Source organism: Cherax quadricarinatus, chromosome 78 (assembly GCF_038502225.1).
Source record: "Cherax quadricarinatus isolate ZL_2023a chromosome 78, ASM3850222v1, whole genome shotgun sequence".
Lineage (NCBI taxonomy): Eukaryota > Metazoa > Arthropoda > Malacostraca > Decapoda > Parastacidae > Cherax > Cherax quadricarinatus.
Genome location: NC_091369.1, coordinates 1,098,081 through 1,340,580, shown reverse-complemented (window position 1 = coordinate 1,340,580; position 242,500 = coordinate 1,098,081). Strand labels below are relative to the sequence as shown.

Below are 242,500 nucleotides of genomic sequence, written 5' to 3'. Positions count from 1 at the left end.
TAACAATAATAATAATATAAGGTATACAGGTCTATCTAACATCAAAAATAGTACTGTATAGAAATCCCTTGTTATGCAGGACATTTCTGGCAAAGTAGGTCAGTTTTGTCCCAGGATGCGACCCACACCCGTCCATTAACATTTAACTAGATATATATATCTTTACAACAAACTCTCGACTAAACAAATTTCATATCAGCCAACACTTTGTGTGGACTTTCAGATTTAAATTTAAATTCTTAATTTCCAGTTACTGCATTTCAAAATAGTATACAATAACGAGAAAGTTAATTGGACAAACATTTCGGGCAAAACTTAATCTAGATTTTTAAGATTGTATATAGTTGGTTTTATTATATTATTAAGAGTATCTTGCCTCATTAAAAATAATAAATCACACTATTTTCTTCTTTAAAACTAGACTAAGTTGTCCCCGTAATACTGGCTACCTATTACCATTTTGATTATTGTATATTTCGTAATGTAGTGATTGGAAACAAACTCTAAATATAATTCTAAATCTAGAAATCCTCACAAAAAGCATTTACTGAAACCAAACTTCCCGCTAAAACACCCAAAAGCTTGAACTACATTGAACAAGCTTTAAAAATAACAAGAAACACTAATGAATACTATAACATGCCTGGAAACATAAAATATAAAAGTTATCTTAATGTATGCTAGGTCAGGCTTTTTTTTAATGCTATTTAGTAAAAGTGGTCAAAGGAGAATTTATTACATATAAACAACAATAATGAGAATAAAATGGCCTCCAGCCCTCTGTCTCTAGTAATAATCTTGTTTATTTGCAGTTTAGCCATTGGTAAGTTGATATATGACTAAATATTTCTTAGATAATTGTATGTAGACTCTATATTAAAAGTTATAGTTAAATAGGTTGTCTATATAAGCTTAGAGAGTAAGGTTAAGTGGAGGGGCTGAAAGGGCATAACCTTGTACCCTTTAAGAGGGAGCCCTGATGCTGGTGAAGGTCCTTGATCCAGGGAGATGGAGCTCTCTCCCCTTCATTGGATCAAACTGATGACTTTCCACTCTGCAAGTGCTGTATGACCCTTATAGGTTTAGTATATACCCATGAATATACAAATAACTGGTGTAGATTATGTGAGTTAAGGCTGTTCTATACACATATCCCCTCAAGGAAGGTTCCTTGATGTTGGTGAGGGGCTCTTGATTTAGGGAATTGGATCTGTGCTCCAGTTCCCCGAATTAAGCCTGAATGCCTTCCACATCCCCCCCCCCAGGCACTGTATAATCCTCCGGGTTTAGCGCTTCCCCCTTGATTATAATAATAATCTATACACATGTTGTTATGTATGATAATCTTGGTATTTGTGTATATCTAAATAAACTTACTATCCTCAATATTCTATATCCACAGGTGAAAGATCTCCAAAATGAATTACTACAAGTCATTAATTGTTGATTTTGAAATATTTTTTGCTATATCTTTTAAGATCTTTATTAATTCATTGTCCAGTGATTTTGTTTTTAAGTTTAAGAACTTTTGGCTCACTGATTGATTGTTTTATTTCCAGATTCTTCACTCAGTGTAAAAGTCAAGGTCGAGCCCTCAGGATTGCCACTACAGAAGTATGTTGGAGACACACTCACTCTGACGTGCTCAGTTAATTATGAGAAGGAAGAAGAATCCAAATTCAAGATGAATTGGGTTATTCCAACAAATGCGTAAGCTATTCTCTGTATCTTTGTGAATGTTGCAGTTTTGTATTTATGACTACTTTTTGGTACTTATAGTAGAGCTATGCTCATATCCTGTCCTCTATAATTAGATGACTCACGAAATCGTAATGACACAATTTGAACCGCGGGTTCAAATCCCGCCCGTTGTATGGTTTATAATTAGATGATAATTTTTAGTCTTCAGTAACAAATGCTACCTCCTCTTAAATTCTATTAAAGTATTCTACCATTCTATATTTGAAGATAGCCCTTGTGGTTTAGTGCTTCTTTTTGATTATAATAATAATAATAATATATTTCAAGATACATTTTGACATACTTTTGGTAGTGTTTTGTTCTCATTTTATAATTACAGTACAGTAAAACCTTTTCTTTGTGTTGATGGTATTAAAAATTCTTGGCTGTCTAATTTCTGTATTTTTTTTCTTTTTTAGTGTTATTTGTAGTAATCATATTTCCTTTTGTTCTATCAGTTGACATAGGCCTTTTTTTCCTGTCTTTCTTCATGATTTACATTTCTTGCTTTGGGAGCCATCTGCTTCCAAGATAGGGTGAGTCCTCACCCCCTCCCCAAAAGGAAACACGTTCAACATCATTCGCTTAACAGCAGTCTTGCCAGAGGCACATACATACTGCAGTTAAAACTATTCTCCAAACAGCAACATCCACACACTTCCTGCAGAGTGTAGGCACTAAAAGTCCCATTTCCAGGATTCAAGTCCAGCTAGCCAATTTCCTTAAATCCCTTTATAAATGTTATGCTGCTCACATTTCAACAGCACATCAAGCTAATTCGATCTAACACACACACACTCCAACCATTCAAAACCTTTAAAACCTCCCTCACCCCTTTCCTGGGACAACCCCTACCCTATATGTGCCCCAGACATATCCTCTTAGTCATCCTAATCTGCTCCAGCCCATCTAAATATCCAAAACACCTCAGTAACCCCTTCTCCTCCCTTTAAATTTTACCTTCTGTAACCTCCACATCATTTAATTTCTATGCTCAGAATTCACTTTGTAAGGTTCAGACTACAAATTGTTCTCAAAAATGACAGCTGTACTACCTCTAGCCTGCTCCTCACTGCAACATTTAAAACCCATGCCTCACACCCATATGAGTCTTGGTACTACAATACATTGCCTTTTTGTATTAATAGACAAACCTCTTACTTTCCACAGACACCTCAAAACTCTGTCTACTTTTTGCCCCTTGTCTTCTATGGTTCACCTCATCTTTCATAGAGCAATCTGTTAACATGTTTAATCTCAAATATCTAATTATGTTCACTTTCAATTTTTCATTGTCTAGATTTTTTGCAGGCAGTACACCAGTGTATAATCCTATTTTTCCTAACGTATGTTGTGAACAGATTTTTTTTTTAGCTCTTCATAATACGTATACTGTATGTAATGTTGTTACAGAATATTCAGCTGTAGAAATGTAAATAAAAAAATATCCCAGATTTAAAAAATACTAGTAATTACAGAAATAAGACTTAAAAACTTATTAGTAGATACAGGCAAAGATGACAGAATAACCACATACCCTGTATACCTGGAGAGGGTTTCAGGGGCCAGTGCCCCCGCGGCTCGGTCTGTGACCAGAAGTGGAAGTGGAAAACTTCCTCCGTAAGCCATGCGTGTCATAAGAGGCGACTAAAACCCCATCTCCAGTATAAATTACTAAATTTAGGTCACCTTGCCTTGGTGGGATATGGCCAGTTCTAAGATTTTATAGCATCATCAACAGGGACATCAAGAAGCTACCAGCATACTGGTGAAATATGATTTATGAGGAGGTAGTACATACAACAACCAGTGGAAATTACAAAAACTGTCAAACTAAACACTGAATATAGAACACCATGAACATAGATCTGCTTCTGAACATACAAATAAATACAGGAACCACAAAAATGGGTAATCACATTTATTTAATTATATTTTTTTCATATTGTACATTGTTAACCCTTGATGCTTGTGAAGGGCTCTTGATTCAAGGAATAAAAGCTATGTTTTTCCTTGGCCCTTCAGGGGAGTAGTGCCTTGATGCTTATGAATTATGAAATTCCAAGGAATTCAAGCTACCCTCCAATTCCTTGGATCAGATATGATTACCTTCCATTCCCCACGGGTTATATGACCCCCAATGGGTTTAGCATTTATTAATTGTATAATAATTTCAGCACTGTATTGATGTACATACCTTACTCTATGCCATTAATTTTTACTACATTTATTTTCAAACCAGTTTTCTACATTCTACATTTTTTTTCATCAAAATACAGAGTGTAACTTATGGGGGGAAACTAAAGAAGTGTAGATGTTGAAGAATTAGACACATGCAACATCTTAGTATCTATTTGCAGATGTTTTGCCATTAAGTGATTTTGTCAGTACAATACAAAGACATAATATGATGACTGCAGAACTATATACAAAAGATTAGGTAATCAGCCCCTCAGCCTTGGAGTTGATGACCACCACCGTGGTGCTCTTCACATTATGTCCTTATGCGTCTAATTGTTCATCTTGTCAGTACTGTATACCATTCATGTACAGTGTTGGTGTTGTTCATATTGCATCTTATGTAGTTGAGAAAAAATTGCACCCTAATAAGAATTTCAATGTTTGTTTTATAGACAAGAACGAGTGTACCTGGACGAAGATGCTGGGCGAGCCAGAGTAACTGTTATAGACTTGGAGGAGACTGATGGAGGGAACTACACCTGTGGGGTTGAGGCTGAGCCTGATGCGCCAGTGAAAACAATAGTGTATGTTGTTATTTTGCCGCGTGAGTATCTGGCTCTTATTGTGAGGCCTCTTTTATCTTGTTCCTTCATTATTACTGATGATGTCAATATTTTAATTAAACTCACCTAATTATATTCTGTCACTGAATTTTGGGCTTTCTTTCTATGCTTGTTAATTAATATTATATTATTTGAGTAAACTCCCTTCAAGGGGTATACCTCAATGCTACAGGACTCTTGGTCCTAGAAATTGGAGCTACCCTTTCCTTCCCTGGATCAAACCTGATTATCTCCCATTCCCCAAGTGCATTATGTCCTGGACAGGTTTAGTGCTTACTCCTGAAAATAATAATAATTAATAATAATGTAAGTAAAGAATGTAGGGAATAGTGGTCTCATCTGCATCAGCATTCCATGTTACATCACTGGGAAACCTAGCTAGTAGAAGCCCCACCTTAGGGTCATTCTTGGTTTCTAACAAGGCAAATTTGCTGAATCATACAGAGAATAAAGGGGGTCTAGTAAATCAATATTTCTGTATGTTAATCCATAGTTGTACACTGACATATTCAATACTGTTATTATGGTGCTGTTTTTTGATGAGCACTCCATTGCTTTTATACTTTCTTGTGCAACATTTTCTTTCTCTATAGTTTGGTGTGAAAGTGCTCATGAATTTCTTGAAAGAAGAGGTACTCAGGAATTATAACAGACCTAAGAAATTTTATTATTACTACACTTTTAATGTAGCAGCTGTCTCTCACTGAGGCAAGGTGCCCTAAAAAGAAAAACAGAGGTTTTTATTTTTACATTTAGTGATTTATACAGAGAAGGGGATACTAGCCCCTTGCTCCTGGCATTTTAGTTGCCTCCTACATGCACGGTTTACAAATTAAGGATTTTTTTCCACTTCCCTATGGAGACCATTATTATTATTATTCTATTTATTTATTTTTTATTAGTACATTTTTCCTGTAATTATGCATTAAAAACTGAAGAGAGCTATGTGGAGTTTACCTGGAGAGGGTTTCAGGGTCGATGCCCCGGCTCGGTCTGAGACCAGGCCTCGTGGTGGATCAGGGTCTGATCAACCAGGCTGTTACTGCTGGCTGCATGCAAACTGATGTATATGCTATTTTTGTATGTATTTTGTATTCTATTATAAAAATTGTTTTGACGATAAGTCTAAGACTTAATTTATTTCAGGTGGACAGGTGTCTCATTGCTCCGCTGATGCATTCAGTTGTGCCACCGGACACTGTATTTCTCCTCGCTACAAATGTGACAGTCGCCCTGACTGTCCTGATGGCTCTGATGAAGTTCAGGAGCACTGTGGTTAGTAGTTGTGAAATGTAGCATTTGAGCTATTTTATTATCTGTACCTACTTTCTCAAAAAAAAAAAAAGGGGTACATATGCCCTCATATGCATGTGCTTGACCTATTTAATTATATATATTGCACTTGAACTTTATATAATAAATGATATTAATGGACATCTTGTTAAGTTATCATGTACTTTCTTTCCACCTTAACATTCTTGAATTTCTATTTTGAAGGAGTTGATCCTTGCATAGATAAGCTTGCCTGTGAAGATGGACGTTGTCTAGCTCACAAAATGTGTTGCCGAGAACGAGACCTCTCTCCACCAAATTGCACCATAATGGCTACAATACAGTGTTGTAGACAACTTGTGCATCCTGGTAGGTATTCAGTAGATTATTAATTATGTGCCTTGTTTTGAGAATTAGGAAGCCAGAATCATCTTTTCCATGTGTAGCTTGGTTGATAGCATCCTCAGCTCACACACTGATGGTTCAGGATTGATCCCCAGCACAGGTTAAATGTGGACATGTTTCCTTACACCTGCTGCCCCTGTTCATCTAGCAGTAAGTAGGTACTTGGGTGTAAGTCGATTTTTGGGGGTCACATCCTGGGGGACAAGATTAACTTAAATTTCCGGAAATGCTCTCCATAATTAGGGCTTTTTATGTAGTATGCCACTGATGTCAGCTAAGTCTGTATTAGTTATACCTGGAGTATACCTGGAGGATGTGCCAGGGGTCAATGCCCCCCACAACCCAGTCCATGACTAGGCCTTGTAAAAATAAAGATCATTATTACTGTTATTATTATAATTGTTGCCTTCTGACAAAACTGTCCCTCTAGCTTTATTTACTTATTAAACCTTCAGTAAGCCCTGCACACGTTTGTGTGACTACATTTCTCCAGAATTCAGGAAACTTTGAAATGTGCATGTTAAATTAAGGGTCTTGGGGAAAAAAATTGTTTGGTTCATAAAAACCCGTGGATAAACTATTTTGTATATAAATTCCATACTGCTAGGGTGTTTTTCAGAACAGCTTGTTTGCTATGCCAGGTCAGGGGACCCTGACTACCTGCTGCTCATTTATTAAAGTAAGGGAAGAGGCAACTTGTCTTGCATTAGTATTTTTCTTAGCCATTACTGCTTTACCAGTGCTGTGCTGCTCTCTCACCCACTGTTTCTGCTGACTCGAGTTTGTCTACATGTGAGGTGCATATACTTAGATATTTTTTGTATTTTTGCAATGATTTCTGACATAATACATTGGTATGCCTTTTTAAGTTTATACAGAAATACCACACCTTCAGAGGTCTTCACCTCTCAAAGCATTTAAAATGGCTGAGGAAAACTTTACATGAGGCCAACACTCAGACCACTGATTCTATCCAGTAAGCCAGTGGTCACTCTGAATGACTACGACTACCACGTGTTAGGAAACACCAACGTCTTTGACACAGCATGCCAGAGGCTACTGCTGCTGTCTGTGCCTCCTTCAAAGAGCTAATTGCAAAACAGAACAAGATGCCATGTGAAGATCTGTTTCTGGGGATTTTTTCCCACTAACATATTGGCAGTTTGGAGGGGTATGTCATATTTGCTTCTAAACTGTTGTATCTGGTCACCTCTGTGAAGACAGTGATTATGTGTGAGTGAGGTGAAAGTGTTGAATGATGATGAGAGTATTTTCTTTTTGGAGATTTTCTTACTTTTTGGGTCACCCTGCCTCGGTGGGAGATGGCCGACTTGTTAAAAAAAAAAAAATTGAGACTTGTTAAAAAAAAAAAAAAGCACACATTCGATAAAAATTGTGATGCTGATTGCAAAATAAAGCATAAAAACTTAATACTATCTCATATCAAACAGGTTGTCATTTGATCTGAGACTTTATCATAAAAAATGATCTGCTGTGGCCATAATATACATGTATTTATTTTATTATTACAGCCCTTCTGGATCAGGATCTGTATTATTGGGAAGCAAAGCCAAGTCTTCACCAACAGTGGAACAACCAACCAGATTCTACACTTGTTATGGGTAAAATTAGCTATTCTTGTTGTTGTTTCAATCTTCTGATTCCAAATGTAAGTTTATCAAAAATTAGGGGGACACAACAATGTAGTAAATAACTGAAAATAGTTACAGGCTTCTAAATATTTCATTTATAATAGGTCTAAATTTGTCTTCAAGATGAACCATATTTTTACTCTTTCCAAATTTCTTTTTTTTAATTTATGTACATTAAACAGCGACAGCAGGGTCAGCAAAAGAATTTCTATACTAGGAATGGGGGCTTAGGAATGACTGTCAAGTTAGAAGAGAACTAGGAGAATAATTTTGAAGCAGTTTTTTTTTTTTTTTTTTGGTTTATTAACATATCATCCATACAACCAGGTGAGCCTGGCCCATGGCTGGGCTCCAGGAGTAGAAAGACTAGAAACTCATCAAAGGTATATCACAGGTAAGGTAGGCCATTTTCCACCAAGGTAGAAGAAGAAACACTTTCATCATCATTCACTCCATCACTGTCTTGCCAGTGACATGTCTACACTACAGTTAAAAAACTGCAGCATATCAACACCCCTCCTTCAGAGTCCAGGCACTGTATTTTCCACCTCCAAGATTCACATCCGGCTAATTGGATGTGAGGGGGGGAGGGGGCTGAAGGAATTTTAGGGGACTGATTTTACCCCCCAAGGCACCTCTCCTGAGCTACAGTGATGTTAAAAAAGATTCATGTTTTCTTGCGCTTTATTAAATACCAACCACTCTTACACTTATTTTATATTCTGTACTTTTACCACATGTAACTTGGGTAAATTTAATCTGGAGGTATCAAGAAGTAAGTCCTAATTTCTCCCATGTGTTCTTCACTTCACATAACCCAGTACAGTGGACCCCCGCTTAACGATCACCTCCAAATGCGACCAATTATGTAAGTGTATTTATGTAAGTGCGTTTGTACGTGTATGTTTGGGGGTCTGAAATGGACTAATCTACTTCACAATATTCCTTATGGGAAAAAATTCGGTCAGTACTGGCACCTGAACATACTACTGGAATGAAAAAAGTTCGTTAACCGGGGGTCCACTGTATTTCATAAGGTGCAGATTTTCAGGAGCATGCCCCACACATAATGAGAGTTTACTGTATTACAGTGATATAGTCTCTAACACAAAATAAACTCAAATCAGAAAAAGTTACACAATTCATGTCTTATTTTGTATTGTTTGCAGTTTTTAGTTATATGTGACCTCTAGGGATGTGTTGAAACAATTGCACAGCACAATTTGCTGTCACCTTCAATTCTGTAATAATACTTAATTTTTTTTTATTTTTGTGGGGCTGTTTGCTTTGTAAGATGCATTAATAAAATATCAGTGAAAAAACTAGCTTAGCCTGTTTACTATACATTGCTTAGGAATGACATTACTGTATATTACATTTAATATTTTATTTTTATTCCAGGATGTATTGTCGCAGTTGCAAACTTGGTAACAGTTGCAATTATTGTGGGAGTGCGATACCATCTGTGGCGCTCAAATGGGACCTCCTCTCGTGCCCACTATCATTTGAATCGACTAAGGTCTGCAACTCTCCGTCCATTTGGTCTGGGCTCCTCTGTCTCCCCACCATCAACCACAGATCAGTATCAGCTGAGGTCAGCAGATAGCATTTACTCAAGAAGAATTCCAGGTTTGCGTTCTGATTTACTAGCTCCAGAAATCGTGCGTGAGCAGCGCCAGCAATACACACGTCAGCAGCGGCCATTTAGTGGAGGAGTTGTCTTGTGCCCTCCTTCAAATTCTCAACCTCCACATTACTCTCAGCTTCCAGTTACTCCTTCAGGTCCACCTCCCTCTTATCATCAGGCAAGTTATGCTTCTTGATGAAACGGCTGTCAGTTATAAACATCTTTCTTGAGGAACTGTTCTGGGTAATGAGTTGTTTATTACATCACCTAATTAAAACTTTCAGAGAGAATGAGATAGTGTAAACCAATTATAAGTTGAAAGTATCATAAATCAAATATGAATAGGATTTTTTATATTATTATTAACACATTGGTCATTTCCCACCAAAGCAGGGTGACCCAGAAAAGAAGAAACACTTTTGTCATCATTCACTCCATCACTGTCTTGCCAGAGGTGTCCTTACACTACAGTTATAAAACTGCAACATCAACATCCCTCCTTCAGAGTGCAGACACACTACTTCCCACCTCCAGGACTCTTGTCTGACCTGCTGGTTTCCCTGAATCCCTTCATAAATGTTACCTTGCTCATACTCCAACAGAACGTCAAGTCATAAAAGCCATATGTCTCCCTCACACACAAACCCTTTTCTACCCCCTCCCTCCAACCTTTCCTAGGATGTCCCCTACCCCACCTTCCTTCCACTACAGTTTTATATGCTCTCCAAGTTATTCTATTTCATTCCATCCTCTCTAAATATCCGAACCACTGCAACAAACTAAATACCGGCATTGAAAAGTACATAAAAGTAAATAGAGGGGTTTGGGATATTGGCTGTTTGGAGTGACATCTAAAGTGTCATATCTGGGAGCCTCTGATTATGTGTGAATGATGGTGAAAGTGTTGAACCATGATGAAAGTTTTTTTCCTTCTTTTTGGGTCACCCTGCCTTGGTGGAAAACAGCTGATTTGTTAAAAAAAAAAAAAGTATATTCCATCAATAAATGTACAGTACTAAATGTACATCACTATCACACCATCATAAAGGCGAAATATTGTAAGCCACACCATTGTAAAGCAAGGCTCATCTGTACTCTTTCTTCTGTAGTTCAGTTTTTTTTTTTTTTTCAGTAAGATTAATTAAGAGCGGTAATAGGTACTATAATTTTGTATTTTACAGGTTGTCGGAGCACCGCCCCCTCCATACTCTTCTCGTGATGATCTTACCGTACCAAACTCTAGCGAAGGTTCGTCTCTCTCCTTGCTGTCGCCACTCCTCAACAATGCCAATACCAATATTAACAACAATGGAGACATCAATGGTAACAATACACCACACCTAACAGTGGTACATAACCATAACATAAGTCATGCTACAGCCTCCACATCACATTCCTCGCGTCACACAGGCCCACAGACTCGAGGTAATAAGTAAAATCCTATTGTAAAGGATTCTCATGCTCTTGTTTGCTTTAAAATGTATATGTTGTTGTGAAAGCAAACTGTAGCAGCTGTGTGTACAAGAAAATTTTAATTAGTCACTTTTGATAATGCAAAAAATTAGACTTGGAACTTGAGGTCATCAATACTTTGTTAGCATAGGTATATGTCATGATACCTTAACTGAAGGTTAAATTTATCAATACAGACAAAATAAATTGTAAATATATCACCCAGTCAGTTTAAATAGGCTTTGGTAAGCTAATATAGGTCCATTACAGTGTCCCTTTCCCCATACAAAATGCAACGAGCAAAATAGAATGCTATGACTGGTAGTAATAAATAATAGATTAAGACGTAATTTAGATCTGTGTCTGTGTAACGAAAAAAATATTTTCTGTATGTAATGTGCAGTATAAATATAATTTGGGACGTTGCCATAAAATGAGTAAGCAAAAAAATCTTTTAAATCTGCTATGGACACTGGTACTGTATTACAGTACTTTGATAATACTATTTACATTCAGTTCTTCCATCAATTTTTATTACTACTTATTATATACTGAGTGCCAAATGATAATATTTGTAAGAAATTTTGTATATTACGTACATAAAATTGAAAGAGAGAATGGTTGTTATATCTGAATGTAGAATCTCCCAAAGTATCTTATTGTACACATGGGAAGCTATCTCAGTCAAGTGCATATATAATATATGCTTTACTACTCTTTTATAATGATGGATTATATTTTAAGCAAAATATTAATGAATAATAGCTGAAATTAGGATGTTTAAAACTCTGGTGATGGTGTTTTTCTCAATATTCTTCACTCCTTGTTGTAACTAATCTTTACTAGATCTTTAAGTTTCCAAACATTTCTTATGTGAAAATAGAATTTATATGGCAGTAATTACCAGTAGATGCTGTTAAAAAGTGAAGAATTGGGCAAGATATTTTTCTGGAAAACTGTTTATCGTTTTATAAGTTAAGAGTCATTGCATTGTGTATGAGAGAGATTACCTGTTTGTGATAACTTGTTCATAATTACAGGAGCAGCTTTATGCGTGGTGTCCCACCTTCATTGTTTAGTCATATAATTCCTAACTTTCCAGCAGATGTAACACACTCACCTTAACTGGGTCCCATTCCTGGATTCTGCTAGTGTTTGCAAAAGAAAAAGCTTTCTAGTATTTTTTTTAGGCACTACATTTTTCTTGATTTGTAAGTGAGACACTGAGAAGAAAACTGATAAACGTGTCAGCGAGTGATTTTTTTTTTTTTTTTTTTGTCACACCGGCCATATCTCACTGAGGCAGGGTGACCTAAAAAGAAAACAGAACATTTTTCTCTTTAAATTTAATCATTTATACAGGAGAGCGGGGTTACTAGCCCTTTGCTCCCTGCATTTTAGTTGCCTCTTGCGATATGCATGGCTTATGGAGGAAAAATTCTTTTCCACTTACCCATGGAGAATATTGCATTTTCTATACTAAAATGTTAATCATTCTTATAAGTATCATAATACATCACTCAGATTGGCAGGTTCATCACTTTCTACCTTACCTTTCCTATACACAATAAAGGGATGTTTGACCATACGATCATGCACAAAAATAGTGAGTTGGCTCCCTGGAAAACTGATGAACTTACATACCACCTTAAAGATTGTTAAATTTGTTTTACAGTGAGACTAGTTTGATCGAAGTTGTATGGTTGGTCATGGAGATATTGTTGCAAACATGCTGCACATGTTCGTAGGCGATCTTCTTGAAAGTGTCATTTGGCAAGTTCGTTGGTTTTCTTCTAAGCTCCTCAATTGTGGCCTCTTGTTCTAGTTTATGATGCTAAGAAATCATCTTTGTCTATTTTTGGCCCTGAAAGCCATTTTGTAGTGTGTTTGCACCTTCATTTTATATACATGTTTATTTTAAGGTTCAAGCACCACACTTACTATCTGCATATTCCAATTTAGAACATTTGAACATTTTTTTTTAGTGCTGTATTTTATCATTCATGTATCTGAGGACTATTTTAATGTGTGCAAGTGTAGCATGAGTTTATCACTACTTTATATATAGTCTTTTCTCTGCGGGTGACAGTATTTTGGCTAGAATTGCTCTTAGATCTCTGTATTTGATACTTTCGGTATTTTATCACAATCTTAGATACAGGTACAGTACTTCGTCTGGACTGTACATTGGTTTTTTCCTATTGCCATCATTTCTATCTTTCAATAAATTATGTTATACCTTGTTAACTCCATTTATTTGATATATTATTCTTATAGGGCTTATTATTATTTATTATCACACCGGCCGATTCCCACCAAGGCAGGGTGGCCCGAAAAAGAAAAACTTTCACCATCATTCACTCCATCACTGTCTTGCCAGAAGGGTGCTTTACACTACAGTTTTTAAACTGCAACATTAACACCCCTCCTTCAGAGTGCAGGCACTGTACTTCCCATCTCCAGGACTCAAGTCCGGCCTGCCGGTTTCCCTGAATCCCTTCATAAATGTTACTTTGCTCACACTCCAACAGCACGTCAAGTATTAAAAACCATTTGTCTCCATTCACTCCTATCAAACACGCTCACGCATGCCTGCTGGAAGTCCAAGCCCCTCGCACACAAAACCTCCTTTACCCCCTCCCTCCAACCCTTCCTAGGCCGACCCCTACCCCGCCTTCCTTCCACTACAGACTGATACACTCTTGAAGTCATTCTGTTTCGCTCCATTCTCTCTACATGTCCGAACCACCTCAACAACCCTTCCTCAGCCCTCTGGACAACAGTTTTGGTAATCCCGCACCTCCTCCTAACTTCCAAACTACGAATTCTCTGCATTATATTCACACCACACATTGCCCTCAGACATGACATCTCCACTGCCTCCAGCCTTCTCCTCGCTGCAACATTCATCACCCACGCTTCACACCCATATAAGAGCGTTGGTAAAACTATACTCTCATACATTCCCCTCTTTGCCTCCAAGGACAAAGTTCTTTGTCTCCACAGACTCCTAAGTGCACCACTCACTCTTTTTCCCTCATCAATTCTATGATTCACCTCATCTTTCATAGACCCATCCGCTGACACGTCCACTCCCAAATATCTGAATACGTTCACCTCCTCCATACTCTCTCCCTCCAATCTGATATTCAATCTTTCATCACCTAATCTTTTTGTTATCCTCATAACCTTACTCTTTCCTGTATTCACCTTTAATTTTCTTCTTTTGCACACCCTACCAAATTCATCCACCAATCTCTGCAACTTCTCTTCAGAATCTCCCAAGAGCACAGTGTCATCAGCAAAGAGCAGCTGTGACAACTCCCACTTTGTGTGTGATTCTTTATCTTTTAACTCCACGCCTCTTGCCAAGACCCTCGCATTTACTTCTCTTACAACCCCATCTATAAATATATTAAACAACCACGGTGACATCACACATCCTTGTCTAAGGCCTACTTTTACTGGGAAAAAATTTCCCTCTTTCCTACATACTCTAACTTGAGCCTCACTATCCTCGTAAAAACTCTTCACTGCTTTCAGTAACCTACCTCCTACACCATACACTTGCAACATCTGCCACATTGCCCCCCTATCCACCCTGTCATACGCCTTTTCCAAATCCATAAATGCCACAAAGACCTCTTTAGCCTTATCTAAATACTGTTCACTTATATGTTTCACTGTAAACACCTGGTCCACACACCCCCTACCTTTCCTAAAGCCTCCTTGTTCATCTGCTATCCTATTCTCCGTCTTACTCTTAATTCTTTCAATTATAACTCTACCATACACTTTACCAGGTACACTCAACAGACTTATCCCCCTATAATTTTTGCACTCTCTTTTTTCCCCTTTGCCTTTATACAAAGGAACTATGCATGCTCTCTGCCAATCCCTAGGTACCTTACCCTCTTCCATACATTTATTAAACAATTGCACCAACCACTCCAAAACTATATCCCCACCTGCTTTTAACATTTCTATCTTTATCCCATCAATCCCGGCTGCCTTACCCCCTTTCATTTTACCTACTGCCTCACGAACTTCCCCCACACTCACAACTGGCTCTTCCTCACTCCTACAAGATGTTATTCCTCCTTGCCCTATACACGAAATCACAGCTTCCCTATCTTCATCAACATTTAACAATTCCTCAAAATATTCCTTCCATCTTCCCAATACCTCTAACTCTCCATTTAATAACTCTCCTCTCCTATTTTTAACTGACAAATCCATTTGTTCTCTAGGCTTTCTTAACTTGTTAATCTCACTCCAAAACTTTTTCTTATTTTCAACAAAATTTGTTGATAACATCTCACCCACTCTCTCATTTGCTCTCTTTTTACATTGCTTCACCACTCTCTTAACCTCTCTCTTTTTCTCCATATACTCTTCCCTCCTTGCATCACTTCTACTTTGTAAAAACTTCTCATATGCTAACTTTTTCTCCCTTACTACTCTCTTTACATCATCATTCCACCAATCGCTCCTCTTCCCTCCTGCACCCACTTTCCTGTAACCACAAACTTCTGCTGAACACTCTAACACTACATTTTTAAACCTACCCCATACCTCTTCGACCCCATTGCCTATGCTCTCATTAGCCCATCTATCCTCCAATAGCTGTTTATATCTTACCCTAACTGCCTCCTCTTTTAGTTTATAAACCTTCACCTCTCTCTTCCCTGATGCTTCTATTCTCCTTGTATCCCATCTACCTTTTACTCTCAGTGTAGCTACAACTAGAAAGTGATCTGATATATCTGTGGCCCCTCTATAAACATGTACATCCTGAAGTCTACTCAACAGTCTTTTATCTACCAATACATAATCCAACAAACTACTGTCATTTCGCCCTACATCATATCGTGTATACTTATTTATCCTCTTTTTCTTAAAATATGTATTACCTATAACTAAACCCCTTTCTATACAAAGTTCAATCAAAGGGCTCCCATTATCATTTACACCTGGCACCCCAAACTTACCTACCACACCCTCTCTAAAAGTTTCTCCTACTTTAGCATTCAAGTCCCCTACCACAATTACTCTCTCACTTGGTTCAAAGGCTCCTATACATTCACTTAACATCTCCCAAAATCTCTCTCTCTCCTCTGCATTCCTCTCTTCTCCAGGTGCATACACGCTTATTATGACCCACTTCTCGCATCCAACCTTTACTTTAATCCACATAATTCTTGAATTTACACATTCATATTCTCTTTTCTCCTTCCATAACTGATCATTTAACATTACTGCTACCCCTTCCTTTGCTCTAACTCTCTCAGATACTCCAGATTTAATCCCATTTATTTCCCCCCACTGAAACTCTCCTACCCCCTTCAGCTTTGTTTCGCTTAGGGCCAGGACATCCAACTTCTTTTCATTCATAACATCAGCAATCATCTGTTTCTTGTCATCCGCACTACATCCACGCACATTTAAGCAACCCAGTTTTATAAAGTTTTTCTTCTTCTCTTTTTTAGTAATTGTATACAGGAGAAGGGGTTACTAGCCCATTGCTCCCGGCATTTTAGTCGCCTCATACGACACGCATGGCTTACGGAGGAAAGATTCTTTTCCACTTCCCCATGAACAATAGAAGAAATAAAAAAGAACAAGAGCTATTTAGAAAAAGGAGAAAAACCTAGATGTATGTATATATATATATGCATGTGCGTGTCTGTGAAGTGTGACCAAAGTGTAAGTAGGAGTAGCAAGATATCCCTGTTATCTAGCGTGTTTATGAGACAGAAAAGGGCTTGTAGTAATTTTATTAGTTATTTTGCATGTATATAATCATGCCTATGTATGAAAGGTATACACCAGTTTTGATGCACTAACATGTATACATGTGTTAATGTATGTATACTTGCCTCTTTGGGTAATAATTTATTTGTATTTACAGGAGTAGAGCAATGCATATAGTGTCACAATTGAACTAATTTTTAATGTATATATTTTTTTATCATCTTGAGTGTTTGTGGCCTGCATACATTCGAGTTCATTCCAGCTATCCTGCCAGTTTTATTAAGGAAAATCTTTCATAGTCATTGTACCACAGCCGTATCTATTTTAGTTTTTTGTCTAAACTATATTGTAGAAAAATTATTCAGCATTTTCCTGTCCATAAATTAGATGGTTATCTTCATATTTACCAGCAATATTTATGATTCTTTTCACTGGTAATTATATTTTGTGGTTCTCTAATGATTTGTTGTCAATTACCCCAGGAACTTTTCTTTGCATGTGTTTTCTAAACTTATAATCTATACCCTATCAGTTCTTCTGAGTATTTTGTATGTTATGTCTCCCCTGGTTCTTCTGTCCTCCAATATTTTCAGGTTTAACTTCTTTAGTCTCTCCTCATAACTCATGCCCCTTAGCTCTGGAACAAACCTTGTTATATATTGAAAAATACACATGATATCAGTCATAAAAAACGTCTCAACCACAAATGGCGTGTGCATTTCCATTCAGTTATTCACTTTATTATGTGTTCATCTTTAAGTTTTATTTTCACGTGCCCACTGCAGCTCATCCTCCTAATAAACATCAGTATATCACTTTGGCTAAGAATGTCAAAATGTGACTGTGACACTTGAATGAAACTGTGATTATTTGATATTAGATTGTAACATGTGCTCATTGGGTCCTCGATTTTCTGTTCACACTAAAAAACTTTTTTATCGATCTTATGTATTATTATATTTATTACCATTATGATATGTTATAGTTAAATTATAACATTATAGAGGACACTAACCTAACTTAACATAGCCTAACCTAACTTAAATGACATGTATTGTGAAATTTGCTCATAATTGTATGTAAGCAGCAGTCGACGTTTGCTTTAGGAGAATGGCTTATCCGCTAACATGCTTGTTTTGTTCTTAACCTGCTGGAAGCAAGCTTCCCAGTTGATCAGAGACCATGATTAGATCATGGAGAATTTATCTTATACCACTCCTTGTGCTAAATGACTCGTGTGGATATAGCACTTCATAAAATATGATGTACTGTACAGTAGATCCCCACTCATAACATCAGTGTTTTTTTTTTTTTTTTCAGAAAAAAAATTGTAAGTCAATTGTTTGGGACTAGGAGCCTGTTTTCTCATACTAACCCTTGTTATAATCAGAGATGCATTCCTGAGCCATTATGTTTCATATCTTAATTTCATTTATTTTTTAATTAAGAATATTTACCCAATATTTTACATTCAATATTAGACATTTTGTTCCAATTGTGTCATTATGATATTGCCTGTAATAATTCACACGATTATCTCTTGAATGTCCATCATTAATTTTAGAAAAAATTGCACCAACTAATGGTATAAGCAGCCTCAAGTCTTAAACCATTTGACATACAATTATGTTTAAATTTTTCATTGGTTCCTATTCTCATGTTTATACTTCTTTGCTCAAATAATGGCTAACTTGAAGACATTTTCTATATCATATGCTTATGATATGTCATCCCCCCAAAAATTTCCCTCTGAGGATTCAGAGCACATTATTGACATTAAGAATTCATTTTGCATCGCTATGTGACGCATCTGCAATAGGTGAAGAAGTAAGACATTTGTGCCACATTTGAAATCTAAATAAAGATTCCCAAATGGCTCATTTTTTCAACTTGTCAGTTTTCTAAACCATTTATATCACATCTACAAAAGTGATTGGTGAATCTCCACAAAGCACAACAGTGTCCCCTTGGTGTATAAACCATCAATGTTGCAAGTTACATTTTACAGCTAGTTTAAGTTATGAGTGCAGCGTGATGCCCAAGGCCAAGCAATGTCTGACAAGGCATTGATGCCTGATCATAAGTATTTTCTCATCAACTTACATTTTACTGGGAATCTAGTAGTATTTTTTATTGCCATTTTGTTTGAATAGTTTGTGTAACTTTTGTTGTTGTTATTGTTGCTTGATGTCTTTATTATGCCCCTCATACCCATCCTATGGGTGGGCACAAAATGGGTCGAGGGACTGGGTTCTTAACATTTGTGTTTACCAAGCAAGTTAAAATAGTAATGAACAATTTACAAAAGTTATTGAATTCAAAACAAAGTAATGAATATTTTCATGAATTTAGTCACAAAACATAACATTGTAATGTAATAATGATGTAATATGGTTTTGCTTTATTAACAGTTGCTCTCTCCTTGACCTTACAATGTGTATGGTCAGGGAGAGAGCAAGAAAAGCAAATTAGTTCTATCAGTTGTACAAAAGTTGAAAAATAGTGACATTGTGTGTCTGCCATGATAGTACATGCAGTGATATGATACACTTTTTTTTTAACACACTGGCCGTCTCCCACCAAACCAGGGTGACCCGAAAAAGAAACACTTTCACCATCATTCACACTATCACTGTCTTGCCAGAGGTGTGCAGATATGACAATTAAGATGTCACTCCAAACTGCAAATATCCCAAGCCCTCCCCCCTTCCGAGTGCAGCTAATACGTAATATGGTTTCTGCGATGCTTATTGAAGCTCATATTCACTAAGCTTTACTTGTACGTTCATCCAAACTAAGTATACTGTATCTTTTATGATGGGTACAGTGCCAGACCCAGCAGCTTATTGCTCAGTGCCTAAATGCAATATCATTATGTAAATTACATGAAATTATGCATTCCTTTTTTTTCTTACCATATCACTTACAAACATACAGTAAATAAAAATAATTATTGAAAATTTTGTATAGATTACAAGGCATAGCAAGTCACAGATAACCTACACTTAGAGCTATGATAATGTTTAAGTCCATCCTGGACCTTTGTGAAGTTACAACTTGGGTCCATCCTGGACTATTGTGAAGTTACAACTCAGGTCCATCCTGGACCATTGTAAAGTCACAACTCAGATCCATCCTGGAGCATTGTAAAGTCACAACTCAGATTCATCCTGGACCATTGCAAAGTCACAACTCAGGTCCATCCTGGACCATTGTAAAGTCACAACTCAGATCCATCCTGGACCATTGTAAAGTCACAACTCTGATCCATCCTGGACCATTGCAAAGTCATAACTCAGGTCCATTCTGGACTATTGTCAAGTCACAACTCAGGTCCCTCCTGGGCCATTGTGAAGTTACAACTCAGGTCCATCCTGGACAATTATGAAGTTACAACTCAGGTCCATCCTTGACCATTGTAAAGTCACAACTCAGGTCCATCCTGTACCACTGTAAAGTCACAACTCTGCTTTTTTCTTGTATAGTTGTGGCTTGACAATGAAGTAGGATGGACTGAAATGTCATTAGAAGTTTCCACTTGTAAGTGCAGATTGTTCATGAATTGTTCCAGCCAAGGTATTATATGACTTACTGTTCAAGACAGTGTGACTTCTCTTATCACCTGAATATTACCCTTCATTATCATTATTAAAATATGAAATTACAGTGTATTACACATTTTTTTGTTTGTACCACATCATAAGGCAGTCATTAGCAAGCAAATGAATATAATTTTTATTATACAATATAGAATATCTTATACAGTACACTGTACATATATAAAAAAAAATGTACTACAGTATGCAGGTAAGCAAAATAAAAATATTGTATGTAAACACACAGCTAATTGTTAGTCACACATGCATGTTTATTATGATGGGGAAAAAAATTGTCTGGGAGTGGCCAATTTGGATTCATGCACTTGTAAAGTCAGCTTACACTTTTTTTCATCTTATTAAATTCTTAACAAAATATGCTGAAATGGCTACAACAAGTCTTAAAAAGGAAATAAATTATGATCTGTATTAAAGCAAAACACTTACAGTACTGCAGATATATCCAGTTGTCTTCATAATTGCCAATTAAGAGCAGTTGAATAGGGATATCTAATTTATGGTGATACATACTTTATATTCAGGTATCCCTGACTTTTGTAGGATCACTACATGAACATTGGCTATCATGTGATATCCTGTATTTATCAGTAATTCCATATTTTTTTTTTTTTTTTTTTTTTTTCAACAAGTCGGCCGTCTCCCACATAAGCAGTCAATAAGATTTCCAAAATGCATTGAAGATTCTCATAATGAGGAATTAAGCATTGATGACCAGATTGACCTTATTACAGTTGCTGTGGGAATTAAATGCATCTAACAATTCACTCTTCTTCCTTTATTGACAAACCATCTTAGCTGTTTGTAGTCTCTTATCACTTGTCAGGCTACAGTGATGATGATGATTATTATTATTATTAGATCAGATTATCTCATTCGAGGTCTGACTCTCCTTTTCATGTCCTTCTGTTGTGTAACTATTTAATGGTCCAAATAGGACTGAACATCATTGTAAGGATCAGTCTCCTATGCACAGGTATCTGTGTATACTTCTACTGTACTATCATCACTGTTTTGTTTAAGATCTTATTTGTTCCATGACTAATTAAAATTTACATACTAACTTTTTTTTGAAGAAACCCATACAGAAATTTTTAATGTTTTAAATTAATGGACTTTTTAATAAATATAGTGACTAAAATTACTTATTGTAGATAAGAGCTTTGAAGTGTCTAATACACTTTAAACAAACTCAAACAATAGGATCAGCAATAAACAGAAATATGGCAATATAATATATTGAAGATTTGCTGCCCCTTTTATCACCATTTCTAATTTCTATCTTTAGATATCAATAGCATAGTTGTATTAAGGTCAACCATTTAAAAAAATTAATTTATGTATGGAAATATTTTTTGCTATACTATATGTACATGTATATACAGTTAGTGATTAATTTTTAACACATCAGTCATTTCTTATCAAGGTAAAGTGACCGAAAGAAGATGAAAACACATTCACCTTCACTCATTTAACATATTTTTTTTCGACGAACCAGCCGTATTCCACCGAGGCAGGGTGACCTAAAAAGAGAAATGAAAGTTTTTTTTAAATTTAGTAATTTATACAGAAGCAGGGGTTTCTAGCCCCTTGCTTCTGTCAATCATTTAACATAAGTGATCATGAATGTGCTTCCTTCTTTTGTGTGCCTATTTTTGCAGAAGGAAATGGCCAAGGTAGTAAAATATTAAGTACGCTCAGTACTTTTGATCCGTTTATATTTATGCTCTGATCCATCAAATATTTTTTTTGACTGGTTATGAAAAGTATAACTGTATAATTGGAGACATTAAAGGTCACTATAATTGACTGTTTTCAGTGTAGCACATAATACAGTAATGTATGTGTAATAATTTAGATTTTGAAGTAAATGTGAAAACCAAATACTGTATTTTAGAAAATAATTGTTAATAATGATAATCTTGACTCATATTTTTAATATTGTAATACTCAGACAGCTTGCATGTGTATATATATTTTAAATGCAATTATAAATGTGAAAGACTTTTAGAGAAAAATTTTGTATTAGAGTTATTTCTCTTGCTGCAAATCAGTTGAACTACTGAAAGGAGCACTGCTTAGAATGAAGCGTGAATACACTATTTCTAAAAGTTAGTTTTTTATGGGGTGTGGAAATGCCAAAAAGTTGAAGTTAATTGAAATTTCTGAACACAAACTCAAGAATGTAGTTATAGTCTCCATATACAGAGCACACTAAGTATGTTACATACTCAAGCAGCCTTTACATGTTAGCTGTATATTTTTTTAAAGGATTGTAAAGATTTCTATATCTAATATTCATTCTGTGCTGCAGAAAGTATACAGTAAACAGCATTTTCACACATTGAAATGGAAGTAAATGGATTGGTACATGTTCATACATGTTTATATGCATACATGCATCTTGTAGATTCTTGATTCTTTTAATTAATATTTGGAGTACATATTTGCAATATGTATGATTGCAGTTCCCTTTGCAGTTTATTAAACATAGGCTGAGTTTAGCCAACTTCAAAAATGTATGTCATTTAATGTCATTTGTATCATTATGTGCCAAAATGCCCAAGGCCAATCATGCAAAAAATTAATTTATATTGTAGCGAGTTGTTGTATCCTCAGATGTCAATTTTTTATTTTAATTAGAAATGTTAGATTTTTGAAGTTGTTAAATATATACAGATGACTTAAATTTTTATATTTTTGTAACCTTGAAACGGATGTTTTACTAAAATATATCATAAAATGCTGTATTGAATGAACAGAGCTGATAAGGGTCTATAAGAACCATAATTGACTCAGTATGTAGTTGACTGGATAAAGTTGAATGGTAGAAATTAAAAATGCATAATAATATATTGTTTCCACAATGGTTGGAATAAGTGTAGAAAATGAACTTAACACCTCAAAGTCTCTAATGCTACAAGTCCTGATGAGCTATTGACCCTCACCTGGAAATAACAATATTGTTAACATTTGCTAAATTTGAGTAATTGTCACAGTTAGAGGAAAGAGAGACAACTTTAGTTTTTCTTGAAGTGTGGGAGGAGAGGATATATCATGATCTCCTTAGGTGCCTTATTCTGTTGACTAGGACTTTTCCTTAAGGTGGCTGAAGTGGCTAACCAAGAGCTGCTCCTGTATGTTTACTCTATGTGGAGACTCTTATATTCCATGTTTCTTCTTCCCTGAAAATTTATTCTACTCTTGGCAATATAGTCCAGCAGCAAGTGGATTAAAGTTAACCAGAAAGTTTGGCCCTGCTGAATCAGTCTTCTGATTATTCACTGCTCCTTTCCAATTTGGTGATTGGGTGTTGGTTCACTCTTGTAAATGCTGCCCAAGTGCACAGTTTGTGTGTTGTTGGTTTGCTGTCTGTTTTGTGGAGAGTGAGGTTGGTTGGCATCTAGTGGCTCAAATGATGCTTGCCTTGCCAGCAATTTCTGATGGGGCATTGTATTTAGCTGGGGGTCAAGCAGATACTGGTAGGTACACACACTTTTTGATCTTGTACCTGTCCCCAACCTCTTGAAGGTTACTTGCATACATGGTAATATATATAAATATGGGTAATAAGTCATAATTTTTTAATAAGTTTATATTTAGTTACTCTTGTCGCATCCTACAGTTTAGCTGTAACATACAGTATACTTTTATAAAATGTAAAAGTTCATGTCATTCAGAATACAGTACATAGTTATTGTTATCTTAATTTATGGGTTAAAAAGAATTTTTAATTTACCTCTTCTGTAAAAATAACTTTTTATTTTTTCAGCATTACAAATTAGACTGCCATAATAAAAAAAATTATTTACTACTAACATCAGTACAAACACTTGAATCTCATTCTAATGTCAGAAATAAGTTTTGCATTACTATTATTATTTCTCACCTCTGCAAAGCAGAGGTGAGAGAGATGGTAAAGTGGGAGAAGTGGAGGTGTTGAGGAAAGGACACCAAGATAAGGATCATGCATCAAAGTTGATGTAGCAAATCCATGTCAGTAAAACAATTATAATGAGAGTCTGCATTAGAGGTGAGATCCATCAGAGAAGGCAGACACAGTAAGCATGTCAGGGCATTAAGGAAAGCATCCGAAATGAAGCTGGTGCACACACTGATGGTCAAAATGATCTAGAGATGTTGGACTGTCAAGATGCTCTGAAAATCCCCAGTCTGCATTCACTTAGAATACTGAGGTCACATGGAAACAGTGGTGTTGAAGGGTGAAACCAATTTCCAAAGTGCCTTGTAACATGACTCAGTATGATTAGTTTTGAGGGGAAATGTTATAGCATTAATTTTACTTATTGAATGCACAGAATTTTGTAAATAAAAATGTCACAAAAAACACTGACCCTATGAGGGTCATTCAGTGCTGGTTTTGAAAATGACTTATTTGTGTATTGCTGTAAATGTTTGCTGGAAAATACACCTTACTGATATTGCTATTATTCTAAAATACTACACAAATAACCCATCATAAGTTTCTTTCTGCTATGTGCAGATTATTTGTGTACTGTTCCAGTCATGGTATTATGCCTTTTTGTTCTTTATTCTCCAATACTGTACCCATACATTAGTTGACAAGTATTATTGTTGTGTTCATGTTCTTCTGAACCCATGTTCATAAATCAGCTGACTACTGCTTCTGCTGTGATCACTGTCTTCAGGGGCCAAGACGAGTAAATGCCTTAAAAAAAATACTCTGATGCCAAGAAGTCCAGCTTTGACATTTCTTTAAGCGCTTCATTTCATTTATAATTGAAATTATTTGTAAGATCTATATTTGAATTGTATTGCTGTATGTAGATTGTACTTAGATCTCATTAGATATAGCTGTGGTGCCAGGGAAGAACTTCTTGCTGGTGTTGCTGAATAGTCTGTAGCTGCTGGTGATATACTCGTCCCATTTTTTCACCCACTTTGACATTAGTTCTGATTTTCTTTCATCATCCAGGCTGCTGTAACTGAAAACACCAAGGTATAAATAAGATGTTCAACCTTTTTCTGAAAAGTGTTAATGCCTGACCTATTCTTTATTATTATTATTATTATAATCAAAAAGAAGCGCTAAGCACCTATTCTTTATTGCCTTTTAAAATAAATAGGAACGTTATGGCTTTTACCATACAAAGCAATGACAACATTTTCAAAAATATTAATTTACCAGTAGATATCATATTATTTGCTGCTATATTTGCTGCATATTGTACTGCTACTTTACTGAATTCTGAAGGTTAATAAAAATATATACTGTACTCTAATAATAAAATATGTGGTATGTAATGATGAAGATTTCAAAGAACATTACAATTACTTTCAATTACAACAGTGAGAGGAATTTAAATAAAATTATATTGCTTAAATATATTAAGAGGTTTAGTATAGTATGTAACAAAGAACTTTAACACTAACACTGCAGTAAAAATAATTTAGTAGTGTACCAAAAACAATGACATCAGTTGTACCAAGATGCAAGAAATGACTATACTGTCCCTTAATTGAAGTGCCTTGATTGTGGTGAAGGAATTGTAGGCACCTTTCCCTTCCTTGTATCCAACCTGATTACCTCTCATTTCTCAGTCACTGTATGCCCTCTTTGGGTTTAGCATTTTCTCATGATTATAAGAAATACTCTACTGCACAAATACAATCATCACATGATGAAAACACGTGAACCCTGAAATTGATGCAAAGTAAGGTACAGAATATTTGAATAATTACGTGATGGAGTTAATGGCCAGTTGCTTGAGGAACCTGAGGTCAGCCTTGGCTCCTCCTAGTGCCATGAATGCCTCATAGAAGTCATAGGAAAGACCAGTGGCACCCCAGGAGCCAGGGTCATCAGCAGACACTACCACTGGGAAACCCTCAGCCACCAACCCAGCCATAGGGTGGTTCCTGAGGTCTGACACTAACATCAACACCTAAAAAGCACTGACATTACAACTATTGCATCACACAGTATTACTATATTTTCAGCACATGTTTAGTTAATTGTACAATATAATACATAATAATAAGTGGTAATAAACAAAGGACAGTAAACAGTACAGGCAGGCCCTGCTTTACAGCTCTTCGCTTTACAGCATTTCGCTAATGCAGTGGTTTTCGATTATGCCCATTCTTCATTTATTCAGATTTCCTACAATAAATATATTCACCACTCACTACAAGCTAAGGATGAAAATATTTGAAGTAATGTGTGTATTGTACGTATATGCATTTTTTTTAGGCATAGCTATGTTGCTCACTTAATATATGATAGTGTAAACATGGTATCAGGTTTTCCTATGCATTTGATAGTGAAAAAAGACTGACTCACTTTTACACTGATTTCTGCTACACAGCAGTAGCCCAGGACCTAACCTGCTGCATAATATGTATGAAAGGCACGTTAATTTAGACATTTTAAAATGATGGGAAAACATGGAGCAGGATGTTATCCAAAAGTAATTTGATGTACTCCTGCTGAATGATTTTTGCAGTTGCTGATCCTCCATGCACAAATACCATATACACTACACAAATAACCCACACATAGGCTGGTTATTTGTGTATTGTTCCAGTCACGGTATTTTTCCTTTTTGTACCATATACGCCATAAATATGACCCATAAGAGTTTAGCTCATTTTTGTGAATATAGTAACCCACTGTAGGTACAAATGTAGGTGTTTACAGAACTCACCTGATTGGAAATAGGGCAGATTTCAAGAGGAATATCCTTATCAACGGCAAGCTCCCTGGCCTCAGGGTGCTTGGTGATGGCGTACCCATGGCCGATCCTAGTGGCATTAAGCAACAGGGCATCAATGAGGTTCTCATCAGTGCTCATCCCCATCCACGCTGCCAGCACAATAAAGTAAATATAGTTCTCTTTTTCTAACCTTGTTAAATGTCACTTGATCAGGAAAGTTGCACGACACAATTTTATTTATTCTTAAAATAAAAATATGTCCACACATTCGCATCAGCGGTTGTTGCTATGTTTAATCACAAAGCAGCTTCATAAATTTGAATATTTTAAACTGATTATGCATCTTCTCTAGCATATGGTAAAGACAGCACTGCATGACCCTTATAGGTTTAGTATTTCATTTAATTATAATAATAAACTAGCATAATTATAAGCCTTTGGATCTCATTTTTTTTAAATTTTAATGGCTTGTTTTGTAATGGTCCATTAATAACTTCATTACCTGTAGTGTTATAATTATAAGTCCTCGGTTAATAATCCTAAAAAAAAAAATTAAATAAATTATCCACTTTATATAAACCCTTAATGTCTTTATACATAAAGCAAGTAATTCGTTATTGCCATTGTAATTTTAAGTTAGTCTTAAGTTTGCCCAAAATGCTCCACATAACTCACGAAATCGTAATGACACGATTGCAAACAAACCATACCCCGGCCGGGATCGAACCTGCGGTCAGAGAGTCTCAAAACTCCAGCCCATCACGTTAGCCACTAGTGGCTAACGCGACGGACTGGAGTTTTGAGACTCTGACCGCGGGTTCAATCCCGGCCGGGGTATGGTTTGCTCCACATAATGGGTTTTCTGCATACACAACTGAATGTCACCCATTTCTGTACAAACACTATCATACTGAAATAAAATATTATTAATATTATTATTATTACCATTCTTTCTTTTTCAACAAGTCAGCCATCTCTCACCGAGGCAGGGTGACCCAAAAAGAAAATACTTTCATCATCATTAAGCACTTTCACCTCACTCACAATCACTGTCTTTGCAGAGGCACCCAGATACAACAGTTTAGAAGCATATATAACATACCCCCTCCAAACTGCCAATATCCCAAACCCCTCCTTTAAAGTGCAGGCATTGTACTTTCCATTTCCAGTACTCAAGTCCGGCTATACTATAAAAATAACCGGTTTCCCTGAATCCCTTCACTAAATATTACCCTGCTCACACTCCAAATAGCTTGTCAGGTCCCAAAAACCATTCGTCTCCATTCACTCCTATCTAACACGCTCACACATGCTTGCTGGAAGTCCAAGCCCCTCACCCACAAACCTCCTTTACCCCCTCCCTCCAACCTTTTCGAGGACGACCCCTACCTCGCCTTCCTTCCCCTACAGATTTATACGCTCTCCAAGTCATTCTACTTTGATCCATTCTCTCTAAATGACCAAACCACCTCAACAACCCCTCTTCAGCCCTCTGACTAATACTTTTATTAACTCCACACCTCCTCCTAATTTCCACACTCCAGATTCTCTGCATAATATTTACACCACACATTGCCCTTAGACAGGACATCTCCACTGCCTCCAGCCACCTCCTTGCTGCAGCATTTGCAACTCAAGCTTCACACCCATATAAGAGTGTTGGTACCACTATACTTTTGTACATTCCCTTCTTTGCCTCCATGGATAATGTATTTTGTCTCCACAGATACCTCAACGCACCACTCGCCGTTTTTCCTTCGTCAGTTCTATGGTTAACCTCATCCTTCATAAACCCATCTGCTGACAAGTCAACTCCCAAATATGTGAAAACATTTATTCTTCCATACTCCATCTCTCCAATGTGATATCCAATTTTTATTTATCTAAATCATTTGATACCCTCATCACCTTACTCTTATCTATGTTCACTTTCAACTTTTTACCTTTACACACCCTCCCAGACTTGTCCACTAACCTTTGCAACTTTTCTTTAGAATCTCCCACAAGCACGGTATCATCGGTAAAAAGTAACTGTCAACTCCCATTTTGTATTTGATTCCCCATAATTTAATCCCACCCCTCTCCTCAACACCCTAGCTTTTACTTCTTTTACAACCCCATCTATAAATATATTAAACCTACTTTTACCAGGAAGTAATCTCCCTCTCTCTTATACTATTATGTCACTAGAAACATTGGCCTGAGCCCCACCCACCTGTCTCTCCTGAGTGATAAAAGACAGGCACCTGAGCATCGCTGAGTGTGAGAAGCAAGTCCAAGAATGCTCTGAGAGGAAGACCCTTGTCCTCCTGACCCACCAGGTCAAACCCAGCTACAAAGTCTGGGAATTCTGCTCTGAGTTGCTTGACCAGAGTGATGTAACCCTCCATAGTGGAGTTGTCCACACTTTGTGGGGAAGATAAGAATACAAGCTTCATTCAGATTAAACTTACAAGTGCTTTTAAGAATGTTAGGTAAATGGACACATGCAATTAATGTGACATTTTACTGTGGCAATGTTTTGCTCTTCAGAAGCTTGGTCAAGCTGGTAACAGCTTGACAAAGTTCATGGAGAGCTTTAACTAATGTGATAATAAAATGTCACATTAGTTGCATCAGTGTCCATTTACCTATCATTTTGTCAGAAATTCTACCATTATTACTGCTCTTAAGAATGCTGTTTCAGACTTTTTTCAATATTGGCAATAAGCATGTGATTATTACTGGCAAGCAGTACAATGATACTCAAGTCAAACTCCCCAAATGTACATCAGTTAGGTATCTAGAGGCTCATGCAAATTCAGAATTCATAGCTGGATGTGTATAGTATAATGAGACTGCTCAAGATTTGGGCCAACTTTGCATTACAGGGGCCATCTTTCTTTAAATTTTGTACTAATCTGGTAAATACTAACATTCTTTATTATAATAATAATGGTAAATACTGACATTCATAAGGAAAATTTATTAGAAGGTAAGAGATCTGGGCATGGAAAATCCATTAAACCAAAATCCTATGGTTAGTTTTCAATTTAGGGGTCATACTCAAAAATAAAAAAAGATAGGGGGCACCTATAAAAATTATGAATAATCAATTTGCAGCAGGCCATTAATTAAAACATTGAATAATTAATAGATATGAATAATTTGTTTGCAACAGGCCCTTTAGATAAAGCATTGAATAATTAATAGATGTGAATTAGGAACTTCATGAATTTGGGAGCTGGACTGAATATTGAGTCTTAATCTAAGATAAACCAACAAATTAAGTTTTACTTTAGGATAACAAACTACTCGGTTTTAATCAAAGAAAACCCAATAAATTATAGTACAGTATAGTTTCAACTTAGGATAACCTCAAGCTTTAGCCTAGGATAACTTAACTAATTAAGTTCACCTAGGCACCTAGGATAACCTCAAAAATTATTAAGTTTTAATCAAGGCTAACCCAGTAAATAATTAAATTTAATTCAATGTAACTCAGCAAATCCAAATATACATTTCTGTAGATGTAAACATGAGAACATTATATCATGTTTTGTATGTCTCATTTATTTTTCTGATAAATGTAACTTTTCTTATCTCTGTACTGTGTGTGTGTGTAGTTACTAGCTGTTAAAGCACTTGTCAATAGGCACTTGGCCCATTGTGGTGTGTGCGTGTGAATCTGTGTATGGGCATGTGGTTACTAGTTTTCAAAGACACTTGTTGATAGACACTATGTGTGTGTACTCACCTATATGTCATTGCAGGGTCGAGTCACAGCTCCTGGCCCTGCCTCTTCACTGATCATTACTAGGTCCACTCCCTCCCTGCTGTAAAAGCCTTATCACACCTCTCCTTAAAGCTATGTATGGATCTTGCCTCCACTACATCACTCCCCAGATTGCTCCACTTCCTGACAACTCTAGTGCTGAAGAATTACTTCCTAATATCCCTGTGACACATCTGAGTTTTCAGCTTCCAGTTGTGGCCTCTTTTTCCTGTGTTCCATCTCTGTAATATTCTGTCCCTGTCCACCTTGTCAATCTCTCAAATATTTTATAATTTGTTATGTCTTCCCTATCCCGCCTTTCCTCCATTATTATTATAATCATGGGGAGCACTAAACCCATAGGGATTATACAGCACCTGTGGGGGAGGGGGATGGAAGGTATTTAGGCTCAATTCAGGGAACTGGAACGCAGATTCAATTCCCTAGATCAAGAGCCCCTTACCAGCATCGAGGAAGATCCCCTGAGGGGTCCTTTCCTCCAGTGTTCTCACCTATTTCTGGTTGCAGGGGTCGAGACATAGCTCCTGGCCCCGTGTGTGTACGTGTGTGTGTTCGCTCATAGCACAGTATGTATTCGTCTTTGAAGAAAACAAAAGAGAGTAGAGTAACATCTTACTGTCGAGGTGGGGCATAGATGTATCGTGTGCCAAAATATTCATCAGGATGATCATTAAGGAAGCGCTGGGCGGTGTCTTGGTACACAGCCACCGTCTCCGTTGGGGTCAGCATTGTACCGTTGAGCTCGTACAGCTGCCAACACAGGGGTCTCATGTAAAAAACAAAGAAGATTTCTCTTATTTACGATTTTATGTTAGGTCCAGTCCTTGGACCCATTATGTGCCTCTGTAATCTTTTGAATACCACCCACAGAGTGGGCTCAGGGTGCATAATAAGATATTAAACTAAACTTACGTGTATATGTATAATTGAGGTAATCACGAACAAGCAAGATGCAAAACAACCACGGGGAGTTGAATGATAGCTCTAGGCATTTCGTGTTGCCATTAACACATCTTCAGGAGCTTGCAATGTTGTAGAAATGAGTAGAAAGTCCTGATAGATTCAAATCTACCATGATTTCCTACTCATTTCTTCAACACTGCAACTCAAAAGGCCTAGAGCTATCATTCAACTTCCCCTGTGGTTTTGCATGTATAATTATGTTGATATTAATACCATCACATCAAGAGTGAGGAGGCTGATGATGCTCCTGGATACTGACCAGAGGCAGTGTGCCCCGGAACTCCACATAGAGGATGTTATCCTCGGAGAACTCCTGCAGTGCTTTGTATAGGTAGGCCTCCCAGGCTGGCTTATACATCACCAAATCAGTTATGGCAATAAACACGCTCTCGAAGGCTGACCATACACTATTCAGGTCTGGATATTTTTCTGCAACAAGACCCAGGTAGGGATAAGCTGGAAATTGAAGAGTTATAGATGGATAATGTGGCATCTTCACACACAAGTGGATGAACTAACTACATAAAATATGCTCTATCAAAGAACTGTTCTTTAATTTAGCTATAAAACTGGCAAAATGTGAAAACTGGATATGCTCTCTAGAAATCTGGATAAAGTTTGCTGTAGGCTACCTGTAAGTTAATTTGTTTCTCTCTATGTGTATGTGTGTATAATGTATATTTTAGCTCACCTTCGGGATCATCAGTCAGCAATGAGAGTCTGGAGAGGAGCTCTTGGTCAAATTCCTGTGGCGTTGGATACGACTCCCTCACATCACTCACTCGCTCCCATTCACATGATGTGTCTGGTGTCAAGAAAAACCTGAAGAACGGAAAATAATTTAACCCGTAAACGGTCCAAACGCATATATACGTTTTTTCAACATTTGAAAGTGTGCAAAAAAAGTAGATCTTCTTTTTGTTTTTTTACATTTGAAAATGTGTAAAAAAACTTTGATCTACTTTTTTTTTTGTTATATTTGAAAATATGTAAAAAAAATGTAGATCTACTTTTGTAGCACTACACATGTGAACGTAGATCTGCTTGGACCGTTTACGGGTTAATATTGTAATACGCTATTGTGATAATAATAATATCAAAGACAGTATAGAATTATGATAATGGGAGTAGAGTAAATACAATATTACCAATGATAACACTAAATCAGTTGTGCTCTCTTGCCTAGGGTACTGTTCTGTGTTGAAAGTTCCATTAAGCAGTAGCAATACAACATACTGAAGTGAAAGATATGGGGAGAAATGTTAAATATACCCAGTGAGAAGCATGGGCACTGTGGGCACAATAAGAAAACAATATACCAACATCCATGGTCCTAGATTATTCAACATTTTACCAGATGTAGAAACAGTGCTGGAGGAAACTCAGTACCTGCGCCAAGTACCAGATCAAGCAATACCTGGAGTATGCCTTGAGGAAGTTTCGAGGGTCAATTCCCCGGCAACCTGATCTGTGACCAGGCCTCGTGGTGGATCTGGGCCTGATCAACCAGGCTGTTAATGCTGGCCGCAACCAAGCTTTGATATGTAGGTCAGCGGGTCGCCAATAGCAATAGCCAGAATGACTAGATAGGCAAGTTAGGTGGAAGGGCCAGGAGCTGACATTCAACCCTTGCAACTACTAATAGGCGAGTGCATGCACACACACACACACACACACAGAAAGGAATGATCTCATCAATAGCAGCCAACATGGTTTTAGGGATGGGAAATCCTGTGTCACAAACCTACTGGAGTTCTATGACATGGTGACAGCAATAAGACAAGAGAGAGAGGGGTAGGTGGATTGCATATTCTTGGACTGCAAGAAGGCGTTTGACACAGTTCCACACAAGAGATTAGTGCAAAAACTGGAGGACCAAGCAGGGATAGCAGGGAAGGCACTACAATGGATCAGGGAATACTTATCAGGAAGACAGCAGCGAGTCATGGTACGTGGCGAGGTGTCAAAGTGGGCACCTGTGATCAGCGGGGTCCCACAGGGGTCAGTCCTAGGACCAGTGCTGTTTCTGGTATTTGTAAACGACGTGACGGAAGGAATAGACTCCGAGGTGTCCCTGTTTGCAGATGACGTGAAGTTGATGAGAAGAATTCACTCGATCGAAGACCAGGCAGAACTACAAAGGGATCTGGACAGGCTGCAGTCCTGGTCCAGCAATTGGCTCCTGGAGTTCAATCCCACCAAGTGCAAAGTCATGAAGATTGGGGAAGGGCAAAGAAGACCGCAGATGGAATAGTCTATGGGGCCAGAGACTACAAACTTCACTCAAGGAAAAAGATCTTGGGGTGAGTATAACACCAGGCACATCTCCTGAAGCGCACATCAACCAAATAACTGCTGCAGCATATGGGTGCCTAGCAAACCTCAGAACAGCATTCCGACATCTTAATAAGGAATCGTTCAGGACCCTGTACACCGTGTACGTTAGGCCCATATTGGAGTATGCGGCACCAGTTTGGAACCCACACCTAGCCAAGCACGTAAAGAAACTAGAGAAAGTGCAAAGGCTTGCAACAAGACTAGTCCCAGAGCTAAGAGGTATGTCCTACGAGGAGAGGTTAAGGGAAATCAACCTGACGACACTGGAGGACAGGAGAGATAGGGGGAGACATGATAACGACATATAAAATACTGAGAGGAATTGACAAGGTGGACAAAGACAGGATGTTCCAGAGATTGGACACAGTAACAAGGGGACACAGTTGGAAGTTGAAGACACAGATGAATCACAGGGATGTTAGGAAGTATTTCTTCAGCCACAGTGTAGTCAGTAAGTGGAATAGTTTGGGAAGCGATGTAGTGGAGGCAGGATCCATACATAGCTTTAAGCAGAGGTATGATAAAGCTCACGGTTCAGGGAGAGTGACCTAGTAGCGACCAGTGAAGAGGCGGGGCCAGGAGCTTGGACTCGACCCCTGCAACCTCAACTAGGTGAGTACACACACAAGGCTACGAGGAAGTGAATCTGGAAAGTAGCAAGTTAAGAGGCAGTGCCAGGAGCTGAGAATCGACTTTTGCAACCACAATAGATAATTACAAATAGATGTGCACACACACAAAGTGTTTCGACATCTCAGTAAGGAGTCATTCAAGACACTTCACCGTGTACGTCAGTCAAGCACATCAAGAAATTGAAGAAAGTGCATAGGTTTGCAACATGACTAGTCCCGGAGTTAAGGGGTACACGGTAAACGGACAAAATGTTTCAGAGATGGAAATAGGAACAAGAGGGGCTCAAGTGGAAGCTGAAAACTCGGATGAGTCATACGGATGTTAGGATCTATTTCTTCAGCCTAAAAATTGTCAGGAAGTGGAACAATCTGGAGAGTGAAGTAGTACAGGCGGGATCCATACATAGCTTTAAGTAGAGGTACGACAATGATTTTGAAGTCGGGAGAATGGACCTAGTAGCGTCCAGCAAAGAGGCGGGGCCAGGAGCTTCAACTCGACTCCTGTAACCACATATAGGTAAGTACACAGCATGGCATTGTGTGCGCACTGGGCAAACTTAAAGGCATTCAGCTTTCAAGTACCTCAACAGAGTCTATCAGGGCTCTGTACATGATTCAGGTCTGACCTGTCACTGAGTACACAGCGCCAGCATGGAACCCCCACCCGAGAAAACATGTCTAAAAATAAAAAAATAAATGTTCACTGAAATTCACTATGCGACTAGACCCGTAGCTAAGACGAATGAGAGACTGAACCAAACCGTACAACGATGAAAGAAAGAAGAACCAGAGAAAACATGATTACAACATACAAGATACTTAGAGGTATCCTCAGAGAAAAAAAAAGACTGCTGAAAAGATCCGAGGGGGGGCATAAATGGAAGTGATGGAAGCAGTCATATTATATGCAGATTAACCCCTCGAGGAAGGTTCCTTGATGCAAGGAATTAGACTTGTTCTTCCCTTCCTTGTATCGAACCTGATTTCCTCCCTTTCCTCAGGAGTTGTACGACTCGTGTGTTTAGCACTTCCCCGTAAATATACCAATAAAAGCTAACTCTCCCAAGCACAGATAATAATGTACATGTAATGAAGCTAGAATTCATTTCGACAAAAGCACCCAGAGGTGAGTACAGTACTTACAGATGAGTACAGGAAAACACTCACTTAAAGAGCAGTTGGTTCTCTGGAGTATAGCAGAGATAAAGGTCGGGCCAGTAGGTGATCTCCTCGACTACCCAGCCGGCGGAGGCCAGGGCGGTGTCGTGAAGGTGGAGTGCTGCACCTGAACAACACTTTATCTGAATTAATACCCTGGGGGAGGAAGGTGTTCGTTTGGCTCTTCCCTCAAGATGCAACACAAAAATCGACTAACTCCTAGATATCGCTATTCACTCCAAGGTAAATGGAGGTTCAGGTGTTAGAACCCTCACCCAGCCTTCGACCCGGGTACTTTCTGTTGAGCCAAACATGTTACTATTATGCTACAAGGCCCCTTCAAACCACGACAGTGTTTCCCAAGAGCTTAAGCTCAGCCACCAGGAGAAGCAGGCAAAAACCAAGTAATTATATCGCGCTTCTTCTCTTCCCTCCTTAATTCGGAGAACTGGAGCACAGATCCAATTCCCTAAATCAAGAGCCCCTCACCAACATCAAGGAACCTTCCTTGAGGGGCACGACTCCGGGGATCAGGGGGTAAGGTACGGCTGTCACATTATTATTATAATCATGGGGAGCGCTAAATCCGTAGGATTATACAGCGCATGTAGGGGGGATGGAAGGTATTCAGGCTCAATTCAGGGAACTGGAGCACAGATCCAATTCACTTGATCAAGAGCCCATCGCCAGCGTCAAGGAACCTCCCTTGAGGGGGCGGCTGTCACAACCCGCGTCAGGAAACAGGACAAGCATTTCCTAACGCGGGTCTTAGTTATATGATGACCTACAGCTGGAGTTCCTGGTCATCTGACCGAAGCCTTCAACTGGCTCACCGGTCCACCCTTTTAAAAATTAAGGTTATAATTATAACCATTTTTACAGCTCTATATAAATTGCTTAAATTTATATACAGCGCTGCATGACCCTTGCAGATTTAGCGCTTAGTTTTGATTAATAATAACGATAAATTTATGTGACGGTCACCTCACTATTAAGGTAACCATCGCCTTCCCGCGCTGTATAATCCTCCGGGTTTAACGCTTCCCCTTGATTATAATAATAATCCGGAGTCGTGCTCAAACAATTCACTCCTTATCACATTATAGATCACCTATTCCCTTTTACAAGATAAAATGGTACCTTTTGGAATCTCCCGGATGATTTTGAATACTTCCGAGGCTTCGATCTCCTTCTTGGCTAACAAAAAATTTTTGGATGGGAGAAAGTCGAGCGTTTCGAAGCCTTCGTTCATCTCCTTCATTTTAGCCGTCATTATTCTCTCGTTGACCACTTGTTCCTCCAGTGTTAACACTTGATCCTGACCTGCAATATAACCACCATATATTTAACATAATATACCTGCCAATGTTTAGCGATCACAGCATAATATAATCAATGACTGAGTCAACACATCAACTATTACTAATCTGTTCCGAATAAAACTTATGTTTTTTTTAATTAAGATAGCAAAGATTGTTTTAATGACGTCTATTAACTACGTATTTAATTTATATATTTTCTAGATAGATTATTCAAGATTTTATTATTTATAAAAAAATACTGTTAATTTTACGTAGACTCAAATTGTTACACTGGTAATATTTGATAACTATTTTATACATAGTTGTTAAGAAATTATGTAATTTTTTAACAAGGGTTAATACTATTATATATAAATCAGTATTAGAGCGTTTGGCTTACAATGGAAAGGACCCATGTTCGATTCTCAAGCGGAGAGAGAAGTTCCGGTCCCCTTACATTTCCTGCCCAAGATTAGCTACTAGTCAGTAAGTACTGCAACCTAGAAGTTACTCGACTCCTGTGGGTAGTATCCTAGGAAATTATTTCAGTAGAAATAAGTCATGCGACATGATACTGCTGGGTCAGTCTGGGCTGCTGACCCTACTAGGTTAAATATTTCCAAGAATGTTTTCTTGTACCCACCCAATATAGCGGTCTGCTCCTGGGCCAACAACATTTCCCTTTGCTTCACGAATTCCTCCACGTTCATGGTATGGGTGGTAGGCGCCCACACCATCACCACCATGACAACTACCATGACCCTCACTAGCAAGCACAGTCTCTCCATCGTGTTCAACCTCTTGTCCTCACTGCCTGCACCACTGACCTGTTGAAGAGTCACACAGGGTTAGTTGTGCCGCCTGAGCGGCTACCTGGAGAGGGTTTTGGGGGGTCAACGCCCCCGCGGCTCGTTCTGAGACCAAGCCCGGCTGGTCAGGTACAGGTAGTACAAAAATAAGAATGATGCAGGTCACAATGGGTCTTTGTCAGTAGATTTACATTGGAAGTTACTGTCTGGTCGGAATTAAAAACATTTTATATGTACACTAAACCAGTTTTAGTCAGGTTACAATAGGTTAATATACACATGAATCTAACCTAGCACAACATGGCCGAGCCTAATGAAGTATAACATAACCTAATCTAACCTAGAACATAGCCTAACCTAATCTACAGTAACAAATAGGTTAGGTTAGGTTCGTGAGAAAACAGGACAAGTGTTTCCTGACGCAGGTCTTAAGTCATATGATGACCCACAGCTGGAGCTTTTGGTCATCCGACTGAGGCCTTCCAGTGGCTTACCGGTCTACCCTTTTAAAAATATTGCTAATATTAATTAACAAATATTTACGGTTTGATGTTATATAGATTATGCAATAATACACGAAAAGCACTGAGTGCAAAAAAGCACCAATTCTTTGACCGGGCTAGGGTTTGAAATGGGCTTGATTGCTAGCGCACTCAGGTCTGGGGATCGATCCCTAGTACGGCTGCCAAACGTTAGATCGTGTTTCCTTAAGTCACCTGTTGTCCTTGTTCACCCATCAGTAAAATGGGTACCTGTGTGTTAGTCGACTGGTATGCACTGCATCCTGGGACAAAATTGACTTAATTTGCCCGAAATACTCAGCATAACAAGCGGCTTTCTATACAGTAGTATGTCACTGATGTCAGCTATGGCCTATATACCTTGTACATGTACTTGTAGAAATATTATTATTATTATCCTGTAAATTCAGCTGCAGTATCCCTTCTTTTTTATCAGTCTCCGTACAGGAGACTGATAAAAGAGAAGTGGCTACACGTGGTGGTATACGAGAAATTCTCTCATGGATGTAGGTATGACTGACCGATAGGCGAGAGATAATTACCATATGGCTGGGCTCTGAAAATGGAATATACACATGCTGTTTTATTCCAGACATGTTACTTATGTCTGGAGAAACAGCAAATAGGTTCTGATTCGTTAGTTCGTAAATATTGAAATTCTTATTTATACGAGTAAAAATAACCTAGAATCTGTGGACGGGTTGGCATAAATTGGGTAAAAATAATATAATAATAATCTTCATTTTTACAAATACATCTACAAAGTATACAGACCTAGTTGGTATCAATGACATATTTGTTATATAAAAAGCCTCTTGTTATGCAGAGCATTTTGGCAAATTAGGTTTTGTCCCCAGGATGCTACCCACGCTAGTCGGCTAACATCCACGTACGTATTCATTTCTGGGTGAACAAGGACAGCATGTGTCTTAAGGAAATGCCCTGTTTCCACCCGTACCGAGTGTCGAACCACGGACCACAATGTGTGAGCTGAGTGCGCTAGCAACCGTTCACGGGGGTAATTTTTGGGACCGTTGCTGTTCACATGATACATAGACGAGAAAATATATAGCGACATAAGCAAGTTTGTACTTAAAAAAGAATAATCCACAAATGAGATCGATGTTCTCTAATATATAGACTGTTAGCGTCGGTCTACAATTGCCCCTCATACAGCTAAAAGGTTGTATGGCCTTTTAACAGATAGTTTAAGTAACAGAATCAAACAGCAAGACTACAGCTGTAGTTATCACTAATAGGATTGTTTACATTATAGACCCCGGGTCTGGTCATCATATTATAGCATGGAAATACATTTGTTTAAAGGATAAAAAGTCACAATACAGTGGCTGAAACATATCACCAAAATCCCTCCCTTATAACAACGTTTGTCTGACCTGAACCATTTTTTCAGTTGTAACTTGACAATGGTCCAGGACGGAACGAAACTTCGTCATAAGAGTCCTCACCTAAATGTAAATTTTCAGTGAATATTTTTTGGAAAAATCTTAAAAAGAAGAATGACAAATTAAAGTCACTGAAGTTACATTATCAAGAAAGGCAGACAATGAGGGGTTAGTTGATTAATATGTTCAAATGCAAGAAATATAAAGGTATGCTTAAAAATTATAAAATATAAAATGTACATTTAACTCAAAAACAGTGAATCTTACAATGTAGGGAAGCATTGATATAGCAATAGGGATTAAAATAAACTGTGTGTGTGTGTGTGTGTATACTGAAGATATATAACTCGGTGTATATACCTTATTGTTTGACTAAAAACTGCAGCCCAATCACTATTTTTTACAGGAAATGATCAAGGGTAATTCTATGATATTATTTTTTCCCATATCACCAGATACTTAGTTTTTGAAGTAAACTTTATTTGGAGTATTCACCCCAGAAGGTTAAACCCAGGATACCCCCTCCCCCCCTAAAAAAAAAACTAATTCTGTTACCATTGAATCCTAAAGTCCTCCTCCAGGATGCAACCCACGATAGACTAACACCCAGGTATCTATTTACGGCTGGGTGAATAGGCGACTTGTCTATACGTTCTACCACTCGCAAGAATGAACTTTGGTCCTTCGTTTGTGACCGAACGAGGCATTATAAACATACATTATCCTAACAAAAATATTAACAATGGTTGAACCTGGCCAAGAGTGAGTCTGATTACATGGGGAGAAAATGAGGTGAACACAGCTTGCCCTGAATTCTTAAAGACGCCAGCTACTGCTGTACCCTCAATAAATGTTAACAAGGTTTAGATAAGAGATAAAGTATCTCAGATAATCTCTCTAGTGCGCAGTACTGACAACAAGCAAGGTGTTGGTTTTCAAACCCATATGTTTACAGTAATGTCAAATTGGGTTGATTTTTTTTTAATTCGAAATAGACAAAGAAATGGTAGCCTGTTGCCAAAATAAATTATTAACCCCGATGGGTGGTAACTATCCTGAACTACTGGAAAAGATATTTAGCTGAACAGAAGAGATTTAGGTTAAGTGTTCAGACGTCAGTATCAGTTAGTGGTTATGTGCTCAGAAATCACTTACAATTACGTGCCCGGAGGTCAGTAGTAGTTACGTGGTCAAAGGCAAGCAACAGTTCATGTTTAGACAAAGGTATCAGTTACGTGTTCAAGGATTAAGTGCAGTTATAAATACAAATTAATTTCAATATGATACACTGTTTATACAGTGTTGTAGTATGTTGAAAGTCCATTGTTATGCAAAGCATCTCGGCAACTACTCACCTGACCTGTGATCAAGTTATAATTTATTTCGAAATCACATTTGACCTATGCTGCTGTTAGCTAAATGAAGTATATTTAATAACTTCTTAAATTCATCTGTCCATTTTAACAGTTGTGAATTAGTAGGCCTAACTCAAGAAATCGTAATCACACGTACCGTGGTTAGTAGGCCTAAGTAGAAACTATCAACATGATGGTTCCTGCAACTTCCGGGGTTGTCACCACCCGCGACCTAGTTACCCAGGACTCCTGGCGTGATCAGTCAGGCTATTAGTGCCATCAATTTGCCCAACGTCTACATTATAGCCTGGCTGATCAGACGCTGCCTGGAGGAGCCCATCAAGTTCCCTCTCGAAGACAGATAGGGGTCTGATAGTATTATTATATTCACGATAAAGCGCTAAACCCATGTAGTCAATACGTGTCATACAGCGCCTAGGCAATAGAAGGTAATCAGATTCGAGCCAAGGAAATGTAGAGTAGTTCAATTCCTTACAAAGACAAGTGAGCAAACACTAAAGACACATTAGAAATCGCTTCGGTTTCTTGATCAAGGTGCTAGAACAGATACGTTTTCCATTAATTATGCCTGTGAGTCTTAGTACTCACTTGCCATGGGTTCCAGCACCTCACCCGTTCCTTGGTTGATTCGCCTTAGTGTTTACTAAAGTATCTTTTAAAACCACCACAAACAGAACTCTTTTGAAGGGGACTCTGTGACGAAAAAAGGTGAAAGAAATCGGTGCTAAATTGTGTATGGATGCAGTAGTGCTGCGTGAGCAACGTGTTAGGTCTTCATTTTCCTTTTGATAAGATTCGAGGTCAGTTGCTGTCACTCGTTATCTGTGTTGTCCGTATTGTATACAAAGGAAAATACTGGTCAGTGATCAGCTTGAAACAGAGAGAATTTTCCTTGATACCAGTACTAGGTTTGGGGCTGGCTAAGACGTCTGCATCAGTGACAGACGATGCCAAGGTTAGGTTATGTAATGTTTATCAGAAAACTGGACAAGTGTTTCCCGACGCGAGTCTTAGTCATATGATGACCAGCAGCTGGAGCTTTTGGTCATCTGACCGAGGCCTCCCACTGGCTTACTTGTCCACCTCTTTAAAAATTATGATTATGATTATAACCATTAAGTGCCGAGGACTGATAGAAAGATCACACTTAGTAAAAGCAAGGCCATTTATTAAATACGATGTTTCACCTACAAGAGGCTTTATCAAGTACTTGATGAAGCCTTTTATAAGTAAAACATCGTATTTAATAAAAAGTCTGAGTTTGTTATACTTGATCTTTAAGTACTTTCCAGTGAGCTTCACCTCACTGCAAGTACCTAGGTCTGGAGTTTACCTGGAGAGTTCCGGGGGTCAACGCCCCCGCGGCCCGGTCTGTGACCAGGCCTCCTGGTGGATCAGAGCCTGATTAACCAGGCTGTTACTGCTGGCTGCACGCAAACCAACGTACGAGCCACAGCCCGGCTGGTCAGGAGCCGACTTTAGGTGCTTGTCCAGTGCCAGCTTGAAGACTGCCAGGGGGCTGTTGGTAATCCCCCTTATGTATGCTGGGAGGCAGTTGAACAGTCTCGGGCCCCTGACACTTATTGTATGGTCTCTTAACGTGCTTTTCATTGGGGGGATGTTGCATCGTCTGCTAAGTCTTTTGCTTTCGTAGTGAGTGATTTTATGAAAAAAAAAAACATCCAGCTGTTTCAAAGATATGGGTTGCTTAACAAAGATATTAACCTGAACTGTCAACTGGTGTGATTTTTGACTCCCCATGTATCACCCACCTTAAGCTACGCTTAAACCAACTGATTTGAAGGATACACACTCCATGTATCACCTACCTTCATCTACACTTACAAGAACAAGAATGAACACTGCAGTAGGCTTATTGATCCATGCTAAACAAATCTAACTGTCGTAAAAAGATCAGTAAGACAATAGATTAATCACTTCGTCAATCTAACCCACACTAAACACCAGCCATGTTATGTTTAGTCGTTATATGGAAATTACCGCTTCTGATGGGGCTGTCACCAGTGTGCTTTGGTTGAAAATTCTGGGCGAGCGTCTGGAACGGCTCCAACTCTGCTGCTTAGATACACAATGTAAGCCGACAAAATTACCAGCGAAATGCAGATTTGCGCAAATCCTAATACCTTGGGGTACAATGACGGCTTACCTGTTGTGACTCGGAAGTCTTCCAGATGTCTGTTGCACCCGAATGCTGTATAGCCATTGTGGCTTAGCGCTTCTTTTTGATTATAATAATAATGTTGCACCCGAATACCATTAGTCACTAATACTCTCACCGGTAGCTTAAGAGTCGTGCATTGATCCCGGATTTCTTGCATGTAATCTTTTCGTACGATAATACAGATAACCAATAGGGGATACCATTTAGAAACTGAAGTCTACGGCATCTAATGGCGCTTGGCACATATGATGCTAAGTAGCCTATAAAGAACGACATCGTCGGTACTAGGCTCTTGACACATTCTTAGCTTAACTGTTTGGTAACTGTTAGTTAAATATCTTGCAATTACCGTGACTTATTGTTGCAACAAACGAAACGTTGCCACAACAAAACGTCATATTAGTTAAGAGAGAGATAAGATTTCGTTCAGATTTTTAACCCCGGAGGGTTAGCCACCCATGATAACCCAAGAAAGTCAGCACGTCATCGAGAACTGTCTTATTTCCGTTGGGGGTCCTTCAGTCTTCTCCCCCAGGATGCGACCCACACCAGTCGACTAACACCCAAGTACCTACTTACTGCAAGGTGAACGAGGAGAGCAGGTGTAAGGAAACACGCCTAATGTTTCCACCCGGCCAGGTAATTCTTCCATCATTACTAACCTGACTGTGTAAACTAAATTCTTAGACTTGGTTCCAGCTTACGACTTATTAGCCTTATAATCAAGGTTTAGGGCGGAGGCATGGCAATGTCGCAATACGTCACAAGCCAACTCACAAAGGTGCCGTTACAATCACACTGAAAACTCGGGATTTTCAACACCAACTACACCCACTCATATACAAAGTTCTTGCCTCTGAAGTTACTTGTAAATTTTCCACTGATTTAAATTATTATTATAATAAAAACTAAGCACTAAACTCACAAGGGTCATACAACCCACTGATCTAAAAACTACTCCCAAAACAGTATTTCCCTATGACCTTTCTAAGTCTAAATTCGTCCAACATGAATCCATTGCTGCGAGTCCTATCTCGGTTAAATACTTTTAGCACGCTTTATTTATTTATTTATTCCTGCTGTCCATCAAGTGCCATACTGAACGTGTGATAGAGGACCCCAATGGAAATAAGTCTGACGTTTTTGGGGCTATCCTAGGTTCTCTGCACATATGCTGCTATGTATGATAATCTATGTAACTCTATTTGTGTAAGCCTGAATAAACTTACATAATATCCTGCTAAGTTTAGGTCTTTCCAGAGAGTGCAGATTTACTGCTTTTAGCCTATCTTCGTAGGAAAGGTTTCTGATACATAGGAACAATGTCATCCTCATCGTCAACCACTAGTGACAGTGATGACACAAAAATAGTACCAACTTTACCAATAAAACCACCTCCTGAAAATAATTTGTTGAATATAAATAATAAATGCTCACTGCACAGATCGCAGTATTCTATTATATATATATATATATATATATATATATATATATATATATATATATATATATATATATATATATATTATTAACACACTGGCCGATTCCCACCAAGGCAGGGTGGCCCGAAAAAGAAAAACTTTCACCATCATTCACTCCATCACTGTCTTGCCAGAAGGGTGCTTTACACTACAGTTTTTAAACTGCAACATTAACACCCCTCCTTCAGAGTGCAGGCACTGTACTTCCCATCTCCAGGACTCAAGTCCGGCCTGCCGGTTTCCCTGAACCCCTTCATAAATGTTACTTTGCTCACACTCCAACAGCACGTCAAGTATTAAAAACCATTTGTCTCCATTCACTCCTATCAAACACGCTCTCGCATACCTGCTGGAAGTCCAAGCCCCTCGCACACAAAACCTCCTTTACCCCCTCCCTCCAACCTTTCCTAGGCCGACCCCTACCCCGCCTTCCTTCCACTACAGACTGATACACTCTTGAAGTCATTCTGTTCCGCTCCATTCTCTCTACATGTCCGATCCACCTCAACAACCCTTCCTCAGCCCTCTGGACAACAGTTTTGATAATCCCGCACCTCCTCCTAACTTCCAAACTACGAATTCTCTGCATTATATTCACACCACACATTGCCCTCAGACATGACATCTCCACTGCTTCCAGCCTTCTCCTCGCTGCAACATTCATCACCCATGCTTCACATCCATATAAGAGCGTTGGTAAAACTATACTCTCATACATTCTCCTCTTTGCCTCCAAGGACAAAGTTCTTTGTCTCCACAGACTCCTAAGTGCACCGCTCACCCTTTTCCCCTCATCAATTCTATGATTCACCTCATCTTTCATAGACCCATCCGCTGGCACGTCCACTCCCAAATATCTAAATACATTCACCTCCTCCATACTCCCTCCAATCTGATATCCAATCTTTCATCACCTAATCTTTTTGTTATCCTCATAACCTTACTCTTTCTTGCATTCACTTTTAATTTTCTTCTTTTGCATACCCTACCAAAGTCATCCACCAACCTCTGCAACTTCTCTTCAGAATCTCCCAAGAGCACAGTGTCATCAGCAAAGAGCAACTGTAACAACTCCCACTTGACCCCCCGTTGACCCCCGGAACTCTCTCCAGGTAAACTCCAGGTTATGTGTGAATCTTTATCTTTTAACTCCACGCTCTTGCCAAGACCCTCGCATTTACTTATCTTACAACCCCATCTATAAATATATTAAACAACCACGGTGACATCACACATCCTTGTCTAAGGCCTACTTTTACTGGGAAATAATCTCCCTCTTTCCTACATACTCTAACTTGAGGCTCACTATCCTCGTAAAAACTCTTCACTGCTTTCAGTAACCTACCTCCTACACCATACACCTGCAACATCTGCCACATTGCCCCCCTATCCACCCTGTCATACGCCTTTTCCAAATCCATAAATGCCACAAAAACCTCTTTAGCCTTATCTAAATACTGTTCACTTATATGTTTCACTGTAAACACCTGCTCCACACACCCCCTACCTTTCCTAAAGTCTCCTTGTTCATCTGCTATCCTATTCTCCGTCTTACTCTTAATTCTTTCAATAATAACTCTACCATACACTTTACCAGGTATACTCAACAGACTTATCCCCCTATAATTTTTGCACTCTCTTTTGTCCCCTTTGCCTTTATACAAAGGAACTATGCATGCTCTCTGCCAATCCCTAGGTACCTTACCCTCTTCCATACATTTATTAAATAATTGCACCAACCACTCCAAAACTATATCCCCACCTGCTTTTAACATTTCTATCTTTATCCCATCAATCCCGCCTGCTTTACCCCCTTTCATTTTACCTACTGCCTCACGAACTTCCCCCACACTCACAACTGGCTCTTCCTCACTCCTACAAGATGTTATTATATTATATTATATATATATATATATATATATATATATATATATATATATATATATATATATATATATATATATATATATATATATATATATATATATGGGGAAGCGCCCGAAAAATGGAAAATAATAAAGTATGATACGAGGAAAAGAAAGGATCATTGCAATTCCCTTCACCAGCATCAGGGCACCCCTCTTCCCCTCCCCCTAGAAGGGGAACACAGTGCCCGAGGTCGCTACTTCAGCACCACAGCAACCTCACATAAGATAAGATAAGATAAGATTTCGTTCGGATTTTTAACCCCGGAGGGTTAGCCACCCAGGATAACCCAAGAAAGTCAGTGCGTCAGCGAGAACTGTCTAACTTATTTCCATTGGGGTCCTTAATCTTGTCCCCCAGGATGCGACCCACACCAGTCGACTAACACCCAGGTACCTATTTTCTGCTAGGTGAACAGGACAACAGGTGTCGACTACACGAGGACTATCAAGGCTGCGTATCACCTTAATACCACCAATCAAGGGCACCGTCATCCCCATAATAATGATAATAGCATACAGAATATATACACTGGGAAATATACGTGTATGTTGCGTACAGGTATATACGTATCCTGAATGAACATAAAAATGGTATACAATACCGACAGGTTGTTAGGTAAGACACATATGCAACAGTTAGACAACTTTATTCCGAAACGTTTCGCCTACACAGTAGGCTTCTTCAGTCGAATACAGAAAGTAGGCAGGAACATCTCTACTGTTCCTGCCTACTTTCTGTATTCGACTGAAGAAGCCTACTGTGTAGGCGAAACGTTTCGGAATAAAGTTGTCTAACTGTTGCATATGTGTCTTACCTAACATATACGTATCCTAGAATGAAATGAAGAAAAGACAAATGGGAAGAGCAAACTTTTCTTGTGACTGACAACGTTTCGCTATATTTACAGAAACATCATAATGAAAATTTGTTCTACAGTGTCTTTTCTGCATTACTGTAGGCAATACACCTTTGTTAAGTAAGTTCCCACAATTGTCAAAACTATGGAAGAAAGTAACTAATTACCAACAAGTGATTGTCGCAGTTGATATAAAGTAGAGATGACCAAGTGCCAGCCTCACCTGAGGTTGAAGCCTTGGGGAATGGGATTAGTTGTTGTTGCTTCAGGTGTCTGTGCTCCAGTGAGCTGGCCAACGCTATCCTAAAGACTCACCTCTCTTAGATAAGATCTATACGCTGCCAAGGACGACCGGGTAACTAACCTTATGGTCGCTTTTTAGTGATTGCCTATTTGTGGAGACCTCTTTGTAGTTACAAGAGTAGTATTATAATTGTGGTGTCCTTGTAGTTGTATGAGTAGGAATATGTTCATGATATTCGTCTTAGTAGGTACAGCAGTAACTCTGTAGTGTCTATAACTACGGGGGTAGAGCTATGTTCGGACTGAATTTTCGTCTTCAATTTGTCAGTTAGTTGTAAATTGTTCCAGCCATGGTATTCTGGAATGGTTTTTAATGGTTCCAGCCACGGTATTCTGGGTTAGTTGTGAATTGTTCAAGCATGGTACTGTAAACTGCGAATTGTTCCTGCTACCATAATGTGGCTTATTCTTCATATGGAGTTTTTCTTCATTTAGTTTAGTAATTTTATTATGCACCCCATTACCCATCCTCTGGGCCTTAGTTAAAAGATTGAAGAGGCACATAATGGGTCCAGGGACTAGTCCTCAAAGTCTTAACAGATAAGCAATTTAGAATGGTAATGAGCTAACATGTTCACTGTATTCTGTAAATATCATCCTCCCACAACAATGTGGATTTGCCATTAGTTGAGAAGCATCGAGCTTAAACTTAGCGAAAGGAATAAGAACATAAGAAAGAAAGGAGCACTGCAACAGGCCTACTGGCCCATGCTAAGCAGGTTCAGGTCACACCCACTTAAGAAGGAAGGAGCACTGATGCAGGCCTATTGACCCAAGCTGAGCAGGTCCAACTCACACCCACTCATGTACTTATCTAACCTTTTAAAGCTACTCAGTGTTTAAGCTTCAGTAACTACTCGGGAGTTTGCTCCATTCATCCACACCATTACCAAACCAATGCTTTCTTATATCCTTTCTAAGTCTAAATGTTTCAAACTTGAACCCATTACTGCGAGTTCTGTCTTGGTTAAATATTTTTAACACATTACTGTATTTACATCCCTTTTTGTCCTGTTTTCCATTTATACACCTCAATCATATCCTCACTTAATTCTACGCCTTTCTAGAGAGTACAGATTCAGTACCCTCAATCTACCCTTGTAGAAAACATTTCTGATATATGGGATCAACGTTGTCGTCCTTCTTTGTACGTGCAGCATAATCTTAGTGAGGCCCAACCAACGATATATAGAGTTGAAGAATAACCTGAGGACTCCTGTTATTTATACGTCTTGATATGAAGCCAAGAATCTATTCGTTTTATTGTGAACACTTACTGTTATTTTTAGATTACTGCTAACCAGAATTAAATCTTTTTCGCAGAGTAAGATCTACGTTATTAAGTTTATAAGCGTCATGGTTTTCTTCTCCATGGCTTACAACTTTGCATTAATCTTTTAATCGTCTTCCTTGCTGAGAATAGAACAAGCCAATCTCTTTCTGGCATCTTGTTTGACCTTTAATATCGCCAGTGTAGTAACGGGAGATTGTCATAGCTAGTGGTAGCAGCACAAGCATTGATTAACTCATTTTCTTAGTTTTCTCTGTATTAGTTCTGAAGAAGTCACTCGTGGCGAAACGTTTCCTTTAATAAATATCCTGAACTGTACATAAGTATCTTTTACCACGCTAACTCATTTGATTTATGTAGAGGATAAGGGTGCAAGACCTGACCAGTCAATTTTACGCTTAAATCTATTTATATCCCTCCATGCTCCGCTAATAGGGTGTGATCATCGAGACCATTAACAACCGGGTAACACCTGAGCGTGTTCCGGGGGTCAACGCCCCTGCGGCCCTGTCCATACTGGCAACAAGGGAAGATTTATAGCATTTTAGGGCTACAGTTTTCATGGATTGTTGCACGAAAATTAATATTTAAATTTTACAGCTTCCTCAATAAAACTCTCAAATTGGCACCTACACAGCCCATGATCGATTGAACAAAATCAAAGATATACATTTAGGTCCTGAATCTGATCAGAAGAAAGCTAAACAAGTAAAATTTTTTAGGCACAAGTACAAATAAGTACAGTTATCATACACAGTGTAAATTATCTAGGATAACCAAAAACAGTCAAAGTGACTTATTTCCATTAGCGTCCAGATATCAAATGGTAGCTAAAGATGCCAATATAAACACAAATGCAGTATAATGTGATCCTTTATTGACTACGTTTCGCCCACACAGTGTAGTCAATAAAGGATCACATTATACTGCATTTGTGTTTATATTGCCATTGTGTCGGTATTTTATACCATTTATTTCCAGCTAAAGATGCAGATGAGACAGATGTTAGCAAGCACTTTTTCACTCTTACTGGATGGTGGAGGTAAACACAGCTTCATGACTGGATGTGATCAGGCCTTGGTGAACAGGAATCAGTAAAACTAATCGATGAGAGTCACGAATCGTGGTCAGGAGCCATGGTTCAACCCCTGCAAATAAATCTAGGTAAATACAACTATGTTGTTATAATTATTAGGAGTACATGTAGGTGAGTACAAGACATGTGCCTACCCTTCAACCAGCAAGAGTACATTTACGTGAGTACAAGACATATACCCACCCACTGGAGTTCCGCAGGGAAGTGTCCTTGGACCCCTGCTCTTCCTCATATACATCAATGATCTTCCAAACGTATCCCAACACCTAAAACCCATTCTCTTTGCTTATGACACGACTTATGTCATCTCTCACCCTAATCTTGCCACCCTCAACACCATTGTTAACGAGGAGCTGATCAAAATATCGACCTGGATGACAGCCAATAAACTTACGCTTAACACTGACAAAACTTACTATATTATGTTTGGTAGCAGAGCAGGAGATGCACAAATTAACATTAATATCGACAACACTCTAATTACCAGACATAATGAGGGCAAATTCCTAGGCCTATACCTTGACAACAACCTGAATTTCAGCACCCATATCCAACACATAACCAAAAAAGTATCCAAAACGGTTGGGATCCTCTCCAAGATACAACACTACGTGCCGCAAAATGCCCTTCTCACACTATACCACTCACTTATTTATCCATACCTCACCTATGCTATTTGTGCTTGGGGATCAACTGCAGCAACACACCTAAAGCCAATAATAACCCAACAAAAAGCCGCAGTAAGAATAATCAATTCGTCTCTCAACCTCTGGGACGAGCGGACGTGAGCTGAGCCTGCCCTCTGCTGTCAGCCGGTGAAAACTTGGTTTTCTCAAAATGGCGCAGCAGGCAAGAAGGGTAAACACTGTTGGCATAGAAGTGGTGCGTGGGGCTGTGCATGCCCACTCAGCTCAAGTTTTATTACCTGCCATCATCAGGGACACATACGGCATTGCCAACGAAGAGCTGTATGGTGTAGCCTTGAACGGGGCATATAGAATTTTTGTGAAATTTCTCAATGCAAGTGTATACGAGGACATAGTCGCCAGGTTCCAAGATCTTTGTGTACCAGTGAATCCTGCAGTGACGGTAAGGCTACATGATGTGTCCCGCTATTATACGTGGGTGAAGATCAGAAATGTACCCTTTGAGGCTGATGAGGCAGACCTACGTGCCGTCTTCGAGAAGTTTGGGACTGTTCATATGGTGACATTGGGGAAGTGGAAGGAAGGATCGTATGCTGGGATGCCTGAAGGAAGTTTTTCCTTAAAAATGACATTGAGGCATCCTATTCCTTCCTATATTTTCTTAGAAGACTTTAGGACTCAAGTAATGGTGACTTACGCAGGGCAACGACGTACCTGTCGATTATGCGGTGCCTATGATCACATTGCTGCACAGTGTGTTAAACAACAGGGTACACAGGCGAAGGAGCAGCATAAGGAGGCATCAGAGGACCTTGAGACGTTGAATTTGGCACGGCCTGAGTCGGTTTCCTTGAACAAGGCTTGGAGTGTGGAGGTCGAGGAGGCCTTGAGGGAGGAAGAGTGTGTAACTCTTTCAAGAGAGTCATGCACTGCCGGGCAGGCACCGGAGACCAAAGATGTGGTGTCACTTGGTGAGGACAGGGCCGTGGAGGCTACCATTGATTCAGTCCTCCACGACCTGTTAGGGACCCCAGGAGAGGTCACAGTTGAGGGGCTTGTGGGTGCCCTGGATGCTGCTGGGGTTCCAGGTGGTGAGAGGGGGGGAGGCATGTCAGAGACCCAGGTTGAGGCTGGGTTGCAAATTGGCACGGTGGTGGCGGAAGTGCACGGGAATGGCTTCCGGGTGGAGGCGGGGAGAAAGGCTCGAGTGTCACGGAAGAGAGCGGCAGTGCCCTCGGACATGAACGATGTGCTCACTCCGGCACAGCGTTCGGGCAAAAAGGTTTGGGCTGAAGTGGTTGAGCATGGACCTGGGGGGTCCAGGGGCAAGGGGCATGTGAAAGCAGATCACAGAATGGTGATTGAAGATCAAGGGCATATAAAGGGGAAGGGGAATAAAGGTGGTGCAATACGTAAAGGAAAACCTCCATTGACAAATTCAAGAGTCTCTCTATAAATGTTAATGGTCTGAAAAATTCTAGGAAGTGTGTATGGTTTCATGAGTTGCTCATTAGGTATGGTGTAGATGTAGTGTTTGTGCAAGAGCACAACCACAAGCTGGGTTGTATGTTGATGATTGAGGGGTATACTGTATATGCGGCAAACTCAACGAGATTGAAAGGTGGAGTGGCTATTTTGGTGAGGGAGGCTAGCCCGTTTACTGTACATCATTGTGAGGAGAGGGGTGAGGGGAGGGTTATAAGAGTGGATGGGACATGGGGAAGAGATAAGATGTCTTTTGTGTGTGTTTATGGTCCGCCGGAGGGGGACAGTCGAGTGAAGAATGAGTTTGTACGTGAAGTGTTGGTGTATCACTTAAGGTCGCTTCCAGCATTAGCTGTGGTGGGAGGGGACTGGAATTGCGTTATACGCCGCAAGGATGTGGAACTTAGGGGAGCAGGATATTGTTCTGGCGTTCTGAGGGACCTGTTAACCGGGGTGGGGTTGGTGGATGTGGAGGGGGGGCAGCGTGGGAGGTGCAGCACACATTTGTGAGGCAGGGGTATGCTGCACGGCTGGACAGGATATACGTGACAAGGAAAGCAGTGGTGCGGAGTGTAAGGGTTTTGGATGTCTTTTTTTCTGATCATAGAGGTGTTTTGGTGGATTTGGGATGGGAGGGTCGGCCGAACAGGTATAAGAGCTATTGGAAATTGAATTTTCGGTTGCTTCAAGATGTTGAGGGGAGGGTCCTATTTGCACAATGGTGGAAAGGCTTATGGGAGGGGATGGAAGTCAATGGGGATGTGTTGAGATGGTGGGATGTGACGGCGAAGATGAGGATTCGAGAGTTCTATGTCCGACAGGGAAGGCACGAGAATCAGTTGGCTTATGGGCTTATTAGGTATCTTGAGGGGCAGTTAAGGGAGTATTATGAGAGAGGAAGGGGGGGATGGGAGCCCCAGTGGCTGACATAGAGGGAGTGAAGGAACGCCTAATGGAAGTGCAAAACGAGAGGTTTGATGTGGCAAGGGTTTTAGGGGGGTTGGAGGAGGTCATGTGGGGTGATAGACCATCGGTGTGTGTCCTGCGAGGGCAGGGGTGCCGGCGCGTTGCAATGGAAATGGTGGGTTTGAGAGTTCTTGAGGACATCGAGGGGTATAGGGAGGGACAAGATTTGGTGACGACGGAGGGGATGGGAGGGTATGTTGATGCTTGTCTTAGTGCACATGTGAGGAGTGTGGGTGTGAGAGAGGGGGCTTTAAGAGAGACAGGGGGATGGGTGCGGCGTGTGCTGGACAGGGACGACAGGGAACAGTTACAGGGGCCTATTGTGGAGGAAGAGGTGTGGACGGCTTTAATGAGTATGAGCAGGGGTAAGGCGCCGGGGATAGATGGGCTGCCTGCGGAGTTTTACATACAGCATTGGGGAGTATTAAAAGATTTTTTGGTGCAGTTATTTAATATCATGAAAGAGAGGGGTGCGTTGGGACCTTTGCAGGCGACAGCGCTAGTATTTTTTGTGCCAAAGGGAGAAAGTCAGTGCACAGTGAGAGATTACTGGATGATATCACTCATGTGTGCAGACTACAAACTTTTTGCAAAAATTTTGGGAAATCGTATAAAGAAGGTCATTGGAAAGGTAATAGTGAGGGGTCAATATGGGATTCTGGGGAGATCAATGTATGAGGGGCATGGGGTTATTAGAAGGTTTATTGAGGGTCTGCAAGAGGGGGAATGAGGGGTATTGGTGTTGGATTGGAGAACGGCATATGACAGTGTCGAGAGGGAGGCTCTGTGGAGAATCATGGAGCGGCAGGGGTTCAGGGAGGACATTGTGAATTGGGCACGTACTTTATATCGGGGAGCTGGGATGTGTGTACAGATTAATGGGAGGGTGGGGTTGCATGTGAAAATGGGCAGGGGATTGAGGCAGGGTTGCCCATTGTCACAAATATTATTTGCATGTTTACAGAATCCGTTTTATAGGGAAGTGGAAAGGTGCATACAGGAGGGGGTAAGGGAGGACATACGAGGTGGGAGTCCCGGTATTATAGGTTATGTTGATGACACAACTGTCCTAGTGAGTGGGAGGGAGGGATTGGAGGGTCTGGAGAGAGTTATAGATGTTTTTGGGATGGCAACAGGTATGGCAGTGAATGTGCATAAATCAAAGCTCACGAGATTGGGTGAATGGGATGGGCGGGAGGGCGGGGGTGGGGGGGTGAGATGGTGTGTCATGGACCGGGTGAAAATTTGTGGAGTTGTGTATATGGGTAATGCTCAGATGGCGAGGGAGAATAATTCAAAGGGTGTGGTAGATAGGGTATTGGGAAGATTGTCAGGATTGAGGCCGACACATCTTACGCTGCACCAGAGGGTCATTGTGGTCAATGTGCTTTTGTACAGCAAAATATGGCATGTGGCAGCTTTGTACCCTTTGGTGTATGGGGATGTCCGGAGATTGTTGAGCAGAGTTTTCCGTTTTATCTGGGGTTTGGGATGCGATTGGTTGAAAAGGGAGGTGGTAACACTTCCGGTGGCCTTGGGAGGGCTGGGGTTAATTCATTTGGAAAGAAGGTTGAAGTGTGTATATGTGAAACATGGGTTGCTAAGGGCTCGGGGGGAAGGGAGTGGAGGGTTGGGGATGCTGCAGGGAGATCTTCGGAGATGGTGGAAGGGACAAGATTTGAGAGATGGTGAGGAGTTGTTGCGTCTATTGATGATGGTCAGAGAGCCGAGAAACATGCGGGTAGGGTTCATGGAGAGGAAGATATGGCCTAGGGTGGTAGTGGCAACGGAAGGAGTGTACCCGATGTACGCATGGGAAGACATTTGGGGTCGATTAAAAGGGTTACGCATCCGGCCACACGTGAGGGAGGTAATGTATAGGTTTCTTCACGGAATATTGCCGTCAGGGGTTGTTTTACGAAATAGGCGAATAAGGGAGGGTGAGGAGTGTCAGGTTTGTGGGGTAGATGAATCAGCTTTTCATGCAGTTTATTTTTGTGAAAGCCTAGGGATTGTGCGGGAATGGTTAGGGAAAGTAATCCGGTATGTGGGGGGGAAAGGGTTGTCGGTTTTGAGAGCGCTCAGTTTAGATGTAGGTGGGGTTGGGGAAAAGGTTCAAAGGGCAGTGGCTTACTTAATGGTTGATTTTGTGTATATATCATGGGCAATGAGAGACAAAGGGGCGGAGGAACGTAGGATGGCCATAGCAGCATCCTTTTATAGAACAAAGTGTCGCAACAGGGAAATATATGGTAGGAGGTGGGAGAGGGATTTCTCGGAGGGCTACAGGGACTTTCTTTTGAGGGATTTATGGTCTTTATAAGCGGTCAGGGGCATGAACGGGCTGGCCTTCCCAGGGGGGGGGGAGTTGTGTGTGTTGCAGAGGTCGATTGTGTGAGTGTGTGTGGAATTGTGTGAGGAAAGGATGTTGAGGTGATATTCAATGTGATATTCAATGTAATGTCTTGGTGTTATTGTGAACACCGATGATTATAATTTATCTAAGGATTCCTTCATGTTTTGTAAGGATGTACATAAGCATGTTAGTATATAAGCATAATTTAACCTGTAATTATACATGTCTACCTATATATGAGCAATGTAACTTGTCATAATAATGAGGCATTCATACCTGTTTTTTAACTAGTGGAACGTTTTGGTATTGTATATAATGTAAGATCTTGCCTGGGGTGTTTTTGCTTATATATTGTAACAGATGTTTTTTCACATTTTCATTATATATGTTCAAGTAAATGAGTTTTTGATCTTGTGTATAGCCAGGTGAAACTGGACAGGTTTCACTTGGGGGGGGGTAGGAGTTTAAGTAATCTCTGCAATAGCAGGTCATGTGAAACACATGTCATATTATTTTAGATGTCTAATGTTGTCCATTCTCTGTAGGATGTGATGTATAGATTATCTCCGACAATGTAAATAATCTGTCTGCAGGAGGGAATAATGTGTAAATTTATTTATTATTGTGGTAGGTTTATGTATATAGCGTGTTTTTAGGGTGATATATATTATAAGACGCTAATTACCATCAATGACTGTTGGTGGTTATGAGTGGTGACGGCAGACACAGTTAATAGGCATGTGGGAGGATGGGTTGAAGTGTCAGCGGTAGTGTCTTAAACCCACCACCGTGCACGATATTAATTATTACCATAGGGTATATGAGGGTAGGGTGGATTGTGTTCTATGGTAGATGTGAGCCATCAGGTTCAGACATTCCTTGTATTATAGTGTCAGCCGTTTAGCTGGCTTGATTGTGTTTATATATTTTGTCATTGAAGTTTTTAATGCTTTTACAAATGTATAAGTATAAGAGATTTGTCACTGTGTATCTAAGGTGAAAGTGGCACGTTTTCATGGGGGGGGGGGGGGGAAGTGTAAGCATTACTGGGTAGGTTCTATCGTTTTTTATATGACCACATTTTCATGTGAAGCACAGTACGTACAAGCGGTGTTTGATTTGAGTGCAGCAGCCAGTTCTGTCATTATATATGTGCTTCTTCAGTATTTGTGTAGTCACAGTTGATTATTGTTCACTGCCTGTATCTTGTTACATATTGATTATGTACCCATATATTTTTGTACCTGAGTTTTAAATAAAATACAAAAAAAAAAATTACCAGACATAATGAGGGCAAATTCCTAGGCCCATACCTTGACAACAACCTGAATTTCAGCACCCATATCCAACACATAACCAAAAAAGTATCCAAAACGGTTGGGATCCTCTCCAAGATACAACACTACGTGCCGCAAAATGCCCTTCTCACACTATACCACTCATTTATCCATACCTCACCTATGCTATTTGTGCTTGGGGATCAACTGCAGCAACACACCTAAAGCCAATAATAACCCAACAAAAAGCTGCAGTAAGAATAATCACTAAATCCCATCCCTGGCAACACCCCCCCTCCCACTTTTCATAGATCTAAACTTACTCCCTGTTCAGTACATCCACACTTACTACTGTGCGATCTACATCTACAGGACCTTAAACTCCAGTATCAACCTTGACCTAAAACGCTTTCTTGATAGTTGTGACAGAACCCACAGGCATAACACCAAACACAAACATCTCTACGACATTCCCCGTGTCCGACTAAACCTTTACAAAAATTCAATGTATGTCAAAGGCCCTAAAATCTGGAACACCCTACCTGAAAACTCTAGAACTGCAGACACATTCATCACCTTCAAAACTACCATTAGAAAACATCTTATCTCCCTGATACACCCCGTCAACTAACTACACGAATACCACCTGGTGGTTCACACTTACACTCACTCACCCATTTGACCATAAACAGAAATATTAATCTCAATCTTAAAATAATAAATCCTGTGATACTCCAATACTGAAACTATATACTGTGCCAAAACAAAAGCATTCACATTGCTAAACTCACAATCTAGTATTTAGTCACTTAGCCATATACCAACCTACCTCATAATTTGTAATATTTTAAAATTAAGAATTAAACTAAGTCTGCCCGAAATGCCTAGCCATGCTAGGTGTTCTAGTGGTACACTCTGTAATCATTATTTTACTACATGTAAACCACACAATAACCAAATTCTGTAAACTCAGCATTGTAATCCTTATAGAGAATAAACTTTTAATTTGAATTTGAATTCACCAACAGTAGTAATGCATGCAGGTGAGTACAAGACATGTGCCTACTCTTCACGAGCAGTAGTAGTACATGTAGGTCAAGTACAAGACATGGACCTACCCCGGCCTTTACCAACAGTAGTGGTACATGTAGGGGAGTACAAGACATGTGCCTACCCCTCATCCAACAGTAGTACATTCAGGTGAGTTAGTTTAGTTTAATGTTTATTGTGGGCAGTAGTCTAAAGATTACAGAGGCACACAATGGGTCCAGGGACTTCCCCAAAGCTTCGATAGCTGAGCAAGTCACAAAGGTAAACAAACCATCCATACCCCCGGCCGGGATTGAACCCGCGGTCATAGTCTCAAAACTCCAGACCGTCGCGTTAGCCACTAGACCAGCTAGCCACAATAAGATTCATCCAACTAGGTATATTTCTACACCATAGGAAGGTTAGCACAGGCACCACAGGCAATCGTGTCATTACGATTTCTTGAGTCAAGTCGCAAAGGTAATGTACTTACATGATTCATTACCTTTGCAACTTGTGACTTCATTACCTTTGTACCTTGTTCAACTATCAAAACTTTGGGGTCCAGTTCCTGGACCCATTACGTACCTCTGTAATCTGTAAATATTCAAGTGAGTATACGACGTGTATCTATATGTCAAAATGAGATTCGTGCGCCATCTATTGACTATATAAGTGACCAGAGGTGGTAATAGAAGTTGCTACTACTACTATCATTACTCTGTTGTCAACACAACCTACCATGTGCTTACACCGGGACTCTCACCTGCTCTCCTAAATTTGACAAGATTTAAGGCAATTTTTGAATTTAATTTGGCTAAATTGACGTCGGAGAGGCTGTAGTGGACAAGTAGGTGGCTTCAAGGTTTTCCGTATTTGTTTAGTTAAGGTTGCAGCTGGTGAGGGGTTCCTTGATGCTGGTGATGGGTGCCTCATGCTGGTGATGGGTGCCTTGATGCTAGTGATAGGTGCCTCATGCTGGTGATGGGTGCCTTGATGCTGGTGATGGGTGCCTTGATGCTGGTGATAGGTGCCTCATGCTGGTGATGGGTGCCTTGATGCTGGTGATAGGTGCCTCATGCTGGTGATGGGTGCCTTGATGCTGGTGATGGGTGCCTTGATGCTAGTGATAGGTGCCTCATGCTGGTGATGGGTGCCTTGATGCTGGTGATGGGTGCCTTGATGCTGGTGATGGGTGCCTTGATGCTAGTGATGGGTGCCTTGATGCTAGTGATGGGTGCCTTGATGCTAGTGATGGGTGCCTTGATGCTAGTGATAGGTGCCTCATGCTGGTGATGGGTGCCTTGATGCTGGTGATGGGTGCCTTGATGCTGGTGATGGGTGCCTTGATGCTAGTAATGGGTGCCTTGATGCTAGTGATGGGTGCCTCATGCTGGTGATGGGTGCCTTGATGCTGGTGATGGGTGCCTTGATGCTGGTGATGGGTGCCTTGATGCTGGTGATGGGTGCCTTGATGCTAGTGATGGGTGCCTTGATGCTAGTGATGGGTGCCTCATGCTGGTGATGGGTGCCTTGATGCTGGTGATGGGTGCCTTGATGCTGGTGATGGGTGCCTTGATGCTAGTGATGGGTGCCTTGATGCTGGTGATGGGTGCCTCATGCTGGTGATGGGTGCCTTGATGCTAGTGATGGGTGCCTTGATGCTGGTGATGGGTGCCTCATGCTGGTGATGGGTGCCTTGATGCTGGTGATGGGTGCCTTGATGCTGGTGATGGGTGCCTTGATGCTGGTGATGGGTGCCTTGATGCTGGTGATGGTGCCTCATGCTGGTGATGGGGGCCTTGATGCTGGTGATGGGTGCCTCATGCTGGTGATGGGTGCCTCATGCTGGTGATGGGTGCCTTGATGCTGGTGATGGGTGCCTTGATGCTGGTGATGGGTGCCTCATGCTGGTGATGGGTGCCTTGATGCTGGTGATGGGTGCCTTGATGCTGGTGATGGGTGCCTTGATGCTGGTGATGGGGGCCTTGATGCTGGTGATGGGTGCCTTGATGCTGGTGATGGGTGCCTCATGCTGGTGATGGGTGCCTTGATGCTGGTGATGGATGCCTTGATGCTGGTGATGGTGCCTCATGCTGGTGATGGGTGCCTTAATGCTAGTGATGGGTGCCTTGATGCTGATGATGGGTGCCTCATGCTGGTGATGGGTGCCTTGATGCTAGTGATGGGTGCCTTGATGCTAGTGATGGGTGCCTTGATGCTAGTGATGGGTGCCTTGATGCTGGTGATGGTGCCTCATGCTGGTGATGGGTGCCTTGATGCTGATGATGGGTGCCTCATGCTAGTGATGGGTGCCTTGATGCTAGTGATGGGTGCCTTGATGCTGGTGATGGGTACCTCATGCTGGTGATGGGTGCCTTGATGCTGGTGATGGGTGCCTCATGCTGGTTATGGGTGCCTTGATGCTGGTGATGGGTGCCTTGATGCTGGTGATGGGTTCCCTGATGCTGGTGATGGATTCCCTGATGGTGATTGGTTCCCTGATGTTGGTGATGGTTTCCCTGATGTTGGTGATGGTTTCCCTGATGTTGGTGATGGGTTCCTTGATGCTGGTGATGGGTTTTTGATCCCTTCAAGAAGGGTGCCTTGGTGATGGGCTCTTACCTTCAAGAAGGGTTCCTTGATGCTGGTGATGGACTCTTGATCCCTTCAAGAAGGGTGCTTTGATGCTGGTGATGGACTCTTGATCCCTTCAAGAAGGGTGCCTTGATGCTGGTAATGGACTTTTGATCCCTTCAAGAAGGGTGCCTTGATGCTGGTGATGGACTCTTGATCTCTTCAAGGAGGGTGCCTTCATGCTGGGGATGGATCCTTGATCTCTTCATGGAGACTGCCCTGCTGATGGTGATGGGATCTTGATCCCTTTAAGGGAGGTTCCTTCATGCCAGTGATAGGCTTTTGATCCAAGGAATAGACTGGCCTCTTTTTCCTCCCCCCCCCCCCAAAAAAAAAAAAGGAAATGCATTCATCATCATTGAATCAAAGGCAACATGATAATAGTGTATGATTACAGTACATGGTAAGTGTTCCAGTAGGTTTGAATTTATTGCATACTTCAAACGTCTAATGATTTTTTGTTAAAATTTAAATTTATCAAGGCTGATTTATTTCTAAATAGTACAGGGGGGCCCCACTTATACAGCAGCCTACTGCTGTAAAGCTAAAATCCCTATAATGTGAATTATAGCCTTTTTATTTTCTCAATTTCAAATGCATATGAAAAACTGGTAACATGTTTGCACTATCATATATTAAGTGAGCAGTAGAACGAGGCCTAAAAAAATGCATATACAGTACACACGTTACTTACATACATCCTTAGCCTGTAGTGAGTGGTCCCCTCAAGGGAGGTTCCGTGATGCTGGTGAGGGGCTCTTGAGCTAGGGAATTGGATCTGTGCTCCAGTTCCCTGAATTAAGCCTGAATGCCTTCCATCCCCCCCTCCACATGCACTATAATCCTATGAATTTAGCGCTTCCCCCATGATTATAATAATATAGTGAGTGGTGAATACATTTATTGTAGGAAGTGTGAATAAATGAAGAGTGGGTGTAAAGGGAAACCACTTCATTAGCGAAACACTGTAGAGTGAAGCACTGTAACGTGAGGATTTCCTGTACTATACATGGGCCTTTTCTGAATTGTAAGAATTGGTTGTAGTGGGTGGCGAGGATCCAATGAAAATAAGTCACTTTACACAAATAACCCGCACATAGAAGAGAGGAGCTTACGGCGACGTTTCGGTCTGACTTGGACCATTTACAAAGTCACTTTGTAAATGGTCCAAGTAGGACCAAAACGCGTCGTAAGCTCCTCTCTTCTATGTGCGGGTTATTTGTGTATAGTTCCAGTTACGGTATTGTGCATTTTTTTGTTATTTATAAGTCACTTTGTCTGACTTTTGTTTTTGGTTATTCTTGGTAATTTACACTATGTATGATAATTATACTTATGTGTACCTATGCCTAAATAAACTTACATAAGTAACCAACAAACTAGGAATGTGAAACACTCGCATCAGAGCAAGCCTATTTATTAGATGCTCTGCGCTAAATAATGATAATAATTTATTTTCACAAAATACATGGTTTTTGCAAAATTGATGACATTGGTACACTTCATGTGGAAAGCTCTTGGTGATGGTTATAATTATATCCATAATTTTTAAAGGGGTGGACTGGTAAGCCAGCAGAAGGCCTCAGTCACATGACCAAAAGCTGCAGCTGCAGAGCATTTTGGGCTTTATCAACTATAATTTAATATTTGGGAGGTAGTAGAACATTTGGTAGACCAGAGATTTTAATCTTCACATTCTGGTTAATTTGTGAAATTTTATGAACATTTACAATACAGACAGAGTTAGAGAATGCTTAAGTATAATTACAAGAAACTTTCTCATGCCCCTTCTATTGATAATAAGGAAGAGAATATTGTAGAGTAATTAGTTTGTGTAGACGTCATTTTGTGTGTGTATTGCACACAGAAAAGGATCTGTACTATGTGAAGTTGCTAGTATCTGTCTTCTGCTAATTTAGTAAAATTTTTAGAAAATAAATAAATAACTTTTTCACTCTTTTTTTTTTTTTTTTTAAATTCTGTTCTGCATTAATGCTGCAGGATACTATTAAACATTTTTGAAGTTGCAGTTGTTAGCAAGTTATGTATGGATCTTATTTTTACCCTATAGGCCATGTTCCACAAGACAGGGTGACCCAAAAAAGGAAAAACCTGGACTTATTCATTCATTCATTCACAGATCTTTATATTATGTAATTGTTATTCTATGCTTTTCATTTGATATGTAATACGTATGTATTAAAATGGAAGTAGCAAATGTAGCATAGCCTGTTTCTAATAATTTATATTTTGTGCTCATGACAGAGGATGCCAATCACTAGGGAGGAGGAGGAGGCATTGAATGATCACTTTTTGATCAACAGCTACGTAGAAGGGTTTGCAACAAGCCAGGCTGATACAATATTATTTGACCAATTTAGATCCACCCCCAACCAAGACCTCCATAATCTCCACCGCTGGTATAAACATATAGACAGCTTTGGCAGTGACAGGTCAAAATTTCCAGGCCCTAAAAGAAACAGCTTAATACTGTCAGTGAATAAGATAAAGGTTAGTCTGTGTGAGCTACTGCTTGGAAAGTTGCTTTCGCCTTGAGTGTGAATTTATTCCATATACTGTACTATAGTACTCCTTAATTTAATGTATCTTATATAATTTTCACAATACCAGAGACTGGTACTTGTATTACTTATCACAAGCATTAAGGGGGTTCCTTAATGCTTGTGAAATAGTTCTTGATCCTAGGAATTGAGGCTACCCTTCACTTCCCTAGATCAACCCTGACACCTGTTCCCCAGATATTGTATAATCATTGTGGGCTTATTGTTTGTTCATGAATATAATAATGTGGTACCCTGCATGGTTTGCTGTAATTAATTGTTTTCACCTCTTTTAGTCATACGGACCATAAACAATTTAATTTTCTCTATTGGTTGGTTTCCAGGTGACAGTAATGATGAATAACAAAATTGAGAAAGATGGACCCAAACAGGTGGAACAGCAGCAGCTAGAGCAGCAGTTAACCGAGGATATTGTTGATCCATGGAATGTACAAGCTTCTAGCAATAAGGGCATTGATTATGATAAGTTGATAGGTAAGAGTGTTTATTCATTTTACTGGGGAATTAATTGCGTATACTTATACACAAACATTTGAAAGAAGTTTTATGCATTTTAAACTTGTTTTAATTCAACACATTTTAATGAATTGAGTATAAATATTTTAAAGTAAGTGATGGATAATCTTAAAATTGCATCTCTTAGTAAGAGTCTGTCTTTAGATAGATTTGGGTCATCTCGTATTGATGATGCCCTTCTGGAGAGATTTGAGAAACTGACTGGGCAAAACCCTCATCATTTCTTGAGACGAGGAATATTCTTCTCACACCGGGACATGCATAGGTGAGGTATTGTATTTTCTTGTTATTTAATACCGAATGACTTATGGATTTAGGGTTTAGCACTTAGTTATGATTATAATAATGATAATCTTATGGGTTTAGCACTTTCTATGAGTACAGCCTCTCCTCACTAAATGACGCAGTTCCGTTCCTAAGACCACATCGGTAAACGAATTCATCACTCATTGAGGAGCATACTATAATGGTAGTGGGTTTGTGTCTACCATCTTTGATATTGTTTTAATGTCACCTTTGCACCATTTATAACATTTCTGGTATATTTTTAAGTGTTTATACAGTAATGTACTGTATATTGTATTAAACAAAATAGAGAAAATCAGCTATAATATATATTACGTATTGAGGTATACATACTGGTCAGAGAGCCTGTCGTAAATCTGAGTCATCGGTAAGCAAGTACGTCGCTAGGTGAGGAGAGGCTATATAACATTTCCTTTGTAATATTAAAGGCAAACAACATGTTGGTCAGACTTAATACAAATTCCAGTTTGTGTTTTAGTTTGGTCATAGGCATTGTTATGCTCATGATGTCTTCTCTTCAGTATTTAATATGTCATAAAAAAAATTCAAGTGGCTGTAGCACCTACTACCTCCTGTATTTTGTTCCATACTTTTTACCATTCCTGTTGAAGCCACTAAAAATCATTTATATCTTTTTTTGATCTCATTTTTGTTATGATGTCTACTCTTTGGCTTCTATCAGACACTGCGAGCATATATAATACTACTAATATTTTTTTTATAAATAATTTTAATATGTGGGAGCCTTTTGTAACTTGTCATTCTGCAAAAGAATTTTTATTTTTTCTTCTTCTTTCAATAAACCAGCCGTATCCCACTGAGGCAGGGTGGCCCAAAAGGAAAAACGAAAGTCTCTTTTTAAATTTAGTAATATATATATAGGAAAGGGGTTACTAGTGCCATGTTCTCGGCGTTTTAGTCGCTTCTTACAACACGCATAGCTTTTGGAGGAAGAATTCTGTTCCACTTCCCCATGGAGATAAGTGGAAATAAATGAGAACAAGAACTAGTAAGAAGATAGAAGAAAACCCAGAGGAGTGTGTGTATATATGTGATTGTACATGCATGTGTAGTGTGACCTAAGTGTAAGTAGAAGTAGCAAGATGTACCTGAAATCTTGCATGTTTATGAGACAGAAAAAAGACACCAGTAATCCTAGCATTGTGTAAAACAATTGCAGGCTTCCATTTTACTCACTGGCAGGACGGTTGCTGTCTACTAACCTGCTGCCTAGGAGAATTCTTATTTATCTACATGATTTTGTGGGTGTGGACTCCATACCACTGCTGTATATTCCAATTTAGTCGTGGTATATATTATTAATAGTGTTTTTTTTTTCTTTTTTTAGCATATTTCCATGTATTTATCTAAAATTTGCTAGTGTGGCAAACAAATTAATAGCCGTTTTAATTAATACGATCTTCCTGTGACAATCTTTTGTCATTGATGATCCCCACGTCTCTAGCTCTGAAGCTGTTAAAGTTATATTCATTACATGCCTTTGGGAAACTAGAGCTGTAATACTAGATCAGTATTGTATTGTAATACTGTACTAGTTCAGTATTGTATTGTAATACTAGTTCAGTATTGTATTGTAATACTAGTTCAGTATTGTATTGTAATATTAGTTCAGTATTGTATTGTAATACTAGTTCAGTATTGTAATGTAATACTAGTTCAGTATTGTATTGTAATACTAGTGCATATGCTGGTCTATCTAAGCACTAGATATAGTCTTGATTAATGTAGGCAAAGTAGTTAATCATGAGATATATAGTAATGCAAAGTGAAAATTACAAATAGTATGCGTTAATCATGATGTTTTGTATAGACCCTCCTGGCCTTAGATTTTTTTCAAATTTATGAAGAGATTGTAGAAGACTCAGAGTTGTGCTGAGGTGGCAAATTTGAATGTGTGATAAATTGTGCATACCACAGGTCGACCATCACTAATCCAGTATCATCTTCATCTACATTCATCCATTCCTCAACATTATCTTCATCCATGATGCAAGATTCTTCGCTAGCCGAAATTAGTGTCAGATTAGTGGTTGCCGGGTCAGCGGTGGCCGATCTGTAGTACGTTGGACACTTGGACATCGCCTTTGTATTAGTATGCTGGACACAGTTAAAAGGTTAAATAAATAAAATTGTATCCTCAGCTATACAGGGATGAGTGATTGGAGTTACATCCCTCAATTACCTTAATGCTGGTAATGTCCAGTTACAATATACATATTCTTTTTTCCACTTTCAGAATCCTGAACCTGGTTGAAGCAGGCAAAAAATTCTTTCTGTATACTGGTCGAGGTCCGTCATCTGATTCTATGCATGTTGGTCACCTCATCCCATTTATTATGACAAAGTAAGTGGTAAACGAATAATAAACTTAATTACAGTGAAACCAGATGCTGTATACGTATGTACTTTTGGAATGGCAAATATTTAATAAAGGTATCATCATATTCATTACAGGAAGAAAGCATTTTGTTGCACATACTGAAAATTCATATTAAGCATTACAGATTTTATCCTGATGCATTTTTAGTTGAAGAGCCAAAAGTAGTGCTAGTAATTTATAGTATACTACAACATCATTATTACATTCACATCTACTGTATTCTGGAAGTTTTCACGTTCCAGTTTAGTTTCCAGAAACAATCCTCAGGCTTTCGTTTTCCAATTTTAATTTCTGCAGTATTATTTTTATTCTGGATGATTCGATGCAAAGTCGGGTCATCAATCTTACTAGAGCGATTGAATTCCCAGCCATTAGCTCTTAATAAAGTTATTAAAAGTGCGACAATCAACCCTACAGGAGTTCAGTTGACTCCAAGACTTTGCTTGAGCTGCTGGTGTGGTTCTTATGGCTTTTTTTTTTTTTTTTAAGCCCTGAGTGCTAAATACTTATATTTTCCATATGTCTCAGAGGAGCGCTTGATCCAAGGAACTGGACCTATCCTCTCTTTCTTTGGATCAGTCCTGATTGCCTCCTTCCCTCAGTAGTGTATGACCCGAGACTAGTGAAACACTCGAAACTCTTCAAAGGTATATACCCCTACAGGTTTAGCACACCTCCCATGAATCTAATGCATAGTAATAACAATGATACTGCATTTTTTCTTGGAAGTGTAATACTGTATTACACCTGCTCGTTGGAAACATTTTTTGACACGTAATTCAATTTTTAGATAAAAAATGTAGATTATTAAACTTTTAATCGAAAATGATGATAATTTACAATTTTTTTCGACTATTTATTGCTTGCCACTAAAATTGAATTATTTTGATTAAAAAAATTTCATATGCTGGTGTTTGCTAAAGCATGAAACATTAAGGGTGATTCAGAAAAGTAAAAGTGTTTTACTGTATCAGATAATCTTTATTGATCTAAACCCAAGGGTTTCATGGCAAAATTTCACATACATCTCAGATTTAAAACTAATAATAGTGTCATTTTTACTCTTAGTATAATGTTAAATATAATTTATATGCTGGAAGATTGAGAAAAATTTGGTATTAAACTCTACCATACTTTTCAACAGCTGCAGTTTTCAAGAATCTCAAAATTAGATGAAAGGCATACAATACAGACAAGTTGATAAATAAGACATATTTGCAAGACCTGGGTATCTATTGAAGAAGAAAGATACCCAGGTGATGAGTAAGATGCATGTGCAACAGTTGGGTAATCTTTATTGTTGAAATATTCCACCTCCATGATAGGCTTTTTCAGCTGAATACAGTAGAACCCCCATAGCCACGGATTTGGTTTCCGCAGTTTACCGTGGCCTGAAAATACTGTAATCCTTAATTCTGCTTATAATGACACCAAAGCACAAAAGTAGTGATGCTGGCATTTCTTCAAAGCCTAAGAGAAGCCTTGAAATGCTTCCCATCAATGAAAAGTGGTAATTCTAGACTACTTATGTGTAATTTATCAATTAAACCTTTTCATGGGTATGTACATGAACAAAAAACGACTTATAGTATTAACTACTATCTGTGGTAGGTCTTGGAACGTATCTCCCACAGATATGGGAGGACTAGCGTATAGAGGAGAATAAATATGAAGACAGCAGTTGTGACAAGGTAAAGATGTGATCAGTCTATCAGCCTTGATGTAGGAGTTTTTGAGGTGGTCACTCCCTAAGCCTGGAGAAAACCTCATGCACGTGTCTTATTCATCTGCTTGTCGGCATTGTATTCCATTTTAAAAATTATATCCAGGTGTTGCATGTGTCTGATTAATCAATATTCAAATTTACAGTGTTACATTGTATTTTAAAAATTGTAGCTTTATCCATCAAAATAAACTTCCTTGCAAGTATTGGATTATAGCACCTAAATTTGGTTTGGCACAACATATGTTATATTTCTTCTTCTTTCAACACACCGGCCGTATCCCACCGAGGTGGGGTGGCCCAAAAGGAAAAACAAAAGTTTCTCCTTTTACATTTAGTAATATATACAGGAGAAGAGGTTACTAGCCCCTTGCTCCTGGCATTTTAGTCGCCTCTTACAACACGCACGGCTTACGGAGGAAGAATTCTGTTCCACTTCCCCATGGAGATAAGAGGAAATAAACAAGAAGAAGAACTAGAAAGAAAATAGAAGAAAACCCAGAGGGGTGTGTATATATGTGCTTGTACATGTATGTGTAGTGTGACCTAAGTGTAAGTAGAAGTAGCAAGACGTACCTGAAATCTTGCATGTTCATGAGACAGAAAAAAGGACACCAGCAATCCTGCCATCATGTAAAACAATTACAGGCTTTCGTTTTACACTCACTTGGCAGGACGGTAGTACATCCCTGGGTGGTTGCTGTCTACCAACCTACTACCTATAATATGTTATATTTATTCAACGAAATATTGTACCATGCTTTGTTTTTAATACTGGGGAATATTAACTTTTTGACCTAGGATATGCAGTAGTACCATCATCATTTTTGCAGGATTAAAAATTGCAGTTTTACAATAAAACGTAAATATTTTTTCTCCTTATTACTGGTATTTAGGATTCTGGAGAGTATCTTCAGCTGTTTGACTTCAGGAAAAGTTTAAAAATACAGCAGTAAAGAATAATGTATTCTTAATAATTTTTATAGTTTGTAGTCTATTTTTTTTATTTGATGTTCATTGTTAATATAGCATTATTATATATTTTCATTCTCATAATTGCAGGTGGCTCCAGGATGTATTTGATGTTCCTTTAATAATTCAGATGACTGATGATGAAAAATATCTGTGGAAGGATCTCAAGCTAGAACACTGCAATAATCTTGCTTATGAGAATGCCAAGGACATCATTGCTGTTGGATTTGACATGAGCAAAACTTTTATATTTTCTGATGTCGACTTTATAGGTGGAGAGTTTTATAAGTAAGTCAGTTTTAAAGCCAAAAGATGCACAGTACTTTTGTTTTATTTTGTTATACAAAATAATGTAGAGCATAAATTATCCAGCTATGTTAAAGAGATGTACTGGAGCTTCAAAACAGGGTAATGCATCAGTTTTTATGGTTCCTATTGACCCATGTCTTTTATGCATTATCTCTTCAGGTGCTCTGTACTGTAATGACCACTGGATAATGGTGAACATTAAAAAACAAGCAGTTGCCAGATAATCAATTATTTGCATATTATTTATGCTCATTGTTGTATCTCCAGGAATAATTGAAGCAGTTACTTCTGATGAAAGTGTGTGTATGCCATACAATAGGTGACTCATACAGGGTATGCAGTAGTTAACTTGTGGAGATATTTAATAATGTCTTATGCACCATGTAACACTGATCTGCCATTATTTTTTTTTTTAATATATATTACAGCCAGTAATTTGATAATTGTACCATGGTAGGCTTGTTTCCCAGTATGCTTTTTTTTTAACTACATAATGTTCATTTGTTTGGCTCTGTTCTCTTCACAAATTATGAATCAAATTTAGGTGTGTTGCAGACTAATGGTATTTAAAGAGTGTATAGATAATTTCAAAAAGAAAGTTGTGGACTTGGCAGACAACTTGATTTTAAGGTGTTAGAGACTGATGATAAGGAGGGCCCTGCATATACAGTACCTCTTTACAATGTTCCATGTTTTCATTGGCTTTTAATTGAGCCATTGTTCTACCTGCTGGCAAAGATTGCCAGCGGGTGGAACCTAATGAAAAATGGTTCAATTTGAAGCCAACTTGTATCTTAGGGAGTGGAGTTCTCTGATGCCATTGTACTGCTAGAAGTTGGAAGAGCTGTTGAAGAAGTAGTTGGCACTAGTGAAATGCCTTGAGGATAATTCTTAACATAATAAATTCAGCTGGCCATGCTGAAGAAGCTTGAGACTAGTACAGGCTCACCTTTGAGGTAATGAAGCAGTCAAAAGTGAATACAGTTTATAAATAGTTCTACAGTGAAAAAATAAGGTAAATTTCCATAAGTCCATAGCTAGGGTCATCAAAGGAAAGTTTGAGAGAATAAGTCAGTCACCTAATAGTATTTCAGTTACTTCACACACCTTACAATAAGAACATTAACTCAAGTAAGTGGTGGATGTTCTTTGTTTTAGGTCAGATTTAGTTAAGTTAGGATTTTTTTTTATACCTCAACAGCCATGACCTACCAAGGCAGAGTGACTCAAAGAAGAAAACACATCCACCATTTATTCAATCACTGTCTTGGCCAGAAGTGTAATGACACCACAATTCAGATGACCCTCCAACTGTAATATCCTTACTCCTCCAGAGTTCAAGCACTGCTCTTCCCACCTTCAGGATTCAAGTCCAGCTAACCAGTGTACCCTGAATCCCTTCATGACTGCTATTTACTTTACATAGCAATAGCACATCAAGCATTAAAAACCACTTGTCTCCACTCTTATCTAATATATTCGTATAAACCTGTGGGATGCTGAAGCCTAGCATACAAAACCACCTCTACCCTCACCTTCCACCCTTCCTGGGATGGCCTCTACCTCAGATTTATTCACCCTCTATTTCATCATATTCCTCTCCATTCTTAGTGTGTTTTATTAATGTTTGTAGCTTTATTGTTGGCTAGTTTTCTGTGCGGATTGTATGTGCATAAATTTTGTGAAGAGTGCTGAACGATCTGCCACTGTCAAAGTGCTCCTCAAATATCAAAATTGCCTACCTACCCCTTCTACCTTCTCTAAATGTCAAAACCACCTTAGCCCTCTGAATCATAATCTTGGTAACCAACAGACCACCTAATTTCTTAGATCTAAATTCTCTATTACATTCACACAACACATTGCTTAAATTTATCTCCACTACCTCTAGCCTAATTCTTACTGCAGTATTCAAAGCCCATGTCTCACACCATTATAAAAGTGTTGGTTCCATTATACTCTTGTGCATTCTCTTATTTGCCTCTAGATAAACTTACTTTCTACAGATGCTTCAACACACCACCCACCATTTTTTTTTTTTTTTTCCAACAAGTTGGCCGTCCCCCACCGAGGCAGGGTGACCCAAAAAAGAAAGAAAATCCCCAAAAAGAAAATACTTTCATCATCATTCAACACTTTCACCACACTCACACATTATCACTGTTTTTGCAGAGGTGCTCAGAATACAACAGTTTAGAAGCATATACGTATAAAGATACACAACATATCCCTCCAAACTGCCAATATCCCAAACCCCTCCTTTAAAGTGAAAATAACTGGTTTCCCTGAATCCCTTCACTAAATATTACCCTTCTCACACTCCAACAGATCATCAGGTCCCAAGTACCATTCGTCTCCATTCACTCCTATCTAACACGCTCACGCACGCTTGCTGGAAGTCCAAGCCCCTCGCCCACAAAACCTCCTTTACCCCCTCTCTCCAACCCTTTCGAGGACGACCCCTACCCCTCCTTCCTTCCCCTATAGATTTATATGCTTTCCATGTCATTCTACTTTGATCCATTCTTTCTAAATGACCAAACCACCTCAACACCCCCTCTTCTGCCCTCTGACTAATGCTTTTATTAACTCCACACCTTTTCCTAATTTCCACACTCCGAATTTTCTGCATAATATTTACACCACACATTGCCCTTAGACAGGACATCTCCACTGTCTCCTCGCTGCTGCATTTACCACCCAAGCTTCACATCCATATAAGTGTGTTGGTACTACTATACTTTCATACATTCCCTTCTTTGCCTCCATAGATAACGTTTTTTGACTCCACATATACCTCAACGCACCACTCACCTTTCTTCCCTCATCAATTCTATGATTAACCTCATCCTTCATAAATCCATCCGCTGACACGTCAACCCCCAAGTATCTGAAAACATTCACTTCTTCCATACTCCTCCTCCCCAATTTGATATCCAATTTTTCTTCATCTAAATCATTTGATACCCTCATCACCTTACCTATGTTCACTTTCAACTTTCTACCTTTACACACATTCCCAAACTCATCCACTAACCTTTGCAATTTTTCTTTAGAATCTCCCATAAGCACAGTATCATCAGCAAAAAGTAACTGTGTCAATTCCCATTTTGAATTTGATTCCCCATAATTTAATCCCACCCCTCTCCTGAACACCCTAGCATTTACTTCTTTTACAACCCCATCTATAAATATATTAAACAACCATGATGACATTATACATCCCTGTCTAAGACCTACTTTTACCGGGAAGTATTCTCCCTCTCTTCTACACACCCTAACCTGAGCCTCACTATCCTCATAAAAACTCTTAACAGCATTTAGTAACTTACCACCTATTCCATATACTTGCAACATCTGCCACATTGCTCCTCTATCCACTCTATCATATGCCTTTTCTAAATCCATAAATGCAATAAAAACTTCCCTACCTTTATCTAAATACTGTTCACATATATGCTTCAATGTAAAACACTTGATCTTCACATCCCCTACCCACTCTGAAGCCTCCCTGTTCATCCGCAATCCTACATTCTGTCTTACCTCTAATTCTTTCAATTATAACCCTACCGTATACTTTTCCTGGTATACTCGGTAAACTTATTCCTCTATAATTTTTACAATCTTTTGTCCCCTTTCCCTTTATATAAAGGGACTATACATGCTCTCTGCCAATCCCTAGGTACCTTCCCCTCTTTCATATATTTATTAAACAAAAGTACCAACCACTCCAACACTATATCCCCCCTTGCTTTTAACATTTCTGTCATGATCCCATCAGTTCCAGCTGCTTTACCCCCTTTCATTCTACGTAATGCCTCACGTACCTCCACCACACTTACATTCTGCTCTTCTTCACTCCTAAAAGATGGTATACCTCCCTGTCCAGTGCATGAAATTACCGCCTCCCTTTCTTCCTCAACATTTAAAAGTTCCTCAAAATATTCTCGCCATCTACCTAATACCTCCCTCTCCTCATCTACTAACTCCCCTACTCTGTTTTTAACTGACAAATCCATACTTTCCCTAGGCTTTCTTAACTTAACTCCAAAATTTTTTCTTATTTTCGTTAAAATTTCTTGACAGTGCCACTCCCACTCCATCATCTGCTCTCCTTTTGCACTCTCTTCACCTTTCTTTTACTCTCCATATACTCTGCTCTTCTTATAACACTTCTGCTTTGTAAAAACCTCTCATAAGCTACCTTTTTCTCTTTTATCACACCCTTTACTTCATCATTCCACCAGTCACTCCTCTTTCCTCCTGCCCCCACCCTCCTATAACCACAAGCTTCTGCCCCACATTCTAATACTGTATTTTTAAAACTATTCCAACCCTCTTCAACCCCCCACTACTCATCTTTGCAGTAGCCCACCTTTCTGCCAATAGTCGCTTATATCTCACCCGAACTTCCTCCTCCCTTAGTTTATACACTTTCACCTCCCTCTTACTTGTTGTTGCCACCTTCCTCTTTTCCCATCTACCTCTTACTCTAACTGTAGCTACAACTAAATAATGATCCGATATATCAGTTGCTCCTCTATAAACATGTACATCCTGGAGCCTACCCATCAACCTTTTATCCACCAATACATAATCTAACAAACTACTTTCATTACATGCTACATCATACCTTGTATATTTATTTATCCTCTTTTTCATAAAATATGTACATGTATTACTTATTACCAAATTTCTTTCTACACATAGCTCGATTAAAGGCTCCCCATTTACATTTACCCCTGGCACCCCAAATTTACCTACTACTCCCTCCATAACATTTTTACCCACTTTAGCATTGAAATCCCCAACCACCATTACTCTCACACTTGATTCAAAACTCCCCACGCATTCACTCAACACTTCCCAAAATCTCTCTCTCTCCTCTTCACTTCTTTCTTCTCCAGGTGCATACACGCTTACTATAACCCACTTTTCACATCCAATCTTTATTTTACTCCACATAATCCTTGAATTAATATATTTGTAGTCCCTCTTTTCCTGTCATAGCTTATCCTTCAACATTATTGCTACTCCTTCTTTAGCTCTAACTCTATTTGAAACCCCTGACCTAATCCCATTTATTCCTCTCCATTGAAACTCTCCCACCCCCTTCAGCTTTGTTTCACTTAAAGCCAGGACATCCAGCTCCTCCTCATTCATAACATCCACAATCATCTCTTTCTTATCATTTGCACAACATCCACGCACATTCAGACTTCCCACTTTGACAATTTTCTTCTTCTTATTCTTTTTAGTAATCTTTACAGGAAAAGGGGTTACTAGCCCATTGTTCCCGGCATTTTAGTTGACTTTTACAACACGCGTGGCTTACGGAGGAAAGATTCTTATTCCACTTCCCCATGGATGTAAAAGGAAAAGTAATAAGACCAAGAACTGTTAAGATAAAATCAAAGAAAGCTCAGATGAGTGTGTATAAATAAACGTGTACATGTATGTGCAGTGTGACCTAAGTGTAAGTAGAAGTAGCAAGACATGCCTGTAATCTTGCATATTTATGAGACAGACAAAAGACACCAGCAATCCTACCATCATGTAAAACAATTACAGGCTTTCGTTTTACACTCACTTGGCAGGACAGTACTACCTCCCTGGGTGGTTGCTGTCTACCAACCTACTACCACCCACCATATAAAAGTTATATACATTTATTATTAAATACACCATTTTATGATAGAATATTATCTATTGTGTGATCTCTCTCGTACCACCAGAAATGTGTTAAAGGTCCAGAAGCACGTAACATTCAACCAAGTTAAAGGAATTTTTGGGTTTGACGAGTCCTCCAATATTGGGAAGATAATGTTTCCCGCTATTCAAGCAGTTCCCAGTTTCTCCTCCAGCTTTCCATTCATATTTGGTGGAAAAAAGGACATCCCATGTCTTATTCCATGTGCTATTGATCAGGTAAGTATAAAAGTTTGCTATATTAACAAAGAAATTAAATGTTAAAGGCATAACTTTATTAAGGATGAGATGAAGGGGAAATGTCAAACTATACCAGGCTGAAAACTAGCATGCCTTGGTATTGACCAGCATAAATATGTAATCTTCTGGAATACTTAGTGTAAATGTAGATAAAGATAAAAACATTAGTCAAATCACATACAAACACCATGTATGTATTTTACTAAATATATTACAGGACCCGTACTTCCGGATGACCCGGGACGTCGCACCCAGGTTAGGATTCCAAAAGCCTGCACTCATTCACTCCACCTTCTTCCCAGCACTGCAGGGTGCCAGTAGCAAGATGAGTGCCTCAGATGAGAATTCATCTATATTTTTGACTGACACTGCAAATCAAATTAAGAAAAAGGTTGTAATCCTAGTTCATAAATTAATTGTTAAACTATAATTTTTTTAACATGCCAGCCATCAAATAACATAAGAGCATTACTGATGATGAAGATTTAATTTGCCATAGATTATTATTATTATAAAAAATAAAAAAGAAAGGCTAAACCCAGTTCACCCATAGAAAATGCCAGATATTTTATACTAAAATTAATATAGTACAGGTACATATAAATAAATGAAAAATAAACAGTGTACAGGGGCCTGTATATTATATATAAATGACAATTCTGGAAATTGCATTTTTTTTTTTTTACAATAGATACAGATTTAGATTAATCTTTTTCTCTTAATTATATAATTTAATTTTCCCTACAGGTAAACAAATATGCTTTCTCAGGTGGCAAAGATACAGTAGAGGAACACAGAGAAAAGGGTGGAGACTGTGAGGTGGATGTGTCTTTTATGTACCTTAGATTCTTCATGGAAGATGATGGTAGATTAGAAGAGATTCGGCAGCAGTATTCCTCTGGTCAAATGCTCACTGGAGAACTCAAGGCAGAGTTGATTCAGGTACTGGTTATAATTATTGGCATCTGTATTTTTAAAGTTAATCCATATACAGTTTTCACTTGCCAACACTAATTCTTAAAATAGTGATATATAATATTATTGAAAATCTTGAAGTGTCAGGATGAAATGATTGAAGGATAGAGAGTTTTGGGTAAGCACACAATTTTAATTACTTTTGTAGGTGGCCATAAAGACAAAGATAGTTTGTCCCATCTTTCTCTGAGGAAGGTGAGTTAATGAGATTGGGTTTGGGAAATTTACTACAAAAGTCCCATGCTGTACTTTTTTTTTATTTGACATGTTTACTACCACTTTCCTTTTCTCTCAGTTTATTAAACTGTTTGAAAATATACAGTACTGTAAGATAATGCAAAGAAGAATGAAAAATCACTGAACTGTAGTTGGAACAGTGCACAAATACTGCAGTTCTCTATTTTGAAAGAAAAATTACAATAGCATTTCAGTCTGTTCTGAACCATTATCAGGTCACGACTGTAAAAAAAAAAGGGGGGGGGGAAATCTGAAACTGTCAGGTGATTATTATAACCTTTAAAGTGATTAGCCCATAGGAGACATACAGGGCATAGGGAATGGGAGGCAATCAGGTTCAATCCAGAGAAGAGGGGCAGGTACACTTCATTGGATCAAAAGCCTATTCCTTGAGGAGACAGGTCAGGTCAAATCACATGCTCTTAAGATTCAAAATACTCTTGATGCAAGCCATTTAACCCTTTGACTGTCGCAACCCCCAATCCTGAGGTGTCTCCTGGTGTCGCAAAATTTAAAAAAAAAAAAATTATTTTTCTTATGAAATGATAGAGAATCTTTTCCCGATTGTAATGACACCAAAAAAACGAAATTTGATGGAAAACTGACGGAATTATGCTCTCGCGAAGTTAGTGACCTCGGCGCTGTTTACAAATCGGCGATTTCGCCCACTTTGAGCCCTATTTTCGGCTAATTCCATTGTTCCAGTCGCCCAAACTCATAGCTATTTCTTTAGAACTTCATTTTTTCTATCGATTGAGTACAAGAAACTGCCCATTTACTGATTTCAACTACCTAATGATGTGGTCAGAAATTTGCAATTTGGCCAATTTCACGAAAACTAAAAAATATGACAATTTCAAAATAAGGTCCAGAATGAACAATGCAGACATTCCAGGCTCTAAAATAACGTTTTCTTTGTTCATCAGTCACGTCTCCAGGCCCCTCTGATATTACTCTTGCTTTCTATTTTGAATTTTTATTCAAACAAAAAATATTAAACTTACTATTATGCAGACTACTGCAATGCTGTAATAACTGTATAAATAACATCAACCCATTCATGACTGCATATTAGAATGGCTAGTTGGACATTTATTAGACAATGGCATCATTTGTTTACTTTTGAACATTGGCAAAAATCAAACATTTCCCCTACTTTGAGCTCTATTTCTAGGTTCTTTTTATAGTAAAATCAATCAAAAACACCTCTATTTCTGTAATATGTTTTCCATTCTATCAAATGAGACCAAGAAAACGAGAATACAACCATAAATACTATACGAAAATAGACCACAAAGTCGGCATTTTAATTAAAAAAAACGGTCGGAGTTTTTTTTTTTCTCATTATGCACTGCGTGCTCCAGGATTTTTTTTATATGGTGCACACTGACCACACAGACCCATTCTCTCACATGTGGGCCTACCAGCTTTCTCCTGCTTGATTTGAAGCCGCTAGAATTTATGAGTATATATACGGCACCTCGTAAAACGTATATATACGGCCGCGACAGTCAAAGGGTTAAGGAGCCTTTTGATTTTTCAATGTTGGTATTGCAAGTGATGGTTTAGTGGCTCACACTTCTACCTTTAATGCCTTATTAATGAGGTTATTGCTAATGTGGCTGTTAAAAACAGTGGTAAAACCACTCATTGGCCATTGTTGGGCAGGCACTAGTTAGTGAACCCCATTATCATTTATGCCTGGCACCCCAAACTTACCTACTATGTCATCTACAATAGTTTCTCCCACTTTCGCATTTAAGTCCCATACCACAATTACTCACTTGGTTCAAACTTCCTGAACACTCGACTTTTCCTAAAATCTCTCTGCACTCCTCTCTTCCCCAGGTGCATCAACACCTAGTATAACCCTCTTTTCACATCTGACCCTTATTATACTCCACAATCCTTAAACTTATGCATTTATACTCCCTCTCTTGTCATAACTGATCCTTCAACATTATTCCTACTCCTTCCTGACCTAAGCCCATTTATTTCTCCCCACTGAAATTCTCCTACCCCTTTGTTTTGTTTCTTAAGAGCCAGGACATCCAGCTACTTTTCATTCAAAACATTCACAATCGTTTCTATCATCTGCACTACATCCACGCACTCTCATATCTTGCAGAACAGCATAATTTCACTGCTACTTTTTTTTTAATGAAATTTTTTAAAGTCAAGGTGGCTGAGTTTGTAAACAAGCACTGAAAATTATTTACAAGCCAATATTTTCTTTGTAAGGAAAAAAAAGAACAGCATAGTTAAGTGAATGGGTCAATGGGGATGAACCATTTGTGAAGTTTAAAGGAAAGTTAATTTAATTAATTAGCTTTTGTTGTACTGTATCTGCCAGCAGTCATGCTTGATTATTGTTTACATACTCGTTAGTATATTTATCTCGATTGCAGCCTGGGGATAGTAATGTGCCTTTAATATAAGGATTGTTACTTCTGTGGTGTTTGTGAAGGGTTGAAGCAGCCAACAAGTCCAAAGTGGTTTGGGAAAATGCTGCATTAGTTCTCGTATAGCCAAATGTCATTTCTTTATTTATAGGTATCCTGCTTTGTTCTTACTGAGGAACTACTTTCATAATGTGCTTATCTTTATTGGTAGTAAAATGGCCAGTTTTAGAAAATTACAAGCAAATTATAACATTAAGGTATTATAATCAAGAACACTAAACCCCAACATTAAGGTGAGGATTTTCAGATACCTTTGAAGGAAGATAATCTGTATGTAACACTCCAAGGATTATGACAAGGGTTTTATACTAAATCTTTCCTTTTCAGATTCTTCAGAAGATGATAGCAGAGCATCAGGAGCGGAGAAAATCTGTTACTGACGAGATTGTAAAGCAGTACATGATGCCACGGGCCCTTAACTTTACTATCAAGAAATGAGGTTACTGTATATTTTGAGTTTCTTTTTTTTTAATTGAAAATTCTTACTCTGCTCTATTGCCATGGGTTAGGAATGGGTGATGATGATTGAATCAGTAGTGCAGTTATTGATATTATGTAATAAAATAATTAGACAATTTATTGACTTGCATAGATGAAGGACATGATTTGTCAGGAGAAAAGTTCATTAAAAGAATCGGAGATAAAAATTAAATAGAGGCTTAGTTCTTTGTTTTGCACATGTGAGAATAGTTTTTTTTTTTTTCACAATGCAAAATTTGTCAAGCTTATTGCCAGACCTCCATATTCACTATATTTGCTATGTTTATTCTGGGTAGGGGCCATCAGTGAAAAATTCAAGTCATTTATGGATAATTGAATAAAAATATTTAGATGGGATATGGGGATGGAGGCAGATATGAAAGGGAAGATGATTGATGGATGGAAGAGAAGAGATGTGCAAGTTTGACTAGGAGAGAATCAGGATAGTTATGTTTACCCAAGGTCCAGGGAATGGCTAGCATAACTGCAGAGAGCAGAGGTGAATAGTAGTAACTTATCCTTCCCTAATTATTTACAAGTACTGGGGGCGGGGGGGAAGGCATACCATGCATAGAGCAACCAATCCAATCTGCACATTTAAATTGCCAAGGTGGTAAGGTACAAGAGGTGGAAGTAATGAGATTAAGGTAAAAAATGCCATTGTGAAGCTTTTTATCGTCTGGTCTAACTATTTCTTTAGTAGACAAGGAACTATACAGGAGAGATGTGGGATTTTTTAAATATGGCAATGATGATAAAGTTAGTGAAACTATCTTTTCTCAGAAGGGTGCGAGAAACCCTATATAGATTTGAGGAATGAAAAATGCGAGGCTGAAATGGGTGAATCACATTACTACAACAGAATAAGAGGCAAGGTTACCTGAAAACCTTTTAAAGGTTCACTACCCCTGCAGCCTAGTTTATGGCCCAAGCAACAAGGCTGTTTGTGCTAGCTGCACAATGCCACATGTCTGTAGCAAATGCTATTCAGCTAGGCTATGTATAGATCTGGTATGGATAAGTATTGTGAGGAAAGGCAGAGGGGGGGAGGGAGGATGTTTTGGAAGAGATAATGTTCCTAACAGTAATATACATGCATCTTGATTGGGAGTAGAGGCAGAATGTAATTAAGCAGGGGGTAAACCCTTAGCTATCATTAGTGCCCAAGGAATGGGAGGCACTCCGGTTTAATTTAAAAGGGGAAGGTCTGGTTTCAAAACTAAGGATTTTTTTTTTTTTTTTTTTTGGAGGGAGGGGGTAGGAAGATTGCTAAACCCAGAAAGGTCATACAGCCATTCTTTGGGTAATTGTCTATTTAAAATTAAAAAGGTGTTAGTACTTCCTTTAATCAAACCAGATTGACTATTCTACATGGCATGACTACGTTTAGTGCTTTCCCCATTCATGTAGTCAATCCATCTATTTAAAAACGTGTACTGTAATACCAAGGGAACAGTCAGATTGCATATCTTAGGATGTTTGGATATAGGAAAGCTGGGGGGATAACATTTCAACCACTGTCTGCTCTGGAAAGTAGGAATGTGTTGAACTTAAGCAAAGCAATACCTGTGGAGAGAAATTGCTTACTTTCCTGTGTGCAAGGTTTATTATTCATGTCCCTTGCAAGGGAGGCTTCTTGATGCTAGCAAGATGACGTATTCATGGAATTTGACCTGTCCTTCCCTTATTTGGATCATGCATGATTATTTCTCCATGCACCATCACAGCCTAGCACTTCTTCCCCATGAGGAGTGCTAAACTCTTATTATTATAATCAAGGGGGAAGCGCTAAACCCGGAGGATTATACAGCTCCTGGGGGGGGGGGGATGTGGAAGGCATTCAGGCTTAATTCGGGGAACTGGAGCACAGATCCAATTCCCTAAATCAAGAGCCCCTCACCAACATCAAGGAACCTTCCTTGAGGGGCTAAACTCTTAGGGATCATATTATACCGGGTGCAGGGTTTAATTCAAGGAGAGGTTAGCTTCTTAATGACAAAGGAACCTCTTTAGAGGTAGCAAGGTTCAGCATTTAATTTAAACCATTTTAATATTTTTTTACAGGTGATTAGTGTTGTTGTACAGCTTTAAATTTAGAAAAAAAAATTCTTTGAAAGTGGTTCTGTATGTACAGTGAAACCTCTCATTAAAGGACTAATGAGGAAAGGGGTGTATGATATGGCAAACTGGACACAATGTGGGTATAACCTGGAGTACTACAGTATAGTACTCTAATTTATAGTAATTTTACTTACCTTTTCATGGGGAGGTATTATGAACTGCCAAGATTATAGGCTTTTCATGTGCTTTCTTGACCAACCATTGAACTTAGAGCATAGCTGCAAGTTTGCCCTTGCTGCTACAGATATTATACACCGTATTCCTTACATACCTCAACCACAAATGCCAAATTCAAGCCTCTTTAATTCAACTTTCTTCAGAAATTTGTTAGTGGCAATTGCTAATATGTTCCAAATCCAGATAAAATTATACTGAACGAAGAGTATAGATAGAGCACAAACTGACAGCAATAGCCTACAGTTCAGGAAACAATTAAAACAGACTGGTCCTGGATTTGGTTGGTTGGCTTGACAACCAGACATTTTTGTATGGAATTGTTTGATAAAGCATTTGTCTGGCCAGCTTTATCTGAAATTCATTAATGAGAGGGGTTTACTATATTTGATAATTTATTCAGTCATATCCACCTTATATTATTCTAAATTTAAGCCAGTGAAAGATGTACAGTACCTCTATTTAGAGTGTAATGATTGTAGTACATAAATTATTATTTATGCATTTTTAGAAAATATATCACATTACAAAAATCACTGAATGACATTATTAAGCCCTTGGTGTTTTTTTTTTTTTTTTTTAATGTCCAGGTCAGGATTTCTCAATTTATGCTTAGAAATATTTTCACCTTGCTTCAGGAGACCCAGTTAAAAAAAAAAAAAAAAAAAAGTAGCCGAGCACAGTTCCTTGCACTCTTATAAGTAACAGACTTTTCAGTTAATAGCCAAGCTCAAATTTTGTGTATTACATGTATTTCACGGATTATCTGAGCTATTTTAATGTCCTTATTTTTTCCATGAAATTCAAATTACAAGTACTTGCACAACAAGGCAATTCACAAATATGCCAGAACCTAATGTCAGACGCACAAGCCCATCCGCAATATACTTTGGGCAAGTTAAAATTGAAAATGTTTAAATAACCAGTTTAAATTCAATTCTTACCTTGTCAGGGACCCAATACAACTCTCACATGCAGGAACTAATGGAACACCAGTTAGGAGTGAAAATAAGAGCAGCTGCACAGTTCAGTACAGACTGGTCTTGAGCAAGTAGGCAAACCCCCAACTGCAAAAAGCTATTAAAAGTAAAAAATCATGGAAAAATGACATACTGTGCTTTTCAAGATACTGTAACTGTAGATACAGAATGCATTCATTAGGTACAATCCTTAGATCAAGATACTGGTGAGGGGCACAAGATTAAGGGGGACTAATACCACAGGCTGTAAATTGAAACAAGCATCAAAATAAAAAAAAGGCACAATACTGTGACTGGAACGATACACAAATAACTCGCACATAGAAGAGAGGAGCTTACGACGACGTTTTGGTCCGACTTTGACCACTTACAGTCACACTAACAGCAGGACGGGTATATATAGGCAGGAAGAGGTGGTAGTAGTAGTGGTAGTAGTAGTAGTAGCAGCAGTGGTAGTAGTAGTAGCAGTGGTAGTAGTAGCAGTGGTAATAGTAGTTGTAGCAGTGGTAGTAGTAGTGGTAGTAGCAGTGGTGGTAGTAGTAGCAGCAGTGGTGGTGGTAGCAGCAGCAGTGGTGGTGGTGGTGGTAGTAGTAGCAGCAGTGGTAGTAGTAGCAGTGGTGGTAGTAGTAGCAGTGGTGGTGGTAGTAGTAGTAGCAGTGGTGGTGGTAGTAGTAGTAGCAGTGGTGGTGGTAGTAGTAGCAGTGGTGGTGGTAGTAGTAGTAGCAGTGGTGGTAGTAGTAGCAGCAGCAGCAGTGTTAGTAGTAGCAGCAGCAGCAGCAGTGGTAGTAGTAGTTGTAGCAGCAGTAGTGGTAGTAGCAGTGGTAGTAGTAGTAGCAGTGGTAGTAATAGTAGTAGCAGTGGTAGTAATAGCAGCAGTGGTGGTGGTGGTAGTAGCAGCAGCAGCAGCAGTGGTGGTAGTAGTAGTGGTGGTAGTAGTAGTGGTGGTGGTAGTAGTAGTGGTGGTGGTGGTAGTAGTAGTGGTGGTGGTAGTAGTAGTGGTGGTGGTAGTAGTAGTGGTGGTGGTAGTAGTAGTAGTGGTGGTAGTAGTAGTAGTGGTGGTAGTAGTAGTAGTAGTAGTAGTAGTAGTAGTAGTAGTGGTGGTGGTGGTAGTAGTAGTAGTAGTAGTAGTAGTGGTGGTGGTGGTAGTAGTAGTAGTGGTGGTGGTGGTGGTAGTAGTAGTAGTGGTGGTGGTGGTAGTAGTAGTAGTGGTGGTGGTAGTAGTAGTGGTGGTGGTAGTAGTAGTGGTGGTAGTAGTAGTGGTGGTGGTAGTAGTAGTGGTGGTAGTAGTAGTAGTGGTGGTGGTGGTAGTAGTAGTGGTGGTAGTAGTAGTGGTGGTGGTAGTAGTAGTGGTGGTGGTGGTAGTAGTGGTGGTGGTAGTAGTGGTAGTGGTGGTAGTGGTGGTGGTGGTAGTGGTGGTGGTGGTAGTAGTGGTGGTGGTAGTAGTGGTGGTGGTGGTAGTAGTGGTGGTAGTAGTAGTGGTGGTGGTAGTAGTGGTGGTGGTGGTGGTAGTAGTGGTGGTAGTAGTGGTGGTGGTAGTAGTAGTAGTGGTGGTAGTAGTGGTGGTGGTGGTGGTAGTAGTGGTGGTGGTGGTGGTAGTAGTGGTGGTGGTGGTGGTAGTAGTGGTGGTGGTGGTAGTAGTAGTGGTGGTGGTAGTAGTGGTGGTGGTAGTAGTAGTAGTGGTGGTGGTGGTGGTGGTAGTAGTAGTAGTGGTGGTGGTAGTAGTGGTGGTGGTAGTAGTGGTGGTGGTGGTAGTAGTGGTGGTGGTAGTAGTGGTGGTGGTGGTGTAGTAGTGGTAGCTGTGGTGTAGTAGTAGTAGTAGTAGTAGTAGTGGTGGTAGTAGTAGTAGTGGTGGTAGTAGTAGTAGTGGTGGTGGTAGTAGTAGTAGTGGTGGTAGTAGTAGTAGTGGTGGTAGTAGTAGTAGTAGTGGTGGTAGTAGTAGTAGTGGGGAATAAGGACGAGGAGCCAGTCAAATACAAAGAAAGGGGAGCACTGCAAGGGAGCTAGGTGCCCACAGAGGGAGAGCAAGTACACAGAGGTACACCTGTGTACTTGCAAGTACACAGAGGTACACCTGTGTACTTGCAAGTACACAGTGTACACATTATTATGAAGGGGAGCACTAAACCCATAGGATTATGTAGCACACACTGTACACAAGTGTACCTAGCTCCCTTGCAGTGCTCCCCTTTCTTTGTATTTGACTGGCTCGTCCTCCTTATTCCCCACTACTACTACTACCACCACCTCTTCCTGCCTATACATACCCGTCCTGCTCGTTAGTGTGACTGTAAATGGCCCAAGTCGGACCGAAACGTCGTCGTGAGCTCCTCTTCTATGCGCGGGTTATTTGTGTAGCATCAAAATCTGTCGGCCTCATTCAGTTTCAATTTCCTATGTCCTCAAAGTGCAAATATCCAGCAAGTGAGAACCAAAACAGTTTACATCTTCCACATTTAGAACCCAGATGCAGACTTGTCATAAAAATGGTCATCAACCCCATGGACACCTAACAGTTAACAATACCAGTCCAAAAGCAATGCCCTGAGTAATGTCAGAGCAAAGACAGCCAACTCAGATACAGACTACTTGAAATGACTAAACCGGAAAGATAAGTCATAACCAAAAAGATCACTATCAATAATTTGTTATTAATAGTATCAAGTGCAGTAGAGGTGTCCAGTACAATTAGCAGAAACAATTCCTCAAGTGTACAGTACCAAATCAAACTTTACACAAAGCTGTCTCAAATTGAATGGTCTATAGGCAGACTGAAAACATGGTAAAACATTCTGCTCCAGAAAATTAAACTATCAAAAACAGCATGTTCAATCAACTTTAAAATGAACAAGATTAGAAAAAGGACGAGTTTGATGAACTTACTGAATCGAGCCCTATTTGATGAATGGAAAACGGCTCTGAAAATGATACAACACACAAGGAACAGCACTTTCATGTGCAAAAGATCTTTGAAGCCAGGATAGTTATGTACATAAATGAGAAAGTTATGGTGACAAAAATGGCTGTGTATAGTGGCTGGAGAAATGCTGTACACAAATTACTGAAAGTCCCTGGAGGATGAAACTTAGTGGGTAGCTGCCAACATCACCCGAGGGTTTAAGAATGTCTTCATGGTAGTACTACACTCAAGGATTGTACATCACATGGGAAATAGCAGGCAGTCAGATTTGAATTGAGAGCTTTTTCACTGACATCAAGGCATCACCCCCCCCCCCTTTATCCTAAAAAGCCCTGGACACTAGCACTTACTAAGTCTCATCAAGGACACATTTGTATGGGTTGTATATCATTAAGGGTCTTGCATTATTATAATCAAAACAAAGTACTAAACCCACTAGGGTCTAAGGGCTTTACAGTACCTGGTTAAATTAGTGCATAGCTAAGTTCCCATAACCTAAAAATAACATTATGGGAAGAAACTAATAGGGGATCAACCTCTAAAATATTAAATGGAAGATAGTCAATCAACAGCATTATGCCAGAAGAAAAGTCATGGAAGCACTTTAGGCCAACAAATTCCTCAGTTTTTCTAGTTTTTTCCCCCTAATCACTAAGCTTAGGAAATGCTAAAGGATAAATAAGTACAGTGGACCCCCGCATAACGATGGCATCACATAGCGATTTTTCCGCATAACGATTACTTTTATCGCAAAATTTTTGCCGCGCATACCGATTAAAAACCCGCTTACCGATTTTCGTCCGAGACGCGTCCAATGTGCCCTCAGCCAGCCTCACATGTGCCGCCCCGTCCCATTGTTTACCAGCCAGCCTCCGCGGTAACATCCAAGCATACACTCGGAATATTTCGTATTATTACAGTATTTTCGGTGCTGTTTCTGGAAAATAAGTGACCATGGGCCCCAAGAAAGCTTCTAGTGCCAACCCTACACCTCAAAGGGTAAGAATTACTATAGAGATGAAGAAAGAGATAATTGATAAGTATGAAAGTGGAGTGCGTATAGCCGACCTAGTCAAGCTGTACAAGAAACCCCAATCAACCATCGCTACTATTGTGGGCACCAGAAAGACAATCAAGGAAGCTGTTCTTGCCAAAGGTTCAACTGTGTTTTCGAAACAAAGATCGCAAGTGATGGAAGATGTTGAGAGACTCTTATTGGTGTGGATAAATGAAAAACAGCTAGCAGGAGATAGCGTCTCTCAAGCGATCATATGTGAAAAGGCTAGGAAGTTGCATGACGATTTAATTAAAAAAATGCCTGCAACTAGTGATGATGTGAGTGAATTTAAGGCCAGCAAAGGTTGGTTTGAGAGATTTAAGAAGCGTAGTGGCATCCATAGTGTGATAAGGCATGGTGAGGCTGCCAGTTCGGACCACAAAGCGGCTGAAAAATATGTGCAGGAATTCAAGGAGTACATAGAAACTGAAGGACTGAAACCTGAACAAGTGTTTAATTGTGATGAAACAGGCCTGTTCTGGAAGAAAATGCCAAGCAGGACCTACATTACTCAGGAGGAAAAGGCACTCCCAGGACATAAGCCTATGAAAGACAGGCTTACTTTGTTGATGTGTGCCAATGCTACTGGTGATTGCAAAGTGAAGCCTTTATTAGTGTATCACTCTGAAACTCCCAGAGCGTTCAGGCAAAAGAATGTCCTCAAGGATAATTTGTGTGTGCTGTGGAGGGCAAACAGTAAGGCATGGGTCACTAGGGAATTTTTCTATAACTGGTTACACCATGCATTTGCCCCCAATGTGAAAAATTACCTAACTGAAAAGAAATTAGAACTTAAGTGCCTCCTGGTGTTAGACAATGCCCCTGGTCATCCTACAGACATGGCAGAGCGACTTTATGGGGACATGAGCTTCATTAAGGTGAAGTTTTTGCCTCCTAATACCACTCCTCTCCTGCAGCCCATGGACCAGCAGGTTATTTCCAACTTCAAGAAACTGTACACAAAAGCTCTGTTTGAAAGGTGCTTTGTAATGACCTCAGAAACTCAACTGACTCTAAGAGAGTTTTGGAGAGATCACTTTAATATCCTCAATTGTGTAAACCTTATAGGTAAGGCTTGGGAGGAAGTGACTAAGAGGACCTTGAACTCTGCTTGGAAGAAACTGTGGCCAGAATGTGTAGACAAAAGGGATTTTGAAGGGTTTGAGGCTAACCCTGAGAATCCTGTGCCAGTTGAGGAATCCATTGTGGCATTGGGAAAGTCCTTGGGGTTGGAGGTTAGTGGGGAGGATGTGGAAGAGTTGGTGGAGGAGGACAATGAAGAACTAACCACTGATGAGCTGATAGATCAACTTCAAGAGCAAGAGGCCAGACCTGAGGAAACTGGTTCAGAGGAGGGGAGAGAGAAATTGAAGAAGTTGCCTACTACAAAGATAAAGGAAATCTGTGCTAAGTGGCTTGAAGTGCAAACCTTCATGGATGAAAATCACCCTCACACAGCTATTGCAAGCCGTGCTGGTGATTATTACACTGACAATGTTGTGAAACACTTTAGGCAAGTCATAAAGGAACGAGAGGTACAGGCCACTATGGACAGATATCTTGTGCGAAAGAAGTCCAGTGACTCTGAAGCTGGCCCTAGTGGCATTAAAAGAAGAAGGGAAGTAACCCCAGAAAAGGACTTACTACCTCAAGTCCTAATGGAAGGGGATTCCCCTTCTAAACACTAACACACACTCTCCCCTCCTCCCATCCCATCAATCATCACCAGATCTTCAATAAAAGTAAGTGTCATTTAATTGTGCATGCCTTTTTCAGTGTGTGTATTAAAATTAACATTTCATGTGGTAAAAAAAAATTTTTTTCATACTTTTGGGCGTCTTGCACGGATTAATTTTATTTCCATTATTTCTTATGGGGAAAATTCATTCGCATAACGATTATTTCGCATAACGATGAGCCCTCTTGCACGGATTAAAATCGTTAACCGGGGGTCCACTGTATTAAGTTTAGCAATCTACTAAATCATTCTGAATGAAAATTTTCACCACCACTGAAGGCTACACAGATTGTATAAAAATGTGGTGTAATCTGAAAAATTCTGAACGCCCATTCATGCAGCATCTGGACAAGATTAGTGAAATTACCAATTCAGTGAAAAATGCTATTAGCATGAGTATTTAGTATCCTTTGGAGAAAACTTGGATCTACTGTAGGTAAAATTACAGAGGCTCTAAAAAGTAAAGACAGCTCTTTGCATAAAAAAGGCAGTCAAGCACTGACATTACACTTTAGTCTAAAGGTAAGATGCCAAATTACAAATTCTATGGAATAGAACAGCTTACACAACTCAAATTAGCTTGGAATTACAGTAGTCACAAATACTGAACCATTATAACAGTATTAGCATTGAAGAAAAACCATAGTATACACCGATTTAGCAAGAGCATTGGACAAATGCACAACAATGAGGGGTATGTATAATGGTGAAAGAAAGTGGGTATTTAGCTTTCTGATAAAAAAAAAAATCTCAGTACCCCAAGGGACATTCCTGGAGCCTTTACTGTATCCTATCAGACATGGGGGGAAAGTTTTATCACTTACACATACCAAAATAACCATGAAAGTCACTGCAAGACATGGAATAATTGTAAGATAAGCAAACAAGTCTTCCAGCAAGCAATGAATAGCATTAGTGACAAGGTCCAACTGCTTAGATATGGGAAAATAAAAATTAGCTGAAAAAGGAACATTAAGTCCTGGGTGTAATGTTAATTGACCTATCTTTTAAACAAGGCAAATGTCAGTAGCCAGGAAAATGATGGGTGGATACTGAAGTTTCCAAACAGGGAAAATAATGATGCCCTCAAGTACTATTTAATGTTGACTGTTCTTTTTCAGGGCAGATCATTTACAGCCCTGAATCAGAAAAGCATTCAAATTACTGAAAATTCCTGAACATGTACTCTGGAGATGCATAATCTATGTGGGGAGGGTATTTTGGGGCATAGTCCCAATCAGCACACTGCCTATTAACATACTGGAGTGAGAAAGCAGAAAATGTAAACATCCAGGCAACTGCAAGGATACAAAAAGATAACATTGTATCAATGTCTGTAGGCCCAGACTAACATCTTGTCAGAGATCAAACTTTTTTTTTTTTTTTTTTTTTTTTTAACCCTTTGAGGGTCCATCTCAGTTCTACGGCTTTGAAGCCAGGGTCCAAGCGTAGTACATCACGAGCTCAGCTCACTCATAAGCTGTGAGTGGTAAATTTGGGCCTTGATATGAGAGTGCATCTATGTGGTAAGTGTACACCACATGTAAATCCTGCAGCACAGTGCATAACGAGGAAAAAAAATGCTACTTTTTGGATTAAGAGTGAGTTCATGGTGCATTTTCCTATGGTTTTTACAGTTGCATTCGCAGTTTCTTGGTCTCGTTTGATAGAATGGAAGATATATTACAGAAATAGAGATGATTTTGATTGGTTTTAGCGAAAATAGCTTGAAACCGAGCTCAAAGTAGAAGAAATATTTATTTTTCCCGATGTTCAAGAGTAAACAAATCACATCACACATCCAATACACATCAGCTGGTGGGTCTGTGTGCATGAATATTTATACATTACAATATGGCTTAACAGTAAAATGTTATTTTAGTGCCAGGAATGCCTGCATTGTTTATTCAGGACCCTATTTAGAAATTTGAATATTCTGAACTGTGAAATCAGCCAAATTACAAATTTCCAATCACTTTATTGGGTAGTTGAAATAGTCAGAGAGAGTGTCAATGTCCAGCAACTAAACCAACATTTCCTCATTACCTCTCCTATATTACACTTGCCCTCCAGTCTGAATAAAAAAATAAAAAAAAAAAATCGAAGATTTACCCCATTTCTGATAAAATATAAGCAGGAATTATTGGTCATGGCATCCCAATAAATTGAATTAGACTAGTAAAATCCCATAAAACTGACCTAGAGTAGGAAAAGGGGGGCCTTACCAGTCTTCAGGAAAGTCACTATTTTAAACTTTTCTCATCTTGCACTGCATGGGGCAGTTGCACATTCACTATGCAGACATTCTATCCTGCCTAGGCCAAAATTTACTGCTCACAGCTCAATCTTGAGGGAGTCGAGCTCAAAGTGGCGTCAATAACTGCAATCTACATGACGGTGAAAGTTAAAATGCAAATTGTCACAAGACAAAGATGCGAGGATATTAACTTTTCTTTTAGAACTAAAGTTTTATTTTCACATATGAATAACAGGATAATTATTACCCTGCAATAATTTAAAAATCTAATAAATTGGGCACAATTGGTCCCTAAATGAACCTTTACCTCAAAGATATATAAGTAACCTTTATGAGCATTCTGATCTATTCAAAGAATGAATGCATTAAGTGATATAGGGACATTTCATCAGATCTCATTTCCCACAGGATCGCAATGCCAAAACTTTAAAATACTCTCAAACTTAAAATATTTTTAATGACCCATTTTGTACTCTGAAGAGAAAATGGTATTAAAATTCAAACAAACTACTGTACTTTAACACCACACAGACACTTATAAAAAGAATCAATTACAAGACCTTATCCACCATACCCCTGCTGTTCCTTAACTAATTCCTACTCAAGAAGCCTTTACTGATGTAAATATAGAAAAATAGGTACTTTTAAGCTATTTGGAAGTACAAAGACATTTAGGCATTACTGAAGCACATGAAATACTACTAGGGAATACATGAGCTGCTCTAACACTTATATATGACCACTGGAAAAATTATTCCAGTTACCATGCACTGCAGGCAGATTGTACAGTATATCAAATGTATCCTATGATGGATAAGGTTTAAATCCGTATTTTAAAGGCAGCCAATGTAGGGGTGTGATGGTGGCCTTTAATTTCACTAAAATATTTACTCTGCTTCTTCAGCAGATTCTTCAGAGGCATCTTCCTTGGCAGCATTCTTTGCAGGACGCCCACGCTTTCCCTGTAAAATATTTCAATGACTACTCTGTCCACCCAGGCACTATTTACTCATCACATTTACCACTTTCTTTGGATTAGCAGTAGCTATTCTGAAATATTGTATGAAGAAAGTTCCAATGATGTCCCCTTCCCCTCCATATCCCTATATTATTCATAGTTTATTCTCTATAAGGATTACAATGCTGAGTTTACAGAATTTGGTTATTGTGTGGTTTACATGTAGTAAAATAATGATTACAGAGTGTACCACTAGAACACCTAGCATGGCTAGGCATTTCGGGCAGACTTTAGTTTAATTCTTAATTTTAAAATATTACAAAATATGAGGCAAGTTGGTATTATGGCTAAGTGACTAAATACTAGTTTGAGTTTAGCAATGTGAATGCTTTTGTTTTGGCACAGTACAGTTTCAGTATTGGAGTATCACAGGATTCATTATTTTAAGATTGAGATTAATATTTCTGTTTATGGTCAAATGGGTGTGAACCACCAGGTGGTATCCGTGTAGTTAGTTGACGGGGTGTATCAGGGAGATGAGATGTTTTCTAATGGTAGTTTTGAAGGTGATGAATGTGTGTGCAGTTCTAGAGTTCTCAGGTAGGGTGTTCCAGATCTTAGGGCCTTTGACATACATTGAATTTTTGTAAAGGTTTAGTCGGACATGGGGAATGTCGTAGAGATGTTTGTGTCTGGTGTTATGCCTGTGGGTTGTCAACTATCAAGAAAGCATTTTAGGTCAAGGTTGATATTGGAGTTTAAGGTCCTGTAGATGTAGACTGCACAGTAGTAAGTGTGGATGTACTGAACAGGGAGTAAGTTTAGATCTATGAAGAGTGGGGGGGGGGGGGGGGGGTGTGTTGCCAGGGATGGGATTTAGTGATTCTTACTGTGGCTTTTTGTTGGGTTATTATTGGCTTTAGGTGTGTTGCTGCAGTTGATCCCCAAGCACAAATAGCATAGGTGAGGTATGGATAAATAAGCGAGTGGTATAGTGTGAGAAGGGCATTTTGTGGCACGTAGTATCGTATCTTGGAGAGGATCCCAACCGTTTTGGATACTTTTTTGGTTGTGTGTTGGATATGGGTGCTGAAATTCAGGTTGTTGTCAAGGTATAGGCCTAGGAATTTGCCCTCATTATGTCTGGTAATTAGTGTGTTGTCGATTTTAATGTTAATTTGTGCATCTCCTGCTCTGCTACCAAACATAATATAGTAGGTTTTGTCAGTGTTAAGCGTAAGTTTATTGGCTGTCATCCAAGTCGATATTTTGATCAGCTCCTCGTTAACAATGGTGTTGAGGGTGGCAAGATTAGGGTGAGAGATGACATAAGTCGTGTCGTCAGCAAAGAGAATGGGTTTCAGGTGTTGGGATACGTTTGGAAGATCATTGATGTATATAAGGAAGAGCAGGGGACCAAGGACACTTCCCTGCGGAACTCCAGTATCAAGTGGCCGTGTTGTTGATGCTGTGTCTTTAATGGCGACATACTGATACCTATTAGTAAGGTGAGATTTGAAATAAGCAAGCGCATGGCCTCTTATACAGTAATGGTCAAGTTTGTGGAGTAGGATGCCGTGGTCTAATGTGTCAATAGCTTTTCTTAGATCAATAAAAATTCCTAGTGGATATTCCTTATTTTCCAATGCTGTGTAAAGCAGATCTAGCATTTTTATGATTGCATCATTAGTGCTTTTATTTTTCCCGAATCCAAATTGGCAGGGGTTGAGGATGTTTTGTGCCGTTATAAATGAATATAGTCTCCTGTGCACGAGTTTCTCAAAGATTTTGAATAGCAATGGTAAGTTTGATATTGGCCTATAGTTGTTTAAGTCTGTAGGGTCACCACCTTTATGTATTGGTGTAACCCTTGCCATCTTGGGTAGTTTCGGGAAGGTGCTAGTTTCTAGTGACTTGTTAAAAAGTAACGAAATAGCATGCGAAAGGACATGGGCCGCTCGCTTGTACAGTCATGGTGGGACACGCGACAGATTCCCCCCCCCCCCCCCCCCCCCCCGAGTTATTTTTAAGTGACTTTATAATCTCGGTGACTTCCGTGGGCTCAGTTGGTGCAAGATAGAAGGAATTTGGGAAATGCCCATCTAGGTAGTCCCTGGCATGGGCATTGGTATGTGGGATTTTATTGGCGAGATTAGATCCTATGGTTGAGAAGAAGTCATTTATCTTGGTAGCTGTGTCAGTGGGATGTAGTGGTGTTTCATTATGTTTAGTTAGGACAATATTCTTGGTTTTTTTTTCAGTTTGTGGGTCCCTAGAATCTGAGTGTGTGTTTTCCAGGTCTTTTTTATATCTCCTCTAGTGTCTGTGAATCTACTGGAGTAGTATAGTTGCTTGGCTTTCTTTATTACTTTGGTGAGAACTGATGAAGTGTTTAAGAATATCTTTGTGTATTAAGCCCTGTCTATATTGCTTTTCATATTGGTGTTTCTTGTCAATGGATTTCAGAATGGTGCTGGTTAGCCATGGGCAACCAAGCCGTTTGTTTGTGATCTGTTTCGCTTTTATAGGACAATGTTTGTTGTATAGTCTAAGTAATTTGTTAAGAAAAATGTCTGTCCAGTCATCAATACCATTGGCCTTGGAGAATTCTGTAGGCCAGTCAACAGTCTCTAGGTCAGCTGTGAACTTCCTTATTGAGGCCTCGTCATGGAGTCTAAATGAGACTTTGTTGTATTCAAGTGGTTTACTAATGTTTGTCAGGAGGAAGGTAGGGTAGTGGTCTGTAGTGCTATCTGTGATTATCCCTGATTTAAGGGGGGCTAGTATATTGGTCCATATGTGGTCTATTATGGTTGCACTTGTCTCAGTAAGCCTAGTTGGTTTAGTTATAGTTGGTACGAGAAGTTTGTTCATATTGTTGATGAAATCAGTTACAGGCGGATCATCTAGTATGCCAAGGTTGATGTTGAAGTCTCCAGCTAAGAGAAGGTGGTGCTTATTTGTCTGTTTGTTATTAGTGACTAATTTCTCACTGAAATTTGGGATGTTTGTGTGAGGTATCCCGTAAATGGCACCGATTGTTATAGGTGTCTTAAGTTTTTTTACAGTAAAATTAGCAAAAATGTATTCCCCATATTCATCACTAAAGCAAGTGGTGCTAATACAAGATAATTGGTTAGAGTAATAGATTGCAATACCACCCCCAACTTGGTTTGGTCTGCAGTTGTGAATTGCTGTGTATCCTGGTAGAGGGTAGATATCTATTGTGTCCTGCTTAAGCCAGGTCTCGGTAAGAATAATGCAGGAGAAGGGTGTCTTTAGTGATTCAAGGAGTGCCAGGAGGTCATCATAGTGTTTGCTTAAGGACCTGATGTTGTAGTTAAGTACTGATAGACTTTTAGCATTGTTTAGAATAGTGCTGGCTTGTGATGCTGTGTAATAAAGGCAGTTACTTTCCAATAGGTTTTGATTGGGTGTCAGATTATGGAGGTTTAGATCAGGGTCAACGTGATCAATCATCTTCTAGGTTTAAATTATGGTTATTTATATCCTGAGTTGTGTGTTGTTCTAGTACTGATATCTGTAGTGGTGGGAAGTTTGGACAAGTATATAGCTAGAGTATTTTGGTCATATAGAGTATAGTCACTAGTACACATAATGAAGTTGATGTTGTCTGTGTTGTGCTGGAATGAGCTAAAGTACAACTAGGTATAAACTAGTAATATAAAAATACAAATTAAAAATAGAACAAGACTCTCCCTTGTAATTGCACTAAGGTCTAATATAATGACTTTTATGGAGTCTGTTTTGAGCTAGAATGAGCTATAGTACAACTAGGTTTAATCTAATATAAAAATACAAATTAAAAATAGCACCAGTCTCTCACTAGTAATTGCACTATGGTCTAATAGTGAATTTGGTATTGACTATGTATTGAGCTAGAATGAGCTATAGTACAACCGAGTTTAATCTTGTTGACAAGAATTAAGAGTATAACTAGATTTAAATTGACAGGATAAAATACACAAGTTAAGGTAGCAAAAGAATAATAAAAAATAAAAATAAAAATGCTAGTAAGATGGTAGACATGATAATATAAAAGTTGTAGTTGAAAATACTAGTTTAAAAAAGTATAGAATAAAAATGGTCAATAAAAGAAGTTTACAATAAGTTTGGTCAATATAGTTTAAAGCAAAATTGGGCAATAATAGGGATTTTAGAATAAAATTGGGCAATTGAGTATTTCTTAAAGTGAGGTAGAATTATTGAGGACAAGTTATGGTTAGTTTATAAAAAAATAAGATAGAACAGTGATGTGGTAAGTTGTAAAAAAGGAGATGGGGATTAATGCCAATGTCTAATTTTACTCTTAAAATTTACACAATCTTTAATGTCCCACCAGACTAAGCAATTATTTGTTACTTTTCACAGTGCCAAATGCTCATTATCTCCATTTGTCTAGTAGTTAGATTTTATTATCAATCTTATTAAATGCCTTCAAGATGCAGTGATGTAAATGTTTTGTACCATTTGCACATTGCTGAATAAACAATACCACAGGTGGGGGCTTGAACCTGCAGTTGAAGCCACTTACCCATAGCATTTAGCCACTGGAGTTTACCTGGAGAGTTCCGGGGGTCAACGCCCCTGCAGCCCGGTCTGTGACCAGGCCTCCTGGTGGATCAGAGCCTGATCAACCAGGCTGTTACTGCTGGCTGCACGCAAGCCAACGTACGAGCCACAGCCCGGCTGGTCAGGAACCGACTTGAGGTGCTTGTCCAGTGCCAGCTTGAAGACTGCCAGGGGTCTGTTGGTAATCCCCCTTATGTATGCTGGGAGGAAGGTGAAGAGTCTCGGGGCCCCTGACTTATTGTATGGTCTCTTAACGTGCTAGTGACACCCCCGCTTTTCGTTGGGGGGATGTTGCATCGTCTGCCAAGTCTTTTGCTTTCGTAGTGAATGATTTTTCGTGTGCAAGTTCAGTACTAGTCCCTCTAGGATTTTCCAGGTGTATATAATCATGTATCTCTCCCGCCTGCATTCCAGGGAATACAGGTTTAGGAACCTCAAGCGCTCCCAGTAATTGAGGTGTTTTATCTCCGTTATGCGCGCCGTGAAGGTTCTCTGTACATTTCCTAGGTCAGCAATTTCACCTGCCTTGAAAGGTGCTGTTAGTGTGCAGCAATATTCCAGCCTAGATAGAACAAGTGACCTGAAGAGTCATCATGGGCTTGGCCTCCCTAGTTTTGAAGGTTCCCATTATCCATCCTGTCATTTTTCTAGCAGATGCGATTGATACAATGTTATGGTCCTTGAAAGTGAGATCCTCCGACATGATCACTCCCAGGTCTTTGACGTTGGTGTTTCGCTCTATTTTGTGGCCAGAATTTGTTTTGTACTCTGAAGAAGATTTAATTTCTCGTGTTTACCATATCTGAGTAGTTGAAATTTCTCATCATTGAACTTCATATTGTTTTCTGCAGCCCACTGAAAGATTTGGGTGATGTCCACCTGGAGCCTTGCAGTGTCTGCAATGGAAGACACTGTCATGCAGATTCAGGTGTCATCTGCAAAGGAAGACACAGTGCTGTGGCTGACATCCTTGTCTATGTCGGATATGAGGAGGAACAAGATGGGAGCGAGTACTGTGCCTTGTGGAACAGAGCTTTTCACCGTAGCTGCCTTGGACTTTACTCTGTTGACAACTACTGTGTTCTGTTAGTGAGGAAATTATAGATCCATCGACCGACTTTTCCTGTTATTCCTTTAGCACGCATTTTGTGCGCTATTACGCCATGGTCACACTTGTCGAAGGCTTTTGCAAAGTCTGTATATATTACATCTGCATTCTTTTCGTCTTCTAGTGCATCTAGGACCTTGTCGTAGTGATCCAATAGTTGAGACAGACAGGAGCGACCTGTTCTAAACCCATGTTGCCCTGGGTTGTGTAACTGATGGGTTTCTAGATGGGTGGTGATCTTGCTTCTTAGGACCCTTTCAAAGATTTTTATGATATGGGATGTTAGTGCTATCGGTCTGTAGTTCTTTGCTGTTGCTTTACTGCCCCCTTTGTGGAGTGGGGCTATGTCTGTATGCAGTACATTCATATTTTTTTTATTCAGCCTCCCTCATTCATTGCAAACTTATCTAGAACAAGTCAAAACCACAAGTGAAAATTCACAGGTAACCCACAATTTGGGGAGTGAGAGGAAAGAAAAGCAAGCCAAGACAGGTCAGGTGTAGAGATGAGGTAGCTGGTAACATCAAATCAAATGTGACGTAAAAACATTTGGCTATACACAGAGTAGCATAAACCAGGCACAAGATTGTATAAAGAATGGTGTACAACTTATGCCTCTGAAGGCACAAGTATGATAGATCTGGAAGAGAACCAGCTTATAAAATCAGTGATCTAACAACCACAAAGCATTTGTATCACTTGTCCATTTAAGTGGCCAAAAGGAAGTAACCAATTTCCCCCAACACAATGGAAGGGAAGAGCAGCAGGAAAGAAAAAAAAATGTTGAAAATATGAACCAGGAGTGTATTACTTTGGTAAAATATATTTAGTATCTAGGATGATGGGTGTGGATTAAATAAATAATAGCAAGGAAAATTAAGGGTTTCACAGGTACAATCAGATGAAGACAGAGGAACCCCTCATGCACATTAAAATAAAGGCATTAGGAAAGAAACTGCAGCAAGACTTTGCATCTTACGGATGGGCTGATCACTCAACAGTCTCTAATGACAAGTGTGCAGTTTTAGAAAATCATATAAAAGGCTTGGAAAATATTAAAAGTGCAAACTGGAGCAAGGACTATAATACAGAGGTAATAGTTATCAATGCCAACCTACCTGCTTTGTCAAATATAATTAAGAACTAGCAGAATTAAGGATGAAAATGTAGAAAAAGAAGCTATCACAGCAGGGAGCTGAATGTCAGATATGGTTCTTTTTGGCATACCACTTAACTGGGGGGGGGGGAGAAAGACGAGATTTCCAATTAAAAAAAAAACTTGCTAGCACCAACTCATTCAAAACACTTAATACCATAATGGAGGAAGCAGTGCCAGAATACCATTACAAATTGGGGGATGCATAACATTATAAAGGGGTGGGGGGGTCAATACCAGAAAATATTTTCTCCAAACTGGTAGAAGGGAACACAAGGGGTTAAAAAGAAGAGCTAACAGTTCTTAAAGTGACAGTAAGCACCGAAAAATGGATGCCATGAGCGTAACTACTCCTGTAGCCAAAAAATGAGTCATCACCCTGACAAGCAAGCAGTTAAGAATGTAGCTAAAGTAATCAAATTTTAATTAACATTTTAAGAATATCAGCTATTTTAATTTGAGCAAACAAAATTCTAGAAATCTTAAAGAACATCTTTATCCTTAGCCAGGATATTTATTTACATGAAAAAAAAAGTTTGTATGTACATCTTTGGTCCCTAAGGCACAAGACAATTTTCAATAAAAATTACCTATAAAAAAATGAGTTCAATTTTTGTTGTGTTGTGCAACCATAAACTATGTATATTGAACATCCTACTTAGATTTTGTATAGCCTCAAATGTACTTTTGTATAATTAAGATACTAGTTCAGAAAGTCAAAATCATACCGAGCCTTTTCCTGTGGCACCCTTCTTCCCTTTGTTTTTGCTACCCTTTGGGCGACCTCTGCCTCTCTTTGGAGTGCTAGCACCATCAGCTTCAGTGGATTTGCGTTTAGTAGCAACAACCTTCTCACTTTCTGGCTTTGGGGGACGTCCACGCTTGCGCTTGGGACTGTCTACTGGAGTGTCTTCTGCCATTGTTTATATTCTGAAATTTTAATTATGTAAAAATTATTGTACACACTATATGGTATGCATGCACTTGCAAACAATTTAAATATCTTCAAAAGACCAAACATTTTATCTCGAGATATTATAATGGTAGTGTAACTGTACCCAAACAAACTTTAGTCTACAGAAGACATGTATATTACTAGTTTCAGATCAGCAGAAACTGGATATCAATATTGCTATATAATAAAATGAATTATTTTTTTTATGCTGTATGTAGCTCAGTATATAAAACAGTTACAGGTCTCACAGTGACAATTCTAGGTACATACATTCTAGGTTATATCAAAACATTACCTTTCAAAATCAATAATGAATATGAAAATTTTTAAACTTACTTAAGTGCACTACACAGCAATATGATACATTTGAAAACAAGCACCACACCCATTAAGGTATAAAAAAAAAATGCTGAACAGCATCAGTGCCTCCCAGACTACATAAGCCTATCACAAATGATATACAATGTTGACAAGTTAGAGGTAGACAACACTGGCCAAGATATGAAAGTGTTGCACATGGGTCTTACTCGTCTACATTAACCTACAGACACTGATACATTCGGCCCTATTTTTTTATATTTTATATGTAAACAAAGGGCCTATATAATCCTCCGGGTTTAGCGCTTCCCCCTTGATTATAATAATGTCCTGTAATGGGAATCTTCAAGAACAAGTAGCGTCTAAAGCAAATGCTTTTAATCAAAAGCGGCAAGAGTGGGACCATAGGCCTACTGAAGTGCTTAGTTCTGGCTCTCAATCCCTAGTAATTTGAGTTATGAAGTTGCAACCCTTTAAGGGGTAACTGAAGACCAGCGAAGGGCCTTCATGCAAGGAATTTATATACTCTTTATTAATGGCACCCTTCTCCCATTCCCTGGCACTATCACCAGTTTCAGACCCGCAAAAACAATTTAACGAAAGAATATTCAGTTAAATCTGAGCCATTTTACGAACGAGTGTTAAATCCCTACTTGTAAGATTATTATAATCAAGGGGGAGCACTAAACCCGTAGGATTATGTAGACCTACCTGTAAGAAAAGTGCTCAATGACCCATACAGGTTTAGTGCTTCTAAGTTTCCTGTACTAGTAAGACAATGCATAAATATCTCGGAACTAGACTGACTTTTAGAAGCGTAACGAAAACTGGAATACATCAGATTAAAGACAATACATTTTTTCCATAACAAAGTTTACAATTTACATGATCGAAGTAACCCAAGGACTCATAAAAATAGCGATAAGCACTTCCACCCATGACGATCACTTCTCGGCGCCATTTTCTAAACGTACGCCAAGAAATTGAAAATTCAAAACGCAAAAAATCCACGCCCGCGCTCACTTTAATGATTTAGAAGAGAATGTTTAAAGTAACTTCTTGTACTGCGCGCTAAAACGTCGGATACTTTGGCGGGAGATTCGATGTTGGCGCGCGAGGGAAGAAGCGTCGTGATACAGCCGCCATCACCGGCTGTGTTACCTCCACCCCGGCTGACACTACTCTTCAATCTTCCCTTAAATTCCCCCTCAAACACCAACGCCCGACCACCGTAACCACCTCGCACACATGCATTAACATCGGGACTACATGGGGAAATAATTACAAGGCGAAATTAGCAGTGTTATAGGGGGAAAAATGGAGATTTACTCACGCAGTGAGTGGAGTTAACTTGGTGGTAAGGCGTCTAGTGGGGCTGTGGAGGCAAGCTTGCCGCGCGCGGGTCCTGGCGGGCGGCATCACCCAGCGAGCCCAGCTTCAAAATATTTTCTCTTATTATTTACACCATAACTCCCTTTCTCAAATGACCTCGTGTTATTTTTAAAAAGTAGCTTAATGCTCCTAATATATTATTAAAATGGTTTTTGGCCGGTTGGGGAGGTCTCTAGCTGTAAAATAAATAATTGGTGAAGGCTGAAGTTATTTGATGGATATTTTCGGCGTCAGGGTAGGAGGTCGGGAAAAAATTTATTATGGATATATTTCGTATTTCCAAGACTCTAAATTATATCTAAAAAATAGAATATACACTAGGGTATTTTTGTATATTTTTGTTACATTTTAGTACGTGTTATATGACGAGAAATAAATTATTCCGTTTAATCCAGGGAAAAACCGAAGTCTTCTCTACGACACTCCACAGATATATTTCCACGATTTTCGTGGTATTTATCACTTTTTTTTCCATGCAAAATATACGATATTTTTTTTTAAATATTTTAATTTATTTACTTCATCTATTATCCCTTAACATAAGAGCAAAATGGCTTACTTTAGCAAGGTCAATATTATTCTCTGGTTAATATTAATCAATGGTGTGCTAGATCGGCTGGCTTGACGACACCCCGCAGATATTTCAAGCCAACGGTTACCCACTTTTAAACTAACCTAAAAATTGCAATAGATGCATTCCTTGCACTAAACACGGGATATAGTAAGGCTATGAACAGAGGTGTGTTCTGCCATCTTGCAATAGGGCTCCATGGTGCAGCAATGGCGTCAATGATGTATTTTCAAATTATGGTGAAAATTCATATATTCTGTTAGTTTGTTTACATATGTTCATTATTATGATCACTTATTGAGCAGTTTTTAATCGTTAAGGTAAAATCAATACTGGAAAAGTTTAAAAAACTATATTTTTTTTTGTTAGAAACTTTTTGGTTGCTGCGTAATCCCGAAAAATATGCCCGTATCCCAAAAGTCCAGCTCCCAATACCTCACTGAAGGCAAAAAAAATAATACAGAGTGCAACATAAGTTTCTAATGATGTTAAAAACCAGCGCTGAAGATTTCTACGTGATTACCTGTAGGCAATTTCCGGGGTCAGCGCCCCCGCGGCCCAGTCACAGACCTGGCCTCCTGCCTCCTGCCCTGAAACCAACACTCAGAAGAGCTAGTAACAAGTTATCGCGTGAAAATTAATATCCTAATTTCATCAATAAGGATATGAAAGTATCACAACCCATAACCTGGAGTTTACCTGGAGAGAGTTTCGGGGGTCAACGCCCCCGCGGCCCGGTCGGTGACCAGGCCTCATGGTGGATCAAAGCCTGATCAACAAGGCTGTTACTGCTGACTGCATGCAATCCAACGTACGAGCCACAGCCAGACTGGTCAGTGCCTGCTTGAAGACAGACAAACCTTTCACTCAGATTCACCAAGATACACTAGCGATTTCTAGTTAGGTCACAGATGTCAGTATCTCAATTGTTATTCTTCTTCTTCTTCTTCTTCTTCTTCTTATTATTATTATTATTATTATTATTATATGCTGTATAGCCCTTGTGGCTTAGCGCTTCTTTTTGATTATAATAATAATAATTATTATTATTATTATTATTATTATTATAATCAAGGGGAAGCGCTAAACCCATAAGATTATACAGCGCCTGTGGCGGGATATGGAAGGTATTCAGGCTTAATTCAGGGAACTGGAGCACAGATCCAATTCCCTAGATCTTGAGCCCCTCACCAGCGTCAAGGAACCTTCCTTGAGGGGTCAATATCTCAAAATACACCAGCACTTTAAGTCGGAGGCCGCTCAGAAGTTACATTTTTAAGTAGTCGGAGTTTAAAGTTTGAAGCCGATTGGATGAGGCATTGACAAATTATCGAATGAAAGTCAACATTTCAATTCTCCAATTTTCAATCAAATAACAATTTGGGACCCACAGCCTGGAACGCAGGCAAGAAAGATGCATCATAAAATACACTTGGAAAATCCTAAAGGGATTAATCCCAAATCTGCACACGGAAATCACTCCCTACGAAAGCAAAAGACTCGGCAGGCGGTGCAACATCCCCCCAATGAAAATCAGGGGCCAGAGGCACCACGAGTACACTAAGAGACAACACAATAAGTGTCAGGGGCCCATGACTGTTCAATTGCCTTCCTGCATACATAAGTGGGATTACCAATAGACTCCTGGTTGTCTTCAAGAGACACCTAAAGTCAGTCAGTACCTGACCAGCCGGGCTGTGGTTCATACGTCGGTTTTGTGTGCGGCCAGCAGTAACAGCCTGGTTGATCAAGCCCTGATCCACCGGGAAGCCTGGTCATGGACCAAGCCGCTGGGGCGCTGGCCATAAGAGGCATTTTTTTTTAATAAACTGGCAAGATCAAAACCCAGAATCTATACAAAGCTCCCTTTAAGGAAAAAAAAAAACACCAGCATTAAAAGTTGGAAGCCTACCAGACCTCCAAAAATCCAGGTTCATTAACCATGTTAATAAATTAGCAAATTTGTACCCACAAAGACTCAGTCCACTAGGTATCTCTCTTTTTTATAGGCTGAATCAGTTTAGAAGAGGCATATTCCATTTATTTTACGCAAAAAAAAAAACAAAAAAATACTGCGTTTTTTTTTAAATACAATCTGACAAATCGGCACCAACACACTCCAACAGCAATCCTAATTTTCTTCTAATTATGATGGATCAATGTAGAAAGTTTGAGGTGGTTCGAGGAGGCTCCCTCATGTTAACATCAGGAATGGTTTAAATAAAACTGACTTTAAGATCGTGGTTACACTGGCTTGAAGGTTTGACGTCGTAGACGACGGATGCCATGCTTATTTTGAGTTATGCTAATTCAAGTATCGTCTCTGAAGGATAATACGAGAAAACATCAGACAGAGCACTATGGAGGTCTTTTTTCTTTCTTTGTTGACTACTATTAGAAAGTTGAAGATTAATCTGTCCGCATTCTGAAGAATCTCAAAATATAACTATAAATACATGATTATAAAATAAAAAAGATATGAATTCAGATTTTTTACTATTTTGAATTCTATTGTGTACTATAAGCCCATAAAAAATTGTTAGTTCTAGGTTCAATTGGTTTTACTAAGGCAGTCCACAATGGGAGCATTTTTCTTTAGCAGTAGCGGATTAAACAAGGTGACGATCCGACAGAACCTCCAAAGTTTTCATAATAATAATAATAATAATAATAATAATAATAATAATACAAGACAGTTTCTCTCATCACATCCACATAAACCTGGTGTACCACAAGAATCAATTCTAAACCCGACCTTCTTCATGATATTTCTTTGCGACACTCCAAACACACATCCATTACTCATCTCGAATTATGATTATGATATTACTTTGACAACACTTTATTGTCCACTACAACAACTATACAGCGCACTAAAACATCTAATAACTGAATGCATGAATGAAACCTGCAACTTTCTTCAAGTCTTCAAAAAAAACGAATTCAGCAACTACCTACAATTATTACTGAGATCTGTATGAATTATGAAAGGGTACACAAATACCTGGGAATATATCTTGATTCGCCTCATCTGAAAAGATCACATCACACACCTCCAACAAGGTCAAAGTTTACAATACTCAAAGCCCAAACTGGTACATTATGGAAAATGCATCACAAAATCATTCTCCAACTCTACGCTACATACATCATAGCCAAAATGGCTACTGCTGCCAAGCGTATGTATCAGCAGCAGCATCAGACCCCCAAAATTGAAGACAATACAAAACAATGTCATGTGAATTATTTGCGGGGCTTACGTCCCTCACCTCTAATGGGTTTTCAAAGAGACACAACGCTCGTAAGCTTAGCCACAATAAGAGACATGTATGTGAACTACCTCTCATTCCGCGTTTCAACACATCAGACTCATCTATACCGTTCCAAGGCAAATCCTGTCATTATCTTTATGAACCCTTATGTTTCCCCCTACCTACAACCCTTTATAAAAAGGGTCCTACATAATATCTCTTCCCACCTACACATCTTTCAAAACTGTGAAAATTAACCAGCAGTTCAGCCTATTTCCCGTGGAACTACATTACTCCGAATTCAATAGCTCACCTTGATAATGACAATCCAAAAACAGCACCAAGTGAAACTCGAGTTTCCAATTTTACATCTACAATGCACAGCCTTCGCCTCGATACAAGACATATACATACAGATTACAAATCCTCAACAATACACCATCTGTGACGGTTTCGTTGTGAAATTCTCGCTTCCGTCTCAAAATAATGGGCTGAAAACTACCTAATAACATTTTTGTATTTATTTCTGAAGTATATGAGATTCATCAGATCCCTGTATTAAGCGACACACTGACAGAGGGCAATAATACAATTTGTAGAGATTCGAAAAAATAGAGCATGGATACTAAGCGATATTTACCTTAGAGTCTAAGGTAAATATCGCTCGAAAACCTGCAGGGAACGTGTATTTCCTTGCCTCACCCTCCTACATGAACACCACTCTCAAGGTTATAACATACCCGTTCAGTGGGTACCCGCACACTGCGGAGTCACACACAACGAAATAGTGATGAGCTTGGTAAAGCAATGCACAATACAACATTCGCTACCAACTCCACATAACAGCACGCAAAGGTACTCTTAAAACTATGATTACAAACAATTTCGTTGAAAACTGGAAAATGTCATGCTTATCAACACACTATGAACTATTAAAAATGCTGGGAAGTATGGAAACAAAGTTAGCAGCCCACATCTACAGGTACAGAACATATAAATGAAAACTGCACTCACTGCTGTTCCACCAGAAAAGATACATTTTCTCTTCCACTGTTTTCGATACGACTGTGCAAGAATTATCTGCAAATATGGCCTGGCCACGATGAACATCCCCTTCACAACTGAAAACATTCCAAGAGGTATAAAATTCACATTACACTTAAAGGACATTATAACTAAAGCTATAATCCAATTCCTCCGCACTTCCAACAAACTGGACAATATCTAGATACCACCAATAACATAGCATTTTCACTTGTTAGAGACAAGAAGAGCAGAAGGACGTTTACTGCCGCAAGCAACTGCAGTGACAACAAACATCCCTGAACCAACTCATCACTCCACATTACTACTTGTGTTGTCATCTGGAGAAAAAACATCTAAGCAAACTGCACATATCCTGAAGAAGAAGAAGAACAAGACTGGTGTTTCCTGTGGCCAATCTTTGGTAACTTGTAAATTATATTTGCACACGGGGATTCAGATTGGGGAACGGGGGGCCTTGAGCAGGCAAGTCACAGAGACATTTGACTTAATGAGTTTAGCTGATTTTCCTAACCCAATTACCATTTGAGCTATTTTGCTAACGATACTAGATCGATTGTTAAAGCATCGACCAAGTACATTTGTTAACATTTCACAACTAACTCACAGTTTGACGTGGAAACATTAGATGACATTCCATTCTCTAATCACGCCGTGGATGAGAGAAAAAAAAAAAAGGGAAGAAAGCCAGACGGCAGGTCAGGTGGAGGCAAGAGACAGCCAAGGTCAGGAGAGATGAGACAGCCGAGGTCAGTAGAGGTGAGGAGACAACCAAGGTCAAGAGGTAAGGAGACAGCCAGGGTCAGGAGAGGTGAGGAGAAAGCCGAGATCAGGAGGGGTAAGGAGACAACCAGGATCAGGAGAGGTGAGGAAATAGCCAGGATCAGATGTGAGGCGACAGGGGAGACAGCCAGGACAATTGAGGTGAGGAGACAGCTAGGATCAAGTCAACCTATCTCGAACATCGTTTATGATTCAGTATATTTCACTCTAATCCTGAAAAATATGTTATTACTTCAAGCTCTCGGATTTAAAATTGTTTCTTTATCCATGTGCTTTACACAACCTTAAAACAATGCAACAAAGAACTCAACATCAATGAAGAGAGAAAGAATTAATGCCTAAAACTGTGAGAGTATAACGTTTCTACTTATAATCGGATATGTCATAAAGGAAATCCTGGCACACACCCTGAGATAACAAGATACACTGGATGTTCTATTAAACTATGGTGGCATTATAAATGTAATGACCGAGTAAATTAGTCTAAAATGGAAAATTTTGAAATATTTGAAAATGGAATACAGTGGAGTGTAAAACGTACATAGATCGAAGGATGACAAAATTAATCTCCTGCTTCGGGAATTTTTTTATGAGGATATATTGAAAGTCTTACACTCTTTTTGAAAGGAGTAGAATGAATGATATTCAGTTGTTGAAGCAGAAGACAGTTATTATAATCAAGGGGAGCGCTAAACCCGTAGGATTATGCAGCGCCTGTGGGGGAAATGTGGAAGGTATTCAGGCTTAATTCAGGGAACTGAAGCACAGATCCAATTCCCTAGATCAAGAGCCCCTCACCAACGTCAGGAAACCTTCTTTGAGGAAGTAGAAGACAGGCATAAACAATGAAAATATATATTTGGTGGCGAGGATATCTAATCAAGAAAGACATCGAAACATTGGGTGCTAGTTGGATATATTTAGTTAGAGGATGTAGGAAAGTACGAGTTAGGCAATAGAGTTGTAGATGAGTATAACTACCAAGTATCGTTACTCTGCCTCTAATATTTTAACTACCGACCATAGAAAAGTTAAGTGGTTTATAAGAAAACTATTAAGTTTTTAAGTTAATACCTCAAGTAGCTTTACTAATAGGCAAAATAAATATACGAGTGAGAATGGTTGGCGTTGAGTTAGACCTGCCTAATATGTAGTCCGGGAAAATCAGGGAAAAAGTATTGAGCTAATTCACAATAAAAGAATATTTGGTAGGATCATTGGAATTGCGTTCTTAAACAATATACTACTAAACATTGTGATAAATATAAGGTAAACGTTTGACGCCACTTCTTTTTTCTTCTATATTACTCGTTAACCGTTAACTTTAGATGACATCTGGTGCTCTATACAGCGCAAGAAGTTAAACTTCTCTTGTCTTAGCTATTTCAGCCATAGGCATACTTGTTACTCAATACATTGACTAAAGAAACTAAAGTAATTTTACATAATTCAGGTCTGGGTGTGATGGGTCCTCTTCAGCGTCATGCACCAGTGAGCTCATATCTTCTCTTATAATGGCGCCTGCTTTCTCACCTATTCTTAGACGGCTTCATGTTTGTCACTTTTCTTTAAAGCATATCAGAAGTCAGCCAGAAGTGCATCTCAGGCGTCCCAAAAACAGACTAGAATAGATGGACGGGAGTCGAGCATTGCCTGGTGGATGAATTAGACAAGTGCAGCAGAAATAAAATCACAGGAAAAAAAATCAGAAAAAAAAGTTTTGTCTACGAAAAAGTCATAGGGAAAAAAATCGCATTTTATTTAAATAATGTGAACAATTATTTTAAATCCGTTATTACGTGACAATACATGACTTGGAGACACTGACAACACAGTTTACATATGACGACATTCAGTGTTTTTAATGTTAATGGTTAAGAATATTCCAGCCGACGCCACGAAGAAACTCCGCTAGAGTTTTGTGATCTGCTAATACACAGTATTATTATTATAATCAAAAAAGAAGCGCTAAGCCACAAGGGCTATACAGCTAATACACAGTAGCTTCTTCGTTTTGAAACCATTCGATGACACGCCACTGAGGGATGGTTACCTGGAGGTTATTCCGGGGATCAACGCCCCCGCGGCCCGGTCCATGACCAGGCCTCCCGATGGATCAGGGCCTGATCAACTAGGCTGTTACTGCTGGCCGCACGCAGTCCGACGTACGAGCCACAGCCCGGCTGATCCGGCACTGACTTTAGGTATCTGTCCAGCTCTCTCTTGAAGGCAGCCAGGGGTTTATTGGCAATTCCCCTAATGCTTGATGGGAGGCTGTTGAACAGTTTTGGGCCCCGGACACTTATGGTGTTTTCTCTTAGTGTACCAATGGCGCCCCTACTTTTTATTGGCGGCATTTTGCATCGCCTGCCCAGTCTTTTACTTTCGTAGGGAGTGATTTCTGTGTGCAGATTTGGGACCATTCCTTCCAAGATTTTCCAAGTGTAGATTATGATATATCTCTCCCTCCTGCGTTCCAACGAGTACAAGTCAAGTGCTTCCAAGCGTTCCCAGTAGTTAAGGTGCTTGACAGAACTTATACGTGCAGTAAAGGATCTCTGTACACTCTCTAGATCTTTGTATGGAGATGTTATCTCAGTAGAGTAACCAGTTCACGTTGACTGACCAACCGTTTGCCTGAGTCACGGATTGTGCTGATCAGCAGTATTTAATGTACTAGGCAGTATTAGCCAGAACTCCCACTATGTACAGCAGTATTCCACTAGAAGCGATTTGAAAAGGATCATCATGGGCTTGGCATCTCTCGTTTTGAAAGTTCTCATTATCCATCCTATCATTTTCTTTGCACGTGCGATCGTGGCACTGTTGTGATCCTTGAAAGTGAGATCCTCAGACATTACTACTCCCAGGTCCCTTACATTATTTTTCCGCTCTATTGTATGGCCGGAGTCAGTAGTATACTCTGTTCTAGTTATTATCTCCTCCAGTTTTCCATAACGGAGTAGTTGGAATTTGTCCTCATTGAACATCATATTGTTTACCGTTGCCCACTGGAAAACTTTGTTTATATCTTCTTGGAGGTTAACCGCGTCCTCAGCAGATGACAGCCTCATGCAGATCCTAGTATCATCCGCAAAGGATGATACGGTGCTGTGGTGTATATCTCTGTTTATGTCTGATATGAGGATAAGGAATAAGATGGCAGTGACCAACGAGGCTTAAAAACTTATTACGCCCCCCTTTGCAGATGGCATGAGCATTACTGCTCATGGAGTCATGCATATTCTCTAGGTGAGGGGGAGGGGAAAAATGGGTGGAACGTGAAGGCATTCTCAGAAGCATTAATGGGATACCTGGAGAGTTTCGGGAGTCAATGCCTCCGCGGCCCGGTCTGAGACCAAGGCTCGTGGTGGATCAGGGTCTGATTAACCAGGCTGTTACTGCTGGCCCCACGTAAACCGGTAAAGGCTACTGAATCAGTCTAAAGAAGTCAGTAACATAAGAACGACCAAGGTACATGAGAAACTATTTCGGCTTCAGGTTGATCTTGTGGAATGATAGTTTTAATGTATATCTTACCTTCATCAACGTCCTCTAGGGGGCAAAAAAGCTAAAGCATCAATCATGCCGCAAAATAAAAGAAACCCAACATTGCTATTATACTATGATCCTAAACCCAGGTCCTGGGTCATGCGTCTAGAGGACTGCATAAAATAAATCAGGGAACGGGTGGGGCTTGAACCCATGGCAAGTGAGTCCTAAAATTCACAAGCCAGTGGGTTAACCACTATTATTAGATCCAATTGGCTTAGTGGTTAACCCACTACTGGCCTGTGAGTTTTAGGACTCACTTACCATGGGTTCAAGCGCCACCCATTCCCTGATTTGTTTGCAATCATGTTATAAATATTTCGCGAGGCAAGACTGAGTAAAATGATAAAAACAATCTTTGTTCTCAGCATTACAACCAAACACTATAAAAGCAGCTCTCAGTACAACGGTCTGCTGTATAGTCCTTGTGGCTTAGCGCTTCTTTTTGATTATAATAATTATAATAAGTACAACGGTCTGTACATTGATGTAACAGTTCAGGTCTGCACAGTTATGAACTATAGTCTGTTACGAGTTCTTCGGAAGTGCCACGAGTCTTGTTAGGAATAATGTTCTCTAAAGATATAACTGTATCACCAAAAGGCACACGAGTGACGCAAATCTGTTGGCATATATTTGAAGCCATAGCTATCCTAGGTAATTTACGCATATGTACCTAAATAAACTTACTTAGCAAAGTTAACATCAGTAATTATATATATATATATATATATATATATATATATATATATATATATATATATATATATATATATATATATATATATATATATATATATATATATATATATATATATATATATATATATATATATATATATATATATATATATATATATATATATGTGTGTATTACTGAAAAATCCATGTTTCTAATTCATCAGCTTGTTTGATTTGTATACCATTAATGTTATGATATTTGGGGGAACTGAGGCTCAATATGATATTTGGAGGAACTGAGGCTCCATATGATATTTGGAGGAACTGAGGCTCCATATGATATTTGGAGGAACTGAGGCTCCATATATTTGGAGGAATTGAGGCTCCATATGATATTTGGAGGAACTGAGGCTCCATATGATATTTGGAGGAACTGAGGCTCCATATGATATTTGGAGGAACTGAGGCTCCATATGATATTTGGAGGAACTGAGGCTCCATATGATATTTGGTGGAACTGAGGCTCCATATGATATTTGGAGGAACTGAGGCTCCATATGATATTTGGAGGAATTGAGGCTCCATATGATATTTGGAGGAACTGAGGCTCCATATGATATTTGGGGGAACTGAGGCTCAATATGATATTTGGGGGAACTGAGGCTCAATATGATATTTGGAGGAACTGAGGCTCCATATGATATTTGGGGGAACTGAGGCTCAATATGATATTTGGAGGAACTGAGGCTCCATATGATATTTGGAGGAACTGAGGCTCCATATGATATTTGGAGGAATTGAGGCTCCATATGATATTTGGAGGAACTGAGGCTCCATATGATATTTGGAGGAACTGAGGCTCCATATGATATTTGGAGGAACTGAGGCTCCATATGATATTTGGAGGAACTGAGGCTCCATATGATATTTGGAGGAACTGAGGCTCCATATGATATTTGGAGGAACTGAGGCTCCATATGATATTTGGAGGAATTGAGGCTCCATATGATATTTGGAGGAACTGAGGCTCCATATATTTGGAGGAATTGAGGCTCCATATGATATTTGGAGGAACTGAAGCTCCATATGATATTTGGAGGAACTGAGGCTCCATATGATATTTGGAGGAACTGAGGCTCCATATGATATTTGGAGGAACTGAGGCTCCATATGAATTTGGAGGAACTGAGGCTCCATATGATATTTGGAGGAACTGAGGCTCCATATGATATTTGGAGGAACTGAGGCTCCATATGATATTTGGAGGAACTGAGGCTCCATATGAATTTGGAGGAACTGAGGCTCCATATGATATTTGGAGGAACTGAGGCTCCATATGATATTTGGAGGAACTGAGGCTCCATATGATATTTGGAGGAACTGAGGCTCCATATGACATGTAGATGAGGTGAGGCTCCATATGATATTTGGAGGAACTGAGGCTCCATATGATATGTGGAGGAACTGAGGCTCCATATGATACGCTGCTTATACAGACATAGGTGACACTTGTATGTATGTAGAAAGTCTATGGTTATGCAGATCATTTCGGGCAAACTTACAAAGCTTAACCTAGACTACAAGGGCAATAAACATTACATATATGAATTTAAGGTCAATAAATGTATACAAATAAGTATTGATGAATGTGTGTGTATGTAAGTAGATTAAAAGACAAATTATTTTGGTTATAGTCTGATGTGTGTATAGGTACTTTTTTTTTTTGCATTAGACATTAAATTCCAGAATTCGAATTTAGATTAAATATATCCCGTTCAGTCAATAAGAGAAGAAATAACTTATTATTTTTTTAACTTCTTAGGAAGAAGGAGTTGGCCGTATTTGGGAGCAGTGAGAGAAATATATGTGAGGTTATCTTAACCTCACATATATCTCTCTCACATGAAGCGAAAAGATTTTTCCTGAGTCCAACAGACTTGGATGAGTTGAAAAAGTTCGAGTCGAGGTGTGGCTGCTCCCCATCACAGGTACAAATACTTACCAAACACTAGCTGGTGCACAACTTTGTGATGTCCACAGTGTTGTTTGGGTACATGTTGCCTCCCCTTCTCCTGAGTCTTTAATTAAGGTTACTTCTGCTACGAGGCTCGCAGTTGGGACACAAAAGGCTTCAGTTGTCATGAAGTTTAGTAGTGATGGAGTGTTAAAGCTACTGTTGCCTTATATTGAAGACGCAGGATGTGTCTTATTGCAAGTAAACCTTGCAACATGGCTCCATGTAGTTGCTAGTGCTACAACAATTACGAATTTATACAAGCCATGGAGACAACCTAGGAGTCAAGTTGTCAGGGAATTAAGTTATCACATGCCTTTTAATGGGGAAGGAACGGCTACTTTGTTACATTTAAGGTGTGTCAGACTTAACTTTCATGGCAGATAAGAACTCTTGGAAAAGCCTAACTAGTAACCTATGACGCCTCCCATATCCCTTGGCCAGTTTCTTTGCCTTCATTTCTTGTATGTACTCACCTATTTGTGGTTGCAGGGGTCGATTCATAGTTCCTGGCCCCAGCCTCTTCACTGATTGCTACTAGGTCCTCTATCTCCCTGCTCCATGAGCTTTATCAAACCTCGTCTTAATACTATGTATGGTTCCTGCCTCCACTATGTCACTTGCTAGGCTGTTCCACTTCCTGACAACTTTATAACTCAAGAAATAGGTAAAACTTGCGATTTTTGCTTAAATATCAACGCTCTTCTTGCCAAATAAGGCAAGTGAAAATTTGTGTATGCAATAATTTCGCAAAAATCATTCTGAACCTAACTAAAAAAATATTTCATTGTGTTTGTTATTATTAAATTATTGTAAACTTTTATAAAATACATTTAGTTAGATTAGGCTAAATTAAATTGCGCTTGTTATAATAAGGTTAGGTGAGTTTTTTAAGTTTCTTTTTGTACAAAATTATTAATTCTTATATTAACATATATGAAAAAAATATATATTTAAATGTATAAGAGAAAATTTTAGAAAGGAAAATGTATAAAAGAAATTTTTAGAAAGGACTGATTACCTCTGAATTCACAGGCTCTGACCCCTGCGAATTTAGCGCTACCCTTTGTGATGGACAACATACTTGATCAACAACTGTCTTATTAAGTGCGTATCTTAGCATTTTGATGCCTGCCGTTATTTCAGAGTATACGCAATCTACCTGGAGGGTATTCTGGGGGTCAACACCCCCGCGGCCCGGTCCATTACCAGGCCTCCTGGTGGATCAGGGCCTGATCAGCCAGGCTGTTACTGCTGGCCGCATGTAGTCCAACATACGAACCACAGCCCGGCTGATCTGGCATCGACTTGGGTGTAATTCCCCAATCAAAAAGTTATCTTCCTCGCTTCAAATTAAACAAACAGAAAAGGTTTACAAAGAGACTATTATGTGTATCATCCGTAGTTCATGTGTTGCCTCTCCTGTCTTGCTCTCCCTCCCTCCTTATTACGTCTTCCCCATTCACCCTACGTCTTCCTCATTCACCCTACGTCTTCCTCATTCACCCTACGTCTTCCTCATTCTCCGTCTTCCTCATTCTCCCTACGTCTTCCTCATTCACCCTACGTCTTCCTCATTCACTCCACGTCTTCCTCATTCACCCTACGTCTTCCTCATTCACTCCACGTCTTCCTCATTCACTCCACGTCTTCCTCATTCTCCCTACGTCTTCCTCATTCTCCCTACGTCTTCCTCATTCTCCCTACGTCTTCCTCATTCACCCTACGTCTTCCTCATTCTCCCTACGTCTTCCTCATTCACCCTACGTCTTCCTCATTCACCCTACGTCTTCCTCATTCACCCTACGTCTTCCTCATTCTCCCTACGTCTTCCTCATTCACCCTACGTCTTCCTCATTCTCCCTACGTCTTCCTCATTCACCCTACGTCTTCCTCATTCTCCCTACGTCTTCCTCATTCACCCTACGTCTTCCCCATTCACCCTACGTCCTTATTCTCCCCACGTCTTCCTCATTCACCCTACGTCTTCCTCATTCACCCTACGTCTTCCTCATTCTCCCTACGTCTTCCTCATTCACCCTACGTCTTCCTCATTCACCCTACGTCTTCCTCATTCACCCTACGTCTTCCTCATTCTCCCTACGTCTTCCTCATTCTCCCTACGTCTTCCTCATTCACCCTACGTCTTCCTCATTCACCCTACGTCTTCCTCATTCACCATACGTCTTCCTCATTCACCATACGTCTTCCTCATTCTCCCTACGTCTTCCTCATTCTCCCTACGTCTTCCTCATTCTCCCTACGTCTTCCTCATTCTCCCTACGTCTTCCTCAGTCTCCCTACGTCTTCCTCATTTACGTCTTCCTACTACGTCTTTCATTCTCACGTCTTTCATTCACCTACGTCTTCCTCATTCACCCTACGTCTTCCTCATTCTCCCTACGTCTTCCTCATTCTTACCTCATTCTCCCTACGTCTTCCTCATTCTCCCTACGTCTTCCTCATTCACCCTACGTCTTCCTCATTCTCACGTCTTCCTCATTCACCCTACGTCTTCCTCATTCATTCCCTACGTCTTTCCTCTACGTCTTTCACCCTACGTCTTCCTCATTCTCCCTACGTCTTCCTCATTCTCCCTACGTCTTCCTCATTCTCCCTACGTCTTCCTCATTCACCCTACGTCTTCCTCATTCTCCCCTACGTCTTCCTCATTCACCCTACGTCTTCCTCATTCTCCCTACGTCTTCCTCATTCTCCCTACGTCTTCCTCATTCTCCCAGGCGGTGCAACATCCTCCCAACGAAAAGCAAGGGCGCCATGTGTACGCTAAGAAACAACACCATCAGTGTCAGTGGCCCGGTGGCTAAAGCTCCCGCTTCACACACGGAGGGCCCGGGTTCGATTCCCGGCGGGTGGAAACATTTCGACACGTTTCCTTACACCTGTTGTCCTGTTCACCTAGCAGCAAATAGGTACCTGGGTGTTAGTCAACTGGTGTGGGTCGCATCCTGGGGGACAAGATTAAGGACCACAATGGAAATAAGTTAGACAGTCCTCGATGACGCACTGACTTTCTTGGGTTATCCTGGGTGGCTAACCCTCCGGGGTTAAAAATCCGAACGATATCTTATCTTATCTCCCAGTATATATAAGGGAGATTACCAATAGACCCCTGGAAGCTGGATAGGCATTTAAAATCAGAACCTGACCACCCGGGAGGTGGTTCGTACGTCAGTTTGCCTGAGTCCAGCAGTAACAGCCTGGTTAATCAGGCCGATCCACCACGAGGCCTGGTCATGGACCCCGGAAACATCCTCCAGCTAATTCCTCATTCTCCCCATCTCATTTATCCCCACTCAGCCCCCCTACATTATCTTTTAAGTCATACTCATCTTCTGGTTCTGGGAGTTGGGTATTTTCTCTTGGACCCACTTCTCAACTACTCACAAACGGTCACATTTGAATTATTCCTATTCATGAGCCATATCATACCCACTCTTAAAACTGAGTATTTTCCATCGCTTTTTCCAGATCGCCTTATTTTATAACCACCTCATGATGCTCATAGTGTTCGCTGCAGCCTGCCTGTGCACCATGTACAAGGGACTTGAGTGTATGGCATCCTGTTATTCTTGGTTTATTAGTCAGGCTAAGAAAAATCACTTAACATGAGTGTCATAAGATAATCCGTTCAGTAGTGGGCTGGGTGGGGCCCCGAACAGTGTTGGCGGGTGGGACCCCAAACGGTAGTGACCGGTGGGCCCCACCGCTCGGTGGTGGGTAGGTAAGCCCCATCACCCTCAAGGAAGGTTCCCTGATGCCGGCAAGGGGCTCTTGTTCCAGGGAATTGGACCGAAACTCCCCAGGCGATGTATGACCCACGGTTTTAAGTCTCCCTCATAAATATAGTAATTGGTGGGGTAAGACTATTTTTATGTTGGGCCATAAGATCGATGGCAAAAAAGGGAAGGGGAGGGACAGAGGTAGGATAGAGCAATACAAAATGGGTAGATTGAAATTATTATGAATGACAGTATTAATTCCTGTATTTTCTGTTTCTTTCATACCATGAAATGATAAACTTTTTATCTTGACTAGTTTGCTCAATTATTATATATTAAGGTAGTAGGTTGGTAGACAGCAACCACCCAGGGAAGTACTACCGTCCTGCCAGATGACTGTGAAACAGAAACCTGTAACTGTTTTGCATGATGGTAGGATTGCTGGTTTCTTTTTCTGTCTCATAAAGACGCTAGATAACAGGGATATCTTGCTACTCCTACTTACACTTTGGTCACACTTCACAGACACGCACATGCATATATATATACATACATCTAGGTTTTTCTCCTTTTTCTAAATAGCTCTTGTTCCTCTTTATTTCTTCTATTGTCCATGGGGAAGTGGAAAAGAATCTTTCCTCCGTAAGCCATGCGTGTCGTATGAGGCGACTTAAATGCCGGGAGCAATGGGCTAGTAACCCCTTCTCCTGTAGACATTTACTAAAAAAGAGAAGAAGAAAAACTTTATAAAACTGGGATGCTTAAATGTGCGTGGATGTAGTGCGGATGACAAGAAACAGATGATTGCTGATGTTATGAATGAAAAGAAGTTGGATGTCCTGGCCCTAAGCGAAACAAAGCTGAAGGGGGTAGGGGAGTTTCGGTGGGGGGAAATAAATGGGATTAAATCTGGAGTATCTGAGAGAGTTAGAGCAAAGGAAGGGGTAGCAGTAATGTTGAATGATCAATTATGGAAGGAGAAAAGAGAATATGAATGTGTAAATTCAAGAATTATGTGGATTAAAGTAAAGGTTGGATGCGAAAAGTGGGTCATAATAAGCGTGTATGCACCTGGAGAAGAGAGGAATGCAGAGGAGAGAGAGAGATTTTGGGAGATGTTAAGTGAATGTATAGGAGCCTTTGAACCAAGTGAGAGAGTAATTGTGGTAGGGGATCTGAATGCTAAAGTAGGAGAAACTTTTAGAGAGGGTGTGGTAGGTAAGTTTGGGGTCCCAGGTGTAAATGATAATGGGAGCCCTTTAATTGAACTTTGTATAGAAAGGGGTTTAGTTATAGGTAATACATATTTTAAGAAAAAGAGGATAAATAAGTATACAAGATATGATGTAGGGCAAAATGACAGTAGTTTGTTGGATTATGTATTGGTAGATAAAAGACTGTTGAGTAGACTTCAGGATGTACATGTTTATAGAGGGGCCACAGATATATCAGATCACTTTCTAGTTGTAGCTACACTGAGAGTAAAAGGTAGATGGGATACAAGGAGAATAGAAGCATCAGGGAAGAGAGAGGTGAAGGTTTATAAACTAAAAGAGGAGGCAGTTAGGGTAAAATATAAACAGCTATTGGAGGATAGATGGGCTAATGAGAGCATAGGCAATGGGGTCGAAGAGGTATGGGGTAGGTTTAAAAATGTAGTGTTAGAGTGTTCAGCAGAAGTTTGTGGTTACAGGAAAGTGGGTGCGGGAGGGAAGAGGAGCGACTGGTGGAATGATGATGTGAAGAGAGTAGTAAGCGAGAAAAAGTTAGCATATGAGAAGTTTTTACAAAGTAGAAGTGATGAAAGGAGGGAAGAGTATATGGAGAAAAAGAGAGAGGTTAAGAGAGTGGTGAAGCAATGTAAAATGAGAGCAAATGAGAGAGTGGGTGAGATGTTATCAACAAATTTTGTTGAAAATAAGAAAAAGTTTTGGAGTGAGATTAACAAGTTAAGAAAGCCTAGAGAACAAATGGATTTGTCAGTTAAAAATAGGAGAGGAGAATTATTAAATGGAGAGTTAGAGGTATTGGGAAGATGGAGGGAATATTTTGAGGAATTGTTAAATGTTGATGAAGATAGGGAAGCTGTGATTTCGTGTATGGGGCAAGGAGGAACAACATCTTGTAGGAGTGAGGAAGAGCCAGTTGTGAGTGTGGGGGAAGTTCGTGAGGCAGTAGGTAAAATGAAAGGGGGTAAGGCAGCCGGGATTGATGGGATAAAGATAGAAATGTTAAAAGCAGGTGGGGATATAGTTTTGGAGTGGTTGGTGCAATTATTTAATAAATGTATGGAAGAGGGTAAGGTACCTAGGGATTGGCAGAGAGCATGCATAGTTCCTTTGTATAAAGGCAAAGGGGATAAAAGAGAGTGCAAAAATTATAGGGGGATAAGTCTGTTGAGTATACCTGGCAAAGTGTATGGTAGAGTTATTATTGAAAGAATTAAGAGTAAGACGGTGAATAGGATAGCAGATGAACAAGGAGGCTTTAGGAAAGGTAGGGGGTGTGTGGACCAGGTGTTTACAGTGAAACATATAAGTGAACAGTATTTAGATAAGGCTAAAGAGGTCTTTGTGGCATTTATGGATTTTGAAAAGGCGTATGACAGGGTGGATAGGGGGGCAATGTGGCAGATGTTGCAGGTGTATGGTGTAGGAGGTAGGTTACTGAAAGCAGTGAAGAGTTTTTACGAGGATAGTGAGGCTCAAGTTAGAGTATGTAGGAAAGAGGGAAATTATTTCCCAATAAAAGTAGGCCTTAGACAAGGATGTGTGATGTCACTATGGTTGTTTAATATATTTATAGATGGGGTTGTAAGAGAAGTAAATGCGAGGGTCTTGGCAAGAGGCGTGGAGTTAAAAGATAAAGAATCACACAAAGTGGGAGTTGTCACAGTTGCTCTTTGCTGATGACACTGTGCTCTTGGGAGATTCTGAAGAGAAGTTGCAGAGATTGGTGGATGAATTTGGTAGGGTGTGCAAAAGAAGAAAATTGAAAGTGAATACAGGAAAGAGTAAGGTTATGAGGATAACAAAAAGATTAGGTGATGAAAGATTGGATATCAGATTGGAGGGAGAGAGTATGGAGGAGGTGAATGTATTCAGTGGATGTGTCAGTGGATGGGTCTATGAAAGATGAGGTGAATCATAGAATTGATGAGGGGAAAAGGGTGAGTGGTGCACTTAGGAGTCTGTGGAGACAAAGAACTTTGTCCTTGGAAGCAAAGAGGGGAATGTATGAGAGTATAGTTTTACCAACGCTTTTATATGGGTGTGAAGCATGGGTGATGAATGTTGCAGCGAGGAGAAGGCTGGAGGCAGTGGAGATGTCATGTCTGAGAGCAATGTGTGGTGTGAATATAATGCAGAGAATTTGTAGTTTGGAAGTTAGGAGGAGGTGCGGGATTACCAAAAACGTTGTCCAGAGGGCTGAGGAAGGGTTGTTGAGGTGGTTCGGACATGTGGAGAGAATGGAGCGAAACAGAATAACTTCAAGAGTGTATCAATCTGTAGTGGAAGGAAGGCGGGGTAGGGGTCGGCCTAGGAAAGGTTGGAGGGAGGGGGTAAAGGAGGTTTTGTGTGCGAGGGGCTTGGACTTCCAGCAGGCATGCGTGAGCGTGTTTGATAGGAGTGAATGGAGACAAATGGTTTTTAATGCTTGACGTGCTGTTGGAGTGTGAACAAAGTAACATTTATGAAGGGGTTCAGGGAAACCGGCAGGCCGGACTTGAGTCCTGGAGATGGGAAGTACAGTGCCTGCACTCTGAAGGAGGGGTGTTAATGTTGCAGTTTAAAAACTGTAGTGTAAAGCACCCTTCTGGCAAGACAGTGATGGAGTGAATGATGGTGAAAGTTTTTCTTTTTCGGGCCACCCTGCCTTGGTGGGAATCGGCCAGTGTGATAATAAAAAGAAAAATAAAAAATAAGTGAGTGTCTCATAGCTCGATTGCTAACGCACTCAGCTTGCACACTCATGTCTGTGGTTCGATCTCCAGTATGGGTGAAAACATTAGGATGTGTTTCCTTAAGACACCAACCATGTTCAGCTATCAGTAAAATAGGCACCTGGGTGTTAGTTGACCTAATTTGCCCAAAATACTCTGCATAACAAGGGACTTTATATATAGTAGTATGTCATTGATGTTGACTATGGTTTGTATACCTTGTACATGTAGAAATAGATGATTATTATAACTAAGTGCTAAACCCACACAGGTCATACAGTTCTATAGTTTGCCCGAAATGTAATGCATGCTAGTGGCTTTCTTTTGTGCCTAACAATGTTTTACTACATGTAAACTACATTATCTTCCTATAGCATAAAAAGAAATAAAAATTTGAATTTGAACCTGTAAGGATCATACAACGGTTAAGGGGATGAAGCAGTCAGGTTCGATCTGAGCACCCCAACAGGGTCAAGAAACCTCATTGGTGGGGGGGGGGGTTGTTAGACAAGAAGAAATAAAGTAACCTACTTTGGGTGGGTTTAATAGTTTTTTTGCCATTGACACATGTTTTTATATAGCCTGTGTGTGAAAGGATGCAGTATGATTGTTATAATCAAGCACTAAATCTATACATGTATAGGACACAAGGTAGCCGATGGTCCTAGTGACAGGCCAAGGCAGAGAGATGGTAGATTTGTGCGAGTGGTGTTTTGAGTGTACTTACCTGTTTGTGGTTGCAGGGATCAATTCATTGCTCCTGGCCCCCATCTCTTCACTGGATGTGTCCAAGTTTGATGCTGATCAGTTGATTTGTTGTAGAGATGTTGCCTGGAGATGAAGGCTCCATTTCATCCAACAAAATTAGATCATTGTGTTTACCAAAAGGCTAAACCTCCCAAAAACAGTATTATACTTTCTCTGTCATTATAGGATTTTCATGTTTAAAGTTAGTTTGATAAAGAATTCTTGGGTTATCTGGATATCAAGAAAGAGGTTGACAGAATTAATAACGAGGTAAGCTCTGCAAAAGAATAACAGCAGCATTAACAAATTATTTATGTAGCTTTAAGTAGTATACTGTATTAGTGCATCTTAGTTGCACTTAACCTTTAAACTGTCCAAACAGATCTACGTTCACATACGTAGTGCTCCAAAAGTAGATCTACGTTTCTTTTTACATATTTTCAATAAAAAAAAAAACGTATATCAAAGTTTTTTTACACGTTTCCAAATGTAAAAAATAAAAAGCTCTACGTTTTTTTTACATACTTTCAAATGTTGAAAAAACGTAGATCTACGTTTGGACAGTTTAAGGGTTAACAAGCAATGAGATAAAGTATTTGACTACTCTCAAATTCTTTGGCTTAAGTTATGCTGCGCATACACTTGTTACTTCCCCTGATGTTAACATTTTTCATACACAGTACTTTGCTGTATTTTTTTTTGTCTCCTAACTGAAACTAAATGGTACCTCTCAAACAAGGATTTTCATATTATCTTAATATTTTACCCCTAAAAAGTCAAGTCAAATATTTCAAATTTAACTGTTTAAGCAAAACTTATATTTAAGTCTTGTTTTACTTATCTTGACTCCAGTGGTACTTTGAACACACTACTGAGTATTTGTATTCTTATGGCTTAGCAATATTTACATTCTCCTCATTTGTCTTAAACCTTCTTAGGTTTTATTTGATATCCAATTTCTGAAATAAGAATATTGTTGATCACAATATCATCAATCTTAACAATGCGGGTACTTTTAACTTGGCTTTGTCTATGATAGAAAAATCAACGATGTAGATTTGTTGTGTGTGTTCCAGCACTGTAATTGCTTTTGACACAAAATTTGTATTAGTGTTTCTGCACTGCAAATACTTCAACACTAATTTTACAACAAAATTTCCACACTGCAACTGTTTTCAACAATAAATTAGAGATGACTGGTAACCAACTGTCTAGGGATAGTTCCGCATGTGCTACACATGCCCTCGAGTAACAGAATACTTTATATTAAGAAGTAATAATAAATGATATTATAAGTAGTCAGAGTTCCATTGTATTTTGAGTGCAGCACATAGAAGTGACTTAAGCTATTAAATCAGTAAGTAAAAGAGTTTTGCAGTGATTCTGACTTTATTTTAAATAGTGATGAAATATGATGGTTGTTGTGGTGAGCAGCTCACACAATACAGCATATATAGTAGTATATAAAAATGCTTTTTAAAGTGAATACAAAAGCAATTAATTTTTATCAATACAGGTACCACGTACAGTATTTTAAAAATTTAGAAATTTCATTGTATCCAGGCACTGTTCACACATGTTGCTGCACCAGCCTTATCAAAAGAGAAGTGTACATAAAGTACACATAATGTGTGCACAAGATACATGTATCATCCCTGTCTTCTGTGCTATAATGAGAGATAAACGAATATTTACAAATGTTAAATATATTTACAAAAAGTGAACATGCTGGGTAATACTAGCTAACATAACAAAATACTGAACAGTATTTTTCCTACCCTATCAGACCATACAAAATACTGTATGTGCAAGATTAATTTTTTAAACAGGATTAGGCTATAGTAATTTAATATTTAACAGTCACTCAATTTACAAGTCATTCTTCAAGACTATACAAAAAAAAAAAAAATTACAAAGTTGAAAAAAAAATCACCAAAACATCTACACACTTTCTTTAAAAAATTAGCAAACTTTAATTTCTTTTTTACAGCTACCCATTTTAGGACAAAATAACATGTACCACAGACCCCAACACTCAATGCAACATATCATTTACTACATATATTGCAAATAATTTATTTCCTGTATACTATAAGAAAGTACAATGACCTGAAGAGAAAATCGATAATTTCACAGAATAAGCTGTATTAAATTTTAAACCCATTTACTTGGCAAAGACAGTATATTTCATATAATTTATGTAAAAAGCATTTGACTTTATGGACAGCTTGCAAAACAAATGCAAGTGTCAGTGAAATATTTTAATATTATATACATTAACAGTGTCATATTACATGAATCAAAGAAACTGAGTAGAACAGTGCATTCAATAACAAATAAAAGTAAACTTACATTCAACTTTGACACATAGAAACCTGAATCATTCAAGCATTAGGAATAGTTTCAAAACTGACTGTGAAACTTTACATACATACATTTATATATATATATATACACACACACACACACACACACACACCATGACTTGACCCCTGTAACCACAATTAGGCAAGTACCAATGCAGCCACGGAAATAAGTGGTTTTAAAGCCAAGAACAATATTGCCACTGAGATTCAAACCCAAGGCATTTAGGCAGCCTCCCAGGAAGCCAGCTAAACTCTTGACGCTCTAGGCCACGACACCATCATAGCACAAAACGTTAGGTGTCTAGTAAGACTACTAAGCATGCTTTGGCTGATGTTAGGGAAAACATATCTATCAGTCTCGCTAGAAATCTAGCATTTTGTACCATGGTGGTGAAGTGATCTCGAGCATCAAGGATTGAGCTGGCTTCCTGGGAGGTTGCCTAACATCTTACCTTCAACTCTCAGCCAATTACAGCATTGTTGCAATTTGTCCAGATCCTCTTCGGAGTCTTCCCCGTAATCATCTGTTTTTATTACCCTCATTAGTTTTACATCAGCAAACAGGGATATATCTGAATCAATCCCATCTACATTGTCTCACATAAACCAGAAACAGCACCGATCCTTGTGGAACCCTGCCACTTAATATTACCCATTCTAATGCCTCTTTTCCTAAGATACTCTTTGATCCACTGGAGTACATTCCCTCTCTGTGTGTGTGTGTGTGTGTACTCACCTAGTTGAGGTTGCAGGGGTCGAGTCCAAGCTCCTGGGCCCGCCTCTTTACTGGTCGCTACTAGGCCACTCTCCCTGAACCATGAGCTTTATCGTACCTCTGCTTAAAACTATGTATGGATCCTGCCTCCACTACATTGCTTCCCAAACTATTCCACTTCCTGACTTCTCTGTGGCGGAAAAAATACTTCCTAACATCCCTGTGATTCATCTGTGTCTTCAGCTTCCAACTGTGTCCCTGTGTTGCTGTGTCCAGTCTCTGGAACATCCTGTCTTTGTCCACCTTGTCAATTCATCTCAGTATTTTGTAAGTCGTTATTATGTCCCCCCTATCTCTCCTGTCCTCCAGTGTTGTCAGGTTGATTTCCCTTAACCTCTCCTCGTAGGACATACCTCTTAGCTCTGGGACTAGTCTTGTTGCAAACCTTTGCGTGCGTGCGTGCGTGCGTGCATGTGCGTATGTGTGTGTATGTGTATGTGTATGTGTGTGTATATGTGTGTGTATATGTGTGTGTATATGTGTGTGTATATGTGTGTGCATGTGTGTGTGTGTGCGTGCATGTGTGTGTGTATGTGTGTATATATATGTGTGTATATAGTGTATGTGTATGTGTGTGTATATGTGTATATATGTGTGTATATATGTGTGTATATGTGTGTGTATATGTGTGTGTATATGTGTGTGTATGTGTGTGTGTATATGTGTATGTGTGTGTATATGTATGTGTATGTATATGTATATGTGTGTGTGTGTGTGTGTGTGTATATGTGTGTGCATGTGTGTGTGCATGTGTGTGTATATGTGTATATATGTGTGTATATGTGTGTGTATATGTGTGTGTATGTGTGTGTGTATGTGTGTGTGTATGTGTGTGTGTATGTGTGTGTATATGTGTGTATATGTGTGTGTATATGTGTGTGTATATGTGTGTGTATATGTGTGTGTATATGTGTGTGTGTGTGTGTGTGTGTGTGTGTGTATATGTGTGTGTATATATGTGTATATATGTGTGTATATATGTGTGTGTGTGTGTGTGTATATGTGTGTGTGTGTGTGTGTGTATATGTGTGTGTGTAAGTGTGTGTATATGTGTGTGTGTGTGTGTGTATATGTGTGTGTGTAAGTGTGTGTGTGTGTGTATATGTGTGTGTGTAAGTGTGTGTGTGTGTGTATATGTATGTGTGTAAGTGTGTGTGTGTGTATGTGTGTATATATATGTGTGTATATATATATATATATATATATATATATATATATATATATATATATATATATATATATATATATATATATATATATATATATTTTTTTTTTTTTTTCAACAAGTCGGCCATCTCCCACTGAGGCAGGGTGACCAAAAAAAAAAAAAATAAGAAAATCACCAAAAAGAAAATACTTTCATCATCATTCAACATTTTCACTTCACTCATACATAATCACTGCCTTTGCAGAGGCACCCAGATACAACAGTTTAGAAGCATATACAAAGATATATATAACCACCCAGGGAGGTATTACCGTGCTGCCAAGTGAGCATAAAATGGAAGCCTGTAATTGTTTTACATGATGGTAAGTTTGCTGGTGTCTTTTTTCTGTCTTATAAACATGCAAGATTTCAGGTACGTCTTGCTACTTCTACTTACACTTAGGTCACACTACACACACATGTATACATTTATGTATACACACTCATCTGAGTTTTCTTTGATTTTATCTTAATAGTTCTTGTTCTTATTGCTTTTCCTTTTATATCCATGGGGAAATGGAATAAGAATCTTTCCTCCATAAGCCATGATTGTTGTAAAAGTCAACTAAAATGCCAGGAGCAAGGGGCTAGTAACCCCTTCTCCTGTATAAATTACTAAATTTAAAGAGAGAAACTTTCGTTTTTCTTTTTGGGCCACCCTGCCTTGGTGGGATACGGCCGGTTTGTTGAAAGAAGAAAGAAAGAATATATATATATATGGAGGGAGGGGTAAAGGTGGTGTTGTAGGCGAGGGGCTTAGACTTCCAGCAAGCGTGCGCCAGCATGTTAAAGAGGAGTGAATGGAGATGAATGGTTTTTGGGACATGACGAGCTGTTGGAGTGTGAGCAGGGTAATATTTTGTGAAGGGATTCAGGGAAACCAGTTATTTTTATATAGCCAGACTTGAGTACTGGAAATGGGAAGTACAATGCCTGCACTTTAAAGCAGAGGTTTGGGATATTGGCAGTTTGGAGGGATATCTTTATATATGCTTCTAAACTGTTGTATCTGGGCACCTCTGCAAAAACAGTGATTATGTATGAGTGAGGTGAAAGCGTTGAATGATGATGAAAGTATTTTCGTTTTGGGGATTTTCTTTCTTTTTGGATCACCCTGCCTTGGTGGGAGATGGCCGACTTGTTGAAAAAAAAAAAATATATACATATACACACACACACTTAAAAATTATTGTATAGAGTATATAAAAATTACATATTCCCTGAATGCTAAGATCAACTCATGATCAGTCTAAATTACTAATAGTAAAAAGTTATAACTTCATTAAATTCATAAAAAACTATGAGGGATGTTTATGTCTCAAACTGATCTTAGTCCTATACCACCATCACATCTTGGAAGTTCTTAAGAATGGCATTTGACTTACTGTATGTACAAAGACTTCAACACAGTCAGTTTTGAAAAATCACAATAAACCAGCAACATTTGGGTTGCCTTATATGTAAGTATTAATTGTAGTAATTGCACTGAGTTTTATGTGTTGTACTGTACTTGTTCATCCTTTGCCAAGGTTTATGCAACACTTGCAACACACACACATTTACATTAACTATGGAAGATTTGTTGCTCGCTCACCACAAATATCGCACAGATGTGTATAATAATGATCTGTACAAAAATAAATAACAGAATAACAAAGGAATAAATTATTGGCAACTTGACATTCTCAATACGCTTGAACAAACAAGCATTCTTACGTAATCACAACATTTACAAACTTTACAGTAAAATTAAACCTTTGCTCTTTGAATACAAGTTTGCCATTTTTACTTAAGAATACATCTTATAAATGAAATGTAATATATTAAGAATGAATTTATTGATTAATATCATGTAATATACAAAAAAGAATTAATGCTTTCCTTTACTACAGCCAATGCTCTTAGGGTATTGAACCCAAATTTATGTAAACTACAAATTAATATACGTAATAGATTCCCTCTAAATGAATAATATGGCACAATTGAAAACTGCAAAAATTAGGAATGTATTTCTGGGCCTATGCCAATTGGAATGACCTGCAAGTAAAGGATACAAATACGTACTATACTCACCATCCAACTAATATAGTGGAATCAATAACGAAAGCACCATAGTGTTGTCTTTTCAAAAACTAAAACGACTTTAAAATCATAACATTTTTTTAAAAATAAGATTGAGCAGAAAACACAAGCCAAGCCAGTGGCTTAACTTTGTTTTAATAAATAAAGCAACATATGGAAACAATGAAACTTTTAATAAAATAACCATAGAAATTCTAATTATACATGACTTTCTACCAACAATCCTTGGTTCACAAGACTGTCTTATTCTATATAAATGACTAGAAGTTGTGCCAATTCAAGCACAGGTGAATGAACACAAAGAGGTGGGAGTTTGAGGAATGAATTACCAAACCACAGAACCAATGACAGTTGACTGGACTGCCTTTTTCATAAGAGGACAGTGGTCATTATGTCAACTTGAAAATTAACAAAACAAAAAAGGTGAACTAGAAGCACTCGTATATAATTCAAATTTACTTAAATTAACAAAACCCTATAAAATTGTACATTCAAATTGGCAACATTATTTTAGCTCTTCAAAAAATCACCATCAAGGCATCAAATTTGGGAGCTGATATTCCTTGTTACAATACTGAGTTCTAATGATTAATATCTTAATATTTTACCTCTCTAAAAAGTCAGTTATATACAGTATGTATGTGTATGAATATATATATATATATATATATATATATATATATATATATATATATATATATATATATATATATATATATATATATATATATATATATATATATATAATATATAAATATATAAATATATATATATATATATATATATATATATATATATATATATATATATATATATATATATATATATATATATATATATATATATATATATATATATATATTATATATAATGGGGTCCACCTCTGGTGTAAATTGTGGGACCCATAGCCTCGGAGAAGTGGATAAAAAGGCTTCAAGGAGGAATATTTGGATTTCTTCCTGAAGCCGTTTGAATATTCCACTTCCCCTACCACCCCATCTTTTAAACTATTTTTTTTTTACCAATAGGCATATATATATATATATATATATATATATATATATATATATATATATATATATATATATATATATATATTATATATAATCCACCTCTTGTAAATTGTGGGACCCATAGCCTCAGGCTTCAAGGAGGAATATTTGGATTTCTTCCTGAAGCCGTTTGAATATTCCACTTCCCCTACCACCCCATCTTTTAAACTATTATTTTTTTACCAATAGGAATATTTTATTACATAATATGGCATATATATATATATATATATATATATATATATATATATATATATATATATATATATATATATATATATATATATATATATATATATATATATATATATATATATATATATATGTATGTATTACATACATACACATATATACATGTACATGTATATATAAATATATATATGAGATATTCACACACACAATGTATATACATATACAGTCACCCAGCCCTCCCCTCCCCCACATACACACTCACTGATACAAATAATTAAAAAGCCTTAGTTTGATAAAAAGTGACATCAAATCAAGTTTTACTCCAGTAGTATTATGTTTTTCAAGGCACATTGCATACATTGCAGAGGTAAACTCTGTTAGGCATGCTTTTTGACTCATTGTAGATGAACTGTGACAATGATCTCATTTCAAACCGTTTACTAATCCAGGTCAAAAAACTGATTAAGGCATAAATAGCTTGTATTTATGACAAGTATTTAATTCACACCTTAAGAAGTTTATCCTTACTCTTATTTCCTATGTGTTTAAAGTATGAAAAAGATTCTCACCACAGTATGATGCATAGCTTATCAAGGCTATATCATCATGGTTGATCTAGTTTTTCTGTTAAGCTCCTTTCACTTAAATTATTAACATTAGGTGTCACTAGGAGCAGCTAGTTACTAGTCCGTAATCCTCACCACACATCCGTCACAACGAAGGAAACAGTTTGGGCGGACAATCCCTTGAGATGAGCGAGGAACCATGTTGCGCTCTACAGTCTGGCATTGTATGTACTAAAAATACGGTGGGTCAGCCATCCAGCGGCGGCCCTAGGTATACCATAGAAACCTCTGTGTTACCATATACAGCAGATACTGAAGGATACAACTGTTTGTCTGGCAGTCCTGAAAGTACCAGACAATTTAAATGCAGTACATATTATAACACATTGCAATGACGCATCATTTAAAATAAATACAGGTCTCCCTCAACATTCACGTTTTCAACTTTCACGGGCTTCACACATTCGCGAATTCCCAACCCCCAAATTCTCAGCCGCCAAATCATATTTAAGTTTCCCGCCACCTGTGAGTCCCTACTACCCTCCCTCTGACCCCCGCAACTGGCAGCCAGCCCTCCCACCACTCAGTGTGGTGAGTGTTTTGTTTGTTCATTATTTGCTATTAAACTACAGTATAAATAATGTAAACCCATTCATGACTGCATATTGGAATGGCTATTAGGAAAGGTATTAGACGGTGACATCATGTGTTTACTCTTGAACACTGCTAAGAATTAAACATTTCTGCTACAGCTAATAATAACAATAGTAATAATAATAATAATAATAATAATAATAATAATAATAATAATAATAATAATAATAATAATAATAATAAAATATGATATAATTGAAAAAGGAAATTGTACAAAAATATGAGGGAGTGGTTGACACATGGTCAGTGTGACTTTGTTTATGCTGGAGTGAACATTAGTCTCCCTGCTCTTCCAAACATCTCACAATAATTCATTGTTTGGTGCTTGTAGACTGAGTGTGACTGGAGTGGTATAGGCAGTGATTGAGGCAATGGTATTTAATAACATACATGTTAATAATAATAATACATGTTATTAATAATATGTACTATTATTATTTATAGCATATGTTATTAAATACATACATGTTAATAATAATACATGTTATTAATAACATGTACTATTATTATTTATAACATATATGTTATTAAATACCACTGCCTCAACTGCTGAATTATTGTGAAATGTTTGGAAGAGCAGGGAGACTAATGTTCACTCCAGCATAAACAAAGTCACACTGACGATGTGTCAACCACTCCCTCGTATTTTTGTACAATTTCCTTCTTCAATTATATCGTATTTATTATTATTATTATCATTATTACTATTGTTATTATTATTATTATTATTACTATTGTTATTATTAGCAATAGCAGAAATGTTCGATTCTTTGCAGTGTTCAAGAGTAAACACATGATGTCACCGTCTAATACCTTTCCTAATAGCCATTCCAATATGCAGTCATGAATGGGTTTAGATTATTTATACTGTAGTTTAATAGCAAATAATGAACAAACAAAACACTCACCACACTGAGTGGTGGGAGGGCTGGCTGCCAGTTGCGGGGGTCGGAGGGAGGGTAGTAGGGACGCGCAGTGGTGGAGGCATTGGTGGAGGCAGTGGTGGTCTGTGGTATTTAATAACATAAATGTTATTAACATACATGTTATTAAATAACATACGTTATTAAAGCATAACATGTATATATTTAGTACAAATTACGTTGTTTTCATGTATTTTATGATTATTCATGGTTCAACAAGTTAAGGAAGCAGTATTGTAATACATTTCCCTACAATATATTGGGGCACCAAACATTCACGGTTTTTCAACATTCGCGAGGCTCTTGATCCCCTAACCCTCGCGAATGTTGAGGGAGACCTGTACATGGATACTTTTAAATAAAAAAAAATAAAAACTTGTACGATGAAAAAGTACAAAGGGAAAAGTTCAATAGATAGGAATAGAGAGGGAGTATATAGTAACAATAGTTTCACTGCCGGCTACTTGTTAAGGTAGGGTAAGTCAAGCTCCCGCTATTCTCGCCTTTTCTCCCCCCCCCAAAGGTGACGTGTGGGGGCTCTGGTCAAACAGTAAATCACTCGACTCACAGCTCCCAACACTACTGTAAGTACATGCCTGCCTTGTATTCTAGTGGATTTATTGGTTGAAAGCGTCACTTTTGACCAATAACAAACTTAGTCCTTTCAGTCTTGCTCTAGGTTGACTGTTGTAATAATCACCACATCTTTTGGGTATTGTACTTACCATGGAGAGTGATTTCTTAAGCAGTGGGTAACCTGTCTATCTTTCCAGCTTGGATGACAGAGAGGGTCACCTGTCAATCAACGAGAAGAACAGGAGACGGACTAACGTCCTGGAGACGTCCCATTTTGGATTTAATTACCTGTGCACCTGTATGAAATTGCAGGACGTAACCCCACATCATTGCAGCGGTAAAGAACCTGCTTTCCTGTCATCGGGATACTACTCACGGCGATACTCTGCGAAGAACTAGCCAGTGATGGTCACCAACACCTGTGACCCCCCCCTACATCAGCAACGGCTACGATTTCAACAACAGTGTCACCAACACCAGACACCCCTATATATATTAGCATTAAATTCAGTTATCATTTATATTTTTCATTTTTCATTTTCTTAACCCTTTGACTGTTTCAGGCCCCTTTCTGAAACTGTCATTCTATGTCGCTCAATTTTTGAAAAAAAAAAATTATTTTTTCTTATGAAATGATAGAGAATCTTTTCCCGATGGTAATGACACCAAAAGTTCGAAATTTGGTCGAAAACTCATGTAATTATGCTCCCGCGAAGTTAGCGGTCTCGGCGACATATACGTATCGGCGATTTCGCCGACTTTGAGCCCTATTTTCAGCCAATTCCATTGTTCCAGTTGACCAAACTCATAGCTATTTCTTTAGAACTCCATTTTATCTATCAGCTGAGTACAAGAAACCTCCCATTTACTAATTTGGACTACCCAATATGGTCAGAAATTGGCAATTTGGCCAATTTCACGCAAACTAAAAAAGATGCCAATTTCAAAATAGGGTCCAGAATAAACAAGGTAGACATTCGTGGCACTAAAATAACATATGCTCTGTTCATTAGTCACATCTCTAGGCCCCTCTTATATTATTATTGCTTTCTATTTTGATTTTTTATTCATACAAAAAAATACAAAATTTACTGTTATGCAGACTACTGCATTATTGTAAAAATGGTATAAATAATATCAGTGCACTAGTGAAAGAATATTAGACTCCCCAGTTGACGTGTATTGGACGTGTGGTGTGATTTATTTACTCCTGAACATTGGTAAAAATCAAACATTTTCGCTACTTTGAGCTCAGTTTCAAGGTCGTTTTCATCGTCAAAGTAATGAAAATCATCTCTATTTCTGTAATATGTTTTCCATTTTATCACCTAAGACCATGAAAACGTGAATACAACGATAAATACTATACGAAAATACACCTCAAAGTCGGCGTTTTATTCCAAAAAAACGATCAGAGTTTTTTTTTTTTCTCATTACGCAATGTGTGCTGCAGGATTTTTTTTATGTGGTGCACACTGACCACACAGACCCATTCTCTCACATGTGGGCCTACCAGCTTTCTCCCGCTTGATTTGAAGCCGCTAGAATTATTGAGTATATATACGTCAGAAACATTGGCTCGTAAGACGTATTTATACGTCGAAAACAGTCAAAGGGTTAAATGTAGGATTAATATTTCATATTTAAGTGTTTTATATTTTATATTTTCTATATAATAAAGTGTTTATGTTTGTCTGTTATTATTTCTTTTTCTATTCACTAATTTTCCTGAGGAGGAGCCAGCCTTGGTAATACTGTCTGAAGTTGTTACAGGGCTGAGTAAGCCTTCACAAGTGGCGACCTTGCCAGGATCAACTCTACTGAATCAAGATTCAACTCCATCTCGAATCTACCATTGGAACTTCAACGCCGCATACCCCAGACAGTTACCACCAGCCATGAGTAATCATTCTCTATGGTAGGACTACGGTACAGGTATTTAAAAGATTTGGTGATTGTTATAGTCTCAATTTATTGTAAGTCAAGTCAGACAGGATATAATATTTAATTCTGCCACCTTTCTTGTGAGCTTGAAACACTTTGGAGGATTAGACTCTAGGGACCCGAGATTTTCCAGTGACAACTTGTTTCATTGAGCTCTTTATTATATCAAGGGAACTGTCATAGGGCACTCTTGATTTGTTGGTGAGAAGATTGGATGGTCAAGTGACCCCATTCTACTTACTGTTTGCTCGGAGCCGGCATAGAACCCTTCGTTTTCATTAATACATAGTTTAATTGAAGTAGGGATCGAGCCCTCTGATTTTTTGCAGTTTGAGCGGAGCAGGAATTGAACCCTCCGTTTTCTTTAATACCCGTTTCATTTCCCCTGATAGTTTAAGTTATTCTTGCAAGTATGGATGAATACCAGTTTTGGATGAATGCTGGAAGTAAGTTAGGAATAACAGGGAAAAATTTAGAATCTTTCATTAGTGCTAAGATCCAGGAAAGACTTGAAAGAGAGAATTGAGAGAGAAGAAAGACAGTTAGAAAGGGAAAGAGAAGAGAAAAAGGAGAGAGAGAGAATCGAAAGAGAAGACAAAAAGGAGCGTGATAGATTTGATCGTGAGGAGAGAGCTAGAGTACGTGAGGAACAAGCTAATATACGTGAGGAACAGGTTAAATTAAGGGAACTTGAGGAAAGAGCAAAGGACAGAGAATATGAGTTAAGGGAGAGAGAGAAAAGGATCGCGAGCTCGAACAAACTCGCCTTGAATTAGAGAATAAGAAGTTAACTTTCTCACAACAGCAATTAGATGAAGGAGTAATGGAACAACGTGCAGCTAGTGCACATATTCCAACACCTAATTTACCTCCCTTCACAGAGGGGGAAGACATAACTTCTTACATTATCAGGTTTGAAAATACCGCTACCCTCTGTGAATGGCCTGCTGACACCTGGGCTACTAGGTTAGGAATGTTATTTTCTGGTACTGCTTTGAATATCTATGCAACTTTGTCACATGATATCATATGTAATTATAACCTACTGAAGAAGGCGATCCTTAAAGCATATCAAAAAACCACAAATTCTTACAGGAAAGATTTCAGGTATGCCACCTAACAGCCTGGCCAGAACTTTCAGCAGCTACAGGTAACACTCTTTCGTTTGTTCGACTTTTGGATAGAGAGTTCAGGAATTGATCACAGTTATGAATCTCTTAGAGACTTCATGGTTGCTGACCAGTTCCTAACAGCTCTTCCTCACCAGATATGAACATTCATTAGAGAACGTAACCTGATTAAAGCTGAGGAAGTTGGTGAGGCTGCTGACCTGTATGCTGAGGCTCACAATTCCTATAAAGACCTAAAGGGATTGAACCCTAAGGGCAAGGGTTCATTAGACCTTAAGAAATCAAAGCCTCTAGTGGAAAGTAAAATGACTTCTTTTATTCCTGTTTGTCATTTGTGTGGTGTTAAGGGACATAAACGTCCAGATTGTCCTTCTAAGAATGTCCAAAAAGCTGGAAGATGTTTTAAAGACTGTAATGACCAAGCACCCTTCTGTTCAGGAACAGTTAATGGACTTAATGTATCTACCATTTTACGAGACACTGGATGCACATGTATAGTAATTTCTGATAAGCTGTTCCCTAATCTTAAAGAAACTCATTCCTCTGCTATACTTTCAGACTACTTGGGCCGTACACTTTTCCTACCATCCGTTGTTACATTAGGTCTAAATGGTTCACAGGTTGGTCTGAAGCCATACTAGCTCCCATCACTTCTTGCTCCGTACTAATAGGTAATGTAAAAGGTGCCATTCTTCCTTCTGAGGTTGACCTTTCATCACCAAAGATGGACATAGGTGTTTCAGATCCTCTTCCTGTAGAGTCGGAGAAGCCCCTCGAAAGTTCAGATGAGACAATGTCTCGGGAGATTCATGTGGGATTAAAAACCAGTGATGCTACTCTCGAAAGCGAGGTAGTAGGATCACCGGTTCACTTGTTAGATGAAAGTGAAGATATCACCTCCGATACCATAAATGTCTTGACTAGGGCTCAGACCAAAGCCCATGCTTCCCCTACTGTCCATCCTTTGATTTTCCCTGACTTTAAGCCTTTAGATATATCGAAGGACTCCTTTGTCAATTTACAACGTAATTGCCCTTCTCTTCAGAATTGCCATAATGCCGCTAAACAAAATCAAGTGATCCAAAGGAAAAACTTTTCATATAAATTTGAATATATAAAAGGTATCTTGTACATTGAAGCATATATGTGAACAGTATTTAGATAAAGGTAGGGAAGTTTTTATTGCATTTATGGATTTAGAAAAGGCATATGATAGAGTGGATAGAGGAGCAATGTGGCAGATGTTGCAAGTATATGGAATAGGTGGTAAGTTATTAAATGCTGTAAAGAGTTTTTATGAGGATAGTGAGGCTCAGGTTAGGGTGTGTAGAAGAGAGGGAGACTATTTCCCGGTAAAAGTAGGTCTTAGACAGGGATGTGTAATGTCACCATGGTTGTTTAATATATTTATAGATGGGGTTGTAAAGGAAGTAAATGCTAGGGTGTTCGGGAGAGGGGTGGGATTAAATTTTGGGGAATCAAATTCAAAATGGGAATTGACACAGTTACTTTTTGCTGATGAGACTGTGCTTATGGGAGATTCTAAAGAAAAATTGCAAAGGTTAGTGGATGAGTTTGGGAATGTGTGTAAAGGTAGAAAGCTGAAAGTGAACATAGAAAAGAGTAAGGTGATGAGGGTGTCAAATGATTTAGATAAAGAAAAATTGGATATCAAATTGGGGAGGAGGAGTATGGAAGAAGTGAATGTTTTCAGATACTTGGGAGTTGACGTGTCGGCGGATGGATTTATGAAGGATGAGGTTAATCATAGAATTGATGAGGGAAAAAAGGTGAGTGGTGCGTTGAGGTATATGTGGAGTCAAAAAACGTTATCTATGGAGGCAAAGAAGGGAATGTATGAAAGTATAGTAGTACCAACACTTTTATATGGGTGCGAAGCTTGGGTGGTAAATGCAGCAGCGAGGAGACGGTTGGAGGCAGTGGAGATGTCATGTTTAAGGGCAATGTGTGGTGTAAATATTATGCAGAAAATTCGGAGTGTGGAAATTAGGAGAAGGTGTGGAGTTAATAAAAGTATTAGTCAGAGGGCAGAAGAGGGGTTGTTGAGGTGGTTTGGTCATTTAGAGAGAATGGATCAAAGTAGAATGACATGGAAAGCATATAAATCTATAGGGGAAGGAAGGCGGGGTAGGGGTCGTCCTCGAAAGGGTTGGAGAGAGGGGGTAAAGGAGGTTTTGTGGGCGAGGGGCTTGGACTTCCAGCAAGCATGCGTGAGCGTGTTAGATAGGAGTGAATGGAGACGAATGGTACTTGGGACCTGACGATCTGTTGGAGTGTGAGCAGGGTAATATTTAGTGAAGGGATTCGGGGAAACCGGTTATTTTCATATAGTCGGACTTGAGTCCTGGAAATGGGAAGTACAATGCCTGCACTTTAAAGGAGGGGTTTGGGATATTGGCAAAGTTTGAAGATATCACCTCCGATACCATAAATGTCTTGACTAGGGCTCAGACCAAAGCCCATGCTTCCCCTACTGTCCATCCTTCGATTTTCCCTGACTTTAAGCCTTTAGATATATCGAAGGACTCCTTTGTCAATTTACAACGTAATTGCCCTTCTCTTCAGAATTGCCATAATGCCGCTAAACAAAATCAAGTGATCCAAAGGAAAAACTTTTCATATAAATTTGAATATATAAAAGGTATCTTGTACAAGTCAGTATTCAAATTAAATTCAGATGAGATAGACTATTCCATCTTAGTTGTTCCAAGTCAATGCAGAGAGACTGTTCTTAAAATGGCTCATGACCTGCCAGTAGCCGGACATTTCTCGCATCGTAAAACCTTAAATAAAATTAGGGAAACCTATTTTTGGCCAAAAATGTCCTCAGATGTCACTACCTATTGTAGATCGTGTAAAGTTTGCCAACTGTCATCTTCCCGAGGTACCAGGCGAGTACCTATGGTCAAAATGCCAGTCTTTACGGTACCTTTTGAAAGAGTAGCTATTGACATCGTTGGTCCTTTATCTCCACTTTCATCTGGGGGACACAGATATATATTAACATTAGATATACTATATTAGCATAGGCAATGGGGTCGAAGAGGTATGGGGTAGGTTTAAAAATGTAGTGTTAGAGTGTTCAGCAGAAGTTTGTGGTTACAGGAAAGTGGGTGCGGGAGGGAAGAGGAGCGATTGGTGGAATGATGATGTAAAGAGAGTAGTAAGGGAGAAAAAGTTAGCATATGAGAAGTTTTTACAAAGTAGAAGTGATGCAAGGAGGGAAGAGTATATGGAGAAAAAGAGAGAGGTTAAGAGAGTGGTGAAGCAATGTAAAAAGAGAGCAAATGAGAGAGTGGGTGAGATGTTATCAACAAATTTTGTTGAAAATAAGAAAAAGTTTTGGAGTGAGATTAACAAGTTAAGAAAGCCTAGAGAACAAATGGATTTGTCAGTTAAAAATAGGAGAGGAGAGTTATTAAATGGAGAGTTCGAGGTATTGGGAAGATGGAGGGAATATTTTGAGGAATTGTTAAATGTTGATGAAGATAGGGAAGCTGTGATTTCGTGTATAGGACAAGGAGGAATAACATCTTGTAGGAGTGAGGAAGAGCCAGTTGTGAGTGTGGGGGAAGTTCGTGAGGCAGTAGGTAAAATGAAAGGGGGTAAGGCAGCCGGGATTGATGGGATAAAGATAGAAATGTTAAAAGCAGGTGGGGATATAGTTTTGGAGTGGTTGGTGCAATTATTTAATAAATGTATGGAAGAGGGTAAGGTACCTAGGGATTGGCAGAGAGCATGCATAGTTCCTTTGTATAAAGGCAAAGGGGATAAAAGAGAGTGCAAAAATTATAGGGGGATAAGTCTGCTGAGTATACCTGGTAAAGTGTATGGTAGAGTTATTATTGAAAGAATTAAGAGTAGATAGCAGATGAACAAGGAGGCTTTAGGAAAGGTAGGGGGTGTGTGGACCAGGTGTTTACAGTGAAACATATAAGTGAACAGTATTTAGATAAGGCTAAAGAGGTCTTTGTGGCATTTATGGATTTGAAAAAGGCGTATGACAGGGTGGATAGGGATGCAATGTGGCAGATGTTGCAAGTGTATGGTGTAGGAGGTAGGTTACTGAAAGCAGTGAAGAGTTTTTACGAGGATAGTGGGGCTCAAGTTAGAGTATGTAGGAAAGAGGGAAATTATTTCCCAGTAAAAGTAGGCCTTAGACAAGGATGTGTGATGTCACCGTGGTTGTTTAATATATTTATAGATGGGGTTGTAAGAGAAGTAAATGCGAGGGTCTTGGCAAGAGGCGTGGAGTTAAAAGATAAAGAATCACACACAAAGTGGGAGTTGTCACAGCTGCTCTTTGCTGATGACACTGTGCTCTTGGGAGATTCTGAAGAGAAGTTGCAGAGATTGGTGGATGAATTTTTATAGGGTGTGCAAAAGAAGAAAATTAAAGGTGAATATAGGAAAGAGTAAGATTATGAGGATAACAAAAAGATTAGGTGATGAAAGATTGAATATCAGATTGGAGGGAGAGAGTATGGAGGAGGTGAATGTATTCAGATATTTGGGAGTGGACGTGTCAGCGGATGGGTCTATGAAAGATGAGGTGAATCATAGAATTGATGAGGGGAAAAGAGTGAGTGGTGCACTTAGGAGTCTGTGGAGACAAAGAACTTTGTCCTTGGAGGCAAAGAGGGGAATGTATGAGAGTATAGTTTTACCAATGCTCTTATATGGGTGTGAAGCATGGGTGATGAATGTTGCAGCGAGGAGAAGGCTGGAGGCAGTGGAGATGTCATGCCTGAGGGCAATGTGTGGTGTGAATATAATGCAGAGAATTCGTAGTTTGGAAGTTAGGAGGAGGTGCGGGATTACCAAAACTGTTGTCCAGAGGGCTGAGGAAGGGTTGTTGAGGTGGTTTGGACATGTAGAGAGAATGGAGCGAAACAGAATGACTTCAAGAGTGTATCAGTCTGTAGTGGAAGGAAGGCAGGGTAGGGGTCGGCCTAGGAAAGGTTGGAGAGAGGGGGTAAAGGAGGTTTTGTGTGCGAGGGGCTTGGTCTTCCAGCAGGCATGCGTGAGCGTGTTTGATAGGAGTGAATGGAGACAAATGGTTTTTAATACTTGACGTGCTGTTGGAGTGTGAGCAAAGTAACATTTATGAAGGGGTTCAGGGAAACCGGCAGGCCGGACTTGAGTCCTGGAGATGGGAAGTACAGTGCCTGCACTCTGAAGGAGGGGTGTTAATGTTGCAGTTTAAAAACTGTAGTGTAAAGCACCCTTCTGGCAAGACAGTGATGGAGTGAATGATGGTGAAAGTTTTTCTTTTTCGGGCCACCCTGCCTTGGTGGGAATCGGCCAGTGTGATAAAAATAATAATAAAATAATAATAGTTGATTATGCTTCGAGTTTCCCTGAAGCCGTTCCCTTAAAGACCATAACTACTACAGAGGTGGCTGAAGCTCTTTTGTCCATCTTCTCCAGAGTGGGCATCCCCAGAGAAATTTTGTCTGACCGTGGGACACAATTCACATCTGACTTAATGCAACATCTCTACCAACTTCTAGGAGTGAAGCCTCTCTTCACCACACCCTATCATCCCAGCTGTAATGGGAGGATTGAGCGCCAGCATTCGATTCTCAAGTCCATTTTAAGGAAACTTTGCTCCCTTAAACCTAAGGAGTGGCATCGTTACCTACCCTGTGCTTTGTTTGCCATGAGGGAAGTTCCCAGTGACTCATTGGGGTTTTCACCTTTTGAACTTCTCTTTGGTAGACAGGCCATAGGCCCATTGTCCATCCTTCATGACTTAAGGACTAATGAGGAGATGAGTGCTGAGGTTCAGTCTTCTTACCAGTTTCTCCTTGACCTTAGATCTAAACTTGAGGAGACCTCTGACATAGTTTCGAAAAACCTAAGCTTGTCAATGGACCAGTACAAAACCTATTTTGACTCCAAAATTCAGAGGAGAAGTTTTAACATAGGGGATGAAGTTCTTGTACTTTTGCCGATCAAGTCAAATAAATTATTAGTAGCATGGAAAGGTCCATATAAAGTATTAAAAATTTGTGGGAAAGTTGACTACCTCATAGAAGTCAAGGGGAAACCTAAGCTTTATCATATCAACATCCTTAAGAAATATTACCGAAGAAATTCGGTTAACTGCCTTAATAACTTTGACTTAGTTTTTCCTCACGAACTTGATAAGACAACTGAAGAATGTAAGGTGTGCATAATTGACACCTCTAACTCAGACTATGATGAAGAACTACATGACTTGGTGACTTTTGACCACTCGGACGCAACCAACATTAATATTAATGAATCTTTGGATGACCATAAGAGACATGAACTACTTCAATGTGTGAGTAACTTTTCAGACGTCTTTACTGATATTCCAGGTGTTACCTCCACGGTAGTCCATAAGATTGACTTAGTGACTGACAATCCTATCAAATGGAAATTATACCCAGTTCCAGTTCACCTTAGGGATGCATTTGACCGAGAGGTAGACAAATTATTAAAACTAAAGATCATTGAACCTTCAGTATCTGCATATTGTTCACCAGTAGTCATGGTTAAGGAGGATGATAATTCATATAGACTTGCTATTGACTTCAGAGGCCTTAATGCTATAACTCGGTGGGATGCTGAGCCTATGCCCTTAATAGATAGCGATCTACACAAATTTTATGACTCTTCCTTCTTTTCAGAGATTGATATTGCGCAGGCATATCATCAGGTAATGTTAGATCCTTCTTCTAAGCAGTACACCGCTTTTCCTACACACCAAGGACTGATGCAGTTTGGTAACTGCCGGTGCTACCTACGTGAGACTGATGAGAAAGGTCTTGGGTAATATGCCAAATGTTTCAGTTTATTTTGATAACATTTACGTAATGACATCCACGTGGGGCGAACATATCCAACATCAGTTTTGCGTAGGTTACGCTCACATGGCCTCACTGCCAAGCCGAAGAAATGCTTCCTTGGGTATAACAAGATTAGATATCTTGGACTGATACTTTCTAATAACTCTCTGCAGCCTCTCCCCAGTAAGATCAAAGCTTTACTAGAATTTAAATTCCCCAAAACCAAGAAGCTCATGCGTAGCTTTCTTGGTTCTGTAAATTTTTATGCACGGTTTATCCCAAACCTTACTGATCTTACAGGCATCTTATCCGACTTCCTTAAAAAGTCTGTGAAGGAACCTCTTGAACTTTCCGACGTAGCTCGGGAAAAGTTTAACGAGATTAAAAGTATCTTTTCGAAAGACCCTATACTTAAGATTCCAGATATTAATAAAACATTTTGTTTAAGAACTGATGCCTCCAATACTGGCTTAGGTGCGGTGTTACTACAATACCATGATGGTACTCCCTTCCCTGTATGCTTCCTAAGCCGGAAACTCCTTCCCGCAGAAACGAGATACTCCACCATAGAAAAGGAATGTTTGGCCCTTGTGTGGGGTATCTCCAAACTTAAATTTTATTTGCTGGGAAAAGAATTCATTTTAGAAACGGACCACAAACCTTTGATATACCTAGAAACTTTTAAGGGAACCAACAGTCGCCTCTTGAGGTGGACATTGGCACTCCAGGCTTTTAAGTTCCATATTGTGTATATCAATGGTTCATCCAATTATTTCTCTGACTGGTTAAGTCGTGACAGTCAGTAGAAGATTTCTTGCCTTACGCGACTTCCTTATGTTAGAACTTTTTCCTCGCCTATTCTTCTTATACTCCTTGACTATAAGTCTTGGTATGGGGGAGTGTGAGGGAAAAGTTCAATAGATAGGAATAGAGAGGGAGTATATAGTAACAATAGTTTCACTGCCGGCTACTTGTTAAGGTAGGGTAAGCCAAGCTCCCGCTATTCCCGCCTTTCCTCCCCCCCCCCCCAAAGGTGACGTGTGGGGCTCTGGTCAAACAGTAAATCACTCGACTCACAGCTCCCAACACTACTGTAAGTACATGCCTGCCTTGTATTCTAGTGGATTTATTGGTTGAAAGCGTCACTTTTGACCAATAATAAACTTAGTCCTTTCAGTCTTGCTCTAGGTTGACTGTTGTAATAATCACCACATCTTTTGGGTATTGTACTTACCATGGAGAGTGATTTCTTAAGCAGTGGGTAACCTGTCTATCTTTCCAGCTTGGATGACAGAGAGGGTCACCTGTCAATCAACGAGAAGAACAGGAGACGGACTAACGTCCTGGAGACATCCCATTTTGGATTTAATTACCTGTGCACCTGTATGAAATTGCAGGACGTAACCCCACATCATTGCAGCGGTAAAGAACCTGCTTTCCTGTCATCGGGATACTACTCACGGCGATACTCTGCGAAGAACTAGCCATTGGTGGTCACCAACACCTGCGACCCCCCCCCCCCACATCAGCAACGGCTACGATTTCAACAACAGTGTCACCAACACCAGACACCCCTATATATATTAGCGTTGAATTCAGTTATCATTTATATTTTTCATTTTTCATTTTCTTTAATGTAGGATTAATATTTCATATTTAAGTGTTTTATATTTTATATTTTCTATATAATAAAGTGTTTATGTTTGTCTGTTATTATTTCTTTTTCTATTCACTAATTTTCCTGAGGAGCCGCCAGCCTTGGTAATACTGTCTGAAGTTGTTACAGGGCTGAGTAAGCCTTCACAACGTATATAACAGAATATTTCCTGACTTACATTGTATTGAACTTCAAGAACTGTCAAATCATTCATACTAAGAAGTCCTGAAATATGTATCCAAAAGGTAAATTTGTTTTAAGAGAAGCACTTGTTTCTCAAAAAGTCAAATTATGCCTCTAAAAATTCCTAGCAAATGTAAAAGCAGGATATTACTAGATGAATGAAAGTATGAAAATAGTTACTGGGGTAAGGCAAAGGTTATAAATGTCCCAACTTTTTTTTTTTTAATTTAATTTTATCTTCTGAACTGCAACAACCTCACTCCTCCTTCAGAGTACAGACACTGCACTTCCCCTTTCTGGAACTCAAGTCTGGCAAACCAGTGTCCTTGAATCCCTTCATAAATGTACCTTGTTCACACTCCAACAGCACATTAAATCATAAAACATTACTTGCATCCACTCCTAACATGCTCACATGAGCCTGTTGGATGCCCAAGCCCCTTTCCAACTCTTCCTCGGACAACCCCCCTACCCCTTCTTCCCTCTACCACAGATTTATACACCCTCGTAGTCATCCTATATTATTTCATCTCGTCTTTGTCCAGACTACTTCAACAGCCCCTCTTCTGCCCTTTGATAACCCAGCACCTCCTAATCATTAAGCTATGAATTTTCCACATAATATTCACACAACACATTTCCTTTAAATATGATTTCATGCCTTCAACCTCCTTGTTTCTGAATTGGAATTTGTTGAATTTTGCATAAAATTGGTCATATTACCAACTTCTGTGAACTTTAAAGAATATTTCTGATAGTTGAATGGGCAATTTCTTGCATTCAATCAATAGAAGGGAAGGCACACGTGAAATAGTGAGGAATCAGGTCAAATTTAGCAATTGAATTAGATGAATATAAGACTCAAATTAGGTGTAATTGTTGATGCATAAAGTGCGACCAGACACCTTTGTGCCCAAGTTTTCCATTAAATTCCACATTTTTGGTGTCATTACCTTCAGAAAAAAAGAATTTCTACCATTTTAGAAGAAATTATTATTATTATTTTTTTATAAAACCTTGACACTGTCAGCCCTTTTAATATGAATGGTAGCAACAGTGAAGGGGTTAAAGTTAACCCTGTCTCTCTCTCATCAGGCTGCATGGTCCCAGGAACACAACTAGAGCTGGCCAGATAGTCTATATGCTGATTCAGCAAATGAAAGCATTACAATTGATGAGCTCTATTCAGTGTGCAACTGAAGAAAGTTTTAGGTAAATGACGAATGCTTTTCCACAAGCAAGAGGATTAACTATGAAAGTTTGAAAACATGAAGTGGTGAATTTAATACTGTTGTACGGAATAAAGATAAAATATGAAGTAATGTATGACTAAATGGATGGTAAAGCATTGGAAAAAATTAAGAAATTAAAGTACAGTGGAACCTCTACTTACGAGTTTAATCTGTTCCATAACCTTGCTCATATTCTGATTTACTCGTATGCTGAGCCAATTTTCCTCATTTAAATTAATTGAAATGCAATTAATCCGTTCTGACTTTCAGGAGGCACAACAAAATACTTCAATATTTTGCTAATATCAACTCTATGGCTTATTTACCTATCACAATTCATTTAATATGACATAATAAACAATATAAACAGCATAGAAGCCTGATATATTCTCTAGAATGAATAAAATACAGTGGACCCCGACTTACTATATTAATCCGTTCCTGAGAGCCCATCGTAAGATGAAATGATCATAGGTTGAATTAATTTTCCCCATAAGAAATAATGGAAATCAAATTAATGTGTGCAAGACACCCAAAAGTTTGAAAAAAAAAAAATTTACAACATGAAATATACATTTACCTACACACAAAAAGAAGGATACATGCACAATAGTAGAGTAGTACATGCACAATATATATTGTGCATGTACTACTCTACTAAATGAAGAATAAATGACACTTACCTTTATTGAAGATGTAGTGATGAGTGATGAGACACTGTCCTGGGAGTGCCTTCTCCTCCTGAGTAATGTAGGTCCTGTTTGGCATTTTCTTCCAGAACAGGCCTTATCATAATGTGTATACCACTATGATTCTTAAATCTCTCAAACCAACCTTTGCTGGCCTTAAATTCACCAATATGAGCACTAGTTCCAGGCATTTTTTCCTGTTCACCTAGGTGTTAGTTCACTGGTGTGGGTTGCATCCTGGGAGACAAGATTAAGGACCCCAATGGAAATAAGTTAGACAGTCCTTGATGACACACTGACTTTCTTGGGTTATCCTGGGTGGCTAACCCTCTGGGGTTAATTGTTTCTCGGTATTCTCGATAAGCCACACCAACAACGGTGCTACAGCAGCAGCAGCAGCAGCAGCTCACCATGGTGCAGCAGCAGCTGATTGTGCTACAGCAGCAGCAGCAGCTGGTGCTACAGCAGCAGCTGACCATGGTGCAGCAGCAGCTGACGGTACTACAGCAGCAGCTGACCGTGGTATGATAGTATTTCAATAGTATTTCTCACCCTTTTTACCACAGGGTTGGCACTAGAAACTTTCTTTGGGTTCATGGTGGCTTATTTAGCAGTTAGAAGCACTAAAAACAATGGAATAATACAAAATATTCCAAATGTATGCTTGGGAGCGACCGCTCTGGCTTGTAAACATTGGCACGCTAACTGAAGGCAGGCCAGCTGAGGCGCCTCAGGTGGACAGACATGTGGACAGGTACCGGACGAATGCTGTGGGTCGAGTTTTTCAACGTATGTCGGGGTCAAATTTTTACGCTGAAAAGCAACATAGGTCAGTTTTAACGTAGGTTGGGGACATCGTACGTCGGAGGTCCAATGTACTATGTCATTATGTGACAAGTGGTGACAGCCATTCCCTACCTCAAGCCACCTTGTTGTGGGTGAGCGAGGGACACCTCCCGCCATCCCCTGACACTCGACACTCCTGACACCACCATCCCAGCTTTCATGAATAATACATGTTCAGTTCCACTTCTCTCTTGTTGAACTGTGAATTGTGTTTTGATCTTTTAATTACCATATCTGACTTACTGACCTGACTGACTGACTGACCCTGAAATGGTGTCTAGAGCAGCTGATGCCTTACTATCAGTTGTATAATGTACTGCAGGGTAAAAGAGAACAGAAATCCATTACAGAATTTATGCAAACTCCAGTACAACCATCGACTTCAGTACCAGAACCTCTACCATCCACCTCAGCCCAGTAGGACCACAACATAACTCTCCACTCTCTTCACAATCATCGACAAACACTAGCACCCACAATTTAAGGTAAGAAATACTACTATTATGTAGTTCCATAAGGAAAACAATAATTATAATAATGATAATAATACGTAATGTAAAGAAATTATGTAGTAATACAGCATTTACCTTGGAGATGGAGACGAGATGCTGGGCACAGCATCATTATATAGCTCCAACACACTTAACTGCTACAATTTTTATTTTAATGTTACTTCACTATTCACTGATTTTTGGCTTCTTCTCCACGCTTGTCGCACTTTCATCTGCAGGGCGTTTCAATGAAAAACTGTCTAAGGAGGTTTGTTTCTTCCCCCCTTTCAGAATGCTTCGGAAATGACTTACGCAAGCATCATTACATGGCTCCAACGCATTATTAATATTAATTAGTACGTATGTATTCTTATAATAATACTCTTGTTTACCATTTGGAATTTTATTTCACACAAAAATAGATGATTTGCTGTTATGCAGACTACTACATTATTGTAATAATTGTATAAATAATGTCAACCCATTCATGACTGCGTATGAAACTGGCCAGGTAGACACGTATTGAACGGTGACGTCATTTGTTTACTCTTGAACATCGCCAAAGAAGCGAACATTTCCGCTACTTTGAGCTCAATTTCAAGGTACCTTTTGTTGTGAAAGCAATCAAAATCATATCTATTTCTGCAATATATCTTTCATTCTATCAAGTGAGACCAAAAAAAAAAACGAGAATACAACCATAAAAACCATATGAAAATATATCGCTAAGGGGCGGCTAATGGCTGAGGAGTGAACTCAGTTATTTATGGTTTGATTTCTTTCAATTTTGGGGTACATTAAGAAGCATCTTTCCATCATATACTGCCCAAGTTTCAATAAGATAGTCCAACAAACAACTGAGATCCAATTCCCTAGATCAAGAGCAAGAGCCCCTCACCAGCATCAAGGAACCTCCCTTGAGGCCCACTCGCATCTTGAAGCAAAAAATCGAATGAGCGACTGCTCGCATCTTGAAAAACTCACACATTGGGGCACTCGTAAGTAGAGGTTCCACTGTATTTGAGAGTGGCACTTGTATTATAAGCTACATTATTCTAAGCAAGAAAAATGTCTGGATTCCTTGAAAAGAATACGTACTAAATATCAAAGTGTTTAAACAAATCTGAATGTCGAGAAAAATGTCATGACAGTCTGCCTTCTAAAATTAAGGCAGTTGCAATGATTTACGAGATGTCATGGGAAGGACCAAGAAACAAGGTGCATGGAAGAAAAAGCAATGAGGCGAGGTCAAGAGAAATAATCAGAAATAGGCATCTAATGACTAAGATCAACTGAAGGAAGTTAAGGAAGACATGCAAAAGTCAAGCAGAGAGGGATGGGGAGTTAAAATGATGAGCTGACAACCAACACACTTTTCTGAGGATGGGAACACATTTGTCTAGCTAAGAAACTAGAGGTATGCTGCTGGAGGATGAGTGAAGGTTACAATGCGACGCCTTGAACAATTCACAAACATAGGATGAATTAGACATGTGCAACATCTGGGTATCTTGTAGGCATTTTGCCATCCAGTGGCTTTATCAATACAACACAGGGACATAGAAATATATACAGCAAGTAGTGGAAAATGAGGTAATCAACCCCTCAGCCTATGAGCACCATAGTCTACAAGTAAAGACACTCAGATGTTGCACATGTAACTAATTCATCATCTTGTCAGTACTGATTACCACTGATATACAATTCACAAACAACCCATACTTCAGAGATGGAACATTATCACATGACACATTACCTGACAATGGTCCAGGATAGACAAAAATGTTATCTAAAGTTTCTTCTTCAAAGTATGGGTTGTTTGTGAATGACAAAGTCAGCCTTGTCTATTATCTTTCTGACTGTCACAAAAGCCCTTAAGGGGTGGGACCCACTGGACCACTTTCCAATCAACTGCATCATGTAATAGCATACAATACAGTATCACAGACAAAAAACACCAAGACCTATGACACATTCAAGACACTACAGAAAGCAATGACCAAGTCAGTAAAAATGACCACTTTCTGTGGAGGAGGTGAGCACATATGAAGACAAGCAGCATGTACTTCACAATGAATTTTTAGGTCATGTAAGAGCATGCTAGGGAAAGATTACATATTTGACACAGCAAGAGGATTATAAAATAGGCACCTAATGAATAAGTAGGAAATAGTGCCAAGATCCGTACGAGATGTACAATAGAACAATGCAGGGTAGTTCCTGTAGTATGCATAGAAATACTTCTCAAATAGTGCCATGGCAACCATCAAACACATCTCAGACTTCTTTATGGATGTGGCAAAGTGCATCTGCTCGAGGATCCTTTCAAGGAAAGCGTGGGGAGATATGGTTTGATGGTCAAGATGTAGAGGAAGCACGAACCTGTCACAGCCATGATGTGCAAGAACTAGAGAGAGAGAGTGACCCTGAGATCCACATCTGCCCAGAGGAAGAGGTGGTGATGTTGGTCAGGAGATACAGCGATAAGTTTTAGGACTCACTCGACATGGTTTCAAACCCCCCCCCCCCAACCCAGAGACCTCCAAACATATTTTGGAACACTAATACACAAGCAGAATGGACGATTTGATGAATGCTTGCATTCTACACCAATGCTTCCACAACCATTTAATCAACAACAGAGATGCAAGACTCATTGCAAGGAAAAAAAACAGTGATGCAGGATCTTAGAAGCACCATTAATCCTGTATATCCTAACAATTTCAACCAAAACAACAACTTTTGCAACACAGCTAAACTTCATCATTATCCTACCTAACAACATACCTACTTGCCAAGCCCATGCAGGTCCATCTCAAATCCCGCCTCCCCAATATTCTCCACCCGATTCTCCATCCTAAATATATGTACTCGTGTACTCTTTGCCCAGACAGATCTGTTTGTGACTTAATAAAGCCGACTGTGTGGGCAAAACATGGTCATTAAAGGATCACATTATACTACATTTGTGCATTTTTCTACATTGTCGGTATTTTATACCATTTATCTCCATCTTAACCCTTGCATATTTCACCCAACATACAGTTACGGAGGACAGAAAAGACGGTTGCTATGGAGGAAGGAGTTCAGGGTACAGCTGCTAGAACCCAAGGATAGGTGTCTGTGCTTACACGAAGTTCCCATAACTGCTCTCCATAAAATACAATCAAAATCTGCTTTCAACATTTTACTGTACATTGCCAGTCAAGTAAGAAAAAATGATCTGTAAGACTTTTTCCAGCATAAGAAGCAACCATTTCCATCTCTAACAGAATATGAAAAAATAAGACTGGGTACAGAGCAACTACTATAATGCCTGGAAAATCTGGTATCACACAGTGATAACAATGAGTGTTAAAAGACTGAGGTGTGGGTGGTTATTTGTGGTGCAGCAATCATCATGAAGCTTTGTATATTAGGTAAATTCAACAAGTACTGTATGTGTACAAGTTTGTGGATTCCATAAAGGAGCAATTTACAGAGACTTCACACAAGGGGGAAGGGTCTTGTCAGATCTAACTTCCCCACCTTTTAATGATTTTGAATCACTAATTTAAAGTTTGGAGGTGTTTAACTGCATAACCCACTTCTGTATAAGTACTTTACAATGCAAATGCTGCATAACCCATTTCCATATACTTTACAATACATGTTAAGTTTGCATTTCCAACTTGTGGGTTTGCTGTTTGTGGTTACAAATATAGTTTTATCAATTACTGTATAAATAAAAGATATATCAACAGGCCTATGTTTATGTACAGTACATGGCTGAACTGAAGTCTGTCAGCCCTCTTATAAAGAGTTAAAACTAAGACTTTCAAATTCTGAAAATTAAAGCCTTCTCTACAAAATTTGTGGGTTTTCCTAACCTCTGGGTCTGGATTATCCAACATGTTTACTGATGAGCAACCAGTGAATAGTTTCACTTATCCACAGGTTTTCTGACAGTTCCATATTTTCAAGGTTTGGCACACAGCCCCAAAATTGAAAACTTGCCAAATGATTTAAATTGTGTTCAATATCACAACAGTGATATATTACAGAGATATGGCATCTGAAACAAAATTAGCCAAAATTCTGAAACCAAATTTGCTATGCAAACATAATACTGTATTGTGTTTGCATTTTTTAGTTTTGCAGACTTCTAGAAATATAACCCTTGGCAAGTTTGTACACACATTTGTATTGATCAAGACTAGCAAAAGGTCAACATCAAAACTGCCTCACCTTACTGAAGTCTAAAGCTTGTTTGTGTTAAACTATTGCATCAAATGATAAGTTAGTAGTACTGTGTTATATGACATTTCTGGCATATAAATGGCAAACTAATGTGAAAAATTTTCAGAATATCATCACATTAATAGCATATTATATTTGCATCAGGTTTTTCTTACTCTTCAATTCTTGCACCCCTTTATACAGGTTTGTGAGCAAACTTCTGCATTTTTGCCCTTTCCTGTATTGTCCAAGGCTTGTAGCTCAGTGGTAATGCCTTTGGGTTCAAACCCAGGCAGGTCAAAACATATGGGGAAGTCTCCTAACACCTGTTGCTTCTGTTCACCTAGCAGTACATAGGTATCTGGGTGTTGGCTGACTATTGTATCCTGCATCCTGAAGTGCGGTAGTACCATATATCTTAGATACGACAGGGATTTGAAATGAACTGAGGTAAGATAATAGCTCTTAGTCTGGAAATTTAATAGTACCGTATTAAAAAAACAGTAATTTTTGGCATTATTTTCAATCTAAATCAATCTGCAAGGCTAATTCTAAGTGAACTAGGTAAATTAGCAATGGAAAAATAATTATAAGTGGTTGGTTGACTGGAAAAACATGAACATATTCTAGAATACACAGAATGAATCTACACCACTTCTTTCTCATTTATTGCTACTGAACATGAATATTGTGGCATTATTCATGTGTACTTTACCTCTAAAAGCAACTCCTAGAAATTCGTAGTTCTTCTCAAATGCTAACGTGTTGTCATCACAGTCCAGTATCACTCGTATTCTCTCCCCTACCTGAAATATAATGTGTTGATGTACACACTGCATTTAGGTTTCCTTTATGAAAAAGCCACAGAAAGAAAACATCCAGTGCCTGATTCTCTGCAGATCCTAAATTTTAAAGGAACTTTTTATAACCTGTCTATGGATATAAACTATTATACAGCATGGTAACACAGTACATGTACTTATACTGTATACAGTAGGAAATTCCAAACGATAGTTTTATACTGTATTCATTAGTATTTTACAGGAGGGTCATCCAATCCATTTTGGTGTACCAAATCCTGTCAAAAATGTTTAATAAATAACTATTAAAGCTTAAACTCATTACAAAACTATTAGGCACTTATAAAGGATTATGCAGAACTTTGTGACAAACATCTTTTCTAGGAAGTAAGTTTTGGGATTTCCAAAATTTTGCATCAGGTTGCAAGCCTAAGTTTCTCAGCTTTAATTTCTCCCAAAATGCTTTGCAAAAAAGGGGATTTCTAGATCAAAGTAATCTCTTTGTTTAACAACCATGATACATTCCAATGAAATTGGTCAGAGTGGTTTTTATATTAATTTAAGCTAATCCCATTTCCTTAGACACCCACTTTATAATTCAAAATGCATTCTGGGAAAATAATTTCATGTATAGTGCTCCTATTCAAATAGTCTTACAATGAAATTAATATTACTGTACTCACCAAAGATGGTTGCCTTCTTGGGTAGGTGATAGGAGGAGACGAGTTGGTTGTACAGTACAGTACCATAACTAGAGCATATGGGTGGAGGGAGTGTGTTAAGTTAGACAGGCAGTGGAGAGAAAGAAAAGTAGAATTAATGTGGGTGACGGAAAGGGAAAGGATCATCTGCCTTTTCATCTGAGCAATCAGATGAGGGTTAGTGGGGGGGGGGGAGAAATTGACTGTTGCTGGGGGATGCACATATTGTAGAAGGGCTCCTGCAACTAGGGAAGGCATGACTTGTAGAGTTGTATTGTAACTATAGGTATCTTCTTTGGGGCTGTCATGGATGAAGGCATCCACAAAGAAGACACCTGTAGCTGCAGGATGGTCGTTTTTGCTCAATACCACTGATTTTTCTACATGCAAAGTTCTGTAGTACTCTGCCGCACTGCTCACCACAGTAGAGAAGGCTGTGGCATGGGCTACATTATGTTACAACTTCCAAAGCTTCTTTAATGCGATCAAACACTTTACATATGTGCCCCTAAGTCAGATTTTGAGTTTGTTTTCCTTCTCATCCTCTGCTGAAATGGCAGAGAACACCTCACAAAACTCCAGCAACTTAATTCCAGCCTACCTGGTAAGGGCCCAAATCTCTCAATATCTGGAAGCATCTTGTGGAGTTCATGTAAATCACTCACACATTCAAGCCTCAGTCTTTCCATGGCATATTCAATGTAACAATCATGATTTACTAATGACACTGATGGCAGATACATATATACATGTATAATAAAGGTTAGCCAGAACTCACTGATTATTGATTTAACCTCATCATTTGGGTCTTCTGAAAAATTTGGAGATTGTTTTTCTTACATATATAACATACTGATCCATTTGTTGGATCAAAGACATAGTGTTCTAAGGAAGAAACATGATCCTGATGTGTAGAAAATTAGTCAATGCAAAAAAGATGGAATATGGTATTATCAATGAGCAACACCTTGTGAGTTGATGATGATGGCAGCAGAGTATTTTTCAACATAAGAACAAAAATAATGTGAAATCCAATCCACAAACTTACAGTACTATACTTTGTTACCTTTGCTCTCCTGCTGGCATGTCTATGTGTAAGACAGGGTGAAAGTTCTTTATAGTTCCTGACATTTCAGAATGGTACAATAACAGAAGCTTTAGCTTTAAATGTTTGCTGCATTAACCCCCAGAAGAAAGGTTGTCTTTGCTTATCATGAACACCTAGAGCACTCTTCTCATCTCTTCATATGAAGGTTCTTGATGGCATTCACTTCCAGTACAACTCAAGTTCATCAGCAGTGAGGACTTGCTGAAATATGTAGCTATCATCCTCAATTTAGCAATACATCATCTACAAATATTATAATGCATCATTATCTATGAGGTTTATCAATGCATTCTTCTCTACAAGTTTTATCTATACATCTTCATCTGTGAGTTTTAGCAGTACATTATTATCCAAGGGATTTATGAAAACACTGTGATATGCAGACTGCTGCACCTTTAAATCTATTATACTGCTACTTAGTAAAATGAAATTAAATTATTCTGCATCCTCATCTTTGTTTTCTTTCATATCCTCAAATGCCTAGTCCTCATCTGAATGATTAAAACAGCATGCATCAGGTCTTATGCTTAATCCATACAACTGAGAAGTCTTTTCAAGTCTTCAACAGCTTACTTCAAGTGCATGTAACTTTCACATTAGAGACAGGATTCACATGCTCATCACTCTGTAACTATCTCAGGTTTTTTTACGATAGTTTACACCCTGGATTTGGGGTGATCAAAAAGTTTTACAATGCCTCTTGGTTTTTCACAAGAATCAACCCAATATAAAATATCCAATTTAGTGTCTAAAAAATAATGCTCCTGACTTTTGCATCACTGCAATCCTTACCACTTGATGTTCTTTTGGAATTCTTGTCCAAGATAAAACATACAGACCTAAAGCTGTAACAAAAAAAGTAAAACATATTGCCTCTCTGGATCCTAAACAATAACAAAGGCTATGTTCATTTATTCATCCAGGAAGCAGTATGGTCTCTCGACTTACTTGGAATGACCCACTCTAAGAGGTTGCATATATGGTACATATGGTTGCTAAGCAAAATTCTCCTCTGCTTATCCTTGTTGCTAAGCAAATTTATGTTAAGCAAATGGTTGTTAAACAGGGATCACTGTATTATATTATTTAAAAGTGTATGATAATCACTAGTGTATCTGCTTTGTATAGTGTGGCCCATGGCCTGGTAGGGAAAGCACTTGCTTCACACACTGAGGGTCTGTGGATCGATTCCCGGCAAGGGTGCAAACATTGGACGTGTTTCCTTACACCTGTTGTCCCTCTTCACCCATCAGTAAAATGGGTACCTGGGTGTTAGTCGACTGGTGTGGGTTGCATCCTGGGGACAAAACTGACCTAATTCACCCAAAATGTTCTGCATAACACGGGGCTTGCTATATACGTAGCAGTATGTCACTGATGTCAGCTAGGCCTGTATACCTTGTACATGTACTATCAGAAATAAAGATATTATTATTATTATACACAATTATTTTGTGCATGCTATATCGTATATTCTCTCCAGGATTCCTTAAAATACTACATATTGTATCTCTGCATAACTGCATACCACACAATATGTGTTATTCACATTTAATCCGCACACTGGAAATGTACGAACAGTAGTGTACAGTATACGACATTTCAGTCTGTCCTGGACTATTATCAAGTGGAAAGCCAAAAAGAAATGAAAAAAAAATAAAAGAAGTCAAAAGGCAGTTCTAGGCAGAGGAAGAAGAGATAGCCAAGGTCAGCTCAAGTCGTATGCATTTCAAGAGTAAACCATCTGACAATGTGCCAGGAATAGCAAGCATCTAAATTACCTTAGCAGCAGAGGAAACTAACAAGGTCACAAGTCTGGAAACTACTAATGATAATAATGAACTTGATTCTCTTATAAGTTATGTATTACATAAACAACTTTACAGTTTCTACTGGAGCTGCAGCCGAGTCAGAAGAGCAGTGAGAACAGGAGGCCTTCATTGATGGGCTTCTCTTCTCTGATAAACCACCACAACCTGTACAAGAAACAGCTCCACCTGCCTCTTGGAGACAAAGCCAGAGTCTGTACAGGAAACCCAAGAATATGATTTTGACCTAGATGCTCTCCTTCACTGAACCAATAGTTCAGGACATTCAGGGATGCCATCACTCATAGTGACCAAGCAAGAACTACATCCACTGAAGAGGACTACCATATATATGAGGATATTTTCATACATGTAGTAGGTTGGTAGACAGCAACCACCCAGGGAGGTACTACCGTCCTGCCAAGTGAGTGTAAAACGAAAGCCTGTGATTGTTATACATGATGGTAGGATTGCTGATGTCTTTTGTCTGTCTCATAAATCTGCAAGATTACAGGTATGTCTTGCTACTTCTACTTACACTTAGGTCACATACATGTACACATTTATATATACACACTCATCTGAGTTTTCTTTGATTTTATCTTAATAGTTCTTGGTCTTATTACTTTTCCTTTTATATCCATGGGGAAGTGGAATAAGAATCTTTCCTCCGTAAGCCATGTGTGTTGTAAAAGTCAACTAAAATGCCGGGAACAATGGGCTAGTAACCCCTTTTCCTGTAAAGATTACTAAAAAGAATAAGAAGAAGAAAATTGTCAAAGTGAGAAGTCTGAATGTGCGTGGATGTTGTGCAGATGATAAGAAAGAGATGATTGTGGATGTTATGAATGAGAAGAAGCTGGATGTCCTGGCTTTAAGTGAAACAAAGCTGAAGGGGGTGGGAGAGTTTCAGTGGAGAGGAATAAATGGGATTAGGTCAGGGGTTTCAAATAGAGTTAGAGCTAAAGAAGGAGTAGCAATAATGTTGAAGGATAAGCTATGGCAGGAAAAGAGGGATTATAAATGTATTAATTCAAGGATTGTGTGGAGTAAAATAAAGATTGGATGTGAAAAGTGGGTTATAATAAGCGTGTATGCACCTGGAGAAGAGAGAAGTGTAGAGAGAGAGAGAGATTTTGGGAAATGTTGAGTGAATGCGTGGGGAGTTTTGAATCAAGTGTGAGAGTAATGGTGGTTGGGGATTTCAATGCTAAAGTGGGTAAAAATGTTATGGAGGGAGTAGTAGGTAAATTTGGGGTGCCAGGGGTAAATGTAAATGGGGAACCTTTAATTGAGCTATGTGCAGAAAGAGATTTGGTAATAAGTAATACATATTTTATGAAAAAGAGGATAAATAAATATACAAGGTATGATGTAGCACGTAATGAAAGTAGTTTATTAGATTATGTATTGGTGGATAAAAGGTTGATGGGTAGGCTCCAGGATGTACATGTTTATAGAGGGGCAACTGATATATCGGATCATTATTTAGTTGTAGCTACAGTTAGAGTAAGAGGTAGATGGGAAAAGAGGAAGGTGGCAACAACAAGTAAGAGGGAGGTGAAAGTGTATAAACTAAGGGAGGAGGAAGTTCGGGTGAGATATAAGCGACTATTGGCAGAAAGGTGGGCTAGTGCAAAGATGAGTAGTGGGGGGGGGGGGGAGGTTGAAGAGGGTTGGAATAGTTTTAAAAATGCAGTATGAGAATGTGGGGCAGAAGTGTGTGGTTATAGGCGAGTGGGGGCAGGAGGAAAGAGGAGTGATTGGTGGAATGATGAAGTAAAGGGTGTGATAAAAGAGAAAAAGGTAGCTTATGAGAGGTTTTTACAAAGCAGAAGTGTTATAAGAAGAGCAGAGTATATGGAGAGTAAAAGAAAGGTAAAGAGAGTGGTGAGAGAGTGCAAAAGGAGAGCAGATGATAGAGTGGGAGAGGCACTGTCAAGAAATTTTAATGAAAATAAGAAAAAATTTTGGAGTGAGTTAAACAAGTTAAGAAAGCCTAGGGAAAGTATGGATTTGTCAGTTAAAAACAGAGTAGGGGAGTTAGTAGATGGGGAGATGGAGGTATTAGGTAGATGGCGAGAATATTTTGAGGAACTTTTAAATGTTAAGGAAGAAACAGAGGTGGTAAGTTATTAAATGCTGTAAAGAGTTTTTATGAGGATAGTGAGGCTCAGGTTAGGGTGTGTAGAAGAGAGGGAGACTACTTCCCGGTAAAAGTAGGTCTTAGACAGGGATGTGTAATGTCACCATGGTTGTTTAATATATTTATAGATGGGGTTGTAAAGGAAGTAAATGCTAGGGTGTTCGGGAGAGGGGTGGGATTAAATTTTGGGGAATCAAATTCAAAATGGGAATTGACACAGTTACTTTTTGCTGATGATACTGTGCTTATGGGAGATTCTAAAGAAAAATTGCAAAGGTTAGTGGATGAGTTTGGGAATGTGTGTAAAGGTAGAAAGTTGAAAGTGAACATAGAAAAGAGTAAGGTGATGAGGGTGTCAAATGATTTAGATAAAGAAAAATTGGATATCAAATTGGGGAGGAGTAGTATGGAAGAAGTGAATGTTTTCAGATACTTGGGAGTTGACGTGTCGGCGGATGGATTTATGAAGGATGAGGTTAATCATAGAATTGATGAGGGAAAAAAGGTGAGTGGTGCGTTGAGGTATATGTGGAGTCAAAAAACGTTATCTATGGAGGCAAAGAAGGGAATGTATGAAAGTATAGTAGTACCAACACTCATATGGGTGTGAAGCTTGGGTGGTAAATGCAGCAGCGAGGAGATGGTTGGAGGCAGTGGAGATGTCTTGTTTAAGGGCAATGTGTGATGTAAATATTATGCAGAAAGTTCGGAGTGTGGAAATTAGGAAAAGGTGTGGAGTTAATAAAAGTATTAGTCAGAGGGCAGAAGAGGGGTTGTTGAGGTGGTTTGGTCATTTAGAGAGAATGGATCAAAGTAGAATGACATGGAAAGCATATAAATCTATAGGGGAAGGAAGGCGGGGTAGGGGTCGTCCTCGAAAGGGTTGGAGAGAGGGGGTAAAGGAGGTTTTGTGGGCAAGGGGCTTGGACTTCCAGCAAGCGTGCGTGAGCGTGTTAGATAGGAGTGAATGGAGATGAATGGTACTTGGGACCTGACGATCTGTTGGAGTGTGAGCAGGGTAATATTTAGTGAAGGGATTCAGGGAAACCGGTTATTTTCATATAGTCGGACTTGAGTCCTGGAAATGGGAAGTACAATGCCTGCACTTTTAAGGAGGGATTTGGGATATTGGCAGTTTGGAGGGATATGTTGTGTATCTTTATATGTGTATGCTTCTAAACTGTTGTATTCTGAGCACCTCTGCAAAAACAGTGATAATGTGCGAGTGTGGTGAAAGTGTTGAATGATGATGAAAGTATTTTCTTTTTGGGAATTTTCTTTCTTTTTTTTTGGGTCACCCTGCCTCGGTGGGAGACGGCCGACTTGTTGGAAAAAAAAAAAAAATCATAAACTTTAAAGCTTATTTTTTAAAATTTTAAAGAAGGTAATATTATTTTTTTAAGTGAAAGGACTGATTTTAGTTGAGGTGATAGTATAATAATTATATACTGGAGTCTGCGAATAGTCCAGCTTAAGTGCTTTAAAAATAATGATGATAATATTGGTAAGTATGGTGAGGCATAGTAGTGATGAGGGTAGTGAAAGATAATAATGATGAGTACAACACAAATGGCAGTCATTATGATGAAGTTGTTAGCAATACATATATATTTTTTTTCAACAAGTTTGCAGTCTCCCACCGAGGCAGGGTGACCCAAAAAGAAAATACTTTCATCATCATTCAACACTTTCACCTCACTCATACATAATCACTGTCATTGCAGAGGCGTTCAGATACGACAGTTTAGAAGTCCCTCCAAACTGTCAATATCCCAGACCCCTCCTTTTAAAGTGCAGGCATTGTACTTCCCATTTCCAGGACTCAAGTCTGGCTAAATCTATAATAACTGGTTTCCCTGAATCCCTTCACTAAATATTACCCTGCTCACACTCCAACAGCTCACCAAGTCCTAAAAGCAATTCATCTCCATTTACTAGTGACAAGTATGAAGAAGAAAACTGGTGGGTGTGCTGATGTGTATTGTAGTGATGTATGGTGATGTGTATTGTAGTGATGTATGGTGATGTGTATGGTAGTGATGGATGGTGACATGTATGGTGACGTGCATGGTAGTAATACATGGTGACGTGTATTGTAGTGATGTATGACGTGTACTGTAGTGATGTATGGTGACATGTATGGTGATGTGTATGGTAGTGATGTATGGTGACATATGGTAGTGATGTATGGTGATGTGTATGGGAGTGATACATGGTGACATGTATGGTAGTGATGTATGGTGACATGTATGGTAGTGATGTATGGTTATGTGTATGGTAGTGATGTATGGTTATGTGTATGGTAGTGATATGTGGGGACGTGTATGATAGTGTAGTAGTGATCATTAGTGATGTGATGAGTAGTGATCATTAGTGATGTGTAATCATGAGTAGTGATGTGTAGTGATCATTGGTGATATGTAGTGATCATTGGTGATAAGCAGTGGTCATTAGTGATAAGTAGTGATCATTAGTGATAAGTAATGATTATTGGTGATGTGTAGAGTTGTGTAGTGATCATAAGTGATGTGTTGTGATCATTAGTGATGTGTAGTGATCATTAGTGATGTGTAGTGATCATTAGTGATAAGTAGTGATTATTTGTAATGTGTAGTGTTGTGTACTGATGTGTAGTGATCATAAGTGATGTGTTGTAATCATAAGTGATGTGTTGTGATCATTAGTGATGTGTAGCGATCACTAGTGATGTGTAGTGATCATTAGTGATGTGTAGTTTTGTTACTGATGTGTAGTGATCATTAGTGATGCATAGTAACATATAGTGATCATTAGTGATGTGTAGTAACGTATAGTGATCATTAGTGATGTCTCATTAGCAATGTGTAGTGTTGTGTAGCAACCATTAGTGATGTGTAGTAACATATAGTGATCATTAGTGATGTGTAGTGATCATTAGTGATGTGTAGTGATCATCAGTGATGTGTAGTGATCATTAGTGATGTGTAGTGATCATTAGTGATGTGTAGTGATCATAAGTGATGTGTAGTGATCATCAGTGATGTGTAGTGATCATCAGTGATGTGTAGTGATCATTAATCTATACATGGTTACAATCATGAATAAATTACACCTAAAGTCAGTACTTGACCAGCCAGGCTGTGGTTCATATGTCAGTTTGCATGTGGCCAGCAGTAACAGTCTGGTTGATCAGACCCTGATCCACCACGAGGCCCGATCTCGGACTGAGCCGCAGGGGTGTTGACCCCCGAAACCCTCTCCAGGTATACTTTTCACACTCAATTTTTTTTTTCATCAAGCTAATAGACTGTTGCAATCTTTTTTTGTACTTTTCCTCTTATCACTGATACTGTTCTCTTTTCTTTAATGCTAAGGATAATAGCAAAGGACCCCAATGGAAATAAGTCACTCTGTCTGACTTTTTTGGGTTATCCTAGGTTCTCTACACATATGCTGCTATGTATGATAATTCTACGTAACTGTATTTGTGTATACCTGAATAAACTTACTTACTTGCCATCCCTTAAGCTAATTCCCCTTTCAAAATTATATATCACTCTTCAAAGGTTCACATGTATCATCTCATTGAGTTGTCCTTAAGCAAAGCACCCATAACTATTAGAAAGTTTGAAGCCAGAAAAAATTCATCTCAGAATTAAATGATCCAAGTCAAAAAGAGGCTAAAGGCATTAGACATGCCCTCACAGGTAATGTAGAACCACAAACCAGTATTAAATTATTTTTTTATTATGTTACAAGATTTTTCTAGTTGTCTTTAATAGTTATGGCATGCTAATTACAAATTTGGCACTGGTTTAGCCAGAATATCACTGGTTTGAGATTTTTTTTATATTTTCTTATATTCCATTTTTTAATTATAGTACAGTATATGTATAATTTTAAGTACAATAATAAAAATTAATAGTGCAATATTACATATTAGCTGTACAGTAGTGCAATTTAAATAAAATGTTTTATATTTTTAAAAAATACATACAGTACTACTATTATTTAAGGCTTTATATATGCGCACTATCTTTTTTCAGACTGAATGCGAATGTCAAATGCTCCTAATGAAATCTGCCTATCCAGATGTCAATCAGCATTGCTACTCATGCATTTTTCTGTTGTATTTCTAAACCCTCAAATTTTACAGATACAGTGGACCCCCGGTTATCGACTGGTTTGGTTATCGGCGTGTTTTTCGGCGCCCGGTTATTGGCCATTTTGGATGCGTTCATCCGCCGGCTGGGGCAGCTTGCGCTTCAGTTTGGCTTTGTCTATCGGTGACTGAGGAAGCTTCTGCTCATACATCCAAACACTTCGCTTGTTTACCATTGTTTTTAGTGTTTTTTCTTGCAGTGCAACTGTGAAATAAGTAATGATGGCTCCAAAGAAAGTTCCCAGTAAAGTTCCTGTGGTAAAGAAAGTGAGAAACACCATGGAATTTAAGCGTGAAGTGATAGAATAGTTTGAGAATGGTATGAAGGTGATGGAACTTGCCAGGATGTACAGCAAGAATAAATCAACAATTACATCCATCCTGGCAAAGAAAGAACAAATCAAAGATGCTAATGTTGCAAAAGGAGTAACTTTTCTAACTAAAGAAAGGCCACCAATAATGGAAGAGATGGAAAAGTTATTATTATTGTGGATTAAGGAAGACAGTGTTGTGGAGTTGATCATTTGTGAGAAGGCAAAGCAGTTGCATGAGGATCTTGCAAAGAAAATGCCTGGAATAAGTGCTGCGGTTTGTGAATTTAGAGCCAGCAAAGGATGGTTTGATGGATTTAAGATGCATAGTGGCATACACAGTGTTGTAACGTATGGTGAGGCTGCAAGTTCTGACAAATGTGCAGCTGAAAAGTATGTTCCCACTTCAGGGAAATCTTAAAGAGACGCCAGAAACAGAGAACTCTGGACAGTTGTTTTGCGAGACAGGGGTCCAGTGACTCTCAAGCTGGTCCTAGTGGCAATAAAAGACAGAGAAGGGAAGTAACCCCAGAGAAGGCTTTGCTACCTAAAGTCTTTATGGAAAGGGATTCACCTTCCAAACACTAACTCCTCCCTCTTTCCTCCTCCCTATCTGCCAGAAGCCAGCATTAGCCTTCAATAAAGGTATGTAATACTTACATAATTGTTAAAAAAAAAAATTTTTTGTGAATATTTTTGTTTGGAATGGATTAATTGTATTTCCATTAATTCTTATGGGAAATATTAATTTGGTTATCGGCCATTTCAGTTACTGGCTGACCTTCTGGAACGGATTACGACTGATAACCGGGGGTCCACTGTAAAATGGTCAATCCTGCTTTGTGTTATAATCCTATCATATTAATATTGTTGGTTTAGTATAAAGTTTTATACTTAGAATGATCAATGCATTTAATAAACTTATCTTCAGACAACTTAATTATGTTAAACTTAGCATTTAAATAATCTAGCTTTATTGTATTCAGTGTCAAGTAGTTTTAGCTTTAATCTGCCTAAAATGTTTTGCATAACTATGGGCTTTTCCACATACGAAAACCTAATGCAAAATACAGTGGACCCCCGCTTAACGATCACCTCCCAATGCAACCAATTATGTAAGTGTATTTATGTAAGTGCGTTTGTACGTGTATGTTTGGGGGTCTGAAATGGACTAATCTACTTCACAATATTCCTTATGGGAACAAATTCGGTCAGTACTGGCACCTGAACATACTTCTGGAATGAAAAAAATATCGTAAACCGGGGGTCAACTGTACCTTGGAAAATGAAAGTTTATTATTTACGACTAAAACATCACAACGCCATGGCTGAAACAATTCACCAGAAATCCACACTTAGGAGAGGAACTTGGATAACGTTTTGGTCTGTCCTGGACTACTGTCAAATCACAATGGTCTAGGACGGACCGAAAAGGCATCCTAAGAGTCCCACGTATAGGTTTTTGGTGAATTCATTATTAATTGTAGACTGTCTCTAGACTTGGTCTGGCATGTCTGAAGATATTGCGTTGAACTTAGCATCACACCGAGAACACTATGTTTTACACTGCATTTTATATTTACTATTTTGAAAAGCTCATTGGTGACTAAAACAAATTTTGGTCACCTCATATCTGCAATGGTAGCTGTTTCTCAATCACCATTACTGGTCACCTGCTTCCCTCATTAATTCGTTAAATTGAGGGTTTACCGTGTATATCTCCAAAACAAAAAAATAATGCTATATGGCAATATACAGTATATGTATAATTCCCCTAACTTATGCAAATTTGTTTTGTACAAATTTGCTTATGTAAGGTGATCCTATTTCTACCAATTCCATATGTGCAGTAAAAATTAGCTTCTATAAGACTAAAGCAGCTAATTGCTGTGCTATTTTAGCGGGTGGTTGCTGTGCTATTTTAGTGGGTGGTTGCTGTGTTATTTTAGTGGGTGGTTGCTGTGCTATTTGAGTGGGTGATTGCTGTGCTCTGTTAGTGGGTGGTCGCTGTGCTCTGTTTGTGGGTGGTTGCTGTGCTGTTAGTGGGTGGTTGCTGTGCTCTGTTAGTGGGTGGTTGCTGTGCTCTGTTAGTGGGTGGTTGCTGTGCTCTGTTAGTGGGTGGTTGCTGTGCTATGTTAGTGGGTGGTTGCTGTGCTGTTATTGGGTGGCTGCTGTGCTATTTTAGTGGGTGGATGCTGTGCTATTTTAGTGGGTGGTTACTGTATTATGTTAGAGGGTGGTTGCTGTGCTCTTTTGGTGGGTGGTTACTGTGCTCTTATTGCTCAGATGTAATCATCCCAACCCAGCAACTCTGGAATTTATGACAATCTCTCTTTAAATAACACTAAACTGATCTATACTGACATTTATAAGAAAGACTACCTACATTCAGTTTTGGTGTACAGACCCATGGCCTGGTATGCAAAGCTCTTTTGCTTCACACACTGGGGGTCCGTGGTTCAATTCCTGGTAAGGGTGGAAACATTGAGTGTTTCCTTACACCTGTTGTCTCTGTTTACCCATCAGTAAAATGGGTACCTGGATGTTAGCCGACTGGTGTGATTCGCATCCTGGGGAAAAACTGACCTAATTTGCCAGAAATGTTTTGATTAACAATGGGCTGTCTATATAGTAGTAGTATGTCATTGATGTCAGCTAGGCCTGTATACCTTGTACATGTGCTTGTAGAATTAAAGATATTACTATTATTTGATGTCTATCTGGTATGCTCATATATTTTTTATGAATAGTATAAGAAAAATGGAATTCTTCCCAATCTTGTATCGCACGGGGGTCATAACCGAATTTTGAAAACTATTTTTTTCCTCGGCTGTTTTTTTATATTACTTTCTTCTCTGTATGCAAACCATATGGTGCATGTGGTAAATTTTTTGGGGGTAAATAACACCCAAGAAATATGGAATTTTCCAAAATCTCAGAACAAATCCCTACAATTTACATAATAGTCCACTTTATAAGCCATCAGCAAGAAACGAATCCATAAGTGAGAAACAAATCTACTGTATAAAGCAGGGAACACCTGTAGTAATTTAGGACCTTAACCAAACTCTTTAGGTTTAGCTTTATCAATGAATCTTGTAACAGTCAATCAAAATGAATGTCCAAGCCACATCATAAACCTTAATGGAAAAAACTAAGAGTCCCAACCAGCATCAAATCAACATTGAAACAATAGTTCCTCTTTTCAACCAAACTCCATTAGTACCAGCAATCATAGTTCTTCAGGAAATCGCTATATTTTTTGTAAGCACGGGCATCTCCAAAGAAATCACTGGTCTCAGTTTTGTAGGAAATTAGAATAGGTATGCTTGTCATTCCTGAGGAAAACTCCACTGCTGTCATGAGTTATCAGACAGCAGATTTTCATGTCTCAAAGCAGAAGAATGGTTCGTACCCTGCCTGCAGTTGGAAATCTCGCGGTAGCTCGGCTAACACAGGTTCTTGACAGTATCCACCTCAGGTGCAGTCTCCTCTTGCTGTCCCTGTTACAAATCAAAGGGACACCATTAATGTAGAATCGCATGATGATTTGGGGGAGACTATGCCCACCAATATGACCCCGAGATAGGTTTGAACCATCAAATATATTTGGTACCAGTCAGTAAGATCTGAAGCCTTAAATGAAGTACAAAAACTGTTTTCTGACACTGAAGTACAGGGTTACAGTTGCAATCTCTGACATGGATGATGGCAGGACTGAATACTCAAGACAATAATGCAGACACGCACATGATCTGCTTACACAATAGATTTCAGGGATTAATAGGCTCAATAATTACAGCTAAATTATTTAAAGACCCTGTCAGACTTTTCCTAGACATGGGAGCCCAAGTAAATATTACACACTGTAGTGTTTTGAAGGCCAAAGAAATGCTGTGTTAGTCACAGAACCTTCTGATGTAGCCAGCCTCAGTCAAGTATTGGCACTGACCAAATATCAGGGAACAGATTACTCACTTTCCATGTAACTGGATAACCCTGTGAGCCGCCGCCTTAGTAGTTGACAAACTACAGTTCTCAAGTGACATGTTAATGTGTTTCATAACAATAGCTCACCTGAAAATATAGTACTGGGCTTGGCCCTTCTGACTGTCCAAAGATAGCAAGCATACGTGACGTAAGTAATATCATTTAGGAGTACATGCCTCAGAGGAAAGGTTTATGGCATCTTGACTGAATGCTATTGTTATGCAGAACTGTTGCACCTTGTCTAGAAGGTAATCGCACCAGAAATCATAAGAAAATGGTCAAACAAATGAAGAACATGTAAAAAAAGGCAGACAAAGTAAAGGAATTAACAACCTTTATGCACTATCATATACACAGAAAAAGAGGACAGCTGCAAATAATTCCAAGTTATCAAAGGAAACTTTGCAAAGAAGAAAAGCTTTTTGTTTTTTGGCTGTAGTAGTGAAAAAGAAACATCAAGTAAGATTTTGTTTGCAGTATTAACTCTGAAGATTAGTAACCCATGATAATCCAGTAAAGTTATGACAGACTATCAGACTATCTGGCTTATTTCCATCTGGACTCTTAAATCTCTTCCCCCAAGATACAACCTAAAGCAGTTCTTTCCTTCTTTCTTCAGTGCAACTTGTCATTGGTCCAAGTTGGACCAAAACATCGTCATTACTTTCCCTCTCCTAAGTGCAGGTTATCTGTGTAATACCCAGGTACCTATCATACTAAAGGTACACAAAACTGACAAGTTGATGAATGATGTGCAGCAAGCTTCTTCAGTCAAATACAGAAATTATTTTAATATCAGAAACAATGGGAGTGGAAAGGCAATAGGTGTTCAGCCCCTAAGTCTCAAGTCAAGGCATGAGGACAAACTCGTATACTGGAACTAGAAGTAGATACATTGTATAACAGCTGGAGATGACATCACAGGCGAGCGAGACCCACTAGAGGAAATAAGTCATGCCAAACATTTGTTTAGCAAAAGAGTTGCAGAAAACTTTCCCTGTACCTTAAGCCTGCCCATAATGCTCTGCATACAAGGGGCTTTGGCATGTTGCACTTTAATAACTGTATTCCTTTGTACTTCACTGTATCATATTCAAATTAATAAATAAATAAAAAAATAAATAAATAAATACCTAGATGTCACCGTATAGCTTTGCCAGACAAGAATCATATTATTAATGACCTCTGCTATCATGAAAACACAGATTAAAAATTATATGCAAACAATCCCAAACTATTGAAGAAAACTGGTGACAGAAAATGCAGTTAATATATTACAATATTTATGGCTTCACTTGAAAAAATAAAATAAAAAGCAGAGAGATAATGAAACAGAGTATACAAATCAGAAAGACTGCAAAAGGCAAAGAACACATGAGAAAGACAAGAGCAGGTTTTTGCAATTAGCTTCCACTTGGATCCAACATAAGGAAGAAATGCTGGAAATGGGGACATATGAAATCTGCAAAGCTAGTGACATATCAATAAGGCCAGATCTACATAAGAATAAAAATAAAATACAGAGATTGCACAAAATAAACAAAAAATGAAAGAAATCAGGAATACAAAAAAAATAAAAAATCTAGAGTAATGGGGCCATACCCTCCAGCCCAATGAATATCAAGAAAATGAACAGTGTAGGTAGAAACTAAACCAAAATAGTGACAAAAAGGAACAATGGACAAACTAGTTCCATACACGAGATTTGAAGGACATGGCCTTGGATGGTACTAGAGAAATTTTCTAGTATATTGAGGCATGGTTGACTGATAGACAACAGTTTGCATAAGTGGTATGATTCACAGTATGCACTAGTCACAAGTGGCATTCAACAGGGGACTGGTTTGGGCCCATATCTGTTTGTAATCTGCATAAATGCCCTAGATATAGGAGTAAGTAGTGACATAAGTACATTTACTAATGACACAAAAATAAGTAGACTAATAAATTCATGACAAATGCTGGAACTCCAAAATTATTCAGAGAAGTTAATGCTGTTGTCAAAAAAAACAGGGAAAGATTCAACCTGAATGAGTGTAAGGTTCTAAGTCTGGGGAAAAGAAAATAATCTTGGCACCTAGAACTTAATTATACTAGCCTGTAAAAAAGCTTGGGAACCTCAGTCAGCAAAAAATTTGAGGACAGGTAACAGTTCTTAGTGTTGGTGATAGGTAATAGACTGTTCAGATTTTCATCAGTAAAAATAACATTAGTTCTAAAGCTATAAACTAATATATAAGTGAATCATACACTGACAGTATGGGTAATTTATACTGGTATGAATGACCCATACTAACTAGTAAAGAAATAGCTAAAATATTTTTGGTATAACTACAGGCCCTCTTCAAGTAACACTTAACTATAGTATCTGCTTTTTACATAAACTGTATAATGTGCATTTTTAAATTATCATCATATTAAAAGTTGATGATTGCTCCTTGGCAGATTTCGCCCACTAATTATGGTTTGAACTGTACAATATTAAGTTGGTTTTACCGTTGACTTATTTCTTGCTGTGTCAATGGTAAACAAAAAAGCAATATGACCTAACGAAACCCAGCCTAAAAGAAGCTAATGTAATTTGCCTTACTCTCCCATCGACAGATGCTTTTATGGCTACATTTGGCCAGGCATAGCTCAGTACTATGCGTTGATTGGCTCAGACGTGCTGCACAAACAAATAAATGTAGTATTTTTGCAACTATCTCCCAAAATAACAACTTGCACAAGAAATACTCATTCTGTTGTGTACATAAGTTGTGTGTATTATTAAATGTAAACTACAGTAATGCCCGAGTACACTGTTGCCATTTATTATTATATATTATTATTACAATCTGATAACAGATCACTAGTTTCATTTAACCCTACAATGGAAATAAGTCACTGTCTGACTTTTTTGGGTTATCCTAGGTAATTTACACTATGTATGATAATTGTACCTATGTATACCTGTGCCTAAATAAACTTACTTATTTCATTTAGTTTATATTAGGGTATGAGCAGTTGGTCAAAATCAAAACCTGTACCCCTCATTTAACCTGAAGAGTCTACCTGGAGGTAGACTCCAGGTAATATCAAGTGTACACATGTAACAAATTAACATTATTCAAGTATAATCTCATTTTACCTTTTTCCAAAAATCTTCTGGTTTTAATATATTAGGGAGACTATAAAGGAAGATAAAAGAACAAACACTAAGATAGTAACATAAGTAATATAGTAATGCAAATGATTCTTTGAATTTATAGGAATAAATTTAAATTATGAAATTTAATGAGCAATGGGCTGAAAGGAACATGTAACATACCTGATACTTTGGTGCATTATTTAACTGTGGATAATTTCCTTGTGAATCTCCATTGTGTAACAAGTGATTGTCTACCAGATTCCACCCCCAAGAGTGTTCATCTGAGCCTAAGAGTGCCACATATCCCGGGCACTGTACAGCAGCGTCCCTGGTGGCTATGCCTATGACTGCCACAGTGCCAAGGGGTCCCTCCCACACTACCTCCCAGGCATGTCTCCCTGACCTGAACCCCAGCTTGCCCCTGGCACCATCCGTGCTCTGGGCCACAGGGTTCCTGTGTAGAGTGAACCCATTGGGCTTCACATATATGTTCCTAGAGCAATCATTTGGGTTCCACGCGTGATAGAAGGCTCTTAATTTGGCCTTATAGGTCGGCACAGAGGATAAGAGGTCCGATTTGAGGGCCTCCTCGGCCAATTTTCTAACACAGTGCAGCCGCCATACATCATTGTTCTCGTCGTTGAGGTACTTATACCAGTTCTTACACACTAGTGAACAGTTGCGCAGGTCGTACACATCCAGATAAGAGAATATGACTTCTAAAACACGGTCTTGTAAGGAGCACCAATTCACCATTTTGCCGGCTGCATCAGCACAACACTGAGGAGAGAGAAGACAGGATACTACTCTTCTTAGACACATAGGTGGCGCTCACTACCACCACTACCACCACTACTACCACCATCACTACCACCATCAAACACCTGACTGTCGCCACAGCTGACAGGACCCTCAAACACCCATCTTGACAGGTAAGTCTACCCCCTCAGACGTCTGTAAGATGAGGACGTCCTCCCAGAGGTCCTCCCCTCAAGCTGCGCCATAGAAAGCTTTATTCTGCTTAAATGGTCATTTTATTTATGGGTTGCCTTCTTGTTTTGTTATCATAATGTTTACATGAAGCACATGATTATTACAGGCATTCTGCTGTGATAAATAATGAATATTAAACTTAGGGTGGTTCAGTAAAGTAACCGGGATGTCATTCTTTGAGGGCCTTTCTTTAATCTGTCTCAAAATAAGGTACATTCAGCTTAAATATGAAAAAGAATAGCCTGCAGGTTTTGGGTTTCCATAACGTTTATATTAAGCACGTGATTATTACTGGTATGCAGTGCTGATAAGTTTTGAAGATATAACAGAAAAACACGTGACCCCAATGGAAATAAGTCGCATTGTAAAGGAAATCAAAATCAGTATTACTATATTAGAAGAGGTGAATACAATTTTGCAATATCCACTGTACATGAACAGATACTAAATGTCTTCTGTATAATCATAAAAGAGAGTAATAGGTTACTCGGTTATGTTAAGGCCAGTAATAGTATAAATCAGTTTTAACTGAACACAAGAGTAAGAATGTAAGAACACTGGAGCACTGCAGTAGGATAGTCATTTCTCATGTATTCATAGTAAATGCCTGAATTTATACTTACACTCATCCAAATGACTGTAAGTACAAAATTACTCAAATTGTTATTACCTTATTAATCTTAAGTTAGTCTTAAGTTTGCCCGATATGCTTTGCATATATAGTGACTTTCTGCATGTTCACCCAAATGTCATTCACCTTGTACAAACATTGTATCATGCTAAAATAAACATAATTATTGGCCCATGCTAGGCAGGTCCATTTCACACCCAACTATGCCTATTCATGTACTCATCCACTTATATTTAAAGCTACCCAAAGTTCTCTCTCCAGTGACATTGCTTCAGAGTTTGTCATTTAAGATATACCTTACTCAGGAAATCTACAAATTCTACAGGCCCAGTGGCCTGGTGGCTAAAGCTCCCGCTTCACACACAGAGGGCCCGGGTTCGATTTCTGGCGGGTGGAAACATTTCGACACATTTCCTTACACCTATTGTCCTCTTACACCTATTGTCCTGTTCACCTAGCAGCAAATAGGTACCTGGGTGTTAGTCGACTGGTGTGGGTCGCATCCTGGGGACAAGATTGTGAACCCCAATGGAAATAAGTTAGTCCTCGATGATGCACTGACTTTCTTGGGTTATCCTGGGTGGCTAACCCTCTGGGGTTAAAAATCCGAACGAAATCTTCTCTTATCTTAATCACCATTTTTGTTGATTTGAGTTGTCTTCATTCTTTTGATAATGTCTGGGAAGGTTTCAGATTAAAAGAACATTGGGATCAGCATCATTACATAACTACTACGGAATACTATGAATATTATGGGTTTCAGAAAATACTCTACATGTGCTGTAGATCTATATTAAATCCATAAAAAATAACTTTGTACTATAATATGGTATCAGTTTTTAAATATGAATAAATTCAATTTATTTAACAGTTCATTTTGACTTGTTAATTTTTTAAAAGCCCTCAAAATACCTTACATGTTTCTACTTTGCCTTTTCCACAAACATTTTTCCTAGATATCTATTTTATTTGCATTTTGCAGTGCAGTTTAGCATCATATTAAGCTATAGATTTTATGCACTGCATCTTAGTGGTTTTTTTTGTGCTTAAGAGTATTATGTGTACTGTATATTGCAGAAAAGAAATAGAGCTGTATTGTACTGTATCAGTTTGCATTTGGAAATAAGTAAGTTTATTTATGTACAGGTATACAAAAGGACAATTATTATACATAGTGTAAATTTCCTAGAATAACCGAAAAAATCGAAGTGATTTGTTTCCATTGGGGTCCCTTTATTTCCATTGGGGTTCTTGTATTTCCACCGGGGCCCTTGTATTTTCATTGGGGTTCTTGTAAGTAAGTACGTAAGTTTATTCATGTATGGGTACATATAAATACAGTTACATAAATTATTATACACAGCAGTATGTGTGTAGATTGTCTAGGTAGGATAACCCCAAAAAATTCAGACAGTGACTTATTTTCACTGGGGTCCTTGTTATATCTTTGTAGTTATTATTATAATAAAAAAGAAGCGCTAAGCCACAAGGGCTATACAGCATAGATCTTTGTAGTATTTGTTCACTTCAAGTACTGGCCTAGAAGGCCAGGTGAAGGAGAATATGGCTTGATCAACCAGTGTTTGGCAATTCAATTCAATTCAATTCAAGTTTATTCTCTATAAGGGTTACAATGTGGGGTTTACAGGTTTTGGGTATTGTGTGGTTTACATGTTATAAAATACTAAACTACTAAAATACTAAACCTTTACAAAAATTCAATGTATGTCAAAGGCCCTAAAATCTGGAACACCCTACCTGAGAACTCGAGAACTGCAGACACATTCATCACCTTCAAAACTACCATTAGAAAACATCTTATCTCCCTGATACACCCCGTCAACTAACTACACGAATACCACCTGGTGGTTCACACTTACACTCACTCACCCATTTGACCATAAACAGAAATATTAATCTCAATCTTAAAATAATGAATCCTGTGATACTCCAATACTGAAGCTATGTACTGTGCCAAAACAAAAGCATTCACATTGCTAAACTCACAAACTAGTATTTAGTCACTTAGCCATAATACCAACTTACCTCATAATTTGTAATATTTTAAAATTAAGAATTAAACTAAGTCTGCCCGAAATGCCTAGCCATGCTAGGTGTTCTAGTGGTACACTCTGTAATCATTATTTTACTGCATGTAAACCACACAATAACCAAATTCTGTAAACTCAGCATTGTAATCCTTATAGAAAATAAACTTTGAATTGAGGGGGCCACTAGCACACCTAGCATGGCTAGGCATTTCGAGCAGACTTAGATTAAATCTTAACATTAAATCCTTACAGATTATGGTATTAAGGCTAAGTGACTACATCATAATTTGTGAGTTTAGCAATGTGAATGCTAACTTATGACTAGTTAGGATTTATTATTTTAAGATTAGTATTTCTGGGTTTATAGTCAGTGGGTGAGTGAGTGTAATTGTGAACCACCAGGTGGTTATCATGTAGTTAGTTGTCAGGGTGGATCAGGGAGATAAGATGTTTTCTAACTGTAGTTTTGAAAGTGATGAATGTGTCTGCAGTTCTAGAGTTTTCAGGTAGGGTGTTCCAGATTTTAGGTCCTTTGAAATACATTGAATTTTTGTCAAGGTTTAGTCAAACACGGGGAATGTCATAGAGATGTTTGTGTCTGGTGTTATGCCTGTGGATCCTGTCACAACTATCAAGAAAGCATTTTAGGTCAAGGTTAATATTGGAATTTAAGGTCCTGTAGATATAGATTGCACAGTAGTAAGTGTGGATGTTCTGAACAGGGAGTAAGTTTAGATCTGTGAAGAGTGGGGGGGGGGTGTTGCCAGGGATGGAATTTAGTGATTATTCTTACTGCGGCTTTTTGTTGGGTTATTATTGGCTTAAGGTGTGGGGAGATTCAGCCCCAAGTGAGTGAAGTAAAAATTTAAAAATGACAAATGAAAGTTCAGTATATTATGCATACTTCAAAAATTCATTTACTCTTTGAGTGGCTGTCACATAGAACTATATTATTAATGCCAGGGTCTTTCATGAAGATGTATCATGAGCTCAGCTCACTCAGATAAGCTGTGAGCAGTAAAATTTTCCCTGGGTATGAGAGAATGGGTCTGTGGTGAGTTTTCACAGTATAAAAAAAAAAAATCCTGCTCCTATGGGGTGCATGATAGGACAAGTAGAACTCTGATCTTATGTTTGGTTTAAAATAGCAAATTTGAGGTGTTCTCTCAGATATTTTTTATGGTTTTATTGGCTGTTTCTTGGTATCATTTTATAGAATGCAAGACTTATTACTGAAAGAGGATTGTGGTTGGTTTCAGGACTGGAAGTAGGTTGAAATTGGGCTCAGATTAACAGAAATATTACATGTTTGCCAATTTTCCTGAGGATGGATAAGGCTCCCTACCCCCCTCCCCCAGTCTGTTTTATGGGTTTTCGATAGGTCTTATTAAATTATTGGGACACCTTAAACCATGACCAACATATTGTCAAAGAGTATCTCCTGAACTTAATGTGATTTACAATAAGTGATTATATATATCAAGTGTCTATTTTAACCTGATTATAAATGGCAGATATGTCTATTTTAACCTGATTATAAATGGCAGATATGTCTATTTTAACCTGATTATAAATATCAATTTTCCATTTAGCATTCATATTAATGGTTTTCTTCTCCCAAAAGTTTTTCTATTTTATCTTACTGTCTTTTCATTTTGGCTTTGCTGTTTTGTAATCTAAGTTTTATTACTTAAATGATCATTTAACTTGCTTATCTTATCTTCATACAATTTAATTATGTTACACTAAGCATTTTTGTAATCTAACCTTAAGTTTTATCAAAATTATTTTTAAGTATGGATTGCACTGCATAACTATTGGCTTTTTACCACTTGCAGTACAACACAACCTGTTTTATTCAATCTCCTAGACAGTGTAAAATCTTAAAATTCAAGTTTTTATTTCTTTTATGCAGTATACAGATAATGTTGTTTACATGTAATAAGTTATTGTTAGCCACAAAAGAAAGCCACTAATATGTAATGCATTTTGAGCAAACTAATCCTAATCTTGGAAAATAAGCTTCTTCATTAATATCAGAAGGTACAGATGCTGTAGAAAATTTTACAATTTTCCTGAATTTAGAGTAGAAAAAATTAAATACAATAAATGTTCATTAATATGTAGTGTTGGTTTGACTTTCGAGAAATTTCGAGTTTCACGGGGGGGGGTTAACCAGCACTGCAGGGAGCTGCATAGGGTGAGATGCGAAAGAAATAGCGGAGTAACATTGGTTGTACGTAATAATGGTGATAAATTGTGTAATCAAGGTTGAAAATGGCTGTAACGGGTAAATTGGATGGCAAATAATTAAACGTCGTGTGTTGCTGTCTGTAAATGGTCGAATTTCCTCGGGGACAGCTATAATATAGATGGAATTGTGGAAATTAAGGAGATGCTGAATCGTCTGAGCAGCTCAACATTTGTAATGTACACTTCCATATACTTTCAATAGTTTACAGAGTTGGCCAATTTTCTGTTAGCTATTGGAGGTGTTTGGATGTGATCTACCAATTTTAATATGTGACCCAAGGAAGATTTGTGGTAAGTGTGTTTATTAAATTTATGCATGTAATTTAGTTCTGCTATATATATGTGTATAATGTGTATAATTTCGGAGCAAGGGGCTAGTAACCCCTTCTCCTGTATACACTGTATTACTAAATGTAAGAGAAGAAACTTTTATTTATCCTTTTTGGCCACCCCGCCTTGGTGGGATACGGCTAGTGCGTCGAAAGAAAGAAAAGTGTATAATTTGTGGACCAAACCACTAATTAGTAAGTCTAGTCATTAATATTACAATACAGTTCGGAACCATACATTACTAGTGTTACTTGTTTAAATTAAATAATTGTTCACATATCTTTAGGTCCAACTTATGTGACTGTGAGAGTGAGGGGGCATCAAAGGAAGTACAGTGCTGTGACCCAGCTGTGACCCATTGTGCTTAGAGTCCCATCTGTCTCCAAGGTACAACTAACGTCAGTAAGTGTTTAGTTAATACAGTGGACCATTGGCTAACGATATTAATCCGTTCCTGAGAGCTCATCATTAGACGAAATTATCATTAGCCAAATTAATTTTCCCCATAAGAAATAATGGAAATCCAATTAATCCATTCCAGACAGTTAAAAATATTAGATTTTTTTTTTTCATGAAAACAATGAGACATGCACAATAACTATATAAATAAAATGACACTTACCTTTATTGAAGAGAATTAATGAGTGATGAGACACTGTTTTTCTTGAAAACACTGGGATTTTTCAGAGTGATACATGAGTAAAGGTTTCACTTTGCAATCCCCACTAGCATTACAACAAAACAAGAAAGTTATCCTGTCTTTCATAGGCTTATGTCCTGGTAGTGCCTTTTCCTCCTGAATAATGTAGGTTCTGTTTGGCATTTTCTTCCAGAACAGGCCTGTTTCGTCACAAATGAACACTTGTTGGGGTTGGAATTTTTCAGCTTCACCATACCTTATCACACTGTGTGTGCCACTACAATTCTTAAATCTCTCAAACCAACCTTTGCTGGCCTTAAACTCACCAATATGAGCACTAGTTCCAGGCATTTTTTCCTGTTCACCTGGGTGTTAGTCGACTGGTGTGGGTCGCATCCTGGGGGACATGATTAAGGACCCCAATAGAAATAAGTTAGACAGTCCTCAATGACTCACTGACTTTCTTGGGTTATCCTGGGTGGCTAACCTTCTGGGGTTAATTGTTTCTCGGTATTTGTTTCTCGTTAAGCCACACCAACAACAGTCTCTCCACATCTTCGAGTAGTACAGCTGACGGTGGTGCAGCAGCAGCTGACCATGGTACAGCAGCAGCTGACTGTGGTACAGCAGCAGAAGCAGCTGACTGTGGTACAGCAGCAGCAGCTGACCGTGATACAGCAGCAGCCGACGGTGGTGCAGCAGCAGCAGACTGTGGTACGATAGTAGTATTTCGATAGTATTTCTCACCCTTTTTACCACAGGGTTGACACTAGAAGCTTTCTTTGGGCCCATGGTGGCTTAGCAGTTATAAGCACTATAAACAATGGAATAATACAAAATGTATTGAATGTATGCATGGAACAGGCCACGCTGGCTTGTAAACAGTGATGCAGGGCAGCTGAGGCGCTCAGGCTGGACGGACAGCTTCGGGACGAATCGCGCTGGGCAAGTTTTTTATCGTTAGCAGGCCAAAAATTTTACGCTCAAATGCTTCGTTGGGCGGATTTAATGTTATGCGATGCATTTGTTAGCCGAGGGTCCACTGTATAGTTGTATCTGCCCCAAATAATGTAATGTATGTGTAAAAATTCAGGTCAGTACCTGTGAACCTCAAGTATATAATATTTCGTTGATGCTGTGATTTAACTATGGTTATAGTAACAACAGGAATAATACACAAATAACCTGCACATAGGAGAGAGAAGCTTGTAATGATGTTTCGGTCATCATAAGTTAGACTGAAACTTTGTCATAAGCCCTTTCCTATGTGCAGTTATTTGTGTATTGCTCCAGTCATGGTATTGTAGCTCTTTGTTTTTTAACAACTGGAATCTTTCCCTGTCTTGATTAAATTTCAGTTGGTAGATTCTTCTTCAATTTAGTATTTCTTTAATTTATATGCAGCCCTCTTACTCTTTTTTTTTTTTTTTTTTAGATAACTGGAATGGATGCTGACTATGAAGTCTTGGCTGACAGACCATTGTTTGGCAATGGGGAGGCTCGACCCCAAGTGAGTATAAGAAGCAAATACAGTAGCTCAATATAGATGTGTGTGTGTGTGTACTGTTCTAAAAATGTACAATTGTATTAATTAAAAAGCAAAAAATTTACTTTTATTACTCTTGTTGTTGCTGCTGCTGCTGTTAAGAACATGTTGGTAGGTAAAAACTTCTGTCCCTGCATTTTTTGTAAATAATGTAAAGCTATGTGTGAATATTTTGGATTTCCTAAATAACATGAGTTTGTGGAAATTTCATTAAAAATTTGGTAAATACCCTCCAGGTACCTTGCACCCATTTATTTTTTTTAATGAGTGGAGAGTGTTGAATCCTTAAAGGTCATACAGTGCCTGGAAAATGGGAGGCATTCAAGTTTGATCCAAGGAAAAGGAAGTCCAGTTCCTTGGATCAAGGACCTCTCACCAACATTGAGGCATCTATAGACCCAGATTTCTCTGGAGCACTAATTCCCAACCATGTTTAGGCATGAACTAAATTAGCCAACAACAGATCCTCAGGTTTATGATAAAATTTAAATACATTGAGTATAAAAGTATAAAAACTAAACATTTATATTTTAACCCTGTATTTTTTTATACTGTAATGCAATTAATTACATAACTGGTGAGATTTGAATCCATGGTTATTGAACATGGCAGGCCAGTGCACTAACCACTGTTCCATGCCAGACTAATAAGATGTGCCTATTACTACAACTACTACTAACTACTACTATTACTGCCATCATCACCACAAGACAACTACGTACTTCAATAATACTTCTGCAAACTTACTACTTTTCCTCCCTCCTTCCTTTCCTCAACCTTTCCCTTCCTTTTCATTTCCTTCCTTCCATTTCCCTTCATCCTACCTCTTCCTTGCACATACCTGTGACTGGTTTCAAGGGCTCTTATGCCCGTGCAGACAAGCGTAGGGCATAAGAGCCCTTGAAACCAGTCACATCCTTGTTGATTGCTTTTCAACCTGGCTGTTGCTGTTGGTGGCCTGCTGGCCCACATAGCCATCACAGCTTGGCTGATATGGCACTCTGAAGGCATCTACACTTGGCCCTTGCATCCTAGGTACTGAAATTGAATTCAGCGAAAAATATATATATGTATTAGTGTGACTTTCCTAGAGCAAACATTTTATTAAGTATTGTTTGTTTTTTCCTCAGGACCGATTAGTGAATGCTGTGATAATTTTTGTGACAACACTGATGGTAGTTATAACATCAGTAAGTGCATTCTTCCCAGGTCCATCCTTCTTGGATATATTTTTTGTGGTCTGCATCATCCTCATCTGCATCTCACATCTTACTCTGGTAATTTTATATTGAGAATACGTATTTGTTTGAGTGTAATAGTACATGCAGTAAATAAGTAAGACATGTAACAGGTATCTTTATTCCAAAATGTTTCACCTATACAGCAGGCTTCACCTGTAGACTACAGTGGTGGCAAACATGGAGACAGCAGAAACACGCTACTGCTGCTTTGTCTGTATTCGCCACCTTTGTAGTCAACTGATGAAGATTTTTGTGTAAGTGAAATACTTTGGAATAAAATTGCTTGAGTCTTGCTTGTGTCTTACTTATCTACTTGTTAAGTGTTGTATTCCACCTTTATGTTGACAGAACATGTTTACCTGGAGTTTACCTGGAGAGAGTTCCGGGGGTCAACGCCCCCGCGGCCCGGTCTGTGACCAGGCCTCCTGGTGGATCAGAGCCTGATCAACCAGGCTGTTACTGCTGGCTGCAAGCAAACCAACGTACGAGCCACAGCCCGGCTGATCAGGAACCGACTTTAGGTGCTTGTCCAGTGCCAGCTTGAAGACTGCCAGGGGTCTGTTGGTAATCCCCCTTATGTATGCTGGGAGGCAGTTGAACAGTCTCGGGCCCCTGACACTTACTGTATGGTCTCTTAACGTGCTAGTGACACCCCTGCTTTTCATTGGGGGGATGTTGCATCTTCTGCCAAGTCTTTTGCTTTCGTAGTGAGTGATTTTCGTGTGCAAGTTCGGTACTAGTCCCTCTAGGATTTTCCAGGTGTATATAATCATGTATCTCTCCCGCCTGCATTCCAGGGAATACAGGTTCAGGAACCTCAAGCGCTCCCAGTAATTGAGGTGTTTTATCTCCGTTATGCGCGCCGTGAAGGTTCTCTGTACATTTTCTAGGTCAGCAATTTCACCTGCCTTGAAAGGTGCTGTTAGTGTGCAGCAATATTCCAGCCTAGATAGAACAAGTGACCTGAAGAGTGTCATCATGGGCTTGGCATCCCTAGTTTTGAAGGTTCTCATTATCCATCATGTCATTTTTCTAGCAGATGCGATTGATACGATGTTATGGTCCTTGAAGGTGAGATCCTCCGACATGATCACTCCCAGGTCTTTGACGTTGGTGTTCCGCTCTATTTTGTGGCCAGAATTTGTTTTGTACGCTGATGAAGATTTAATTTCCTTGTGTTTACAATATCTGAGTAATTGAAATTTCTCATCGTTGAACTTCATATTGTTTTCTGCAGCCCACTGAAAGATTTGGTTGATGTCCGCCTGGAGCCTTGCAGTGTCTGCAATGGAAGACACTGTCATGCAGGTTCGAGTGTACAGTATTTTTGCATTACATTTTTGTATGGAAGATTTTTGCTTAGGGAAGCAGGTAGTCGTTTTATAGTTATGATAACAAAGTTCTAGGTAGTAGGTAGGTAAACAGCAACCGCCCAGGGAGGTACTACCGTCCTGCCAAGTGAGTGTACAACGAAAACCTGTAATTGTTTTACATGATGGCAGGATTGCTGGTGTCTTTTGTCTGTCTCATAAACAGGCAAGATTTCAGGTATGTCTTGCTACTTCTACTTGCACTTAGGTCACACTACACATACATGTTCAAGCATATATATACACACCCCTCTGGGTATTCTTCTATTTTCTTTCTAGTTCTTGTTCTTGTTTATTTCCTCTTATCTCCATGGGGAAGTGGAACAGAATTCTTCCTCCGTAAGCCATGCGTGTTGTAAGAGGCGACTAAAATGCCGGGAGCAAGGAGCTAGTAACCCCTTCTCCCGTATAAATTACTAAATTTAAAAGAGAAACTTTCGTTTTTCTTTTTGGGCCACCCTGCCTTGGTGGGATATGGCTGGTGTGTTGAAAGAAAGAAAGAAAGATAACAAAGCTGACTGAAATAAGCAGACATAAGCCAAGATGGAATGAAGGTACAGTACAAAGGTAGCAAGAATGTTTAGAATATTAATAGGGTATTTGTATTATTTACAACCTTATCAGAAATTTTCTATTCCTTCATAGTGATAAAGTTCATTTATTGAATGCCTCTATGCCTTTTTCTAATATTTGATATACAGTAGACACCCATACCTCACAATATCAGTGTTCTGCAATATAAATTTAGTTTTTCATTTCCATTAGAAGTCCACCATTTTCATTAAAAGTGCACTGGAGCGGAATTCATTTTCATTGGTGGCACCCATTTCCGTTAAAGAATGCCATGGCAGGCAGGCAGGAGACCCCTCACTCCACATTGCGCAACCCCATTGTTTTAACGCTGCAGGGAAGGGTGTGTATACCTGGAGAGGGTTTCTCAGACCATGGCCCGGTCTGAGACCAGGCCTCATGGTGGATCAGGGTCTGATCAACCAGGCTCTTACTGCTGGCCACACGCAAACTGATGTACAAACCACAGCCCGGCTGGTCAGCTACTGACTTTAGATGCCTGTCCAGTGCCTTCTTGAAGACAGCCAGAGATCTATTGGTAATTCCCCTTATGCATGCTGGAGGCAGTTGAACAGTCTTGGGCTCCTGACACTTACTATGTTGTCTCTCAGTGAACTCATGGCACCCCTGCTTTTCATTGGGGGAATATTGCATCTCCTACCAAGACTTTTGCTTTCATAGGGAGTGATTTTCATGTACAAGTTTGATACTGATCCCTCTTAAGATTTTCCAAGTGTGTATTTTCATGTATCTCTCTCACCTGCATTTCAGTTAGGGAATATAAACAAACAGCCTTCCTCACTGTTCACTGTATGTAGACACGCACCCTATGATTTATTTCCCTCAGCGCATCTCTCTCGGTTTTTTCCTCATCGCTCCATCTCATCTCTGGATAATATTTAACATGGCATCCAAATGAAGTGCAGGTGATGGTGGTGAAACAAGGAGGAAAATTAAATACAAAACTGTGCCTGTTTAATCCTTTCAGGGTTTCGGCCGTACTAGTATGGCTTACGCACCAGGATTTTTGACGTACTAGTACGCCTAAATTGTAGCGCCCTCAAATCTAGTGAGAGAAAGCTGGTAGGCCTACATATGAAAGAATGGGTCTATTTGGTCAGTGTGCGCAGTATAAAAAAAATCCTGCAGCACACAGTGTGTAATGAGAAAAAAAAAACTTTGACCATGTTTTTGGATTAAAACAGCGCCTTTGCACTGTATTTTCGTATGGTATTTATTGTTGTATTCTAGTTTTCCTGGTCTCATTTTATAGAATGGAAGACATATTACAGAAATTGAGACGATTTTGACTGGTTTTACAAAGAAAAGTACCTTGAAATTGAGCTCAAAATAGCAGAAATGTTCGATTTTTACCAAATATCGAAAGTAAACAAATCATGCTATGCGTCCATTACACATCAACTGGCAAGTCTGATATTCTTTCACAAGTGTGCTGATATTATTTATACCATTTCTACAACAATGCAGTAGTCTGCATAACAGTAAATCTTCTATTTCATTGTGAGAATAAAAATTCAAAGTGGAAAGCAAAAGAATGTAAGAGGGGCCTGGGGACGTGACTAATGAACAGAGGAAATGTTATTTTAGTGCCAGGAATGTCTTTCTTGTTTATTCTGGACCCTATTCGGAAATTGGCATCTTTTGAAATTTGTGTGAAATTGGCAAAATTGATAAATTCTGACCACTGTATTGGATAGTTGAAATCGATAAATGGCTGGTTTCTTGTACTCATTCGATAGAAAAAATGAAGTTCTAGCGAAATAGTTCTGATTTTTGTCAACAAGTACACTGGAATTGGCCAAAAATAGGGCTCAAAGTGGGCAAAATCGCCAATGCGTAAACATCGTCGAGACCGCTAACTTCGCGAGAGCATAATTCCGTAAGTTTTCCATCAAATTTCATACTTTTGGTGTCATTATGACCGGGAAAAGATTCTCTATCTTTTCATAAGAAAAAATATTTTTTTTTTTTTTTTTTTGAAATTTTGCCGACCCTGAGAACAAGTCTCTGAGAGGGCCTGTCGACCCTGAAAGGGTTAAAAGAAAAATGGAGATAATTGAGATGCTCGAGGGTGGTGGATGTGTTATGGAGATGGCATGAGTGTTTTGTCTTAGAGAATCAACAATTCAGCTTCAGCCCAGCAGGGCCACAACCACCCTCCCCACTCTCAACAGGATGTTAAAGATTCCCAACCTGACTTGAAGATAAGTAATAAATACTGTACAGTATTAAAGTAACCATTTCTTCGCTACATGTACTCTTCCTTTTCACAGCTGGAATCTCACTAGAGTTCATGTATTTCACAGAGCATCCTCATCGACAAAGTTACATAGAAAAAAGTATTTTATTTTTCAAAAAATTACAATAGTAAAAAATAAAATTTACGAAGGTGTGAGGAATGTGACCCTATTTTCCTATATGTTTTTCATTCCATATACGTAGTAGTAGTGGGTTGGTAGACAGCAACCACCCAGGAGGGTACTACCGTCCTGCCAAGTGAGTGTGAAACGAAAGCCTGTAATTGTTTTACATGATGGTAGGATTGCTGGTGTCTTTTGTCTGTCTCATAAATACGCAAGATTACAGGTATGTCTTGCTACTTCTACTTACACTTAGGTCACACTACACATACATGTACATGTTTATTTATACACACTCGTCTGAGTTTTCTTTGATTTTATCTTAATAGTTCTTGGTCTTATTACTTTTCCTTTTATATCCATGGGGAAGTGGAATAAGAATCTTTCCTCCGTAAGCCATGCATGTTGTAAAAGTCAGCTAAAATGCCAGGAACAATGGGCTAGTAACGCCTTTTACTGTAATAATTACTAAAAAGAATAAGAAGAAGAAAATTGTCAAAGTGGGAAGTCTGAATGTGCATGGATGTTGTGCAAATGATAAGAAAGAGATGATTGTGGATGTTATGAATGAGAAGAAGCTGGATGTCCTGGCTTTAAGTGAAACAAAGCTGAAGGGGTGGGAGAGTTTCAGTGGAGAGGAATAAATAGGATTAGGTCAGGGGTTTCAAATAGAGTTAGAGCTAAAGAAGGAGTAGCAATAATGTTGAAGGATAAGTTATGGCAGGAAAAGAGGGACTATAAATGTATTAATTCAAGGATTATGTGGAGTAAAATAAAGATTGGATGTGAAAAGTGGGTTATAGTAAGTGTATATGTACCTGGAGAACAGAGAGGTGTTGAGGAGAGAAAGAGATTTTGGGAAATGTTGAGTGAATGTGTGGGGAGTTTTGAACCAAGTGTGAGAGTAATGGTGGTTGGGGATTTCAATGCTAAAGTGGGCAAAAATGTTGTGGAGAGAGTAGTAGGTAAATTTGGGGTGCCAGGGATAAATGAAAATGGGGAGACTTTAATTGAGCTATGTATAGAAAGAGGTTTGGTAATAAGTAATACATATTTTATGAAGAAGAGGATAAATAAATATACAAGGTATGATATAGCACGTAATGAAAGAAGTTTGTTAGATTATGAATTGGTGGATAAAAGGTTGATGGGTAGGCTCCAGAATGTACATGTTTATAGAGGGGCAACTGATATATCGGATCGTTATTTAGTTGTAGTTACAGTTAGAGTAAGAGGTAGATGGGAAAAAGAGGAAAATGGCAACAACAAGCAAGAGGGAGGTGAAAGTGTATAAACTAAGGGAAGAGGAAGTTCGGGTGAGATATAAGCAACTAGTATTGGCAGAAAGGTGGGCTGGTGCAAGTATGAGTAGTGGGGGGGGGGGTTGAAGAGGGTTGGAATAGTTTTAAAAATGCAGTATTAGAATGTGGGGCAGAAGTTTGCGGTTATAGGAGGGTGGGTGCAGGAGGAAAGAGAAGTGATTGGTGGAATGATGAAGTAAAGGGTGTGATAAAAGAGAAAAAGGTAGCTTATGAGAGGTTTTTACAAAGCAGAAGTGTTATAAGAAGAGTAGAGTATATGGAGAGTAAAAGAAAGGTAAAGAGAGTGGTGAGAGAGTACAAAAGGAGAGCAGATGATAGAGTGGGAGAGGCACTGTCAAGAAATTTTAATGAAAATAAGAAAAAAATTTGGAGTGAGTTAAACAAGTTAAGAAAGCCTAGAGAACGAATGGATTTGTCAGTTAATAACAGAGTAGGGGAGTTAGTAGATGGGGAGATGGAGGTTTTGAGTAGATGGCGAGAATATTTTGAGGGACTTTTAAATGTCGACGAAGAAAGGGAAGCGGTAATTTCATGCACTGGCCAGGGAGGTATACCATCTTTTAGGAGTGAAGAAGAACAGGATGTGAGTGTGGGGGAGGTACATGAGGCATTACGTAGAATGAAAGGGGGTAAAGCAGCTGGAACTGACTGGATCATGACAGAAATGTTAAAAATGGGGGGGGGGAGATATAGTTTTGGAGTGGTTGGTATTTTTGTTTAATAAATGTATGAAAGAGGGGAGGGTACCTAGGGATTGGCAGAGAGCATGTATAGTCCCTTTATATAAAGGGAAGGGGGACAAAAGAGATTGTAAACATTATAGAGGAATAAGTTTACTGAGTATACCAGGAAAAGTGTATGGTAGGGTTATAATTGAAAGAATTAGAGGTGAGTCAGAATGTAGGATTGCGGATGAGCAACGAGGTCTCAGAGTGGGTAGGGGATGTGTAGATCAAGTGTTTACATTGAAGCATATATGTGAACAGTATTTAGATAAAGGTAGGGAAGTTTTTATTGCATTTATGGATTTAGAAAAGGCATATGATAGAGTGAATAGGGGAGCAATGTGGCAGATGTTGCAAGTATATGGAAGAGGTGGTAAGTTATTAAATGCTGTAAAGAGTTTTTATGAGTATAGTGAGGCTCAGGTTAGGGTGTGTAGAAGAGAGGGAGACTACTTCCCGGTAAAAGTAGGTCTTAGACAGGGATGTGCAATGTCACCATGGTTGTTTAATATATTTATAGATGGGGTTGTAAAAGAAGTAAATGCTAGGGTGTTCGGGAGAGGGGTGGGATTAAATTATGGGGAATCAAATACAATATGGGAATTGACACAGTTGCTTTTTGCTGATGATACTGTGCTTATGGGAGATTCTAAAGAAAAATTGCAGTTTGGAGGGATATGTTGTGTATCTTTGTATATGTATACAGTATGCTTCTAAACTGTTGTGTTCTGAGCACCTCTGCAAAAATAGTGATTATGTGCAAGTGAGGTGAAAGTGTTGAATGATGATGAAAGTATTTTTTTGGGGGGGGATTTTCTTTCTTTTTGGGTCACCCTGCCTCGGTGGGAAACAGCCGACTTGTTAAAAAAAAAAAAAATACGTACATCTCAGAAATCACTGCTAGTGCAGATTTCAGGAATATAACCTTCAGGAATTATGAATGTCCATTGTATATATAATACTTTATTATAGAAGTTTACAGGATACATTGATGTTACAAGGAGGTTATTAGCATAAAATGCAAAATACTAAAAATTTAAGTGACTTGTAGTTTTGTTTTCTTTAAATTTGTATTATGTATATATTTTAGAGTACTGTATGCATTTGTGCGAGGCAATATTAATCTTTTTTTTCTTTTCAGATTGTATGGTACAGACTTGGTGACCTTGATCCAAAATTTAAGAAACTCATCTATTTTAACACCTTATGCATTATATTACTCTGTATTTGTGGAAATATTTTTTTCCATAAATGAAAGTGCAAACTATCATGCAGTCAACTATACTACAGTTTGTATGAGTTTCCAGATTTTTCTCATAGCCTTGGTGAGAACAGGTTCTTGCAATTAGTTTCTGCATTACTGAATATGCATTTATTATTATCATAGCAAATTATCTTTTGGGTTGAGAATTAATCTCATAAACAAGTGCAGAATTTTCAGTTAAAAGGTGATGAATAATTAGGTATTTATTTAATTTGTATATAATTTTGAAATTATTGAACAGTTTAATAGGAAAATGCTTTACTTTTAACCTTAAAGTGCCTAGAGTATTTTTTCTCCACAGTGCTGTACAGTGTTGCCAGAAGTGTTCATATATACATGTATATTGTTGTATATGGAAAGAATTAAACTAAGTACTGAAATGAAGAAAAAAAGGCCAAGCTAATAAGGTTGTACAGAGAAAGATCCAGAATCATGAAATTAGAAAGTGGTAGCGAAAATTTGTGCCAAGGTTGTATGATGTTAGGACACAGGTACCAGCTGTGTCACATTACATTGGAGGATGTTGGAACAGGTTAGTGAAGTACAGTATAGTATTTAAGAGCCATAGACACATCTTACACATAGACAGTGCTATATTGTAATCTCTTTTTATAACTTAACATATGTGATTTTACTTTGTGCAAAATGTTTTTACATATGAAGTGTGTTCATTGACAGAAAAATTATAGTGAATTGTTATTTTTTAAATTGAGTATATTTATAGACACAAGACTAGGCCAGTCTATGGTAGCTTGCTACATTTATTTTTTATAGTTTTCTGTACCAGTTTTTCTTTGATATTATTATACTCCAGTATATACTGTTTTATTAATATCCATTTTTTAAATATACAGTCCATTATACTTTAATCATTGGGATTGTACATTTAAAGTCTATATATCTGGAAAATATTATAATTAAATAGGATAATAAGGAACTTAGATATCTGAATAATGTGATACTCTTGCATAGTTGGAATGTAATACAATTAAAATATATATGTCTTAACAATGTTGTCAAAATGTAGGATGTAAGAGAAAATTTCATTTAACGTGCCTATTTTATGTGATGTAATCAAGTCATCAAAGTTGTTAGTCATTCCAGATTTCATATATTGAGAAGAGTTGCATTGTTCACTACACTGAATTTGCTTTTATGAAGGGATTCAGGGTAACCTGGTTGGGTGGACTGAGTACTGGAGGTGGGAGAAACCAGCTAGCCAGACCTGGGTTCTGGAGCAGATTAGTAATAATGATATTCATAGTGCAGGTACAATACTACCTGCACTCTGAATATCATTATTACTTGAAGGGTTATTGGAATTTTGATGTCAATGCACTTCTGGAAAGATAGTTGAGGGATGAGTAATAGTGATTTTTTTTTTTTTTTGATCAACCTACCTTTATGAAAAATGTCCATAGTGTTAAAACTTATTGCAGATAAAAAATTACTTGTTTATTTCTGAAGCAATGAAGAAAGTAATTAAATTGCATAGGGTATCAGTAATTTCAGTTTGCCAGCAACATTTGTGATCTAGTGTAGAGATTGAAGCTGGGATTAGCAACAATATGATTTCATCATTTATATACTGGATAGAGTTATTGTCACACAGTGTATTAGTGCATCATAGTTGGTTAATATTTTTGTTTCACAGCACTGTCATCATAATGGTTAGTGTCTGTTTCATAGCACTATGTTGTGAAACAATTATATTGTCTTTGATTTACTGTATATTTAGTTTAGTTATTGCGTTGACATATAGGTCACTGTGCCTTAGGGTTTCTTATCTTATCACAACCCAAAAAAAAACTTAAATTTCCAGAGTTGTGTACTTGTTAATAGAATCATCTCCGCAACTCGTAATTCCTAGCACAAGTATGTGTACTGTGTAAAATGTATTACAAACACTCAAAAATTAATAAATATATACAGTAGTCCCTCTGTATCTGCAGGGGTGCATTCCAAGACCTACGGAGGATACCTGGAACCCGGTTAGTAGCAAAGCCTATATACAGTAGTCCCCTCCCCTCCCCATATCTGCAGGGAACATGTTCCAAGCCCCATCATGGATACCCGAAACCACAGATAGTAGCACTATATATAAGTTGTTTTTTCATTTACATGAATACCCATGATAAAGTTTAATTGATAAATTACATACAATAAGTCGAGAATTAGCACTTTTTCAATGATGGGAAGCACTTCACAGCTTCTCTTAGGCTTTGAAGAACTGCTGCCATCATAATTTTGTGTTTTGAGGCCATTATTAACCCGTAAACGGTCCAAACGTATACTATATACATTTTTACCGCTAGTGCCCCAAACGTATATATACGTTTTTTTTGTCATATAGTATTCTACATTGCCACGATAAGCCTGAGTCGCCTAGACGTGAGAGAATGGGTGTGTACACTCACTGTGTGCCATATTAAAATAATTGGGGATGCCTGGGTACCATATGCTCTCTTTTCCTATTAAAAAAAAGATTTCTTTTTTTTCTCAAAAAAGTTGAGGCACTACGGTAGAGAACGTATATATATGTTTGGACCGTTTATGGGTTAAGCAAAATTAAAGGTTAATTTTGGGCCATGGTAAACAGCAGAACCAAATCCATGGATACAGGGGTTCTATTGTATGTATGTATGTATGTAAGAAGTACAATGCCTGCACTTTAAAGGGGAGTTTGGGATATTGGCTGTTTGGAGTGACATCTAAACTGTTGTATCTGAGTGCCTCTGCAAAGACAGTGATTGTGTGTGAATGATGGTGACAGTGTTTCTTTTTTGGGTCACCTTTCCTTGGCGGGAGACAGCTGACATGTTGAAAAAATATATATGTATTATGTATGTGTATACATGTTGATAAATTAGACACATGTGCAACTCTTGGGTATCTTTATTGAGGAAACGTTTCGCCACACAGTGGCTTCATCAGTCCAAACGTAGGAGAAACTTGAAGAACAGGAGGAGAATGAGGTAATCAGTCCCTCAACCTTGAGTCGATGTGTTCAGTCCATCAATATCAGCGGAGAAGCAGCTTATAAACCGTATGGCAGGAGAGGTGCAGCAGTCATAGGTCATGTCACCTCTGCCATACGGTTTATAAGCTGCTTCTCCGCTGATATGCTATATTCTATTCAAGATTGATGGACTGAACACATCGACTCAAGGTTGAGGGACTGATTACCTCATTCTCCTCCTGTTCTTCAAGTTTCTCCTACGTTTGGACTAAAGATACCCAAGAGTTGCACATGTGTCTAATTTATCAACATGTCGGTTCTCTGAACCATTCATCTACATGTGTATACATACATAATACACATGGGGCCAGGAGCTATGACTCAACCCCTGCAACCACAATTAGGTGAGTACGCACATGCATGCATGTATGCATGCATGTACATATTCATTTATGAAACCAGAGTCCCTCCAAATTCTTGTGTAGAATTTATTTATTGACCATATACAAAAGTTTATTTAATAATTTCTTTAGACTTTATTGTGAATTGGAAGGAAATCATTTTTGGATGTGCTGTTATAATTTTTAATAACCTGAAAATTACTAGGTTAGTAAAGAAAATATTAGCATCCTTGTTACCACCATTCAGTAAATTAAATTAAAATATTTATTTATAAAATTACAGATATTGCTTTAGGGATGATGTGATCTAATATATAAAATTGATATTTATTTCGGGCAAAAATTTAGCTAACATTAGTTTAAGTATATATTCTGTATATAAAAAGGTATGTAATAAGAGATGAATTGCTTAAATGAGCCTTACATTCTAGTCTAGTTATTAAAGATTAATTCATTAGTATATGTTGTTTCTATTAATAAATTTAAAAAGAAAAACTTTCATTTTACATTTAAGGTCACCTGCCTTGGTGGGATGCAGCCTTTTTTTTTTTTTTGGGGGGGGGGGGGGGGGGGGGTAATACTTGCTAGGAAGGTGCATGTGAAATAGGTGAAATACTGGAAAGATCAACTTTTTTTCTTTTAAGAAGGCTTCTACGTGGGGGGCATTATTACAGTGGGGTACTTATAATTGATTATTTCATATTAATTTATGTCATATATAGAGCATGGTCAGTATAGATACAATGGAACACTTTCTGCATATGCCAATATTCAGTCAGTTTTCTTTTTTACTTTTTCTAGTGCTTTTTAAATTGTATCTCTCTCTTCCAGAAGACTTGATTTAAAAAGAAAAAAGTTCAGTCATTAGCCTGTTCACCAGCTGGTTTGAGATGAAAGGCACTGATAAATTTCTGGCTGATTTGGTACCATTTTTTTGGCTAGTTATAACGCGAGTTCCAAGAAGTGTGGTGTTGAGCACTCATGAACATCAGTGTTATCCCATTTATTAATTCAGCTTTACTGATGGTAAGATTTCTATTCAGACTAAAATTTTTGCAGTTACTCTAAAGGGGTATAACAAACTAAAGGCATAAACTGTCATATTTTCTGACACATATGGCGCACGTTTTTTTTTTTTTTTCCCCAAAAAAAAAAAGTCTTTGAAAATCACCCTGCATCTTACATGCTCAAGGTCAGGATCAAGGATAGGCTTTGGATCATGCTTTAGCAATTATTTACTAACGTTACATTACAACTGCTTGGAAACACTGTTAGTAAGCAGCCAAAACTCATGCACCTTATATGCAGGAAAATACAGTACGTTGTTGCAAGTAAAGTAATTATGGGTTTCTAAGTACCATAATAAAATCAATATTTCTTCTCGGGAGCATATTTCAGTATTACAATTAAGGTGTTGCATTTTATAATGCAGATGATTAATATTGATATGCTGGTTGCTTGTTAGGACACAAAGAGTGGGGTAAGAGGATTGTTATGCCAAATACTGGTGTTTCCTGCAGTAAATTCACCACCCATTTACTGTGCAGTAATGAATGACTCACAAGTTTAGAACTTTTTTATGGATAGTAATATGATTTAGTTATTTCTTCATATTATGTTTTGCAGTACTTCACATATGGGTGTGTTCACATGTTTTGCAGCAATTCACATATGGGTGTTTCCACATTATGTCCTGCAATGCTTCATATATGGGTGTATTGTACCAGGTATTTGAAAGAGGACAATTACTTAGCATTGGTGAGTACCCATTTGTATTTTAACATTTGTTTTGAATTATGGTGAATCTCATAGAATTTTTCTAGGTTTATACAAAAGTACTTTTAATGTGAAAAAGCTGCTTTCTCAAATGTTCAGAATGGTGTACCACTGTATACTGTACAAAATGGCATGTTATAATGACTTAAGATTTAGCACTTAGTTGTGATTATGATATAATGACTTAAGCCTAGGATATCCAAACAGTGCCAAAGAGGATTTATTTCCATCATTACACACATTCAAGTTTGTAATACAGTAGGACCCCCGTATCTGCAGGGGATACACTTCAGGGACCTGTTGTGGATACTGAAACCATGGATAGTAGCAGACTCTGTATATAAGTCCAGTTACATATTATGAAGTTTGATAAATTATGCATAATAAGTGGAGAATAATCACTTTTTCACAGCTTCTCTTAGGCTTTGAATTATTATTATTATTATTATTATAATCAAGGGGGAAGCGCTAAACCCGGAGGATTATACAGCGCCTGGGGGGGGGGGCGGTGGAAGGCATTCAGGCTTAATTCGGGGAACTGGAGCACAGATCCAATTCCCTAAATCAAGAGCCCCTCACCAACATCAAGGAACCTTCCTTGAGGGGTTAGGCTTTGAAGAACTGCCAGCTTTTCTACTTTTGCATTTTAGGGCCATTATTATGCAAAATTAAAAGGCATTTTTTGGCCACAGTAAACCATGGGTAACTGACACCACAGATACTAAATCAGTGGATACGGGGTTTCTACTGTATTTTGTGTGTGCTATCACTTTTAAATTTATTGAAAATTTATAATAATTTAGTGATTTATAAGGTTAATGTGCTACAAATTTTTATATTCATGGGGAAGCACTGAAACCCATGTGGGTCATATAGTGCCTGGGTGGTAATCAGGTTTGATCCAGGGAGGGGGAGGACAGCTCCAGTACCTTGAAAATAGACTGACAAAAATTTTCAATAACATTTTTCCCCTCCAAAAAAAAGCAATGCCTCAAAGTCCTTATGGCAGGTAATTTTGTGCTGTTACGCTATGCATAATTTGTGCATGGCATATCATTCTTAATTATTTGTCTTAGTGAACCGGTGTCTTTGTTTAGGGGTATTGTAGCACCTTTGATGCTTTCAGTAATGTATTTTCCAGTTGTTGTATAGGTACACTGATCACTTTATTGAATTATGTATGTATTCTGTTTAGGCATTTTGGTGAGGAAATAGTAAAAGTTACATAATTTTGTCATTAAATATAAACTTCGTGCTGGGAGAATATCGTCAACAGAATCTTGTCAGTATAAACAATGTACTTGCAGATATGAGATTATATTAGATTAAAAAAAAGTGCAAGAAAACAATTTTATATAGGGCTAGGTATGAGTGTAAAAAATATATTTGTTATAAATATAATGACTGCCTTTATATACTGAATCTGTGTAATTAAAAATACAATGTAACATTTATTTTGTATTTATTAATCATTGTCAGATGTATTTGTTTCTATTAAAATACAATACTTCAGGGGAGGGTCTCTTTAAAGCTGATGAATGGCTCTTTGATCCAAGGAATGGGAACTACCCTTCCCTTGGATCAAACCTGATTACCTCCCATTCCTCTTGATGCTGGTGAGGCTCTTCCCCTTGGATCAGATCTGATTGCCTCCCATTCTCCAGGTGTTGTATGACCCCTTTGGGTTTAGTACTTCCACAAGAATATAATAGTCATATCCATCAAAAAAAGCCTATTGCCTACCAGTGGACTACAGCTCAAGGGGTAGACAACTTCAAGTGCAACTAATGTTGCATTCTATTGTGAGAACATTTCACTCTCCAGGAGCTTTATCAAGCTGTTTCGTAACGGCTTGATAAAGCTCCTGGAGATCGAAACGTTGCAGCAGTAGAATGTCACATTAATTGCACTTGTGTCAGTAATTCTACCAACATTAATAAAGGCTTAATTTCATTGAAAAAAAAATTAGAAGTACAGTTTAGAAGAGTACAGTAACAGGTAAAATTATAGGCATGATTATTACCCTTGAAGTGCTAAGTGCGTAGAGTTGTATAGTGCCTGGGCAGTGGGAGACAATCAGGTTCAACTTAAGAAATGGTTATTATATTTTAATCAGTGGATGTACTCAACTGGGAAAATGGAAGACAATCAGGGTCAGTCCAAGAAAATTACATTGCTCAATTTGATCAAAACCTTAGCTATTTCACTAGTATGCCTTCCAGTCAATCAATTAATCTATCAAAAGTGCTATGTAAAGTGTATAGAATTTGGTAATTTGGCCAATTTTAAACAAAATTATAAAAATCTAATATAAAACAAAGTCCAAAATAAACCATGTGGACATTCCAGACACTAAAACATTTCCTCTGTAATAATCACATCTCCAGGTCTCTCCTCCATTACACAAAAATCTAGGATTTACCCTATTTCTGAGATAAAATATAACCAGGAATGATTTATCATGGTTTATGGCATCTCAGCAATTGAATCAGACCTAATAAAAATCTATAAAGTAGACCAGGGGGTGTAGGAGAGGACATAACCATCCTCAGGAATATAGGCAAAAATTTAATATTCTGGTGCTTTGAGGCCGAATTCAAACTACTTCCAGTCCAGGAACTAAAAATAATAGCTTGTTTCAGTAGAATGTTTTTTTACTATCAAATGATACCAAAAAACCATCCTAGAAAGCCCTTCAAATTCATTATTTTAAACCAAACAAAAGGTCAGATTATATTATAATCATGGGAGAGCACTAAACCCGTAGGATTATACAGCGCATGTGGGGTGGGGGATGGAAGGTATTCAGACAATTCAGGGAACCGGAGCACAGATCTAATACCCTAGATCAAGAGCCCCTCACCAGCATCAAGGAACCTCCCTTGAGGGGCATATAAGGTCAGAGTTTTGCATTTTTCATCATGCACTGCACAAGACAAAATTGTTTTTATACTGTGCACATTCACCACACACCCATTCTTTCACATCTAGGCCAAAATTTACTGCTCACAGCTCATCTAAGTGAGCTGAACTCATGACGTACATCTACGTGACGGACTCTGGCATCAGTAATGCAGTTCTACTTGACAGACAGTTAAAGGGTTAAAACTCCCAAGTTTTATAAATCACAATTAATATGTAAATGGCTTATTACAGCTCAACCTTTACTTTTAGTAGAATTCCCTCATGGAAGGTTTCTTGACCTAAGAAATTAGACCTGACCTTCTCTTACATGGATTAAACCTGCCTCTTCTTCTCCAGAGACTATGTAATTTCTACAGGGTTAGCGCTTCCCTTTCCACAAAAACAATAAAATTAAACTATTTTATAAGGAAAATCATTGTAAATAACAATTATTTTTATTTCTTTCTCCAGTAAATAAAATATTGCATAACATGACTTGCAAAATATCAGTAAAAATATTGCACAATAAATATTTCTTAGGTTTCTTTTGCAGCAATTCTCAAGTCTAATGCTGCACATTAATAAGGGACAAGTAAAAAAAAATTATTACAAGTTACATTAGACAACTCTTCAAAGACTTGTATAGAGTAACTTTTAACTACTCTTCCATGACTACCACATATGGAAACAAAAACAGTGTATAAATGCTGGCTGTACTGTAGGAAACAAAAATTAGCTGTGTAGTACATGTAATTTTTAAAATACTAACCTTTTAAGATGTGCTTGCATGTATAGATAAATTTTTAATATATGTAATAGATTGTGTACAAGAAAATTAACATAGCATTCCTTGTACATTAATTATGGCACTAAAATAGGTAGACTTGGCAGAATATACAACTTTATACACAAATTTTTAATGCTATAGCTGCAAATTCTATTATCCCAAGTATTTGTCTATTAATATAAAAAGCAATACAGCTTAAAATCAGGAATTATATACTGTATCTGAATTGAGGCAAAATCAACACTTTGTTAAGGGGTGGACCAGTAAGCCAGCAGTAGGCCTTGGTCAGATGACCAAAAGCTCTAGTGGCAGGTCATCATATGACTAAGACCCCTGTCAGGAAAAACTTGTCCTGCTTCCTGACTGACCCTGCCTAACCTAACTGAATGCTTTGTTGCTGAATTGTGAACTGCACAGAAGGTATGACTTAGATGTTTAAAAAAATACTATAAAATTAAGTATAAACTCTTACTATCAACCACAGCAAGACATCTCATATACGTTCTGACATCTAGGTAGTCATTGGTGTAAGGTGACAAGTAGAAATTCAAGAGTTTTTATTTTCCTCTCCCTATTTAGTCTTGGAATAACCATTCTGGCCTAACAAATTAGCACAGAATTATATGCAGTTTAAAAGAAAAACTTGAAAATATGCATGTTAATGCATAAAAAAGACTGATCAAACACTGTTACATGCCATTGTATAATTTTCAAAATATTTTATTCATTATTGTATATCTGTAACCTGAAATGAATTCAGCAACTTTATTTAGCACATTATGTCTCATCAAAAATATTCATATTCTTAATAAATAAGTTTACCCACTGCTATGGATTGAGATACACTGAATTTACATTCCAACTCGTATATATGTTAAGCCTAATGCAGCTTGCTAATCCATTTATGATTATAACAAGGTATTATTTTTATAATTTATCTTTACTACTTGTAAAAATAACCATAGTACTGTAGTCTCTGCATAAAAAATTCTTGCTGAATAAAAATTATTGATAAAAAAAATTCTTGTTGCATAAAAAAATTCTTGACTCATCTTTTGCTACTTTTTTTAATACTTTCTTGTGCCGAATCACTTAGTTTCTAGAAATAATTCCAATAAATATTAATACATACATTTTTCAGAACCTCAACCAACATTGGGATGCTGGAAATTTAGTGCTCTTCTACTTTGTGTTTCAATACCTGCCAACCATTTTTAATCAGACAGATCTGGGTTGTTGCTTGGCCACTCCAAAACAGGGATTTCATGCTGCCTTAACAAGAGTAGACAATCGTGTATTGCCAAAGGGATGAATGGTAAGCATGACAATGCTTCCCTCTAACATGGACTGTAAGTTACTGAGAACTTGCACTTGCCTCATATTTACCTGACTCAGTGGGATGAAAGATATATGACTAATTAATTTTCTTTATATAGTACGAAAGGTGAGAAAAATGTTCAGAACTCAATCATCAGCAAACTTTTTTTTTGTTTCATGGCAAAGATTTTTTTTGCGGAGACTAACAGTAACCCGAGTTGTATGAATGCTTAAATGAGGTAAGGCAGTTTACAACCTAATATATACATAAGTACAATAAGCCTTGTGTCATTTATGGTTTTTGAATACTTGCTGTTATTTTACAAGGAACAAATTGGCCATTCATGACACAGCTCTTGATTAGCGGATTAGTGCTGTGCCTAATGCACAGTACATAATTCATTTTAGAGACACCACATTTTTTATATTAATTAAAAAGCAATGTTTATTTAACAAATGTAGTAATAACAAGATCATTATTTGTTAGAAGTGTATTATTCATTTGTCAAAATAAAAAGTGATGTAATATTCAGGTTCCCCACGAGTGATGACATTTAGCCTCTCTCTCTGTGGCGAAACTAATTAAGTCAGACTAATGTAGCTAGGAATTTCTTCCTTAAAAGTCATAAAAACACTTTACAGGGATTTAATGCAACATATATTGTTGCACTAAAAATACACTTTTACCATTCCGAATGCCTTTTACAATTGTGTAAATAAGGATTTAGGCTAGCATGAACTTTACCTGCATAGTAACTGGCAAGCACTTTAATCCTGCACTACTGAGAGTAAAATAGAATTTTAACTGGAACTTTTGATTTAGTTCTGCAGTCATTATTGATTCTTATTATTGTTCTAAAAACTTATTGATGGGCCAAAGTTTCAGCTTTACTATTGTTTGGTACTCTCAGCTGCACAGGAATAATGTGCTTGCCTGCTACTACAAATTAATTTTTGCACCCACATAGTTTGTCACAATGTGAAATCACAGTTTGCATTGATATGAGTGAAGGACATGTAAATTAAACATTACCTTAGGGATCAGTCATGAATAGAGGACGAGGTCAGTATCCCAGTTTCATTTCTTTTGTACCTTCAGTGACATAGTTGTAAGGTACTGTACTTTCTGCAATTATGCAAGTGTATTTGCACCCTGATACCTCCTTGTTTATATAATTTATGTTAGTGATAGTGTAAAATCCATTTCACATTTTACAAGTTTTAATGCAAAATCATAAAAAAGCTAATTGAAGATATCCCCTTATCAGAATGTGTCATTTTATTTATACTGCATACTGCTTCACTGCTAGTTTTCTTCCCCTCTCTCTCCTACAGTAGTGGCAGTGTTTAAAAATAACTGTTTTCTTTTGTGTACAATTTACTACCTACATTACAGTATAGCATAATATATATTTTATAAAATCACAGTAATACCTCAGATTAACGGATGCCCATTTGACATTTCAGAAACTCCAGTACAGACCACTCTTCCCCTCTGTCTGCTTTCATTATTTCCACATTATTGTCTGTGCTTGCTCACACAAACATTCATCATTCAGTCTCAAATTTTCCCTGGATTTTGTGTGATTTTATTAACATGTCAGGTAAAGTGAAAATTAACAATGGCTTCCAAAGTAAGTGGTGGTGGCAAGAGGAAACATGTGAATCACAATGTTAAGCAGAAACTTGACTAAGGAAAGTTGAGCCTGATGTCTCAGTGACAAAGTATGTGAAGAATAGGGTGTTAAGAAACAGTCAGTATCCATAGAGGCAAGGACGAACTTACAAGCTTTACTCTTGAGTTTAGTGTAAATGCTAGTGGAGCTTTATAGCTCCTCTCACTTACAACAGAAATTATTCTAAGTCACCACTATTGATCATGGTAGTTTACACCTCATCTCCACCACAAAAGTTAAGTAAAATAAATTATATTGTCCTGTACTGTACATGTGTGTTTCAGCTTTTTTTTTTCTGACATTATACACTATTACTATGCTGTTTTACAAGTTAAAATATTCTTGGTGTCTAATGGACCAAGTCCGCTAATTCTCAACTTTGCTCACGTTACGATCATGAAAAATAAATTACGTAATTTAGAATTACGGACATTTGGCAATAACATGCACCCCCCATCCCTTCCTATTAATCCATTAATCAGAGTGTTATCCTCACTGTATCTAGAAAAATAAAGAACCTTTTTAATAAATCTTTGTACATAACCCAAAAAAAAAAAAAATGGATGCTAACATTGTGTGTTATGACTCAGCAAAGCTCTATGATGGTGATAAATATATGCATTGTGGAATGCTGTATACGACTGATAGACTTTTAAATGCATTTTGTAGACTTTACTGACTACAATATAAACTAATACTAGAATGCATTGTAGATGTGTATAACTATTTTTTTTTTTTTTAACAAGTCGGCTGTCTCCCACCGAGGCAGGGTGACCCAAAAAGAAAGAAAATCCCCAAAAAGAAAATATTTTCATCATCATTCAACAATTTCACCTCACTCACACATAATCACTGTTTTTGTATTCTGAGCACCTCTGCTAAAACAGTGATTATGTGTGAGTGAGGTGAAAGTGTTGAATGATGATGAAAGTATTTTCTTTTTGAGTGTTTTCTTTCTTTTTGGGCCACCCTGCCTCAGTGGGAGATGGCCAACTTGTTAAAAAAAAATAGTTATACATCTACAATGGATTCTAGTACAGTGGACCCCCGGTTAACGATATTTTTTCATTCCAGAAGTATGTTCAGGTGCCAGTACTGACCGAATTTGTTCCCATAAGGAATATTGTGAAGTAGGTTAGTCCATTTCAGACCCCCAAACATACACGTACAAACGCACTTACATAAATACACTTACATAATTGGTTGCATTGGGAGGTGATCGTTAAGCGGGGGTCCACTGTATTAGTTTATATTGTAGTCACTAAAATCTACAAAATGTATTATACAGGGATTTGCAAGAACCAAGCTCAATAATTTTAAGATATTATAACTCATTTATAGTACCATATTTTAAAATACACAATACTGTATATTAGTAATTCCCAGAACAATGCAGTAGTAATTCTAAACATACTTTGAAGGAGAAAAGTAATTGATAACCTTCCTCTCATTCTTTCATGTCATCCTGTATTGGTGAGTACAGTACTGTAGTGTATTTATTGCATTATTCATTTTGGAACCTGATGGTTGTGATGGCAATTGATGAGTAATTTCATCAAAGAGGAAGCAAGCATTACACATGCTTACACACAAAATATTGTGCCAAATTAGTCCATCTGTTCCTCTCCCTCCCCTTCATTTATGAGACCTTTAAATTTTTTTCAACAACAATAAGTCAGCCGCCTTCCACCGAGGCGGCCGACATAATAATCTTGTGTACTTTAATAAAATTTTAAAAACTCGCGAATTAGAAAATGTGAAAATCTTTAAGCAGAGCCTGCCTATTCCCACACACACTCCCTCTTACCTTTATTTTATTTTAAAATTAATCATTAAATTGTAAGCAAGCAATCTAACACCATTTAATGAACTAAAAATAGAAATACTGTACAACTAGATCTAGGTTGCAATGGAAGTTAGTAACCTCACCTGCTGTGTGGGTGAACAAACAGTCAGGCTCATGCAAGCAAACTGGTTAGTGATGCTGTGTAATTGGCATCTCACTTAATATCCATTGTTTATACAGTACAGTAAATTTGTATACTGTATAATGTCACTTGTATATAGTTTTATGATAAAATGGGCTATACTTTGATAACCCATAATTTTTTGCACCATAGCATGTTTTCACAGCATGGTAGTACAGGGAAATAAAATTAGAGAAATTTTAACTGTCTCGTTTCCTGGTCATATCCACTTGATCAAAATATCTTTATGTTCCTGTAATGTTTCTATACATGCACTGATTTTTTTCAACGTTACTAATACTATTTATAACATGCACACGATTATTTTATACATTTTAAAGGTACAGTACTGTACAGCATTTCAGTGTAGAACACACTTTATGTCTGTGTTGTTTGGATTTTCTTTGCATGTGACTATACCCCAGCCCACCTTTGTGCAATTTTTTTTTTCTGTTTAAGAGGCTATGGGAAGCATTTTATCCCTTAGTGTTAATTATCATTTAGTGGGGAGTGCTAAACTCGGTCATGCAGTGCCTGGGGAAGTAGGAGGCAATCAGTCTTGATCCATGGGAAGGATAGATCCACTTCCTTGGATGAAGAACCCCACACCAGTAGTAAGGAACCTTTCTTGAGGGGTCCCTTGGTTGTAGAGGGTCAACAGTTACCTTTAGGTGGCCATCTCCTGGATGGCAGAGTTTTTTTTTTTAGCATGTCTTGCCCCTCAAGGAAAGTTCCTTGATGCCAGTGTGAGGTTCCCAGTCTTACAGATTGGACCAGACCTTTCCTTATTTAGATAAACCTGATTGCCTTCCATTCCCCAGGAGCTTTTTGACCGCTACAGGGTTAGTGCTTTCCCCCACAAATGTATATACGTGTAATTAGTATGTCTTACCTAGTAGTAGCACAACCAGGGTTTCAATGTGATAGGGACTTGAAAGTTATAAGATGCTGAAAAAATCAAAGAAATAGTCTTTAAAAATGTGCTATACTATAAGTCCCATTCCTTCTCAGTATTCAATAATTTTCATTTTATTCTAAATTTATTATTTTATTTTAATCATAGGTAAGCTCTAAACTTGTAGGGGTCACATAACACCTGAGGAATGAGAGGCATTTAGGTTCAATCAAAGGAAGGGGAGGATAAAACCAACCTCTTTCTGACCTCCCTCAAGGGCTATTATAAACTGTTTTAGCTTTAGTTCTGCAAGAAATGTACATTTTATGGACACAATATCATGACCAACAGTAATTTTTCAAAACAAGTAGATGTTATAATGTATTGTTCAGAAATAAATAATTTATTCTGTGACTAGCTCTGATGGCACTATGAACATTGGGCTAAAAATTCATACAGCCATACTGTATTTCCTGTATTCTACTGGCAATAATACTGAGATTCTATAAAAACTCTTCATCAAGTAGTTAAAAGTATTGTAGTGGTCTTGCCAAAAAGTGATATGGATTATAGTAATTGTGCCAATGAGCTGACTGGCCCAAGTTGGTAAATGTTTCTAGATTATTTTTATTAGCAGGGATTTAAAGTTAAGGTTTAGCTTTCGTACATGTTATTGGTGCATGCATGTAATGCTTGAAGAGGAAAAGTATAAAAAATTCTATGCACAAATTGCTGATAATAACAATCATGAAATCGGAGGAAAATGGAACTCGTCTGACAAAATTACATGAAAATTAAATATATTGTTATTAATAACCCTTAAATGGTCCAAACGTATATATATACGTTTTTTCAACATTTGAAAGTATGTAAAAAAAATGTAGATCTTCTTTCTTCTTTTACATTTGAAAATGTGTAAAAAAAACTTTTATCTACATTTTTTTTTTTGTTATATTTGAAAATATGTATAAAAACAGATCTACTTTTGGAGCACTACGGATTTGAACGTCTATCTGTTTGGACCGTTTAAGGGCTAAATGGAGAGAACTTGTATGTAAATACTGCTTCATTCGAGTGCACTAACTTTTTTCTATTATCCAATCTACTCCAGGTCCCATAATGGTCAGAGTACATGCAAATTTACTGTATTATGCTTTAATAAAAAAGTTTGAAGAACATGCCCATTACTATATTATGCTTTAATTAAAAAGTCTGGAGAGCATGCCTATTTAATGTATTATGCTTTAATAAAAAGTTACATTTTTTGAAAAAAAAAAAAAAAAAAAAAAAATTACATGCAATAAAGGCAAGAGAATGCTAGACTACAAAATTTTTATACTCATCAATGTTGACTAACAAACAGCTGAAAGATATTTGGGATGGGTATGAAAAAAAATGGTAAAGATTTACAAATAATGAACATAAAAAGAACACCCAAAATGTTATCTGACATGTTTTTTCTTCCCATTCCCTCTTTCTGACCTGTCTTGTGATCTTCAAAACTTCTTATTCTTTTGTGACTTGATAACAGTCCGGGATGGACTGAAACATTGTCTATAGTTTCCTCACAAGAGTGAGAGGAGTTCTCGTGGAAGAAGTCCAAAACATATTTCAGCACAGGGATTGATAAGAGGCAGGTCAATAGAGAAACTATCTTTGTGAATGGAGCAAATTAATATAATATAGGATGTTATATTAAAGTTATGAGTGATAAGAAGACTAAAATTTAAATTTTTACACTTACACATTATTTAAGCTGCAAGTTGTTAAAATAAGAATATGCACAAACTTTTTATATTAATAACTTAAGGACTCATTCCATATTGTCCCACAATTTGGAGAGAAAACTTTAGATGATGTTTTGGTCCATCCTGGACCATTATCAAGGCAGTATCTGTCATAACCTGATACTAGTCAAAGATGAACTAAAGCAGTGCCAAAATTCCTCCCTATATTGCCAGTGGAGGTAATGAAGATGTCATATTTGAAGGCAATGTGTGGTGTGAATATGTTATGCATGGAGATTTGGATGTTTGGGGGTTCCTGAAAATATATAAAGGCTGAGAAGGAATTGAGGTGGCTTTGACATTTATAAGGGATGGAGCAATAAGTTGACTAGGAGGGTGTATAAATCTGCTGGGATGGAGGGGTAGGGGGTCATCCTAGGACTGATGAGGAAGGGGGGTATTAAAGGTGGTTTAAAGCACTAGGAGCTTGGACCCAACAAGCTTGTGTGAGTACATTATATAGGAGTGGGTGGACATAAGTGGTTTTTAATACTTGATGTACTGATGTTGTGTAAGCAAGGTAACATTTATGAAGGGATTCAGGGAAACCGATTAGCTAGACTTGGGTCCTGAAGGTGGGAAGTACATTGCCTGAACTCTGAAGGAGGGATGGGGATTGAACAAGTGACGGTGAAAGTGTTTCTTCTTTTTTGGATCACCCTACCTTGGTTGGAGATGGTCAGTATGTTAAAAAAAAAAAAACTGTCAGTGAACTATTCCAGCCATGGTATTGTGAATTTTATTAAGGGCTCATTACTACAGTATTGATAAAACGTGTGGTAGTGTTAGGCATCAGCCCTGCCTCCTGTACACATGAAACTAGCATTGCAATGGCTATTGCTCTTCCCTTTAGTTTTTTATAAATAAGCATACTGTAATACAATACACTCATAAAAAGTAAAAACATACTTATTTATCTTAAAATCTGTGTAGCAACAAAGTTACAACTACAAATGAGAAATAATGGGGTGCAAATTTCCATTAATATGTTTTTTACAAGTTTATTATTTAAATTCTACAGTACAGTACTAAGGATTCTAAATTAATTACACAATAACTTAATACTGTATATATACAGTACAAATATTGTACTGATAATATAAACAAACTTTTAGGGTAAAATTATTAGTTATTTTCAGAAATAAGCACAAATGATAGCTGGAGTGTTCAACAATAAAAAATTAAAAGTGGTACATTAAAATCAACTTCAGATTTTTATCAAAAAAAACAGCCAATTTGTGAAGCAATCTACAGTACATACTATATAACGATAAGCTTTCTGTGATAAAACCGCTAAATCGTCCAAAGTTATTCTTTTCAAAACAGCAATTTAACACCATAAAATGCCCACAGGATTTCAATGACAAGATACTGTACATGTTATACAGTATATAATGCACTCAAAAACAAATAACAGCACACCTTCAAGAATGTCCTCAGTCTCACTTTGAAGCTTTAATCCTGGCATTCTAGGAGTGATGTGTGATGCTCATCAAACCCACACCTGTTGATAGATAATAATGTTGATAGATAATAATGTTGATAGATAATAATGGGTTATAATTAGTTCAGGCAAAAGGAAATTACTAGAGTACATTAAACAAAAATCCTGCTTGCTGTAACACAAAATATAAAATATGATTAATTACTAGCAGTTTTTTAACCAGTTTATGTAAATCAGAGCAAAAATTGAATTATGTACTGTACTATATAATAATTTGTTTAATCCAAGTGAGATTTAAACGTGGTATTAATATTACTTTAAATCTGTAAAGCAAATCACATCTTTAATATTGTAACATAAGAGCTGGTTGAATACAGCATAGAAAGAAAGTATAAAAACACTTAAGTCAGTTTCCAAGATCTAATTTGTTTATTACATATAACAGAATCTAAAGCACAATGTTCCTTACATGCACAATAACCACATTTGTTTGCTTTCACAGTTTCCCGGTACATGAAGATCTGATCTAAATGCATGCAATGACAATGTAAACTCAGGTGAATATAGTAGTCCATAATAAACATGGTAAATTTTATATTATTATTATTATAATCAAAAAGAAGCGCTAAGCCACAAGGGCTATACAGCGCTGCAGGGTAGGGAAGGAAGCAAGGGAATTGGATGGCAGGAGGGAGGGGGGATGATCAGCAGGTTACAGAAAACAGCGGGGCAGGGGATAGTACGGGGGTAGAGGGTAGCAAGAGATACAAGTAGAAAGGGCTGAAAGTATCAGAATTTGTGAAGTAAGTCAGTCGTTGTCAAAAAGTCAATAAGAGAGTCCGGATGAAAGGTGGGTCCATCAGCGAGAAGGGAAGGTAAAGAGAGAGCAGCGGGGCGAAGACGACGACAGAGGTAAATTCTGCGTGCTCGTTGATAAAGTGGGCAGTCCAACAGAATGTGGCTGACTGATAATGGAGCTTGGCAATTCTCACAGAGAGGAGCAAGACGCCTCTCCATGAGATATCCATGAGTAAGACGAGTATGGCCAATGCGAAGACGGGAGAGAGTAGTCTCCCAGCCTCGACACTGGTGATAAGAAGACGGCCAGTAACCTATACTCGGTTTAATAGACTGAAGTTTGTTGCCGAGCATAGTAGACCAACGTTGTTGCCAACGGGTGTGAAGGTGGGAAGATATTACAGCAAAATAGTCCGTACATGGAATACCTCTGTAAGAAACTGGTAGGTCATGTACTGCTGACCGCGCAGCAGTGTCTGCCTGTTCATTGCCCTGTACGTCAACATGACCAGGGACCCAACAAAAAACAATATCTTTATGCTTAGTAAAGATGCGGCGTAGCCAAAGTTGGATACGGAGGACTAAGGGGTGAGGTGTATCAAATTTTTGTATAGCCTGTAAAGCACTAAGGGAGTCTGAGACAACCACAAATGATGACACAGGCATAGATGCAATACGGATAAGTGCTGTAAGGATGGCATATAATTCAGCAGTAAAAATACTAGCTGAAGATAGTAAATGCCCTTGTACGACGCTGTCCGGAAACACTGCTGCGAATCCTACGCCGTCAGAAGACTTAGAGCCATCTGTGTACACAGCAATGGCATGAGAATGAGAGTGAAAGTGGTCAAGAAAAAGAGAGCGGGAAGCGACCGTAGACAGTTGGGCTTTCGAGCAAGGGAGGGAGAAAGAACAGACTCGAACAGCTGGGACCTCCCAGGGGGGTAGGGAAAAGTGAGATGCTACATGTACATAGAAAGGTGGTAGTTGAAGAGAAGACAAGAGCGAATGAAGGCGAAGAGAGAAGGGACGGAGTAAGCAGGGGCGGCGAACAAATAAAGAATGTCTACTAATATCAGTGACCATTCTATAAATGGAAGGATTGCGGAGATCATGAGAGCGTACATAGTAGCGCAGGCAATGGGCATCACGGCGATCGGATAAGGATGGAACGTTCGCTTCTGCATAGAGGCTTTCGACAGGGGAAGAGCGAAAAGCACCAAGGCATAAACGTAATCCTTGGTGATGAATGGGGTTAAGGCTAGAGAGAGTAGCAGGAGATGCCGCTGAATAGATCTGGTCACCATAATCAAGTTTCGATAAAATAAGGGTGGAATGTAGGTGAAGGAGGGTTCGACGATCAGCTCCCCACGAAAGATGAGCAAGGGTTTTAAGAAGGTTCAGCCGGCTGTGACAAGTTGCCTTCAGAGAGGTAATGTGAGGTTTCCAGGATAACCTACGATCAAAGAGGAGGCCCAGAAACTTGACTGTATCACGTTCAGGGATACGTGAGCCATAGAGGTACAAAGGATGATCAGAGATGACAGAGCGTCTAGTGAAAGTGATTTGGTGGGTTTTAGTGCTGGAAAATTTAAACCCATGTGTGGTGGCCCAATTGGAAACACGGTCGACTGCATGCTGGAGAGAAACTGTAAGGAGGTGACAGTCAGCGCCTGCACAGGCAATAGCGAAGTCATCAACATAGAGTGATGACCAAATATTTGATGGAAGACTAGAGGCCAAATCATTAATAGCAAGGAGAAAAAGTGTTGTGCTCAGAACACATCCCTGGGGGACACCTTCAGCTTGGACAAAGTCCGGGGAGAGCACATTATTAACCCGAACACGGAAATGCCTGTCAGTTAAAAAGTTCTTAAGGAAGGATGGTAGATTGCCTCGAAGGCCTAAGGAGTGGGCTTGGGCTAAAATATTATACCTCCAAGTTGTGTCATATGCCTTCTCAAGGTCAAAAAATATGGCAATAACTGAGTGGTTATTCGCAAAGGCATTACGAACATACGTATCCAAGCGCAGTAAGGGGTCTATGGTAGAACGTCCCTTACGAAAGCCATATTGACGAGTGGAGAGACTGTTGTGTGTCTCTAAATACCACACTAAACGTCTATTTACTAGACGTTCCATTATTTTGCAAACTGCACTGGTAAGAGCAATGGGACGATAGTGGGAGGTTTCATGTCCCGTAGTGCCTGGTTTGCGGAAAGGGAGAACAATGGCGGATTTCCACAGCTGTGGAAGAACTCCTTGTGACCAAATAAGATTGTAAAGGTGTAATAGGACTGCAAGGGCTGACTGATGTAAATGTTGTAGCATACGAATATGAATGTCGTCGGGCCCAGCTGCCGATGATCGACAAGCTGAGAGTGTTGCCTCCAGTTCTTGAAGTGTAAAAGGCACATTATACTGTTCTTCTCTGAGAGAAGAAAAGTCCAAGGGTGCTAACTCTCTGGCAGACTTTGAGGAAAGAAATGAGGGGCATAGATGGAGTCCCTGAGAAATACGGACCAGATGATTGCCAATTTCATTGGCAACATCTAGTGGGTTTGCTATATCAACACCGGCAACCCGCAGAACAGGAGCCGGGTCAGGAGAATATTTACCACTCAGTTTTCGTACTTTTTTCCAGACTGCACTCATAGAGGAAGCAGAGGTGATGGTGGAGACATAATCTCGCCAGCAAGTGCGTTTAGCGTCACGGATGACACGGCGAGCGATCGCACGCTTCTGTTTAAAATCAAGGAGTCGCTCTGTGGTTCTATTGTACCGGTACCTGCCCCATGCAGCGCGTTTCAAACGTACTGCACGAGCACAAGCAGGAGACCACCAAGGCACGCATTTCTGAGAATGCCTGCCCGAAGTTTGGGGTATAGAATGAGAAGCTGCGGTGAAAACGGAGGACGAGAAGAGGTGTAAAAGCTCATCGATGGAGGACGAAGAAGGAACCTCTTTAAAAACAGTCAGGTGTGAGTAAAGGTTCCAATTTGCCCGATTAAATTGCCAGCGTGGGGTGCGAAGAGGTGGCGAATATGAAGGGGAAGTAAGAATGATTGGGAAATGATCACTGTCATGTAAGTCCGGGAGAACAGACCAAGTAAAGTCTAATGCGGCGGAGGAAGAGCAAACTGAGAGATCGATGCAAGAGAGAGTATGAGTCCGAGGATCAAAATGGGTGTGAGTACCTGTATTTAAAACATGGAGGGGGTGGGTGGCAAGAAAAGCCTCTAACTGAATTCCACGGGAATCACAGTGAGACCCTCCCCAGAGGAAATGGTGGGCATTAAAATCACCAAGTAGCAGAATCGGTGGCGGTAATGACGAAACAAGGAAGGCAAAATCCGGAATAGATAATGCCCGAGAAGGAGAGAGATATAAAGAACAGAGCGTATACCACCTATGTAAGTGGATACGGGCTGCTGTGTAATGCAGCGAAGTATGAACAAATAGCTGATGGTACGGAATATCAGTGCGGAGAAGAAGGGCACTTTCATTAAAGGTCCCATCAGGAAAAGGATCTGAAGAATACAATAAATTATAGCCTGAGATGTGAGAAATAACAGCAGAGTGTAATTTTGGTTCCTGTAAGCAAACACCAACAGGGGCAAACTGGGAGAGTAACATCTGAAGCTCACCCCGATTACCCCTGAGGCCGCGTATATTCCACTGTAAAAAGGCCATGATTGGCAATGATAAAGATACTTGAAATCCGCAGGTAAGGGTTCCTACGGACTAGAAGGGTTAGAAAAGTCCACATGCGGAGGCAGTGGAAAATGTTCAAGCAGCGAAGGAACGGTGCGCTGTGAAGAAAGGAGTTGCGCAGATGGAGCAGAGGAGAGAGGAAGAGCGGAAGGTGGATCAGTGTCCATTGATGGTTTGGTCTCTGCAATATATTCAGAGATTGCTTCAAGTGTTTCGGAATTCAGAGATGTCGTATGGGAGACAATATTGGGAATGGTAGGGGGAGGATGAGTAAAGATTGGAACTGTATTGGACTGTACCAAGGTAGGGGGGGGCGAAAGGGTGGAGGGAACTGGAGAAGCGTGGCAGGGGACAGAAGAGACAGGAACCTGGGAGGTGGCAGAAGAGGAAGAAACTTGGGAGGGAACAGGGGAGGAAGGTACATTACGAGGAGGAGGGTGAACCTCTGCACTTGTAACTGAGCCAGTGAGAGGGGAAGAACTAGGGACAGAGACAGGGAGGGTAAAATGAGGAGGTGGAAGATGGGTAGGAGGTGTTACCGGACCTTTTTTTGACTTTTGAGAAGTAGAGGAACGATTGGGAAGAGGTGTCGTACGAGGTCTCGTCGATACTGAGGCTTGTAAGAGAGAACTCGAAGAAGCGAGATTAGACTGAGGCGTTGAAGTAGGGACGTCTGAGCCGAGGACAGCAAAAGGATTAGATACAGGAGTGATTATGGGAGAGGTAACCACAGAGGTGGGTGTAGAAGATGGGATACCAGAAGTGGGGGGGCGTTTTGAAACACGGGAATAAGAAACACGTGGGAGTCTCCCTTGGAGGCGGAGATGAGAAACTGCCATGGCATAAGGGAGACCTTCTGTCTCTTTGAGGTAACGGATTTCCCGCTCGTTTAAATAGACCTGACAACGGCGAGAGTACGAAGGGTGAGCCTCATGACAGTTAAGGCAAGAGGGAGATCGATTGCAAGACGTATTAGAATGGTCATCGGCACCACAGACTGGGCATTCGGCGATAGATCTGCAATATTTCGCTGGATGGCCAAATCGCCAGCAATTTCTACACTGTTGTGGTGTAGGGATCACCTTTCGAACTTGTAACCGATGTCCTGCTATATAAACGGAGGATGGGAGTTCTCGGCTGTCAAAAGTTAAACGAGCCACATTGCTAGGGTATCGTCTCCGCCCACGGGCAGGAAGAACGTAAGTGTCTACCTTGAGGATTGGGAGATCTTGGAGTTCCAGCTGTTCTAGAATGTCGGTGCCACATGTCTGGAAATTTTGTTGAACTATGGTATGGGGCAGAATAACGGTACCACTACAAGAATTGAGGGAATGATGTTTTTCAAGGGTGACAGGAACAGTATCTATATGGGTAAGACGAGAGAGCTCACGAGCCTGGGTAGCATTCTGTACGGTAATGATGCGCGTACCGCTCTTAAGAGCATGAAAAGAAATATCTTTACCAACATGGCGTAGGAGTGCCTTGCCAATACTATGGTCAGAAAGATAGGCAGTAGAGGAAGTTGGTCGTAAAGTGAAGAATTTAGTCCACTGTTCAGTCTGAAACTGAGCGTGGAAAGGTAGTGAAGGACGTGTCGATCGTTTCTGAGAAGAACGAGAAGGTGAAGGTGGAGAAGTATCATCAGCAGGTAATTGTCGTTGACGTTTAGGCGTGGGACCAGAGTTGGTCCGACGTGGAACGGGTCGGCGATTTGAAAATTGCCGCACCGTAGAGGGAGAGGCCGGAAGCATAGTCAGAGGAGAGCGAAGGTCTGATAAATCGAAGGAGTCAGTCGAGGCCTCAGTACCTGAAGCGGGTGAGGAAACAGCACCGGCAATAGGTACAGAGGCACGAGGAATGTCTGAAGAGTGGTCCAAAGACGAGGCGGGGTCAGAACGGGGTGCGGTATCAAGAAGGGGCCCGGGGGTACCAGGTTCATGGACTAGGGCTGCCATGGTTAGGTTACTTCTTTCTTTTTGTTTTTAAGAAAAAAAAAGAAAGAAGAAAAGAAAATAAAAATAAAAAAAAAAGAAAAAAAAAGGGGGGACCGGGGAGGGATAGTTCCTAGGAGGGATGAAAGGGCCAGAAATCTCCCTCCGCGCCCAAGAGGACTCGACACCGCTAGTAGCGCAGATGCAGCATGGAACCCGTGCCATACCCTACCCTTCATGCCAGTAAACCAGCAATCTGGGATAGCAACCTCACATCTGCCGAGCTACCTCGGTGGACAAAAGAGAGGGCGGCCGGATATCCGCCACAAAGCATACCTCCTTCAGCCACCACCCCCGGAATCCGAAAGGTGGCTTCCAGAGCTACACCCGTCGCCCAAAAGACACCCAAAGCTACTCCGGGATACCGGAGAGGGATCGGGACATCCCTAGGCAATCCAGATTCCACGGCAAACTACGCCACCGCCAAGAAACCTCAACGGAATGGGATGGACCCCGGTGTCCTTTCTCCTACCTAGGAACTAGCGCGCCTGTGGGAGAAATCCCAAAGGACAAAAAGAGGAAGGGCAAAAGGGAGGAGTGGGGAGGAGGAGGAGGAAAGGAAAAAGGGGAGGATGGGATAGGGGAGGGGAGATTGGGGGGTAATTAGGTTCGGTCTGAGGAAGAAGACCGATAGGTCTAATTCCTCAGACCAAGAGCCTCTTCACCACGCCAAGGAGCCCCCCTTGAAGAGGGGTAAATTTTATAAAATTACTGTATTTTAGCATACAGTACTATAAATAGAATGGTATTGTAATTATTAAAAACAGTAAACAGGAGCATGCTACATAGTGCACAGGTCAGGGTGCTCAAGATGAATAAAAAACATAGAAGAGATTATACTAATCTGTACAATGTATATATGAAAACACCCATCATTCAACAGAGGCTGAATTAAAATAGATTTGTTGTAAGCAAAAGATTAAGCTACAAGTCACTGAATGTAGGACCAAACCTTGCTTTACCATAAGGTAAGAGTTACACCTGCTAATCCTAGGGACTGGCTGGAGACAAATGGCACAAAACCAACAAGTGAAAGAAAAAAAAAGACAATCAGAGAGGAACTTTGCCTTGAAATGACATCACAACCATGTGTAGGTGCAAACCTCCCAGAAGGATTTTAATGGTTCTGTATTAAACTTTCATTTTAGAACCCACCATTCAGTGCATCAACCCATGCAAGTTGTATATCTGATGAAGACAAGTTTTCAAAATTAGTGCCATTCCAGTGCTAATCCCAGAGTTCTTCTCTGGGATGCCCAGATTAGTGTTGTTGACCATGTAATATATAGGGTGATGAAACACCACCATTATGCATGCTGCCCCTTGTGGTTTAGCACTTCTTTTTTTATTATAATAATATGCATGCTGCCTTCACATTAAAAATTTTAGTGATCATATGGTGAGAGGGGTGCACCACTGGTCTCAGGCCCTGTATTGCCATATATGTCCATATTAGTGTAAGGGCAAATAGTGACAGTCAAGTACTGTAAAGAACATTTTTAACACTTACCAGTATATGTATTATCTAAAATGCATCACCCTCCATTTCTGATGACATGTGCCACATCAACAACTTTGAAAATTCATGAACAAATTATTTTTGCATCAGTGTGTGCCTCTGATGGTTCAAATATGCACACTTTCTCTCTAATGACAGCATGTACATCTATAAAAAATTTACACTCATGTTCTGATGATGCGCACCCCACCAATACAGTTATTAGGTAAATGTTTATTTGCTAATTCAAGTTTTGCACCATTTTGGTGTCACATAATGCCCCAGTTAAAAATATTGTACTTATAAGTGAGATATATGACCTATCATGTATGTAAGCAAACATCATGCAGTAAGAAGCAAGAATATTGAGCTTATTAAAAAAAGCAATCACTTTGGTCAAGTGACAAAATATTTGTCTAGAGATGGCTGACTTTTCACAGCAAATGTCATATATATACACTATTGCTATACAACCTGTAAAGAAATTCAGTGCTGTTATTTCATGAAATATGTGCTGGTACACAATTTAGTGATACTCAGATCATGTGGAAATGACCTCACTAGATAATGGGTTTGGCATCTCGGATGGTCAAGTCAAAGTATCAATAACAATGGTGTGAGGACCCTCTTGCAGGAACAAATGGCAACTTTTTACAAACAGAGAATAAGAACTACTTGAATCATCTTCAGAGAGGCATCATTCATGTGGCCGTGTACAGGATTATTTAGACTACGCACTGGTGCTCCTCACAAAAAAAAATAAAAAAACTGAGGTGCAGCATGTTTGATTCCCACATGCGGAAATAGATAGATTATAATTGCCAGACCAGTACATTACCCATTTCATAAAATAAAATAGTGGGTGGGGGACACAACTTGCAATCCCCTCAAGTAATAATAACACGTGATAATATAATCAAACTAGACACTAAACTGGGCCCTCAATTAATACAGTAATACTGATTAGTGCCTTCAGGTATCTATCCCCTATAGTTTATAGTCATCAACACAGATGGTCTGCAGCACCTATTTTTAAGTATGTACTAACACATTTTGTGGTGTTGGTGGCAGTAGTGATATTGGCAGAGCTTGCAATTGTTTTAAACATTATGATGTTGAACTATTTACACCACTGTGGTAAGATTCCTGTATATTATGGAAATGGCTTATACTTGGAGGGGGTTTTGGGGGTCAAGCCCCCACAACCTGGTCTGTGACCAGGCCTCGTGATAGATCAGGGCCTGATCAACTAGGTTGTAGAGTTGTTATTTAGCCATATCAAAGGGAAATTCCTTTTTTTGCAGCCTTAATATAAAGATACATTTACACTTGGAGTCCTGCTAGCTGCTGCTCTCCAGTTCACTTGGAGATATGAGATGATGGGGTAGGGAAAGCAGGTTATCTTACACAAGTGCAAAAGTTTTAAGAGTCTGGATAACCTTTCAACTGTGGTGAAGTTTGTATTTTAATTCCATGTCATATTTGCCATATTCTATTAGAGCAATGTTATACAGTACTCTGATAGAACAGATGCTCGATCAACCAACCTTCTCTCATGTGCATTAACAGTCTGCCATCTAGTTGCTGGTTTGGGTAAGATCTCAAAATTATCTGCCCACTATGCAGATGATAGTATAAAAAATCATCCAGATCTGTGCTTGTTTAGGACAAAACAACAATCAACTAAAATTATTTTTAAATACTGCAAATGAAAATAAAACTATAATTGTTAGAAATATAAATTGCATTCTTATTTTTTAAAGATGGATAAGAGCAAAAATGATAAGGTGAGAGAGATGCTATCAATGAATGGAAATACAGGTAATTGTACTATAATTTGTTAGAGGTCATGGCATAATGGCCCCTTGTAAAGAAGTAGAGTGCTGTATATGGCACTGGTATAGGTACTGCTTTAGATACAAAGAATTAAAATGGCACAAACCTGATAGTATTGTGAATCAAGGAATTTTAGGCAGTTGCTACTAAGAAATGAGCTTCTAGCTTAGGCATAAGTGGTTTTAAAGTGAGTGAAAGCTGAGTTGGTAAATTTAAAGCTAGGTATAGCACTACAAATACAAAAAAAATGAAGCCTTAAGAGAGGATATTTACAGAAATAACATTCATTGGAAAAAATTACAATAAGCATTTGTATTACATGTTCCAAATTTTTCCAGATTTAGTTACATTGGGTTATATTGGAGAGATTTGCCTATTAACACTGTCTAGTATATTAAGAGAGACTATACCAGAGTGTAAGCAAAGAAAGAATACGAGCCTTGGCATGCACTGATACACTTGGTTTGCACATTGACACAGTAACTGGAGAAAGCTGTAAAATCTAGTGCATTAGAGAATTTCATGGATAGACTATGTGTAGATTACTATAGATAAGTTAATGACTACTTTATACAAGATATATTTGCAAACTCATTCCACAATCATTTTGTGGAGAGGTGACAGTTTCATATAATATACAAAAACAAATCTGTTATCACTTGGCAATCCCTCTGCTCAACCCTGGTGTTGATATCCTAACAAAGAGTGGTAAAGTGAACAGCTGAACATTAGTTTCAATTAATCAAGTTTTTCACAGTACCTTTTATAATTTTTGCTTTGCACATAACCTCAAGAGAAAATTCACATTTTTTTTAAGCTTGCTCAATGGATTTTCCATGAATGTCATTATTAACCAGATTAAAGATAAGCATAATTATAATACTTTATTGTAATTTATCCTAGGAAATTCACTATATTTACATTTATTATCTTTGTTATTAGATTTATTTTGCTAGCTGCCTGTCATTCTAATATCTTCTTTAAAATACATCTATCTAATAGTACTATTAAACTTTACTCCTTTTACCCCTAACAGTAGTAGTCTAAAAACGTAGCAAGAAAGACACTATGTTTGCAGTAAAATCTTTATTATGTGTCATCCATGACTGGCTTTTATCAGGCATGCAAAAACACATACATGGCAAATGAGCACCCAGAGGTCAGGCTTTGGAGTGGTGACAATGTGAGGTCATGAGTAGACAGATAATATAAATATTTCCTATGAACCTGCCCCCACACCGTCACCCACCCCATCCCTGCACATAAAATATTCATTTTGAGTTGTCTTTCTCCTCGTGACCTCATTTGTTAATTTACTTACGACCTCTCTCTCCAGCCTAGCCTCAGGGTGCTTGTTTTCCTAACAAGGCCAAGTATCTGCATGATTTTAGATAACTGATAAAATAGTCATGGATGAAACATCATAGTAAAATTTCAGTGCAACCATAGTGTCTTTCTCACTACTTATTGGTCTAGGTCACTGTTAATTCAGTCTAAAATGGTGGTATTCTGCAGTGTGCTCCACATTAAAGAAGACTAAAAGTCACAACCACTCACAAACTGGAGATAAATATTTAAGCAAGGGTTTGGTCTGTCCTGGACCATTATCAAGTACTATTCTCCAAGGAAATAAACCCACATGCTCATAGTAGAGCAAATACAGCGGCACACACATTACAAGTGTCTTATAAAATAAAACTAGAAGTAAACAAGAGCCCATTACATAGAATTAAAAACAGGCATACAGAGCACAGTAAAGACTTGCAGGAAAGTAAAGTGAAACTTTTCTACCACATGTTGAGTATCTAGGAAACAGACAAAGCTACATTGCAAGCAATACCAAAACTTCTCCTTTAATGACTTACCAATAGATGATAGATGACTAGAGTTTTGATTTAAATGACCTTGAAAATAAAATAAGGAGCAGCAGTTATAATTTGAATGCATATGCAGTATATATGTGAATGTATGTATGTGAATACGGTATATATATATATTTTTTTTTTAAACTCAACATCCGTCTCCAGCCCAGGCAGGGTGACCCAAAGAAGAAAACACATTTACCATCATTCAATCACTATCTTTCCAGAAGTGAAAGTCTGGGTTCAATCTAGGGGCCATCAAATCCCCAGCGGTGGGTCTCCTTTCAAGCTAGGAAAACAAAGTTTCTGCAAGCAGGCAAGCAATCCACAAATCTACAACAAAAAACACCCATGTATGTAAGTTTATACACAGGATTTAATACTGTGGTAAACAAGATTGAAGTCTGCATGTTATAGTATACACCAGCTACAATGATCTCCTAAGTATACTTGACTTGTTTCAAGAGTTCCTGTACCCTTGCAGTCTAGCCTGAGGCCAGTCTTCCTTGTTGGTTACTCAACAATAACATAACACTACATACTCCATTCTTCTGTTAAACAGAGTTCAATTATTATTATTATAATCAAAAAAGAAGCGCTAAGCCACAAGGGCTATACAGCGAAACAGAGTTCAAGCTTTCCATATTTTTAAATCAATATATATAGTGCAATTATATTTACTACCATTTCCTAATTAATTAATCTATTAGTTTCTCAATATATTATACTCAATTTGTTATTTCTCCTGTACTTAAGAAAAGGATAGTAGAGGAGAATTTATGGTGTATCTTGTGGTCATCATACATCTCACTGTGTTATTCAGTTTCATATTTAGTACTGTACTGTAACGTTGTAAAGATTTGTCACTAAGTTTGCAGGGGTCTTTAGAATTTTTGAAGCAATTACGAGATTTTTTTCTTTAACACGATGGTTGTCTCCCACCGAGGCAGGGGTGATCCAAAAAAGAAGCAAGAAGACTAGAGGCAGGAGCTTTTGTATACTGAGTATAATGTGTGTGGTGTGAATTCCATGCTGAGGAGTAGTGATGAAATCAGGTGTGGTTGTATAAAAAAGTACAGTTTAGTGAGCAGAAGGGGATTTGTCAAGATAGTTTGGCAATTTGGTGAAGATGGAGCAAGGCAGGTTGACCAGTGTGTATGATGTGGAGTGGACAGATAGAGTAGGGGATATTCCAGGAAAGGATGGAGATGGTGTGGAGGTTTGTAGAAGTAGGGGTTTGAGCATTTAGCAGGCATGTGTGAGTATGCTAAAGCAAAGTAAAGACTAAGTTTTTTTATTATTTTGATTTGAATTGGAATTCTGGTTAGCCAGAATTGAGCTCTGGATTTACTGCACTAAAGGAATACAAATCCTTAATCTCATTAGATTCCACTACACATTTTTTTAATGCTCTGTCACCTCTTTACAAAAATGTTTGTAGAATTAGTCAGTAAATTTATCACATGTAAACAAAGTATCAGCCATATATTCTTGAGTGAGGGAGTGGGACAGATGGAGGGATGCCCCCCAAAAGATTCCCTCAGCACCCAAATAAAAATATGTAGTAATAACAACATTGCTTCAAAACAAGGTCTCCTACCCTTCCCCCATTACCCTTCCAATCTGATAGCCACCAGTAATATCCCCAGTACAGAAATTCTGGTGCCATCCCTGGGATGGATGGATGGAAGGAGGAAGAAATGGAGGAACAGGCAGATGGGAATCAGAGGAACAAAGGTGTAGATGAAGGAACACTAAAGTTTCTGAAATCCATCACAGATGTAAACAGGCAAGACTTTTCACTTGATACAGGTTTCTTGGCTGAGTGATGAAGAACAGTGGGAAAACTTTGGATGGATTACTCTTCCTCCTTTCATGGCAATCTTACTTTGAGAGATGTAGGGTGGTAAGCCCACTGCTAAACATTAGAAACTGTATTTAAAAATATATTCCTATGAAGACCATTAGTTGTAATCACTGCATGCTGGTGTGGCTTTCCTACTTCAAGACATTCTGTGGGATAAAAGTTTTAACACTGGCATTATCTAGGCATAATGTGAGCTTTTTTTAAAACAAAATTTAACTCAAAGGCTATCTCCTTCCAAGGTAGGAGATACCCCTTCATATCTTAAACACAAAAATGCTTGTGAATTGTGATTTAAATGGGTTAATCAGACAGTGCAGAATTATCCAGATGCAGTGATTTGCAAGTAAATTAACAATATCCCAGCTTTCAGATTTGTCTGAATGTTATTTGTTTATTGGGCAGTACCTTTGTTATTTGCAAACCAACATATGACCACATTATTGTTTCCAGCTAGCTCTAGCTCTATTTCTAGTTCTTAGCACTGTGTTAATGGAAGCTGCCCTAATTGACTTACTGTTATCTATTCATGCATCTTATTTGTTTCTTCATTATACAGCTTCCTTGAAATACACAAACCATTACCATTTTGAGATCCTAAAACCAATATTCACAATTTGCAATTGACTGTTTAGGCTACACCACCAAAATTCCTAATCATAATTTTTTTTTAACACACTGGTTGTCTCCCATCAAGGTTGGGTAACAAAAAAAAAAAAAAAAAACTTTCACCCTCATTCACACTAATTAATATACTGTACTACAGGTCAGCCATCACAAATCAGGCAATCAGTTATTCGGTTCCATCAGTTACTCGGCACTAATTTTGGCTAGCATAATTTCAAATTTCCAGGATCGCCACACCAACCTGCTGCTACTGTTTGGTGGCACTACTTGCTGCATAAGTCATTCCAATTTCTTTTTCTCTATTTATTGTTATAGCCTGCTTACTTTTAGCCCTAGCCATGGTTCCAATGAATAAAAGAAGTGCTTCTCGCTGTGTAAAGCACATACACAGTACAATGTCCATAAAAGATAAGGTGGCTTTGAAGCCACTGTCAGTTGCAGGAGAATATGCAGGGGAATATGCTTTATTATGCTAATATCAACACTACGGCTTATTTACCTATCACAATTGATCTAATATGACATAATAAACAATATAAAGGGTATGGGATACATCATTATTATTATAATCATGGGGAAGCGCTAAACCTGTAGGATTATAGTGCATGGGGGGGGGGGACTGAAGGTATTAAGGCTCAATTCAGGGAACCGGAGTACAGATCCAATTCCCTAGATCAAGAGCCCCTCACCAGCGTCAAGGAACCTCCTTTGAGGGGATATGGGATACAAATACCATCCTCCTATCCTTGTCTTGGGGGCTTATATTAGAGAAAACGGAGTGTAGCACAGAGCTGTGATATACACTTGTAATGCACCATAAAACAAACAAAAAAGCTATTTTCTCTACATAGATTATCATACATAGCAGCACATGTGTAGAGAACTTAGAATAACTCAAAGTCAGAGAGACTTATTTCCAGTACCTGTTTGTCGGGCTATCTTATTGAACTTGGGCAATGTATGATGGAATGATGCTTCTTAACATACACCAAAAATGAAAGAAATTAGATGATAAATAACGGAGTTCACTTCTCAGCCATTAGGGAATATTTTCGTATGGTTTATATGGTTGTATTCTCGTTTTTTGGTCTCATTTGATAGAATGGAAGATATACTACAGAAATAGATATGATTTTGATTGCAGTCATGGCAAAAAGTACCTAGAAATTGAGCTCAAAGTAGCGGAAATGTTCGATTCTTTGGCGATGTTCAAGAGTAAACAAATGACATCACCGTCCAATATGTGTCCGACTGGCCAGTTCAATAGCAGTCACAAATGGGTTGACATTATTTATACAATTATTACAATAATGCAGTAGTCTGCATAACAGTAAATCTTCTATTTTTTGTGTGAATAAAAATTCCAACTGGTAAGCTCGAGGGGCCTGGAGACATGACTAATGAACAGAGAAACTGTTATCTTACTGCCAGGAATGTTTGCACTGCTTATTCTGCACCCTATTTTGAAATTTGTGTGAAATTGGCCTAATTGTCAATTTATGACCACTTTATTGGGTAGCTGAAATAGGTGAATGGGCAGTTTCTTGTACTCAGTTGACAGGAGTAAATTTATTCAGGTATACACAAATACAGTCACATAGATTATAATAATATCTTTATTTACTACCAGTACATGTACATGGTATACAGGCCTAGCTGACATCAATGACATACTACTGTATAGAAAGCCGGTTGTTATGCAGAGCATTTCGGGCAAATTAGGTCAGTTTTGTCCCAGGATGCGACCCACACCAGTTGACTTATGTACCCATTTTACTGATGGGAATCAAACGCAGACCCTCGCCATGTGAAGTGAGGGCTTTGGCGATTGGACCATGGGGCGCATGTACAGAGAACCAAGGACAACCCAAAAAAGTCAAAGTGACTTATTTCCAGTACCTTGCTTGGGTTGCCATATATGATTTTTGGTAATTTTTTTTTTTCAGTTGTTTGTTGGGCTATCTTACTAAAACTTGGGCAATGTATGATGGAAAGATGCTTCTTAATGTACACCAAAAATTTAAAAAATCAAACAATAAATAACGGAATTCACTTCTCAGTCATTAGCCGCCCCTTAGCGGTATATTTTCGTATGGTTTTAATGGTTGTATTCTCGTTTTTTATGGTCTCATTTGATAGAATAGAAGATATATTACAGAAAGAGATATGATTTTGATTGGTTTCACAATGTAAAGTACCTTGAAATTGAGCTCAAAGTACATAGTGGAAATATTAGATTTTTGTTGTTCAACAAACTTTCTTGTGTAAGTCAAGTTGATTAACTTTATTAAGTGAATTCTAACCTAACCACTCTGTAATCTGGCAAACTCAATAATTCGGCACACTACAGGTCCCAGTGATGCCAGATTTGTGACAGCCGACCTGTATATATCAAAATATATTTAATTTATTCCTGCCAGCATTCTTCTCTCATGTTATGAACAGATGTTCCTAGTACAGTGGTACCTCGAGTTTCGAATAACTCCCAACTCAAACAATTATGTAAGTGTATTTTTGTAAGTGCTTTCGTAAGTGTATTTTTGAGGGTCTGAAATGGACTAATCTAATTTACATTATTCCTTATGGGAACAAATTCGTTCAGTATCAGCACTTGAACAGCCTTCTGGAACGAATTAAGTTTGTAACTCGAGGCACCACTGTACATGTATTTCTAAACAGAATTTCCCTGACTAGATTAACATTTCTAACTTCTTAAATAGTAGATGGTGTAAGTAAAGCTGACCAGTGACAATTATGGGGCTATCATGTTATCTTGCAGTTTAGGGAGTTGTGTAGGTCAGGAAAAATCTTGCTCATTATAATGAATTATTATAGACTAAAGGTTCTGGCAGTCTGTTAATGCAACTCTTTAGGTCTTGAAAACTTGGCAGTCTTATAAGCAACCACTCTCCTTGTTCTGCAAGTACTATCTGCACTAGTACATAAGATAACTGATAATCTTCCTTACTGTAGTTATTTTATGCTCTAGAGGTCTTCTCTGGTCTACTAGTTAAAGTGTTATTTGATAAACTTTTCCAATACAACCCAGTTTCATCAATAATGAAAATTTTAAAAAGTATTATCTGTTCTGATCAATTTAATTTTTAACCATCATAAAAAAAAAATAACCATACCAGCACTTAATTTTACTAACAGCAATTACTTAAAATAAGTTGTCATGTCTAGGTCAGGAGCAAATCTCCTGGCTACATCCTTAAATTCCTAGCTTTGTATCTTCACACTTACTGTGTTGTTGTGTAAATCATCAGAAACAGCATCATCCAAACCCTTACATTTACCAGACCTCATTGTCTTTCTAGTGCACACTCCTTAAAGTTCTAATGCTTTTATTAGTAATAAACTCACAATACTGTATTCCTTAAATAACAAAAAGGCACAATACCGTGACTGGAACGATACACAGATAACCCGCACATAAAAGAGAGAAGCTTACGACGACGTTTCGGTCCGACTTGGACCATTGACAAAGTCACACTGTGACTTTGTCAATGGTCCAAGTCGGACCGAAACGTCGTCGTAAGCTTCTCTCTTTTATGTGCGGGTTATTTGTGTACAGTATTCCTTCCAATACATATGTACATATTGTAGTTATATGGGACTGATGCAACACCATGTCCACACTCACTTTCCCAAATTATTTCTACTGTTTCATCCATTAATATCACGCTACTTCATATATCAATGATGCTTCTAGTCAAATTGTCAATGAAAGTGCCCTTTACTATAAAAATAATTTATTTCTAACAAAAAAAACATAAAAGCTAGAAATTTAAGCCCTATGCAACAATACGTGTAATATGGTATACCAAACTAAAAACTGTATAGTATATGTATACAGTACAGAAATATAATAATCAAATTTGCTAGTTGACATGCTGTATTTTTTTTTATGGAGGATTTTATCTTTCTAATGCAACTTCCAGATACAGTATTATTTGTGCCAGTCATTTGTCCAACTGGTTATCAAGTGGACTTGGGATTCTTATCCAAAACAGAAAATGTTCTTTTAAGCATGATTATGGATAAGTGAGAGGTTAGGAAAGTGTGCATCCACTGAATATATATTTTACTGGTATACAGTATTGAGTGCAAGGCATATGTTAAATATTAGCTAAATACATATTGCATTTGTGCAACAGACCCACTACAGTAATAATCAAATATAATTTTCTCCAGTTGCCTAGTGGCAGTAAAAAATTCAGTACTGTATGTTCTTAAATACAGTAATATAGTAATATAATATTACATTAGAAAAAATTAAAAGGGAATACTCTATGAGTTGCAACAAACTATATACAAAGATGTGAAAAGTTGGAAAAAAACTGGTAAAAAACTAGAATGTAGAAGGAAAAATTAAGCTAACAAAAATATTCCATAATTAGATATCATTTGAGTACAACAGCAAAAATTCCATGCGAGATTAAAGCCAGCTGAAAAACTGTATCAGATCTTCCTTAGTGCATAAATTTTGTTGCTGTGCAACTACTGTAATGCTTTTATACAATACATAATGAGAGAATTATCTTACTTTGTCCTTTATATACATTTTCATGCAAAATATATGTTACAGTGTTATACAAGGTCTACATACTACTGTTTTAAGACTATAAAACCTCAGAGCCAAATCTAATCTTAACTTATACACACAGGTACAAACCCATACATCAAGGTCCCTTATAACCAAGACTCTGCCAGTTTTCAGGATTTCCCCAGTTTTGAAGAAATAAATAAAATCACATACAGCATTGTTAAAGTATGTTATTATGGGCAAAAATACCCAGCTCATACTACTGTCCAGTGTCCCTGCCTCCAGTTTCTTCAACGAGTTCACCTTCCTGACAAACAGGGTATGACGCTTCCTCTTTTCATACTGCTAGTCATGAGCTATCTACTAGCCTCTCATATGATTATATGGAGGGGGAAAAGCTAAAACCATGGAAAAGCAAAATACATAACAGAGCACCAGAAAAAAGTGATATAAACAAAGTAATATCCAGAACGTCACCCCAAAAAATTGTCAAAATTAAAAAATTTGCAAAACTAACCAAAGGGATTACTGATTAATTTATTGGATCTGGCTCCAGCGAATTAAAATGCCTTAACCAATCAGGGATGCCTGACTAAGCCAGTTGTAGGATATTGTTTCTGGATTTAATTGTTACATTTCAAAAGGAAATATTCTGGTAAATGTCCAGTTCTGAGGGATTTTCAAATTTCAAGGTCCTGGATTTAAGAGTTTGTACCTGAACTACCTTAACTTTGTTAATACCTTAACTACCTTAACTTTGTTAATACCTTAACTACCTTAACTTTGTTAATACCTTAACTACCTTAACTTTGTTAATACCTTAACTTTGTTAATATCTGAACTACCTTAACTTTGTTAATACCTGATCTACCTTAACTTTGTTAAATGTAAATCAATTTAATACACATGGACAATGATTAATATTCTATAAAAATAGGCAATAAATTCAGTCTCTAATCTACAGAAAGATTCTAAAGCTACAATATTTAAAAAAATTTCTCTTATCAAATAGTAATTTCAAAACATTTTTCTTTGTGTTAACCTATATAAATTACATTACAGCGTCTTAAAACATTTTCTTCACTATTATGTATAAACATTAATATTGATGCATGTATTATTAAACCAAACTTCGCAAGAGACCATTAACACCCTCAACTCGGCATACAAAGGCAGTACAGTATTATGATGTTGAAGACTGTTATTTTTAAGTGTTAGTTGAATCATCTAATCGATGTTGAAGACTGTTATTTTTAAGTGTTAGTTGAATCATCTAATCATAATCATCTCTACCTGAAGGAACATTTTTTAGCATTATCAGGTTGACTTCATAAAGGAAGGCTATCTGCCTTCAATGTACAGTTTACGACCAAAAAATCTGTAAATTTGTGAAGATGATCTGATGAAAGCAATTAATGCACACAAGCTAAGAGCATAATGTACTTATATCCATAGACAACATGACTAACCACTTGGACAGAAATATGAAATACAAGTAAGAGATATCTGCATATTTCAGCCCTTCAAGGTATGTGCTGGTAAATAACTGTTGTACCATAGAACTGGAATTACTGTCCCTTGCCCTGGATTTAATCTGATTGCTTCCAATTACCTAGGTGCTGTAGGACTATAGGTTTAGTGCTTCCTCTAATAAATGTAATAATCTTCTTTCAACAAACCGGCCATAACCCACCAAGGCAGGGTGGCCCAAAAAGAAAAACGAAAGTTTTTCTTTTTAAATTTAGTAATTTGTACAGGAGAAGGGGTTACTAGCCCCTTGCTCCCGGAAATGTAATAATAATAATAATTAGTATTTTCCAGGAGCAAGGGGCTAGTAACCCCTTCTCCTGTATATATTACTAAATGTAAAAGGAGAAATTTTCGTTTTACCTTTTGGGCCACCCCGCCTCGGTGGGATACGGCTGGTGCGTTGAAAGTAGAAGAATTAGTATTTTGGTCTCATTCAGAGACCCTCTTCAGCAAATCTGAATGAGGTTGGAACAGACATTTTCTATTGCAGAATTCCTTATATTATTAGATTAAAGGGTCAAATAACTATATGTTGTTTATACCTCATCTTTCATAGTGACAGTGTTGATAAAACCTTACCATTCAGCTACATTACAGCTTCATACAGCTTAACTACATTACTCAAAAGTTGATTGGCAAACAGGACTAACACTTCCACTTGCTGCCATCCTTGCCCACACAACACTTTATGGCATGAGCTGTACAATCATTAGTTAGGCAGATTTTTTGCATCACGTCTTTTTACCTGCCTGTTCATCAGAGCTCTATCTTTCTGAGGACTGTATTCATAACCCTGACGTATGCTTTGCTCTAGTATTTGTTTTATGTAGTCATGAGATCTCAAATTTTCTTCCATTCATCATACAACATTCTGGCATTCAAACCATACTATGGGTGGGGATTGAACTCGTGGCAAGTGAGTTGTAAAACTCCAGGCCTGGAGTTTTATGACCCACTCGCCACGAGTTCAATCCCTACCTGTGATATGGTTTGTTTGCAATCGTATCATTATGATTTTGTGAGTTCTGGCATTTCCTCCATATAGATAAGTTTACTCCCTTTTTCATCTGTTTCTTATGTACCATAGTAAATTAATAAACAATGAATAAAGAATTCAGTAAATTATTCTTAAACATACTCTACACTACTCTACAGTACTTTTTCAGAAAAACAGTAGTCAATCTTTAACAACTTAAATATAACATCTTCAGCATCATGTCCATTGCACAATAAAAAAATATAGAGATTCAGAAATTTTATCTCAGGTTTATATCTACTGGCAAACAGTTATGTCACTGCAGATACCAGCAATTATTTAAGCTGAATAATTATACAATTTTATACAAATAAGTATGTACCTATCACAAAATGTTTTCCTTATATGAAATATTTCAATAAAACAGGAAAATCCATCTGACTGCTTCACAGCAAATAAGATCCATCATAAATCTAATACAAGCAAGCCCATTCATACCAGGTTAGTTTTACTTGTGGCTTCAATAGCACTGAATGTTAAGCGAGTATTAGGGAACAGTTGGTCTCTGAAGCGTGGTTCAGTTTAAAATAATACTGCATCTATATATTAAATAAATTAAGACAGTTATGAAATATGGAGACGTTTATCCTTTAGAAATGTTAACCTGATTGTAAATGTCATTCAAGATGTATACATATAAAAGCAAAATTGATCTCATTTTATATTGGTATCAGCTAATAAACAGGTGCCATCTTTTCCATCAAGACCCATCAAATAATTTAGAAAAAGGAAGTACTAGGTAAAATCTATGATCAGGATAACAATCTATACAGAAAAAGTCTCATGCTTTAACCTTTTTTTTCTTACCAATGTGTTACCCAAACTCAAAAATATCCAGCAAGTATTATGACAGTCATCAAGTACTGTCAATGAGGGAATAAACTACTTAGGATGATAATGAATAGATATAATACAAAGTACCAAAAAGTTTTACAATGATCTGAGGATCTAAAAATAAAGCACTGGTTTTAATAACATAAGATTTTTTTCAACAAGAAGGCTGTATCCCACCAAGGCAGGGTGACCTAAAAAGAAAAAAACAAAAGTTTCTCTTTTTAAATTTAGTAATGTTACTAGCCTCTTGCTTTTGGCATTTTAGTTGCCTCTTACGACACGCATGGCCTATGGAGGAAGAATCCTGTTCCACTTCCCCGTGGAGATATAAATGAATTACTTATACTATATAAATAATTAGACAGCAGTATTCCTTTTTGAATACCCACATTCCTGTTTTGAAAAATGACATTCTATTTTTGAAATATGACATTCTAAACACTAAAATTGCAACTCATTCATGAGGCTCTGCTGTACCTGTACTATTGAATACAATATAAAGGTAATCTTCAGTTCATAAAAATGTAAAATATAGAAATGTTTGTTTATATCTGTTAATGATTCTGGTGATCAACAGCCCCTTGACCTGGTCTTAGACCTGGCTTCCTATATTAGAAAGGCAGCATAATGTTTAAGCAATAAGAACTACATATTAAGAAACGCACAACAATAGCAAAAATAAGGCTACAATTAAAGTAAGTAAAAGTCTGTAAGAGTTACAAAAAGTAAAAGTTTATAAGAGATACATCATCTTGATCATCAGTGAGACTAGTTTCTGTTCTACACTCCTGTGACAGGATGGTAGTACCTTCCTGGATGGTTGCTGTCTACCAACCTATTACCTGGATGATCCAAAATACCTGAACTAACTTTTCTTACTACAATAATAAAAACAGTTCTGTCCCTGACGATACTTCAACTAAAATTTCAGCGAATGTTTGACCTGTAGCTGTTTATGACAGCAGTTTACAATTCTCGTGGAAACTAGTTTCAATCCTCTGCTTATAATAATAAAAATAAAAATAATAATAACAATAATAATAACAATAACAATAATAATAACAATAATAATAATAATAATAATAATAATAATAATAATAATAATAATAATAATAATAATAATGAGAAACTTTCATTTTTCCTTTTGGGTCATTTGCCTCAGTGGGATACGACCAGTTTGTTGAAAGAAAGAATAATAATTTTATTACAGCATGGTACAATGTTTGTACACAAGTGGGTGACATTTAGTTGTACATACAGAAAACCCATAGTTAAGCAGAACATTTCATCTTGAGCCAGGGCCCTTATATTGTAACTATACAGTTTTTAATTTAGAATTCTTACTCTGTATTGAAAGATTATTATTATTATTTTAACATCAAACTTTTAGTCCCATACAGTTTTTTAAGTACAATATTCAGCTAATGTCCTCCACTGTATGGTGCATGAAATGATACTCTTGGTCAGGATAACACATTGGGGAGAAACTTAGACAAAGACTGTGTTCGGGCAAGCATATACCAATATTTCATACTACAAGCACAGCATACACAATATTTTCGTATAAAGAATGAGATTAAAGTCAAGCTACCAGACTTGATGTGTAGCTATCAAGAGCATACCAGTGATGAATTTCCTCAAAGGCTCCTCGTCTTAACCGAGAAAACCTGGTTTCATTGCTATTTTATAGCAGTTTGGAGGCCTAGTAATGGAAAAGAGGAAAGGGTGAGCTCCAGCTAGACACAGTATATTAACAGCAAATAACAAAATGATGCATGATTGACCCATGATACCTATAATAATAACAACTGCTTGTTTATTAACCACTTATGTATTGAAAATTCAAGTGATAAGGATTCGAACCTGCAGTCTTAGATTACCCAACCATCACCTCAGACCCTGTGTGATACAGTGGACTAAGGTGATGGGCTGGTTTGAATCCTGATCATTCCGTGGAATTAACCACATATTGTTAATGTCATATATCAGGAGCAGCAGCAGGAGGAGGGGGAGGAGAGAGGATTGGCTGGGATGGGGAGGGGATTATTTATTTAATTTTGTGATACAGTTATATGTAAGAAGTTAGACTTGTGAATTCCTGTTCAACTCATTCCACTTCCTGAATAGTCTTACACTGAAGAGATGTTCTACCTTCTCTCTGACTCATCTGGGCAATCAGAACATACAGTATTCATGCTTTGTGTGCACTGTTTAAAAAATTATTTATTGTATAATTATTTAAAATTTTCTGTGGTTCTTAACACATGCCTCTTGGCATCCCATTTCCTTGTTGTATCACAATGTTAGTGAAGAATTTTCTTTTCGTCACCACTTCAGTTTACAGCTCTGCTCTTTTGGTCTTCCTTTTATAGTGATAAGCCTTCCTTGTTTACAAATATATATCCTTTGATGATCTTATAGTAATGTACATATGTGGTTAACATGTCTTCTCTTTTCCACCTAGTAAGAGCATATAAAATTTTTTTGACCTATCTTTATAATTTTTTTTTTAGCTCTTGGAGCCATTTTGTAGCTCATTTTTTGGGCCTGTCCACATGGTTTAAAGTGTGAATACCACATAACCTGTGTATGGTCCATAACACTAAAAATTTATCACAATCAGTTTTCTATATGTGATCTGTTAATGCTTCTCCTGTTGCCATTACATGTCACATGTTCACATTAAATTCCATCATTCATCTATCACTATTTGTGATGTATATACTGCTCTCGCTGTCCTCTCTCTCTGTATGTAATCAGGTTCAAGTTTCAGCTAAGGTCAGATATCCAGGGACTTTGTCCATAGTGTTAATCCCAGATCCAGTGTCTTGTTGGTCGAATGTGATACCGTTTTGCCTTTCCAGGGATATCAGTGAGTGATCCCAGGCTGTATGACTCACATGGTTATTTTGGCTATGGGAATGACTTTCTAAGAGAAAGACAGAGGAGTAACTAAGTCAGTGGAGACCTGGAGCATCCAGAGAGAGGCTGTAGTGGTTTTGGTGCCAGGTCCTAGGAGGTGGAATTCTGTTTGGCTGATGATCTTAAGCGAGTAGACTTCTGGTATCATCTTGTATCAATTCCCCACTGCTAGGAATATACCCATAGGTTTGGTTTCAGATGTTTTCTTTCTTTCTTTCAACACACCAGCCGTATCCCACCGAGGCAGGGTGGCCCAAAAGGAAAAACTAAAGTTTCTCCTTTTACATTTAGTAATATATACAGGAGAAGAGGTTACTAGCCCCTTGCTCCCGGCATTTTAGTCGCCTCTTACGACACGCATGGCTTACGGAGGAAGAATTCTGTTCCACTCTCCCGTGGAGATGGTTTCAGATGCGTGTTATAATACATAATGTTACTGAAATAGTGTACAGTAATTATAAATTGTAAATCACCCCCTTGTCTAGTAAGTAAATACTTAGAAATCATAACCATTTTGATTGACTCCTTTTTCCCCTTCTTTTAATTATTTTTTTATATTTCATACATCTACCCTACCTTATACACCCAAGCAATACCTAATCAGAATACTAGGGAACTGCTCCTATATGTTAGTTAAGTACCTCTACTGAGTATTAAAGAAAGGAAATACTGGTTAACTAATATCCATGGTTCAATTCCAGGCAAAGGTGAAAATGTTAGGCATGTTTCCTCATACTTGCTGCCTCTGTTCACTCAGCAGCAAGTAGGTAACTGGGTGTCAGTCGACTATTGTGGGTCGCACCCTGGGGTGTAGGAGTGTACCTTAGATAGGGCTGGGCTTTGAAATGATAACTCTTAGCCTGCAAAATTGATTTGTGTAAAAAAAATAGCTATATGCATGTGTCTATAAGGAACTGGGAATAATAGTTGAAATACAGTGAACAGGGCAAGTAAAAAGATGTATAACATCTTGCTAAAGTATATACATATATTTTTTTTACTAACACATCGGCCATTTCCCACCAAGGCAGGATGACCCGAAAAGGAAGAAACACTTTCATCATCATTCACTCCATCAATGTCTTGCCAGAGGTGTGCCTACACTACAGATATAAAATTGCAACAGTATTAAAGACTAGGGATGGCTTAGCATCCCTAATTTTTAAGGACTTCATTATCAATCTTATCCATCCTTTTGTGATCTTTGCAAGTGAGATTTCTCTCACATTATCACTCCCAGGTCCTTCACATTAATTTTTTGCACTACTGTGCTGCTAATCAGCAATATATCACAAGCTGACAGCTACAGTACTAATATTTTTATTAAGTTCAGTGAGATCAACTAGCCAGTGTATTTAGATACTTAGTGTCTCACACCTGCATTCTCACATGGTGTTCTGAGAAGTGATTTCACACATCTGCTCAAATTACCAAAGTCTAAGTGCAGGTGTTTATATTTTTATTATTTCTTTTGTATATGATGTCTATCTCAAACATTTTGATACAATTTTTATTCCTTTCAAAAAGTTATTTACATAAATTAGAAGCATTATTGGAGTAAGCACTGATCCTTGCTGTACCCCACTGGTGACGTTTTCCCCACAACATTTTTACTCATATCACTGTTTGCATTTTCATTTCAAACAATCTCTCATCTATTGCATTAATTCATTTTTATTTCTCCTATTTTGCAGTTTCCAATTTGATAAATTAGACACATGTGCAACTCTTGGGTATCTTTATTGAGGAAACGTTTCGCCACACAGTGGCTTCATCAGTCCATACGTAGGAGAAACTTGAAGAACAGGAGGAGAATGAGGTAATCAGTCCCTCAACATTCTTCGCTTGCCTAATTCTTGGGCACGACCTACTTCCACATTGAACAAATGTGACGCAACCTATGACTGCTTCACCTCTCCTGCCATACGGTTTATAAGCTGCTTCTCCGCTGATATGCCGTATTCTATTCAAGATTGATGGACTGAACACATCGACTCAAGGTTGAGGGACTGATTACCTCATTCTCCTCCTGTTCTTCAAGTTTCTCCTACGTATGGACTGATGAAGCCACTGTGTGGCGAAACGTTTCCTCAATAAAGATACCCAAGAGTTGTACATGTGTCTAATTTATCAACATGTCGGTTCTCTGAACCATTCATCTACAAATCTGTCAGACACTGCAACTTCTTGGGATCTTAATACTTAGGAATTCTTCGCTTGCCTAATTCTTGGGCACGACCTACTTCCACATTGAACAAATGTGACGCGACCTATGACTGCTGCACCTCTCCTGCCATACGGTTTATAAGCTGCTTCTCCGCTGATATGCCGTATTCTATTCAAGATTGATGGACTGAACACATCGACTCAAGGTTGAGGGACTGATTACCTCATTCTCCTCCTGTTCTTCAAGTTTCTCCTACGTATGGACTGATGAAGCCACTGTGTGGCGAAACGTTTCCTCAATAAAGATACCCAAGAGTTGCACATGTGTCTAATTTATCAACATGTCGGTTCTCTGAACCATTCTTCTACAAAGTTTCCAATTTAATCTTTAATGAATAACTTCACAGAAAATTTTTTTAGAATAAAATGCAATCTGCCTGTCAGTTTCTAAGATAAGAAGCCAGACCCATCTACTCACTCCACTTTACCCACCCTCCCACCCACTCTTTCATTGCCCACCCATATGTACTCATTCAATATATGATGCCCATCCACTCATCCACACCCATTAGCTACATGCACATTCACTCCATGCTTACCTAACTGGCTCCACCACCCACTTTTCCCTACCATGCCCACCAATACCTATACTCCCTAACATTCCCAGCCATCCACTGAATCCATAGTAGGGTAAGAGAAAATGGAGGGGAGAGATAGAGAATGAGATTGGGGAAGGGAAAGGGCTATAGGTAAAGAGAGGTACAGGGAGAAAGAATAGGGAGGCAAGGAGGCAATTATATTTCAAGATTATTCATAAAACTCTTTCTTGAAATATGCCAAGATGGGGAGGATGCTAGGGTACTGTGCTCAATCACTCACTATCCAAATACACAAGAATAGAGGAACACTGATGCAGGATTACTGGCCCATACTAGGCAGGTCCAATTCACACCCACCCAAACCCACTCATGTACCCATCCAACCTATATTTAAACTTCTAGTTGTTAGACTATTTCCTTCTAGAGAAGGAAAAAACTTAGCATTCTTGTGGATTTTTTTTTTTTTTTGCTTAGACGTACAGGTAGCGGGCAATCAAAATGGCACAATTTTTCAGAAAATACTTAGTTAATACTGTCCTGAGTATTTTAATCAGTGAAGATGTATGGTGACCAACATTAGTAGAGAAAAGACTACACACACACTACTGTTAGTAAACATCACAAGTCATTTCCTTATATACTGTATAGTTTCTCCTACATTTAACATTTATTGTTCATTATCCCTAAGTACTAATACTGCTGTAGCAGCCTTCCTTGAAACTGACAAAAAATTATCCTAATATAATTTATTTTCCCTGCAGTCTAACTCCTTATTCATACAATTCTTATTATGTATCTCAAACTTTCATAATTTTTTATAAGTTTTCCTTGGGAAAAAAATTCATAAGATTCAAATGCTCTCTCAAAGATACCTAAAATCACAAAACATTCATCCATTTTCTATATTATGAACTATATTTTCTCAAGAAACAATACTTTTGTATTATGACTTCACTTGTTGTAGCTGCTTTCATACACAATCCATGCAAAGCATTCTAACATACACAAGAGAGTATCAGAAAACAAGAACATGAACCTGTACTAATTGGTCTCATACTGTGTTGAAGTAAGGTAGTAAAACAAAACACTGCTTTCACAGGATCTTCATCACTTGAAATTTTTAAGCATAATGATTAAGGAGGGTGCAATACAATAAAACCCAAGTAATACATTTTAGTGGAATATGTGAATCATTAATATGCCTTAAATTAGTAAATTAGGATCAGTTTTTGGAAAGATGCAATTTCATTGAATATATAGCAATATTATCCAAAAGCATGTAATTTATATGAAAAATAAGCTAAATGGGGAAAAATATAATACGTACCAAACATGCTACACAGAACAGGGTTTCCCAAAAGTTCCTTTACCTGTGATTTCCATGAGATTACTGGGGAATGCCTCTTCTGATTGACTTCAAACTTTCAGTGCTGGTCTCTTGCTCAAAGGAAGATTTGCATAGTTATTAGGCTGTGTAAGTTTTAAACTATGTCATGAACCTTATTCTGCACTTTGGTATACAGAGGTAAAGGGACTTTTGGCACACCTTGTAGAATAAAATAATGCCTTACTATATGTAGGATAGCATTATAATACTGTACAATATTACATACATCACAATGTACAATATAGGCTGTACTATACACAAATTACTGTACTACAACATAAGTAGATGGTAAAGTGAAGAGGTAAGAGGTAGAAGAAACCTGAAGTCACTTTTGATCACACTAGTATTTAACTGATACAAGAGCACTAAAAAATAATGGGGCTTGGTAAAAGACCAGCCAAAGATAATGCAATTGGTAAGGAATGTAGCAACAGACGCATCAATCTCTTTCCAGTCAGCTGTAATGTCTACCCACAAGATACAGTTTTTGTGCCCTGGATTAATTAACACCAAATATTATCTACAATAAGATAATACAACATAGCATCTATACTACAGTACCCTAATACTGTATAATACCATGTATTCAGTATTGTATGTATAAAAGAAGCTCTACTGTAAACTATGTACACTAAGGTAGAATAAAATATTGAGTGGATGGTAAGCAAAACCCAGACATGCACCACAACAGCTTCAGGCTGACTAGTAGCGTACGTATCCATTATGATAGCCTAGATAAGAATGGCCTAAAGCCATAAATGATAAGAAAAATTATAAAAATATATAAGTGGATTTATGCACAGTATGGATTTTATTACTGTATGTTCTTAGCTAGGTTATCTACCATACTTGAATGTGATTACGTTTGCACATTGAATTCCCAACGAATATAATCCATTTCTTTAGATAATTCCTCATCACGTAAGAAGACTTTGCCATCACTGAATATTATGGTACTATATATAAGAACATGCTCCATCTCCAAAAAATACCTGAACACTTAGTTTTGCATTTTAAGAGGACTTATAACAATTTTAAAGGCTGAGGGACCAAACCTATTAAAAATGTATAATTAGGTTTGAGATATATCAGTAATACTGCTCATAAAAGCACCTGGAACTCTTTAGTAATACTATCATTATTGGAATGTGCTAAATCAACAAAGGGTCACACTGCTCCTGGGAAATGGAAGGGAAAAAGATTTGATCCAAGGAAAGGATAGCTCTAATTTTTTAGATAAAGAGCCCTTCACCAGCATCAAGGTAATTTCCCTAGAAGCTATAATTCTATATTACTGGGACTTTACTGTATGCAGCAGTGACTGTCCAAATACTCTAACACTCCAGATATCTAACAAAATAATACAGTTAGAGGAAAACATAGATATAACCACAATTTAAATTTTAAATCTAAAAATAATCAATAATTACAGTACTTACATGTGCTCAGGATGGTTTCGAATACAGTCAATCATTCCTGAAGGAGGAAGATCACCCGAACAAATCTGGTGAATAGCCGTGAAAAGAGGAAATCTGAAAACAAAAACAAATTCTTATCAAAGAATGTAAATAATTGAAAGCACAGACATTTTACTCAAACTTACAACAAGAATAGAAAAAATTAAAGGCAGCAGAAGAATAAGTTTCATGTGGAATACAGTGAAATAGGGGAGAAGTCCAGGAAATTACATGACATATTTACAGAAACATCTATTTTTGAGCCCCCTATAAAGTTTACTTTCACTGCATCATTACACAATGCATACTCCTTATTTACTGCTTTTACTTTGATAAAATACTTCCTAATATGCACAGCTCATTTGGATACACAATTTTCAACCACACCCCTTGTTCTCATTGCATCACTGATAATGAGCCTATTGTTTATGCCTGGTAGTATTTTGGATGTTGTGATCATATCTCCTCTCTGTTCTTCACCCCTACAGTGATGCAAGGTCTAGTTCTTGCATTCATTCCTGCAGATGATACAGTACAGTACTCAGTTTTTTGGCCTTTCGCATCTCCCAACTTCACAACTTTGTGACTGCTTGGGCTGACTTCCAATAACCATTTATCTGACCACTCTTGACGTCACTCTAAGTCTTGCAACTTTCTTTCATCCTAGTGGCATTAAGAAACAGAGAAGAGAAGCAACCCCAGAAAAGCAAATGGTACCTGAGGTGTTGATGGAAGGGGATTCCCCTTCCAAACTATAAACAATCCACTCTCTCTCCTCCTCCAGTCTCCCATACACTAAGAAGAATCTCCAATAAAGGTAAGTGTTATGCTGCTAATGTTTCATTCATCATTTCCCATTGTGTTGTTTATGTACTACATGCATATTTCATGTTAAAAAATTTTTTGTTTTAATACTTCTGGGTGTCAGGAAAGGATTAATTGTATTTACATTATTTCTTATGGGGAAAATTGATTCGTAAATCGTAAATTTTGTTTATAGTAACGGCTCCAGGAACGGATTAATTACGAAAAACGAGGGACCACTGTACGTAATAAAGATAAACAACGTATCCCTCCAAACTGCCAATGTCCCAAATGACTCCTTTAAAGTGCAGGCATTGTAGTTCTCATTTCCAGTATATAAATACTGTAATGTGAAAAATAACTATTAATGTACTGAATTCTTAACCCTAACCTTACCTATTTTCCATTTTTTTGTCCTTGAGCATAAAATTAACTTCTATTGCAGTGTAAGGTCCTTGTAGCTTTTGACCATTCAGCATTTCCTTTTCAAGTTCCAAAATTGACTGAAATATAATAAAAATATAAGATTTTTCAAAACAGGTATAATAATAGGACAACTGTACAACTAGGAGTGGACTAGAGTGGCCATGTTACTCTGCATCCATACCACCACTTAAAAGCAGTCCAGTAGCATTAACAACTACAAATAGCATGTTAGATGGCATACTTCTTCTCTCATATTAATTAGAAATTAACAAAATTTGAAAAATTTATCAAACATTTAAATTTCTTCAATAACAAAAGCAAAAGATATAAATATGCATACAATGCAAGTAATTAAAGGAGACTTGATTTATCTGTATAATATAAGCTTAGAAATATCTGGCTGTCTGGCATTTTAACCCTTAAATGGTCCAAACGTATATATACATTTTTTCAACATCTGAAAGTATGTAAAAAAATGTAGATCTTTTTTGGTTTACATTTGAAAACGTGTAAAAAAAACTTTTATCTACATTTTTTTTTTTGTTATATTTGAAAATATGTAAAAAAAAGTAGATCTACTTTTGTAGCACTACGAATTTGAACGTCGATTTCTTTGGACCGTTTAAGGGTTAAGCATAAAAGTTGCAGATATCAATTATCAGTTTGTTGCCATTTAATAATTTGCTATCACCACCAGCTTGTTGCTATCATGACCTACTTACTATCATATTGCAGAAATCTTCATCAAAATGCCATCAAAATAACTCCTTATTTCACTTTTCAAGTTATATCCCACAAAACATCCCCATCATTTACAGAAATTAAAACGCAAGAAATCCAAACTGAAATTTTTTACAGATTTTACACGTTTGGAATTACTTCAGTTCTCGATAAATTATGTTTTCTCACTTATCAATGTAAGAAGTAAATTTTAACTATGATTAAGACTTTCTTTATTTGTTCGTTAAGAATTTACCTTGCCTGTTTTCACAAATGCTTCTGCAACTCTTCTGTTTCTGCCACCATAGCAAGTAGTGATGAGGTCAGCAACACCACAGCTCTCAAAAAACGTACCTAATTTTGAACCTGGATAGAAGACCTGCAAGAGGAGAAGAATGAGTTAATTTTAATGGGTTTATAGGTGATGTGTAATTTTCTCACTTTGATTTAAAAAAAAAAAAAACTAATGGGAAAGGGCTCAACCCATATACTGTCTGGGGAATGGGAAGGGAGGGGGGGATGTAATCAGGTTTATAAAAAAAAAAAAAAAAATTCTATAACAAATCAAGTGCAAACTAGATCTTCATACCTTCTTTAGTTTCTGCAGATTTGCTTACCTCACAGAATTTAATCATTTCCATGAGTCCTAGTCTTATAATTGCAGCCTTTGTATTGTCACCATACCCAAGGCCATCCACAAACCCAGCACCTGTTGCTACAATATTCTAAAAGACAAATAACAAGCAATGAATAACAGAATTTTGCACATGGTATTGTAGCATACTTGTATCAATTATTAAGCAATTAACAAGTATTAATCTAATGAATGTAAGTGCAAAAAAATAATGTTTCTCACCTTAAGAGCTCCGCACACTTCAACTGCCTCTACATCATCAACAACAACTACTCTGAAGTAGTCAGTCTGAATAAGATCTCTGTACATCCGTCCTGCTTCAATATCACGGCATCCTGTCAGTACATATCAAAGGAGGATTGAAGAAACAAAGCACAATATAAGTTACATGAGCATTCCCTGCTTGGGATAAAAAGTCTGTAGCATAATGAAGAACCTGTTATCCTAAAATGACATCTTTTAGTGTTTACCTGGAGTTTACCTGGAGAGAGTTCCGGGGGTCAACGCCCCCGCGGCCCGGTCTGTGACCAGGCCTCCTGGTGGATCAGAACCTGATCAACCAGGCTGTTGCTGCTGGCTGCACGCAAACCAACGTACGAGCCACAGCCCGGCTGATCAGGAACTGACTTTAGGTGCTTGTCCAGTGCCAGCTTGAAGACTGCCAGGGGTCTGTTGGTAATCCCCCTTATGTGTGCTGGGAGGCAGTTAAAGTCTCGGGCCCCTGACACTTATTGTATGGTCTCTTAACGTGCTAGTGACACCCCTGCTTTTCATTGGGGGGATGGTGCATCGTCTGCCAAGTCTTTTGCTTTCGTAGCGAGTGATTTTCGTGTGCAAGTTCGGTACTAGTCCCTCTAGGATTTTCCAGGTGTATATAATCATGTATCTCTCCCACCTGCATTCCAGGGAATACAGGTTTAGGAACCTCAAGCGCTCCCAGTAATTGAGGTGTTTTATCTCCGTTATGCACGCCGTGAAAGTTCTCTGTACATTTTCTAGGTCGGCAATTTCACCTGCCTTGAAAGGTGCTGTTAGTGTGCAGCAATATTCTTGTGCTGGCAAGCCAGCACAAGCCCCTAATCAAGTGACCAAAAGCTCCACTGAGTCATCATTTACACAAGACCTGCATCAGGATAAATTTTCCTATTTCTCCTTACAGACAAAATACTGCATCCCCAAGAACCCCTTACTAAAAAAACAGGTAAGGATCACAAGGGTACCTAGCCTAAGAGCTAGACCCATAAGGGTCATACAGCTATGCTCCATATTCTATTATTAACTTCTTTATCTACGTACCGAGACCACACTTACATAAAGATATTGTTTCTATTGAACTATGAATTATAATTAAGTGCCTCTTGTAAACACAGAAGGGTGAGGCTCAAACCCATAGATAGTTAAAGAGAGATCATATATTAAGTAGCTAGTTGAAGAAAGGCTATGTTTATCATCCTTATTTTTACACAGAGTACGCAGTGAACTCTCAACTTTAAAAAACTAACAAGGGAAAGATTCCCATTAAAGCCTACTGACCATTAAATCCTAATTATGGGGATGTTTTTCTACAATCTTAACAATAATGGACAATTTTCAGATTTAACAGAATATGTTTGTTAAATGTGAAAATAAATTTACCCAGAGGACTGCAACAATGTGATGTAGTTCAGCTGGGCTTGTGAGGTCTCTGGGGAGACCTAATTTAACTAATTATATGGTCACCTTGCCTTGGCAAATGTCTGTCAGAGCCACGCCTTTTCGGCTTAAGACTGAGGTCTTTTGTTCTGGACGGCGTCAGACCTCGGCGTCAGATCAACACCATGTGTGCACACCTCATTGTGGAGGGTGCTTGGACCACCATAAAAGCCCAAGGAAGAGCATGATCAGGAGATTCGAGCGGAGCTGCTGCTTGGGTGCAGGGTTCGGGAGAAGGCTGCTGAAGTCTCTGTAGGAGACTGTTGGAGGCATTGGGCAGAGTACTGGCTTGGCGCAGTACTCGTGCTGTGTAGGTCTCGGGACATGTGGCTTAGTTCCTGTGATGAACTGCCCTCTGAACTATATTGTAAGTTATATTCATTTTGGTCAAGTTGATTGTATTCCCTGTCTCACTGCTTATGTGTACCACCCCATTTATCTAAACCACAATAATGTTCTCCTGTTTCCAAATATATTATTGTACAAGGACTTAATAATAAACTGTGTTTGAGTAGAATAGTAATATTTACTGTCCCCGTTATTTATTCTTTTATTTTTTTATTTCAAGTAGTGAGAGGGCGAGTAGGGTGGCGGGTAGAGTAATGAGAGGTGAAGGTGTAGTCACCAGTGACCTCACATTACCTACCTACCTCCGCACTCATCTCTCCTACTGCCTCGCCTGTCCCCTACCTACTGACTCCCTCCGCTTACCCCCATATTCCCGTAATCATTACCCCCCTACATGACATGGTGTCTAAGCGGTGGTGGTTCTTATTTTTATAGTAGGAACCAGTCCCATGTGCCTTATTTTTGACTGCTCGGTTATACTTATGTTATGCTACCATTTTTTTTCTTGTGTGTGTAAAGCTAAAGTAAATATCTGTATGATATTATAATCCTATTGACCTTAACTGACCTTTTTTTTTTTTTTGACCGTGGGTCTGAGTAATTGTTTGGGTGTAATATTATATTTGGAGTTGGTTGTTGGTTTGAGATAAATGGTGGAGAATATCAGTATTTGGGCGAGACTTTTGGGGGAAGCAATTACTGCCGAAATTGAATATTTACAGAGGAATGAGAAGTCACCCAGCCCGCCTTGGAAGATTCACCCACAACTGTCACCCACTGAAGAGCTGCCTATAATTATTATCCACCTGATGTGCCCAGTCACCCAGCTGATGTGCCCCAGTAGATGTATTGCTGCCCTGGTCTGTCATCTATTGTAGTGGGTGTCTGACTGTGTCACCCAGCCTGTGACCATCACCCGCGAACCGCCAGTTACCCGCAGTTGCCAGGGATGGGTGACCGCACCTGCTGTTGATGACCTGAAGTGACCTCACCTCACCTCGAGCAACTGACCATAGCCTGCTACTGCTTATGTCGGCTGCTGTGATGCTGCTGAGATGCTGTAGCCGTGCTGAGATGCTGTAGCTGTGCTGCGATGTTGTGGCCGTGCTGTGTGCTGCTGTGATGTTGAGATGCTGCAGCCGTGCTGTGATGCTAAGATGCTGGGACAGTGCTGCGATGCTGTAGCCATCTGCGATGCTGTGGCTGTGCTGTGTGCTGCTGTGATACGGCCATGCTGTGATGTTGAGATGCTGCGGTCGTGCGGTGATGTTGAGATGCTGCGGCTGTGCTGTGATGCTGGGACCGTGCTGCGATGCTGTGGCCGTGCTGTACGCTGCTGTGATACGGCCATACTGTGATGCTGAGATGCTGCCTAGCTCAAGAGGAGATGGCAGTGATGCTGCAGTGGTGTGTGAATGATTCTGGCTGGTGTGCCAGGACAGGAGAATCTACTATGAAGGAGTTTCCATCCTCAGAGATGTGGAAGGAAGTGAGCCGCGGAGATGGACTCCAGCTGCTGGGGTCAGCCTGCTTTCAAGGGCGGTATGGAGGTGTATCCTGCCTTGCTGGTTAACCTGTACGACCGGTACGCGGGGATGCCCTGCCAGCCATGAGAGACAATTAAGAGTGTGAGATGTCCCCAGCCTACTTTGACTTGCCAGAAGTGTTAAGTGTTACCTGTGTGAAATAAGGCGACCTTGGAAACGGTCCACTGATCATGGCCACCTTGTTTTATGAGGCCAGTGAATCCTAGTAGTGGCATAGGATAATGGAGGGTCTTAGCTGCGATGCCTGCCCTGTCTCGATTTTCAGATGTAGTGTGCATATGAAGTGTGCTGAAAATGTGGCCTTGGTGGTCGTGAAGTGGTCCAGTTGCAGTTACTTGAAAGAATGCAACCCGTTGGAGCAGTTTTCCATGCCAGAGAAGCCTAGAGAGGTTTGGCCCAATGGTTAACGTGCGAGGGTGACTAGCATTGGCTAGTGCATTTCTAGTAGAAGTAGGGAAGGCACTGGAGCCCGATATTTAGGTTTAAGGAGAAATGACGGGTAAGGAGGATTTGCACCAGAGAGCAACTATTATGCTGGTCAACTGCGAGGTGTACTGATTACACTGCCTTGTGGTAGATGAGAAGGTTGAGGGAAATATATGTAGTTGAATAATTTTGTATTATGTTATGTATAATTTTGTCTTTGTACTGTAATAGATTTAAGGGGTTAGGATTAAAATAGTCTAATAACTTAGGACAAATTGTCCTAGTTCTCAGATATTTTAAACAGGGGGAGAAAGGGGGATGTGATGTAGTTCAGCTGGGCTTGTGAGGTCTCTGGGGAGACCTAATTTAACTAATTATATGGTCACCTTGCCTTGGCAAATGTCTGTCAGAGCCACGCCTTTTCGGCTTAAGACTGAGGTCTTTTGTTCT

The 242,500-nt window shown here is 38.5% G+C and overlaps 6 protein-coding genes and 1 long non-coding RNA gene across 13 annotated transcripts in view; 3 read left to right on the top strand and 4 right to left on the bottom strand.

The window, feature by feature from the left end:
- The first annotated feature begins 753 nt into the window (after positions 1–753).
- Positions 754–12,229, top strand: LOC128701537 (uncharacterized). The gene is made up of 8 exons (XM_053795261.2): positions 754–823; positions 1,560–1,710; positions 4,374–4,525; positions 5,691–5,819; positions 6,042–6,185; positions 7,754–7,843; positions 9,275–9,678; positions 10,682–12,229. Exons 1-8 carry the CDS (start codon positions 766–768, stop codon positions 10,934–10,936), a joined length of 1,383 nt encoding a protein of 460 aa, XP_053651236.1. The 5' UTR covers positions 754–765; the 3' UTR covers positions 10,937–12,229.
- An 11,702-nt stretch (positions 12,230–23,931) lies between these two features.
- LOC128701536 (adenosine deaminase 2) lies at positions 23,932–48,089 on the bottom strand. Of its 2 annotated transcripts, none has more exons than XM_053795258.2 (11): positions 47,968–48,089; positions 37,828–38,011; positions 37,024–37,206; positions 35,893–36,010; positions 32,448–32,578; positions 32,016–32,185; positions 31,410–31,543; positions 29,234–29,424; positions 27,010–27,167; positions 26,045–26,247; positions 23,932–25,287 (listed from the first exon to the last, which is right to left on the bottom strand). In XM_053795258.2, the coding sequence occupies exons 2-11, from the start codon at positions 37,970–37,972 to the stop codon at positions 25,137–25,139; spliced, it is 1,584 nt and encodes a 527-aa protein (XP_053651233.1). In that variant the 5' UTR covers positions 37,973–38,011; positions 47,968–48,089; the 3' UTR covers positions 23,932–25,136. The 2 variants fall into 2 exon arrangements, with proteins under 2 accessions (XP_053651233.1, XP_053651234.1); XM_053795259.2 differs by having other exon boundaries at positions 24,997–25,287; positions 47,912–48,035.
- Positions 48,090–58,217: 10,128 nt separating this feature from the next.
- TrpRS (Tryptophanyl-tRNA synthetase) lies at positions 58,218–150,476 on the top strand. Of its 3 annotated transcripts, XM_070101543.1 has the most exons (11): positions 58,911–59,044; positions 63,097–63,342; positions 63,737–63,887; positions 64,074–64,194; positions 66,493–66,600; positions 69,422–69,619; positions 75,376–75,568; positions 75,807–75,980; positions 76,337–76,531; positions 79,591–79,702; positions 150,246–150,476. In XM_070101543.1, exons 2-10 carry the CDS (start codon positions 63,100–63,102, stop codon positions 79,699–79,701), a joined length of 1,494 nt encoding a protein of 497 aa, XP_069957644.1. In that variant the 5' UTR covers positions 58,911–59,044; positions 63,097–63,099; the 3' UTR covers position 79,702; positions 150,246–150,476. The 3 variants fall into 3 exon arrangements, with proteins under 3 accessions (XP_069957645.1, XP_069957644.1, XP_069957643.1); XM_070101544.1 differs by lacking the exons at positions 58,911–59,044; positions 150,246–150,476 and adding an exon at positions 58,218–58,365 and having other exon boundaries at positions 79,591–82,574; XM_070101542.1 differs by lacking the exon at positions 150,246–150,476 and having other exon boundaries at positions 79,591–82,574.
- Positions 91,179–101,546, bottom strand: D1 (D1 chromosomal protein). 2 transcript variants are annotated; one of them, XM_053795253.2, is made up of 3 exons: positions 101,409–101,546; positions 99,531–99,732; positions 91,179–91,949 (listed from the first exon to the last, which is right to left on the bottom strand). In XM_053795253.2, the coding sequence occupies exons 2-3, from the start codon at positions 99,720–99,722 to the stop codon at positions 91,875–91,877; spliced, it is 267 nt and encodes an 88-aa protein (XP_053651228.1). In that variant the 5' UTR covers positions 99,723–99,732; positions 101,409–101,546; the 3' UTR covers positions 91,179–91,874. The 2 variants fall into 2 exon arrangements, with proteins under 2 accessions (XP_053651228.1, XP_053651229.1); XM_053795254.2 differs by lacking the exon at positions 101,409–101,546 and adding an exon at positions 101,099–101,243.
- On the bottom strand, positions 129,720–170,375 carry Fsn (F-box synaptic protein). 2 transcript variants are annotated; one of them, XM_053795251.1, is made up of 3 exons: positions 169,734–170,375; positions 152,134–152,224; positions 129,720–130,378 (listed from the first exon to the last, which is right to left on the bottom strand). In XM_053795251.1, exons 1-3 carry the CDS (start codon positions 170,373–170,375, stop codon positions 130,284–130,286), a joined length of 828 nt encoding a protein of 275 aa, XP_053651226.1. In that variant the 3' UTR covers positions 129,720–130,283. The 2 variants fall into 2 exon arrangements, with proteins under 2 accessions (XP_053651226.1, XP_053651227.1); XM_053795252.1 differs by lacking the exon at positions 152,134–152,224.
- Positions 170,376–186,858: 16,483 nt separating this feature from the next.
- On the top strand, positions 186,859–193,458 carry LOC128701532 (uncharacterized). 2 transcript variants are annotated; one of them, XR_011394169.1, is made up of 4 exons: positions 186,859–187,402; positions 188,823–188,861; positions 191,062–192,428; positions 192,617–193,458. It is a non-coding gene; the product is annotated as an uncharacterized lncRNA (long non-coding RNA). The 2 variants fall into 2 exon arrangements; XR_011394168.1 differs by having other exon boundaries at positions 186,859–188,861.
- Positions 193,459–204,324: 10,866 nt separating this feature from the next.
- Positions 204,325–242,500, bottom strand: part of Gpdh1 (Glycerol-3-phosphate dehydrogenase 1) — a gene marked incomplete in the record, with an annotated part of 72,076 nt that continues 33,900 nt past the window's right edge. The window contains 7 exon segments of the mRNA XM_053795250.2: positions 204,325–204,843; positions 216,486–216,524; positions 235,436–235,528; positions 236,654–236,760; positions 237,660–237,782; positions 238,021–238,128; positions 238,260–238,372. Coding sequence (XP_053651225.1) covers positions 216,503–216,524; positions 235,436–235,528; positions 236,654–236,760; positions 237,660–237,782; positions 238,021–238,128; positions 238,260–238,372 — 566 coding nt within the window.

Excerpts from the sequence above, each read along its gene's own strand:
- TrpRS (XM_070101543.1), top strand. The coding sequence starts at position 63,100 with ATGCCAATCACTAGGGAGGAGGAGGAGGCATTGAATGATCACTTTTTG. Across the intron at positions 64,195-66,492 it reads TCACACCGGGACATGCATAG|AATCCTGAACCTGGTTGAAG; the intron begins GTGAGGTATTGT and ends TTCCACTTTCAG. Across the intron at positions 75,981-76,336 it reads CAAATCAAATTAAGAAAAAG|GTAAACAAATATGCTTTCTC; the intron begins GTTGTAATCCTA and ends TTTTCCCTACAG.
- Fsn (XM_053795251.1), bottom strand. The coding sequence starts at position 170,375 with ATGTGTCTAAGAAGAGTAGTATCCTGTCTTCTCTCTCCTCAGTGTTGT. Across the intron at positions 152,225-169,733 it reads ATAATGCACCAAAGTATCAG|GTAGGGGAGAGAATACGAGT; the intron begins GTATGTTACATG and ends ATTATATTTCAG. Across the intron at positions 130,379-152,133 it reads TCTAGGAGTTGCTTTTAGAG|GACTGCCAGACAAACAGTTG; the intron begins GTAAAGTACACA and ends TGGTACTTTCAG.
- LOC128701537 (XM_053795261.2), top strand. The coding sequence starts at position 766 with ATGGCCTCCAGCCCTCTGTCTCTAGTAATAATCTTGTTTATTTGCAGT. Across the intron at positions 4,526-5,690 it reads GTATGTTGTTATTTTGCCGC|GTGGACAGGTGTCTCATTGC; the intron begins GTGAGTATCTGG and ends AATTTATTTCAG. Across the intron at positions 7,844-9,274 it reads AGATTCTACACTTGTTATGG|GATGTATTGTCGCAGTTGCA; the intron begins GTAAAATTAGCT and ends TTTTTATTCCAG.
- D1 (XM_053795253.2), bottom strand. The coding sequence starts at position 99,722 with ATGGCAGAAGACACTCCAGTAGACAGTCCCAAGCGCAAGCGTGGACGT. Across the intron at positions 91,950-99,530 it reads GTGCCACAGGAAAAGGCTCG|GGAAAGCGTGGGCGTCCTGC; the intron begins GTATGATTTTGA and ends AATATTTTACAG.
- LOC128701536 (XM_053795258.2), bottom strand. The coding sequence starts at position 37,972 with ATGGAGAGACTGTGCTTGCTAGTGAGGGTCATGGTAGTTGTCATGGTG. Across the intron at positions 37,207-37,827 it reads GGAGCAGACCGCTATATTGG|GTCAGGATCAAGTGTTAACA; the intron begins GTGGGTACAAGA and ends GTTATATTGCAG. Across the intron at positions 29,425-31,409 it reads ATCTATGCCCCACCTCGACA|TGTGGACAACTCCACTATGG; the intron begins GTAAGATGTTAC and ends TTCCCCACAAAG.